The sequence below is a fragment of the Phocoena phocoena genome, chromosome 14 (assembly GCF_963924675.1).
Source record: "Phocoena phocoena chromosome 14, mPhoPho1.1, whole genome shotgun sequence".
Classification (NCBI taxonomy): Eukaryota; Metazoa; Chordata; class Mammalia; order Artiodactyla; family Phocoenidae; genus Phocoena; species Phocoena phocoena.
In genome coordinates this window covers 68,863,910-69,127,438 of record NC_089232.1, presented here as the reverse complement: position 1 = coordinate 69,127,438, position 263,529 = coordinate 68,863,910, and the positions used below count along the sequence as shown (strand labels likewise).

General features: G+C 50.2%; 19 protein-coding genes and 2 non-coding genes across 31 annotated transcripts; 12 read left to right on the top strand and 9 right to left on the bottom strand.

Annotated features, from left to right (window-relative positions):
* The first annotated feature begins 3,449 nt into the window (after positions 1-3,449).
* TMEM214 (transmembrane protein 214) lies at positions 3,450-11,880 on the top strand. 2 transcript variants are annotated; one of them, XM_065891057.1, is made up of 17 exons: positions 3,450-3,615; positions 4,603-4,802; positions 5,364-5,514; positions 5,802-5,936; positions 6,184-6,266; positions 6,717-6,822; positions 6,934-7,015; positions 7,337-7,438; positions 7,813-7,954; positions 8,386-8,477; positions 8,771-8,819; positions 9,014-9,127; positions 9,363-9,480; positions 10,010-10,106; positions 10,290-10,458; positions 10,584-10,735; positions 10,936-11,880. In XM_065891057.1, exons 1-17 carry the CDS (start codon positions 3,471-3,473, stop codon positions 11,060-11,062), a joined length of 2,064 nt encoding a protein of 687 aa, XP_065747129.1. In that variant the 5' UTR covers positions 3,450-3,470; the 3' UTR covers positions 11,063-11,880. The 2 variants fall into 2 exon arrangements, with proteins under 2 accessions (XP_065747129.1, XP_065747130.1); XM_065891058.1 differs by lacking the exon at positions 5,802-5,936 and having other exon boundaries at positions 3,471-3,615; positions 10,936-11,062.
* A 10,453-nt stretch (positions 11,881-22,333) lies between these two features.
* On the top strand, positions 22,334-22,424 carry TRNAY-GUA (transfer RNA tyrosine (anticodon GUA)). The gene is given in 2 exon segments: positions 22,334-22,370; positions 22,389-22,424. It is a non-coding gene; the product is annotated as a tRNA-Tyr (tRNA).
* Positions 22,425-22,779: 355 nt separating this feature from the next.
* Positions 22,780-22,852, top strand: TRNAA-AGC (transfer RNA alanine (anticodon AGC)). The gene has a single exon. It is a non-coding gene; the product is annotated as a tRNA-Ala (tRNA).
* A 379-nt stretch (positions 22,853-23,231) lies between these two features.
* AGBL5 (AGBL carboxypeptidase 5) lies at positions 23,232-30,688 on the top strand. Its single transcript, XM_065891026.1, has 11 exons — positions 23,232-23,368; positions 24,489-24,749; positions 25,000-25,171; positions 25,493-25,656; positions 26,235-26,412; positions 26,678-26,856; positions 27,266-27,722; positions 28,226-28,395; positions 28,725-28,860; positions 29,512-29,714; positions 30,343-30,688. The coding sequence occupies exons 2-11, from the start codon at positions 24,535-24,537 to the stop codon at positions 30,620-30,622; spliced, it is 2,154 nt and encodes a 717-aa protein (XP_065747098.1). The 5' UTR covers positions 23,232-23,368; positions 24,489-24,534; the 3' UTR covers positions 30,623-30,688.
* Positions 30,689-41,137: 10,449 nt separating this feature from the next.
* Positions 41,138-42,369, bottom strand: OST4 (oligosaccharyltransferase complex subunit 4, non-catalytic). Its single transcript, XM_065891567.1, has 3 exons — positions 42,297-42,369; positions 42,035-42,172; positions 41,138-41,388 (listed from the first exon to the last, which is right to left on the bottom strand). The coding sequence occupies exon 2, from the start codon at positions 42,169-42,171 to the stop codon at positions 42,058-42,060; it is 114 nt and encodes a 37-aa protein (XP_065747639.1). The 5' UTR covers position 42,172; positions 42,297-42,369; the 3' UTR covers positions 41,138-41,388; positions 42,035-42,057.
* A 5,857-nt stretch (positions 42,370-48,226) lies between these two features.
* On the top strand, positions 48,227-55,217 carry EMILIN1 (elastin microfibril interfacer 1). The gene is made up of 8 exons (XM_065891568.1): positions 48,227-48,396; positions 49,340-49,465; positions 49,927-50,147; positions 51,299-53,218; positions 53,588-53,704; positions 54,103-54,120; positions 54,280-54,417; positions 54,880-55,217. The coding sequence occupies exons 1-8, from the start codon at positions 48,227-48,229 to the stop codon at positions 55,215-55,217; spliced, it is 3,048 nt and encodes a 1,015-aa protein (XP_065747640.1).
* A 1,265-nt stretch (positions 55,218-56,482) lies between these two features.
* On the top strand, positions 56,483-67,573 carry KHK (ketohexokinase). 3 transcript variants are annotated; one of them, XM_065891087.1, is made up of 9 exons: positions 56,483-56,628; positions 60,433-60,549; positions 62,550-62,684; positions 62,873-63,007; positions 64,846-64,918; positions 65,650-65,796; positions 66,812-66,900; positions 67,038-67,195; positions 67,285-67,573. In XM_065891087.1, exons 1-9 carry the CDS (start codon positions 56,537-56,539, stop codon positions 67,368-67,370), a joined length of 1,032 nt encoding a protein of 343 aa, XP_065747159.1. In that variant the 5' UTR covers positions 56,483-56,536; the 3' UTR covers positions 67,371-67,573. The 3 variants fall into 3 exon arrangements, with proteins under 3 accessions (XP_065747159.1, XP_065747161.1, XP_065747160.1); XM_065891089.1 differs by lacking the exon at positions 62,873-63,007 and having other exon boundaries at positions 56,518-56,628; XM_065891088.1 differs by lacking the exon at positions 62,550-62,684 and having other exon boundaries at positions 56,537-56,628; positions 67,285-67,370.
* A 1,319-nt stretch (positions 67,574-68,892) lies between these two features.
* CGREF1 (cell growth regulator with EF-hand domain 1) lies at positions 68,893-71,185 on the bottom strand. Its single transcript, XM_065891476.1, has 5 exons — positions 71,103-71,185; positions 69,960-70,025; positions 69,800-69,870; positions 69,536-69,660; positions 68,893-69,339 (listed from the first exon to the last, which is right to left on the bottom strand). Exons 1-5 carry the CDS (start codon positions 71,183-71,185, stop codon positions 68,893-68,895), a joined length of 792 nt encoding a protein of 263 aa, XP_065747548.1.
* Positions 71,186-84,293: 13,108 nt separating this feature from the next.
* ABHD1 (abhydrolase domain containing 1) lies at positions 84,294-91,065 on the top strand. Its single transcript, XM_065890845.1, is given in 10 exon segments — positions 84,294-84,300; positions 84,347-84,513; positions 88,449-88,609; positions 88,948-89,130; positions 89,348-89,393; positions 89,547-89,672; positions 89,802-89,965; positions 90,478-90,526; positions 90,626-90,791; positions 90,914-91,065. Coding segments are annotated over 10 exon segments (1,221 nt in total).
* An 84-nt stretch (positions 91,066-91,149) lies between these two features.
* Positions 91,150-94,994, bottom strand: PREB (prolactin regulatory element binding). 4 transcript variants are annotated; one of them, XM_065891164.1, is made up of 9 exons: positions 94,635-94,994; positions 93,896-94,088; positions 93,488-93,705; positions 93,218-93,298; positions 92,991-93,115; positions 92,620-92,793; positions 92,414-92,486; positions 92,061-92,220; positions 91,150-91,885 (listed from the first exon to the last, which is right to left on the bottom strand). In XM_065891164.1, the coding sequence occupies exons 1-9, from the start codon at positions 94,767-94,769 to the stop codon at positions 91,791-91,793; spliced, it is 1,254 nt and encodes a 417-aa protein (XP_065747236.1). In that variant the 5' UTR covers positions 94,770-94,994; the 3' UTR covers positions 91,150-91,790. The 4 variants fall into 4 exon arrangements, with proteins under 4 accessions (XP_065747236.1, XP_065747237.1, XP_065747239.1 ...); XM_065891165.1 differs by lacking the exon at positions 92,620-92,793 and having other exon boundaries at positions 91,791-91,885; positions 94,635-94,769; XM_065891167.1 differs by lacking the exon at positions 92,061-92,220 and having other exon boundaries at positions 91,832-91,885; positions 94,635-94,769.
* A 1,033-nt stretch (positions 94,995-96,027) lies between these two features.
* Positions 96,028-97,224, bottom strand: PRR30 (proline rich 30). The gene has a single exon (XM_065890844.1). It carries the CDS (start codon positions 97,222-97,224, stop codon positions 96,028-96,030), a length of 1,197 nt encoding a protein of 398 aa, XP_065746916.1.
* Positions 97,225-113,523: 16,299 nt separating this feature from the next.
* On the top strand, positions 113,524-116,691 carry TCF23 (transcription factor 23). The gene is made up of 3 exons (XM_065891681.1): positions 113,524-113,745; positions 114,447-114,689; positions 116,512-116,691. Exons 1-3 carry the CDS (start codon positions 113,524-113,526, stop codon positions 116,689-116,691), a joined length of 645 nt encoding a protein of 214 aa, XP_065747753.1.
* Positions 116,692-141,966: 25,275 nt separating this feature from the next.
* On the bottom strand, positions 141,967-153,460 carry SLC5A6 (solute carrier family 5 member 6). Its single transcript, XM_065890871.1, has 18 exons — positions 153,387-153,460; positions 153,147-153,213; positions 150,498-150,579; positions 148,899-149,443; positions 148,506-148,571; positions 148,127-148,178; positions 147,701-147,768; positions 147,216-147,370; positions 146,700-146,840; positions 146,383-146,512; positions 145,778-145,866; positions 145,252-145,364; positions 144,852-144,919; positions 144,356-144,442; positions 144,026-144,207; positions 143,707-143,810; positions 143,345-143,460; positions 141,967-142,949 (listed from the first exon to the last, which is right to left on the bottom strand). Exons 4-18 carry the CDS (start codon positions 149,289-149,291, stop codon positions 142,797-142,799), a joined length of 1,917 nt encoding a protein of 638 aa, XP_065746943.1. The 5' UTR covers positions 149,292-149,443; positions 150,498-150,579; positions 153,147-153,213; positions 153,387-153,460; the 3' UTR covers positions 141,967-142,796.
* A 541-nt stretch (positions 153,461-154,001) lies between these two features.
* On the top strand, positions 154,002-158,390 carry ATRAID (all-trans retinoic acid induced differentiation factor). The gene is made up of 7 exons (XM_065891084.1): positions 154,002-154,178; positions 154,865-154,986; positions 156,793-156,864; positions 157,098-157,169; positions 157,271-157,392; positions 157,722-157,819; positions 158,045-158,390. The coding sequence occupies exons 1-7, from the start codon at positions 154,080-154,082 to the stop codon at positions 158,147-158,149; spliced, it is 690 nt and encodes a 229-aa protein (XP_065747156.1). The 5' UTR covers positions 154,002-154,079; the 3' UTR covers positions 158,150-158,390.
* A 181-nt stretch (positions 158,391-158,571) lies between these two features.
* CAD (carbamoyl-phosphate synthetase 2, aspartate transcarbamylase, and dihydroorotase) lies at positions 158,572-181,189 on the top strand. Of its 2 annotated transcripts, XM_065891352.1 has the most exons (44): positions 158,572-158,820; positions 159,060-159,199; positions 161,376-161,505; positions 162,375-162,517; positions 162,690-162,831; positions 163,015-163,186; positions 163,434-163,619; positions 163,792-163,904; positions 164,217-164,362; positions 164,620-164,751; positions 165,108-165,341; positions 165,467-165,688; positions 165,888-166,076; positions 166,310-166,434; positions 166,616-166,746; positions 169,414-169,526; positions 169,771-170,015; positions 170,232-170,478; positions 170,844-170,942; positions 171,123-171,347; positions 171,435-171,617; positions 171,842-172,060; positions 172,336-172,503; positions 173,116-173,298; positions 173,417-173,521; positions 173,958-174,197; positions 174,444-174,525; positions 174,826-174,992; positions 175,158-175,322; positions 175,466-175,597; positions 175,819-176,020; positions 176,396-176,586; positions 176,687-176,827; positions 177,039-177,140; positions 177,532-177,628; positions 178,253-178,297; positions 178,404-178,573; positions 178,751-178,825; positions 179,348-179,560; positions 179,766-179,891; positions 180,090-180,245; positions 180,331-180,432; positions 180,616-180,710; positions 180,796-181,189. In XM_065891352.1, exons 1-44 carry the CDS (start codon positions 158,739-158,741, stop codon positions 180,896-180,898), a joined length of 6,678 nt encoding a protein of 2,225 aa, XP_065747424.1. In that variant the 5' UTR covers positions 158,572-158,738; the 3' UTR covers positions 180,899-181,189. The 2 variants fall into 2 exon arrangements, with proteins under 2 accessions (XP_065747424.1, XP_065747425.1); XM_065891353.1 differs by lacking the exon at positions 165,888-166,076 and having other exon boundaries at positions 158,739-158,820; positions 180,796-180,898.
* A 9,253-nt stretch (positions 181,190-190,442) lies between these two features.
* On the bottom strand, positions 190,443-198,469 carry SLC30A3 (solute carrier family 30 member 3). Its single transcript, XM_065891046.1, has 8 exons — positions 198,242-198,469; positions 194,617-194,798; positions 193,912-194,058; positions 193,661-193,814; positions 192,875-193,073; positions 192,524-192,629; positions 192,149-192,283; positions 190,443-191,252 (listed from the first exon to the last, which is right to left on the bottom strand). The coding sequence occupies exons 1-8, from the start codon at positions 198,334-198,336 to the stop codon at positions 191,104-191,106; spliced, it is 1,167 nt and encodes a 388-aa protein (XP_065747118.1). The 5' UTR covers positions 198,337-198,469; the 3' UTR covers positions 190,443-191,103.
* An 11,346-nt stretch (positions 198,470-209,815) lies between these two features.
* DNAJC5G (DnaJ heat shock protein family (Hsp40) member C5 gamma) lies at positions 209,816-211,304 on the top strand. The gene is made up of 4 exons (XM_065890843.1): positions 209,816-209,928; positions 210,233-210,446; positions 210,643-210,787; positions 211,249-211,304. Exons 1-4 carry the CDS (start codon positions 209,816-209,818, stop codon positions 211,302-211,304), a joined length of 528 nt encoding a protein of 175 aa, XP_065746915.1.
* A 2,486-nt stretch (positions 211,305-213,790) lies between these two features.
* On the top strand, positions 213,791-232,228 carry TRIM54 (tripartite motif containing 54). The gene is made up of 9 exons (XM_065890842.1): positions 213,791-213,958; positions 226,875-227,047; positions 227,579-227,750; positions 229,574-229,669; positions 230,347-230,580; positions 230,840-230,862; positions 230,979-231,103; positions 231,242-231,364; positions 231,795-232,228. The coding sequence occupies exons 1-9, from the start codon at positions 213,791-213,793 to the stop codon at positions 232,226-232,228; spliced, it is 1,548 nt and encodes a 515-aa protein (XP_065746914.1).
* On the bottom strand, positions 232,167-232,706 carry UCN (urocortin). The gene has a single exon (XM_065891662.1). It carries the CDS (start codon positions 232,697-232,699, stop codon positions 232,319-232,321), a length of 381 nt encoding a protein of 126 aa, XP_065747734.1. The 5' UTR covers positions 232,700-232,706; the 3' UTR covers positions 232,167-232,318.
* Positions 232,707-233,874: 1,168 nt separating this feature from the next.
* Positions 233,875-243,795, bottom strand: MPV17 (mitochondrial inner membrane protein MPV17). The gene is made up of 7 exons (XM_065891329.1): positions 243,726-243,795; positions 236,922-237,037; positions 236,611-236,703; positions 236,422-236,517; positions 236,141-236,173; positions 235,833-235,885; positions 233,875-234,846 (listed from the first exon to the last, which is right to left on the bottom strand). The coding sequence occupies exons 1-7, from the start codon at positions 243,793-243,795 to the stop codon at positions 234,777-234,779; spliced, it is 531 nt and encodes a 176-aa protein (XP_065747401.1). The 3' UTR covers positions 233,875-234,776.
* A 3,513-nt stretch (positions 243,796-247,308) lies between these two features.
* On the bottom strand, positions 247,309-260,555 carry GTF3C2 (general transcription factor IIIC subunit 2). 4 transcript variants are annotated; one of them, XM_065891117.1, is made up of 18 exons: positions 260,309-260,555; positions 259,824-260,145; positions 258,944-259,229; positions 257,019-257,113; positions 256,135-256,212; positions 255,890-255,988; positions 254,577-254,804; positions 254,291-254,402; positions 253,977-254,085; positions 252,644-252,669; positions 252,330-252,459; positions 250,206-250,350; positions 249,937-250,098; positions 249,666-249,753; positions 248,896-249,024; positions 248,449-248,601; positions 248,191-248,298; positions 247,309-247,877 (listed from the first exon to the last, which is right to left on the bottom strand). In XM_065891117.1, exons 1-18 carry the CDS (start codon positions 260,553-260,555, stop codon positions 247,659-247,661), a joined length of 2,736 nt encoding a protein of 911 aa, XP_065747189.1. In that variant the 3' UTR covers positions 247,309-247,658. The 4 variants fall into 4 exon arrangements, with proteins under 4 accessions (XP_065747189.1, XP_065747193.1, XP_065747191.1 ...); XM_065891121.1 differs by lacking the exon at positions 254,577-254,804 and having other exon boundaries at positions 247,659-247,877; XM_065891119.1 differs by lacking the exon at positions 256,135-256,212 and having other exon boundaries at positions 247,659-247,877.
* Between the last annotated feature and the right edge of the window lie 2,974 nt (positions 260,556-263,529).

The following is a 263,529-nucleotide window of genomic DNA, read 5'->3' as shown; positions in this document are numbered from 1 at the left end:
TGGGCTACAAAGAGCAACGGCTCTAAGAACTGAAGCCCAGAAGGAAAGCAATGTCCAAGGGGTTCCTTCCACAGAACAGGCTCTAACGGGAGCCAGGAACTCTTGTCACATCCTCCGTACAGCCCTGCAATCCTGGTGTGTGCCGGCCAAGGGCCACGATAACCAGTGTCCCGGAGGCCCCGAGGGCGCTGAAATGCATGTGGATACCGGGCCCATTCAAACAGAGCCTTGGCTGTCATCTAGAACAGTCCTGCATTTACTGACGAAAGGACTGAGAACAACATGTGACATGGCTTGCTCAAGGTGGTAAAAAACTAGACTAGAACTGAGACCTCCTGACTCAGGGTTCAGGGCTCACTTACAAAGACCACAGAGGTGTGACCTCCAGAACGTTCCTCTAGCTTCAGACTAGCCCTGGTAGATGTTTCCTTGCCATCCTGAGTATGCCTGAGATACTACGGGGATTGTGTTTCTGTCATGGCCCTGCTCCATGACCCTCCTCCGAGACTGCCACCACTTCTCAGATGACTCCAGTTATAAGCCTGAAATAAGCAAGCTGTGTCTGTTCGTTCCTCATTCACTTCAATTCCTCCGTTTGTCTCCCACCCCCACGCACAGAGACTCCTGATCTTATTCTGCTTTTCTTCTCCAACGAGTTCCCTGCCTGCATTTATTTATCATTATGATTTTTAACTCCTGTACCTAATTTTAAAAGGCTTTCCCCCCCACCATTCCAGGTAGATATAGTAAAAGATAAGGTAGTTTCCCTGCGTTGCCCAATGTTCATTTTCAGGCCGAGACCTCACCCTGCTGGTTAAGTGGGTGTGGTAGACAGAATAACACCTCCCCCAAGATGTCCACGTCATAATCCCCAGAACCTATGGCTATGTTAGGTTACATGGTGAAGGGGAATTAAGCTGCAGATGGAATTAAATTGCTAATCGGTTGACCTTAAAATAGGGAGAGTATCCTGGATTATCCAGGTGGGCCCAATGTAATTGCAGGGGTCCACAAAATTGGGGCAGGGGGCAGGAGGTCGGAGTGATGCAATCTGAGGAGGACGTGACCCGCCGTTGCTGACTATGAAGGTGGAAGGGAGCTATGAGCGAAGGAATTCGGTCAGCCTCTAGAGGCTGGGAAAGGCAAAGAAACTCTCCCCTAGAGCCTCCACAATGGACCACTGCCCTGCAGACACCATATTTAGCCCAGTGAGACCCTGACAGACTTCCCCTTCTGGAACTGTAAGATTAGAAGTTTGCGTTGTTTTAAGCCAGTAAGTTTGTGGCAATGTGTTACAGCAGCAATAGGAAACTACCACAGTGGGTCAAACCGCTTCAGTGAGCTCACTCTTCTTCTCGCCTCCACACCGGACACCCACCCGTCCTCCTCTTTTGATTCTTCCCTCAAACCCCATGGGTACCTGCCTAAGCCCACCTCCATGGCTAGTGTCTAAGGCTGCTCTTTGAACACCCAGAGCTCAAGGATGTGAAGCCACTGCCTCCTTCCCCATGTCTGCAACATTTAAGATGGTGAACCATAATTTTCTGTTCACACGGTTGTCTCCCACACAAGCTTCGAGTTCCTCTCAAGCAAGTGAGGTGTGTCCTCTAGCTCCACCTAGCACCGTGCTAGGTGCTTAGGTAGAGAAGAAGGTGCTTAGGAAATGCTACTGGATAAGTAAGTGAATGACTTCTATCCCTTAGATGCCAAGTCACAACAGATGACCTGCCAGACTCTTCTAAGGAAAGATAGGAAATAAAGCCCCTCCCTTTCTATACATTTCCACCATGGAGCACCCCCCTTCTTTGCCTCTATGGAAAGCCCGTTCTGTTTCTCTTCCAAAAACCGTGTCTCTTCTGTGACCATACGTGTGACACAGAAGAGGTAGAACAAAGAGAAGATAGTGTCTGAGTAGAGCTAAACCAATGACCTGAAAAAAACGAATTGATTAATGATCAGCTCAAATCTGTTCCTTGCCAAAAGCACTGCATCTCAGAGGCAAAGTCAGCTATGGTCAGGCCTGAAGGGGCTGGAGGGCAGGCAGGAGGAGGCAGCAAGAGCCGGTTATATCCCCCTTCCTGCCTTTCCCCCACCCCATCCCATCCTTCACATATCCCCATTTACCTTCCCAGAAGCAGATGTGCCCCTTTCCTACTGGCTTCCCAGGGTCTGGAGGACAAAGTCCGAATTTGGCAGGCAAGGCCCATGGCATATGGACTCAGATCCCTTTCCGACCGCATCCCCTCCAAAATCCCTTAAGCACTGTCACATTGAACTACTTCCAGTCTCCCAGCCTTGCCACGCTGTGTCCCACCGCTAGGCCTCTGCTTAAATCAATAAATCCATACAACTGGCCTGTTCTCTCCACTTGTCCTAATCCCCAGCCAATGAAAATTTGCCCATTCCTCAGGACCCATCTCAAGTGCCGTCTCCTTCAAGAAGCCTTCTCTGATCCCCTTCCTAAAGGAGTTCATCACTCCCTAAGCTATTCGTCCTCTGGGAAACTGAACTCTATTCGTTCTTACTATAACGGCTTGCCTGTCTTGTTCCTCAGTATGGCAGGTGTGAATCCCGTCCTCAAATGTAGGAGTGTACATGAAATACCACATTTCCTTAATCGTGATAGATCCCTTCCAGTTCACCTTCGCTCATCCTCCCCTGCTGGGATGCTTCAAGTTTTGAGGTCTCACGTGATACTACAAGCCTGGCAGAGGGCCCTCGGGAGATAGTGAATGTCTGAGCAGTAACCTGTCTGAGTGGTTCCCCAGGTCTGCAGCTCTCGATCCCTTCCCTGCCACATCTGGGACTTGGGACTGACTCTTGTGGTGGGAGTCAGAATCTTTTCTTTCCCATTGCCTGGAAGGGGAAACCCAGCGCTGGCTGTACCAGGGCCCCAGACTTTTCTGTGCCTCCTACCAGAAGGACTCTCCGCTCTCCACTTCCTGCCCTCCAAATACTGCCTCTTCCCTCAAACTCCATCCTCTTCCTTGTTCCTGCAGAACAGATTTTTATAGCTCATTAAACCCAAAGTTTAATCACTAGCAACAGAAAAACTAGCACTTTCCTACAAGGAAGGAAGCATTTAATCTTCAAACTCTCCTGGGAGACGAGGAGAACTATTTTCATTCCATCTTTCTTGCACAACTAGAACGGAAAGAAAAACAGAAACAGTTAAATTTCCACCAAGTCACCCAATGCCTTCACATTTTGCTCAATAAAAGTTGTCTGAATGCAAAAGCCGCTCATCTCAACATCTTTGCCTCGCTGGTTTTTTGCTGCGAAAAGGCCCCGACGCCGACCCGACCCCTGGAGTGGGAGAACCAGGCAAACACGAAAGACTACAAGTCCCAGGCTGCCTTGCGGGTGGCGTCACGCGCCGCGAGGCCCTGCGAGGAGACGTGGCAGAGCGCTGCGCGTCCGCGCCGGACAGGAAAGTCCAGGGAGGTGGCCGTGGCGGGAGGCTCGGAGTCATGTCGGCCAGGGCGGCGGGTGGGGGGCGCTGGGAGGTGGTGAAGAAGGGGCGGCGGCCTGGGGCCGGCAGCAGTGGTAAAGGCGGCGGAGGGGACCGCCGGGCCCTCGGAGAGGCGAACGGAGTGTGGAAATACGACCTGACCCGTGAGTACCCACCCGGCCCGCCGCCGCCGCCCGGCCCCGGGCCTGCCCCCACGGGTGGTAGGGAGCAGCTACCCGAGCCCAGAGGGTCAAAACACCCCCGGGCTCCTGGAGGCGCGAGCTCTCCTGCCGATCGGTACCTCCCAGTTCAGCCGGCGCTACCCTGGCGTTGCCTATTTTGAGCCTCACGGGAGGTGGACAGCGCGAGGGAAGTCGCTGTCCTTGTCTCTCAAATGAGTAAACTGAGGCCTAGCGAAGTTAGATGCCTTGTCCAGGATCCCATATCAGTGGGGACCGGGATTCTGGTCTTCGGACGCTCAGCTGACTGCACATACGCCCTACCAGCTTTTCCCGGGCCCTGGCCTGGCCTCTCCGGGCAGGTGTCCGAGAGCTGCGGAGAGGCATCCTGGTTCATTATACACGGTGCCCCCGCCTTAAGTAACCAGCAGGTCGGGAGTGGGCGTGGGGACTGGGACGCACATGAGGCCCTGCACTGGGAGAAATGACCCACCACACACTGTCCACACCCACCAAGTATTATTCTAAGTGGTGCCGGTTTCCTCAAAGCCTCCTGGAGGAGTGGAGAAAGCTTGCCACTTGTTGATTATAGAGTTGTCACATCTGAACCAAAAGGAACTGGGGTAGAACCAAGATGGAAAAATCCTGACCTCCCAGACTGGTAGCCATTCAACAAAGAAGCCAGCCGTCCGTATCCCACCCCCGACCACCGATTCTCACATACTCTGATTTCCTAATAAAGAAACGCCTCATCTCTCTGAAAGAGCCCACGAACTCACGAGCTGTGATTACTGAAGAAGCAGCCAGGAGGGCTCCCTGCCCTGCTCCTGAAGCAGGACAGCAAGAAGGGGCTTTGAGGCAGGATCCTCCCTGGAGATGAATTAGGTGACAGTGTGGAGGAAGGGACCACTGTTCCTGTGAGGCCCTCCTGACTCAGGGCTGCCCCCCTTTCTCTGCCTGTCATTACCCCAGCTCCAATCCAGACGACAAGCACCCTGTATGAGCGGGGCTTTGAGAAAATCATGAAGCGGCAGAATAAGGAGCAGGTTCCACCCCCTGCTGTGGAGCCTAAGAAACCGGGGAACAAGAAGCAGACTAAGAAGGTGGCCACGCTCACCAACCAGAACCAGAAGCAGGGCCGCTTTCGCAGCCTGGAGGAGGCACTGAAAGCTGTGAGTGTGCCTAGGCTTTAGGCAGGGCAAGAATGAGGACTCAAGGAGTAGAGAAAATGAGAGGAGCGGGAGGGGGACAGGCGGCTCAGGGACCTGTGGAATGTGGGACATTGCTGGCCGAGAGGAGGCGTTCAGGAAAGGATGGAAACCCCAAGGGGCACAGTGTTTGCACTTAGGATGGAAAGGAAATACGTTTATAGAGAAAGATTAGTGAGAGGAGGGCCTTGAAAATCCAGAGATACAGGGAGGATTTAGAAAAACTGCTTGTGGTTCCTCCCCACAAGGAAGGAGTGATCTTTCATTTTCCATCTAGTCTTCTGTTTTTCCCCTTGAACCTGTGAAGGGCCCAAGAGTATTAGTCCTTGAGATCAGCAATTGCAGCTGTCATGGCCTCTGTTTCCTAAAGATCTGGATTCAGCAAAAGTGTGGCATTCCACATACTTTCGTTTAAAAGCAGAAACCCTTTGTTCTTCCTACCACCACCTAGTTCAGCCATTTTCCCACCTCTACCCCATTACCCTGTACCCACAACTCACCATGAGGGTCCTGTGTCCCTGGCAGCTGGACCTGGCAGCTCTGCAGAAGGAACTGGACAAGAGCCAAAGCGTGTTCTCTGGGAACCCATCTGTGTGGTTGAAGGACCTGGCCAGCTATCTCAACTACAAGCTCCAAGTACCTCCAAGTGAGCCCACACTAAGCCAGCATACTCACGGTTAGTTCTCCAGACAAGTTCAAGGAAATTATGGAAGGGCTGTGCGTAAGCATGTCACTTAGTAACTGAGCCCAATGCCCCCTACTGCCCCGATTTACATGGGTGATTTCAGCTGTTCTCAAATCATCATGGCTTAAAAGTTTCCGGACCGCATTGAAAAAGGGAGGATGCCAGCCACAGCGCAGTGACCTCTGCCTCCACTTACCGTTCTCAGGGGGCAAACCAGAGCTCTCAGAGCTGGCAGGGGCTTCTGGTCCTAGCACTCATACGAGGCCTCTCGGCCGCAGATTATCCCTACAGCCTGGTGAGCCGGGAGCTGCGTGGGATCATCCGAGGGCTACTGGCAAAGGCAGCGGAGTCTCTGGAGCTCTTTTTTGACCACTGTCTATTCACCATGCTACAAGAGCTGGATAAGACGCCAGGTGAGAGGGGCCCGTGAGGGGTAGCCCAGTCCCATCTGGGGAGCCTACCCCCTTTTTCCTGCTTCAGGAGTAGCTGGGTGGTTCCGTTTCAGCAGAGAAGCGTGCTAACCTCAACACTCTTTTGGAAAAGGAGGAGGATGTTAGGACTCGCTGGGCCTGGGCTCCGGGCTCTCAGCTGTCAAAAGGGAGGTTACAGGTTTGGGATGCTGATTAGTATATGTAGGTCTGAGAATGTATCTGTCTCCAGGGGAGTCACTACACGGTTACCGCATCTGTATCCAGGCCATTCTGCAGGACAAGCCCAAGATCGCCACCATGAACCTGGGCAAGGTGAGCTCAGGGTCATGGTGGGGACATCGGGAGGCTAGGATTGGGGAGACTGCGCGGAATCTACACTGTTAGACCCAATTAAGGGGTAGTGGGAGGTCCTGTAAGACAGATGATCACAGCTGACACTGTTAGCGCTTACTGTGTCTACTCTGTACATTATATGAGGTAGGTACTGCTGCTGTTCCCACTTTGTAGATGAGAAGATTGAGCCACAGAGGGGTTCAGTAACTTTCATAGAGTTGGTCAACTAGTAAGTGGCAAGTATGGGTGGAGGCCACAGCCTGGTGCCGGAGCCTGCCCTCTGAATCGCTCCGCCATGCTGCCGTGCTGCTGCCCTGTCCCACAGCCTGCCCCTCCTCTCTCAGTTGACATCTCTCTTCCTCCCTGGCTTGGGGGGTGCTCCTGGCGCTCTGCCCTATCCCAACCTGTCTCTCCCACCGGTCTCCTCAGTTCCTGGAACTGCTGAGGTCCCACCAGAGCCGACCAGCAAAGTGTCTGACCATCATGTGGGCCCTGGGTCAAGCAGGTTTTGCCAATCTCACCGAGGGACTGAGAGGTAACGAGGAAGTGGGGAAGAAAGAGGGAGGTTTTGGAGCCAGCAAGTTGCTCTTTAATGTTCTCAGTGGATCCAGGCCTGAGGCTTCCTCCCTGACCTTTGTCTCCACAGTGTGGCTGGGGATCATGCTGCCTGTGCTGGGCATCAAGTCTCTGTCTCCATTCGCCATTGCATACCTGGATCGGCTGCTCCTGTGAGTAACGGCAGGGCACAGCAAGGCCAAGGCCCAGGGTGTTTTCCAGTGGCTGTTTCAGCAAAATGGGATGCTGTGATCCTGGTTTCTGTAGATGTGAGGAAAATCAGGACCAGCTCCTCCCAACTCACAATGTGATGGGGAAGAAGGAAAGGGAGGGAGCCAGGAAGGGGAGGGGGATGGGGTAGAGTTTATGCCCTTTTTCTTTTTTTTTTTTTTTTGCAGCTAGGGTATGCCCTTTTTTCTTAGATGTTATTCTTAGCTGTGTCCATGGCCCGGGCAGGTGATCCCCAACAAGCCTGTTTCTTTCTTCCTCCACAGGATGCACCCCAACCTCACCAAGGGCTTTGGCATGATTGGCCCCAAGGACTTATTCCCACTTCTGGACTTTGCCTATATGCCCAACAACTCCCTGACTCCCAGGTAGGGCTGCCCTGGGGCACACCTGCTGTGATAGATCCCAGCAGAGGGTTAGGAGTAGACAATATATGTCCCTTCCCCTCCAGCCACTCTACATCTGAGATTATCAGCCTGCAAGTACAAGGGATCATTGAACCCCTGGAATTATATGGGCCCTCAAGTGTGATTGGCATGTGGGCATTTTCCTGGGGAGGGGACCCATGACTCTGAGCAAATTTTCCAAGAAGTCTCCGAGTCTAGAAAGATGCAGAACCATCACAAGGCCCTTCATGACTGCCCGCCTTGGGCAGGGTGTGGACTCTGAGGCAGGCAGAAGGGACACAGCGCACAAATCCATTTAGAGCTGTGCCTGCCTCTCCTCTCAACCCCCTCCACAGCCTGCAGGAGCAGCTCTGTCAGCTCTACCCACGACTGAAGGTGCTGGCATTTGGGGCGAAGCCGGAATCCACCCTGCACACCTACTTCCCCTCCTTCCTGTCCAGAGCCACCCCTGGCTGCCCTCCGGAGATGAAGAAAGAGGTGAGGAAATGGTGGGAGGCTCCTTTTTCCTTCCCAGGGGTCTGCTACAGAGGTCCTTATCTGCTGACAAAGGCCCTGCTTCAGGGAGCCCGTTTTCTGGGCATCCCCTTAGCTCACTCCTGACAGCCGCCTGCCCGGCTCCCTCATGCTCTGCCCTCAGAAGAACGGAGCTGAAAAGAGGCACATTCAGGTCTGGCTGGTCTCTGATATCCTGTCCCTTGCAGACAAGTGAACTTCGAGCTCAGGAGCCCTGGCCTCCCCCTTTACAGCCTCTTGGAGAGTTTTGGGGTATGGGCACAATTTCTCCATCCTTTAGGGTGGATGTGTTGCCTGGATGGCCTCACTTAGGAGAGGGGGATTACCTCCCAGCAGTCTCCCTGCCGCCAGCCCCGGGCCCCAGCAGTGTCTCCCTTCTCCTGTCCCCTGTGCAGCTCCTGAGCAGCCTGACCGAGTGCCTGACGGTGGACCCCTTCAGCACCGGCGTCTGGAGGCAGCTGTACCCCAAGCACCTGTCACAGTCCAGGCAGGTGGGGGTGGGAGGGTCACCCGCCCCTGATCCACACAGAGAAGCCTTAATTCACGCTTCTGGTGTGTCCCTGTCCTAGAAGCAGAAGGGGGACGTTTGTCACTTGTTGAGGCTCATGCCCCTCAAGCTCAGTGGGAACACTGCTGGGAGGCCTCTAGGAAGCTGCTCCTCTGCAGGGGGCGGGGAGGTGGCTATCTTTCAGCCTGAAGGAGCGGGGCCTCATGGAGGACAGGGGGATGGAAGGGGCCGAGTGGGCCTCCTGATTGGAAGGGGTTGTGCTTTCCCCGCAGCCTGCTGCTGGAGCACTTGCTCAGGTCCTGGGAGCGGATTCCCAAGAAGGTAAGGAGCTGGGAGGACATGGCAGGCTGAGCCTCATCTGGGTTCTGGGTTCATACCCCTCAGCCACTGTCCCCCCTTTCTGAGAAGGTGCTCTGTTAGCACATCTGGCATGGGAAACGAAGCAGAATGGAGGCTCAGGGTTCCATCCTGGGCCAAATCTTACGATCTCAGCCTAGACTTTTCTTACCCTATAGACACAGAAGTCTTTGCAAGAAACCATTCAGTCCTTCAAGCTTACCAACCAGGATCTGCTAGGGAAGGGCAGCTGCAGCAACCAGGATGTCATCACCTGTGACGCGGCCTGCAAGGTGCCAGCGCCCAGCCCTCCCCCAGCCCCACAAACTGTTCTGCGTCGCTGTCTCAGCACACCCTGGGGTGGGTCTGTGTCCCATTCCTGCCCCACCTGTCCTTGGAGCCCGCACTACCTCCTGGGTAATGTGAGGGCGGGATCCTCTCCCTGGAAGGCCTAGCTCGAGGCCTGCCTTACGAGGCAAGGAGCAGCCCCTCTCCCTTCTGACCGCTGCTCTCTACCCCTTCTCCTAGAGTCTGTTGCAGCAGGCACGGGGCTTCTGGCTGCCCTGGACGCGGCTACTCCTGTTGGTGCTGGTCTTTGCCATAGGTTTCCTGTGCCATGACTTCCGGTCACACAGCTCTTTCCAGGGTAAGCAGGGATTGGCAGGCAAGGGAGACAGCCTGGGGCTCTCTATGGGGACACAGAGCTGGATGTAGCACTCCCCGCCCCCAACACAATCCGGAACAAACACTTTTCTGACAGACGTTTCAATCACACCTCAGATCAGACAGGTGCTTTGCAGTATAGAAATGCTTGCATATTCATGGTCTCATTTGAGTAGATGTGTATCTTGTTTTTAACTTCTGAGGAAATTGAGGCTCAGAAAAGTTTACCAATTAGCTAAAATACAGCTAGGAAATAGAAGGGCCGACCCTCAAAGCCGAGGCTTCTTGATGCCTAAGCCCTGGGCTCCACCTGGCTGCACCCTTCTTGCTCCCCTGGCCTGCATCCTCCCTCCGTGTATGCTCCAGAGCAGACTGGAGGCAGCTCTGCAGCCCCAGGAGCACACTGAGTTCTGCCCCACCCCTCACTGGGTCTGCCCTGGGGCCTGTAGTGTCTGTCTCTCCGATCCCTTCCCCGCTCACCTCCCAGCTCACCCGAGGCCCCCTTTACTCAGCCTCCTTTTCTGGCCGGTTGCTTCATTCATCTGGTGTCTTGCCTGCTGGCCAACAAGCATGTATCAAGATCTACTCCTACAGCCTGCAAGGCTACAGGTGAGCACCTCCTGGGGAGGGGTGGGGTGGGAGAGAGAGGGCTTGCGTTTTCAGGCATTGACAATCAGTGGGAAGTGATGGTGGTTTTCCTTTCCCAAGGCCTCCCTTGCCCCAGCTGTTCTTGGGCCAAATTGCCTGTGAAAACTCAGAGACCTCCTTCCTCCCCTATGCCTTCTCCTACAGCTGGCTGGAGGAGACATTGCCGACCTGGGGTTCCCACTTGCTGACCATGGTGAGGCCCAGCTTGCAGCTGGCCTGGGCCCACACCAGTGCCACAGTCAGCTTCCTTTCTGCCCACTGTGCCTCCCACCTTGCCTGGTTCGGTGACAGCCTCACCAGCCTCTCCCAGAGGGTAAGCCAGAGACAGGGAGGTCAGAGAAGGCTGCTCTCGCCAGGGGCTGAGTTCTTGGGAAGGTGCAGCCCCATGTGGACTGCATTCCCTGGCCACTCTAATCCCGTCCGTTCTCCACGGTCCAGCTACAGATCCAGCTCCCTGATGCCCTGAACCAGCTGCTCCATTCTCTGAGGGAGCTGCTCCTGTTTCTTTACCAGAACGTCCTGCTGCCCACGTGGCACATGCTGCTTGAGGCCCTGGCCCGCGTCCAGGAGCGCTGCCATGAGGCGTGCAGGTGAGACCCTTGCCCGGGGCACGCCCTTTCTCCAGGGAGCTCCAAGGCTCCTCTGTTGAGTCTCTCGCTCTGCCCTGGCCCCTGCTCATCCCTTGGCCACTTTGGGATGCGGGTTGTGAGTGTGAGCTACAGCCCTGTGACTCGACGCAGCTGCACGTCACCGCGTTCCAACCTCCACAAATGTTCTCCTTTCCTCCCAGAGGTGGGGTGACCTGGGACTGCATGAAGACACAGCTCAGTGAGGCTGCCCACCAGACCTGGCTCTGCCTACAGGAAACCACAGTGGCCTTCTTGAACTGGGCATTTGCCATGATACCCCAGCAGTAGGCCCTGCCTCCCTGGCTGCTGGGTTCTGTCTGGAGCAGACCCTCTGAGACTGCTGGCGGGGAGAGGGTGGCAGTTCTGCATGGGAGTCTTTGTTACGTGGTGCCTAAGTTCTGTCTCCTAGGCAAGTGGTTGGCTGCCTCTGCCTCAGTTCTTCCACTTTGGCAGCAGCTGAGCCCAGGGGTATCTCAGCCTCCTACCCACGATTCCACTGAGCACTGCTCTGCCCGATTGCACACAGCTCCCAGCCTCTGTCCTTGGGCTGGTAGCCTCTCTCGCCTCCTCTCTTGTCTCCTGCTCTCCACTTCCTTCCCTCTCATTCCTGAAACCTCAGACAGCTCATCTCCAAAAAGGTGGGACTCCAGCAAGTGGTTTCTGCCTTCTTCCGACAAATGATTCCTGCTCCCAGACTTCAGCCGCAGCAGAAAAAAGAAAGGGACCTCCAGAAGAATCCGGAAGAATATAGCACCTCAGTGGGTGGCAGCAGCTTCGCCTCTACCACACCCTGGGTGTGGCTGTCAGTGGACATGGAGGCCTGGGTGGAAAGGCCTCTCACCTCAAAATGCTCAACTTGGGTCCTTCAAGGCCCCTCACTGCCCCTTCCATTGTGGTCCTACTTCCTCACTCTCCATTCCCCTTCAGTGCTGGGGGATCTCTGCCCCAGTGTTCAGTCTTTCTCTGCTGCCCACCCCTACCATCTGTCTGGAGAGCAGAGCCCAGGTAATCGTGTGCCTTGGGCCCAGGGAACCTTCAGCAGTCAGTTGAGACATGATGTGGCCCATGGGTATGCCTGCTCGGTGGAATAAAGGACACAGATTTGATTTCTAGCTTTCCTCTGTGCCTCTTCACACAGGAATTCCTGTAGTTGTGGACAGGAGGACAAAATTGGAGCACCTGCACGTTCTTCAGCCCCCTGCCCTCCCGAAGGTTGTAGCCACTGGCTGTAATTGAGCTTCTGGCAAGGAAAGCCCATTCTAAAGTTTGGTCTGTCGAGGGTTCTGGACACACTCCTCTTGCTCATGTATTGTCTCACTTGTCCCTGTGATTTGCGTCCCAGGATTTGCCTTGGTAGCTTGAGTATTTTATGCTTGGAAAAGTTGGGGAGAGTCTCCTAGAGGAATTCTTGGCCAGTGATCAGAGGGTGTCTCCTTTGTTCCCAGGACCTTAATTTATTAATTCGTTCATTTTATAGGCAGTGAGTGAAAGGTTTAGAACTCCAAGAGTCAAGGGTTTATCACCAAAGTCCCTTTTAATTTTTGACTTGAGACTATAATAATTAGTCAGCTAACTGCATGGGTTTTCGGTTCTCACCTCAAGCTTCTTTCCTTGAATGTTTCAAAAAGTATAAGCAGTGCTAGAGGTGCACTGCCCGCTCCAACTTCCGTGGGCTGGTTTCTGCTTCCGTCCTAAACACCGGAGATGGCCAGCTGCCACTTTCCCCTTCACGGGCTGCCCTGAGATGCTGCCTCCATTTCCAGCAGCAAGATTATAAAGAAGCAAGCATAGAAAAGTCTTGATACAACGTGAGGTCGTGAGGACTATAGCATCTCACACTTTTGTTCTCTTTCCTTGTTAGGATGTAATTACATTACCACATTGGGAAGAACCCTGCTCTTCTAGTGGCAGTCAGCCATGACCATTTTTCCCAGAAAAAAAGAAACCCCGCCTGGCAAAGGACCAAGGTTTAGGACTGCTAGGCAGGACTGTCCAAGGGCCCCAAGACATGTTCCATTGCCTCAGTTCTTCCTTACCAATCAGATGGGTTCAACTCTTAAGAGTAGTGAATCCTTGTAACTGTCCTGTATTCAAGGCAAATTGAAGAAAGGGGGCTGGTGTGAGCTTGGGTTGGCACGAGCGCAGGACCGGTAAAATGATAACACTCTGTCCTACAATGACATTGAGTCCAGCCAAGGCTGCTGGACTGGATTTTCAATCTAGCAACTCAGAGAATCCCACTTATAAGTGCTTCATTGTTTTCTAATGTGTGTACTCTTTCTACCTTGTTAGGTTCATTTAATCTCTGACATATGATCCTGGGATGCAGCATTTTTCTTTCACTCAGGTAAACTGGGGTCTCCACAGCCTCTCCCAGGGACACTGACACCTGAATTGGCTTTATTCAGTAGACACAGTGGTTTGACCTGATAACTGGAATTGTCAGAATTTTTCCTCTGTCATTAGTCCGACACTGTACCTGCTGTCCATTAAAGCTAGACCAGACATCCAGATGTTTTACTTTAGCAGAACTGTCAACGAACAGGAATCCAAGCTGAGCCAGTTAGTTGAACCAGTATGGACTGGTGGAGTACACTGATGCCGGCCGGCAGGCAGTCACACTGGTAGTTGGTGTTTTGGGAAGTAAACTGACACCTGAAAGATCACTTCTAGACATTTTAACTTTACTTTTCACACACAGGTGGAGTTTTACAGAGAACATACCATACAACTGATGGGCAGTTTGAATATTGTTAACTAACTTTAGTTATTACCAGTTCTTGTACGGACTTGCAAATTATATCGCATGACTCATTAGAAACACTTCTTTCCGTTTTTCTAAGTCTTAAATCATGGTTTTGGTTTCCCCTGGTCATGTGTACCCCGTCTACAGCTTCAGCTTTAGAGCAGGGCAGCCTGATGGGGAGCCTTACTATGGATAGATAATGTTGCTGGACTCCCACCTGTGACATTGGCAGTCCATTCTCAAATGGCTCCACGCTTACTAGAGTGGAGTGTTTCCCACAGAAATAGGCATGCCTGCCCTGCCCTATTCCAGAATGACCCAGTTGTCAATTATACAGAAATTTCAATGGTTGGATGACCTCTGAGCATTTTAATATGTCTTAATCTCTCCTGAAGGAGTTTGGATTTAAGTGAACACTTAAAGTGACTAATTCTTTTTCTACATAATCTTCCTGGTTCTGCTCCCAGGGGGACTTTAGGGGGAAAAGGACCTTGCTTTTCCCTATGTGATGTTCCACTTTTACCTGGCAGTTTCATTGCCCAGACTTGAAGTATAAGAATTTGGGGGTGAGGGAGAGCTTTCACCATTCAGGGCATGAGCGAGTACTTATTGACTATTGAATATTCTACCTATTAATAAAAACGTTGAGTTCAGACATGTTGGATGTGCCTTGGTATATCTTTTTTACTGTGTTAGTACACAAGTTATTAATTTTTAATAGACTTTATTTTTTATAGCAGTTTTAGGTTCACATCAAAACTGAGCAAAAAGTACACTCCCCTTGCCCCGCACTCCACAGCTTCCCTCATGTCAACATCAGTGAACCTACACTGACACATCAGTGTCACCTGGAGTCTGTAGTTCCCATTCAATCTTTTTAAATTTATTGACTTGTTACGTAACATGTGGGCTATCCTGGAGAATATTCCATGTACACTTGAAGAATGTATTCTGCTGTTGTTGGGTGGAATGTTTTGTATATGTCTGTTAGGTCTGGTTGGTATGCTGATCAAGGCCTCCATTTCCTTACTGAGCTTATAAATACATTCTTAATGTTAAAAAACTTACAAATCAGTAAGAAAAGCACTAAACAACAGTCAAACTGTGGATGAAAGACATACTTCATAAAAGAAATGCAAATGAACAATAGATTGGGGGGAAAAGTCCATTTCGTTGGCAAAGAAGTGTACATTTAAAATAAGGTAGCGCTTACTTTTGCCTATCATATTAATAAAAGTTTTTTTTTTTTTTTTTTTTTTGCTGTGCACGGGCCTCTCACTGTTGTGGCCTCTCCCGTTGTGGAGCACAGGCTCCAGACGCACAAGCCCAGCGGCCATGGCTCACGGGCCCAGCCGCTCCGCGGCATGTGGGATCCTCCCGGACCGGGGCACGAACCCGTGTCCCCTGCATCGGCAGGCGGACTCCCAACCACTGCGCCACCAGGGAAGCCCTAATCTTATTTTTTACTTTGTTATTCTTTTTTTTTTTTTTTTTTTGCCGCCCCAGGCAGCTTGTGGGATCTTGGTTCACAAACCCTGGGTCTGGCCGAAGCATCTGCAGTGGGAGCTCTAAGTCCGAACCACTGGACTAACAGAGAACCTCAGACCCCAGGGAATATTCATCGGAGTGAGGTCTCATAGAGCTCCTCATCTCAGCACCAAGACCCAGCTCTACCCAATAGCCTACAACTCCGGTGTTGGAAACCTCAGGCCAAACAACCAGTAAGACAGGAACACAATCCAACTCATAAAGAAAAAAAATGAGATGGCAAAAAAGTATGTCACAGATGAAGGAGAAAGGTAAAAACCTACAAGACCAAATAAATGAAGAGGAAATAGGCAATCCACCTGAAAAAGAATTCATAGTAATGATAGTAAAGATGATCCAGAATCTCGGAAATAGAATGGAGGTATGGATTGAGAAAATACAAGAAATGTTTAACAAATATTTAGAAGAACTAAAGAATAAACAAACAGAGATGAGCAACACAATAACTGAAAAGAAAAATACACTAGAAGGAATCAAATAACAGAATAACTGAGGCAGAAGAATGAATAAGTGATCTGGAAGACAAAATGGTGGAAATAACTGCCAAGGAGCAGAATAAAGAAAAAAGAATGAAAAGAATTGAAGACAGTCTCAGAGACCTCTGGGACAACACTAAACGCACCAATATTCAAATTATACGGGTCCCAGAAGAAGAAGAGAAAAAGAAAGGGTCTGAGAAAATATTTGAAGAGATTATAGTTGAAAACTTCCCTAACATGGGAAAGGAAATAGTCACCCAAGTCCAGGAAGCACAGAGAGTCCCATACAGGATAAACCCTAGGAAAAACACACCAAGACACATATTAATCAAACTAACAAAAATTAAATTCAAAGAAAAAATATTAAAAGCAGCAAGGGAAAAACAAAAAAATAACATACAAAGGAATCCCCATAAGGTAATCAGCTGATTTTTCAGCAGAAACTCTGCAGGCCAGAGGGGAGTGGCAGGATATACTTAAAGTGATGAAAGAGAAAAACCCACGACTAAGATTACCCAACAAGGATCTCATTCAGATTCGATGGAGAAGTCAAAAGCTTTTCCGACAAGCAAGATCTAAGAGAACTCAGCACCACCAAACTAGCTTTACAACAAATGCTAAAGAAATTTCTCTAAGTGGGAAACACAAGAGAAGAAAAAGGCCCACAAAAACAAACCCAAAACAATTAAGAAAATGGTAGTAGGAACATACATATCAATAATAACCTTGAATGTAAATGGATTAAATGTCTCAACCAAAAGACACAGACTGGCTGAATGGATACAAAAACAAGACCCATATATTTGCTGTCTACAAGAGACCGACTTCAGACCTAGGGACACATACAGACTGAAAGTGAAGGGATGGTAAAGGATATTCCATGCAAATGGAAATCAAAAGAAAGCTGGAGTAGCAATACTCATATCAGATAAAATAGACTTTAAAATAAAGACTGTTACAAGAGATAACGAGGGACACTACATTATGATCAAAGGATCAATCCAAGAAGAAGATATAACAATTGTAAGTATTTATGCACCCAACATAGGAGCACCTCAATACATAAGGCAAATGCTAACAACCATGAAAGGAGAAATCGACAGTAACACAATAATAGTAGGGGATTTTTAACACCCCACTTACACCAATGGACAGGTCATCCAAAATGAAAATAAATAAGGAAACACAAGCTTTAAATGACATAATAGAACAGATAGATCTAACTGATATTTATAGAACATTCCACCCAAAAGTGGCAGAATACACTTTCTTCTCAAGTGCACATGGAACATTCTCCAGGATAGATCACATCTTGGGTCACAAATCAAGTCCTGGAAAATTTAAGAAAATTGAAATTGTATCAAGCATCTTTTCTGACCATAATGCTATGAGATTGGAAATCAATTACAGGAAAAAAAAAAAAACTGTAAAAAACACAAATACATGGAGGCTAAATAGTGCGCTACTAAATAACGAAGAGATCACTGAAGAAATCAAAGAAGAAATTTAAAAAATACATAGAAACAAATGATGAAAACGTGATGACCCAAAACCTATGGGATGCAGCAAAAGAAGTTCTAAGAGAGAAGTCTATAGCAATATAATCTCACCTCAAGAAACAAGAAAAATCTCAAATAAAAAATCAAACCCTGCGCTGAAAACAAGGAGAGAAAGAAGAACAAAGAAAACCCAAAGTCAGTAGAAGGAAAGAAATCATAAAGATCAGGGCAGAAATAAATGAAATAGAAACCAAGAAAACAATAGCAAAGATCAATAAAACTAAAAGCTGGTTCTTTGAGAAGATAAACAAAATTGATAAATCCTTAGTCAGACTCACCAAGAAAAAAAGGAAGAGGACACAAATCAGTAAAATTAGAAATGAAAAAGGAGAAATCACAACTGACACTGCAGAAATACAAAGGATTATAAGAGACCACTACAAACAACTATATGCCAATAAAATGGACAACCACGAAGAAATGGACAAATTCTTGGAAAGGTACAATTTTCCATGACTGAACCAGGAAGAATTAGAAAATGCAAACAGACCTATCACAAGTAATGAAATTGAAACCATAATTAAAAATCTTCCGACAAACAAAAGTCCAGGACCAGATGGCTCACAGGCAAATTCTATCTAACATTTAGAGAAGAGCTAACACCAATCCTTGCCAAACTCTTCCAAAAAATTGCAGAGGAAGGAACATGCCCAAACTCATTCTATGAGGCCACCATCACCCTGATACCAAAACCAGACAACGATAATACAGAAAAAAGAAAATTATAGACCAATATCACTGATGGACATAGATGCAAAAATCCTGAATGAAATACTAGCAAACAGAATCCAACAGCACATTAAAAGGATCATACACCATGATCAAGTGGGATTTATCCCAGGGATGCAAGGATTCTTCAATACACGCAAATCAATCAATGTGATACACCATATTAACAAATGAGGAATAAAAGCCACATGATCATCTCAACAGATGCAGAAAAAGCTTTTGACAAAATTCAAGACCCATTTATGATAAAAACTCTCCAGAAAATTGGCATAGAGAGAGCCCACCTCAACATAATAAAGGCCATATATGGCAAACCCACAGCAAGCATCATACTCAGTGGTGAAAAACTGAAAGCATTTCCACTAAGATCAGGAACAAGACAAGGATGTCCACTCTCGCCACTCTTTTTTTTTTTGCAGTACATGGGCCTCTCACTGTTGTGGCCTCTCCCGTTGCAGAGCACAGGCTCTGGATGCACAGGTTCAGAGGCCATGGCTCACTGGCCCAGCCGCTCTGCGGCATGTGGGATCTTCCTGGACCGGGGCATGAACCCGTGTCTCCTGCATTGGCAGGCGGACCCTCAACCACTGCGTCACCAGGGAAGCCCTCTCGCCACTCTTATTCAACATAGTTTTGGAAGTCCTAGGCACGGCAATCAGAGAAGAAAAAGAAATAAAAGGAATACAAATTGGAAAAGAAGAAGTAAAACTGTTACTGTTTGCCAATGACATGATACTATACATAGAAAATCCTAAAGATGCCACCAGAAAACTACTAGAACTAATCAATGAATCTGGTAAGGTTGAAGGATACAAAATTAATGCACAGAAATCGCTGGCATTCCTATACACCAACAACAAAAAAATCAGAAAGAGAAATGAAGGAAACACTCCCATTTACCATTGTAACAAAAAGAATAAAATACCTAGGAATAAACCTGCCTAAGGAGGTGAAAGACTTGTACTCAGAAAATTATAAAACACTGATGAAAGAAATCAAAGATGACATAAAGAGATGGAGAAAAATACCATGTTCTTGGATTGGAAGAGTCAATATTGTGAAAATGACTATACTACCCAAAGCAATCTACAGATTCAATGCAATCCCTATCAAACTACTAATGGAATTCTTCACAGAATTAGAACAAAAAATTTTACAATTCGTATGGAAACACAAAAGACCCCGAATAGCCAAAGCAATCTTGAGAAAGAGAAATGGAGTTGGAGAAATCAGGCTCCTCGACTTCAAACTATATGACAAAACTACAGTAATCAAGGCAGTATGGTACCGGCACAAAAACAGAAATATAGATCAATGGTACAGCATAGAATGCCCAGAAATAAACCCACGCACACATGAGCACCTAATTTATAACAAAGGAGGCAAGAACATACAATGGAGAAAAAGCAGCCTCTTTAATAAGTGGTGCTGGGAAAACTGGACAGCTACATGTAAAAGAATGAAATTAGAACACTACCTAACACCATACAAAAAAATAAACTCCAAATGGATTAAAGACTTAAATGTAAGACCAGACGCTATAAAACTCTTAGAGGAAAACAAAGGAAAAACACTCTTTGACATAAAACACCGCAAGATCTTTTTTGACCCACCTCCTAGAGTAAGAGAAATAAAAACAAAAATAAACAAATGGTACTTATTTAAACTTAAAAGCTTTTGCACAGCAAAGGAAACCATAAACAAGACAAAAAGACAACTCTTAGATTGGGAGAAAATATTTGCAAATGAAACAACAGACAAAGGATTAATCTCCAAAGTATACAAACAGCTCATGGAGCTCAATATCAAAAAAACAAACAATCCAGTTAAAAAATGGGCAGAAGACCTAAACAGACATTTCACCAAGGAAGACATACAGATGGCCAAGAGGCACATGAAAAGATGCTCAACATCACTAATTATTAGAAAAATAAAGAAACTACAATGAGGTATCACCTCATGCCATTCAGAATGGCCATTATCAAAAAAGCTAGAAACAATAAATGCTGGAAAGGGTGTGGTGAAAAGGGAGCGCTTCTACACTGTTGGTGGGGATATAAATTGATACAACCACTATGGAAAACAGTATGGAGGTTCCTTAAAAAACTAAAAATAGAACTACCATTTGACCCAGCAATCCCACTACTGGGAATATACCCTGAGAAAACCATAATTGAAAAAGAGACGTGTACCACAATGTTCATTGCAGCACTATTTACAATAGCCAGGACATAGAACCAACCTAAATGTCCATCGACAGATGAATGGATAAAGAAGATGTGGCACATATATACAATGGCATATTACTCAGCCATAAAAAGAAACGAAACTGAGTTATTTGTAGTGAGATAAATGGACCTAGAGTTTTTCATACAGAGTGAAGTAAGTCTCAAAGAGAAAAACAAATACCGTATGCTAACACATATATATGGAATCTTAAAAAAAAAAAAAAAAGATCCTGATGAACCTAGTTGCAGGGTAGGAATAAAGACATAGACATAGAAAATGGACTTGAGGACATGGGGCGGGAGGGGGAAGCTGGGACGAAGTGAGAGTAGCATCGACATATATACACTACCGAATGTAAAATAGCTAGTGGGAAGCAGCAGCCTAGCACAGGGAAATCAGCTCAGTGCTTTGCGATGACCTATAGGGGTGGGATAGGGAGGACGGGAGGGAGGCTCAAAAGGGAGGGGATATGGGGACATGTGTATGCATATGGCTGATTCGCTTTGTTGTGCAACAGAAACTAACACAGTATTGTGAAGCAATTAGACTCCAATGAAGATCTATTTTTTTTAAAAAAACACCAAAAGGTGGAAATAGCCCTAAGGTCCATCAACAGAAGAATCAACAAAGGAATAGAATATTATTTAGCCATAAAAAGGGACAAGTACAGATACATGCTACAATTTCAATGACTCTCAAAACATTATAAGTGAAAGAAATTAACACAAAAGGTCACATATTTTACGATTTCTTTTGTATGAAATCTCCAGAATAGGTAAATCCGTAGAGACCGAAAGCGTATTAGTCGTTGCCAGGGGCTGGGTGAAGTATGGATGGGAGTGATTACTTTAAGGGTACAGGGTGTTCTTCCAAGGTGATTTTAAAAAAAAGAAGTTTTTAGACTAGAGAGAGGTTTGCACATCATTGTGAACGTACTAAATGCCACTGAATTGTTCATACTTTAAAATAGTTAGCTGTATGTTATGTGAATTTCGCTCAAAAACAAAACAAAAACCCCAAGCAACGTAATTATATTCTGCTTTCCAGCTCCCCCCCCCCCCAAGAAAGACAGTGAGAGCGCTAATCACCGTTCCAAGAAAACTACCCCAAACTAACGTTCTAGGACATAATGGTAGCATTTGCAGCAGCAGAATGAAGTTAAACCAATACATCAATGGGAAGATGTTAACCTCCTGCTTTGTGGATGGGCACAGGCGTGAACCCCGTGTTGCGTTCAGTGACAACAGAAACTTCGGATTTAAAACAGACTGAGCGAACCCCAGAAATGTTGGAGCCGTGAGGGGCTTGAAACCATCGCCCGACCTGGATTTGCCCGGGCGATTGTGACTCGGGGTATCACAGGCGGTTGCAGAGCTGGCAATGGAGACCAGGTCTCCCCGCACACCCACCCCGTCACACTGCGAAGCAAAGCTTCACACACGAGTTGGGTTTTAGGTTTGTTTCTTTGTTTTAAAACCCCGGGAGCTTTTGGTGGGCAAAGGATTGTGGGCTGGCATGCCAGGCCCCTGGAAGGAGAGATGCAGATGTGAGGCGGGCAGGGGCGGGAGCCGGGTGAATGCTAGCGGCCCGACTCCCCGCCCGGCTCAGGGCCCCGTCCGCAATCACTAATCCCGGGCTTCCCGCGTCGCCCTCTCCAGCGCCGCCAGGCTCGCCTCCAGCAGCTCGGTGGTTTGTATCTTTCTTGCTCTTAGGGGGAAGAGATCCTGACAAACATGGGTTAATTGACTGAATGAATGTCCTTCACATCAGGAGAGCAGTAGGATTTTACTGACGCCCTTGGAGAAACCGGAGAGAAACGAGGAGCGGAAATAGCGAACGTAAGCGGTCGGCTTTGCAAACCCAGCGGGCGCCGGGCGATTGTAGAGCACGTGTGCGTAGCCGCCCGGCCGGAGAAATGCGGCCCATAAGTCAGGGTTGTGGGCCAGGTCTCGAAGTGTCCGCAGTCCTGTAAGAAACCACAGCTGGTGGGGGCGGGGGGGCGGTATTGTTTTGTAAAAAGCAAGGAAACGGAAAGGAAACTGTATTGCCCGTGTTTCCTTCGTCCAGGGTTGGAAAGCGGGTCCTTTGGCAGCGCCCTTTGCTCACATTTCTGTCTCCGGGTTCCTCTGTTCTGTGCACCCTGGAGGAGCTCGGCCCCGGGGAGTTCCTTTAGAGGGTGGGGGCCAGGCCACGCTAAAATTACTGAGACCCTGGAGTGAGGTCTTCGTAAGTATTAGAGGAACGACGGCAACTGCTTCTAGCAGCGGGGCCTTCGATAGCTCAGTTGGTAGAGCGGAGGACTGTAGTGGAGGTAAGCTACGGCAATCCTTAGGTCGCTGGTTCGATTCCGGCTCGAAGGACTTCGTCTGATCTTTTTAGCTTCCACTCCTTCCGAGGAGAAAAGCTTACCTAGAAGCCGGCTGTGAGTTGCGTACGCACTGCAGATGTTCCGTGAAACGTATATGCAGTAAATAGTGAGGGTATGGGTACGCCCTCTTGGGGGTTACATGCAAAGGAATGTTAACCTGTGCTTTTAAGTGAGGCTTATTATTGCTTATGTGTAATTATTATATGTCTGCTTTTAAAAATCTTGCCCCTGGTCCCACTGCACTTGAGTGCTAAGCTAAATGAATGTTCTAAATTACGGTCGGTTCACTGGTCAGTGGACACCCCAGAACAACCTGTAAGGCAAAAAGAAAGAAGCCAACAGCGGTCGGGGGATTAGCTCAAATGGTAGAGCGCTCGCTTAGCATGCGAGAGGTAGCGGGATCGATGCCCGCATCCTCCACTCGGTTTTTGGCCCGGGCACTGGAGGATCCCCGAACCGCGGGAGAGTGGCTGAAGCCGGTGGGTGTTTTGTAATACACAGAGCAGTACCGTAGGCAGTTGTTGGCTTCACACACTGTCTTTTTATTTTGCAGGTGAGTCTTTTCCAGTGTCCTTCTTGGTCACTTCGTCTTTTCCTCCTCCCGGTGGGCAGGCCGTTAACCGTCTTCTGAGAAGACGCGGGCGGAACCCTCCCGCCGGGCCCGCAGGTCGAGCCCCCAAACAGTACGGGCTCAGGTACCCGCTAAACGTGCGAGGGAACCCCGGCGTGCTGGCCAATGGCAGCGAGCCTTACTGGGCGGGTAGCCAGCTGTCCCCGCGGCCAATAGGCGTGAGACTTCTTGTTTCCCGGCAGAGCGGGGTCCCGGCACCACGGCGCTCGGGTTTTGTTTGGGCCCTGGGTGGAGGGCCCGGGTGCCGGGGCCCAGGTGGCGCCTCGCTAGCGGGAGAGGGAGCGGGATCACCGGCCCGGAGAGAGGTGAGGGGCTCTGCGTGGAGTGCGGGCCCCGGCCCCGCCCCCTTCTCAGCCCCCCGCGGCCCGGAGCCCCTCTGGAATCCCACCCCGCCCCGCCCCTCGCTCGGGGTGCCCCAGGCCGCACGCCCGCTCCTGTGGCCTCGCCTGTTACCCGCTACGCCCCGCCTTCCTACCCTCCCGCGAGTGTGAGTCCGCCCAGAACCGTCCCAAGCCAACAAACCCCACTCTGGCCGGGACAGTCTCGGTCCTTGTGTGAGGGTCCTTCAGAGTTGTGGGTCGAGAAGCCATCCCCCTGTCCCCAAGTAGGTCTCTATCGGCCACTTTATTTTAGGGATGCTCAGAACACCCATAACTACCAGGGTAGCTTTTTCAGGGGCCTCACTGCTTACAGGACTGGGGGTGAGGGGGTGGAATAGACCCGTACCCTAACTGGGTTTGAGCTGTAGTCTCCAGGTGAGCAGATGGCTTCTGACCAGTTTCCTTTGGCTTGGCAAAGGCCACCCGTCTAGTTTTCCTCCCTGATAGGTATGGGGTAATAACAAAACAAGTAAGAACCAGCCCTTCCAGGGCTCAGGGGAGCAACAGAAAACTGCCTGGTCAGTACTTGTGAGGACGGAGGAGTGGAGAGAGGAAGCTGCCCGTCCAAAGTTAGAAGCTTGGTTCTCTCAACTCTGCTCTTCTCCAGAGTAGGGAGCCAGTCTAGGAATCAGAGATCCAGAACGGCCCATCTCTCAAGATGGCCACATGTGGTGGTGGGTGTATCTTGGCTAGGTTTGGGCAATCTGACCTCTCTAGCTTCTATAATCTTTGGGCTGCAAAGAAACTTAGAGTCTAGTGTTTCTCAGCATACTTAAGCCACTGAGTATTTCATTTTGGAATCGCCAAGCTGTGGTAAAATTGGGTCCTTTGAGGTCAGTTATAACCCTTAGTGTGGGGACAGAATACTGCTTATTCTTGGCCTTTGCTGGAAGCCCACTTCTACCTTTTTTTTTTTTTTAAGGCGGAGAGAGACTCTTGTTTCTTAGGGCACTCCCTAAGAGCAGCTCTCATTCACCCAGAGATACTCAAAGAACGTGTTTTCATTTTTCTTCCCTCTCCTCCCTACCCCACCATTTTTCCCCAGCTCTCAGGGCCTGAGTGGGGCAGAAGGATGCTTTCCCAGCCCCACCATGGAGCTGCGCTGTGGGGGATTGCTGTTCAGTTCTCGCTTTGATTCAGGGAACCTAGCCCACGTGGAGAAGGTGGAATCTGTGTCTAGTGATGGGGAAGGAGTAGTGGGTGGTGCCTCAGCCTCCACCAGCAGCACTGCCTCTTCCCCTGACTATGAGTTCAACGTGTGGACCCGACCAGACTGTGCTGAAACAGAATTCGAGAATGGGAACAGGTAAGAGGAGAGTAATGGAGGGTGGAAGAAGGAAGAGAGGCTGACCCCACACCCGTGCTTCAGTTAGCCCTTTGACTGAGAGTTCGTGCCAGCACACTACCCTTCCCCTCCCACTCCCCCTTCCTCTCCCTCCCTCCCTCTCTCCCTGCCAAGTAGTCCTTTCCCAGTTTGGCTTGCTCCAGCTCTCCCACATAGCTCCTCTCCAACCCTCCCATGTAGAATGACCTGTCTCTCCTACTCTGGCCCTCAGGTCATGGTTCTACTTCAGTGTCCGGGGAGGAACTCCAGGGAAACTCATCAAGATCAACGTCATGAACATGAACAAGCAAAGCAAGCTGTATTCCCAGGGCATGGCCCCCTTTGTGCGCACACTGCCCACCCGGCCACGCTGGGAACGCATTCGAGACCGGCCCACCTTTGAGGTAAGTTCTCCATGAGGAGGATGGACAGACTTGGGTGCTAAAGCAGATGAGGAAAAGGAAAGAGGAGTCCCTTTGATACAGCGTGCTAGGCAGGCGGGACACCAGGTTTTGGTACCAGCGTCCCTCTGGCGCCAGCTGGAGTCCAAGATAAGCCCCTGCCTCGGGAAGCCTAGAAGGATCTGGCTGTCACGTGGAGTTTCAGAGGGAGGGACAGTGGTAAAAGTGATGAGGGTGTGAGGTCAGTTCCTGGTGACCCCAGTAGGATCTTAGTTCTGATGCCGATGGCATGTTGCCCCTCTCTCTTCCTCCTCTGCTCCTCAGATGACAGAGACGCAGTTTGTGTTATCCTTTGTTCACCGTTTCGTGGAAAGCCGTGGGGCCACCACCTTCTTCGCCTTCTGCTACCCCTTCTCCTACAGTGACTGCCAGGATTTGCTAAACCAGCTGGACCAGCGCTTTCTGGAGAACCACCCTACCCATAGCAGGTGCCAGCCACATTCTTACTCCTGTCATGCAGTCCTGGACCACACAGCACCTCTGCTACTCCTGGAACTTACCCTAAGAGCCCTGAAACAAAACCTCATCTGTTCTTTTCTCTGTACAGAATGTGGGATTTGGGGTACCTCTGACAGATGTTTCTGTGTGACCTTGATCTTGGCATTACCACCGCTCCACTCCACTTATCCACCTGCCTACTTCAAGCCTCTTAGTATCTCAGCTCCCGTCAGTTACCCAGAATTTCGCCAGCACTGCCATTGCTCAGCACACATTTGTTGTTCTCCTGCCCCAACAGAGGCCAACTCTCTGTGTCTATGCAAAGTAGTCTATCCTAGGGCACCATAAACCGGGGAAAAAAATAATAAGTTTATCCTGTCCTGTTCCCTGCATTCTGGCAATGCAGACCCACCCAAATCCTCAGCCTCATTTAAAACTGGGAGGGACTGTAAAGCCCCAAAGGTTAGGGTGAAGTACCAGATCCTACAAATCCTGGGCTCATGACAAGGCCCACCTGTTGGTAGGACTTCAGGGACTTCTCCTGGCTTAATGACTTGTACCTCTACAGCCCCCTAGATACCATCTATTACCACCGGGAGACCCTTTGCTACTCTCTGGATGGACTTCGTGTAGATCTGCTAACGATCAGTTCCTGCCATGGGCTTCGAGAAGATCGAGAGCCCCGCCTAGAGCAGCTATTTCCTGATGCCAGCACACCCCGACCATTCCGTTTCACAGGCAAGAGGGTGAGTAGAAATAGCATAAAGGTAGTACCTTGGCCTTTGCCCAGCTCCAGGCACTGCTGGTGGCTTAAGGCCGTGTTATTCCGCAGCCCCGTGGACACGGCCTCAGCCTGCATGCCGAGGCAAGTGTGACGGCTCCTACTTCATTTGCAAACTCAGCCAGCTGGAAGTCCAGTGGCTGCTTCCACCTCATCCCACCACCATCCCCACATGGTGACCGCAGAATATAGAGCAACTGACCTAATAATTGCTCTCCTCTCCACCTCAGATATTCTTCCTAAGCAGCAGGGTACACCCTGGGGAGACTCCATCTAGCTTTGTCTTCAATGGCTTTCTGGACTTCATCCTTCGACCTGACGATCCTCGGGCCCAAACCCTACGTCGCCTCTTTGTCTTTAAGCTGATTCCCATGTTAAACCCCGATGGCGTAGTCCGGGGCCACTACCGGTAAGCAGCGTCCCCAGCCCGCCTGGATTGTTCCCAGTCCCCTCACGCCCTGCATCTCAGTGGAAGACTATCAGCCTCTCATCTAACGTCTGTGTTCCCAGTCCTCTTGCACCCTAACAAGGGCAGGTTCATGTGATCATCCAGTGACCTGAGAAGGAGTGTCCCATCTAGTGGCACTCTCTAGGAGAAGAGCCGGAATGCCCAGGTCCAGCTGAGCCGAGGGAGCTGTCTTTTAGGGTCCTGTGGGAGGGCTGACAGCTGGCCACGGAGGGGGCCTGCCTCAGTTCTTTCTCTCCTAACACACCCTCAGCCTCTCGTGTCACAAGTCAAGTCTCCTTTTCATCTACTCTAGTGCCTCCTTCGCTGGCCCAGCCCTCTAGACCCTGCTTTGGTCCTTGTTTCCCTACAGCACAGACTCGCGTGGAGTGAATCTGAACCGTCAGTACCTGAAGCCTGATGCAGTCCTGCACCCAGCCGTCTACGGGGCTAAAGCTGTGCTTCTCTACCACCACGTGCACTCCCGTCTGAACTCCCAGAGTCCCTCTGAGCACCAGCGCAGTCCCCATCTCCCTCCTGATGCTCCCCTTTCCGACCTTGAGAAAGCCAACAATCTCCAAAATGAAGCTCGCCTTGGGCACTCGTCTGACAGGAGGAACCCTGAGGCCTGGACACAGACCGAGCCAGCAGAGCCGAAGCACCACAGCGTGTGGATTATGCCACAACAGTCCACTGAGGCTGAGCATCCAGACCCCGACACCATCCCCCCCAAAGAGAGTGGTGTTGCTTACTACGTGGACCTGCATGGACATGCTTCTAAAAGGGGCTGCTTCATGTATGGAAACAGCTTTAGTGACGAGAACACCCAGGTAGGAATCCACAGGTGGTCATGTGAGTGTGGGACGTGTTGCAGGTTAGGAAATAAAGGTCAGGCCACAAATGCAGGGAAGGGGGCCTTCCGGCAGGAAAGCCTGGGGCTGCAAGAGGTGCACTACCCTGAGCGAGCTCCAGAGAGCCAAGAAGGGGCAGCACTGGGCCCCTCACGTCTCAGTTGTTACGTCATGACCTCTGAATGAGGGTCAAGCCGTCGGCATCCTAGTCTTTTCTAGGGTTTGGGAAACCAGGGGAGGAGGAGAATTTCGCATTATTGGAGAGAAGAAGGGCTTAAAAAGAGGTAGAATCGTACCTTTCCAACACCTAGAAATATTGTCAAACATTCAGTGAGAATTTACAAACACTGACTACTGCCGGTGGTTCGGAAGGTGTCTGCTGTGTTTAAGGCACATGGCCGCATGCTTGGCATCTCTTCCTTGTCCGAATCCCTTCTTGCTCTGTCTCTCCTTCTGAGTTGCCTTTTTCCTCGCCCAAACAGGTGGAAAATATGCTGTATCCAAAGCTCATCTCCTTGAACTCAGCCCACTTTGACTTCCAGGGCTGCAATTTCTCAGAGAAGAACATGTATGCCCGAGACCGCAGAGATGGCCAGTCTAAAGAGGGAAGCGGCCGGGTTGCAATCTACAAAGCCTCAGGGATAATCCACAGGTTGGGTGGAAATTGAGATACAGTTGATGAAATAGCTTCCCAAAGAAAACAATACCCAGTCGAGGGCGTTCAAGGGGCAGGGATAGCCGAAGTCTTCTCAAAGGACAGATTCACAATTAGTGTTACTGTCTTTAGTCTGGGACACTAAAGGTCCCTTTTGGGGACCTTCTTAGGTATATAATAAAGTGCTAAGGTCAATTTCTAGTTGCTGGGGATTAGCACTTTCTCTCTGTGTATATTTTTTCCCAAATGATTATCTCATAGACCACCTAGTCTGTCCCCCCACGGTTCTGTCCAGATTCTGTCTGATAAATGTCTCTGTGTCTTAGCTACACACTTGAATGCAACTACAACACTGGACGCTCAGTAAACAGTATCCCTGCCGCCTGCCATGACAACGGACGCGCCAGTCCCCCTCCCCTGCCGGCCTTCCCCTCCAGATACACTGTGGAACAGTTTGAGCAGGTATGCATGCAGGGGATGAGTGGGGAAAAGGGAAACCGCAACGTCTGGAAAGGCCCTCACTCTTGCTACCTGACTCTAAGGTCCTCTGAGGAGAGGCGCACCACTATCGCTGCCTCATCTCTCAACTACCGTGGTTGTCTTCCTCGGTTAACAGGCGCAGGCCTCTGACTGTAAGAGTACTGAGAGGATGAGTGGGCACTATTCTGACCTCCCCCCAGCCCCGCCATAGAGAACCCCTGAGCTTGTCTTCCTCCTTCTATTGCATTTGTTCACTACTGACCTAAAAGTACCCCCTCTGCAGAGGTACCTGACGATCCTGGTGTCCTAGGGCACATAAGAGGTGTAGAAAGAGCTGTGGGTTATAGAAGAGATCCCAGTGCCTTCTCCTGCTGGGAGAACTCCTGCCTGGTGCCAGCCAGAAAGCCCACCTGCCCCTGCTCGTAATGGATGAGGGCCGCAGATGGGCAACAGTTTAGGGAATAGCTCTAAATCCACTTGGGATAAACAGCCTGAGCACAAAAGTGGGGCTACTCATTGAGCAAACGTGAGGCGGGCCTCTCCTTCCCTTCCACTGTGCTGTGCACCCCAAACCAACACAGCACCCTAGGTTGGAAGACCAAGACACTGAGCCAAACCAGACTCTCCCCACAGGTGGGACGAGCTATGGCCATTGCAGCTCTGGACATGGCAGAGTGCAATCCATGGCCCCGAATTGTGCTGTCAGAGCATAACAGCCTCACGAACCTCCGGGCCTGGATGCTAAAACACGTGCGCAGCAGTCGAGGCCTGAGCGCTACTGTGAACACGGGTGTCAACAAGAAGAGAGGCTCTCGAACTCCACCCAAAAGTAACAAGTAAGGCCAGCAGGGTGGAAGGGAGAAAAGCTGTGAAAGTGGAACAGGGCTCTAGAGCGAGGAGTTCCAAGGAATTTGTGTGATTCCCAACTTCCAGAAGGACCACATGGTGAATATTTCCAGGGTAAACTTAAATTAGTAAGATCAGTGCATTTTTTGGAGAATGGGATCCTCTTCCCTTTTACCTGGAGCTGCATACTTCCCAGATATCGGGAAAGCAGGCTAGGGGATTCCCTGCTCCAGAGCCCTGCACAAATCAAATACAGTTCGGGTGCGGGTGGGGGCAAGTCTCAGCTTCCAGTGGTTCTGAATGACTGAGGGGTCCAAGGGCAGCACCAAGGCATTAAAGGGGAATTCGCTGGGAGTTAAAGCTGCCCAGGGACAGCCCTTATGGCTCTTAGCGTATTGTCTGCAGGAGCGCGTTATGTGTGAACAAGGGCTCCCAGGCATCCTGAGATGCCCCAGGTTAGGTGCCTTATCCATGGACGTAAATCCCTCCCTGCTCCCTTGGAATGAGTCCCTGTGCCTTTTCACTCCAGAGGTGATGCTTTACTGAGCATCAGACCATGGGGAAAGGCTTGCAACAACCTCCCTGGCCCAGGGTTAACTGGCATCTGCTTCTTTGCAGTGGACTGCCTGTTTCCTGCTCTGAAAATACCTTGAGCTGTGCGCGAAGTTTTAGCACTGGCACAAGTGCTGGTGGTAGCAGCGGCAGTCAACAAAATTCTCCACAGATGAAGAACTCCCTCAGCTTTCCTTTTCATGGCAGCCGGCCTGCAGGGCTGCCAGGCCTGGGCTCCAGCACCCAAAAGGTCAGCCACCGGGTGCTGGGCCCCGTCAGAGGTAAGCTAGTCTGGGAGCCCCTGCAACAGGTGTTCACCTGTTTGGGGCATTGCTGGGGGAAGTGAGAGCTTGAAGATACACACTTGGCCTGGGACCAAGGGGTGAATCAATAAAATTAGTATATAGCAGAATCTACAGCCTCTTCTGCGACCTTGGTGTTCCCTGCGGCACGAGCTCCAGACGGTACCGTGTGTGGCATAGGCGGGAGTCCGCGGTATCTGGGTCTCAGCAACTGCTGGGAGGCAGGAAAGTTTCCAAGGAAGAAACACTGGCTAGAGCAGGGTCACACTGAGACATGGAGCCTCCACGTCAAGGACAGGGTCGGTCTTGTTGGGAGCAACATAAGGAGATGTCCTCACAATCCAAATCGCAGCACCATACAAAGATGGAGAATACTATCCAGGGTCTCTATGGGCTGAAATTGTTCCTAGCTTCAGAGCCTGTTCAGAAAGTGTTATCAGAAGGATGCCAGCTCTTCCAAAGAAAAATGGAACAACTACAGACAGCTCCTGTTCCAGGCTTACAAAGCAACAGTCTAGCCCCTCTAGCAGTGGTCACAAGTGCTCAACTGTGCCCCTGGGTTTGGCCAAGGAGACCCTGCTTGATACAAGATAAGAGATTCTGGGTCACAGTGTATCCCCAAAACAGGTGGGCCTTCAGGGAAGAAGAGGAGGAAGGGAATCCAGAGCCGTTCCTCGGGAGTGACCCGGACTGTAGTAGGGAGACAGTTGCCGGGCCACTTCTGGAAATAACACTAAATCAAAAATCAACATTGTATGTGGCTTCTGGGCTACAGCAATCTTGCCAGAGTATGGAGGCTTAAATGCTAGAACTAAGCTTTGCTGGTCTTCAAGCTGCACTCGTCCTCGTTAGCACTTCCTTGCTACTCAGCTTGCAACAAAGTTTCCGGTGCAGAGCAGAAACTCGCACTGGGGTCAGTGGCTGTGGAAATCTGACTACTAGTTAGAGCAGCCACAGGAGACAGTGCAGCGGGCCTTACCAGCTTTGACCAGTAAGATGTTCTACCCCTGAGAAGCTCCATAGTTACCTCTGCTTATGTTCCAAGCCCCACTCTTGGAGTCTGTCTTCATTGGGAAAGGACACTTTGCACACTGTTTGATAGAAGGAGAGTATTAAAGCAATAATGCCTTATATTTAAATAGCATTAAACAGTGAACAACAAAAAAACAGTATCGCATATTTATTTCATTTAATCCTCACAAAGACCCTGTGGGATAGGTGGTATTTCCACTTTCCTGATGAGGAGACTGAGGGTGTTTAAGGGTAACTCGTCCAAGATTGCGCAGCTATGAAGTGGCAGTTGTTCAAGCTTAGTCCTTTCGTGCTCCAGTCTACTTGAGTTTCCCACCTTGAATCTGGACATTTCTTCTTCTTTTAATTTCTTTTCCTTTTAACTCATAGAAGGAATATTGGCACCATAAATTCTCCTTCCCTGATTACAAAAGGGAAGTAGCAAAGAGCCTTTTCCAGGTCCCCACTGGAGGATTCTAGGCAGTTTTTAGTCAATATTTTATTAACATCTTCCCTGCTCCCCCCACCAAATGCACAGTGTTGTATTAAGCTCCTTGAGTGAGAGACGTGTATTCTGGTTATTTGTTACTTCCCCCAAATAACTAATAGAAAACAGGCATAGTCAGTACAAAGTAATTCCTGGTTGACTGACTTGAAACTTTATGGGGGACACAGGGCAGTAAACACAACATAAAAGCACACACTCATTATAAACATACAGGGAACATGGGGAGCCACTGTGGTAGATAAACACAAGAGTAATCACCCAAAGAACGATCAGCTGAGAAATGGTTTTGAAGGATGGGTGGTGGTGTATGGTTTTAACAAAAACATTCCAGAGACAACAGTGATAGCCAGGACCAGAGCTGCCTCGCAGAGAGGGCCACAGGCAGGCGCGCTAGCTGGTTCAAAGGGCCAAGCCCTGCCCGTGGGAATCAGGAAGGCAGGTGGGAGGAAGAAGCCGGAATGTCTTGAAAACAAAGATTATGAGTTAACGAGACATATGGCAACGACTGTGTTTCTGAGAATAATGGGAACAAAAGATTTAAGAGAGCCATCTGTGAACTGTTTATATATAAATCAAGCAGGGACGGGGAGGTGGGATCCTTGCAGTAGTTTATACATGAGATAACTAGTGCCTATACCAGGGTCTATGAATGTACATACTAGAAATAGAAGTGGCAGGATTCAGTGGTGGTGGAAGAGAGACAAACTAAGAGAGCTTCATGACTACAAGCTAAAGGAAAATGTCATGATGACAGTAAGACATTGTTGGAAGACAAGTGCTGAGTTTATCTATTTTAGACATGCTTGGATGTCATGGGCTAGCTATATGGAGATGACCTACAGGCAGAAAAAGGGCCAAACTGTAGAAAAGGTGACATCAGGGTTGGATCTAAGAGTCATCCACGTACAGGTGAAACCAAGTGAGAAGCCATGCTCCCCCAGGTAAATGAACTTAGAAGCAGAAAGAGAGCTGGTCTGAGTACCAAGACACCCTAGGGACTTGCATAAATATATGTAAGAACTAAGAAACTATGTCTCTAAGGTCAGGGGGTCAAGAAGGTTCCTAATAATACCAAACAGGAATACTGTAAGGAGCTGAAAGATCAGATCTAGGAATCTTGACTCCTTTTCTCCTGAGCATTTGCTGGTGCTACAGTTTTACCGCTTCATCTCAAAGTCCCTGATAAGACTCCAGGATGGGAGACTGGCCCTGGCTTGGGGTAGGGACTTGGGATGCAGCTGTGGTATGTGGACATGGCATCTTCAACTAACCCTTAGAAAAACTTCTTTATTTTGTTTGTGTGATTTATCCTATGCTGTAGCTTTGTGACATTTCCTGGTTCCACACATCTGGCCCCTGGGCCTTTGCCACATCTGGGCATACTTTGTCTTCCAAGATAGGAAGAACACGACCCTCATATCTCTATAACTATAAAAGCAGCTATAAATATACTTTCCAACTCCCAAAACGGGGATTGCGTTGACAAGGTTTTTTTTTTTTTTTTTTGACTTACCAACTTATTTATAAGAAAATTCCCACTAATGTATAAAAATTTTATCACATTTAACCGTACGTTTAATTGACTATCCTTTATTGGCCAACATGAGATTGGGCTACCCAGAAAATTTCAGAAAAGATCTAGGTAGCCCAGCCAGAAGCTTAAGCTAGAAGTTCAGGGAACTAGTCTGGCAGGGTCTGTCCTCGGAGGCTGGGGGATGACATTTTAGAAGCCAAAAAGTAGCCAACTTGGGGTGAGCAGGAATGTTGCTGGGGCAGGAGGCTGGACGAGCCTGAGTAAGCCTTGCCTCCCAGCGCCCCTGACCATAGTGCCAGGATCTTCCTTACCTCGTTCTCCCCCTGCTGCAAATTAGGTCCCGAGAACCGCCTTCCCAGACCCATGGTCACGTCCCTGACCGCGGGGCTCAGAGCGCAGAGGGCACTGTCCACAGCTGCCACCGAGGAGCAGGAGGGAGAGCTCACTGGGGAACAGCTAACATAACAGCTAAAGTGTGCGATTTCCTGGTGCACAAGCAGACGCAGACAGCTCGGAGGACGACCTGCTGGGGAGGGGGTGGATAGTAAACGGGCTCCTCCTTCTGTCGCCTATGTATTGATGAAAACAGGGCTCGGACTAGAGGGAAGCCAGTGAGGTGCCTAGGACACATGATTTAAGAAGGCACTCGCTCTCAGGGTCAGGCAAGGGCCTCCTTAAACTATGCACTCTAGGCGCCTCACTCGCTTCATACTAGTCCTGGCCCTGGATTCAAGCAAGTCTCACTCAATAACTTAAACTTATTCCCTAGCCCTCCACCCTTCCCAGCGGGATACTGGTGTAAAAGACAAGGGACTTCAGTGTAAAGCGGGGAGCCTTCAGCCATCAGCCCACTATGGCCACTCTAGTCCGCCCCAGCTCTGGCACTTAAAGCTGAGGTTACCAGCATTCTCTCCTGGCCTCTGTGATGCCTTGTCTCAGCTGACCAGCAGCTTCTGATAGAGCAGCTAAAGGCCAATGGTGAGTGGAGGCTCCTTTGAGAAGTGAGGCAAAGGACATAGGAAGAGTGCCTCCAGCACCATCATCACCTTTACTTTTTCCCCTGCAAACAAAAGTTTTGTGTTAAATAGCAGAGTAATAAAACTTATCTGATGGCAGGAAATATCTCCTAACACATCTATTTATTCCCTTAGCACCGAGCACCATGCCTGGCACTTATTAAATGATCTGCAAATATTTGTGAACAAATAAAAGGCAGGAAGTTGAAGCTGAATGAAGGCTTGTCTCGCCTGTCCACCCCTCACAGGGCATAAATCAGGTCTGCGTTCATCCTAGGGATCCAATGAGATCTGGGGTGCTACCTGTAGGGACAGTTCTAAAGATGTTTTGGAGGGATGATGCATGACCTAGGCACAGGTTACACAACTGCCCCTCAAAATTGGGAGCCCTTAGAATATCCATTCTGACTCATACAATGGTAAGGTCGTCTGGCTCTATGCCTCTGGCCTCTGCCCCAGGACTGTCCGGCCTCTCCCAAATGGAACCTAGGGGCTGATTATCATAAAACACCATCTCACAACCTCTAGATGCAGAGCTGTTCACGTTATCACTCGCATTCAGCCTTAAGGCACTGTTTCTCTAGCTTCGAGCCAAGAAAGAAGAGAGTTGGGGCTCCTCCCTTTAATTCTTGTCACAGTGGAGACTGGGTAGGCCTGGATTATACCACGGCCCAGAAGCCAAAACATGAGAAACTGGGCTGTGTGCTCACGCTGCCAAATTCACAGGCAGCCCCCGAACCTTCAGTCTTTTAAGTGATGACGTGTTACCTTTAAATGCCTTCTACTTTCCAGATCAGGCCTCTCTCCTAAACTAGAACCTGTCTTCTACCCTGAAACTCTCTTTAGGGGCAGGATTCCTGAGTTGTATCCTTAATTTCTTTCCTTTGATCCTTACATTTCACATTGGCATTTTTTATATCATTTGCCTGTTTTGCTTTGTATCTTCTTTTTTTTTTTTTTAACATCTTTATTGGGGTATAATTGCTTTACAATGGTGTGTTAGTTTCTGCTTTATAACACAGTGAATCAGTTATACATATACATATGTTCCCGTATCTCTTCCCTCTTGCGTCTCCCTCCCTCGCTTTGTATCTTAAGTGCCACTCAGTTCCTTACTAGAACTTACAAATGTCCCAGAGGCCTTCACTCAATTTCTAGCCTGCTCTCTTATCCTTCCTTGGGGTGGGGTGAGGCTTCATCCCTTAACATGGTTTCAACATCCTTCTGTGTATAGATATTTCTCAGATCATCTATTTCCTGCTATTTCCCCCTCTGTCATTAAAGTTCATTATTTCTGCCTACTGTGCATTGTCACTTGACATCATCTTGACATCCCTGTTTTAACCAAAGAATTACCCAGCTCTAGGCTCTACAGTGTCTCTAAGTCATTGGTGGTGGGTAATGTTTCGAGTTATGTGACTGTGGCCATGAGTCTGACTTCGGTTGTTTTGTTGGCATCGCTGTGCCAACTCTTACTAGGTCTGGTTGTTTTTGACTCCCGTCTGTGGTCTTAGACTCTAATTGGTACCCAGCATCTTGGCAAACTCCTCAAAGCTAGAGTAGCTTCCATCCTGAGACCTCGCCCTTTCTTCTCGTCCTTATTCATACGAGTATCAGTCTTTTAAAATTTGGTTTGGGACCTTCCAGAAGTAGCCTTGTCACTGCTAGTGTAGCTAGACAAGGTAAAGTTACTGTCACCTACTTCCTACTTTAGGGCCTTTTCACATGTAACACATGTTGCTTTGTTAGAAGTCAACTGGCATCTGGAACTACCATCGAATTCAGCTCCACAAAGGTTAACAGCTCATTCCGTTTGAGAGCATTTGGTGCCTGCTGTCCCCCTGTGATAAGGAAGGACCTGCCAAGCCTGAGAATCTCCCTACCTCACCATCTACCCCACTGGGACCCCACCTTTCAGAATCCGTAGCAGTGAGGCTCTAGCTACAAAGAAGGGACCAAGAGAGCTGCCCCACAGAGTATAACCATATGCCCTTAGACAGGGATTGTTGAGCCAGCTTACGGTCTACAGTGGGTGTCTGATATCTGGGTAAACAAAATGTTTATTAAGGTCTCTGGTTTTCCAGGCAGTACTTTACAGGCACTGGGATGTACAGTATTAGAAAAGACAAGGTCCCTACCCTCAAGAGACTCAAGTTCCAATTAGAATATTAGCTAACAGTTATTGAGCACTTACTATGTGCCAGGCAGTATTAAGTACTTTACATGTACTAATATTTAGTTAAGGAGACAGAAACCATAAACAATTACTAGCCAAGTGAACAAAGGACAATGAAAGAGAAGAATTAATCCTACTGTTAATGGTCAGCGAGGCTTCACAGAGGTGACATTTGAGATGGGACATATAAGATGTCCGAAGTTTCACTAGAAGAGGAAACAGACTTTGCAGAGGAACCACATAGCTAGTAGCCCTAGAGGCTATGGCAGAGGGTGTGAAGGATCACGTCAGCATCCCACTAAGGATGTGTGGACTGGACCCACGGTGGGCGGGGCTCTGAGTGCCGAGTTAAAAAGTTTAGACTCTATCCTTTAAAAGACCTTCAGTGTCTCTCCCTTGCCTGAGCCAAAATGACTTGATCAGGTCTGTATTTTAGAAGAATAATTTCTGGCATCTGTGTGAAGGATGGATTGTAAAAGGGAAGAGACTCAAGCTGGGGAGGCCAGTGGGGAAGTTTTTTCAAAAGCCTGGATGAGAGATAAAGACCTGTATCTGGATGCTGGCAATGGCAAGGGTGAATAAAGAGGAATTCAAGTGAAGGCAGAGGGAGAATTGTCCAGATTTGGGTTAAACACAAATCTAAATGTGAGGGAGGAGTCGAAAGAGGAAACAAGGTTTCTAGCAGATTTTTCACCAAGATGGGGAGAACAAAAGGAAGGAGGGGAGAAAATGAGTTTTGTTTGGGTCATGAGAGACTGCCAGGTAGGAACGATCAGTAGACAATTAGAACTGCAGTTCAGGAAAAAAAGGGCAAGAGGCAGACTTGGGAGTTCTGAGTACATAGAGCAGGAGAGAACCAAGGCTAAAATGGTGGGGGACACTGACATTTAGGGGCAGGACAAGTAGTTGAAAAGGGGCGGTTAGGGGGGAAGAGGAGCACCTAGGAAAGCCAAGCTCAATAACTTCTTTGCCAGAAGAATGAACTGGTGGGTGAGTAGGCTGGTTAGCTCCAGAGAGGTGACGTAGGATGAGGGCTGGATGAAAACTGGAGAGCTGGAATAAATTATTAGTTCTTTCTACCCATCTTAGACTTACTTCAGAAGAGGGATGCTGGTGTGATGACAAGCTTGAAAACAGGCATCTGCAGACAAGGGAAGGCCAATGGGGCAGGGGAGTGACAATGCCTCATTTATTTGCCCTTTTATCTGCTTGTGTCCCTTCCACTCAGAGCCCCGAAGCCAGGACAGGAGACGGCGGCAGCAGCCACTGACCCATCACCCTACTTCAAGCAGCCCGGCCCCGTCCCCAACTCCTGTTAGTTCTAACACAGCCTCTGTACACATGGGCTCCTGCCTACTGCCCAACTCACTCGGCATATCAGGTCTGTACCCACTGCCCCTGAAATCTGGGTTGGCCAACCTCCTTCCTTCCCTACCTCCCAGGGCATAGGCCAGACTCCTGACTAGGCTTGAAGAAATCCCTCCAGCTCTGCTGCCATGTGACCTGGACCTCATTCCTGACTTGATGTAATACAGGCCACTCCAGACCAGGGGCATCAGTTATCCTCCTGGATTATCCTAAATCCCTAACATCAATGCCCTTGTACAGGAGGCTGGAGTTTAGTGAACATCTTTGTGTAATAAAATAAGTTACCACTTATTGAGCATTTACTATGTGGCAGGCACTGCTCTAAGCACATTATCTCATTTAATCCTTATGTTTACAGTTGAGGAACCTGAGGACTTTTCCTACCTGCTATTTATTCAAGCTCCTTGACTCCAGGAGCTGGGCAACTTAGACAAAACTGAAGAATGAAGAAAGCATAGGCCTTTCACCTGTCATCACAGCAAATGTTGTGTGACCATATCATCCACAAAGAGCCTAGACTGTCTGCTCTCCTTTTAAGTTATAGACCCAGCCGTGTAAAGCACTGGATGGGGATGATTTCTAAGACTCCAGTCTAACATCTTCTACCTCCCTCAGAGCCCACTACTCCCAATCTGTTAACTCTCTTCGACAGGTAGCCCTGAATCAATCCACCAGTCTTGGGTACTGATGACTTGATCCTTAAATGCTCACACATGTGATTGGGATAACTCTAAGGTCTATAAATTCATAGTAGTTCAGTTGAGTGGGTTCTGATTCAAGCTCAAGTTACTGTTCTACCCCTCGGACCAGGCTAGAGCGTGACGTGCTTCTGAACCAGCGGCGATTTTGCCAGGCAGCGGACATTTGTCTGGAGAGACTTTTCGTTGTTACAGTGGGGAGGAGGCAGGGGAAGAAATGCCATCTGCTGAGCAGAGGCCAGAGATGCTGCTAAACATCCTGAAATTCACAAGGCAGCCGCTGACAACAAAGAATTATCCAGCCCAAAATGTCAATATTGCCAATATTGAGAAACCCTGATCTAAAGGAAGTTACCTCTTCTCCATGGCCCCATCCTGATATCAGTTTCCTTTGTTCCCTAGGGAGTAGCTGCTCATTCCTACCCTCAGGGGACAAACCAGAGGCTGTCATGGTGATTGGGAAAGGTCTGCTAGGGGCTGGACCTCGGATCCCCTGTAGCAGGACCCGACTACAGGTAACATTTTTGGGTCTTCCCCAGTCCCCAGCATAGCAACTCTGGCGGAGCCCAGCAAGGCGCTGTGCACCTGGGCAGTGGGAGGGAAAATGCCCAGCACTGCTTTACAGCCTCTCCCCACAACCACAGCAGAGAGCCGCTCTGATGCCTGAGTGCCTGTCTGTCCGGTGCTGCACCCGCCTCCCCTTCAGCCAGGTCTCTTGCTTGCTGCCAATCCCAGTATCCCTGCCAGACATACCCTGACCTCAGCCTGCTAGCTTGGCTTTGCCTGCCCCTGCCTTAGCTTCTCCTCTCTTTCTGCCCAGACCTGCCCGAGGAGAGTTCCCGCCAGGAGGGGTCCCGGATTCCCCAGGTAACACATCTGGTTGCTGCTCCTAGGAACAGCTGTGCCACCAACTCCGATTCACTCCGGATCCCCATACTAGGTTGACTGAAGTTAGGTATAGGCAGAAGCTGACGGGATAGGTGAAGCTTAAGCTGCTCTGGCAGGGGCTGAGGCAATGAAGGCTCTGAGGCAGACCCACTAATCCTCCAACATCTTTCCACACCGTGCTTCTCTACTCAGCCAGATCTTGACCGTGGTATAGCCATGAAGGTTAAATGCTGGACCCTTCTGACTCCCCTAGTTAAGTAAGGCGTGGAATGTATAGTCATAAACTGAACCCAAGAGTTTTCTAGCTATTATCCTGCCCTACCTTCTCAGCTAGGAACAGTGCCCAGGAACTCAAGGTCCCAGTACTCGTGTTGACACCCATACTACACTCATACGTGTGGATACTAGAAGGAAACCTAGAAGCAAAAAAGTTCATGGAAGAATCCAGCCTCATAGCCTACCCACTGTCCACACAGGCTAGGCCCAGGTTGGGCCGGGGCTCACCGCCGACTCGCAGAGGGATGAGAGGCTCTTCGGGCCCCACGTCCCCTATACCCCGGACCAGGGAGAGCAGTGAGCCAGAGCCGGGACCCTGCTCCATACCACGGTGAGCACCAGGGTGCAACTCTTCACCCCACCTCCCACTTCTATCCCCTTATTCCCATTTCTGCCATTCAAGATCATTTTCTTCCTTCCCTTCTCCCTTTGACCCCCGAAAGACTAAATGTACCTTCATTAAGAACCTAGTCCCTGACTTTTTTCCCCATCATGCTGTCCGTCTTCACTCCAACAGACAAGAGAACAACTTCCAGTTAGGCCTGAGGAGCAGGCTGGTCAGACCATTCCTGTCAGACCACTGTGCAGTGCTCAACCTGCCTATCCTCACCCACCTTGCCTCTCTCATCTCCCAGCCCCTGGCTGAAAGACCAGAAGAAGGGTGGAGTTTTCACAACCCTGACTCCTCTCTCTTCTCTGTTGCAGGCTGCCTCAGGCTGGGCCCCCACGGCCCTGCTCTGCCCCTGCCTTTTCTCCTATTTCCCGTAGTCTGTCTGACTCCCGGTCCCGGATTTGTTACAGTGGGGGGCCCTTGGGCCAAACTGAGGTTTGTTTTGTCCCTAAATCTCCTCCACTCACTGTTTCTCCTCGGGTCTGAGGCCTTGACCTTCACGCCCAGCACATGACCCGGAGATGGGGAACACAGTGAGAAATGTGCTAGCCCCCTTTCTCAGCTCCTGATTCCATGTGACAATTATAACTCCTTGGAACGCCAGCCACACTGTTCTGAGACACTGCAGAGCATCACCTTGAGACAGGACAAAGCAGGGACCTGCCACCCCTTCCCTCCCTCCACAGCACACGATTTTGGGACCACAAAAAAAATCTATATTTTTATACTGGGGGGAGGGAGTGGAAAATAAAGTAGCCCTATGCTGGGCCCTATTCAGTGGCAGCTTCTTGCTCCACAAGGTTAAGGAAGACTTTGAAGAAATAAAAGTTGTTTGGAAAAATCCAGGTGTAGTTGCTTTGTATGTTGTGATGGGTAGAAGGGATGAAGTGAAGTGTGAAGGCCCCTCACACCCTCCATCTTGCCTCAGACTATGTCCTGGAACCCTAGAAAAGAGGGGGAAAGACCTGAGGTAAGGAAAATGCTGCAGCTTTCCTCTGGGGCAATCCTTCAGGAATCAACTCCCATCCAGCCTGTCCCCCCTTACAATTCTCGCCCACACTTATGGGTTGGTTTACCAGACGTTCATACAACACCTCCCCCCATCCCATTCTTCTCTATGGCTTGGGTCTACACTAGCCAACCCCTAAATCAGTGCCCTGTGCCCCTGAAATAGAATTCTCTATCTTTCCAACCCCTCACAAAAAAAAATTATGCCTAAATAAAACCCTAAACAACCTTGGAAAAGTGAGTACTATTTAAGTGAAGAGCCTAAATCCTCTCACTTGGACGGCATCCTCAGTACCTTTATTCCTTCGGGTGTCAGTACTTTCTTGTACCCGTACTATCAACTTGGGCATCTGGGGACCACATGAAGATGGGGACTGAGGGGGTTTAGGGAACCCACCCCGTTCTAGCAGGGAGCAGTTTAAGGGGGAAGGGGTCAGGGCACTCGCTGCTCTGTGCGGATAAAGGGGCCCAGTATCATGCTTGGCCCAACACTTCCTGATTTGAAGTTTCGAACCCTTCACGCCCTGGCGCGGCCCCGCCACTCACTCTCTGGGGCTGGGCGCTACAGCCCCGTACCGTTACCTGGGGCGGAGAAAGCGCCACTTTCATTCCTGCTTCTTGGGATTGTTGACGGCCACGTAGTGATAGAGAACGACAAGCAGGAAGAGCGACACGCCCAGCATGTTGGCAAAGATGGCGAGCTGCACGTCCGTGATCATGCTGCGGAGAAGAGGGGGGACTGAGCCTCGGACCGGCGCACTCCTCGCCCAGACCAGGACCCTTTCTCGCCCCACTGGCCCAGCCACCGCCGATGGGCCGTGGACCACGCCTGCGTGCCTCTCACCTGATCAGCAGGGCTCGGCTCCGACACGACCTGCGGACTAGCTCGAGGTAGGAGACCTGGACCGGAAGTTTGCTGCGCCAGCTCAGTCCCAAAACAGCCACTTCCGGCCGCCAGGCTCGGCCGGCAAGGGCTCCCTAGCCCCCGCGTCTCGCCTGCTCCCGCGGCGCACTCGCAAGGGGCGGGGTCTTGGGCGGGGCTGAGGAGGGGCCGGCCGCCATAGGGGGCGGGCTGGCTGCAGACGCTCGCTTCGTACGCGGCACGGCGCAGCTGTGAGCTGTTGGCGTGGTCCGGGACAGGGTTAGGGCCGCTGGGGCCGCTTCCTTGGAGCCGAGGAGTGGGCTAGAGCGAGAGTGTGGCGGCGGGACCGAGCGGGAGGCTCGGCCTGACCCTAGACTCCGGCCCCCCTCTCGGTCGCGGGCCCACATGCTGCTGCCCACCCTTCGCTTCCCGGCCCGGCCAGGTGCTTCCTTTGCGCCCTGCCCTCAGGGTCCCCACCCTGGTCCGGGCGGCCGGGAGAGGGGTGAGAGGCGGTGCAGAATGGGGACAGGGCTGGGACGGCCGGCTAACTCTCCTCGGCGCCAGCCTTTCTACCCCACATCCGCCAAATAGAACGATCCTGCCTGTGATCTGACCAGTGCCTCCCTTCCGGACTCCCTCCCTCCATCCCACTCTCAGAGGTGGGCGTCGGAAATAGGGCGGACCCTCCCGGAATCAAAACCCAAACCGTGGGACTTAAGCCAAGTGGGAAATCACCACCCCCCCCGGATGTGAGGGAGGGGGAAAAGGAGGAAAGGTTGGGACCAGCAAGAGGGGTCGTGTGGGTTATAAGCAGAGTGGACCGCCGAGGAGAAAAAAGGAAGATGACTGTGGGTAGATGTCCGAGGGTCTCTGGTGAGGGGAGAGGCAGCCTGGGGCTCTACAACCCTCTGCCCAGCCAAAACCTACTGCCCCCCACCTCCTTGCTTTCCCTCAGCTTCACCATAAAAGGGAACGGCACTGAGCCAGGCTGGGGCCAGGGGCTGGGCTGTTTCTCTGGAGCTGTCAGGGGTAATGGAAGCCAGTTGCTCTGCGGTAGAGGGGGGCCAGGGCTCAGGGGACGCCTCTGCTTCTCTGAGCCAAAGAAAACTACAGGAGCTGCTATGGGGCTGGAACAGCTGGGTAAGGGGACTGACTGGCAGGCTGTGTGCACGGTGAGCTAAGGGTGCACTAGCCCAGAGTGGGCTTCCCTGGCCTGGGACCATCAGCAGTTTGTCCTCCATGCACCAGCCCAGTGACTCCTAAGCTTGGTCTCGGCCTTTAGCAGTCTTTAGTTCCCCGGCCTCCCCTCTCATCACGCAGCCCTCACCATTTCCCAGAAGTTTTCTGTTTAGAATCCCAACCCCATGTTCCCTCCATGTAACGGTGAAATCCCAGCCATGTACTCCCTCACGTGTCCCCTCAGTGAGCAGTCTGTTCCCAGCTCTGCTCTGGGAGAATGAGGGTCTAGGTCTTAAAGGATTACACACATTATGCTTTGCATCTCCTGGAAATTTGAAGCAGATCCAAGTGCAACCAAACTTTTAGATCTGTTGAAACACAACTAGATCCTGGAAAGTAGACTTTCTAGACTGCAAATGACATAAGGGAAGGCCTTGGAAGTGCTTCAGCTTTCCAAGGCTGTCCAGAAACCAGCTGACCCAGTTGCAAAGTAAACTAGACTCTCAGAGCTGAAGGGGGCCTTCAAGCTCATTTTATGAAGAAGGAAACTGAGGCCCAGAAGGTAATTGATTTGACCAAGGTTCTACAAATGATTAGAGACTGTCACCTGATCCTTCTTCCTCTGTTCCATACTCTGTTGTGTCAGACTGTGGACTCAATAGGTTGTCCTAGGGTCAGGGGAAAGCGGAAAAGGTTTCATTTTAGAACCATCCAGAAATGTCCTTCACCTCCCAGAACTTCCTGTGCCTAGGTCAGCGAGTCTTTATCAGCCTTGAATGGGTCATTTGGCCTAGTGCCTGGAGGAACATTTTTAACCAAGTTAAAAATGGTCTCCAGGACTAAACTGGACTCAGCTAAGAGCTAACAACTCCTGAAAAAAGCTTGGGTGGAAAAGTATGTGGGAAGTGAGACAAGTGAAGCCTTATCCTGGGGGAAATCGGGGGAGAGAGAGGGTTAGGGGGCACGTGGGGCAGGGGGGAATGTGTGGAGCTTAATCTCTGTGATTAGTGTGACAATTTCAAGCAGAAGACATAGTCAGGATTAGGCTCAGGAGTGAAAAGGCAACAAGACCTGGAAAAGGGGCACTGGGCCCTGCGTCCAGGGAGGTTAGCTCCTGAAGTATTGTACCTGTGGGAAGGGTTGGAAGGAAAAAAAATGTGTGCATTTGTGCATAGTGGACTTTTGCTCAAGAGTCCCCACAAGCTGGAATTCCCATCTGGGTTGGCATGACCCAAGGCCCGGTTGTTATTATTCCCCCCTTTTTCCTCCCACTCTTCAGTCTTCTGACCTAGGGTGGTAGGCATAAAATGCTCCTTACTGCTGGGGCCCCTATCTCTCTGGCCCCAGGCACTGGAGTTCATTGCGCCATCAGTGATGGTTGACTGAATGAGTTAGTTGCCTGGTACAGCCAAGATTTCCCATTGGCACTAGACCCATGGAAATCTGTCTTGGAGTGGTTATAAAATAGATCTTGTCCTAGTGCCCGAGGGACTCTTAGCCTTTTTTGGTCTCAGGAATTCTCTTCCAGTCTCTTTGGAAATGTGTGGCTGCCTATCAATACCACCGCCACCACTGCATTCCCTCTAACCTTAGTCTCCACTGCAGCCTGCTTGCCCAACACCTCAGGCCTCCCCAGTGAACCCACTGATTTCTTTGAGATCTCTAAACATTCATGTCAGCCTCTAGGTCTTGGCTCCTAATTACAGGACTAAATGAAATGCAACCTACCGCCATTATATTTCAAAGGCAACATTTTTGACTTGACACACTTAAAATACAACAGATTTTGTAACTTAAGGGGGCAGGCAAAGGAACGGGTGACAACTGAGTAGTCACAAGATGGCTGGGATGACTTTTTAAGTTGCCAGAAGCTCCTGAACGGAGGAGATGGGGAAGAGCAGAGAAAGCAAACCCACAGCAGCAGCCAGGGCCACCTGGAGGGGAAGTGAGTTAGCTTCCTGCCAGGGCTGGGGCCAGGGCCTAAGCAGCTGCCTTCCACTGACAGCGACTTTGAAATCAGGACCTTCTAGGACCAATTCCTTCAAGTCTCCCTAGGTGCCGATCCCCTCACCTCTAAGGAACAGGCACAAATTTCCATTTCTGATGGTTCCAGAGTTTACTTTCACCATCCCGTCTTTTCAGCAACATTTCTCCCAGTCATCAGGATCATATTCTGGGCCATAGGACGTCAGAGGTAGATCACTCAGATTCACATTGAAGATTTGGTGGCATCCATTCTTATAGTTTCCAACTATTGCCCTGCAAATGGTTCCCAGAATCAAGACCCACACTGCTAACCGTCTCCTTTGGACGTTCATTTCCATTGAGATGTGTTATTCTCATCTTAAACTCAGAATGCCCAAACGAAGGTCATCTTTCTTTCCTTCAAACCTGCTCCTCTTCTCGATTTACTCATGCTGGATCAAACCCTGGAAGCTTCTGTGGTGTCCCCCTTCATCTGGTCCCTCATTACCCATGCAGTCACCAAGCAGTCACAGCCTTCTCTTCCAAGTCTGCATCACTTTGCAGTGTAGAATTTGGAAGGGACCTGAGATGACAGAAAGATAGCAGACCCCCGGTGGAGTCAGGGGGTTTGCTCAAAGTGATAACACTATTGAGAGGAGGAGCTGGAACCAGCATCCTTGTGCCCTAACACCCTGCCCATTGCTCTTGCCAAGAATATCTTCTTTCTGCGTGTGTATCGACCCCCTACTCAAAAACTTGTAACCCAAGCTGTTAACCAGTCATCTGAACCTCTCCCTGATTTTTCCACAATCAACCTCTCTGACTTTCTGACACAAAGAGCTAACATTTACCACATGCCAGACACTATTCTAAATGCTTCACATGGATTAACTTAATCCACACGAAACTAGGAAGGAGGGTACTATGATTATTCTCATGTTACAGATGAGGACACTGAGACAGACCGCTTTCACCAACCTGAAATCTCTCCCCCTCGCCCCGTCCCTGTTTTTTTACTTCCCCCCACTACCACATTTATCAGATTCTCTTTCTTCCAATAGCTCTTCTCTGACTCCCCACAGCAGCCAGCTATCTTTCCCCTCCTCTTACCCAGAGCACAGCATCCATCTGGCCTTCTGTCTGTCCTGCCCTGTGTTCGTTCTGTCGGGCGCTTGTGTCCTGTTCCCCAGCAGGACCAGCTACTCTTTACTGAGTCCTACACGTGCCTTTGCTACCCAGGCACCTCCGCAGCGCCCACACACCAGGCTCTCGCCTCCTTTCTGTCTAGTACTGCTGCCTGGCTCTCCCAAGCGGCCCAGCACGCAGGGAGACCTGTACAGAACACAACGCTGGGGGCCAGATGGTGAGGGGGGCTGGCTGACAGATTCTGACAGAGCCTATGGGCAGGCTGGTGGTTGAGTCAACTTCCTTACCTGCCTCAGAGGCTACCAGACTTGGCTCCACTCTAGGGAGTGACTTCCTTCAGGCTAAATACATCGGGCCCAACTCACCTCCCTCCTTCCCTCCCCTCCCCCACTCATGGCTGACCTTCTCCAAGACAAGTCTGAGACCCATGTTCACCTGGCCTTTTGAGAATGAAAGCCTTTTTCCTCTTGCCCATGTCCTCTCCATGCTTGACAGAAGGCTACTCCCCACTTCCAGATTCTTCTGGCTTCTCTGAATTTCTTGCCTGCCTCAGTGAGTCCTTCTCCTTTTCCTCTCTGGCCCAGTAGCCCTCACTCCTCTCCTCCTTTTTCCTCGCTAGCCACTGACCTGGGTACCATTTATATTCTAATCTGAGCCCTGCTCTTGACTTGCTGTGTTACCTTGGACAAGTTACTTTCCCACTCTGGGCCTCAATTTTCACATCTATGAAAGGAGGCAGCTGCACTAGATGGTGAGTGACTGTCCTGCTGAGCCCTGCGATTCTTTCTTCCTTTTACAGCTCTCCTCTCCACCTCTCGCCTCTGGGCTCCTCTCTCAGGCCTTCTCTCCCAGGGTAGGCCTGCCCTGGCCCCAGGAGAGCTGTGGCTCCAGCTCCCGTTCCCTGTCTAAGCGACCAGCCCTGGGCCTCCTCCCCAGCTCTGGCCCCAGCTCCGCTCCATGTGGCCCGTCTGAGAGGCTGGCCCCAAGCCCGGGGGCAACTCCACATTTCTCTGTTTTTCCTTTTTTTTCCTCTCTTTCCCGGAGTTAACAAGAAGCAGATGTGGCGCACGATGGTTGGAGAGGTGGGGGGAGGAAGGGGGAGGCTGGACCGCCAGCCAGACAGGGGGGAAGGGAGGGGAGTGAGGGAGAGAGAGAGAGGCGGGAGGCCAGGGCCCGCCCCGAAACCACTCTTGTGCCTCTGAGCAGCCACAGGGGCAAAGCCCTGTCACCCTCAGGATCCAGTCATTGGGGAAAAGCGATAGGGAGACCAGGGGAGGGCCAGCTGGGGCAAGGGGGTGGAGGCCCAGGAAGCAGCATCTGAGAGGGCCAGGGACCAGGCACAGGAGGCCGGGGGGCACAGAGAACAAACCCCCCTCAGAAGTGGAGAAGAGGAGAGCGGAAGGAACCGAGGGAGGGACAGATAGGAGCCTGAGGAGGAAAGAGGAGGGGGAGAGGGGTCAGGCCAGGCGGCCAAGGAGGAGGCGTGTGGCTGGGGGCTGCCGGCAGGAAGCTGGGGACAGGACCCGCTGTCCCTCGGATCAGCGGCATCCCCCGCTCCAGGCAGAGGCGCCAGTGGTCAGGCCAGGATGTGCCTCTGAGGGCCACCACGGAGCGCCCCCGCCATGGCCCCCGGAACCCTCTGGAGCTGCTACCTCTGCTGCCTGCTGACCACAGCCGTGGGGGCGGCTAGCTACCCTCCTCGCGGTTACAGCCTCTACACTGGGAGTGGCGGGGCCCTCAGCCCTGGGGGACCCCAGGCCCAGAGTGCCCCCCGGCCTGCCAGCCGCCACAGGTAAGAGTCTGGGTCCCAGCCCGAGGCTGGAGGTAGGTGGGAGGGTGGGTGAGAAGGTGTGTATCCTGGCCCCAGCCTTGGGTCCGCTCTTCTGGGCTGTCCCCGCCTAGGGCAGGGAAGGGGGAAGAGGAAACCCATCCGTCAGGTGCTCTTTACATGCCCGCCTTCCTTCAGGGCACTTCCAGGGCCCCCTGAAGAGATAGGTGCCCCCCCAACCTCGGGGAGATCTGCTTCCACGTTAGGCGCCCAGGGAAACCACCCTGAGGGACACCAGCCAGGCCTTCCTGCCAGCCGCCAGCTGCATACCAGCCTGGGATTCTCGGCAGACCTCTCATTCCTCTCTAGGGCTCCCTCAGCCCCATCCAGTAATCCACGCTTCTGACGCCGCTCCTCTGCTCCTTGTGGCTCTCCAGCCGACACGGACCAGAGACTGGCGTGAATGGGGCCAAGAGTGTAGAACTTCGAGCCCCAAGGCGGGCAGTGCTCATCAATGGCTTATTCTCTCCTTAACCCTGAGCTGGACCCCTGCCTGCCCCGTCCTCTCCCCTGAGTGGTGGGTGGAAGCCAGCATCCAGGGGATCACCAGGGGACATGGCCAGTCGGTTCACACAGGCCACGCCAAGCTGAGGGTTGAGATAGAAGGGACACGAATGAATGCGTGGATTCAGAGGCTCCCCACGTGCCCCCAGCCACGAGGATCAACATCTCGTGGTTGTGGTTTTGCATCTACATCTCCTGTCCCCATCTTGAAAAGTCTTTATTGACTCTTGCTGCACAGGAAGGTTAGGGGGGCGGGGAGCTGCCCCTGCCAAAGCCCTGGCTCCCACCGTTCCCAGGGGCCCTTCATGTTTTGACCCTCCCTCCGCCCCTCTGGTAGCCCCCTGGGCCTTCCTTGGGGGCATGTGTCTCTGGATCTTGGGCCCACGTGGGGTTGTATCTGCAGGAACTGGTGTGCCTACGTGGTGACCCGGACAGTGAGCTGTGTCCTTGAGGATGGAGTGGAGACCTTCATCAAGCCTGACTACCAGCCCTGTGGCTGGGGCCAGCCCCAGTGTTCCCACAGCATCATGTGAGCACCTCCCCCCGCCAAAGGATGTGCACTTGGCTGGGGCTGGGCTAGGGCGGCCAACTGGGGGCATTTGTACCAAGCAGGTAGCAAGGGGCAGGACCGGGGGCTTCAGTCAGAGCCAGCTGAGGAGATGCTGAGGCAGCAGTTTGGCTGGTGGAATACTGAGGGCAAACTTACCTGGACCACCCTGCCAGCCCCTGGAATGCCTTTTCCGGGCTGGGTCACCGTCAAGGAGAGGAGTTCAAAGTTCCAGCACAGGACAAGGGGAGGAAGAATAGGGGTTTGGCTCTTGGCTAACACGCTGAAAACTGTCAACTGAGCAAGGCTACATGCTGGTCAGTAAGGCGCACCCAGCCTGAGGGACAGGTCTAGTCCACCAGCGGCTGCTCATCTCTGAGGACAGGGGCCGGGATCACTACAGGACAGGGAGGAGTCAAGAGGCCTCCCTCTGCCTCTCCCAGGTACCGCAGCTTCCTCCGCCCTCGCTACCGCGTGGCCTACAAAACAGTAACGGATATGGAGTGGAGGTGCTGCCAGGGGTACGGGGGCGATGACTGTGCCGAGGGCCCTGCCCCGGCGCTGGGCCCTGCACCCACCACGCCGCGCCCCCGGCCCCGGCCCGCCCGCCCCAACCTCTCGGGCTCCAGTGCGGGCAACCACCTGAGTGGACTGGGTGGGGAAGGTGAGTACCGGAGCTGCTGGGGAGAGGAGGGGAAGGCGGTGCTGGGGGAAGCGTGGGCCAGGCTGCTACAGGGAACCCCTGCTCCAGGTCAGAAGAGGGGACAGAAGGGAGTTAGTGAGATCCCTTCCCATGCGTGAGAGCAAGAGCGAGCGAGCGAGTGAGAGAGGAGAGGGAGAATATGTCTGTGTCTGTGTCCGTGTCCGTGTCCGTGTCCGTGTGTGTGTGTGTGTGTGTGAGACACAGAGAAGAGAGATTGAGTGGAGACCCAGAGAAAAGGAAGGCAGAAAAAGAGAATATGCTTGTTCACGCCCACGTGTAGCCAAGATACTTCCTAGTTGGGAACAGCTGCGGAGGAAGGGGGAATTCCTTGGAGAAGCTTGGTCCAAGGGGATAGACAGATGAGACTACAAGTCCTAGCATGCACTGCAGCCAACTACAGGTCCCAGGCCCCTCGGTGGCCTCTGGAGACTACAGGTCCCAGAATGCAGCAGTCCCCGTTGCCCGGCACTGCAGATGTGCTGTGTTTGCCTGCCAGGGAGATAGCTGTGCTGTAATTATGGAAACAGGAACTTCTGGCTGATTCTCCCACCATCCAGCCAGATCCCCCGCAGCTCGCCTCAGAGCCCTGTTTGTCCCTGTAGTGCTGTGGAGAGGTTCCTACCCCACGTCCGCATTTCACTCACCCTGAGGGAGGGACATAGTATCATTCCGTTTTTTCAGATGTGGAAACAGTTTCCATAAAGTTAAGAGGCATTCTGGAAGGTGGAAAGGACCTGGCCTTGGTGGTCTGATGGATGACCTGGGTTTGAAACTTGGCTCTGCCACTTATTAAACTTGTAATCCATGGCCCAGTTAATTAACTAACCTCTATGGTCCTCTGTTTCCCAGTCTGTGAAATGGGAAGAACTAATGGTATTTGCACAATGGAGTTGCTGGATGCAGGAAGGAGCCATGGTACACATGTGGCTTAAAGGCATTCAGTGAATGGAGTTTCCTACCATCTTTTCTTGCCCAAGTCACGCAGCTAAGGAATGGCCACATCAGCTGGGACCTCTGCCCTCTTGTTGGAGCTGGGGAGCGCAGGACCTAGGAGGTAGGCACTGAGCTCTGAGGCCTAGCCCCTCGACCTTATGCCTTCCCCTCTCTGCCAGGACCTGGGGAGTCACAAAAGGTGCAGCAGCTGGAGGAGCAGGTGCAGAGCCTGACGAAGGAGCTGCAGGGCCTCCGGGGTGTCCTGCAGGGACTGAGTGGGCGTCTGACGGAAGATGTCCAGAGAGCTGTGGAGACAGCCTTTAATGGGAGGCAGCAGCCCGCAGATGCAGCTGCCCGCCCCGGTGTGCACGAAACCCTTAACGAGATACAGCAGCAGCTGCAGCTCCTGGACAACCGCGTTTCCACCCACGACCAGGAGCTGGGCCATCTCAACACGCATCACAGCGGTGGTGGCGGCAGCGGTGGCAGCAGGGCTCTGGGCCCAAGCCCGGCCCCTCCCGGCCACAGCGAGGAGCTGCTGCGGGAGCTGGAGCAGCGGCTGCAGGAGTCCTGCTCTGTGTGCCTGACGGGGCTGGATGGCTTCCGCCGGCAGCAGCAGGAGGACAGGGAGCGGCTGCGAGCGCTGGAGAAGCTACTGGCCTCCGTGGAGGAGCGGCAGCGGCAGCTCGCTGGGCAGGCCCTGGGCCGCTGGCCCCCTCCGGAGTGCTGCCCTCCAGAGCTGGGCCGGCGACTGGCTGAACTGGAGCGGAGGCTGGATGTGGTGGCTGGCTCGGTGACAGTGCTGAGCGGGCGGCGAGGCGCCAACCTGGGAGTAGCAGCTGGGCAGGGGGGCCACCCCCCAGGCTATACCAGCTTAGCGTCCCGCCTCGCTCGCCTGGAGGACCGATTCAATTCCACCCTGGGCCCCTTGGAGGAGGGCTGGCGGGGGCTTCCCGGGGGCCTGGGCCACTGGCTGCCTGCTGCCCGGGGCCAACAAGAGAGGCTGGAGGGGCTGCTGGCCAACGTGAGCGGGGAACTGGGGGGGCGGCTGGCTCTGCTGGAGGAGCAGGTGGCAGGGGCTGTGCAGGCATGTGGGCAGCTCTGCTCTGGGGCCCCGGGCGAGCAGGGCTCCGAGGTCAGCGAGATCCTCAGTGCCTTGGAGCGCAGGGTGCTGGACAGCGAGGGGCAACTGCAGCTGGTGGGCTCAGGCCTGCACAAGCTGGGAGCAGCTGGGGAGTCCCAGCAGGCCACGCTGGAGGGACTGCAAGGGGTTGCGGGCCAGCTCCAGGGTCGTGTCGATGCGCTGGATGAGACGGCTGCAGAGTTCACACTGCAGCTGAATCTCACAGCGGCGCGGCTGGGCCAGCTGGAGGGACTGCTGCAGGCCCGTGGGGATGAGGGCTGTGGCGCCTGCGGTGGTGTCCAGGAGGAGCTGGGCCGTCTTCGGGATGGTGTGGAGCGCTGCTCCTGCCCGCTGTTACCCGCGCGGGGCCCTGGGGCCGGCCCGGGTGTTGGGGGACCGAGCCGTGGGCCTCTGGATGGCTTCAGTGTGTTCGGGGGCAGCTCAGGCTCAGCCCTCCAGGCCCTGCAGGGAGAGCTCTCCGAGGTTATTCTCACCTTCAGCTCCCTCAATGACTCACTGCATGAGCTCCAGACCACAGTGGAGGGCCAGGGTGCTGATCTGGCTGACCTGGGAGCCACCAAGGACCGTATCATCTCTGAGATTAACAGGCTGCAGCAGGAGGCCACAGAGCATGCTACAGAGAGTGAGGAGCGCTTCCGAGGCCTGGAAGAGGGACAGGCACAGGCCGGCCAGTGCCCCAGCCTAGAGGGGCGACTGGGCCGGCTGGAGGGAGTCTGTGAGCGGCTGGACACGGTGGCCGGGGGACTGCAGGGCCTGCGCGAAGGCCTCTCCAGACACGTGGCTGGGCTCTGGGCTGGGCTACGGGAAACCAACAGCACCAGCCAGACACAGGCAGCCCTGCTGGAGAAGCTGCTAGGGGGGCAGGCTGGCCTGGGCAGGCGGCTCAGCGCCCTTAACAGCTCCCTGCTGCTCCTGGAGGACCGGCTTCACCAGCTCAGTCTGAAGGACCTCACTGGTGAGGGGGCAAGAGGAGGCACGGGGTGGGGGCACTCCTTTCAAGTCCTTTCTTTCTCCTCCCCTGACCCTGTGACAGCCCAGCCTTAACCTCGTGCACCTTCTCCTTGCCCTGCCCAGCATGAATTGCAGACCCACCTCTGTCCCAGGGCTTGGTTTGTCCACAAGAGATGATCCAAGGTCCCAGCTCCCCGCCCTCCCCTGATGGCTCAGACAGGACTGTGGGTGGAGGAGGGGTGCTGCTCTGCCAGCTAGGTACCCAGCATGGGCAGCGAGGGGCCCCATCACCCTGTCCCTGGATCCACCACCTTCCCTGTCCTTTGGAAACTCCTTTTTATGGCTCTCCTTCAACTTAGTTTTGTCACTGTAGGTCCTGCAGGTGAGGCTGGGCCACCAGGGCCTCCCGGGGTACAGGGACCCCCAGGCCCTGCCGGACCTCCGGGACCTCCAGGCAAGGATGGACAAAAGGGGCCCATCGGACCACCAGGTATGTGGGCTGAGATCCTTGCTGCAGCCAGGGCTACTCCCAGCCCCAACCCTGGCTGCCCCGGGCTTGCCATTCTACTCTGAACCGGGCAGAGAAGGGGGGAAAGCGGCAAGGAACTGGGGCTCCTACATGGCTGACAGTGACTAGGAAAGTGACTAGGAGCTAGGATAGTCACTGTGTTGGCCAGTTGGCTGTGGTGGCCTCACTGCTGTGTTGAAGACGATGGCTGAGCCTATAAGGTTGAACAGAATGGACCCTATCTGTTCCTCCTTTTCTTGATATGCCCAGTTCTGTTTTGGAGTCTGCATAGCACCTGGCACAGTGGGAAAGCAGATGTTTGCTGAGTGACTTAGTGAGAGCTGCCCTACTTCTCACTGCTCCCTTTTTTCTTCCCACAGGTCCCCAAGGTGAACAGGGTAAGTTCCTCTCATTCAGTGCTGGAGGGCGGGGAACTGAACTAGGATTTGGAGGATGGAAGGCCTCAGGCAGCCCTGGGGGTAGAGACCCAGGAGGGGAAGGGGGCTGGGCAGCCCTGCACTGAGCGTCCACTCTGACACCCTCCCTACCCCACCCAGGAGCAGAGGGGGCACCAGCAGCCTCTGTGCCCCGGGTGGCCTTTTCAGCTGCCCTGAGTTTGCCCCGCTCTGAACCAGGCACAGTGCCCTTCGACAGAGTCCTGCTCAACGATGGGGGCTACTATGATCCAGAGACTGGTAAGCCTGGGAGTAGGCAGCTGGGCACTGGGGGGAACGGGGGAGGCTGTGCAGTGATATGTCCCCATTCTTGCCGTTTCAGACAAGCTGAGTCTTTTCATTCTCTGGTTTGGGGAGACCCCTATTCTCTCCTTCATTTATTCATTCTCACCACAGCTTGGACTGAGGGGTGAGGTGGGGAGGGGAAAAGCCTATCATTCCACAGCTCTTTATGGGGGCCTCTTCTTGCCCAGGCACTGTTTTAAGTGCTGGGGATGCGGAAATGAACAAAACGCTGGTTTCCCTGCCGTCCGTGGAGCTCAAAACACTGGTTTCCCTGCCGTCCGTGGAGTTCTAGTAGAAGAGAGGTGAAAAGACCCAGAGGGTCCCTCCGCACGTAGTCCAGGAGTTCTGCAAGGGCTCCCGGACACCTTCCCGGCCCCTGCCACCTGTCTCCCTCCTGATTGCCACTGTTGTCCCCAGGCGTGTTCACGGCGCCTCTAGCCGGACGCTACTTGCTGAGCGCGGTGCTGACTGGGCACCGGCACGAGAAAGTGGAGGCCGTGCTGTCCCGCTCCAACCTGGGCGTGGCCCGCATAGACTCCGGTGGCTACGAGCCTGAGGGCCTGGAGAATAAGCCGGTGGCCGAGAGCCAGCCCAGCCCGGGCGCCCTAGGCGTCTTCAGCCTCATTCTGCCGCTGCAGGCCGGGGACACGGTCTGCATCGACCTGGTCATGGGGCAGCTGGCGCACTCGGAGGAACCGCTCACCATCTTCAGCGGAGCCCTGCTCTACGGGGACCTGGAGCTAGAACAGGCATAGACAGGGAGCCGGGCCCCACCGGCCCGAAGTGTCTACGCCGGCCAAACAGCCAGCGGGGGTGGGGTAGGGGTGGGCTCCGGGGCGTCTCGCCTGGGACGGGGCCCCGACCCGGGGCAAGCTGCAGTCTCTGTACCCGCCGCAGCAGCGCAGGCGCCCAGAGCAGCGTCCTTCCCACGGTCGGAGTGCGCCGGGTCGGGGACTCTGGGGTCTCCTCGTCCAGACTTTTGGCCTGATCGCCGTCCCTGCAAGACTCGGACTGCGGAGGAGCTAATCCTCGCACACTTTGCTCCCCCAACTGGCCTCTAGGCCGAATCCCTGGGCTCCGGGACTCTCTCGAGGGGGCTCCGGCCCCCACCGCCATACTAAACTATTCAGGAATAAAGACACTTGGGTTTTCTAAAAAAAAAACAAAAAAACTAAACAAGCTGTCTGCTCTACTATGTGTTCAGGGGTAGACAGGCGTATACAGGGGACGGGGTGAGGGAGCCCCGGGCTCCGGACCCTGCTCGCGCCCTCCGCTCTGGCAGGGGTAGCTCTGCCTGCACTTGCACTGGACGCGCAGGCGAGAAGTGCGCCCGGGGCTTGGAGCCCTAGCCGGGCCCCACTACTGGTCGCGTCTTTTCCGCCGGCGTCCGCCAGAGGGCGCTGGGAGCCGAGACCGCGGCGCCGCTGGGCGGTGTCTCCCGTCACGTGACCTCCGCCGCTCATCTTGCGTGCCCCAGCTGCTCAGCGACGGAGGCGAGGCCTCGAGCTGGGATTGGCTGGGTCTCGGGGGCGGGGCGGGACAGCGGGGACCGCGCGGGCCGCGGCTCTGGATGCCGGGGTCCGGGCCGCAGCTGCGAGGCCAGACTCAACCCCGCGGGCCTAGAGTCTGGAGAGGGAGCCGCGGGTGCAGGAGAGGGCGGGACAAGCGATGCCTTTCTGCTGTACTTTCTCTTGGCATTCATGAGGTTGCCTAGCTGCGCTTCAGAGACATTTGTATTAGCTCGGAGTCCGTCTGACAAGTGAGGAAACTGAGGGCGAGAATTTGAAGGCGTAGCCATCTCCTGGGCCACGCAACCTGCTAAGGGGAGGCCAGGGACCAAGACCGCGGGGTCTGCACTCCCAGGCCCGCTGGGGTCGATGCGTGTGGGGAGCAAGAGCCCGGCTCTGTCCTCTGCACCTCGCCGCTGCAGGAGGCTCCTTGGAGGAGGAGCTCGGGACGCGGAGGAGGAGCCAGGACTGACTCTGGGAGCTGGGACACGATTCTCCGGGATAAGAGGCAGAGCCCGGGAGGAACCCCGTCAGCCGAGCGGGCAGAAGTCTCCGGGAGCAGCATCATGGAAGAGAAACAGATTCTGTGCGTGGGGCTAGTGGTGCTGGACATCATCAGTGTGATGGACAAATACCCGGAGGAGGACACGGACAGCAGGTAGGGGCGCCCGGGCCCCTCGGAAACCCTAGGGGCCGCTGCAGCCCCGCGTTGTGCCAGGCGGCCAAGACTACAGGGCTGCGGAGCAGGGGGGTTGGGGGGCCCCGCAGCGAGGCCTTGAGAGTCGCCTTGGGAGCTGGTGCCCCCTGCCCTCTGCCCTGGACCTGGGGAAAGAATTGAGGCCTTTAGTAGTAAGATCCAGGCTTTGGATAGCGTTGTGTTCTCCAGTTCCCATTTCAACCCTGGGACCGTGTCAGACATCATTATCCCCATTTTACCGAGTAGGCTAAGCAAGTAAAGACCCTGAGGGACGCAGTTGTTCATCCACGGGCACACAGCTAGGAAGGTGCAGAACCAGTTTGTTTTCTTTTTAACGAGAACTGTGCACTTGCCTATCACCAGCATTTACTTCTAATTTATTTACCACATATATATCTCATCTGTGTCTTTAAAAAAATTTTTTTGAGGTAGCTTACAATAAGAAGTATGTGCAGTTAGACTGTTCAAGAACTTTCAAAACCATGGTGTTCGAGCTTCACTGTAGCTCAGGGCTTGCTGGCACGGCAGGCAAATTTGGAGATGATGTGAGTTATGGGTAGAGCTGGTTCATGAGCCACACAGACTTTTCCCTGGTGCCGAATTCCAGAAGTTCACCAGAAGTCCTTTTTCCAATACTCAGTGAACAGCATAGTGGAAGAGACCCTTCGTGGTTGTCTGGTAGAAGTTGAAAAGTCATTTGTTGGTTCCCGTATTTACTCTTGATCACCCTTACACTGTGATCCTGAGACACTTCTGTGTGGTGGAGTCCGTGGCTGTCTCTTGGTGTAGTCTAGTGCTCAGAATACGGACAAGAACTGCTTCTTGGCCCTCACTTGTCTCAGCCAAGAACTGGATAAAAGGCGAGTTCAAGACTGAACTTGGGAAAGACCCTACAGCAACCACAGCCAGGAGGCTCACTGAGGGGAGAGCCCCCGGCATTCTTCAGGCCGTGGGTCCACACAGCACTGTCACGGGCATTGTTACATAGTTTCCTCACAGCAGCCCATGGGAAGCGTGTAAGGATCAGTCGCATCCTCTCTTTAGAGATGAGGAAGCTAAGGATTTGGAGAAATTAGACAATTTCTGTAAGGGGCCACGTAGTTGATGAGTAGCAGAGCGGTAGTCACAACTCAAGCATCCTGATGCTGGTGTTCCAGCCCTCTGCCCTCTCTGGTGCTCCCTGTTCCTTTTTTTTTTTTTTGCGGTACGCGGGCCTCTCACTGTTGTGGTCTCTCCCGTTGCGGAGCACAGGCTCCGGACGCGCAGGCTCAGCGGCCATGGCTCACGGGCCCAGCCGCTCCGCGGCATGTGGGATCTTCCCGGACCGGGGCACGAACCCGTGTCCCCTGCATCGGCAGGCGGACTCCCAACTACTGCGCCACCAGGGAAGCCCCTCCCTCCCTGTTCCTTTGCTGCTGCCCGTCTCATGGAGTTGACCCTTTGCTTTGGGCTGCTTTGTTTGCCAGAGGTGACAGCCCCTGGCAGAAGGTGCAGGGACAGTGGGAGGAGGCACAAGGGTATGCTGCTGTGTGGCCCTAGCCCACCTACCAAGGTCAAGCCAGCCCCAGGACTTGGTGCCCAGTGAGGAGTCAAGTTTACTTTCCGGAGAACAGTGCAGATTCTGGGGCTCCGGTTTCTCTAGGAACTGTGGAGGACCTCCAGGGGACCCAGAGCACTTGCCCTGCTGGAGCTGAGTCCCGGTGCCTTTGAGCTTACTCATGTTGGAAGGCTGGGACAAGAGCCTACTGGTTCCACCCTGACGGGAGCTGGTTCCGACGCTGGGCACTAAGCAAGGTGCCTCTCTGAAGAGACCCTCTGTGCTCCCTGCGCTTTAGGGAGTATCTCCCCGCTCCCCCAGACCCATGGCTCTGCTCCTCTGTGGAGCACTTTGGTTGTCCACAGGGCCTCTCTCCTGTGCTCCCATCCCACCCAGCCCAGCTCCTGGACTCTGTTTTGCCTCCCCGATGGGCAAACCTGAGTGGGGACACAGTCCTTCCCAGCATCTGAGCCCCACCTTTCCCAGGTTCTCTCCGTAGGCAGCCGAGGACTGCCACCTGGAGCTCGGCTGGACCCCTGAGGAACGGCCCTGCCTCCCAGAGTCCTGGCTGAGAAGGACCTTCCGGAAAGCACCTTCATGCATGCTCACCAGAGCATTTCTGCACAGAAGGTTGGGTGTCAATATAACTTTGAAGGGTTTCCACAGGGTGGAACTGTATGCCCTTTCTCTGAAGCCTCAACAAGCTGGGACCCAACTACTTTCCGTTCAGAAATACAGAGCACTTGCAGTGGTTTGGGGGCGGGAGACCCGGGTTCTGGTATCAGCTTTGTCATTAACTGTTGTTGGGACCTTGAGCAAGTCCAGTCCCTCCAGGCTTCTCCTCTCTTCTCTGCATGAAGATTTCTCTAAAGCTCATAGCTTGAGAAATGTTTGACCTTTTGCAGATTAGTATCCTTCTTTCTAATGAGATCACGGTCCCCTTTTCCCAAGGCTGAAGGGAACTTCAAGGTTAAGCTTTGTGTGCAAATATACCCTAGCCTAAAAATCCTACTTCATTCATTTCTCTTAATAAGTAGTTCTTCGGTACTTGTTCCCCTTATCGTAAGCTGCCACAGTTATTATTATCCTTTTTGGAACTGGAAGCATAGAAATAACAGCCTGTACTGTTACCTCACAGTATTATTGGAGCACAAATGAGAAATCATTCAGGTTCTTTGACTATGTATGCATGAGTTATCATTTTTGTTGTTGATGATGACAATGAAGGCCTTCAGGTGTATCTTGACTTAGTTTCCTTTCGTTAGATTTTCAGTAAAGATGGAGGAAAAAAAAGGAAGAAAGAAAAAGGGAACTATGGACTGTGATGGATGTGTTAACTAACCTTATTGTAGTAATCACTTCACAAAATATATGTATATCAAAATCATCACGTTGGGACTTCCCTGGTGGCACAGTGGTTGAGAGTCCGCCTGCCGATGCAGGGGACACGGGTTCGTGCCCCGGTCTGGGAGGATCCCACATGCCGCGGAGCAGTTGGGCCCGTGAGCCATGGCCGCTGAGCCTGCGCGTCCGGAGCCTGTGCTCCGCAACGGGAGAGGCCACAACAGTGAGAGGCCCGCGTACCAAAAAATTTAAAAAAAATAAATAAATAAATCATCACGTTGTACACCTTCAGCTTTCAGAATGTTATATGTCAATTACATCTCAATAAAGCTGAAAAAAAAAAGGAGAAACAAAGATGGAGAAAAACTGGTCTTCACTCAGTGATCTTTTTAACTTTTGTCATCATAAAAGTTACCACACACAACTTTCTTAAATGATCACAATGTCCGGGTTTGCTTCCTGTCTTAATTATTTTAATCTGAGTTATTACTGAAGTGGTCTCTCCTAAGACAGGAGCAGCAGGAGATTTGCCACCTTTGAGAAGAGGCAGCTTTCAAGGAGGAGGCTTGGTGGGGGGGTCCCTGTAACAGAGGAGGAAGTAACCCAAAGTCAGTGAGACCCTCAAATTGTGATGGGCCCAAGTGAGTGCTTTCCTGATGTCATAAGAATAGGTGCAAGATAGAAATGAATCACTGTGAACTTGAATCTAGCCTGGGCTGGGGAATAGCTGAGCCTCTTCCCTTTGCTGAGCCTAACGCTGGCCTGGATGCTTTCTGAGGGGAATCGCCTGGCTTTTGCATCCTGTAGGCCCTACTCAGGGCTCAGCCCTGCTTATCCCAGCACCAGCCTGCTGGATCTGCAGTGACCCTCCTTGTGTTTTGCAGGTGCTTGTCCCAGAGATGGCAGCGTGGAGGCAACGCATCCAACTCCTGCACTGTCCTCTCCCTGCTTGGAGCCCCCTGTGCCTTCATGGGCTCGCTGGCCCCGGGCCACGCTGCCGAGTAAGTGGAGGGAGCAGGGGAGGGTGGCCCACAGGGTGGGGGGAGAAGAAGGAAGCTTTGGCCCTGGGTGGGCGGTCTCTAAGAAATGGTTTATGGCCACCAGAAATGGGTGGGGCGTGGGGAGTGGAGTACCAGCATCCCAGACCCTCCCTGGTATGGCTTATCTGCTGCTCAGTTGTTAATGCTGCTCCCGTTAAAGGTTTCATTTTCACAGCCTGTTTCCTTGGCCAGTCCCTGGAGCCTGCTTCGGCTTCCCACCTTCTCCTTCCTTGTTTCCAACAGACTGTCTGCGGTGGATGTGACTTTGCCCTTCTCAAGTCCCTAATCCTGCCTGTCCTTTTGGCAGAAAGCAGTTAGGGACATGCTGTACCTGCCCTCTCTCGGGGATGTCCTGCATCCACGGTCCCAGGGTCCAGGCCTGCAGTTTCTTTCCCAGCTCAGGGGGCAGGGCCAGTGATTGTGTCCCCGTTGTTCACTGAAGCAGCGAGAGCTCCCTGCCCAAGGACACCCCGATGCCACGTGCTAAAGCTGGGCCCAGACCCATGCCTCCCAGCTCATCGGCTAGGAGGCTGCAGCCCGTAGTGGCCCGCACGCTTCCTCTATGTTGGCAGCTGCAGGGACCCAAGAGCCCTTTGACCCCTGGCACTGCCGACTCAGCAAGCGCTTATCAGGCGGTGAGGCCCACTTTGCCCACTGTGGGCACAGGGGCAGGCTGCCAGGTTGCTGGCCTGTAAAGCACAGCCCTTTGAACCCTGGTTTGAGAGGGGCTGCTGCCAGAGCCCAGCCCCAAGCCGCAGCCAGATTCCCTTCCTTATGAACTGGCACGAGAGCCTGCCCTGTGATGTGGGACAGAGGGACCCGGAGCCAACAGCTGCTCACTTGTCAGCCCTCTTCAGCAGCTGCCTTCCCTCCCAGCTAGAGCAAGACCGTGCCTCTTGCTTTGGGGTGGTGGACCCACCTTTGTGTGGCAATCATGCTGATAGCTGGGCCATTCCAAATTCTCCCCATGTGTTCAACAAACACTGAATGAGCACCTACCATGTGCCTGGCACTGTGGGTGCAAAAAGTTATTTGGCAAAAACCAAATTATATTCTCCATGCTGTGGGAAAGCTACTATTTAAAGGATCCTTGAGACGTAAGTCAAGGAATGATGCCCCGATGTGGTACCTCTATACAAATCTGTGTTGTCCAGCCTTGGTGTTGCCGAAAGTGGGGTTCAGCCATAGTGAGAAAGGCCAGGATGGTGGCTGGACTGCTGGGCGTAGTGGCCACAGCTCATTTCCAAAGAGCTGGGAGGGGTGAGTGGCCTCCTTGTTCTACTGGTACAGTCTTCCTGAAGGGCCACCCCCCGGCTCACTCTGATTGGAGGGGATTCTGAGCGAGAGTCCTGGACCCGGTCCATACTGAGGGGCCTCAGGCACTGAGAGGGCTTGCCACTGTGGAAGGAGCAGGCAGTGAGCAGGGCCACCGTGGCAGCACCACTTCCTGGCTGGGCATCGTGGAGGCAGGTGTAGAAGGAGAGGAATCACGTTAGGACTGGAAGGACTTCAGAGAGTGGAGTACCATGGGGATAAGCAAGCAGAGGGCACCTGGGGGACAAAGTATCACCTTGGTAATTATTAATACTGCCTGGGCCTTGCATGATGCGGGCCACAGTGCCCTCACCTGCTTGGTTCAGACAGGGTGCATATTCTAGGTCCCAAGTCTACCCCATCTAGCTTTATGAACGTGAGCAAATCCTTTCCAGCTTGAGTCAGACTGAAGGACAGGGTCAGGGTTGGAGTTTGCTTCAGTCAGGACCTAAAAGAATGTCCCTTAGGGTTTTTCTCACTAAGCTCCAGCCATGCTCTCCTGCCTCCACACAGCCTGTGACAGTGACTCCCAGTCCCATCCTAGCCCCTGTGCTTGCACCCCGGGGTCCCCGGTGGGCCTGCCACCTACCCTCCAGTCCCTAAACCCCCGTCGAACTGCGCCTCCCCGGGTTACTCCGCCCTGGCAGTTTTGTCCTGGACGACCTTCGCCGCTATTCCGTGGACCTACGCTACACGGTCTTTCAGACCACGGGCTCCGTCCCCATTTCCACAGTCATCAGCAGCGAGGCCAGTGGTAGCCGCACCATCATACATGCCTACAGGTTTGTACATCTGTCTGCGCCTTGCCAGCCGCCGCCGCCATTGCCGTCACTCAGCTCCCAGAGCAGGACCCTTCTCTCCAAGACCCGCGTGCTCCGGCACCGCTCCCCACCCCACGGGAGGTCCAGGCCCCTGGTAGCCTCTAATCTGTGTCTCCTTGCCCTTCCCTTGGCTCGGGCCCCACCCCAAGCTTCCTGGTGGCTGACTTCAGGCAGCGGGGCGTGGACGTGTCTCAGGTGGCCTGGCAGAGTAGCGGGGAAGCCCCCTGCTCTTGCTGCATCGTCAACAGCTCCAATGGCTCCCGTACCATTGTGCTCTACGACACGTAAGGCCCCCTGGCCTGTCCTGCCACAGCCCACCAATTAGCTCCCTCACTTGCCACGTGGGCAGCCCACTTGCCCACCCTCTGTGGCCTCTCTCTTTGTACCAGAAATTGTCCCTATGCCAAACTGTTCAGTGATTTTGGAATTGTTCTCAATTAGGGGAGAAGTGAGGTGGGAAGGGATGGGCTTTGCTCTGCCTGGCGACTTGGCCTTGCTCAACACCAAGGATGGGCGGGCAGGCCTGTGCAAACTGTAATTTATGATGTGATTCCTCCATAATCAGCCAATCAGCAGCCTGGGTGTGAGTATGGGGAAATTGTTCTGAGGACAGAGGGATGGGAGATGTGATTCAAACCATCTTGAGCCCTGAAGGGGGCCCACTGGGGTTTCCAGGGTCAGCCCCAGAGTTGCCAGCCTGCAGCATGGCACCAGGAGCTGAGGTTTGGGTGTTCGAAAGAGATGAGCAACCCCAAAGGTCCCAGCATAATGAAGCCAGACCAAATGCCACACACCACTCACAGCCATTGCTGAAGGAGGGAAGGGGAACACTGGCTCAGCAGAACAGGGCCATCTGACGTGTTGCTAACCTGGGGCACGGCAGGGGCATCCCTTTAGGGTCCCAAGCTTCCAGGGAGAGACCCCTTCTCATCTCTCCCAGATTCCCTCCTGAAAAATCTCAAGAGGTTTAGTTTACTGAGAACCTAGTGTGTGCCAAGTACTCTGTTAGAGCAGAGATGGCCCAAGCCCAACTGCCCTGGGGTTCTGACTGTCCCTGCTGCCCAGCATGACCACTGGACCTGCGGGAGGGGCAGTCATCCTAGAACAAGATTTATAACCAGTGGCCCTGGGCTCTTTGTGTCCCAGTGAATGAGTGGGTAGGCATACATGCTAGACACGATCTTCCCATTGGGCAACCCTAGTCATCTGCCCATTAAGCAACAATCTGTAGCAACTTTGATCAGGGACACAACATGGGTATTCACAGGAAGGGAGGGAGAGGAGCTCCAAGGAGAAATGTTTATTGCCCACTGGCCTCGGTCCAGGCATATCCTCCAGCTGCAGCAGGCCTGCAAGGCTAGGGGTTCAGTCCCATTTACCAAAGGGGAAGCACCTCAGAAAGGCCACAGTCACCCAGCTAGTTAAATCAAAGGAGGATTTGGCGCAGAACATGGAGGGGAGGACACTGTGTGTAGGTCTCTGGCCAAGGAAGGTCAAGGCGGACCCTTCCCAGGTCTCCATACCTAAGTTGGCCAAAAATAAACTCATCCTCAAGCACCAACCTTGATCCCAGGGTCATAACATGGAGCTGCCAAACTCAGGACAGGGCTGCTGTCACCACTGGGGTGCCTGAAGTGAGAGGACCCAGACCCGAGCTCCAGGCAGAACGTCATGGCCTTTGTAGTTTCCCGGGGCACTGCGTGGTGGTAGCTGTGTGTGCTGCTGGCAAGAGGAATTCTGGGAATTGTAGTCCCTGGTGCTCTGAAAGCATTTTGGGAGATAGGGTCTCCAAGGCACGCAGAACTGGTCCCTTGCTTGACATATGTGGTGGTTGAGTTTGCCCTTAGATAATATCACAGCCTCAAACACAGGAAGGGGCACCCTAGGAAACTGCCTCCAGCCCCCTGTCTGGATGGAGCTGAGTAGGGCAAGGAGTGGTCTCGAGTTTAGCCTGAGACAGGGTCTGTCCTGGAGCTAAGCCTCAGAAGCATGTGCTATAGATTCAGCTTCCTGCCATGCTGCAGGCAGCGCCAGGCATAGGGGCCCCGGCAGCCAGTTAGAGATCCTGGCCCTGGCTGACCTCACCATGCCCCTTCTCTGTCCTTTCTGTCCTGCGACTCAGGAACCTACCAGATGTGTCTGCTAAAGACTTTGAGAAGGTTGACCTGACCCGGTTCAAGTGGATCCACATTGAGGCAAGCCCTGCCCTACCTGTGTTTTGAGGGCCTCAACCTGCCAGCCCCTCCACACGTTCTGCCTTCTTCTTGGTTTCTTTGAACCATGAAGTACCTTAGAGATCAATGAATCCAACCCCCCTCACCCGCTCTCCATCCTCCTTTTATGTTTTCAGGTGGAAACTAAGGCCCAGAAAGACTGGGTGATTTACTCAAGGTCACACAGCAGGATGTAGGTGCCAGAAGCAGGGTGCTGGCTCTAGGCAAAGTCTGGTGCTTTCTGTGTTACAGGCTGCCCCACCTCCTCTGGACTTGGCCTCTGGCAGGAGCCTGGCTGTGGGAGGCCTGACCCGTTACCTCTGGGGAGGCAGGAATGGGAGGGCCTGACCCAGCTCCCAAATAAAGGGAACTGGAATCTTCATTCCAAGAGAAGTTCTGGAGTCTAGGTGGGAGGAAACCTTGAGAAGTCCTGAGTTCTAATCCTAGCCCTGTCATTTAATGTATTGTAGGTCCTTAGGAGAGTCTCTCTTTTATTCTTTCGTCTTCTCATCTGAAATGGGAGGGCTGGTCCATAAGGTCTCCAAGGTCCAGAACAGCACTAGAATTTTGAGACTTGGGATGGGGTTCCGGCCCGGCCTTCCTGGCCCCTCTCCCCCCTCACCCATGGTTCCAGCAGGGAGGGAAGAATGAGGCAGAATGGGACCAGCGCCCAGCCGGTCCTGAGTTGCCTGCCCTGCCCCGCTCTGCCCCAGGGCCGGAATGCATCGGAGCAGGTGAAGATGCTGCAGCGGATAGAACAGCACAACGCCAGGCAGCCTCCGGAGCAGAAGATCCAGGTGTCTGTGGAGGTGGAGAAGCCGCGAGAGGAGCTGTATCAGCTGCTGGGCTACGGAGACGTGGTAAGCATCCCCCATGGCCCCCCCCCCCTTGCCACATCCAGCTTAATTTGGTCCTTAAAGGGAGTCCGAGCGTCCCCTTGTCCTGCCTGTCACACTTAGGATGGCACTTTGCGGCTTGGTGATACTGGCAGGTGGGGGCAAAGCAAAGAGGCAGACCTCTAGCTCAGGGCTCTAGTGCAGGCCTCAGCAGTGGCCAAGGAGTAGAATTTCTCCACCCCAGTGGGCGCATAGGTATGAAGGCAGCCAGAGGGCTTGGTCAAGGCCAAGACAGCCAGCCTCAGGGCCAGCCTGCGTGGAAGCCTCTCCTCCCTGGGCCTCCCGTCTTTTCCTCTGTCAGATGACAGGATGGGACTGTTCTCCGAGGTACCCTCCAGTTCTGGGGTGGGAGCCACTAGGGGGTGAGGGAGGATGGGAAGGGCACGTACATGGAATCGGGATGATAATCCTAGCATCACAGCGGAAGCTCGTTGGGCCTCAGCCTTGGCTGCATGTTAAATGATGTGGGTGCCTGAGCCCTTTTTTTTTTTTTTTTTTAATTTGGTTGGTAGAGGTGAAGCCTGGGCTGAAGTATTTTTTAACAAAACACCCTGGTGATTCTAATATGTAGCTGGTGTTAAGGAAGCTCTAGAACCCCTATCCCTTTGTTTTAAAGATGAAGAAATCAGACCTAGAAGGCATAGCTGTATGCGGAAAGCCAAACAGAACAAAAACCCTCCTGAAAGCCGTGGTTTTACCTGCCAGTTGTAGATTGCGCCCCAAGATGACCTCAAGACTCACTCTGGGTTTTCAATTGTGAGGAAGTTCGTTGATCTTAGAATAGGCCGGGGCTTTCGTGTCACAATGTACATGGCTGTTTTCTAGCACATCCTGAGCAAGTATGAAAACATGTTCCTGAGGGACAGCGAGATGCTACTTGGGGGTTTAGGTGGCCACAATGGAGGAGCAGGTTGCTGGTAGTGAGGGACAGCTGGGGTAGAGCTCAGCTGACTGTCAGCCTCTCTTCCACTGCCCACAGGTGTTTGTCAGCAAAGACGTGGCCAAGCACTTTGGGTTCCAGTCAGCGGAGGCGGCCCTGAGGGGCCTGTACGGTCGCGTGAGGAAGGGGTGAGCTAGCGGAAGCCAGGCAGCGGCCCGGGTACGGGGAGTGAGGGAGCCTGGCCCCCAGGGTCTGCCCCGGGGAGGGATGATGAGGCTGGGGCCCAGGGCTGGGCTAACACCCAGCTGAGTGGAGGGTGTCACAGGGCTACGCTGGTCTGTGCCTGGGCTGAGGAGGGTGCCGATGCCCTGGGCCCTGATGGACGGCTGCTCCACTCCGACGCTTTCCCACCGCCCCAGGTGGTGGACACTCTGGGGGCCGGAGACACCTTCAACGCGTCCGTCATCTTCAGCCTGTCCCAGGGTGAGTACCCCAGCAGCAGCAGGCCCAGGGCCGGGGCCTGCCCCTGCCCAGAAGGCCCGGCTGATCTGGCTGCTCATCCCCCCCTCCAGGGAAGAGCATGCAGGAGGCACTGAGCTTTGGCTGCCAGGTGGCGGGCAAGAAGTGTGGCCTGCAGGGCTTCGATGGCATCGTGTGAGTGCCCTGTGGCAGGAAGCACCGGCTCACATCCCCGCCCCGGGCCAGCATCACTGGCTGCTGTCGCCCTCTCTTCTCTGGCCAGCTGGCATCAGGCTGCCTTGCCCCCCGGGCGGATGCAGGCTGTGGGAGGGCTCCACCTGTGACCTGGCATCTCACATGGCAGAGCTGCAGAGCAAATAAATCTTCCCCAGAGCCAGCTTCCTTCTGGCAGTCTGTTTTGTCTTCGATGTCTGAGCTGCTCTGGCTGGGGATTCTGGAGGCTTTGATCCTGAAGTCCTTTGCCCTTTTTTTCTCTATTCCCCAAATTCACCTCCTGCCCAGGCCCAGAGGAAGGGCCACCCAGACCAGAGCAGCAGGAAGTGCCCCAGGCTTGCCACCAGCTGTGCCCCTGCTGGGGCCCCAGCTCAGGGTAGAGGGCCAGACTTCCAGCCTTCCTGGCGGGGGAGGAGACTTAAGCCCTTGCACCCCAGGGAACCTTCCAAATAACCACAAGCCATGAGAAAAGCTCCTCTGGGCCCCAGCTCTGTCACAAGACTCCAGTGGCCACAAGTGTGTCCACATGGCTGAGCCAACCCGACAGGCCAGCGGGCAGGGAGCCTCCTCTGGTTTGGCGGAGCCTCTGCAGCCCAAAAATATCTCCCCAATGACTGACCCCGAGCCTGGATCCGCCTTGTAGTTAAGGCGGTGCCTGGGCCACAAATGTGACCCGGAATGCAAAGCATTGCTTTCCCTGGGGGAGAACTGGTCTGAGGGCATATGGGAATTGGTGAATTTCCACATGGGAGTTGGGGCAGGGGGGTGAGGCTGTAGAATGTGATAAAAGGTATGGGCTTTAGGCTCAGACAGGCCTGAATTCAAATCTGCCACTTACTTAGCTATGGGACCATGAGTACATTACTGAACTCCATCTTCCCCAATTTCCTCATGTGTCAAATGGTGCTAATTCTCCCTGGTCATAGAATTATCGTGAGGATAAAATCACAATATGTAAAATGCCCAGCATGACGCCCAGTGTGTACTAGGTCCTCAATAAATGGTCATTATTAACATTGTCAGGGGTGGGGAGCAGATACAGGATGATGGGGAAGATCCACCCTGAACTGCAGGAGGGCATTCTAGTGGTTAGGCCCCAGGGAAAGGCTGAGCTCCCTTCCCCGGGTTGTCTGCAGCTGGCTGTTGCCTAGTGCTGTCCTCTGCTGTGTCTCAGCACCACCTGGGAACCCTGGGTGAACTGAATTCCTGCCCTCCCAAGAGGACTGCCCAGTCCCAACCCCCTGCAGCCGGAGGTCAGGGCAGGCTGGCCCAGGGGGATGGGTTCATTTGGTTCTTTATTGGTTTTCTGGGCCCTAAAGCTGCCCTTCAACCTAGGGTCTCCCTGAGCTACACAGAAAGACCTGCCACCTACTGGGGCCAGGAAGGGGGCACAGAGGTGGTCGTTGTCCTAACACACACACCCTACCCTTTGGGGCATATGTTCTGGCACTGAGACTTCTAGGTGTGCAAACCTGTATCCTCAAGGTTTATATCTCATCATTCTCCAGCTGAATAGCATGAACCTCAAGCTCATTTGGGGTTTTCTCAGACTCCAGTGTTTCCCTTGGAAGCTCTTCTGCTCTCTCTCCAGTGTCCCTGGCTTCCACCTGTCCCCCAACCTCCCCTCCAGGGCCTGGGGCTTCTCTTGCAGCCTCTGCCTGTCCCCCAGCCTCCTGTACAGGTTCCAAGGACTCCCTTCTGGCCTCCACCTGTCCCCCAGCTTCTTCTCTGGGACCTGGGGCTTCATGTGCTTCTTGTCTTGACGGGCTTTTCGCCAACAGAGGCCGCCTCCCAACGTCCTGTGGCTCTGGGGGCTCTTTGAGATCTGTGTGCCTCGGGGCCTCTCCGGGGAAGTTGACGAGCTCTGCAGGGGTCATGAGCCCATCCCCATTCAGGTCCTGGGTCTCCAGCACCTCATCCACTACGAGGATCACCTGTGGAAGGGTCTGTAGTGACTGGAGATGCTCCCAGGAATCCTGACCCTCCCAACAACCCCCGGCATCCCTGCCGTGCAGGCTTTGAGCCCTCCTTTCACAGGGGATTCACCAGAAGAGGCATGATGAAAAACACCAAAGCCCCAGGGAGCTGGGTCTTCTTCTGGGAGAAGGGCCCCCATCCAGCAGGGCTTACCGGGTTGGTGGTGAGAGAGTCGGAAGCTCCAGGGGCCAGAGTTGCTGTCAACATGGACAACAGCTCCAGGCCATCCAGCTGTCCACTCTGGTCGTAGTCGTGGAGAGCAAAGAGGTAGAGGAGAACTAAGGAAGAGAGGCTGGATCAAAAGAGACATCAGGGGACAGGTGGATCAGGCAGGAGTCGCGGGATGGCCTGAGGTCAGTCCCAGCTCTGGCTGCCCTGGGCCTCCCGTCCACGGGCCCCATCAGCCCAGCCCCTCACCCTGCTCCCGGCTCATGTGCTCCGGCTCCTCTTCCATCCTCTCTAGTCCCTTTAGGTAGCTCTGCAGAAGCCTTGCAGAAAAGCGGAAAATCAGTCCACGAGAGGCCAGTCTGCAGCCCCAGGCCTGGCCCTCGGGTGCCCCCCACCCCAGCCTACTCACTGAAGTTGCTCCTGGCCTGGCTCGAAGGGGTTGGGTAGAGGTGGATGCTGCACTTCAGGGTCCAGCCTGGAGGAGGGAGGGAAGCACCGGCCTTGCAAAGGGCCTCCTCTGAGGGCCCAGCCTCACAGCCTTCCATCCCCAAGCTCCTGGTAGAGTTCTCCCCCCAGACCCAAAGGGAGCTGCTTCTCCAGGTCCCCAAAAACCTTGTGGGGAGGAGGCCATTCTGGCCTCCTCAGAAGCAGAACCTCACTCCCCAGACTCTGCCTTTGCAGATTCCTAGCTTAGATGGTAAGTGAAAATCCCAATAAAACATCTGGTTTGGTGGAGGCCAGACGGAGCTGCACCAAGTAGACACAAGTTGGAGATGCAAGAAACCAGCATAGTGGGCGGCAGGACAACATGCATCATGGCAACCCTTCCTCTGTGATGCTGGGAGCCGAGGGACAGGTCTCTGGCTGAGCCCGGTGGCACTGCCCAGTTTTATACAGACCCGATTTGCTCCATGACACAAAGTGGACTCTTTTTTACCCCAAGTTGAGGGCATATATGTTGGTTTTGTAGTTTCGATCTGCTCAGGGGCTTTTTGTCAGTCTTTAAAGCTCAAGATTTGCTCGCAGTTCTGGACAGGCATTCCTGTTGGCCCAAGTCAATCCTGATGTGTGATGCCAGAGAGCTGGCAGGATCTGCTACAGCAACTTTTGTCACTGCTGCCAGCCCTTGCTGCTGTGGCTGTATCCGTCCCCCGACCCCACCCAGCATACCCACTGCATAGTATTAAGACACAAAACCTCAAGAAAGATATTCAAATAAAATAGAAGTGATATGCTAATGATCTCTATTTCTTTGGAGCTTCCACTATAAGGTCTTGATAAGAGGACTGTAGCCCCTTCCCAAGCTTATAGCCTCACGTCTCATTGGAAATGAGCTCCCGGTTTCCAAGTGAGTCCAGCAAACGTGTCGATGCCCACTTTGCAGAGGGCACTCTAACAGGCACAAGGCAGAAGCTGAGGTGGTGGGGATGATACAGAAGTCAGGGAGCGTACACCCAGTCTTCCGCCTCCCAGAGGGGCCCACAGCATACCTCCGATTCTCCAGAGACCCCCCTGCTCCCAGCCCACGGCCCTGCCCTCTGAATCCCATTACCTCGTGGTGCCGTGTTTGGGAACAGCCTGACTCTGGGGCAGTAGCAGCAGCAGCACTGACATTCTCATCGTCACAGGTAACATCCTTCCTGTAGCTGGAAGTAGGAAACAGGGTCAGGGAATCAGAGGGAAGCAGTGTCTGCCACAGAGGGGGGAATTGGTGGGTTAGACAGGAACGCCTCTCTCCCTGCCTCTACCTGCCACCCAGGTGACAGGACTCCTGTGCAGGGAGGAGCCACACACGGACATCAGGAACTTTGCTCAAAATAAACCTTATTCCGGATCCGGCATGTAAAGCGCATAACGCAGACTTGTGCTGGGGGAAGCTGTGCTGCGGGCAGGACTATCCCACTCTTGCCCTGCCGGTCCCCCAGCTGCTTGGAGAAGTGCAGTTTAAGCACATGTGATGTAGTTCAGTCCACTCATTTTACGAGTGGAAACTAGTTCAGAGAGGATAAGAAAAAGGCCAAATTTGAAGTGCGTAGAGTCACAAAAAGACCAAGCCTTAAACAGGGAGGGAAACAGATTGTTGGTTTGTATCTGTATTTGTATTTGTATAAAAACTCACTGAAGAACAAATCAAAAGAGACTGGACTCCTTGAAATAGGTCTACACTCAGGTAGGGCTTGAAAACACAACAAATCCGGGTCAATCCAACAGTGGTCCCAAGAATTGCTATTTATTAAACACAGGAAAACCAGATCCCAGTAGAAAGGAAAAAAACATAAACTTTCTTTAGACCTACATTGTGTAGGCCCATTGACAGCACATCACTTGATTAAATGAAAATAGTCAAATGGAGTATCTATCAATGTGCAGAGCATGAAGCTTTCCAATTAGTCCCAGGATTGTGTACATAATCATGTGAGTTTCTGAGGAAGCAGAAGCCCTCCAGAGCTGAGGCCTGAGACCTCAAACTCATCTTTAGGAAGACAAATCATCAGGTGCTTGACGGTCTAGAGCAGAGGATCAGGAACCCTCTGAAATGGTACCCTACACTTTGGCTGGCATTGAATTTTCCTGGAGAAAGGTGCATAGCTTTCAGCAGATTCTCAAAGAGTTCCATGACCCTGATGAGGTTCAGGACCACTGCAGGGGGGACATCAGCTTCCTAAGAGCTCTTCCTAGAGGCAGTGGGCAACTGGCCAACAGGTAGATACATGTGTAGCTGTGCAAATAGAGCTGCCTTGAGGAAGAAGCAGCACAACACAGAAGTCCACAAGAAGGTGAAGCTCCCGAGAGTCATAGAAACTGTCTCTGTTTTTCTAGACATACGTGGGCCCCAACAGATATAGTGAGTCTACACAGTTTGTAGACTAAGACCTGCCGCAACCAAAAAAAAAAAAAAAAAAGCATCATGGAGGAGATAATAGGGGAAAAAAAAGAACCTAGGGCTTCCCTGGTGGCGCAGTGGTTGAGAGTCCGCCTGGCAATGCAGGGGACACGGGTTCGTGCCCCGGTCCGGGAAGATCCCACATGCCACGGAGTGGCTGGGCCCGTGAGCCATGGCCGCTGAGCCTGCACGTCCGGAGCCTGTGCTCTGCAATGGGAGAGGCCACAACAGTGAGAGGCCCACATACCACAAAAAAAAAAAAAAAAAAGATCCAAGTATATCATAAATTGTATAAACATAAATTGTATAAACTCATAAATTATAATAAACATAAATTGTATAAACTCATCAGTTAAGAAATAGAAATTATCAAAAGGTACATAAAACAACATACAAGTTACATGCAATTTTCAAGAGATTAACCTAAAAAGTAAAGTCACAGAAAACAAAACGGTGGAAGAAGGATATATAAAGCAATACTAGAGGAAAGAAAGCTGGCAGAGTTTTTTTTTTTTTTTTTTTTTTTTTTTTGCGGTACGCCGGCCTCTCACTGTTGTGGCCTCTCCCGTTGCGGCTCCGGACGCACAGGCTCAGCGGCCATGGCTCACGGGCCTAGCCGCTCCGCGGCATGTGGGATCTTCCCGGACCGGGGCACGAACCCATGTCCCCTGCATCGGCAGGCGGACTCCCAACCACTGCGCCACCAGGGAAGCCCTGGCAGAGTTTTATTGACATTAGAATAAATAGAATTTAAGGTGAAAAGCATTATTATAGATAAAAAAGTATCATGACAAAATGCACAAAAGTTTAATCCCCTAGGAAGATATGATGATTCTGAACCTGTATGTACCTAATAACATAGCCTCAAAACACCTAAAACGAAAACTGGCATAACACTATCACCTGTTAGAATGACCAAAAAATCCAGAACATTGACAATACCAAGTGCTGACAAGGATGTTGAACAGCAGGAACTCTCATTCATTGATGGTGGGAGTGCAAAATGGTACAGTCGCTTTAGAAGACACTTAGGTGATTTCATTCCAGACTAAACATGTTCTTACCATACAATCCACCAATTAAACTCCTGGGATTTAACCCAAAGGAGCAGAAAACTCACGTCCACACAAAAACCTGCTCGCAGATGTTTACAGCAGCTTTATTCACAATTGCCAAAATTTGGAAGCAACCAAGATACCCTTTGATAGGTGTATGGATAAAGAAATTGTGGTACATCCAGACAAAGAATATTATTCAGTGCTAAAAAGGAATGAACTATTCAGCCATGAAAAGACACGGAAGAATCTTAAATGCATATTACTAAGGGAAAGAAGCCAATCTGGAAAGGCTACACACTGTATGATTCCAATTGTATGACATTCTGGAAAAAGCAAAACTATGGAGACAGTAAAGAGATCAGTGGTTGCCAGGGACTGGGCGTGAAAGGGATGAATAGGTGAAGCACAGAGGATTTTCAGGGCAGTGAAAATACTCTATATGATATTATAATGATAGATACGTGTCATTATAGATTTGTTCAAACCCAAACAACACCAAGAGTGAACCCTAAGGTAAACTATGGACTTTGGATGATTACGATGTATCAGTATAGGTTCATCAGTTCATCGTGTACCCCTCTGGTGGGGCACGTTGATAATGGATGAGGCTGTGCATGTGTGGGGCAGGAGGTATATGGGAAACCTCTCAATTTTGCTGTGAACCTAAAACTATTCTAAAACAAATAAATTCTTTTAAAAAAACTGGCATAAACACAATCAGGAAAATCGAATCTGCCATTATGGTGGGAGAATTTAACATACCTCATACAGTTTTTGAAAGATTAAGCAGACTAAAAATTAGTAAGAATGTAGACGATTGAATAAAATATTTTCTAAGCCTGAGCTAATGAACAAATAGAGAACCCAACTCCAGGCACTTAGCACATACATTTTCTTCTCATGTGGAATATTTATAAAAACTGACAAGCAACAGGCCAAAGAATATGGCTCAGCAAATATTAAAGAATCAGTCTCATACTGTTACATGACTAAATGCAATTGTATTAGGAATCAATAACAAAAATGATGTAAAAATCTCATTTATATAAAAAATTTAAAAGGTACACTTATATATGGGTCAAAGAAGGATATCATAATGGAAATTGTTGAATACTGAGGATTATATAATACTGGGAAAACATACATCAAAACAAGGTATGTAGCTAAAGCAGTATTAAAGGGGAAGTGGGTTGGGAAATTCCCTGGTGGTCAAGTCGTTAGAACCCGGCGCTTTCACTGCCCAGGGCCCAGGTTCAATCCCTGGTCAGGGAACTAAGATCCCACAAGCCGGGACTTCCCTGGTGGCGCAGTGGTTAAGAATCCGCCTGCCAATGCAGGGGACACGGGTGAGAGCCCTGGTCCGGGAAGATCCCACATGCTGTGGAGCAACTAAGCCCGTGCATCACAACTACTAAGCCTGAGCTCTAGAGCCTGCGAGCCACAGCTGCTGAGCCCACACACTGCAACTAGTGAGCCCACATGCCACAACTACTGAGCCCGTGTGCTGCAACTACTGAAGCCCACGCGCCTAGAGCCCATGCTCCGCAATAGGAGAAGCCACCGCAATGAGAAGCCCTCACACCACAACAAAGAGTAGCCCCCGACTCGCCGCAACTAGAGAAAGCCCACACGCAACAACGAAAACCCAATGCAGTCAAAAATAAATAATAAATAAATAAATTTTTTTTAAAAAAAGAGAGAAAAGATAAAACTTTTTTTAAAAAAAAAGATCCCATAAGGTGTGTGGTGCGGGGGTGGGGGGAATATATATATATACACACACATATATATACACACATATATATATATACACACACATATATATATACACACATATATATACATACATATATATATATATATATGTATAGGAGAATTGGATTGACTTAAAAACTTATATTGGAAGAAAGGCCAAAAGTTAATGAGTTAAGCTTCCAACTCAAGAAGCTAGTAAAAGAGAATAAACTTAAAGAAACTAAAAGAAATGAATAATAAAAGATAGAAGAAATTTAAAATGTAATAGAGAGCAGCAACAAAGTCAAACTACAGTGTTTCTTTAAAAGAACTAATGAACTACAAAACCCCTGACAATTTTCATTAAGAACAAAGAGAAAAGGCACAAATAAACAATATTAGGAATTAAAAGGGGACATAACTACAGGAATAGAAGAAATTTGCAAACTTAGCAGATATAGCCATTTTCCCAGAAAAACTTAACAGTAAAACTGACATCAAAATAAATAGTAAATTTTAATAGTCTGATTCAAGAAATTGAATCAGTGAGTATTAACCTATATTGTTTGAGGAACTATAGACGTGAACTATTTCTGGAGAGTAATCTGCAAATGTGTATTAACTGCTGTAAAACCCCTACCCAACAATATCATCCTGGGGATTACGTAAGGAAAAACACAAATGGAAAAGAAGTTATAAAGATATTTAGAGCTGTGCTATTACTATTAGTCAAAGAACTGTAAACACCTGTAACATTTAGGCAATGATTAAGCAAATCCTATTATGTGACAGAGCCATTAAAAATGATAAATATTTCATGGGACTTCCCTGGTGGTCCAATGGGTAAGACTCCGAGCTCCTTGCAATGCAGGGGACCTAGGTTCGATCCCTGGTCAGGGAACTAGATTCCGCATGCATGCCTTAACTAGGAGTCCGCATGCCGCAACTAAGGAGCCCGCATGCTGCAACTAAAAGATTCCCGAATGTTGCAACTAAAGATCCTGCATGCCACAACGAAGACCCCGCAGGCTGCAATTAAGACCCAGCGCAGCCAAAATAAATAAATTAATATTTTTTTAAATGATAAATATTTCAAATTCGTGTTTTAAAGGAAAAAATGGACAGATTTGAGCATATCAAAAGTTTAAACTTCTGTATTATGAAAGACACTATGAATCAAGTTCAAGAAGACAAGTGATGAAGGACTGGAGGGAACAGGGTTCAAGGCTATTTGGATTTTCAGCAGGGTGGAGTTCACCACCCCCACCCCCAGCAGAGGCTTGGAGACAGAAATCTCCGTAGAGACCCCACGGAGACTGAGTGGAAATCCAAGAACGGCAGAGTTATGTGCCTAACCCGTGAGGATTAGAGAGAAGGCCCTGCCCACAGTGTTCTTGGCGGTTAGGAAGCAATGGCTTAGAGAGGGTCTAGGCAAGTGGACAGGAGGGTTGCCTCACCCAGTTCTTGGTATCCAGCGTGCTGCTGGTTTAAAGAGAGGGGTCTGAGGGCTCCAGGCTCTAAGGTGGAAGGAGGGGCACGAAATGACTGAGAGGGCCAGCTGGCCAGAAGAGGCCAAAAGGAGAAGGCCGGAAGATATAGACCCAGGACTGGATGCCACAGAGGACATCATGGGAAGTACCAGTCGAAGTCAAGACCTTGAGTGACAAGGACCAGGAAGGCGAGCCTTTGTAGGGAAGGCAAGTGTAAATATAAGTTTATAGAGTAAGGGCTCATGGTACTCATTTCTTTAATATTTATTGGGCACCTACTATATGTGAGGCACTATTTTATAAGTAAGATGATAATATTAGGTAAAATTACCTATTATTTTTCCTCCTTAAAGTTTACATATTTATGTAAGTAGGAAATGATACAAATGTTAAAGCAATGATGAAGAGAAATACAGAATTGCTAAGGAGTAGGTGGCATAGCCCAAAGTTTAAGGGTATGAGCCCAAAGTTTAAGGGTATGGGCCCTAATCTCTGGCTACCTAAGTTCAAATCCAGGCTCTGCAACTCACTAGCTGTGTGCCTCCTGTGTTTCAGAACCTCGGTCTGTTAACATGAGGTTGATGAGAGCACCTCTTGGGGTGTGGTGAGGATTAAATGAGACAAGACGTGTAAAGCGCAGTGCCTGGTTATACAATAAGGCATCTTCCTTCCAGAAGTTTTTCTGGATTGCTCTGTAGTAGCTTCACACCATCCTGGTCTTCCCACCTGGATACCCTCAAATTGCTTTCTCCTCCCATCTGTTAACTGCCAGGACCTAGGCTAACAGGAGGCACAGGAGTAATTTAAATCCCTCAGAGCTGTCAAAACCTATTATCCAGACTTAATGTGTTATCATCACTAGGAGTTGCCTTTTAAAAAAGGACATTTGGAAACAACAAAGAATGACTCTGGTGGTAGCAGTTCAGGGATAAAGGGGAAACACCTATCGGATCCCACTAATCCAGTCACTCATTAGGCCAACTGTGCTGGTTTGAAAAACATCTACCGATTCTTTCTTGTGGGAAGTAGCTGGAGTTAAATTTGCCTTTCCTTGTATATGATCTGGACTTAGCGACTCACTTCAAACAAATAGCAGAAATGTGACCTCCAAGTCTGAGTCATAAAAGGCAACACGGTTTATGCCTGTTTCTGGCTCTCTCTCTCCCTCTCTTGACATGCAGATATGCTTCTCTGGAGCTCTGAACCGCCAAGGAAGAAGTTTGCCACGCTGAAAAGACCATGTGGAGAGAGCACATAGAGATAGGGATGCTTGAGGAGCCCCAGTTGCTCTGGCCTCCAGCTGCTCACCTCCCCACCCAAGGGCCAGGCAGGTGAGAGAGCAAACCTGTAGATCATTCCAAGCCCCAGCCTTCGAGCTGCCCCAGCCAACACTGATGGAGCAGAATTGAGCTTGCCTTCTCTGCCCTACCCAGAATGTACACTCATAGGCAAAGTCAATGTTATTGTTTTCAGCCACTGAGTTTTGAGGTGATTTGTCAAGTTGTCATAATGATTAGAACTGCCTTCTTGGCAGTCACACAGGGCCCTGCTCTCAAAAGGGCCCTGGGCTTAGTCTAATGCTCTGCTGTCTCTGTCTTGAAATTCTTAATCTTATTTTTGCACTGAGCCCTGAAAAGTAAGACCTGGTCCTGAACCCTGCCCACATGAATTACTCTTACTCTCCTCCTCTTGGTCCTATGTCACATGTGTGCAACTATTCAGCATGTGCAGTGGACAGAGGACAGAGCTATGGAACCAGCCAGACCTAGGTTCAAATCCCAGCTCCACCACAGACTGTCCCCGTGACCTCGGGTAGGTTAATTACCCTCACTAAACTTATTTGCATAATGGAGATAATAATAGTACTTACGTCACAGAATTACAGTGAATACTAAGTGGATAATGAATTACTCATCGCACAAGGAGTCTCTTATTCTTGTCCCTGCCTCTGCTATTTTCTCGATTTAAAGAACCCTCCATACGTAGAGTACTCTCCCTTTGCTGGAACTCCACTGCTCCAAAACCTTCAAGGGCTCCCTGTTTCTATGACAGTCCAGAGTCTTCACCTGGACACTTAAGGCCTTCTACTATCAGATATCAAGTTACCATTTTAGACTCATCTTCCAGTGCTCCATTATACTAACACTCTGCTTCAGACAGAGGGGTTACTGGAGTCTGCGAAATACTTTTCATTTTCACTGTGCAGTGCTTTTGCCCAAGCTGTTCCACCCTCTACCTGGAACATCCTGCGCCCTCCTGACAACCCTAGCACTCTGGTTTCAGTCCACTTCAGAAACAAATAATTGCATGTGGACTTTTAGTGTCATCTCAGTAATATTCTCCTAAGTCATGCTTCCAAACATGGCATTTTTAGTACAGGTAACTCACCTCTGTTATATGAAGGAAGTCAGGCTAAGGCACCTCAAGTAATGTGTAATGAGGTTGGTGTAATGTGATTGCTTCACACTTTCACATTTCTAATTACAGTATTTACAAAAGCTTTTATAAGCAACAGAAATAGAGCAGCTACTGAACAACTGCCTGTCAAATAAGAACGTTCCTCATCATTTTCTATAACGTGCATAAACATAATTTACCCTAATGACCACAGAAAAGCCACCACAACTGCTAGAGTTGTGATATAATTCAATAGAGTTATTCACACACACACACACACACACACACACACACACACTCACAGTGATCCTCTAGCCTCTGATTTCTTCAAGCCTTTGCACCAGTGCATGGGAGGAAAGCCTGGCCTTGCAGTTAGACCTCTGATCAAATCCAGCCTCTCACAGTACTAACAGTGTGATCTCAACAGGTGTCTCCGTGTCTCTGAGCTCTGGCACCTTCACTTTAAAAAATGAGGATAGTGGTATCTATCTTGTAGGGGCTTGGGGAGGATGCAATGGAATAATGTAGGTTGAGTGCATGGCAGTGAGTAGATGCTCCCTGAGTATTTCAGAGACTCTAGGATGTGGCAGGGCCTTTTCTCTTGCTGGACTTCCCAACCAGTGCGAAACTGCTTGCACAGCATGCCTGTCAGTGGCCATCAGCCTCCACTGGACTTTCCAGGACAGGAGCCTACCACCCACAGGGCACGCATTCCATTTCTGCCTAATTCGAACTGTCAGAAGTAATTCTGAGCTCAATCCTCTCCCTTAACTTATCTCTCCAGGGCCGCCTGTGCCTCCCAGCACCTCCCACCCCGCTCCCGGCGCAAGAGAAGAGGCACTGGCTATACAGCCAAATGGGTCCCACACCTGAGAGCTGGGCTCCCCCTGCCACTTCTAGCTGGGTGATAACCTCGACCCCTCCCCGGTCCCCCTTTTCCTCCGCTGTCAAATGAGGATGAAACTCCTGCCAGCCTCCCCTCCCCCCGGGACTGTCAAGAGCAACGAATGAGACACCGGAGGGAAAAGCCCTTGGGGGACTGTGAACCCCCCACATCACAGCGAGGGGGCTCAGGCCTTGCTTTCCAGGCCCTCCCTCTACATGCTCTCAGGGGTAACCTCGAAGAGGCGCCCAGAGGCGAGAGCCAGCGCTCCGGCGGCGTCCGAGCCGCAGGGGATGCGGAGGGACTGCGCCTTCAGCCTCCGAGCTGGAGGCCAGGAGACCGCCCCCGCCCGCGGTCCCGCCCCGCGGCGCCCAGTATTCCCGGCTGCCCGCGTTGGGGTCCCCGGCCCCCAGTCCGCCAGCCCCGGGCGGGGCTCGCACCCACCTGCGGCGGCGCGGCGCGGCTCTGGCCGGGTCCGGCTGGGTCGTCGCTCGAGGCTGTGCGCCGCCGCGGCCGCCGCGCCTCGGCTCCCGCCGCCCGGCCCTCCCCCGGGCCGCTCCACGTGGCTGCTCCACGTAGCCCTCCCGGCTGCGGCCACCGCCCTGGCCCGGGCAGAGTCCGGAGCGCCAGCCTGGGTCTCCGCCCCGCCCCGATTGGCCCGCAGACCCCGGCCCTCTGCGGCCCGCACCGGGCGAGGGAGAGCGTGTGCGTGAGTGTGTGCGTACAGACAACTAAAGAGAGGCAGAGAGACAGATGATGAAGCTGGTGCGTAATGAGAAGCACGTTTAACTGGGGGCTCACTCCCTGCTGGGACCCAGATGTGTGTGACAAGATAGAATGTGACTTACTGTTGGCCTGTGATTGTGACTGGTGTATGTGGCTGCGTGGATGAGAGACCTGTGACACGGTAGGGGGTGTTTCGTGTGGCTGCGTATCCAGTATGGCAGTACTTGAGAGAGTATGGCCAATGCGGGACTGTCCGGGTGTGTGGCCGTACAGGAGGTGAGCGGTGTGTCTGTTAGGGTATCTGGCTGAACTCTTCCCGAGTTGTGATGCTCAGGTGACACCCGTGACTGTCGGTTTCCGGTGAAGGTATCATTGTGTGACTGTGACTGCACATCACTGAGAAGTGGCTCCATGTGGTGGGGGGAGGGGGGGCCTGGGAAAGTATCAGCTTAAGGGTGACAGTGGCAGTTGTTTGCCAGCACAGCGTTGCTGTGTGTGGCTATAGCTTTGTGGTCAAAATGCAGTGTCACCCGTTTTCTCAGAGTAGCCAGTTCCTCCACCCAGGCTTCAGACTACTTCCTCACCCACTGGCTCAAAGACTTAGTTCTTTGAGTGTACAACTTCTTATCTCTCTGGAATCTTCAACTTCTCCCTCCCCATCAGCTCCTTCCCATCAGCATCCACCCACAACAACAAATGGACTCTCATCAAAGTCACCCTGTCCTCCTTCCTGTGGTGGACAGGTGGATACTGCTGGACACTACCTCCTTGGGTCATGGTATCACTGGTTTCGGCAATACCATTCCTCTCTCTTTAGTCATTTCCTCTTAGTTTCTTCATGTGTCGGAGTTCCTCTGGGCTCTCTCCTCATTCCCCATCTGCTCATGTGTTCTTCCATTCACGTAGCTTCCATCACTACCTCTTATGGGTTGAACTGTGTCCCTCAAAAGTTCATATGTTGAAGTCCTAATCCCCAATGCCTCAGAATGTGACTTTATTTGGAAATAGGATAGTTGCAGATATAATTAGTGAAGATGAGGTCATACTGGCATAGAACCTAATCCAATATGACTGGTGTTCATATAAAAAGGGGAATTTGGACACACACACACACACACACACACACACACACACACACACACAAGGAGAACAGCATGTGAAGATGTGGGCAGAGATTGGAGTGAAGCTTCTACATACCAAGGAATGCTGAAGATTTTCAGCAAACCACCAGAAGCTAGAAGAGAGGTATGGAACAGGTTCTTCCTCACTGCTCTCAGACGGTACCAATCCTGCTGAAACCTTGATCTTGGACTTCCAGTTTCCAGAACTGTGAGACAATAAAGTTGTTGTTGAAGACAACCAGTTTGCAGCACTTTGTTATGGCAACCCTGCCAGCTAATATATCATCTAAATGCTGATAACTGCCATATCTCAAAGTCCAATCTCTGAGCCCCAGACCACTTCAGGAACTGAACAGCCTACTGATTTGTGCTGGATCTTAATTTTTAAAGGTGACTGAGTGACAACACAGAGAGGTCAATGCCACTGAAAGAAAAGTTTAATGTTACAATTCCCTCAGGAAGAAGAGGCACAGCTCACCACACAGGACCACAGAGGGAAGCACCAGTGTAGGTCAGAAGGCAGAAAGGAGCAAGGGGAAGGCACAGGCCACAGCTTTTATTAAACTAGAAAAGCAAGACGAGGCAGGTTAAACAGTTTAGGGTTGGCTAGTTTTAATAACTTCAGAGAGCTTTGGGGCATAGGGGCTGTCACTAGTTGACTGGTCCCTGGTCCTGGGTTTATCTAGGAAAGGGAAAATATTGGTTTGGTGTGTGAGAGTTGGATAAAGGAAGTGGTTCAGAGTATGGCCTCTGGATTGCAGGGGAGATGTGAACAACTTTGGCTGTTAGTTTGGTCCTGTGATTAATGGATGCCAAAGAGACAAATTCAGAATCTAAGAAAACACAATTAGAACACCTACCAGCACCCCAGACGTGTCTGAATCAGAATGCATCATCTTCCTCCTCAAAACTTCCCCTCCCCCTGCTTCTCTACCCCAATGTTACCACCATGCATCCCTGAATCTATGCAGTCAGAAAACGGGGTCGTCCATGATTCCTCCTTCTTCCCCCACCTCCAACCTACTACCAAGTCCTATCAGTTCTGCCTCCTATCTTGAAGATCTTCACTCCTCTCCTGAGCTTTCCCCTAGTCCAGGCAGCCCTGGTCCACGCCAAATTTCCGTTAACAGCCTCCTAATTAGCCTGCTTTTCATCCCCCTCCAATCCATTCTCAAAGTAGCCTGAATGATTCTTCTGAAATATAACTCTGATCGTGTCGCCCACCCCTTCTTAAAACTCTGATGGCTTTCCTCCACCCTTAGGATAAAGCCTAACATCCTTTATGCAGTTGCCCACAACCTGATTCCTGACCATCTCACATGCTCCAGCAACACCAAATTTCTTTTGGTTCCTTTTAAGAAGTCTCTCACATCCAGGCTTTTACTTGTGCTCTTCCCTCTCCTGGAACAATTACTCTCTCCCCTTCTCCACCTTGTCTTGGAAACTACTACTTATTTTTTGATTTCGCCTTAAATGTATTGTCATTTAATATCTGGGTGTGCTTTCTCTGATCCATGGAGTCTGGGCACCCTCCCCGGGGCTCCCACTGCAGCTAGTACTTCCCTTATCTACCACCATGCTCTGTTGCAGGGGTTCAACCCTGATTACACATTTGAGTCTTCCAGAGAGATTTTAAGTTGTTATTAATACTTAGGCTCCTCTCCAGACCAACCATAACAGCGGGTGGGGCCTGGGCACCGCTAGTTTTAGAAACTCACAGATAATTCCAATCGTCAGTCAAGGCTGAGTCATTGCTCTAGTAGATTACTTACTTGTTTCCATATCCCAGTGAAGACAGGAACAGCATCCCAAGTGCCTGGTACACAGTGGGTGATGAGTAAGTATCTATTGTACTTGTGACAGGGATTGTATGAGGCAGTGTAGAGTGACACTGGACGAGTGGCTTTAACCCATGTGTGTGTGACTCTGTGCGGAATGGCACTCACTCAAGTAGCTGAAACTTGACTACGTGACACTGTGGGGTGTCGGTGTGAATGATTGTGTCCAGTGTGTGACGGCCACTGTCAATGACTGAACACTACGGGAGTGGAGTGGTGTGACCACGTCAGTGGCTGTGCCCTGTGTGTGACTGACTGAGAGGCTGGGGGGATCTGGCCAGGCTGTCAGACTCGCCGCTCCGGGGCAGGGTTTGAGGAAGAAAGAGCTGGAGCTGCCCCTCAAGATGGCGGCTGCGGGGAAGGCCGCTAGTCCTCACAAGAGGCCGCAGGGCCGGTGACCGCGAAGCGGAGGCAGGAGCCGTAGAGGCGCGAGACCCGGCCCGCGGGCCGGGAGGCCATTCGCAAGACACTGGGGTCAGCTCCGCGCAGACTGCCCAGGCGCGGTACACACACCCGCTCCACGTCCTAGCACCGCCGGGAGCACGGGCGGTGGGCGGGGCCTGGGTCCCCGAATCGCCGGGCAGTGCGGGCGGAACCCGCACAGGCTGTCCAATGGCGTGTAACGGGCGGGGCCTAGCGCGCACCTGCGGGCCCACTAATCGAAGCTCAGGCGTCAGAGCCGGTCGAGAACTTGGGAGTGGAGGCTCAGCAACGCGAGAGGCTGAGCTCCTCCCTGGGCCCCCAGGATGACACCTGGACAGAATCCTTCTCTCTGCTTTAGGGACTTGGCGCTGCCCTCTACTTCGGCTACTACTGGGCATGGGTGGCCCCGGTGGGTGCGGGTCCAGAGCTCTCTCCGGCAGGTGTAGGTAACTCGAGTCCGAGGGCAGCTTCCAGCCGGGGCTCGAGCCCTTTGTGGAGGCTGGCTCGGTGGGGTCTCCTGGCCCAGGTGAAATTTGACGCCACAGCCCCACCACCACTCTGGCCCCGCGCTCCAGCCAGGCTCAGCTTTGCTACTATCACCTAACGGAGAGTCGGTTCTTTGCCTGCCTGGATTCTCTGCATCCCGCGTACTCCCCATGCCAGCTGGACCTTTCAGTCATCGGAGGGGTGCTGCTGCCGATGATGTGGACAAACACTTGCAGAAAAGCGGGGTGGAAGGCATCCTGAGCTGTCAGGGAGATACGCACACTATCTTTTTCTTTTTAGGCAGTCTAGATGAGCTTCTCATTAGCTGCTCTGAATGAAGGAACCAGTTGGTGGGGTGGTGGCTAACACCCACCATCATCCCATCAGCTTAGTAGGACCTTGCTTCTCTTAAGGACTGGCAGAGGTTCCCCGCCTAGCTCAGGACTAATGGATAACCCTAACTGTCCCTGCTCATTCAGCCCTGTTTTAAGTTCTAGGCTCTCCATGTAGAGTGCAATGGAAAAATCCGAAGAGGATGATTTTGATGAACTTGGAAGTTTTATTCTCACTGAAATTTATGTAATTTACATAGCCACAAAAATCTAAATCTTTTAATTTTCATTAAACTCGGTTCTAAGTAGCTGAGTCTAACAAGAAACCTATTGATTCAAGCCCTTTAAAATGATCTATAGGGAAATTTAATGTTACCTCAACTTTTCTGTATTTTCAGAGCTTTACACATCCTATGTATTGTTTATAGAATACATTTGCCTTAGTAAAACAATTTTAAAAATCCAAACCTCACAATACCCTATAAACCTTACCTTATATGCCTGATTTGGAAAGTCAGTCATTTCAGAACAGAGCTGTCCTGAACTAAACATTTTCCTTTGCTTACAACCAGCCACAGAGAAGTCAGAGACCTCTGCCACTTTATACCCCAAATCCTTCTTGGATTTCCAAATACTGGTTTAAATGCAGAGAAAGTGTCATGCTGGACACTCTGAGGACATGCAGTTTGGATTGTCCAGCATGGTAATGGATTGGAATTGATTCATCCACAGTGACTAATGGCATTTAACTAATTAATTCTCAGGGATAAGTCAAGAAACACTTCACTGGAGTTAAAATGAAACTAACCCACATACATCAAACCTGTGATTTATTAGCACCTTGTTCTACACAACTGAGCTGTTTGACCAAGGATTTAATAAATTGATAACTCAAAATCTTGGCAACTAGGAGGTATTATAGTAAAGTGACTAAGAGCACAAACTCTTAGTTTCAATCCCAGCTCCACTGCTAACTAGCTTTGGCACATTTTGTGACCTTTGACAACTTACTCAATATTCAAACACGTTCCCACAGGGGGATCATAGTACCTATCTCAAAGAGCTATAGTGAAGGTTATAGGATATAATCATGTAAAATCCTTAGCACAATACCTGGCACATAAGGAGCACTCAACAAATCTTACTAGTATTGGTGGTAATATCATAATTATTTTTTACACTTTTTAATAGAAGTATAGTTGATTTACAATGTGTTAATTTCTGCTGTACAGCAAAGTGATTCAGTTACACAATTTATATACAATCTTTTTTAATATTCTTTTCCATTATGGTTTATCATAGGATATTGAATGTAGTTCTCTGTGCTATACAGTAGGTCCTTGTTGTTTATCCATCCTGTATATAGAAGTTTACAACTGCTAACCCCAGCCTCCCAGTCCATCCCTCCCCCAACCCCCGCCCCCTTGGCAACCACAAGTCTGTCCTCTATGTCCGAGTCTGTTTCTGTTTCGTAGATAGGTTTGTTTGTGTTATATTTTAGATTCCACATATAAGTGATATCATATGGTATTTGTCTTTTTCTGACTTCACTTAGCATGGTAATATCTAGTTACATCCATGTTGCTGCAAATGTGTGTGTGTGTGTGTGGTTTTTTTTTTAACGGCTGAGTAGTAGTCCATCGTATATATGTACCACATCTTCTTTATCCATTCATCTGTCAATGGACATTTAGGTTGTTTCCAGGTCTTGGCTATTATGAATAGTGCTGCTATGAACATAGGGGTGCACGTATCTTTTTGAATTAGAATTTTGTATGGATATATTTTGTATGGATTGCTGGATCATACGGTAATTCTATTTTTAGTTTTCTGAGGAACCCCCATACTGTTCTCCATAATGGCTGTACCAACTTACATTCCCACCAACAGTGTAGGAGAGTTCCCTTTTCTCCATATCCTCTCCAGCATTTGTTATTTGTAGAGTTTTTAATGATGGCCATTCGGACTGGTGTGGGTTGTTACCTCACTGTAGTTTTGATTTGCATTTTGCTATTAGAGTCATTGAGCATCTTTTCATGTGCCCATTAGCCATTTATATTTCTTCTTTGGAGAACTGTCTATTTAGGTCTTCTGCCCATTTTTTTCTGCCCACTTTTCGATTGGGTTGTTTTTTTTTGTTGTTGTTGAGTTGTATGAACCGTTTGTATATTTGGGAAATTAAGCCCTTGTCGGTCTCATTGTTTGCAAATATTTTCTCCCATTCTGTAGGTTGACTTTTCATTTTATGGTTTCCTTTGCTGTGCAAAAGCCTGATTAGAAAAAGCTTGACCTGCAAAAGCAGATGTAATCTTGATTAGGTCCTATTTGTTTATTTTTATTTCTATTGCCTTGGGAGGCTGACCTAAGAAAATATTGGTACAATTTATGTCAGAGAATATTTTGCCTAATATCATAATTATTATTCCACTTTGCCTTTTGCTAGCTGTGTGACTTTGGGCAAACAACTTAACCTGTCATAGTTTCTTATAATAAGGTTGGGTTTAGCCTAGTGCCAGCAAATAGCATACAATGAATCACAGGTGTTATTATTCCAGGGCTTAAGGCCCAGGGTACGAGTCACAACAGTCACAGTACCAACCTGGCCTCTCTAGTTCATAATTTACGTAGCCCCTTTTGACTGCAAGAAGAAATAGGAATCTGGTCCTTGGGTCCTTTCAGGCCTGCAACAGAAATGCAATTTCTATTTCTTGAGTCTGAGGCCTTCTGTCTTTGTACAGCATACTCCCCCTTCATAAGCCTTCTATGTGGCTGGGCCCTCTCATTCACTTGATGTGTATCCAGAGAACTAAGCAGAGAGGTTGAAAGATAGGGCTAAGTGTCCAATGACCTCATCTGGCCCACCATCCTATCCCTGTTACCTTCCTCCTGGCTGGCATGAAGAAAGAGAAAATCTGTTCCCATTGGGACTATTCCGCCTTTAGAGCATGGTCTAACAGCAGGGGCTGTTAAGTAAGAAAATGAGGTGGTGAGGTACAAAGAAGCCCTGCAGCAGGGAGCACATGCAACAGGGAATGGGAATATGCAACAATGGAATGCTAAAATCAGAAGGAACCAGCGTGACCGGAGCTAGTTTTGAGACGAGAGTGTGGATAATTCAACTGGCAGAAGTGTAGACAATTCAAAAGGCAAAAGTCACAGATTAAATGGTGCTGCATTTCTTCAGCCTCTGTCCAGGATCCCAACCTTTCCTGCAGATCAGCTGGGCAACTTATATTACCTGCTCTCTCCAAAATGGGTTGGGGGCATGGATAGGTTGAGTGTGGCAGTCGGTTCAGGGGCAATTCTGGAGAGGTGACACTCTAGGACTGGAGTTGGGGTCCTAGTGGGACTATCTTAACAGAGGTGACTTGACCATTCCAGATTGAGGTATGCTAGATTTCTCACGCCCAGACAAAGCAGTGCCCTCCAGGCTGGCCTCTGGAAAGGGGTCACTCTGGTATCAGGTACCTCACTGGCTTGGCGCAAAAATCAGGGGAGTGAGGCACATCGTGTTGTGTGACTACAGAGGCCACAACTGGTGACTGGGTCCCAGTTTCTGGCCTTCCTGGAGCGACACTGTCCAGTCACTGTGGAGACTTTCTACCCTACGCTCTGGTGTTCTGAGGGGCGGCTACAAACCATCTTCAGAGTCTTACTGCAGTCTCCGCCTGTAGCCCCTTACTCGAGGTAAGAAGGGACAGATGGGGGTGAACATGAAGCTGCAAGTACAGGGGAATCCTACTCGTGTACCTCTTTTAAAATGGGGGTAACCTTTGACCCATCTACCTCAGTGTGCTAAGGGTAAGCAGAGTGGCTATACGGCACAACCATGAGGTAATACTCAAATCTTTTATGTCCCATTATACCTCGTTACAGTCTTAATGTTCTGCATAACGCGTGACCTCAAATGATGCTGGTAACTTGTGGGAGTTGTTTGGGGAGGGAGAGGAGGGCATAAAATCTTTCAAAGTACATGGAGTTCCTAATAGTAGTATCTTTCTGTGCCCTTTTCTCCAAAACCACAGGGAAGTTCTCGAAACCCCGGATAGAGGACAGCTCCTCCTAGACTGGGCCAGCCATCCTAACAGCAGTCAATATCCTGACCCTACCACCCAGCCATTGTTATTGCTGCTTCCTGGTATCACGGGCAGTAGTCAGGAGACATGTATCTTGCACCTAGTTGACCAAGCTTTGAAGGATGGCTATAGGTAAGGATGGACACAGCCCAGCGGAATTGGGTGGTGTCTGATAACTTATAATTGTGTGTGTTGGGGGCCGGGGGAGGGTCAATTCATACCCTGCTAGCTATGGGGAGGAGGTGCCATATGAAGGGTACCATTTGACGGAGGCCTTTCTGAAACCTACCAAAAGGGGAGAGGAGCCCTTATGGAGGGTCTCCCTAACATGTACCTGGGTGTGCCACAGGGCTATCGTATTTAATAACTGGGGCTGCCACGGGGAATAACTGCTGGCGAGTACCCTCCTTCCTCGTAGTGGCCCTTCACCCCGCTCCCTTCAGAGACCCTGGGCCCCAACCTACCTGTCTTCCATTTCTTGAGTCCTTTCACTTTTCTGCCTTCTGGTCAGGGCCTCCTTCCCTACCCAATGATCCGGTTTGCCTCAGACCTACAGGGCCCTCTGTGCCAGCAACACTGAAGATCTGGAGACAGTCGTGAACCACGTAAAAAGCCGCTACTCCCAAGCTCCACTGCTGGCTGTGGGCATCTCTCTCGGAGGGTAAAGGCTGCCTGCACTTAACCCAAAGGCCCAGTCTTCCTTTTTCTCTTTCCTCCTCCATGTTCTCTCCCGTTCTCCTGTTCCAACTCACCAATACAAACCCTTCTTTCATGGCCCCTGGGCCAACCCTGCAGGATATTAGCTGAACCACCTGGCTCGAATGGGACGGGCTGCGGGGTTGGTGGCAGCACTGACTCAACCTGCATGCTGGGATACCTCTGAGACCACCTGCTCCCTGGAGACTCCACTGAACTCACTGCTCTTCAGCCAGCACCTCACTGCTGGGCTCTGCCGAGCTGTGAACCGGTAGGGTCTTGACAAGTGGAAAAGGGAAGCAGACAGGGTAGGATGGCAGACATGCCAGGTTCTCCCAGTGCTCGGGTCGGTTCCCTATCTGGATTTTCTCACTCATGAGATAGGACAGAGGCTGGCTCTGGGTCAGGTCCAGGAGTAGAGCCAAAGCCCTATGTGTTCTTTTTTTTAAAATTTTTCTTTTTGGCTGCGTTGGGTCTTCATTGCTGCGCGCAGGCTTTCTCTAGTTGCGGCGAGCGGGTGCTACTCTTCGTTGTGGTGCACGGGCTTCGTTGAAGTGGCTTCTCTCATTACGGAGCACAGGCTCTAGAGCGTGTGGGCTTCAGTAGTTGTGGCTCGCAGGCTCTAGAGCACAGGCTCAGTCGTTGTGGCACACGGGCTTAGTTGCTCCACGGCATGTGGAATCTTCCTGGACCAGGGGGTCGAACCCGTGTCCCCTGCATTGGCAGGCGGATTCTTAACCACTGTGCCACCAGGGAAGTCCCACCCTATGTGTTCTTTTGCAGAAACAGAAAGGTAATGGAAAAGGTGGTGAATGTAGACTTTGTGCTACAGGTAGAGTCTTTCAACTCTTCCCTCTCGGACCAAAACTGTTCTTCCAACACCTTATTCCCTTTCCTCATCCTAGCCTATCCCACCCGCCACCACCTGCAGGCCCACACAATCCACCACTTTGATGAGCGCTACACAACTGTGGTCTTCGGATATCAAGACTGCGCTGCCTATTACCAAGCAGCAAGCCCAAGAACCAAGGCAGATGCCATCCAGCTCCCTGTGCTCTGCCTCAATGCAGCTGATGACCCCTTCTCCCCGGTCCACGGCGAGCACCTGGGATCTGGACGCTTCAGGCCCCGGGGGAAATGGGCCATGCAGTGCAAGCGGAAAGAGCCTGGGCTCTCAGCAGAGGCCAGGGCTCCTGACCTCCTCTCCAACGCCTCCTAGCCCTTCCCCTACAGGCTGCCCAACATCCTCCCCACGTTGCACTGCTCGTCACAGCTCGGGGTGGCCACATCGGCTTCCTGGAAGGACTGCTTCCCTGGCAGCACTGCTACACGAGCCGCCTCACGCATCAGTATGCCAAAGCCATCTTCTAGCACCCAGCAGAGCTGCTCAGCCTCAGAGCACCCACTCCTCCTGAGGGAGGCAAAAGCTGACAAGAGTACCATCTGGAGCCTCAGTTCAGTCTTCGCTTGTTTATTAAATATCAACCTTTCCTGCCTAATGCGCTGAAGTTCATTTTCCCTTTTCTCAAGGCTAGGGTAGACTGTCCAGGAATTTACTGCATATTTGGCCTGGCTGGCTTGGAGCTACCCAACTGAACCCAAAGATGACTGCCTGGTTCTTCCTTCTGCCCCTTCCTTCTCTAATACCAAGTCCCAGGCCAGTGCTTTTCCCAGCAAATGCCAGGAGCTCACGTGAAGAGCAACTGGCCACGAGGCTGTAAGGGGAGAAGAAAACGACTGTTTCTGCAGGAAGGACAGCAGTGCCTCCAGGTTCTTGGGCATCTTCACATATTTCTGGAGAAAGGACAAGCTCAACTATGGAGCCTCTGGTAGGCAGAAGGAAGGAGACGGGTGGTGTGGCCTGGCGTTCAGACACCACTGTCCTGGGCGGATCCACAGATGACGAATGCAAGGTTCCCAGGACTCAGTGTCGCACAGGGCCACAGCCAAGCTTTAACTGGACAGGGCAGGCGTTGCCCATTAGTCTCATCAGAGGCAACCTCAGCTGTGGACCCAGATGGAGCGAGCAGTGGTAGGCCCACACTGGTCGAGAAGGTGGCAGTGTCCAGGCCCCTGGCTCCCTGGGAGCGGGGAGGCTAAAGAAAAGCTGGAAAGGCCCTCTGGAGCAGCAGGATGGTCATAACGATAAGCCCGACACACAGCAGCAGCAGCAGCCATATAGGAACACTCCCTGCAACGGGGGGAGGGAAGGAGTCAGGAGGCAAAGGAGCGTCACAGCCCAGAGAGCAGAACCATTCAAGAAGGGGGTAGTGGCTACAGATAAGCATCCCATTCCCCAGGAGGCAAGTTTTCGCTACAGCGAAAGCTGGGGTGGTTCCCCCACCGCACCCACCCCGGTGACTCACGTCGTGAGGGCAGCAGGTGTAGCTGGCAACGGCTGTCAACAGCCACAGAAAACAGAGCAGTTTCCTGGGACCCAAGGAGCTCTGGACCACGACCCTTCTCAGGTAGAAAGGCCACATCCGTCACCACGATGCCATGAGCCTCCTTCACGTAGTACAGGCGCTGGGGACGGGAGGAAAACTAGTGAGGGAAGGCCCAACTGGGAACATTCCTTCCGGAAAACACGGCCTCTGCCCCCAGAAGACTTTCCCGCTACAGGCTGGGCCTGAGTCCTTCCGGCACACTCAGTGCAGAAGCAGGCCTAGAATCCCCACCCCAAAGAGCCCTCAGGGCTGTGCCCACCTCCACCCATTACCTGGAGAGAGAAAGCTATGTAGATGGCAACAGAGCCAGTGACCGTGCCCAGGCCTAGGAAGGTGCCCGATTCACTGCAACAAACAATAAAACGCTCACTGTCCTGGAGTCTGTGCAGCAACAACAGTCCTCAGGGACTCAGGCAGCACGTCTCCCCGAGCTCCCCCTGGTCCCCCCATACCCAGCCAAGCCACCACTGTCTCACACCTGACGCTAAGGCAGGAGATGACTTCATGGCCACAGGACTTGGTCCGAAGGGGCAAGAACGTGGAGCCATCCCAGGCTGTGAGGTAGCAGGGCGGGGGCTGGCGCAGACGCTTGTGGGGGATCTGCACCGTGAAGAGTCTCAGCCCAGCAGGCTGGTCTGGAACCTGCCCAAACCTGGGGGCCGGGCGAGAAGCTGTTCAGCTCCTGGGGCCTGCCCAACCCTCCTCAGAGGTGTGTGCCCTCCTGCACCCTGGTGAGGCCTAGGGTAACACCCGACAGGGCTCCGACCCTCCCCAGCTTCCCCCCAGTCTCCTCCCACTCCCCCACATCTAGGCTGTGCCTCTTTCAGCCACCCTCTGGGGTCTTCACACCTGCAGGCCTGGTAGCGGTAAGGCGTGTTAGAAAAGGTGGGTCCGTTCTCTTGCCAGTGCAGCTGTGTCACCAGCTGATCCTTCTGCCACACGGAGGCCTTAAGGTCCCAGCCCACAGTTACCAACTAGTCAGGAATCAAGATTCCAAGGATGGACGGTTAGGGGATCCACTTACTGGGCAAGCAGCATAATCACCTCCTACTTTCTCCACCCTCTCAACTCCTCACCTTGCCATCAGGCCCCAAAGCCAGGTCCTCAATCTCCCCTTCGTGGGCTTTGAACTCCAGAACTTTCTCCAAGGTGGGTACCTGCAGCCAAACCACCACCACAGTTAGCCTAGGTACCCGGCAAGAGCGCAATGATACTCACCCCTCTTCTCTACTAATGGCCGCTCAGTGCAGGCTTCACTCACAAGTTCCCCAGAACCCATGTTCAGTTTCTCACAATTCTGGCCTTGCTGCTACTGACACTCATCCTCTAACCTCCCAAAACCACACCTTCCAGACACGAACGTAGCCATCCGTCCCTCCAGTGGCAAGCAGGGTACTATCATGGTTGAAGCATACAACTTTCTGCAGTGGATCAGTGCTGAAGTCTGTCTGCACCGCCTGCAAATTCTCTACGCTGAATTCTATCTCCTCCTGGTGGGTTTCAGCTCCAGACTTCTCTGCTGGGGCAGCCCCTTTCCTTTGTCGAGGCCCCTGCTCCTTGGAACCTGCAACACAAACAGCCTGCCAGGTTCCAGGTTTCTCAAGTAAGTAGTACTGGCCCCCTCTCTAGTGGTGAACATCGAGCTTCTCGCCTGCTACCGTAACCCCACTTCCAGCCCCACTTCGTCAGAGACCAAGATGAGAGTGATCTTACTTATTTAACCCTCTTCCCAAAGCTAGAGAGGGGGCTCTCACCTGCCTTCCCTGCCTTGTTTTTGCTCTTCTGCTGATGGATCTGGAAGCGCAGGAGCTGACAGTGGGCATCCTGCCCCGCTGCAAGGATGTTACCAGCCAGCGCCAAGTTCATGGTGGCCCGTGTCTCTGTGTCATGGGAGTGTAGTAAGGAGGCGCTAAGGCGCCCATTAATCTGCTCCAGTTGCAGAAAGTGCTGTGGCAGAGGGAACCAGGATGAGGTTCAGAGAGCACCTCAAGTGCAAACTTCCATCCTATAGTCTGATGCCCTACCCCTTTGCTAACTACACTTTCTAGTTTAAAAGGCTTTTTGCAACCTTTTTTCTTTTCTGAGCCTCACGAATCTGTGCAGCAAGCAAGGCTCTAGTTTGCAGAACAATGTGACGGCGCTCAGAAGAGCGAAGAAACCTAGCTTCTATTTCACTCGCCACTGCCATCAGTCTGGCAGACAAGTCTATGTGGCCCCCCTGGAAAAATCCAGGATAAGACCCCTGGTGCTAATCCTGAGGTCGAACTGAAGCGTTCGTGCCTAGGTAGCGCTGTGTGCAGTTTTCACTTTACCTTAGGAGCCTCTCAATTGACCGGTGAGTTCTCGATTGAAATTCGCGCCGGGACGCCCGGCATGCCGGGGTTCCCACCCGGGAGGGGCCGGGTCCGAAGCAGGGGTGCGGCCCGCCCCCAGGCCCTCCCAGAATCGCCCTCAGCCCGTGGCGCGACCCGGCCCCAGGGGCACAGTACTCACCACGCCGTTCTTTATGCCGGTCTTGGCGGCGCCTCCTCCGCCCGCAGCGATGAGCAGCCCCGCGCTGGGGTCGACCTGAAGCGCGTACAACGGGAACGGGGCCCGGTACAGCTCTGGCGCCCGGCGCCGACCCATCCCGCTCGCCCCGCGCTTCACTGTCTGCGCCGAGGCACCGGGGACATGCCGCCCGGCCTTCGACTACTGCTCCGGTCGCTGTTGACCTTGGTCCGGTCGCCGCCGGGAGGACTCCAGACCCCTCTCACAGCCGCCGGGCTGCAGAAACTGTAACTACACACAAGGTTCCCTATCGCTTCCGCGGGCCGCCTAACCCGGTCTCGCAGACGCGCAAGGCGCAGGCGCACCGAGCCCGCACTCCTCGCGCAGGCGCAGAGCCGCCAATACGCGTCAGCACTAGCCGGCCGCGGGCAGGCGGAGCTCCAGCTCCAGGGTGCCGTTCTCCGCCCGCTTGTGAAGGCAGACTCCGCCATCTTTTTGCGGGGCGTTTGGGGCGCGCACCAGCTTCAAGGAAATGTTCTGCAGGAGTAGGGTGGGTGGGGGCGGGGACGGGGTGTGCTAATAAAGGTTATGGGAGGTTAATAAGCCTTTAATAAAGAAATCCGTGGATTAGGACTTGTCCACACTTCAGGAGTGATACGCAGACTCGTCGAGCGCAGCCTTTACGTTTACCCAAGAGACGAAGTGATTTATCCAAGGTCTGCCTCGCACCCCACCCTCCTGAGGGGGCCCTTGGATTTCTGATCTCCAACGTGAGGACCCCGTGTTTCTCTGCAGTGAACGCTAGGCTTGCCCTTGCCTGCAAGGAGACATGTCCTGCTGCTCCCCCTGGCCTTGTCGGCATGAGTCCTTTTAATCTAAGGTGCAGCCAGAGGAAGGGGCCCAGTGGCTTCATCTCTGGGGATGCCATTATCTGTCCCAACAAATCGAATTAAATGGGTGAAGGGCCTGGCAGAGCCCTCTGCACATCTCAGGTGCTCAGGGCTTATGGGTCCCTTGCCCTCCTCAGATATATGGCACTCACTCTCCTTGGTCATTCTGTTTCCTTTGACTCTCCTCCACCCCTTGTTGGGTTCTGGTCACCCTGAAGGTACAGCCACCCCCAGGATCTGCTCAGCAAGACACAAACACAAGTTTTGCAGGGTCAGGCTTTATTGGATATACTGAAGGCTGAGTGGGGCCTCGGGTGCCCTTGGTCCTCTTCAGCCAGGAGAAAGCAGACTCCACAAGGGGCTCCCAGGGTTCAGGGCTGGAGAACATACCTGACCTCCAGCCAGCCAGCCCTTCAGAGTGTCTCGGGGGCCCCCTGAGATCTGGGGCCGGGCAGGGATGGTGGGGTTCGGAGGAGGTGCTCCAGGAAGCCTCCGTGGCTCTGGCCCTAGAGTGGTGACTTTCGGGGAATGGGCTCTGGAGAGGCAGGCCTCTTTGAGGCAGAGGAAGGTCTGGGCTTCAGGGAGACAGTGGCCTGTTTTGGTGCCTGAGTCTGAGACCCTGAACAGCACATGGAGTTTGGTGATTGAAGGCCTACAGACCTGAGGCTCCCGTACTGGGAGGGGGTGCCTGGGCCTAGATCTGCCTGGGCCTGAGCTGCTGGGGCTTGAGATGCCTGGGCTTGACACCCACGGGCCCGAGCAGCCTCTCCCCGAGGCCCTACTTCCTCCGGCCTTCTTTCTGGCAACAGATGCAAGGCCCTGGCCTGGCCCCGAGGCAGGCGGAGGCCAAAGCCAATGCCGATGCGCAGTGGTCCGGATTCCTGGCCCTGCGCACAGGGCAGTAGTTGGGGGAAAGCAAGTAGCCTGGGTCCAGTCCTGTACCTGGGGATAGGGCAAGAGGGGCTGCGGGGCCGCAGACACACCAGACAGACAGGGTACTCCACGACCGGGGCCTTGCCGGTTTTGCCTTGCCACAGGCGCTGCAAAAGCAGTAGCCGCAGGTCGTGGGCGATACGGCGGTGCCCCAGATGAACCACCAGGGCCTGGGCCAGGGCTCCTGGGTCCCTGAACTCTGCAGGGTCCCTCTCGCTTGCCACGCATCCCCCCTCCCCCACAGGGGACCCTGTGTTCCTGTGCTGCTGCGAGTGCCATGTCTGGCTGTTAGAGTGAACCCCACGAGAAGGTAGACTGGGGCTTGGGGAGGTGAGAGTGGAGCTAGGTACGTCTTCGGGGTGGGAAGGAGACTGGCAACGTGAGCTCAGGAGAGAGGAGTTCTGTGGCTGAGAGGGAGAAGAGGAGTGAGTGAGAGTAGGAGATGGATATAGCCAGTGGGAGGGCGAGGAAGAACGTGGTGGGGAGAGAGAGAGGCAATTCTGATGAAAGAAAGAAGGGGAACTTGGGAGATAAGAGTAGGGATGTAGGACAAAGTCCGAATTTGAGTCAGAAGAGTAGAAATGGGAGCCTGCAGAGTGGGACCATGGGGGAGGAGAGCAAGGTGGGTGGGTGGGATGGAGTGATTGTTGGGGAGGTTGAGGTCGAAGGTTGCAGGGAGGGGAGTCCACAATTTGTGAGGAGCCCCGAAGGGGGCGCCCAGGGGATGCTGCGTTCTGTAGCAGCACTTGGTCCTTGTTTTGAGGCAACATTGCCTTGAATCCAGAGGAGAATGGAGTGTCAAGCCCACAGATTAGAGACCTGGCAGAGGCAGGACCGGTATCTCTGGGGCCAGAAGTGGCTGAGAAATCAAGGCCTTCTGTGCACAGAATGTGGCTCCAGCCTGGTGTTGGTAGGACTGTTGGTGGCAAGCCAAGGAGACACCCAGCCCTGGAGCACCAGCTTCTCTGGGTGTTCAGACGGGAGTTTTGCTCTAAACTTGCCTTCTCACTTCTTTGCAGTGGGCCAGTGATGAGGGATGGAGGGGATGGAGAATCAGGACTGACTCTTGGGAGCTGAACGACAGCAGAAGTTATCTGGGTGGGCCAGGGAGGAAGACACAGCCCATAGGATCTGTAGAGAAAGAAACAGAGTCCAAGATATTGCGAGGCTGGGTCCATTTCTGGCTCTGACTTATGTACCATGCAGGCTGGTTCACAAAGGCCCTAAATCCATGTCACCTTGGGGTCAGAAGAGCTGGCAAAAAGCTCCAGAGAAGGTAAGAGCTAAGGAGGAGAGGAGTAGGGAAGGAGGGGAGGATGGATAGGATGAAGTTAGAGGAGGGGGCTTGGGAGATGGGGACTGAGATGGGACTAGGAATTGAGGGTGTTCTGGTGCTGTGAGCTCTTACCAATGAGGGTTCCTCTGGGCTGTGTTTCTCAAGGCACTTCAGTGATGTGGGACCTGGGAGAGAGAGGAACAGAGTCAACAAATGGTGGGTACTCCCCTCTCTGCCCCCAGCGTCTGTCACCCAAAACTCACTCTGACCAAGAGTTCTGTCTGAGCCTTGCCCTCGGTCCTCCTTCAGCCAGGCGGAGGTCTTCTGTTACCAGGTTTTTGTTCTCCTAAACCTGAATCAGAGATTCTGCAAGCATCCTGGTTTCCTGGCACTCTGGTTGCCCTAATCCCAGTCTTCCCTAACGCTGATGTCCTCTGGCTCAGTCTGGCCCCAGCCGAGATGGCTTTTCACGCTCAGTAGCAGTGGGGCTAGCTGGTGAAAACCTCTGGGAGGTGGGCACTTTGTCCCAGCAGCCCTCGGGAGCTGGGAGCTGGGAGCCCCTCTTCCTGGGGCAGTTGTCCCTGGCATCTAGTGCCTATGTCACAGAGGTCGGGGGCTGACATCATAGACTCTCCTCTTCAAGGCTCTAGGACCTTCTCTCAGAGACCATCCACAGGCTGGCCCTTGATAAAACTGAAGCAAGCAAAATTCTCTGGGGCATTCTGTCTCTCCTTCAGGGCCTAGCCCCCACCTCTGCTCTCTGCCCATATACTTTACAGTTCCCACCACCTCCTCCATCCAGGCTTCTCCCCAACTGTACAGCCTAGAGCCTCCCTTCAACTTCTTGTTTTCTTTGCTTTCTGAGCAGTGGTTCATGCTCCACACCTTTTCCCCCCTTGGGATAATGCTTATATGTTTGCTTTTTTTTTTTTTTAGTCAGTTATGTTCTATAATGTTTTAGCTTTACTGAGGTATAATTCACAACTAAAATTGTAACACCTTCAAAGTGTACATAGTAAGTTCTCCCTCACTCCACCTTTTCGTTCTATCCAGGCTTTCCGTGAATTGGCCAAGGCCCACCCTTGGAAGGGCAATCTGCTTGCTCAGTCTACTGATTCAGATGTAATCTCATCTAGAAACACCCTCGCAGACACACCCAGAATAATGTTTAACCAAATATCGGGGCACCCCTTGGCCCAGTTGACACATAAAATTAACCGTCACAGTATATAAGTGAAAGATGAGATGCCTTTCCAAGGATCTATGATGCCTAGATTCAAGGAGACTTTGCCCATATCAGTATTTCCAATTGTCTCCTTTTTTTGGTGCCCTGGAGTTTTTTTCACCCCACGACTAGTCATCATAATAAAATTAGGACTGAGTAAGATGTACGGTTAGTATAAAGTGAGAGAAGGTTCTTATGAAGAGGTGAGTGGTGGGAAAGCAGAACCAGGCAAAACCTCAGTCATATCAGTTTTAGGAAGGAGCGAATATGGAGGCTGAGATCCAGCCTTAGGGACTGAGGGCTTCCTGGGATGCCAGACTTTCAGTGCTAAACCCAAAACAGTCCTAGATAAACCAAAACTAAACCCTAGAACTTGAGTCCTCTTGGAAAAGATTCATGTTCCCCTAGGGTATGAGGATCACTGTTTGAAGATTACTGTTCTAACAAAAAATTTCTATAGTAACTTCAATTTACACTAACCACTCTCTCCCTTATTTTGTGTTAATTACTATATGCTTAGTAAAACTCTACTGACCCAGCAAATGGAAATACTCTAAGCATTTGGCATCCAAGTTGGTAACATGATATTTTAATGCAGTTGTTTTCTTGTTTGCTAGTTGTTTCCTATTGTAGATGTTATTTAACACACACTTTAACCACCCCCGACTACTCCAACAGTGGGCAAGAACACTGTGTTCAATTTCTTTCAAATGCTCTATAGCATGCTCTTTCCAGAAATCCACCAATGTTTGTTGAGAGGATGAATGAATGAGTAAATTGATAGTTATCTAAGTGAATTTGACCTTTGCACTTTGCTTTTTCTTTTCCTTTCTTTTCTGTTTGGGCCCTACATTATTCCATGGTAGGAAGTGGAAGGAAGGGGCTACTTACAGAACTACCTGAGTATTCTTGGAGAAATCATGATTATGAGAGAGGTGTCAGGAAACAGAGATAGGTAACTATTCAAAAAGGGAAAAACGATAAATTCTAGAATCTCAAATCAGTCAGTTTCTAGTTGCTTGCCAGGAAAATTTTAAACTGAATTATTGACAGAATGTATATAAGCTCTTAGAAAGGAAATGGATGATCACAATGGCCAGAGTGAGTTCAAGTAAAACAATTTGTAGAGAACATACAGCCGTCCGGAAGTGGCATATATATCGTGTCATCAGGGAAGGCAGTTATATCTAACTTTTCACTTTCTAGGATAAGAAGTGTGCTCTTGACCATGCCAACTAAAACACACAGCCTGAGATAAGTGCCAGAATGCCAATTTATAAACTTACCCTAGGGACTTCCCTGGTGGTCCAGTGGTTAAGAATCCGCCTTCCAATGCAGGGGACTTGGGTTCCATCCCTGGTCGGAGAACTAAGATCCCACATGCCGCGGGGCAACTAAGCCCGTGTGCCACAACTACTGAGCCCGCGCACTGCAACTAGAGAGCCCGCGCACCACAGCTAGAGAGTCTGCACGCCACAACTAGAGAGAAGCCTGTGCACTGCAACGAAAAGCCTGCGTGCAGCAACTAAGACCCGATGCAGCCAAATAAATAAATATTTAAATATATATATATTAAAAAAAATAAATTTACCCTAAAAATGTAGCTCACACGGACAGGAAATAATTAGCATATTCTCTCTCTATAGTCTATTTGGGAAGTTAAAATGTAATCAGAATCCACAAAATTGATTTACCATGAGAAATCATAGTTGCAGGGATTGACTTACTGCTTTCAACATCACCAATATTCTCAAATCATGTAGACAGAACTGCCTCGGGGTCAGAAATGCTTGTTTCAGAACAAGGAAAGTTGGGGCAAACTAATAAATTGATTGCCTGATAGCACGAAGCTAAGAGGTTAGTTTCATGCATCTCAATAGAAATACTCAAAGTCTGTTGGGTAAAGCTCTATCTTTTCTGACCAATGCTGGGAGGAGTATTATCAGGTTTGTCTCTGTGACTCTTCTTTTCTTACTCTTCCAAAGTTGACGGACACATTCTCTCAAACTAGCTACTGTGAAGACTTGCTAGATGGGAATTGAAATGTGCACACCTGTGTTCTGACCCATTGTGAGTTGCTTTTGCAGTTCAGCAGTGCAATTTGCCTTATCCTCAAGTGCTTGTTTGTATCTAAATATAGTCCTTAAGTACTTACCACATAAAATTTCCCACATTACTCTTACTTCCTACTTTGTAAATGAGTTTTCAAAGGAATTATAATAATCCCCATGTATATTGATTTCATCAAGGTTTTGACAGAGTGTTGTGGTGGGAAAATGTGAGCCAGCCAGTGGAACCATTATTGCTTTTTTGCCTTTTAACTCTTCTTGTTCTTTGAAGTATACAAATAATGCACAAATAAATTCATTATACAAAATCCTAACAATACATACGTATACAGAGTAAAATTTAAAAGTTGTCCTTGACACTCTTCCTATTTTTACTCTCTCCAGGGATGTCCACTGTTTGTCCTCTACTTTTGTATATATATAATATTTGAGTTTATTAATTATAATTCAGTATCTCTGCTTATGTATCTCTGTTTAATCTATCAGTTTCTGAAAGAGGTGTGTTAAAATAAACTATTAATTGTTGATTTATATATTTCTTCTCACATTTCTGTTAGCTGTTGGTTGATGGATTTTTGAGGCTGCGTTAATAGGTGCAAAAATATGTTTATAATGATTAAGTTTTCTTGTTCTGTTGTTCCTCTTATCATTTAGCAAATCACACAACCCAGCTTTCTTCTCCAGAAGTTGGAAAATGAACATGAGGGCAAAATTGAAGAAATGAGAAGGAAGAAAATAAAAATGATAAGGCTAAAAATTAGTGAAATGGAGACTTTGAAAGAATAGGGATTCACACTCATTAGGATGGCAATTATAAAACAAAAACAAGACAGAAAACGATAAGTGTTGCAGAGGATGTGGAGAAATTGGAACTCTTGTGCACTGCTGGTCGTAATGTAAAGTGGTGTAGTTACTATGAAAAACAGTATAGCAGTTCCTTGAAAAATTAAAAATAGAATTATCGTATGATCCAACAAATTCATTTCTGGGTATATACCTGAAAAAATCAAAAGCAGGACCTCAGAGAGATATTTGTACAACTAATGTTCATAGCAGCATTATCCACAGTAGCCCAAAGGTGGAAATTACCCAAATAACCAATCGACCGATGAATGGATAAACCAAATGTGATAAATACATACAATGGAATATTATTTCACAAAAAATGACAAATACTGTATGATTTTACTCATATGAAGTACTTAGAATAGCCAAATTCTAAGTACTTTCTAAGAGACAGAAAGTTCAGGGGTGCTGGGGTAGGGGAAATAGGGAGTTATTGTTTAACAAGTATGGAATTTCGGTTTTGCAATATGAAAAATGGTCTGTGGATGGATGGCAGTGATGTTTGCACAGCAATGTGAATATACTTAATGCCACTTAACTGTATACTTAAAAATGGTACATTTTTATCATAATTTTTAATAAATAAATAATTTTTAAAGCTGCAGAATATTAAAAAAAACAAAGGCTAATAATCTAGGCATATTTCTGGCAACACTGATCAAGGACAAAAAAACAGATGGGTGCAAATAAAATACAGAACAAAAAAGGGGAAAATATCTAGAGACATAATGGAGATTGAAAAATAATAAAAGGGGGCTTCCATCTGGGGTTGGAAGTAGTGACATTTCCAGGGCATTCCTATAGCACTAGAGGCACTAGAAGAAAGGAGAAGCATGAGTGACTGTTCCAAAAGGAGAGGGAGAAGCCTGCTCTTCTTGTCCCCTCCCACTGGCCCCATGGTCACTCAGATGGATCCTGAGCTTACCAAGTACTTCTTTTTCAAATGGACCTCAAACAGTATCCAAGAGGTCATTGTTCCAGGTGTAGATGACAACTCCTGGGAGGTGGAGCTCAAGTTCTAGGTTGAAGATGATCCTACCCTACATCCACTTCCTCTCCACATCTCCGTGGACAGAGCCAATACCCATGGAACCATGCAGGGGCTTCTTCTTTCACCTGAAATAGTGGGGGCTGATGGTGCGCTGAAACAAAACCCAGGAGGAAGAGAATTTGTCATTAGTACTAGAGGCCAAGGAGCCACAAGGCCCAACTTCTATTAGTTAGACCAGTTCCTGGGACCCTACCTATGTCCTACTCAAGAAATAGATATCCCAGACCAACTTCAAAGGAGAACGCATGACAGAAGCCCTGCCTTCACCCATCTGCTGCCTGTGTTCTCCATGAAGCCCACTTGGACTAATGTGGCAGAACCTGCCCTGCTATATCCATGGCCTGGCTGCCGGGGATGAAGCCCAAGACTGGGACAAAGTTGTACTTCACACGGCTGTCCACACACATGCATGCAGGTGGTCCTGTAGCAGCAGAGATAGCCAGGCACAGCGTGAACCTTTGCTGTGCCTTATAGATGAGTCTCAGCACTCAGAACCGTAGCTGCCTTCAAGATAAGGTTGCTGAGGCCCAGTCTGCCTGCTCTGCTGCCTGGTAGGAGACTTGTGCAAGATGTTAGAGCACTAGAAATGGCCCCTGTACCCTTTGGCCTGGGAAGCACCACCCCTGTACATCAGTCTTACCCTGTCTGGGTTCACCACCTGGGGCTTTGTGGGCACTGTCTTTCACTGTGTAAGTTTTCCTTTCTACTCTAGCATCCCTGCTGAGGATGCCACCCTGAGGTGAAAGTCCGAGAAGTCCCAGGTTAAACTGGCCATGACTCTGCACTCCTGAGGGGTGAGCATGTAGGTAGAGGAGCTCCCTGAGGGTGTCCAGGTCACCTAACTCTGGGAATGCACTTGGGCACAAGAAGATCTCTTTCCACGTGGCTGCAAGTGTGGATTTATCTTTTTCTTCCTTCCTACTCTGTGTCCTGGCTCAGAAAAGTTGGAGCCAGATTGCCCTCCTTCCCTGATAGGTAAGTCCCTACAGAAGGAAAGCGATCATACCCATTTACCATCTGGCAAGGGCTTCCATGTGTTCCCCTAGAAGTCTGGCTTTGGCATTGACCTGATTACATTTCAGATGGGCTCTGAATGGAAGCTTCTGGAGAGGCGTACCTTAACAAAAACTGAATGCATTCTGAGAAAGACAATATTGAACTGAAAGCCTAAAAATACTTGCCACTCATTCTATGAGCCACTTCTCATCTCACAGATGGTTAGAATGCAAGAAACTCTGGAATGCCCAATTTGTCCCCTCACGGTGGTGTTTTCTGTGGGTGACTTTTCAAAACTGGTCTGAGGGTCTTGGGATGGAAGACTCTTAGCTCCTCACTTGACTCTTAGCTCATCACTTGAAGTTGGCATCTGATAACTTCGGAGTAGCTACGTGTATATGGGAATAACAAAAGACAGTTCTGTTATGTCTGAAAAGTATGCAGTTTTTGCTCTTTCCATCCAAATGCCATTCTTCTCTCTTGAGGGCATGGTGAACAAGTCGGTCAAGATTAGAATGATCTTTGACCCCCAAGAGGATTGCCACAATAGTTTCTTATGATTCTGAGTTTCAACAGCAGAAAAGTTCAAGTACAAGGCAGGGTTCTTATGCCCCTTAGAAGGTGTGGCTGTCTCAGGCAGAGCTTGGAGATGTTTCTTGTCAGTCTCATCCTGCGAGTCCTGCCACAGAATGGTCAGCCTGTTGGAGTCATTTGAAATTTGGGTTTTCCCAGAGGCCCAAGGCCTTGTCCATTTTGAGCCAAGTGTTGCTTTTAGACATGCAAACTGCCTGGCCATTCTCAGAGCTCTGCACTGTTCTCTTCCAAGAGAACTGCCCAGATTTTTTTTTTTTTTTTTTTTTTTTGCGGTACGTGGGCCTCTCACTGTTGAGACCTCTCCCGTTGTGGAGCACAGGCTCCAGACACACAGGCTCAGCGGCCATGGCTCACGGGCCCAGCTGCTCTGCGGCATGTGGGATCTTCCCGGACCGGGGCGCGAACCCGTGTCCCCTGCATCGGCAGGCGGACTCTCAACCACTGCGCCACCAGGGAAGCCCTGCCCAGATTTCTGAAAGAAAATTCTTGCTGTATAGGATTTTTGGTTTTTCTCATTTCCTTGATGACCTATTTCTAAGAGCATTCTGTACATTAAAGTGTTGGAATTCCTAGATGAAATGCATAAATTCATAGAAAAATATAAAATACCAGATATTTATAAGAAGAAACAAGGAGCTTAAACCAATCAATAAGAAACTAAAATTGAGATGAAGGTTAAAATTTCTTCACCTCTTTACCTAAGAAAACACCCAGGCCCAGTGGTTTTACAAGTAAGTTTTACCAGACTTTCAAGGAAAAGTTAATTTACATCTTATATAAAAAGTTGTTTTAGAAAATAGAAAAAGAAATATAGCCAATATTTTATAATAACTATAAATGGAGTATAAGCTATAAAAATTTTAAATCATTATGTTGTACATGTGAATAATTTATATTATAAATTATTCAATAATTTATCTTTGATATAAATATTAATTTAAATATTATAAATATTTATAATATATTATATTATAAACAATAATATATTATAAATCAACTATGTCTCAATTTTTAAAATTAAAAAAATGAAAATAGAAAAAGTGAAGTCGTATGAAGTTGCATTGTATGAGTTTAGTGTAACCTTGACTCTAAATGCAAATAATGATAATTAAAGAAAAGAAAATTATAATCTCATTTCACTTATGAAGTACCTGTAAAAATTCTAAGTAATGTATTTACTAAATGAGTCAGACAGTGTATTTTTAAAAAATGAATCACATGCAGGTGGGATTTTTTCACAGGAACTCAAGGAAGATTTATCATCAGAAAATCTAATGACATCATTTAGCATATTAATAAGCTGAGGGAGAAAAATCACAATTAATTCATGATTATGCAGGAAAAGGATTTGATAAAGACCTACACTTACTGATGATTTTAAAAACCTCTTAGCAAACGAGGAATAGGGTAGTACTTCCCTAACTTGGTAAATGTCATATGTCAAAAACCTACAGCAAATATTACGTCTAATGAAGAAATATAGATACATTCTACTTAAGATTAGGAGAAGAAAAGGGTGTCCACTATCACTATTTTTAAAAATTTATTTCTTTTTTATTTTTGGCTGTGTTGGGTCTTCCTTGCTGCACGCGGGCTTCCTCTAGTCGCGGTGAGCAAGGGCTACTCTTCGTTGCGGTGCGCAGGCTTCTCATTGTGGTGGTTTCTCTTGTTGCAGAGCAAGGGCTCTAGGCACGTGGGGTTCAGTAGTTGTGGCACGCAGGCTCAGTAGTTGTGGCTCACGGGCTTAGTTGCTCTGCAGCATGTGGGATCTTCCCTGACCTGGGCTCAAACCCGTGTCCCCTGCATTGGCAGGCAGATTCTTAACCACTGCACCACGAGGAAAGTCCCACTGTCACTATTTCTGGTTAACAGTATTGGAAGCACTTGTCGATCCTCTAAGGAATGATGAAAAATCAAGTATAAAGATTGGAAAGGAAGAGATAAAATTGTCATTATTTTATCTGCTTAGAAAAACCAATGGAATCAACAGAGTATTAAGACCAATAAGAAAGCTCAGCAAGGTTGCTGGATTCAGGATAAACTTTTAAAATGTAATAATATTTCTGTATAGCAGCCATAATCAGCTAGAAAATATAATAAGAATAAGAGCATTCTCAAAAGCAACAAAAACTATGAACTACTTAGTTGAACAAAACTATTTCACTTAAGCAAGAACACACAGATGATCATACTAAGTGAAGTAAGTCAGACAGAGAAAAACAAGTATCACATGATATCACTTATATGTGGAATCTAAAAAATGATACAAATGAACTTATTTACAAAACAGAAATTGATTCACAGACGTAGAAAACAATCTTATGTACCAGAGCAGAAAAAGGAGGGAGAGATAAATTAGGAGTTTGGGAATAACGGATACACACTGCTATATGTAAAATAGATAAACAACAAGGACCTACTGTATAGCACAGGGAACTGTATTCAATATCTTGTAATAACTTATAATGGAAAAGAATCTGAAAAAGAATAGTTATATATATATATGTATAACTGAATCACTTTGCTGTACAACCCAAACTAACACAACATCGTAACTCAACAATGAATCAATTGTTATTGAATCAATACATCAATAAAATTAAAGAAAAAAAGAATACACAGACATTTGCGGAGTAAACTACAAAATTAATAAAGGATATAGAAGATGTTTGAAATAAAATGAGAGATATTTCATGTTTTTGGAAGGATTGACTTCAAAGTATAAAGGTGACGATCCTCCACAAATTAACCCATGGATTCAATGAAATCCCAATCAGAATTTCAGTTGAATTTTTTAGAAACTCAGCAAACTTTCTCTAAAATCTATATAGAAAAATAAGGGTCCAGAAATAACTAAGTCAACCTTGGAAAAAATAAACATTAAGAGAGGAGTTTTATCTCGCCAAGTATTAAGACATGCTACAGAGTCATAATAATAAAGCAGTGTGATGTTGGCTCAACCACAGACAAAAAGATCAGTAGAACAGAGCAGAGAGCTCAGAAATTGACCTATATATAAATACGGGAACTTAGTATGTGGTAAAGTGGGAGCTGCAACAAAACAGGGAGAGGAGGCACTGTTTCATAGATGATGTTGGGAAAACAGTATCCCAAAATGGAGAAAACAACAGAATCTCTACCAAGCTCCATACACAAGGGATGCTCGAATTCATCAGTTGTCAGGTAAGGACAATTTAAAACAGCCCTTATAAATAAGATGGCCCTTTACAGATATTCAACTGTAAAACTAGGAATCTGGTTAATACTAGGTAGTGGTGAAGATGTGGGGCTCTAGGGCACATGCAGTGCTGCTGGACGTGCAGACACTGTGGCCATTCTGGATGGCACTCTGGGAGTACCCAGCATTCTGCTCCTGAACGTGTGTTTTTAAAAATCTGACGTGAATCCATAAGGAGGTATGCGATGGTATTCATGACAGCATTGTTTGGGGCGATAAGGAGTTGGAAACAATCTGGATGTCCATCCCTGGGGCTCTGGGTGGTCAAAATGTGATGGGTGCACACTGTGGAGTATCCTGCAGCAAGTTAGAAGCAAAGGACTTAAAAACATAGGATGGAATGGAAGAAGTAACAATGTGATCTGAGACATAAGTAGTATTGTATTACATATTTGCAATATAAATGCATTATCATTTTAATGATTTTTAAATCCATTCACGCAACAATGCACATGGTTCAACGACATGCATTGCATTAGTTATCTATGGCTGCTTACCAGATTACCCCCAAACTTAAACAGCAATCAGCATGTATTATCTCACATGGCTTCTGTGGATCAGGAATTCTACAGGTTAGAGCAGCTTAGCTGGTTGACTCTGGCTCAGGGCCTCTCATGGGTTGCACGCAAACTGTTGGTCAGGACTGCAGTCGTCTAAACGCTGAACTGCTGCTGGAAGGCCCATTTTTGAGGTGGTACACATACACACATGGTTGCTAGTTAGTGCTGGTGTGGTTGATAAGCTTGAGTTCCTCACCACTTGGGCCTCTCTTCAGGGCTGCTTGAGTATCTTCATGACTTAACGGCTGGCTTCCCCCAGAGGGAGCGATCCCAGAGAGAGCAAGGAGGAAGCTGCAGTGTCTTTTATAACCTAGTTTCTCAAGTAACGCACTGACATTTCTGCCACGTGCTACCTGTTAGAAGCAAGTCCCTAGGTCCAGCCCACACTCACGGGGAGGAGGATTATGCTCCACCTTTTTTTTTTTTTAATTTTTATTGGGGTATAATTGCTTTACAGTGGTGTTAGTTTCTGCTTTAAAACAAAGTGAATCAGCTATACATACACATATATCCCCATATCTCCTCCCTCTTGCGTCTCCCTCCCACCTTCCCTATCCCACCCATCAAGGTGGTCACAAAGCACCGAGCTGATCTCCCTGTGCTATGCAGCTGCTTCCCACTAGCTATCTATTTTACGTTTGGTAGTGTATATATGTCCATGCCACTCTCTCACTTCGTCCCAGCTTACCCTTCCCCCTCCCTGTGCCCTCAAGTCCATTCTCTACGTCTGCGTCTTTATTCCTGTCCTGCCCCTAGGTTCTTCATTTTTTTCTTTTTTCTTTTTTTTAGATTCCATATATATGTGTTAGCATACGGTATTTGTTTTTCTCTTTCTGACTTACTTCATTCTGCATGACAGACTCTAGGTCCATCTACCTCACTACAAATAACTCAATTTCGTTTATTTTTACGGCTGAGTAATATGCCATTGTATATATGTGCCACATCTTCTTTATCCATTCATCTATCGATGGACACTTAGGTTGCTTCCATGTCCTGGCTATTGTAAATAGAGCTGCAATGAACATTGTGGTACATGACTCTTTTTGAATTATGGTTTTCTCAGGGTACATGCCCAGTAGTGGGATTGCTGGGTCATAGGGTAGTTCTATTTGTAGTTTTTTAAGGAACCTCCATACTGTTCTCCATAGTGGCTGTATCAATTTACATTCCCACCAACAGTGCAAGAGTGTTCCCTTTTCTCCACACCCTCTCCAGCATTCATTGTTTGTAAATTTTTTGGTGATGGCCATTCTGACTGGTGTGAGGTGATACCTCATTGTAATTTTGATTTACATTTCTCTAATGATTAGTGATGTTGAGCATCCCTTCATGTGTTTGTTGGCAACCTGTATATCTTCTTTGGAGAAATGTCTATTTAGGTCTTCTGCCCATTTTTGGATTGGGTTGTTTGTTTTTTGATATTGAGCTGCATGAGCTGCTTGTAAGTTTTGGAGATTAATTCTTTGTCAGTTGCTTCATTTGCAAATATTTTCTCCCATTCTGAGGGTTGTATTTTCATCTTGTTTATGGTTTCCTTTGCTGTGCAAAAGCTTTTAAGTTTCATTAGGTCCCATTTGTTTTTTTGTTTTTATTTCCATTTCTCTAGGAGGTGGATCCAAAAGGATCTTGCTGTGATTTATGTCATAGAGTGTTCTGCCTATGTTTTCCTCTAAGAGTTTTATAGTGTCTGGCCTCACATTTAGGTCTTTAATCCATTTTGAGTTTATTTTTGTGTATGGTGTTAGGAGGTGTTCTAATTTCATTCTTTTACATGTAACTGTCCAGTTTTCCCAGCACTACTTATTGAAGAGGCTGTCTTTTTCTCCATTGTATATTCTTGCCTCTCTCTCACCTTATCAAAAATAAGGTGACCATATGTGTGTGGGTTTATCTCTGGGCTTTCTATCCTGTTCCATTAGTCTATAATTCTGTTTTTGTGCCAGGACCATTCTGTCTTGATTACTGTAGCTTTGTAGTATAGTCTGAAGTCTGGGAACCTGATTCCTCCTGCTCCGATTTTTTCCCTCAAGACTGCTTTGGCTATTTGGAGTCTTTTGTGTTTCCATACAAATTGTGAAATTTTTTGTTCTAGTTCTGTGAAAAATGCCATTAGTAGTTTGATAGGGATTGCACTGAATCTGTAGATTGCTTTGGGTAGCATAGTCATTTTCACAATGTTGATTCTTCCAATCCAAGAGCATGGTATATCTCTCCATCTGTTTGTATCATCTTTAATTTCTTTCATCTGTGTATAGTTTTCTGCATACAGGTCTTTTATCTCCTTAGATAGGTTCATTCCTAGGTATTTTATTCTTTTTGTTGCAATGGTAACTGGAAGTGTTTCCTTAATTTCTCTTTCAGATTTTTCATCATTAGTGTATAGGAATGCAAGAGATTTCTGTGCATTAATTTTGGATCCTGCTACTTTACCAAATTCATTGATTAGCTCTAGTAGTTTTCTGGTAGCATCTTTAGGATTCTCTATGTAGAGTATCATGTCATCTGCAAACAGTGACAGCTTTACTACTTCTTTTCCGATTTGGATTCATTTTATTTCTTTTTCTTCTCTGATTGCTGTGGCTAAAACTCCCAAAACCATGTTGAATAATAGTGGTGAGAGTGGACAACTTTGTCTTGCTCCTGATCTTAGAGAAAATGGTTTCAGTTTTTCACCATTGAGAACGATGTTGGCTGTGGGTTTGTCATATATGGCCTTTATTATGTTGAGGTAAGTTCCCTCTGTGCTTACTTTCTGGAGGGTTTTTATCATAAATGGGTGTTGAATTTTGTCAAAAGCTTTTTCCACATCTATTGAGATGATCATATGGTTTTTCTCCTTCAGTTTGTTAATATGGTTTATCACATTGATTGATTTGCGTATATTGAAGAATCCTTGCATTCCCGGGATAAACCCCACTTGATCATGGTGTATGATCCTTTTAACGTGCTGTTGGATTCTGTTTGCTAGTATTTTGTTGAGGATTTTTGCATCTACTTTCTTCAGAGATATTGGCCTGTAGTTTTCTTTCTTTGTGACATCCTTGTCTGGTTTTGGTATCAGGGTGATGGTGGCCTCATAGAATGAGTTTTGGAGTGTTCCTCCCTCTGCTGTATTTTGGAAGAGTTTGAGAGGATAGGTGGTAGCTCTTCTCTAAATGTTCGATAGAATTTGCCTGCGAAGCCATCTGGTATGCTCCACCTTTTGAAGGGAGGAGTGTCAAAGAATTTGTGTACATAGTTTAAAACCACCACAAAAAGTAGACATTAAACGAAAGAATATACATTAAACAGTTTGGAATGGCTGCCTATGATAGGGAATAGGATAAAAGGGAACAGACGGAAGGGGGGGGGGGGGAAGGAGGGAGAGAGGAAGGCTAACAAGAGGCCCTGCGTGGACCAAAGATGACAGTGTGCACTGAATTCTCTGCATCTGGAGTTAAAAAAAAAAAGTAACTCAGGGTGCATCTTTTCCGTCTCCTTTCTATATATTCACATAAGCACAAAAACCTTTATACTCTTTTTTTTGGCCACGCCATGAGGCATGCGGGATTTTAGTTCCCCAGCCAGGGATCAAACCTGTGTCCCTGCAGTCAATGGCAGAGTCCTAAACTGGAAGGGAGGACTGGCAGAAGGGAGTCCGCCAGGGAAGTCCCTAAACCTTGATACTTATAGCTTTTGTTTTTTGGTGTCTTCTTTTAAAATCCTGGCTGGGATCTTATTATACATAGTCATCTACAACTAGGTTTTTTCACTTCACTGTGCATCTTGGAGAGTTTTCCCATGTCACTATACAGATGTCTGCTTCTTCTTATTACTGCATATCATTCCACAGAACGGATATAGCAAAATCTATTTAATCACTTCCTTATCAATGGACATTCAAGTGAATTTTACTTCTCTTCTGTTTTCCTTTCTCTCTGGTTGGCTGAATGTCTGTCTCTGTACATCCACCTTTGTTCCTCTGTCCTCTCTGCACTTTCCCTTTACTTATTCTGTCTCCTCTGGAGTTCAAGACTGGGGGATGAGGGACGTGCAATGACTCTGCTGCAGGCAGGGGTGGTAACCTGAGGGCAGGCAGGGCCGACTGTGGCAGGCTTGCTATTCCTTCGGCCTGCCTCCTCCTAGCTAGCAGAATGGAGGATCTCATGCAGCTCAGTAAACATCCTGGTCCTTGCCTTCAAAGACCTCGCGCCTAGCAGGGGAACAGACATGTGAGTAACCCACCCAAGGCAGAACGGTGTAGGGTGAGGAGCAGCCTTCCATGTCTCACTGACTGCCTGGGCTTTCGTCCACCGCCATCACTTACTAGATGTTTGGCACCGGGCAAGTTATTTCACCTCCTGATACCTCAGCGTTCCCATCTGCAAAATGATGATGTAAGAGTCTTTTTTTCTTAAGACGTTGATCTGAGAAATAAGATAATACATGTAAAGTACTTACCACAGTGCTTGGCATGTACTGATCTAGAACACTGAACTCTTAGGAAGCTAGCCAGGGTGTGGTTGTGCGTAGAATGGGGTACCAATAAAACAGGGAGACGTGGGCTCTGGGTTCTGTGGGGTTGGAAGAAATCCTCACAAATCCTTTGGACATAACCCAAAGGATGGGCAGCTTTTCCCGGGGCACAGCTGGAGGGAGGTATTCCAGGGGGACAAAAAGGGAAAAGTAAAAGCACTGAGGTGGAAATAAGAGGCATGTTTGGGGTATGGGGAGTAGCGCCCTCTGGCTGGAAGGTCGTTTTCACTGGCAAGGGGAGGAAAGGTCCTTTCAGGGATGAGCACAGCCAGGCTTCTGGCACAGGGAAGGGAGTTCAGGGCCCTTCCATGGACTTAAGCCCCAAAGCAGAAGCTGCAGGTCTATCCCAGGACCACAGTCAGGGTCAGGCCGGGATCCGGGAAGGGAGCTCCCTTCCCACCGGCCTCCTGCCCTCTACAGCAGGGGCCTCCTCCCAGGGCCTGGCCACTCCCCGCATCCAGCACCCCCTCCCTCAGCCGGTTGGGAGGCAGTCAGGAGGCTTTTCGCGGGGGCTGTGCCGGGTGGGCGGTTTTCCCAGAGCAAGGAGCGGAGCAGGACTGAGTTGGCGCTCGCTTCCTCAGATATAGCCGTCGCCGTCTGGATGACCAGCCTGCCCCGCTAGCGTGAGCCCAAGGGCTTCCTCAGGCCCTGTGTTCCGGTCCTGGGGGCTGCAGCAGCATACCTCAGGGGTGTGGCATGTCACAGAGAGAGGCCAGAGGGGCACTGGCCATGCCAGGAGTAGGCAAGAGCCCGGCCAAGGCCACACCGAGGTCGCTGGCAGGCACTGACAGGAAGAGGAGCCGCCTGAGCAGGACAGGGCAGGACCTGTGGGAAGAGACCAGCTGGAGCAACCCAAGATGGAGCAGGGCTGCCCCAAGCCCTCGAGGGGCCGGCGCCAGGAGGCTGGCTCGTGGCCGGGTAAGAAAGCCGGGACCTGAAGAGGTAGCTGGGAGAGGCAGGCATGGGAGGGGCTGCAACGTCACATGGCAGAGCCTCGCTCATGGTTACTGTCCTGCCCAAGAGAGGGGACATTGGCCAACTTCCGCTTCAAGGCTCCATGCTTGGGCGGTTGGGGAAGTCAGAGCGGGTCTTAACCAGAGCGTGGCTCAGAGAGCTGGCCCAACTCACTTGTCTCAAGGAAACTGAGGCCCGGAGAAGTGTCATGTTTCCCAAGGTCCCAGAGCAGCCGTCAGCGACAGTGCCAGCACGCTTTGGTGTCCTTTCCTCTTTACCACAGTTGCCTCTACATCTCAGGACCTGGCTGGGCCTAGGGTCAGCCCTACAGAGCAGGACAGGGCTGTGTGCTCCCTGTGGGCCCAGGGCATCCTGATAAGCAGGATTCAGACTTAGGTGTGCATGCAGCAAGGGCCAGGCGGAGGCACAGTGGAGGGTGGGAAAGAGTACAGGACTCAGTTCTGAGCCCAGATGAGGTCTTCTCTCCATTTCCTCTGCCATAAAGCGGGGCCAGGCTGAGAGCAGACAAAGAGGGGACGAGGCCCTGGGGTCCCTGTTGTTTGGCATGCTACCACTCTGGCAGGAGACCTTGCCCTAGGATGCTCTTAGCAACCAGGGGCAACGGGCGTCCGGTCAGCCCCACTCACCTGGGGTCCTCTGTGCAGAGTGAAGCCAGTCCTGAGAATGCCGCTCGGGAGCGGAGCCGGGTGAGGACCCTGCGCCAGGCCTTCCTGGCCCTGCAGGCCGCTCTGCCTGCCGTGCCTCCCGACACCAAGCTGTCCAAGCTGGACGTGCTGGTGCTGGCCACCAGCTACATAGCCCACCTCACCCGCACACTTGGCCACGAGATGCCTGGCCCCGCCTGGCCACCCTTCCTGCGTGGACTCCGCTACTTGCACCCTCTCAAGGTAGGTCACGGGCCCGGGGCCTTGGGGAAGGGGGTTCGGGATGGGGGATACTGGACTTGTCCCCCTGCCCTCGGCAGAGCTGATGCTGGGGCCGGCTGCTTCCTGCTCTCTCGTGGGAAGAGGAGCTGAGGCTGGCTCTTGGGACTGGAATGGCAATGTTTCTCATGGGATGCAGTGGGAGTGATGATTGGAAATGACTTCTTGAGAATATGGTTCCTCCAAGGGGAGGGAAATTCTTAGAGGCCCCAAGACTCCGGGGCACTTAGTGGTAGAGGAGAAAAGGGAGTAGTTTCCAGGGCTGGGGCCTGGGAAAGAAGACACACCTAGGAGATTCCTAGATTCCAAGGGGTGCCATGCCACTGTACAGTGCCTTGGTGTCCTTTGGACTTCTGTCTCAGGAGGAATCCCCCTTTGGAGAACAAAGCTCTAAGAAAGCATCACTCTAGAAGTAACCAAGCTGGGTGGGGGAGTGGCAGGGGCTGGAAAAGGGGGAAGGAGGGCTTCCTGCATGCATCACTTACCACACTGTCACCTACCTTTCCTGAACCTCAGTTTTATTATACGGAAAGGGAAGATAACATGAGTCTGACTTTGCTTCCAGGGTATGAAATGAGATCATGAAGGAGAAGTATGACTAACGGTAATCATCATCGCAATAACAGCTAACATCATCTGGGGGCTAAAGTTATGCCCAGAGCTAGGCTAAATGCTTTAGTGCAGTTTTATCTTTTAATCCACACAAGAACCAAATGAGGATTAAAAAAAAGAAAATTAAAAAAGAAAAAGAACCAAATGAAGATTACTTTACAGATGAGGAAACTGAAGCTTAGGTAGGTTAAGTGGCTGAATGCAGTTCAGGCCCCGGGGGTGGGGTAGAGCACGCTGTAAGTTGCTGACTGGGAGTGTAGCTGTTATGAAGGGTCGTCTTTGCCCTCTGAGGACAGCAACTTTATTTCTATGGAGGATAATCTTCACCATCTCTCTTCCTTCAACATCCTAGTTCTGAAATGTCTTGAAACTTAAGATATTTTTCTTTCACATAAATACAACTAAAATGCAAGAATTTGAGACATTTCAGATGGGGCAACTCTGAAATGCCAATGGTGGCACCTGGTGCAGTGTCCCCGGGTGGCACAGTTGCTTACTCAGCTGTAAGATGGCAGACACGGTGAGACCCTCGCAGGAAGCAGGTGATGCGTAAATACGTTGAAGAATGAACAAATGAGAGCCCGGCTAGGTCTAGCACTCTGGCAGCTGGGTGGGGTGGGTTAGCTAGCCAGCAGCAGTGGCCCTCAGCCCCCAAGTGGGGGGCTGTCAAGTGGAGGGCAGACCTCAGAGCCAAGTCAACCTGGCCTTTTCTGGGACTGGCCGCGCTCCTGCTGGAAGGAGGGACAATCCTGGGAGGTCCCCTGCTTAGGGGGAGGGGGCAGCGCTGACATCTGGGGCCACAAGCACTTGCGCCCGGCTGGGACTGGGCAAGAGAAAGGGTCAGGACTGTTCAGTGTCAGGAAGAGCCTGTCCTTGCCCCACGCTGCTGCCCTCCCCACTGCCCAGGCCCTGGCTGCTGCCATCTCTGCCGCCCGCCTCCCTCCCCACCATCCGGGGCTCCTCTTGGGGCCCTTGCTTTTCTCTCAGCCAGGCTCAGGTGGTCAGGAGAATTTGTGAGGCCATGAGTGGCGGTGAGCCTGGGACCGCTATCATCGGAGCAGTCGCGGGGACGGGTCTCGGGGAGGGAGGCTAGGGAAGGCCCGGTCTGGGGTGCCGAGGGCTACGAGGGCCGTGCCAGTGAGCATGACCCTCATCTCTTCCCCATGTCTTGCAGAAGTGGCCGATGCGATCGCGTCTCTACGCCGGAGGCCTGGGGTGCTCTGGCCTTGACTCCACCACAGCCGTCGCCTCGGGCCAAAGAACAAAGGAGGCAGAGACCGGGACCCAAGTCTCTGGAGAGGCAGACGCTCTTCTTCTCACCAGGCCGCTCTCACCGGCACCTGGTGACAAGTGATCATCACAGTCGCTCTTTTCTCCTGGACTGTGACTCAAGCTTAGGGACCTGGATTCTCTGCCAGGCCCTGCCTGTCTTCATTCTGCCTCTCACCCATCGATCTGGTTCAGGCTCCACTCCCAGGTTCCAGCACACAGACATGGCAGAGCCGTGGGCAGCTCTGTGACAGAGAGTACTCAGGAGGACCAGGGAGCAGATCCTCATCTTGTCCCCCATGGGTGATGCCCCAGTGGCTCCCTTGTGGCAGTTACAAGGAAGTGGGCAAGGAAAGGGTCTGACTGAGTTGGAAGCTGAGTTAGGGCTCCGTCCCTTGCTTTTCTCCCCTAAGGTTCCCACAAACCCTCTGGAGATTTTGCAAGAAGACAGGCACTGCTGCACGTGCATAGAGGTAGCGGCTGAGGGCTGCGGGTGCCGATGGGAAAGCCAGGGGCCAGACAGGCTCTCGGCAGCTGTGAGTGTGGACAGAGCTGGGCCGGGGTCACATAGGTAGAGAGGAAACTGAAGAAGAGAACATACTTTGTTATTGCACGGCAAGATGCTTACCCAACATCAGGAATTTAGGAATTTTGTATCTGCATTGTGGTCTCTCCAGCTGCCCCTCATCACTACATTTTCTCCCTCTCTGGGCCCTGCACCCTTCCACTCTTCTCTTGTTATGAGTTATACTTACAGGTTAAACCATAAAGCTTACATTGCTTACATTCCAGTATCCAGAGAAACTTTTACATAGTCCTAGCTGCCTAGTTTGAGATTTTATCCCAGAGGCAGCTCTACCTTAACTGAACCAGGCAGCACCTTAAGCCCTTGCGTTTGAAGGTTTTGCTAGACTCAGTTACATCCTTGAAGGACCTGAGAAGGAGAACGTGTATCTTTTCCAGGGGATAATAATTACAATCTTCCATTATATTAGAAACCTAACCTCCAGGACAAACAAGATAGGCCTGGGTTCACTGGGTTCCTTGTATGATTTTGGCCGAAGGCCCCACTGGCTCAGGAGTTATTTCTACAATCTGTCTACAACGAGCTCCCTCCGGCCAGCTCCTCCCCACAGGCACTGCCCTCCCAGGCTCTCCCTTAGTCCCGCCATGGGGGTGCCAGAAATCAGATAGTGCTTTAATGGAATTTATCTCTGGCCTTGTAGAAATAGTTTGAGGAAAAATCAGTGTCTATACATACAGAAAGTAACTTTCCAGATCAGGTGTGGCTTCAGATCAGGTACCTAAAGTCCAGACACAGAAGGAACCATCTTTTTGTTAAACTTCAGTGCCTCAGAGTGGGAAGGCACGGGTCAGGCCAACTAGAGTCCCAGCAGGGGTAGCCTTAGACAGACGCCACCACTGCCATCATGAGAACGAATGAGGTTCTGGCCGACTGGGCGTGGCCGGGGGTCTGAGCTCTGGTGTGGGGAACTGCTATTCCTCCACAGGGCTGGCCAGGACAGCAGGGGAAAGGGGGCTGAGGGGGTGGCTCAGCAAATCGGTGTGGAGGCACAAAAGCAGACACAGAACGTCCCAGCCGCGGCAGCATGAGATGTGGGAGAGCAGCTGGACTGTGGCTGGGAGCCATGGCGAGAAGGCCTCAGCCAAGGCCAAACTCATAAATCTACCAAGTCGCTGCTGAGCAACCCGGAGAGCTTGTGCAGAGCTGCTTCTGGGCCGCTGGACGGGGCCAGGCAAGGCCGAGACCAGGTGTGGGTGGGCACTAGCACAGTGTTCTTCGCAAGACCATAAAAGTCCAGCTCGAATGTTCTACGTTTAAAGCCAAAAAGCAGTATCTTCCTTGTTGAAATTGAATGTGGTCAGAAGAGGAACGCATGAGTTCCCTCATGAGCTGGTAGCACACAGTCTCTCTCTGGGGATGAAGCTGGGAAAGCTGGCTTTGGGTGCGCATTGGGGCCCCCACCACAGCACGGAGCTTCTCCCGATAAATCAGGTTTGGGAGCGTGCTCCATCCGCGCCGCTCAGACTCCAGCCTCTGCCTAGTAATGCCAGACCCTTTGGGAGAGGGGGGACCACATTACCTGGTAGAAAAGACAAGGAGAGCCAAAGAAGGATGCAGCTGGTGGGGGGCCGGGGGAGGGCAAGTACCATCATTACAAGTTTCTAAGTCTGTCTCGGGATCTTTCCAGGCATATCCTTAGTGTTCTGGACCGTCCCCAAGGGGTCCAGAGACCGTCTCCTCCAGCCGGACAGCACCCAGCACAGTCAGGTCAGGAAGCGAAAGGACTGCCAGGGGGCAGGCAGAGCCGAGGAAAGGACCAGGGGATGAATGGGAATAACCAGAGGAAATGTCAGGGTGGAGACTTCGACCCACAAATGAACCAGAATCAGGAGTAACGTCCTTTTCCTCTGTAGCAGAGGAAGAAAAATACCCGCTCACTGGGAGACCCTGGGAACAGGGGTATGTAGGAAAGAAGCTCCAAAAGGAAACAGGAGGCTGGACGACAAAATGACGCTCAGGTGGCCTGGCTCGGGAGTGAGAGGGCTGATTGGTCCACGTGAGCGTCTTGTACCGTCTGCTCCATCCCCAGGTACCTGTGACTCTAGGTGGGGGTGAGGCAGTGATGGCCGGGACAACCTCCCTGGGGCTGGATATACGTGTGCTTTCTGAGAGGCAGCAGAATTACAGGGGAGAGGCTTCGATGCACTTTGGGAGAAGCAGAGCTGGCCCAGGGATATCTAAGTATTAAGGTGGAGACTGCAGATTTCACTAAATTGAGAACTAGAGTCATTTGAAATAGAAAAATCTAGCCTTGTCTGAGAAATTCCCTTTCGCTTCCTCTGGAAGGAGCCTGGCTAGGATGAGTCAGATGGCACTGTCCTCTCCCCTTTGTGGCCTAAGCCCTAAACCCAGAGTCCCTGCAATCTTGGTATTCGAGATCAGGGGTTGGCAAACTATAGCCAGTGGGCCAAATCCAGCCCCCGATTTTTTAAATAAGTTTTTATGGGAAAAGACTCACACCTATTTGTTTACATATGATCTATGGCTACTTTCCTGATACAAGGCAGAGTCGAATAGCTGCGACAGACAGTAAAGCACAAAATATTTACAGAGTTCCTGTGGAGGAACTCTGGCCCTTTACAGGAAAAGTTTTGCTCTTGATCAGAGATATGCAAAGTGTGGTCCGGGAACCCTGGGGGGTCCCTGAGACCCATTCAGTGCCCTAAGTAGCCAAAATTATTTTCATAACACAAGATGTGATTTGTCTTTTTTTCACTCCTATTCTCTCATGAGTGTAATGGAATTTTCCAGAAGCCATATGACATGTGATATTGCAACAACAGATGGAATGTAGAAGCAGATAGGAGAGTCCAGCTCTCGATTACAACAGACATTAAAGGTATTTGCAAAAATGTAAACCAATGCCACTCTTCTCACTAAATATTTTCCAATATGGAAAATAATTATTTTTCATAAAAATGATATCTATATTCACATATAGTGGGTTAATTAATGTTATTTTTAAATAAATATTTTTAAGTCTATTTTAATTTCTAATATGGTAAATATCAATAGCAATTACCCACATAAGCAAAAGCTTTTCAGAGCCCTACTTTTTTAAGAACGTAAAGGGATCTTGAGACCAAAAATTCTTAGAATCTCTGCCCGAGAATAGATTGGTGAAGGTCAAGAAAAGCTCTTACCCCATCCCCGTGACCCTGTACGTGACAGCTGTACCCTCTGCCTGGGGCAGACACAATGATTCGGTCTTGGCCTTCGAGAGACAAGGGGCTTATGGTTGGGGGGGGGGGGTGTGTGCCTGGCAGAATGTGGACAGACTGTCCCGAGTCCAGATCACAGTGAGGTCTCCTGAACGATGAAGGTGGGGCTGATCCCCTGGTGGGCTGGGCCTTCCTCAGGCACATCCACGGCCTCCTTGTCTCTGCTGCCCCTCAGCATCCCATTGCTCACCTTCTCCGGAAACACAGCCGTGTCCACAGAGAGATCCTGGGGAACACAGAGCAAAGGGAGTGGGTGGGGTGAACGTGAGGCAAAGGAAGGTGAAGGAACCTCCCCTTTCTCTCACAGGAAAGGTGACCCTGCTTTGATCCTGGCTAGAAAGGAGGCCGACGAGGAGCAGGCCCGGGGATGAGTATGGGGCTGGGAGAACGGAGACGAAAGGCCAGCAGCTGCGGCCTCTCGGGGCCGAGACCCTTCTGCCCACCAAGCCCCCGCTCCCCTGTGGGAAGGGGCCAGGCAGCTGCTGCAGGACAGTCCAGCCCAGGCCGATCATCAGAGAAAGGGGGGCTGGGAGGAGAAAGAAAAGGGAGACACAGGAACCCAGGAGGCCCGGCAGTAGCCTGAGAGGGAAGGGAGGGGCGATCTGACAACAGACGTGCTACCTGGCTGTGGGTTTCGCAGTGAAGTCGCTTCTGACAGGACGTGGGCAGGAGGGCAACGAGTTTCGGCAACACTGGGTAAATGGTCCGAGGGTTCAGGGTCCGGCCCCGCATTCCACCTGAAGACAAAGCGCTCCTGAGGCTCCTACTGTGTAACCAGGGCACACCCGTGGCCCCCTGCTTGCCCCCTGCTCTCGGGACTCTAAACCCCCAGTCCCCGCCCACCTCCTCGAGCTCCACCAAGAAGCGTGACTGTTCCAGGCACCCAGGAGCCCAGGATTCCCTGTACCCCCATGCCACACCCTGTCACCACTGTGCAGACTGACTGCCCGCCCCCCCCATCCCACTAGACTTGCAACCAAGCATAGGTCCCATGACCTGGCTGGCAAGTGGCTTCCAAAGGAACCACCACAGTTCTTGATTTGATGATGAGAAACCCCAGGAGTGAAGATCTATCTCCTCTTGGTTGAGCCTGGATTTCCTACTCCCCCACCCCCAGACTGGCTGCTGGGAGCACTTCCCCTCTTTGGGGCTCTGCCTCCCCAGCCTCAGGTTTGGAGAGGAGCCCCCTCCCCCAACACAGCTAGGGGCCAGCTGCTGAGCAGGGAAATAAAGGACAGGACCACCTCAGCTGCCCAGGGCAGAAGCAGCAGGATTAAGTGCAACCTACAGGAGATGCTGGAAAGACGGAGTAGCCAACCACCAGCCACTGGGGAGATCATGCGGACCGAGCGGGAACTGAGGACCATTGAATTAGCTGAGAAGTTATGAAGGGGCAAAGACGATTGGGCGTTTTTTAACCTGAAAAAAAATTGACAAATTATCAGATTACGAACACTCCTCCACATTAAAAGTTGAGTAAATCAGGCTGGCCTAACAGCAGGTCTATCAAGGTTTCAGGGGTCAAGAACGTCTGGGTTGGGTCCAAGTTGGGTGAAAATAAGTTCTGCGTCACACATCCCAGAAACCACAGTTAACTGCGCAGTGGCTGGCAGAGTCCTGGTGAAAACACAGGTACACTCTCTCTACAGACGCAAACTTGGAATAGGGCTTGGAGAGGGGTCCAGGTGAATATAAAACTATCAAGATGTGATATGCTCTGAGAAGAAGTACAGTAGCATGAAGCAGAAGTTGAAGCAAAGCTCAGTTCTAACTGAAGTGGGAGTATATGCCACGCCAGCTGGGAAGGGCTACATCTCATCACAAGAGGCCATTGGCCCTGACATTGGCAGGGCTGCCAGACATGGGAAGTGTCGGTCAGGGCTGGTTTAATGTGCCTCAAACACAGTGGTAATACTCCACCAACTGGCCAAGGAGTTTCTCTTTTGGCCAGTCTTACCAGGTGCCTATTGGCAGCAACTTGCTGCCGCCATCATTTCCCTGGACAGAAGGGCAAACCAAGGCAGACCTATTTTGCTTTTGGAAGGTTGTCATAAAATATGCCATTGACCCAGACAGGCAGGCCTCTCATACATTACTACAAAATGAACATTTACCTGTGCCTTTGAAAGTGGAACTCTACGTGGGGAAAAAAATAGTGTTACGGAAAAATTATGAAATCCTAGGCTGTATTTTGATGACTACAGGACCCAGAGTTAACAGAGTTTCATGGGGCTCCTGTTACATGTGAGCCATGGGAGCACTGGACGAGAAGACTGGATAGCCCTTTTTGAAAGGCAGTGACACTTTGTAGAAGAGATCCTGGTATTATAAATCCTCCCAAGAAACCAACTGTTAAAAACACTACCAGTGGGGCTTCCCTGGTGGTGCAGTGGTTGAGAGTCCGCCTGCCGATGCAGGGAACACGGGTTCGTGCCCCGGTCCGGGAAGATCCCACGTGCCGCGGAGCGGCTGGGCCCGTGAGCCATGGCCGCTGAGCCTGCGCGTCCGGAGCCTGTGCTCCGCAACGGGAGAGGCCACAACAGTGAGAGGCCCGCGTACCGCAAAAAAAACCCCAGAAAACAAAACACTATCAGTGAAGTGATGAAGTGTGTCGTTAACACCAAGCTTATTTAAGACCTAGAATGAAAAGGGGCTGGTCTCCTGCATATTAAAAGAAGCCAGAGCCATCAGTAGCCTCCCAGGAACAGTGAAAATCCTAAGTTGGTCCTCCTGAGGCCTTTTATGAAGGAGAAAAATGTCTTTTCTGGCTTAAGAAGACACAGATATTGGCTGGGCTTTCTGCCCACCATCTTTGCTGGAGGATTTTTTCCTTTTCCTTTTCTTTTTTCTTTTAAAAACAATATATTTTTTTAATTTTTTGGCTGCACCACACAGCATGTGGGATCTTAGTTCACTGACCATGGAATGAACCTGCGTCCCCTGCATTGGAAGCGCAGAGTCTTAACCACTGGACCACCAGGGAATTCCTGTATTTTTTTTCTTTAAAGCATTTCAAGGATGATCTTTGTACAAAGTCAGAACTGGAATTGTTCAGAAGATCCCCTCTGGTTTCTTTACCAGAACTGCTCCACTTAAATTTACATCCCAAGACAGGGAGCTCATCTATTTTAAACAACTCCTAGCTCTTTCTAAATTGCAAAATCGTGAAAGAAGATGGCTCTGATCTTGACAGAAAGGTATCATTTGGGTTAATCGTTTCTCCCATAGCTTTTATTTTTTCCCAACTTAATATGGTCCTGGATGATCATCTCATTACCTGGTGCAATAATTGCTATTTTTAGGGAGTTTTCATTCAATTTGCTCTCACTTATGGCTACTACACATTTATAGAAGGAATTTCTCCTGAGACACCCTAAACAAACATGAAGAAACACAGTAGGAAAGAGAAAACTTGGGTTTGTAAAAAGTCTTTGACCAACTGCTGAAGAAGAAATTATATGCCTTATGGAGCTCCTGCATGAGTATCATATTTTCTAAGAAAGATTATTGGACTTCCATTTCTGATAATATGGTAGACTAAAGTGCAGGAAAACCCTCCTGGTACAGAACACTCAAGATGATGGATAAAAAGTTTTAAAGGTTTTAAAATTCATTGCTGGGCTGGCAGAAAAGTGAGGGAAAGGAATAAGAAAGTATAAAACCAAAATTGTTAAGCCAGGGCTTCCCTGGTGGCTCAGTGCTTAAGAATCCGCCTGCCAATGCAGGGGACACGGGTGAGAGCCCTGGTCCGGGAAGAACCCACATGCCGCAGAGCAACTAAGCCTGTGAGCCACAACTACCGAGCCTGCGCTCTAGAGCCTGCGAGCCACAACTACTGAAGCCTGCACGCCTAGAGTCCGTACTCTGCAACAAGAGAAGCCACCGCAATAAGAAACCCGCACACCGCTCGCCGCAACTAGAGAAAGCCTGCGCGCAGCAACGAAGACCCAATGCAGCCAAAAAAAAAAAAAAAAAAAAAAAATTGGTAAGCCAGCACTGAAGCTAGTGTAGCCCTGGTGGTATCTGCAGGTTCCTGGTGCCCAAGGCCAGGGTTTTAAGAAGCCAAATCTGGGGACAAGAGACAAAAAGCCCGGGCCCATACAAAATGCAAAGTTGGATCAAAGACTCTGTAATAAACTTGGGATCCCCAAACGCCAACATCCTCAGTGAGTAAAGGAGAGATGAGAATATTTGCCTAAATAGATCTTGGCTTGGGGTGGAAGGTGGGGGAGGGAGTCTCCCACATATTTCCAAGCCCTTAAAATTTGGGGGTCCAAAAACGCCCCAAATTTTAAGTGATCTCAATTTAGTAATGATTCTGAGCACAAGAAATTACAATTCTTCTCTGGAAGAACATACTTTAAATCAGGCATTGAAGGATTCCCGTGGATAAAATTCTGACAGACTTGAGCTCATAGCAAACAGTTCTAAAAATCAGAAGGAAACATGCTACCATAAGCAATGAGAGTGGAAACACTGAACTTGGGAGTGATAGGATCCCACTTGCAATGACTGCAGATACTGTAATTTTTAGGTACAGAATATACATTAAATATGTTTAATATGTTTAAAGAAATAAAGAGTATTTTGAAAAGACAACACAGGAACAAGAGGCTGTCAAACATGACCAGGCAGAATTGAGGGAAAATGTAGAATTTTTAGGCATTAAAAATATAATATTTTAGTTAGAAATCCAGTAGATGATTAGGAACTGCTGAAAACAGAACAAATTAGAAAACAGGTCTGAAAAAATCACTAGAATTCAGTTCATATGGACAAAGAGATGGAAAATAGAAAAAAAAAAGAATATAAGAGAGTATCTTCATGACCCTGGAATAAGGAGATATTCCTTTAAAAAGATACAAACAGCACTAACCCTAAAGGAAAAAAATTGATACATTATACTACATAAAATTAGGAACATCTATTTATCACAAGATGCTTTTGAGAGTGTGAAAAAAGGCAAGTTCACAGACTGGGAGAGAATATTTGTAATACATGTAATCAAAGGGCTTATATCAGGAATATACTTAAAAACCCCATAGAACAATAAGAAAAAGACTGACCACCCACTTATAAATGGGCTAGAACCCTGACTGGAAACCATTCTAAACAGGATATCCAAGTGATCAAAGATGGTCAGCTTCAATAGAAATTAGAAATATGCAAATTGAAATCCTGAGATACCACTACACATTCTCCAGAATGGTTACTACCTGTATCTATTAAATCCAGCAAGTACACACCTAGGTATATACCCCCCAAATATGAGTGCACAAATGGCATCAAAAAGATATACACAAGGATGCTCATAGCAGCATGGTCTGTGATAGCCCCCAAACTGGAAACTTGTTTTTGTTTCCTATGGCTGCTCGGGGCTGGACTTCAGCAAACCAGCTGGCACCTTGTTGGACTCCACCCATAGGGGAAACCTGCAAGGCTGGAGGAGAGAGAAGGCACTGGCTTCTTGTGGTTTGCGCCCAGCAACAGCCCTTTAGGGCAGTTCAAGTTTCCAGCTTTTCCCCGTCTCAGAACCAATCTTACTGTGTGCATCAAAGATACCTGCACCAACTGTCCAGTACTCCTTCCTCTGAGGCCTGAGTTGCACCTCTTCCAAGCTTCTGGATTCCTGTTGCCTTCTTTAACCACTACCCATCCAGGGGCTTCCTTCTGTTGCCACGTCTATGTTTCCTGGGCCCTTTCCTTTGGCCTTTGCGGTCCTTATAATAAATTCCCTCTGTTAAAAATAACTGGTACGGTTTTTATGTTCCTGACTGGACCCTGAATGATATTACAGCCGTATCAATTCTTTTTGGCAGGTTTCATTCCTGACCTGCCTCCTGACCAAGAACGCATTGAACATCACTCCTCTTTCAAATAGGGAACCTGAGGGCTGCGACAAGGTTCACAGATCCTCCCAGCCTCGCCTGGTTGATTGTCAATGGCATCTGGACGTGGTCACAGAAATCCCTCAGAGCCGGAGAGAAGAGCATCTTGGGCGTTTACAGCTGTGACTGCCTGCCAGGGGGACAAGGAAGGTCACACCAACCCTTATGAACATTCTCTGGCTGTGTGTTTTTTTCTCCTGTGAATGTGCATGGGGAAATGGCCTCTTTCCTAAAGGCTCACAACCCTCCTCAGATGTTGCTGAGGAAACTGGATTTGAGAGCATCAAACTCCAGAGGGTCCCTGCTGTTACTATGGCCACCACTGTGTATACCTGTGTTTAATAACGTCATTGTAAAGGCTGATTCTTTAACCAGATTGTAAACACGTGTGCAGAGCTTGCCCAGCAAATGAACAAGAAGGTTGTGTAATTTGTGAGAAAAATAACGTGAGTTGAGACCTTGATGGGCCGTGATCTTTCAGTGTTCTTCCCCTAGCAGGCTTGTACCAACTGTTATGAATTATTATAAAGCCACTCCACCCTCCGTCCCCCCAAAAATAAATAACCTCATGGTATATAATTTCCTAACCCACTTACGTACACATCTCCGTAGTTCCCACCATTTAAATCTGTGTCTAAATAAAACAGAACACAAGCTGCTTATTCAACAATCTATTTTTATCTACACTTTCAGCCAGAATATTCTCATAAGATTTTCCTATTGTATACATTCTAGATGCCAATCCTTTGGTTCTGCCCAGAGGCGTTATCCAACATCTTGGGAACTCAGCTCCCGACCTGCTCAAATGCAAGTTCCTATTCCCTCACGGCAGCCACTCACTCCTACGGTCATACCCTTTCACCTTTCAATAACTGCACCATCTCCAAAATCTCTATTTCAAGCATTCTGATTTGATATTTTGATCCCTATTTCCCATCCTTCCATCTCACCCAGGCTAGTGCTTGCGGTCCCATATTTCTTCTGTCTTATTGAGGCCTCTGATTGTTTTACCACCTTCTGTTTTACTAACCATCTTCCCCCATATCCTTACTTCCTCTTCATTCATCTCCGATTCCATGTTCATTATCATAATCGCTCCCTTGCCTCTCCCCCTCCATTGTTTTTGCTCGACAGCTTCCTGACCTGATACTATCTTCCCAGTCCAGGCCTGAGCATGGCTGGAGATGAAACCACAACTGTGGCCCCTGGCTTCCCTTGACATTTTCACCATAAATCTCTAATGGGACTCAACATTTCAGCAACCTTCCCTCGTATGTTTCCTTTCCCACATTCTAACACATTGATTTCCCACTTCTTTTTTTCTACTAGAGTCCTCTCAACTTGTCTTCATCACATACTTCATGAGAAAACAAGAGTAGTCAGGCAAGAACTCCTCCATCAGCATACCATCAACCACACCTACCACTTTCCCAGCTGTGTCCACGCTCACGATGGATGAAGCTTGTCCTCTGTGTGGGCCTGAATCCCACCGGCTCTTGCCCTTCTGAAGGGCCTCACTCTTAAAAGTGTTCCCTCTGCCTCTTTCTGCATCCTTGGCTTTTTTCTCACCACTAGATAGTTTCTCCCACTTTTATCAGCCTACAGATATTCTCTAGTATAGCATGTCCCACTAAAAAACCCTTCCTTGACCCTGTTTCTCCATCTGCCACCACATTTCTCTGCCCCACCACAGAGCAACACTTTTTCAAAGTTCTCTCCATCGCCTTTCCTCACTCACTTGCTCCAACAAGGTGTTTATCTCCACCATTAAAACTGCCCCCCTTCTGCCGAATTTGATGTTCATTTCTATGGCCTTGTCTTAGTTTCTGTTTCGTTTTGCATCATTGGACCCTTTAGACAACTCTGTCCTTCTTGAAATACTTTTCTTCTCCAGATTCTTTAACCAGCTGTTCCTTCTCAGTCTTCTTCCTGGCTCCTCCTCCTCTGTTCTACTTATAAATATAAAAGTAGCATGGAGCCAACAAACACATGAAAGAATGCTCAACATCATTAATCATTAGAGAAATGCAAATCAAAACTACAATGAGGTATCATCTCACACCAGTCAGAATGGCCATCATCAAAAAATCTAGAAACAATAAATGCTGGAGAGGGTGTGGAGGAAAGGGAACACTCTTGCACTGCTGGTGGGAATGTGAATTGGTTCAGCCACTATGGAGAACAGTATGGAGGTTCCTTAAAAAACTACAAATAGAATTACCATATGACCCAGCAATCCCACTACTGGGCATATACCCTGAGAAAACCAAAATTCAAAAAGAGTCATGTACCAAAATGTTCATTGCAGCTCTATTTACGATAGCCCGGAGCTGGAAACAACCTAAGCGCCCATCATCGGATGAATGGATAAAGAAGATGTGGCACATATATACAATGGAATATTACTCAGCCTTAAAAAGAAATGAAATTGAGCTATTTGTAATGAGATGGATAGACTTAGAGTCTGTCATACAGAGTGAAGTAAGTCAGAAAGAAAAAGACAAATACCGTATGCTAACACATATATATGGAATTTAAGGGGGAAAAAATGTCATGAAGAACCTAGGGGTAAGACAGGAATAAAGACGCAGACCTACTGGAGAACGGACTTGAGGATATGGGGAGGGGGAAGGGTGAGCTTTGACAGGGCGAGAGAGAGTCATGGACATATACACACTAACAAACGTAGTAAGGTAGATAGCTAGGGGGAAGCAGCCGCAAGGCACAGGGATATTAGCTCGGTGCTTTGTGACAGCCTGGAGGGGTGGGATAGGGAGAGTAGGAGGGAGGGAGACGCAAGAGGGAAGAGATATGGGAACATATGTATATGTATAACTGATTCACTTTGTTATACAGCAGAAACTAACACACCATTGTAAAGCAATTATACCCCAATAAAGATGTTTTAAAAAAAAAAGTAGCATGGAGAAAATTAGCAAGGCAAAAGTCACTATAAGTAAAGTTAGAAGGCAAATGACAAACTTGACAAAGAGTATTTACAGTTCAGGTCATAGACATAGTGATAACATCAGTCATATTCAAAAAGCTCCTAGAAATTATTAAGAAAAAGACCAACAACCCAACAGAAAAATGGAGAAAGAATATGAACAGACAGATCTCAGGAAAGCGAATCAAATGTCCTTTAACATACAAAGAGATAGACACACTCATTAATAATAAAGAGAAATAAAGATTGAAACTACAATGAAATACCATTTTCAACCATCATACTAACAAAAATCCAAAAGTTTGACAACATGCTCTATGGAAAAGCAGATCTCATATATTTCTGTAACATTAGTGTGAAAAGATCTTTGAGATAGAAATAAATGAAGACAAAGAAAAATACAAAACAGCATGTATTTTACTCTCCCAGAATATATATGATTTGTTTGTATTTGCATAAGGAGACACACACACACACACACACACACACACAAAACAATGAAAAGCAGTTACTTGTTGGAGGGGGAATTGAAGTGGATGGGGAATAAGGTGAGAGTGAGTCTTTTAAGGCTACTCCTTTTTAGGTTGTTTGGCTTTTGAACTATATGAATGTATTATTTAATTTTTAAAAAGAGAAACAAAGAACAGTGGTCCAAAGAGTGTCTCAGTGAAATTCTTCTATGCATTGGCTTAAGGAACACAAACAAATGTGTTTCATCTTCAGAGGGAGTTAGGGCATTATTATAAGCATGCTATGTGGATCCTGAGCTGTACTTAAGTCCTGTACCATTCAGAGATGGTCATGACGGCCTGAAATGACATTTATGATAACAGGCAAGAGCATCATCAGGCATATATTCATCTATTTGAATACCCTGCACTGGCTCCATGACTTGGCTATGTACAGACTCAAATTTTTACCAGAGCACCATCTAAACACTTATCTGCTTCAATTACCACCTTCACCAGAAGCACTGGCATTCATTGGGTGATTTAGTTGCTAGAAAGAAAGTGTTCAAACCAAATACCCAAACAATAACTAACATCATTAGTCATTAGGGAAATGCAAATCAATACCACTTCACACCTACTTAGGCTGGCCATAATTAGAAAAAAAGACAAAACAGAAAATAACAAACGTTAATGAGGAAGTGGGGAACACTTGTACATTGCTGATGGGAATGTAAAATGGTGCAGTCACTGTGAAAAACAGTTTGGTGGTTCCTCAAAAAGTTAAACAGAATTACAATATAACCCAACAATTCCACTCCCTGGTATGTACCCAAAAGAATTAGAAACATGTGTTTAAATAAAAACTTATGGGGCTTCCCTGGTGGCGCAGTGGTTGAGAGTCCGCCTGCCGATGCAGGGGACGTGGGTTCGTGCCCCGGTCCGGGAAGATACCCCATGCCGCGGAGCGGCTGGGCCCGTGAGCCATGGCCGCTGAGCCTGCGCGTCCGGAGCCTGTGCTCCGCAACGGGAGAGGCCACAACAGTGAGAGGCCCGCGTACCGCAAATAATAAAAAACTTATGAATGAACATCCATAGCAGCCCTATTCAAAATAGCCCCAAAGTGGAAACGACCCATATGTCCGTCAAATGATGAATGGATAAACACAATGTGGTATATCTACACAATAGAATGTTATCTGTCAATAAAAAAGAATGAAGTATTGGTACATGCTACAACACAAACGAACCTTGAAAACATGATACAAAGTGAAGGAAGGCAGACACAGAGGCCACATATTGTATGATACCATTTATATGCTCCCAGCATTAATCACTGTGCAGTCTTACCGAAAATACAGACCACTTCATCACCCCAGAAGTTATGTTGACTATATATCTAGCCAGGGTGAACTGTGCAGACCTACATTCAGGAAAGAGATTCTGTTGTGAAATTTGTACCTGTTTACCTGTTCAATATCTTCTTTCTTCTTGTTCTTTTTGTGTAATCATAAAAATGTCTTTCACTGTTACTGATAAGAACTTCCTTGTAGACATTAGGCATCCAAAAATTTCGTAGTATCCCTTATAGAGTGCAACTATCAATCTCCTAGACTTGCTAATGAGTTATCTTTTAAAATACCAGTCAGTGTTGGATCTGTACCTCAGCTACTTAAGTTTCTGGATTTTGCTGTTTGCCAGAAAGTTTTTTAGTTTTATTTTGCTGGCTTCTTCTTCCTTTTGCCAAAGAATTATTAATATAATCACTAATATAGCATATTTGTTGTCTTAGAATGGTGTGTTAAGAAGTTTTTTGTCTATTCTAGTATAAAGAGATGCATGGGAAGAAGCACTGCATCTTCCTTTTTGCTGGATGAAATCATGTCTTCCTGCATTGTCTGCAATTGCTGCAGCCATCTTGAAACCCCAAGTGGAAGCATCACCAACATGCTGAGGATGGCAAGGCAGAAAGATGGACTTGTTGGTCTATTGGGATCTGCAATGACCTTATCAAGCCCCCAGACACCTTGCTATGGACCACCTAGCCCCCAGACATCTTGCTATGTGAGAAAAATGACTGTCCTTACGGCTGGTCTGTATTTTGGTTTGTTTGCTTGTTTTTTGTTTTATCTTTTTGGCCACACCACACAGGCTGTGGGATTTTAGTTCCCTGACCAGGGATCGAACCCGCACCCGCTGCAGTGGAAGCGTGGAGTCTTAACCACTGGACCCCCAGGGAAGTCCTGGTCTGTAGTTTTATTTTCTTGTGATGTATTTATTTGAAGGGGACTCACAAACAAACTCTAGACAGAGAAACACTTTCATATTTATTTCTGTTGCCCCAAGTCGCAGAAGTATGAAATTAAAGGTGGTAAGAATGTGATCAAGGTACAAGGATTCTTACTTGAATGTTGGATACGGCACCAAAAGTCAGTTTTGACACCTTAAAAGACCCTGTGCTTTTCACCACTGCTCAGTTTGGGAAGCTGAGCCAAGCAAAGATAGTCATGAAACAGAGCAGCATTAGATACGACAAAAGGCAAATTATTATTTATGATAAAGAGAGAAACTTTTTTTAAAAAGTATCCAAAAGTTTTGAAATGCACCCTTATGGCTACTGAGTCCTATATGTCCAACTGCAAAAATATTTTGTGTGTCTGTGTCCTGTCATGACTTCCTATTTTAGAGAAAAACTTATTGGCAGATCAAAAGGGTCATCGAAGAGTCTCTAAAGTGCCAGAAAAAATCCTATGGCGCAACGGTTGTTTGGCAGCCCTTGTATAGGATGTTACGTTTCCCAAACATTCTGTTGATGGGAGTCCTCCTGACAACACAGAATGACAGTGAGTTTATTTCGTGCAAAATGTGTGAACACAGTGGTTATGGATGACCTGAGAGGCAGAGCACGGGGTGAAAATGAAAGTGAAATGCTGTCACTAAACATTTATAGCAGCAGAATTTGTCATCCTTCACGATAAACTATGACAGGGCAAGAGAAGCCACACGATCAGTTGATTTGTGATATGGAAATCCCTCACAAGAGACAGCTGGAGAAGGGTGTCTCTGATTTTGTCTATAAACTGACACAAGTCTGAGGCTCACCCCAGGCTGTTCATGTGCAAGACACACCCAAAGAAGCATACAAAGCTTTAGGTATGGAACCACAACATAAATACATTGATAAATCAACAGCCAAGTCCCAGACCAACTCCAGAGCGAGACATGAAAGGGTAGATCCAAACAGTATAGCGAAGTCTTTGAAAACTGAACTGATGCGGGAACTACCTCCCAAAGAAGGTGAACCAGAACTTGCAGTCTGAAACTTGCTGGATTGGTTGCTTGTTAAAACGACAACAAAGTAATCAGCGTTATTCAGAGGATTTACCAGGACACAGAACGTCACTTCTAGGTATTTACCCAAGTGAAATGAAAACCTATGTTGACAGAAGAACTGAGAAACCACTACACAAATGTTTATAGCAGAACCTGGAACCAATCCAACACATTGTGGCACATTTATAAAATGGATCGCTAGTTAGCAATTAAAAGGACAAAAGTATTGATAGTACCACACAGATGACTTTTAAATATATTATGTTAAATGAAAGAAGCGAGGTTCCAAAGAGTACATAATTCCATTTAAGAAAACCCTGGAAAAGGCAAAAATAGAGAGATGAGGAACAGATCAGTGGCTGCGCCTTTGATTCCTTACACTTTCCTGTGTTCTGCTAAGCCACCTGGCTTTCTCTTTATTGGTGCCCTCCACTGGCCCCCTCTATCTGCTGCATCCCTTTCACCAGCTCCCTTCTGTTTAAGTCTCTCCATTCTTCTAAACCAGTTATCAATCTTCCATCTGCTTTCATTTTCCAATATTGTGTTGACGTCTCTTAACTCCTGTCATCATTTCTCCTTTCTCTTTAACCCTATGGGTTTATGGTCTTTTTACTTTACTGTTATTATAGTGGGGATTTAGGAAGGAAGATAAAACATATTCAATCTTTCATGTCTACCCAAGCTCTCCTTTAATCAAGTCGGCAACATATAGTCTAGGAAAATGATATTATTTTTTCACCAAAAAATATATATACATATGAAGTTTATTTCTGGCCAACCTCAGAAAACTTAGGTGTTTATCAGACATGATCCCAGTAAGTATCTTCAGGCAAGCCATTGGATTTTTGTCTCCCAGAAGGGACACTTTAAAAAGGTTGTCACACTGTTTCCAGTCTAACAGCCGGAATTTCTGAGCTGCCTGGGCTGTAGGCCAGAGTTCACAGGGGTCTGACGAACCAATGGTTTTACACAGGGCTGGGGGAGCCAGGCAGGTGCTAACAGTGTTAAGCTCGTGACTTGCAGAGGAGTTGGGGGCCCCTGTTTGTCTTTGAGCAGCCTCCCAGTAGTCACACTTATAATCAGGACCCAGAAATGCCTTTTCATTACTGACGTCATAATCATCCCCTTACATAAAAGCATAAAAATAGTGTTGAATGGGCACTGGCTCCCATGGGAAACATTGCTGTTCACTCATCATTTCTATGGCACCTTGATCTTCAATCCCAAGTGGTCTTTGAAAAAGCAGTGATACTCAAATCTTCCACACAGAAAACTCCAGGGTCTCAGGAAGCATCTGGGCTGGTGTTTCCTTTTCTTTAGATGCACAGCAAAGCTGGTGGTGGCTTTTAAAACTTTGGCTCACACAAATGTAAATTACATGTGGTAACGTGCCCTACACACATATTATTTTTAACAAATCTGTCACTCTTCATCTGACCATGCCAGCTGACCCTGAAATTTTGGATTTTGTTCTGTAATATTATAAAACTATGATCTTGGATCTCTCCCTGCCCAACCCACTCCCCCAACCCTCCAACATACACACACACACACACACACACACACACACACACACGCACGCACGCACACGCACACACACGAAAACCCTGGGCTGCATAAACCAGGACTTTCTTTTTATTGATGGTACATGACAAGGTAGAGCTCCCTGAGCCCCTCCCCTCCTTCAGGGAGTCTGGGGTGGAAACTGTGGCATGAACAGGAGATTCACATTGTTTTGGGGGATAGGACTGGGGCAAGGACTCCCCAGCAGCTGAGACCCTCTCTCTCCCTCTTGTTCTCTCTCCACTGGTGGTCCAAGGGACTTTCACTCCTTGGATGCCATGTGGACCATAAGGTCGACTACCCTGTTGCTATAGGCAAATTCATTGTCATACCAGGAAATGAACTTGACAAAGCAGTCATTGAGGGCAATGCCAGCCCCAGCATTGAAAGTGGCTGTTGGGAATTCCCTGGCGGTCTAGTGGTTAGGACTCCTCGCTTCCACTACAGGGGGCCCAGGTTCAATCCAGGATTGGGGAACTAAGACCCCACAAACCACAGGGCGTGGCCAAAAAAGAAAAAATGAAAAAAAAAGTGGGTGTAACTGTTAAAGTCCAGGAGAAAACCTGGTCTTCAGCACAACCAATGGGTCACAATGACTCAATATTCCCTTTGTGTGTGCAGATCTGGATTGTGTAAACTGTTTCAAAAACTTATATAGGGGCTTCCCTGGTGGCGCAGTGGTTGAGAGTCCGCCTGCCGATGCAGGGGACATGGGTTCGTGCCCCAGTCCGGGAGGATCCCACGTGCCGCAGAGCGGCTGGGGCCACGAGCCGTGGCCGCTGAGCCTGCGCGTCCGGAGCCTGTGCTCCGCAACAGGAGAGGCCACAGCAGTGAGAGGCCCGCGTACTGCAAAAAAAAAGAACTTATATAATTGTGCTTAGACCTCTAACGGGTGGAGCAGCCCTTAGAGCTTTCTGAAAGACCATCTCCCAGGTTATAATCCTCACATTGGCTTGAATAAAATTACTCCATTTCTTTCTTAGATCAACTATTGATTAATTTTTTTGGTTGACATTAGCATGGCATAGTGGGCAGGATATCAGTGATACCCACCAGAGGATACGTAGAATCTACACCGAACTGGCACTCAGTACCAGCACAGGCCCATTGCGCCCCACTAGCCTCTCAGTACTCCTCAGGTGTTCTGGTGAATTCTCCTCATATCTGGATCTCATTGTTTTTAAGTGATCATCCTAAAAATGTTATTCAAGCTGTTTTTACTTAAAGACCTGGAGTCTTAAGGGGTACCAGCACATGTCCTAAGTAGGGACCTAGGGGAATCTGGGCCGTAGGCTTAGGAAAAATATAGGTGGCTGGGTTTTTGTTAAATTTGGCTTAAGTTGAAAAAAAAAGGCCAGTGTATGATCTGAACAAACCATTTGCTAGTGAAATGAGAGACAATTATTCATCTCCTAAGAACAAGGGACATTTGCTTCTCTGGCCACAAGGGGTCCTCAGGTGACTGAGAACCCAGCAGAAGTATCTGAGGATCAATCCTCGTGACTGCAGTGGCCCTTCAGAGGAACCCCACTACAACCGTTAAGTAAATACTGGTACATCAGTCCTTTGATATCCTTGAGGTGACCACCCAATTCTTTGAGGAATTAAAACCAGCTGTTTTAATTCCTCAGTCAGCTGAGAGCCCTGACTATAAGACCTCTCCCTATTCCCCAAGGAAGAGTGCACAGTTCTTGAGGCACTAGCCTGCTATGTTAAGCCACCCTTTCTTTCTCTTCCAAAACCATGTCTCCGTATCTCACTTCAGCATCAGCGTACAGGGAGCCAATATTTTGGCATCAATATTGTCAAAATTAGTTTGTAAAAGGTCTCTATATAATTGACCTAAAGGAAATTAGGTGCTTATATAAATACTCTGAAATATAAATGAAACTAACCCAAATGAATTTCAGGATCACATGATTTAGGATTAATTTTTCATGAATGAAAACAAGTTTAAGTTTGTTGGTTTAATTAATACAGACATGTCTTTAGAGTCATCAACATTAAGTATAATACTTTTATTGTACCTAAGTTTACTAGAAGTCAAATAAGATCTTATTATTCCTGTTACAAAACTTGTCTGTAAGAAAAATAACTTGATATGATGAAATTTTTAAGTTAAATGTAAGTGAGATAAGAGTTTTTTAGGTGAACTCTTTAGGAATAATTATGTTTTATTGTGTTTCTACTCAAAAATAGTTTCCACTAAACTGGGTAAGAAATTAGAGAATTTTAATGGAAAACCTGATGGCTTCATAAAACTGTTAACAGAAGATTAAGATCAAGAATTAGTCACATAGGACTGAGTGAACTGATGAATATGGTTGTAATTTGGCAAGGGGAGGGGTGCCTGAAATATCCAGATATAAAGAAACCCTTCCCCTCAAGCTAAGTATGACTTACAGAAATTTAATGAATTATAACTTTGTAAGTAGAATTGGAGCATTTATCTTTTCTCTACCTGCTCCTTCCAGAAACTAGAAATTCTTAGGTTCCCAAAAGCCTTATCAGGTGAATATGAAGACCGAGACCTCCTGCTGGTTGCAGGAATTTCAAGATATTTCGGGACCTTGAGAAGGGAGGAATCCACCCACATCTATAGATATCTCTGGCAGAATCTGATGGCAAGCCCTTGATGGGGCTTTCCTAGCCTTGAGAGGCCTTTTCTGTTGTTGTTGTTGTTGTTGTTTGCGGTACACGGGCCTCTCACTGTTGTGGCCTCTCCCGTTGCGGAGCACAGGCTCCGGACGCGCAGGCTCAGCGGCCATGGCTCAGCGGCCGTGGCTCACGGGCCCAACCGCTCCGCGGCATGTGGGATCCTCCCGGACCGGGGCACGAACCCGTGTCCTCTGCATCGGCAGGCGGACTCTCAACCGCTCCGCCACCAGGGAAGCCCCATGCTGTTCCCTTTTAAGTATATCTTTTATAATAGCAAAAGCTGGATTTCTTTCCTTATTGCCAAATGTATAAATCTATGACTTTGTTTTCCTTCCATATATTCATAAATATTGAGATGAGTGATACTCTTGGACTCATTTTTACCACGTTATTCAGCATTTTTATTTAGAAAAATCCCCTCCCCCCCTCCACCTATGCTTGGAATAATCAGGGTTTTTTTTTGTTCCATTTGATTTTTTGCTTTAATTGTATGGGAGTGATATATCAGATTTCTTTTATTCTATTAGTTATCTTTAAATGTATAACTCATACTTTAATATTTCTATTATCCAGTGCTGGTCTACATCCTGTTCTCTAAAAAACAGAAAAGAGAATCTTAGTTCAATTAGCTTAGAGAATGTTAGCTCTTGGATTTTAGTTCCAGATTATATTAATTGTTTGAAAAATAATCCCTGCTTATTTAGATGTAACAATAAATGTTATTGGTTAATTTGGTCATCATTCTCTCTAACAGTTGACGTCTGTTGACTTTATGTTCCCTTGTATATCCGAAAATGTCTTTATTTCATGCTCCATTTGTATTACGTTTTGATTAAGTGTAAAATTCTGGGTTGGTAAACATGTTTCTCAGACAATAAATCCGAAGAGTTTATTGCTCGGGAGCTAGAACCTCTGCCAACGGCTTAGTGAACACACAGGAGTGGTTGGAAGGATTATTCTCTAACTGGCAAAAATGGTTAAATGGACCGAAGACCCCACCCACCCACCATCAGCCCTGCCATGAAGTCATCTGTTTTCTGCTTTGTCAGATGAGGGGGAGCCAAGGCTGGCTGTTGGGACTGGAGGGTGATAGCCCTTTTGCTTCTCACAGGAAGGGGAACAGCCAGAAATGGCTTCTCAGAGGACATGACCGCTTTAGGAAAATAGAAAATGCATGGAGGCCTTGGAATTCTGGGACCATTGGTGGTGGGAAGTGGGAAAGAAACCCATTCCCTGTCTGAAAGCTGGGAAGGAAGCCTAGCACTACAGTGTTTTTAGCGGATTGCAACACATCGGTAGATCATACATGAAATTGTGTATTTCCTACTAACAAGAACATTACCCTACAGAACCACAACAGAAGCATCAAAGCCAGGAAGTTAATGTTACTTCCATCTAATACTCAGATCCTATTTAATTTTCAGCTATGGTCCCAATAATTACAAGCCAGTTATTTTATAGAATGTCTCTCAATTTTATTTTGTCTGATGTTTTCTTATGATTAGATTCAGGTTATACATTTCTGACAAGAGAATTACAGAAGTGATTACATGTTCTTCCCTTTGCAGCTTATCAGGTGATGCATGACTGATTTATCCCATTACAGATGATGTTTATTTTGATCACTTAAGATGGTGTCTGCCAGGCTTCTCCACTACAGTTCTTTTTCCCTTGTGATTAAGTATTTTGTGCAGAGAGAAGTATTTGAAACTATATAAATATACCATACCTTATCTAATTTCCAACTTACTACTTTTATCAGTATGAATTCATGATTTCCTTTTTTTCATTCAATAGCTTATCCATTACTACTATTTTAATGCTCAGAATGTTCCAGATTTAGCTAGTGAGAGTCCCTTCAAGCTAACTTCTGTGTCCTTTGATATGATCTTATCTTTCCTTGATAAGTTCTTTGCTTTCTGGTACAAGATGTTCCAGGCCTATCTTGTACTTTGGTCCCAGCCCTAGAATCAACTATTTCTCCAAGAAGCCTTGGGTTTTTGTTGCTGTTGTTGTTTTAGTGGAAAGTGGTACTTAGAATCCAAGATCTAGGCACAAAGAACTTATTGCTATCACACTTCTGCTCCCAAACCCTCAGCGGACAGAGCTACTTCCCTCCCTGTTTATTTCTATATTTACGTAGATCTGTTGAAAACCATGAACACATGCCAATATCCCTTTCTCCGATCCACCACCACAGAGTTCATTCTTGCTTTCTCCCTTTCCATGCATGTTAACACCCTTCTCCACTAGGCAGAAACATGGCTCAGGTTGTTCCTAATATACTTATTTGATTAATCTCTCAGCATGCAGTCAAAGCCCCAACACTCTCTCGCACATATGCCTTCCTCATCCTACTCAGGCTCTGAGCCCGTAATGGGATGGCCCCTGTGTGGACGTCTTCATCTCCCCACCACTGGCTGCCTCTATGGCAGGTGACCCCCTCACCATACTTGGACTCCCACCTGATGACAGATCTCCCTCCTGTATAGATGCCCTCCTCACTGCACTCACACCCTAACAGCCCAGGGTGAGCTGCTGGCATGTGTTGCTCGCACGTGTAGATGCCTTCTTCATTCTTTTCTTTTTGGCCACGCAGCATGTAGGATCTTAGTTCCCCGACTAGGGATCGAACCCGCATCCCCTGCCTTGGAAGCGCGGAATCTAAATGTCTGGACTGCCAGGGAAGTCCCGCCGTCTACACACACACACACACACACACACACACACACACACACACACACACACACACACACACACTGGCTCGGACAAGCCATGCTGAGCCACCTACCTTGTGGATGCACTCCTCATGCTGACACCCCACGTCAAGCTGCCCCCCCCTTAGGCTCCCACCTCACTCACTCCAGCTGACAACCCGCATGTCTTTTTTCCTGTGAGGGCTCCTTTCTCTTTCTCCAACCCCACACCAGGCTCCCGACCCCCATGGACGAAACTCTCCTAACCCAGCTTGGGCTCTGGCATTCAAGCTGGGCCACTCCTGTGCATGGCCTCCCTCCTTTCACTTGTGCTCTGACACCTAGTCCCCAGCATGAATGCCTACCTTGCTCTGCTCCACATAATGGCTTAAGGACTGAATTATTCAAGGAGGGAAGGGAAAAGGAGAGCTCCAGAAATATTAGCTATACCCACAGACACTTTCTCATGAAATGTTTTAGTAACACAACGCAATATATCAGTGTACTGGGTCATGCTGTGAAATACATTCTTACCGTGGGTCTCAAGAAAGGTTTGAAGGCCACTGACCTAGAAAGATTCTAGAACGATGGTACAGTAGCACCCCATTTAGTACATCGTTGTTCTCTGGACTGCTATCTCAGGAGAGACCCTGTCACCTGTGTGAGCACCCTATCAAAAAGGACACTGCTTCCAGGCAAGAGATGTGACTTCGGTGGGCTAATGGGAGTCACAGATCCGGGTTCTAGCTCTGCTTCAACCCTTCACTAGGCAAGCAATCCAGTTACCTTATACATTAAATATGCAGATGATATGGAACGTACTTCTCTCCCAAAGTATAAAATTAGGTAGCACATGAAAAGTGCTTTGAAAACTACAATAATTATCACAATAACTGGCATTTAAGGAATGCATCAATCCTTTACACACAATATAATTCTGAATCTTTAACTGTGACATTCACACCTAATAGATGAAGTAACTGAAGTCAGTATTTGAACCCAGGTCTGTCCATTGGACTCCACCCTCAATCATTAAATGGTACTTTTAAAACTCTGCATGAAGTTAAAAGTTACTGCATTCGAGACAAAGGAACATCTATGTTCTGTTACAGAGTTTGAATTATATGGAGAATGAATGTTTTTTACCATTCCCCTTAAATATAATTCTTGCAAGTTCTGAGTCCTGTAGGGTCTCCCCTTTTTCTATGTAAATATAGCCAAAGTGCAAGAATTTGAGACAAAAAGGGGCAACTCAAAGGCCAACGGTGGCACAGTCATTTCCTTAGCTCTAAGATGGCAGCCAAGGTAAGGCCCTTGAATGAAGTGGGTGATGGATAAATATGTTGAAGAATGAATGAATGAGAGCCCGGCTAGGTCTACAACTCTAGCAGCTGGCTGGGGTGTGGACGTAGGCTGAGCAGTGGCCCTCAGCCCCAAGGTGGGGGGCTGTCAAGAGGAGGGCAGACCTCAGGGCAGAGTCAACCTGGCATTTTCTAGGACTGGCCATGGATGTGTGTGGGACTAAGCCTCTGCTGAGGGGCCTGGAGAGATTTCCCAGAGCTGCTTCTGGGCAGTTGGACGGGGCCAAGCAGAGCTAGAGACCAGGTGTGGGTGGGCATGAGCAAAGTGTTCTTCACAAGACCATTAAAATGCACCTCGAATGTTCTATTTTTAAAAGCCAAACAGCAGCATTCTTCCTCCTGCCCCAAAGTGAACATCCTCAGAGCAGCAGTGGCTGTACTGGTCGAGGACGTGGTGGGTGGGACAGGGAACAGACTGAGCCACAGGGGAAGAGAAGCAGCAGAGGGAAAGTGTGCATCTTCCACCCCATAAGCACAATGCTGCCCCCTGTAGACACATCAGCCACAGAGACCAGAAACCTCACCAAGCCATCACTGGTCCCCTGTGCCTCTCTCCTCAGCTTAGGAAGACCTGTGCATGGGAAGAGGGGCTCTTTATCTTTGCCAGGGATCGCACTAAGGTGGACAAGAGCAGGTGCAGACAGTACAGGAGCCCAAATTCTAGCCCAATAGCAGTTTTTACTCCCTAGGAACAAAGATATGTGGGGAAGAAACTCCAAAAGGAAAGAACATGAATGACCAAATGCCACTAGGGTGGCGTGGCTCAGGAGTCAGGCGGATGGCACGCTCCACAGTGGACCTGGTCATGCCCTAGTTTCTTAAATTAACACTTTCCCCGTCCCCAAGCACCCATTACAGAGGTGGAGGGTGGGGCAGCGAGGGAAAGGGAAAGCTTCCCTACTCTACACGAGGGAGATGAATATACCTGTACGCTCCGAGACACCTCTCAGGGACACCAAAACCTCCCTCTCAAGAATGGAGGTAGACAGATAATGAGGGGCCTGGGTATCACAGACAACCTAAAAGTAGTGCCACAGGGGCTCTCTGTGGCTGACAGAACGTGTGCTCCAAGGGGACTGCGAGGGAAGCAACAGCTGGCCAACGCAGCCGAGTTTTACGGGGAGATGGTCAATCTTGACAAAGTGGGTCCAGCACTGCTGTTTCTATTCACTTCCAAGGAGCCTGATGATGCGGAATCAGAAGCCATTATCCTTTTGCCAAAGGATTCACCTCTATCCCTTTCTCTGGCAAAATCCTACCCTCTGCAAGCCTGGTTCTCTAGAGAACAGACTGGCAAGGAACAAGGAAAAACCCTGTCCTACTCTCACACCTCCCGTGACATGACAGCTTCTACTGCAGCACAAACTCCCAAGAACAAGGCCCTTTGGTGTGGGCGAGGTCATCCAGTCCTTGACCACCCCTGAGGATCACCAAGGAACTCATTCCTGTGCCACAGGGTGGTCTCTGGGGCTGGGTCCCGAGTCCAGATCACAGTGAGGTCTCCTGAACGATGAAGGTGGGGCTGATCCCCTGGTGGGCTGGGCCTTCCTCAGGCACATCCACGGCCTCCTTGTCTCTGCTGCCCCTCAGCATCCCATTGCTCACCTTCTCCGGAAACACAGCCGTGTCCACAGAGAGATCCTGGGGAACACAGAGCAAAGGGAGTGGGTGGGGTGAACGTGAGGCAAAGAAAGGTGAAGGAACCTCCCCTTTCTCTCACAGGAAAGGTGACCCTGCTTTGATCCTGGCTAGAAAGGAGGCCGACGAGGAGCAGGCCCGGGGATGAGTACGGGGCTGGGAGGACGGAGACGAAAGGCCAGCAGCTGCGGCCTCTCGGGGCCGAGACCCTTCTGCCCACCAAGCCCCCGCTCCCCTGTGGGAAGGAGCCAGGCAGCTGCTGCGGGACAGTCCAGCCCAGGCCGATCATCAGAGAAAGCGGGGCTGGGAGGAGAAAGAAAAGGGAGACACAGGAAACCAGGAGGCCCGGCAGTAGCCTGAGAGGGAAGGGAGGGGCGATCTGACAACAGACGTGCTACCTGGCTGTGGGTTTCGCAGTGAAGTCGCTTCTGACAGGACGTGGGCAGGAGGGCAACGAGTTTCGGCAACACTGGGTAAATGGTCCGAGGGTTCAGGGTCCGGCCCCGCATTCCGCCTGAAGACAAAGCGCTCCTGAGGCTCCTACTGTGTAACCAGGGCACACCCGCGGCCCCCTGCTTGCCCCCTGTTCTCGGGACTCTAAACCCCCAGTCCCCGCCCACCTCCTCGAGCTCCACCAAGAAGCGTGACTGTTCCAGGCACCCAGGAGCCCAGGATTCCCTGAGCTCCAGACTCCAGACCCCTGAGCACCCTCCCTCAGCTGGTCCTTGTTTCCCTGTGCCCCCATGCCACAGCCCCTCACCACTGAGCAGACTGACAGCCAGGCCCACCACAATGACCGTGGTGGAGTTGTGAGCGCTGTACCATAAATACGACAGGGAATAGAGCCGCTGTAGCCCTGTAGGTCTGGGGAGAACAGAGAGTGAGGACAATTAGCAATTCAGTGACAGGCATTCCGCAGGCACCTGGCTCCACCCTCCTACACGGTCCTAGAATCCTGGGACCCAACACCCGACAGCTGGCCCAAGTCCTCTCGTGGCCATCCCTTAGCAAGGCCCCTGGAAAACCCCTCAGAAATGAGCTGTTCTCCGCAAGGAGAAAGAGAGTGAGCTCTGACTCACTTGGAGATAGTAGTCGAGGGCATCAGTGTGGCCATGGTGACAGCAGTCAGATTGCTGGGCAGGGAAAAGCTGGACCCATTAGAGGGAGTGGGTGCTCTGCCAGAGCCCATGCCGGTCACTATGCTCCCAATGCCGATCCAGAAGGCCATGATCAGTCCAGCCAACAGGCCCACGATGGCACCCTGCCCAGAGACACGGCACACTCTCTTGTCTCAATGCCAGCCCCACCAAACCTTCACGTAAGTTCCCAGCAGTCACGGCGAGAGCCCTGCCAAGTCGTTCCCCAGGTCCACCCCCGCACATGACCGTGGAGCCAGATGGGTCACTCACAGGAGGATTGGCACAAGGAAAGAACATCCCAAGGCAGAAGAGTCCGAGCAGCGGACCCCCAACCATACCGAAGATGCTGATTGCTGCCTGCGGAGGACAGGGTTGAGAGAAAGAAAAGAACACTCAGGCTCAGAGATCCCCAGTCTCACCAGCGTGGCACCGCTACCACCACTGCCTCAGAGCCCCACCTGTCAGATCTGTCCGTCTGTTCTACCTGGAATCATTAGAACGCAGGATTCCAGAGGGCAGAAATGGTTAAGGGAATGTGCTCGGGGTTCTCCTGAGGCCGATCCTTAGATATCTCTCAGCCAACAATGACCCTGGGGCTTTTGGCTACTTGAGAATCTGTTCACAGCTAAAGGGAGCTCATCAAAGGGGAATCTCTGACACCTGCCCCTATGTCATTCCTTTCACAATAGCTGTCTTTTTCAATTTCTGGTTTCAATCAGCTCCTTTTCTCCCTTAAAAATTGCTTTCTTCCCTCCATAGTCATTACCTGCAGCACAGGTCCCATCTGGGAGGAAATATAGGCCATTCCCAGACAAAGCAGCCCATAGCCAAAGGCTGGGGAAAAAGAAAGGAGGAAACAAGCAGACGTGAGTTAACACAATAAAAGCGGGAAAAGCAGAGCAAAGCTCCTTGCCCAGCCAAACTACTACCTCTGTGTCCCTGGAAACAGGGCACATTACCTCAGGGCCCACCTCCAGGTCCTCCCTCCCTGGGGAGGTCCTCAGAGACCTCCCCAGGAAATTCCCTGACATGTCAACAAGGTTGGTGCTTCATTGGGCAAGTGCTGAGCCCAGGCTAAAACTGGTGCTTCAAAGCAGATGGACAACAGTTCTTAGGGTGTGTCTTAGAAAGAACAATGCTGAAGAGATGAGGAAGCATAATCCCACCGATGATTCTGGAAAGCATGGTGGCCCGGACTTCAGAGAAATGAGGGAACCAGGGTCGAATCAAGTCTTCCATTGTAACAGTTGCCAATGAATTAAAAGCAGAGGATATGGTGCTGAAAGAAGAAAGAGAAAGACAAGTCCAGAAGCTGAGAAACGCAAAACAAGGGACCCCACCGAGGGACTAGCACCCTGAAGGCAGGAAAGGACGTGTACAGCCCAAACACCATCCTGACAGTTGGCAGAAGAGGAAGAGGCCTGGGAGGCAGGGACACCTGGCCTTCTCTGAGTGGGGTACAGGTTTGGTTCAAGCAGATCAATTCCTGGTATCATAAAAGAATCCTTCACCAAGAAGGGGAGTGTATCCCAGGAGAGGATACACTCTGTCCCACACAGATGAGCTGCCCCTTGTCATTCACACATGAACGAACACAATGAGAGACTCAGAGCGACCCCCGCTCCACCCATCACCTTGTACCAAGGAGGGGTCAGCTGTGTCAAGCCTGATGGAAAAGGTCAAAGAGTGTACCTTAGGGAGCCACTGAAGAGGCAGGCAACGAAGAGCCCAGGCAGGCCTGGCAGGCCTCTCAGGAGATCCATCACAAAGTACAGGACGAACTGCAGGCAGAGCAGAAGTGCACAGCTCTCCTCAGAGAAGCCCATCCCCAGGGCACGCCACCCTTCCCCTGCATATGTCAGGCAGCGTCTGGAGACTGCGTGCTTTAGGAAGGGGGCCAGGCACTGAGGGCAAGCCCACAGAAAGTGGAGAGAAAGCAGGCTCTGGAGAGAGAAGGACGCAGCCCACAGCCCAGCTCTGCCCCAGCGAGTGGTGTGGCTTGAGCATGCTGGCCGCCCCGCTGTGCATCCTTTTCTCCTCTGTAAAATGAGGCTGTCGGGAGGCTCCCCACAGAGCAGGTGGTGCAGAGCGGTGTGTCAGTGAAGGTAGGTCCCCGCCTCAGTAGGACGGGCACTGTGATTAGCTGGGGGCTGGGATCCTCACATGCTGGATTGTAGATTTCCAGAACAAGAAGGACTTTCCATCCATTTCCCACCCAGGGTGGGAGTCCCTCCTGCAGCCACCCAGACACTCCCCTTGGGGGGTGTCCAGGAGGGGGGTCAGGGAGGCCTTCTCACCTGGTCAGGGGCTGCTTGAGTCTGCTGGGTGCTCATGGGATACTCCCGGTAGTAGGCGAACATGACCAGGCCAATGAGGCAGCCCATGCAGAGGACCACCTGCTGGCAAGGGAAGACGGCGTAGCAGGAGCTGCAAAGTGCCAAGCAGGGAGATGGTGCTAGCAGGCACGTCCCCAAGCCCCAGAAAGCAACTCCACGTCCTGCCCAATGGGTGCGCGAGCGCTCCGGCATCCTGTCCCATCCCAACTGCCTCAGCGGAGCCGGGGCCCACGCTTCCCCCAGCCTGTGCTCCCCGGTCTTCCCGGCCCTGCACTCACAGCACCGCAGCCTTCTCCGTGCGGGAACTGAGGTAGCGCTGCACCTGAGCCTGGTTCACTCCATACAAGGAGAGCATCATGAAGACACCCCCGAAGGCCAGCGTCCAGAAAGTGTGCCGCACGAAAGGGTCCGGATCCAGCCTGCCAGAGACACCAACATGTCACTGTTGCCCCAGAGACTCAGCCTCCCCCGCCCTCCTACCACGGGGGGCAGGGCAGAGAGATGGCTGCCAGGGCGAAGCTGGACTCAAGACAGGGCAGCAGGTTGGCTGGGGAGGGGGTGGCTCCATCCCTCCAACCATAGCCTCATCCCAGGTGCTAAAAACATCCTGACACTCAACCACCGGCCAGAACGCTGTGCTCACCCATCTCCACAGTGCCAGCCTCCCACTGGCCTCAGTGCTGCACTTCAACTTCCACAGCTTGCCCTCTGCTTACTACAGCCCTAAGCGCAGGCTCTAGATGGGCTCAGCTGTCAGGCACTACAAACCCCAGCCGGGGAAGGGGTGTACTTACTCGATTCCAGAGATAAGGCCATGCTGGGAAGCCACATCCCACACGTGCCCCAAACCGCCCACCTTGGCCGACCCCACAATGATAACCACCAGCTGCCCTAGGAACATCACCAGGGTCTGGAACACATCTGTCCAGATGACTGCCTTCAGTCCACCCTGCAGGGAAAAGACAGCACACCTGCCACAGATGTCTACGAAGCCATACCACCAGCGAGGGCACCAGACAGCCACCAGCGGTGTATAGCTGCTGAGATTCTGCTGACGTCACTCCCAGCCCACCCCCACCTTCATCCCCCACCCCCACCATAAGCCCATCCCATTTCCTACATCCCATTTCACAGCACCCTGGAAGGTCATGCCCTCTCCTCACCTATATTCTTATCTCATCTACCACCCACCTATTGATCTTATCCCATCTTTTCCCTTTCCTCCCATCTCCCTCCCAATTCCACCTCTTCTCCCTCCCCTAAGACTAACTGCGCTTACCAGAGCAGTGTAGACGGTACAGACAATGCCTAGGGTCAGCACTGACAGCCAGAGATCAAAGCCAGTCACTGTAAACAGATAAAAGTCACATTCCTGTCTCCCGAAGAGGGTTTCCCAGCAGAGAAGCCAGAGAAGCCTTGGTAAGATATGAAGCATTTAGTCATTAAGGATGCTATAAATCATTTACCACAACGGAAAAAAAAGGTTTGCAAAGCTCCACCAAAAGGTGTTGATTAACCAATCAGATGGGGCCTGGTAATGTTTGATTAGCTTTCCACCTCCAGTAGAGGCCAGCCACGGGCCCAGGCAGTGAAATAATACCCTGGGCAAGGCTGGATTCTTTTCTGCACACTCTCCTCTACCTGCCCCTCCCAAAGGTTCTTCCCAGCCTGCTGTGGCTGGGAGTCAGGGGCTGTGACTCCTCACCTGCATTGAGGGCCAATGATGGTGCATAGAGGACAACCCCCATGTAGATTACCTGTCGAGTATGGAAAAGAGAATGTGAGGGGAAGAGGAGATGAGGGTGGGCAGAGAGAGGAGGAAAGATGGACCTCAGCTCCAATATCCCAATGGCCTCCCTTCACCTAGGCTCAGCCCCCTCTCCCTTCTTCCAAAGTTTGGCTTGCTGCCACCATAGTATCTGTGCCGGAACTGGAAGGAATGGGAAGCAGGATGCCTCTGGGGGCTAGCAGGAATTTCAATCTTGCTAGTCTGAGAGCAAGGAAGGCTCCAGCTGCCTCAGCAAGCCTAAGTCCAGTTCCCCCTACCATGCATCAGGCTCAGTTTCTATCCTCATTCCACTTACCATCTGGAAGATGAAGGTCACGGTCCCACAAACCCGCACAGCTTTATTGAACCGGAGCTCCAGGTACTAGGTAGGAGTAGATTTTTTTTTTTTTATAAAAAGGTATTTCTCTCCACTCCACCCCCAACAATTCACACACAACTTCCCTCAAGAAACCTAGGAGCAGAGGAAATACCCAACTCGTATCCACTCTGGGCCCCACTCAGCACAGCACCCTTCTTCTCCCCCAACTCCCACCCCGCCCAACTTCAACCAGAGAGAACTTATAAACACACAGTGTATTCCCTGTCACTCTCATCAGGCAAAGGAGATCCAGGGGCCCAGATCCCTAGGTGCCCTGTTCCTCCTCTCCACCCCTGACCCTGGGGGTCCTATGTGCTCCTCCCTACCTACCTCGTAGGCACTGGTGAGATGCAGGCGGTAGAAGATTGGGATGAAGACATGTGCTGGGATCAGCAGCCCCAGGAAATAGGAGCAGCCCAGGAACCAATACTGGGTCCCAAATCGGTAGATCTCGGACGGCACGCCCAGGATGGCCACGGCTGACTGGAAGGTGGCCAGCAAGGACAGCGCCACAGGAAAGCAGCCCATTTTGCGGTCCGCCAACAGCAGCTGGCCGATGGTATGTCGCCCCCAGCCACGATAGGCATGGTAGAGCCCAATGGCAAGGGAGAGGACCAGCAGCAGGACAAAGACCACATAGTCCACCAGGGAGAAGGTGGATGTGACCATGTTGGTGTCTGAGGCTAGGGGGAGGGGAGCGGAGGTGCTCACCGCCACACTCATACCCTCTCTGTGTCTGTGACCTGCAGCTACTTGCTGCTCCTGGGCTCTGGGCTGCCCCTTGGCTGGGCAGTGGCAGGCAAGTGGCTACAATCTGACTCCCAGCCACCGTCTCACCGTCCTCCACCACCACCAAGTGACATTGTCCGGGTGAGCTGCAAAGAAAGCGGCTTTTAGTCAGGCCTACCCTGCCTTCATGGCCACCCACCCTTGGGCCTGTGCATCCCACACCCATCAGATTTGGGCCAGCCAGCTCCGTGGCAGCCCTTGAAGGTGTGGAGATACTGATATGGGTTTGGTAGGGCAGAGAAGGGAGGGAGGAAGCAGCAGACTGAGATGGCCAGGAGACAACTACTTGGCCAAGTCCTTTTTGGGTGTGCACAGCTGTGAAACTTAAGAACCTTCTTAGGTCTCCACCCTAGCAGTGAAAGAAAACTCAACTCTAGCCCATGGTTCTTCTCAGAATTCCCTGCCCCCCCCTGCAGGCACAGACCCAGTCATTACAATGTACTAAGCCAGCAGAGCCCAGCCTGGCGCCACAAGCCAGCCGGGAGGAAGAAACAGAGACGAATGACAGCATGGCCTCCTCCACTCTCCCAGCCTCAGTACCTGCACCCCCGTGACCCTCAGTGTCACCGTCCGAACAGCAGCCCTTCTCAACCCTGATCACCAGGGAGGCCACCTCCACGGCAGCGCCAAATTCCATTTCAGGCAACCCCAGGCCAACCACTCTGTTCTCCCAACACTACTAAATAAGGCCGGCCACCCACCTCTCAGCTCCTCCACCTATGACACCACAGTCAGTAGGAGATCCAGGAAGAGTGGTGCCATTCAAAAGTGGGACGGGGGCTTCCCTGGTGGTGCAGTGGTTGAGAGTCCACCTGCCGATGCAGGGGACACGGGTTCGTGCCCCGGTCCGGGAGGATCCCATGTGCCGTGGAGCGACTGGGCCCGTGAGCCATGGCCGCTGGGCCTGCAGCGTCCGGAGCCTGTGCTCCGCAGCAGGAGGGGCGGCGGCAGTGAGAGGCCCACGTACCCGCAAAACAAAAAAAAAACAACAACAAAAAAAGTGAGACGGCAACATGCTGGAGCCAGGGGTTCAGAGTTACAATTACAGGGGCACTTTGGAAACAAGCAAAGCAGCCAGGGAGCTGCGGGCAAGAGAAAGAGGCAGGGAACGTGGTCCTTCCCTCGGGCGCAGACACCCACCTCAAGAAGCAATCCCTGCTCTGAATCAAAGCTGCCTGGAGAAGCTGTGTGTCTGCAGCTGGGCAGAGGCTGAGGATCTGGTCTATAAGTGGCTGAGGTGAGGTGAGGAACTGGGAGTAGAGGGAAGCTCAGCAGCTATTTGTTCTGGACCCTTCAGGGAACCAATCGCTGTGGACCAAATGGCCCTATCACCCTACAGCCCCCAAACTTCAGCTCGGCCCTAGAGGCTCCAGAATGGGGAGCAGGGAGCTCACATTCAATAGCATTCTTAGAGGGATTAGGCTTTCACTGTAAGTCACACTTGGCACTGTGTGCAAGGGGGAGCTAGAAAAGAGTGGCTGAGAGATGGGAAAGTTGCTTTTCTAACTCCTGCACAAGAAATACTAATCCTCAAAGAATATACCTACATTATCTTCAGAACAAGGACCAAACCACAGTATGTCAAAACTTAAAGGAATCTTAAGAGATCACTACTGCAACCCCCTCATTTACCAACAAACACCCTGAGGCCCACGAATTTAGATAACCTAATACGATGTTAGTTAACATTTTTTGAACACCTGTTATATAATCCAGCGGTGTGTTATGTACTTTATAAACGTTAACAATAATAAATAAGTAACCATACCTATCACTTTCAAAACACCATGTCTCAGGTTATGTACTTTATATGACACTCTCTAGTTCCCTAGGGTTACACAGCATGATATAAAACAAGAGAGAAAAAACAATGCTGTCAGTAGGTATGACAGGTAATTCACCAGGAGCCCCTCCTTCACTGCTCCCAGAACCAGGGCTGGAGCAGAGTGTTAATTGCTGTCAGTCACTCCTGAAGCAAAGATTAAATTTCAACTAATCTAGAGAGAGATGAATATAAACTATGTCTTTTGTCCTTGTCCACTAGGAGAAAGATCAGCCTAGCTGTCTTCGGCTCTCCTACACTGTGTTCTTGGACAGATGTTGCCTGGCTGGCGAGATATGACCTCATGCAAACCAGTCCTGAACTCTGAACCTCCTGGAGCCAACGGAGAGGAAATCAGAGTTGGCAACTCTTGAATCACATGTTCTACTGAGTCACAAATGTTAGTCCCCAGAACAATGTTCCCTACAGGCCACTCGGGTTTAACCTAAAGAGGCCCTGGGCCTTTGTGCATTGCAACACCTTGAGTTTTCTCAGTCCTCTTTGGCAAGTTTTTATTACTGTGAAAGAGGTGACGGGAACTACCAGAGACTAAGAGGAGAAAAGATGACTGCTGTGTGCACATAACACTGTGTAGAGGTAAAGCGCTAATGATACGGCTAGGCAGGTAGTTGGAGAAAGGAAAAAAGGTCCAAGTATAGACAGGAAAACAGATGTACAGAAATGGAGACCCTCTACTGCTGGGGTAAACTGGCAGGGTTCCTGTGGATTCTATTTGCATGAGATGCAGAGAACTCTCTTGGATGGCTGAAGAGAGAGCCAGGCAAGACAGGAAAAACCTGACCCAGTAACAAAGGCTTCATTAGACATGATTCTAAGAACAGGATGGTGGCCTTCTAAAACTGCTACAGTGGGGACTTCCCTGGTGGTCCAGTGGTAGGACTCTGTGCTTCCACTGCAGGGGGCATGGGTTGGATCCCAGGTAGGGGAACTAAGATCCCACGTGCCATGTGGCGTGGCCAAACAACCACAACAGCAACACAGCAACAAACTGTACACTGATCTAAATCCCATGGATTTGCATAAGAGGGGAGCCAAAAGTAAGAGATAACTTGTTTCACTAAAACTCTAACACACAGGGCACAAACAGCGGGCTGTGGGACTCTTTTAAAAAGTCCAAGGTACACACAGACAAGAAAGAGAATCATCCTTCACCACCCTAACTCCACTCTCACTTTGGTCACAAAGTGAATTGCTTTGACTCCTGCAAAAGGCAAAGGTGCCACTGAAGGATAAACCTTCCCAAAAAGATGCCTTCAAAATCCACCTTTGTGGACTTCCCTGGCGGCGCAGTGGTTAAGAATCCGCCTGCCAATGCAGGGGATGCGGGTTCGAGCCCTAGGCCAATAAGATCTCACATGCCACGGAGCCACGAAGCCCGTGCACCACAACTACTGAGCCTGTGCTCTAGAGCCCACGAGCCACAACTACCGAGCCCACGCGCCACAACTACTGAAGCCCGTGTGCCTAGAGCCCGTGCTCCACAATAAGAGAAGCCACTGCACTGAGAGGCCCCTGCTCTCCGCAACTAGAGAAAGCCCGCGCGCAGCAACAAAGACCCAATGCAGTCAAAAGTAAATAAAATAAATTAATTTTTTAAAAATTGCATAGCTCCCAAGTAAATTACTAAAGAAAAAAAATCTGTCTTTGTGCCTGGAATTCCTCAAGCTCTGAAAGGCTTTAGGGGCCCTCATTAAAATGCTAGTAACTACTAATGCCTTAGAAAATGTGCCAGCCCTCTGAAAGTAAATCCTTTCAGGAGATTCCAGACACCTGGGGGGTAGGTGGAAGGGAAGCCAGGCTACTGAAGACGAGCTTTGGTTAGCTTTGATGAGCTTCTGCTAACCCTAACCAAAGCCAACACTCAGTCCCTCCCGGCACGGGGCTCGCTTGGCGCCCTTCGGTCGGGGCGCCGGGCCACCACGGGACAGCGCTCGTCTTTCCCTTACCTCCGTGGCCCAGCCAAGGCTAAGACGGTCCCGTGGTTCTTCCCGAAATCTGCATCGCTCCCTTTTTCTGGGAAGGCAAAGAAATGAGGAGTTAGGAAAGCATCTATCCCGCCCCTACCTCCTCGCCAGAACACAGGACGCCGCGTGGTTTCAGGACTGAGCTGAAGGAGATAGGGTGCTCCGGCTCGTCCCTTCCCGACAGGGTTTGCCCCTCGCCCTTCGCTCCTCCATCACCCTTACCCTCTTTATTTCCTGGCTTCTCTCCTTCCCTCCACACGCGAGGCGGCAGGACTACTACCACCTCGTCGCCGGCACCTCCGATCTTCCCGGGCCCCCACTCTAGGGGCCGGCCCATTCCGCCCCTCACCTCTCCGCTCCTCCCCTCCCCTCTCCTCCTCGTCCCTTCCCACCCTGACGCCACTCTCCCGAGCCTCTGTGTTCCGGCCCACCCCCTGTCGGCCCGCCCCAGTCCGGCCCACCTGCCGGATCTCCACACGTGGGTCCGGCAGCCGCCTGAGAGCCGGCCCCGCAGCGCCAAACCGGGTGACAGCGGGGTCCCGCCCCCTGCCCGGCCACGTCGCCGCGCCGCCATGTTTACTGAGGGCAAATGGATTAACCCTCAGCCGCTGCGGATACGCGACTCCGGCTCCAAGCGCAAGGAACACGGGGCTGAGGGAGCAGTGACGGGGAGGCCTTCGCTTAAGGGGGAAAAGGAGAAGGGGGTGGTCAGTCCCCCCGAACGAGGACTGGGGCACATAGAGAAGAGCGCTGACCTCCGCGACTAGCAGTGACCCCTCGCCCTCCCCGGCCCGACGGGCCCAGTGGCCTAGCCTGGCAGACTAGGCCACGCCCCGGCGAGGGCGTGACACGTTGGGAGGCGGGGCCACACGCGCAAGTCTCGCGATCAGCCAAGAAGGACAGAGGGAGCGGAAAATGGCCCTTCGCGGGCCCGACAGTCCTTTGAGCGTGGTGCCCTGGGCTGCAGCCCTACTCCTCGTTCTGAGCGTGGAAAGGGCTTTGGCGCTACCCGAGGTACTGAAGCAAATTAAAGGTTGGGTTGAAACAGAGTTGCTTGCCGGCCCTCGGCTCTCCCCACTCCTCTGCTTCCGCGCAGCCTCGATTTCGTCCCTGGGGCCTCCCTAGACGTAGCCCAGCCAGCTCCCACTCCGAGTACTCAGGCCGCTGTCTCCCAGCGCCTTCTCCTTGCCGACGTCCAGAGACCTTCTAAATTTGACATCCTTGCACCTTAAAATCGTTGAATAACTTTAAGTCGTTCTTTCTACAAATGAGACCTCTGGCCATTGTGCAAGCTTAACAGCGTACGAATGCCGTATATCGTGCGTTGGCAGGACTGTACTTTCTGTAATGCTTGATGAGTTCTTTGTGTATACCTGCAGTCCTTTTACACCCGCCAAATCGGGGCTGGCAGATTGAGAAGTCATTAGAGAGGGCATAATATATATGTCCGAATAGTAATTCTCAAAGATGAGGTCCTTCCCTGGACAAGATCTGGTACAGAAATTCTCTGGTGCGCTGTTTTGGCGCCTGGTTCCAAGGGGAAGAAATGCGTCTTCTAGTAAACCTGACGTAAAGAGGTAGGACACGTCCACGCCCTGTGTTAGAGGAATTCTGGAGGGTGTACTGGCAGTTAACTTTTGATCCTTGTTTTTTTCTTGGCTTTTCTTTCTGGAGTCCTAATAGTTTTCTTTCTTCTGCAGATATGCATCCAGTGTCCAGGAAGTGTGCAAAATTTGTCAGAAGTGGCTCTTTATTGTAAGCAGACATCAGACCTAATGCTGCACGCCCGCTGCTGCCTGAATAGGAAGGGCACCATCCTGGGGTGAGGGAGGAGAAGACATCCCTGGATGCTGGAAAAGAGTTCCCAAACCAAATTCTTCAAGGCTTGCCTGATTGGCTTTTGAGATAAATATTCGTGCCTGTTTTGGAGGCATCTAAACCATGAGTCTCAGACTTTTTAATCTGTTATAGCATTTTTGGCTAAGTAAACAAGCCTGTGGTTCTTCCTGGTTGAAATGCATAAAAGTCATAATTTTTAGCAATTTTTAAGCTTGTTTCTTTTGTTTATTGTCAACTCTTTGGCTTATTTACTGTGTGTCTGCATGAAATGACTCCTTTGGCCTGAAGGACACTATGGAATATGGTTTTCTTCCCCGTCTCATTAATTCGTGTTTGTCTTTGAGGCAAATTTCTCTTCTTGTCCCCTTATGCAGATTAGTCTCTGCATTGTTTTCCTCTTACACTCTTGAGAATCAACCTCTTATGGCTTCAACCATTATGCAGGTGTCTCCCAAAACTACATCTCTTTTAGTTTCCTTTGACCTCTCTCCAAGCTCCAGATACATGTGGGTATCTCTAGGTTCCTGTTAAACATTTCCTCTTTCAGAGCACCCTCACGTCAGACTCAAAATGTCACATGTCTTGCTTCCATTCTTCTCTTTCCCTCATCTGCCTAAATACTTCTTTATATTAAACTTTCTGAAAACCAATTTTTATCCCTTATTACTCTCTGGCTTTAAAATTAGACTTATAATTGTCTGTTGCCCTAGGATAAAGTTCAAACCAGAAACTACCATAGACTGGCCCAACCCACCTTTTCAGCATTACTTTCATTTATTTGTCCACCCAAACCCTTCATGAGGGTCTGGCAGCAGCCAGACTCTCCTACCTCCAAAAGCATTCCACCTTTCTTTCTTTGTTCAAACCTCTCTCTTTACCTAAAATTGCTTTCCTCCACCAAATTAAAACGTATCTGTCCTTTAATTCTAACATCTTTTGTGAATGTTCCCTACTACTAAAAACCAGAGTAATATCTTTTTATTTTTTACTTCCTCTAATCCTTAGTGTCTGTACCACTCAAATTAATTTTATATACTGTTCATATTTTAATTTAATGTTGTTTTTATTTTTGGTGATGGTCTTGTTCCCCTACTACATTGTAAGCCACTTGCAAGCTAAGATACTGAATGTTATTTTTAATTCTCCGAAATTTTGCAGTTAGTAGGCACTCAGTAAATATTTGTAGAATAAAGGAACAGACAGCAATAGATACTGAAGAAAAAATAGTGTGGCATGGACCTTAATATCCAGTAGTTTACATCCATCCAATCTGTGGTAGAAAATGCACTTGGAAAAAACTTTCATTTATGTGACTTGAATTTTTTTCCCATATGATGGCCTTTTGTGGATCTGAGAATCATAATATTACAATGTGAGTGAGTTTCACTAATCCTGACAATAAACAAATTTCTTTCAATATATGCACAGTTGCATAGATATACTGATAAGGACGGTACTGTCCGGTGGAACTTTCTGCCACAATGAAAATGTTCTGTATCAGTACCTTCCAATACAGTAGCCACTAACCACCTTAGTGGTTACTGAACACTTGAAATGTGGCTAGTGCAAATGAAAGACTGAAATTTTTAAATTTAAATTAAGTAGCTGCATGTTGCTAGTGGTGACTTAATTGGACAATGCAGGATTAAAACATCTACCAGATGTTTTACCTAGGTTGTGGCCCTGACACAGCTGTGTTCAATTAATATTAGCTGATAAGGGGGTTGTATTAGCTTACCTTGGATGAAGGGGAGAGACACACAGTTTTCCTGATTACCTGTTTCCTCAGGCTGGATCTCCAGAACTGCTCTCTGAAGGACCCTGGTCCATACTTTCCTCAGGCACATACTGCTATCATCATGTAAGTCATTAATTATCCTTCCCAAAAGGTGATTATGGCAAAGGGTTAACGGGAAAGTCTTTGAGGATGGACTCCTAAAAGGATGTTTAAATATTGTCTACATTTGGACAACTCGGAATGAGAACTGGATTACCAGTCCAGAAACACACTGGATTACCAGTCACACACATTCATGTGTGAACGGAAGTAAGGTGTTTTCCTAGAGCACAGTGCTAACAGTGTGTGCTTTGCAGAGACCTGCAGGCAAACTCCCTCCAGGGTGACTTGACCAACACCTTCCGTGGCTTTACCCAGCTCCAGACTCTGTGAGTAAGGGGTGTGGGGTGTGGGAGAGAACCAAAGAGAGGCAGTGCTGTGAACTCAGCAACTTCAGGCTGCATATTATGACTGCCTGTGTTGTGTTCAGGATACTGCCACAAGATGTCAACTGTCCTGGAGGTATTAATGCTTGGGATACTGTCACTTCTTATATAAACAACCAAACCTGCCAAGAGCAAAGGAACCTTTGCAACAGCACTGGGGACCCAGGTATGTTGTCTCACCTCCATCCCTCCAGAAACTGCCCTTCCTCTCTTGTATTCTCCGATTTAGGTCAGAAAGACAGTAAAGTTGCTTAAGTGTCTTTTGTTTGGGTTTCTGAAGCTTTAACCCCTCGGAGAGAAAAGGTCTTAACCTTTTGTTAATATTTTTAAAATAATTTGATGATGATGATGATGATGACAATGTTCTGATTATCTGTAATCCTTCCTCTCTACCTTTGACCTAGAAACAGTTGAGAGAATCTAAGTTGAAGGAGATATTTGGGAAACATACCTAATGAAATCCAGTGATGTTCTCTGTTTTTCTCTGGCTCCCAGAAATGTGTCCTGAGAATGGATCTTGTGCACCTGATGGTCCAGGTCGCTTGCAGTGTGTTTGTGCTGAAGGCTTTCATGGCTACAAGTGTATGCGCCAGGTGAGGAATTAGGTCTTCTAATTAGGGATAAGAGAAATGCATAGAGTAAGTACCTCTCTGAAAGGAGAGCCGTAAGACCAGGAGCTGATGCAAATCACCTAGAGAAGGAAACTATAAGAGAATTGCCCTGGGTGAGGGGACAGGTATGCTAGGAAAGAACTGGGTGTTAGGTTGTAAGCCCTTGGTGTAACCCTGTGTGAAGTTTTTTTGGTCTGTTATTCACAGGGCTCCTTCTCACTGCTCATGTTCTTTGGTATTCTGGGATCCACCACATTATCCATCTCCACCCTCCTTTGGGGGACTCAACGTCGAAAAGCCAAGGCTTCATGAACCACATAGGTCTTCCTACTGACTAAAGATCATCCCCATCATAGTCCAGCCAGGGAGATTTGCTTCCTAGACATCATTGGTCAGCGGATCCTCCCTCCCAAGGCAGAGGCCACCGTCGGAAGGAGGATGGAAATTTGCACAACCCTGGGTGTTGTAGACCCAGTCCAGGAGTGGACTAGTACCGGTTCCCATTTGTGCTGTTGACCATAATAAACAGTTTTTCTTTTTTTTCTTTTTCGTCTCTTGGTTGGCGTGGTAAAGGATACTTTGGGAGAGCGGGTTTTCTCAGGTATCCCATCGCTTCGCGCAGGGTAGAGGAGGTGTCCCAACCCTTTCGCTGCCCTGGCCCCGCCCCTCACGTTCCTGGCCCCGCCCCTCACGCCGCCAGCTGCCTGCGCCGCCGCAGTTTGCCGCCGCCCAGAGCGCCTGGGCTCCTGCGCGGTCCACGCCGCCCTTGATCCAGACACCGGCGCGGCTAGCCACGTGGACCGAATCCGGGCGCGCCGTCCTCACGTGGTTCTAGCATCCGCTGGGGCTTGCTGCGTTTCCCGCTTCTCTGTAATCACCCCGGCTTCTGAGCTCCGCTCCCATGGCGGCCCTGGTGTTGGAGGACGGGTCGGTCCTGCGGGGCCAGCCCTTTGGGGCCGCTGTGTCGACTGCCGGGGAAGTGGGTAAGCAAGTCCGGGCTGGCTGCCGACCTCATCCCACTCTCTGCTGCCCCTCTCTGCCCAGCCTGCCCTGCCCAGACCCCGCCATTTTCCCGCCTGCACACCCCCTCCCCCGCCATTCCCCAGCCCGGCCCCTTCTATCCCTGCCGGTCAGGGTAGCCTCCACTGGGGCATTATCCTCGCTCGGGGCAGTGCTCCGAAGTGTGCCCTGCCTAAGCCCCAGCTCTGCCTCTTTCTTGCAGTGTTTCAAACCGGTATGGTCGGCTACCCCGAGGCCCTCACTGACCCTTCCTACAAAGCACAGATCTTAGTGCTGACATATCCTCTGATTGGTAACTACGGCATTCCCCCAGATGAAGTGGATGAGTTCGGGCTCAGCAAGGTAGCCGCATCCAATGCTTTCTCTACATTCCTTTTCAAATCAGTAATTGTTAACTGTTAGTGAAGACACTGACATTCCGCTAGGCATTCTGGAGAAAGCAGGTACACACTAAAGTGATCGACAAGCACTCTGCAGGGTTTGTTAGGTAACACCTTGAGGAGGCGAAGGCGAAGAGTCTGGGCTCTAGTAAGGAACCAGTGAAAATTTTTTAGCAGCAGGGTGATGTGATGCGAGCAGTGCTTTAAGAGTGCGTAAATTAATGGGAAAGAGACTGGAAACTAGGGTCACACCCTTCTCAGTGATGGTGGGTCACAGTTCACCTACCAAACCAGTGAAGTTGATTATCATCTTCTAAACCTACTTTCCTCACCTTGCCTCATTCTTTACCACCTTTCAGTAGAGTTCTTACAGTATGTAGATAAGAAACTCAGTTTCCTTCTCAGTGAGGTTTCTCCTATTCCTCCTCGTCTGGAATTTGGAAACTAAGTTGCCCTCTGAGAGTTTAAGTAATTAAAAAAAAAAAAAATCAGCACAAGTTAATTGTAGAGCAGCCATAGCCTCGGTGCAGTATTCCTCAAAACTCACTTTGTCCTAATTCTAGGGTTACTGAGCCTTTAACTCTTAATATGCTTTCCCAGTCACCCTGACACTTGGAAAAGGAAACTCTAGGAAAGAGAAGTGCTTGGTATTCCTGGAAAAACCATTCCTCATCACATAAATTCACTGCATTCTGTATAAATTCACTGCATTCTAGTTTATAATGCACTATCTTGGTTAACTGACCTAAGTCTTCAGCTTTGTCAACTCTAGATACATGTCAAAGTTGAGTTTATACACTTGCAAAATTGAGGCCCTGACAACCAAGGTGAGTAAGGCCTCCTGGAGCCACCAGCCCACCACGGATGCTTCTGCAGCACATATGCTATAAATGCACTTGTCCATGTGCAGACACCTAGCCATGGAGGGTTCTGCCAAACTAGCCTTCAGATCCCATTCATCTTTCTTTAAACCTTCCACCACTAAGCAGATGTAGTTTAAATATGCCACTTTCTCCTAGATAAACAATCTGTTTCTCTACTTAGTTATTATAAGCTTACCTATCGAGTAGCAAATTTACATCGAGTAGCAAATTTACCTTTTTTCTTTTAATTTTTTTTTAAATTTATTTTATTTTCGACTGTGTTGGGTCTTCGTTGTTGCATGCAGGCTTCCTCTAGTTGCGGCGAGCGGGGGCTACTCTTCATTGCGGTGCACAGGCTTCTCATTGTGGTGGCTTCTCTTGTTGCGGAGCACGGACTCTAGGCGCTCGGGCTTCAGTAGTTGTGGCTCACGGGCTTAGTTGCTTCTCGACCTGTGGAATCTTCCCAGACCAGGGATCAAATCCTTGTCCCCTGCATTGGCAGGCGGATTCTTAACCACTGCGCCACCAGGGAAGCCGTACATTACCTTTTTATTTTAATGATAATCCCTTACGAAGTGGGGGGTGGTGGTGGGGTGGTGGTATAATGCCTAGTATTGCACCCTGAAGCTTTGTTTTTATTTAGTAAGGTGTTGTGCCCTTGCCTATTCTACACTATGTTTTTATCACACCCTGTGATTATGATCTTGTTTTATCTACGTTACTTTGTTATTTTCTGGTTCCCTAGGTAGCAAATTAACATTCTGAAGACAGGACCTTGTCCTTTTTTATGCTCGTGCTCCTCCCCCAGCATCTGTTATAGTGCCTGGCACCAGGTGGGCCCTCAGTAAACTCTGACTACTATCATGTGTCAGGTACCTTGCTCTTGAGCTCATAGTTCGCTGATGAAGACATCTGGACACATTTGTAATACAATGGAAATAGCAAGTCAAGTAGAAACAAAGTGGACTTAGGTGAGCTCTAAGGAGGAGACACAAGCTGCAGTGGGTGAGAATGGGGGTGACTTCATGGAAAAGGGGATAGAAGAAAAGGAAGGGAAAAGGAAAATGTCATTTCAATTACTAATCAGGCACCCCAGGCCCACGTGTTCAGTGTTTCATGCGGGGGACAGCATTGCCGATAAAAGGCAAAAGCATGAGGTGCTTGGCATGTTAAAGGAACGACAGGTCAGTGAGTGTGGCTGGAGTACAGGGTCCATGGCCCTGCAGGAAGGTGTGTGGCCCTGGGCTCCTCACAGTCTCCTCCTCCCATCGACAGTGGTTTGAATCCTCGGGGATCCACGTGGCAGGACTGGTGGTAGGAGAGTGCTGCCCCACACCCAGCCACTGGAGTGCCACCTGTACCCTGCATGAGTGGCTGCAACAGCGTGGCATACCTGGCCTACAAGGTATGGTGCAAGCACAGGGGTGTCTGAGTGGAGCACAGATACCCAGATGGAAAGAATCAAGGACTCTGTGGACTCTTGGGACTTGAGTCCAAGATTGTGATACCGTGTACCTGATTCCAAAGCTTTAGACTGGGGGCTGGAGCTGGGGGAAGGAACTGAGCTCTCACTCAGATGGAAAATTTCAAACATGCCGAAGGAGAGAATAGGATAATGAATCCCCAGCTTCATCAACTCAGGGCTAAACTTATTTCATCACCACTACTACAACTCCCAGATTATTTTGAAGCAAATCTCAGACATAATATCATTTCACCCACAGAGAGTTCAATAGCTGTGAAAAAAAAAACCCTTGTAAAAACAGGATCACAATAACATTACCGTAACCTTTTAAAAATTAACAGTAATTCCTTAATATCAAATATACAAGGAATGTTTGAAATTTCTCCAACTTTCTGATTTTTTAAAAAATTTGTTTATTTGAATCTGGGTCTACGCAAGGTCTGTACATTGCACTTGGTTGATAATCTTTACTCTTTGGGCCTTGTAACCTATTTGACACAAACCGTTGATTTTCCTTTAGAATACCCCACAGTCTGCATTTTATTGATTACATTCCTGTATTGTCATTTAGCGTGTTCTTTTGTCCCTTGGTATTATTTTCTATAAACAGATCTGGAGTGGTGGTTCAATTCATATGTGATACTTGGGGGCAAGAGTACTTCATGGTAGGGTACTTCCAGCAGGATAGCCTGGGATTTTTGATGCCCATGGAACAGTCACAGTGTGTGACTCAGGCTCTGAAATGGAAGTCTGACGTCATGCGTGACTGCGTTGGGGGAGTGATCTCTCAGAGTCTGCTGTTTGGGCAGGAGTGGACACTCGGGAGCTGACTAAGAAGTTGCGAGAGCAAGGGTCTCTGCTGGGAAAGCTGGTCCAGGATGGGACGGAGCCTTCAACCCTGCCCTTCTTGGACCCCAATGCCCGCGCCCTGGTGCCAGAGGTCTCCATTAAGGTACAGAGGTAGAGTGGGAGAGTATCCCAGACTAAGCACAGTAGTTATATTCTGCCCATGCTGAGGGGTGAACACTTAAGGGAGAACCAGAAGAGGCCTCCAAGGTAGGGATTGGTGTGTGCACATTATACCTACTAATCACAGCTGTCAACCATCGCCCTTTATTCTTCAGGTCCCACGGGTATTCAATTCAGGGGGTACCCCTCGGATCCTTGCTTTGGACTGTGGCCTCAAGTATAATCAGATCCGATGCTTGTGCCAGCGTGGGGCAGAGGTCACTGTGGTACCCTGGGACCACGCATTAGAAAGTCAGGGTGAGTAGCTTAGGTCTGTACAAGGTGACAGACAAACAGCGTGGGTGGAAGATCTGGCCCTTGGTCCAGTTGCTGAAAGTCAACATGAGCTGCAGGGAAGGTGGAGATAAGGGCTTTTGCTCTAGTGGTGTTTCTCTCTAGTTGAACCATGGGTTTTGACATCATCTTTTCTGCCCACTCCAGAGTATGAGGGTCTCTTTCTGAGTAATGGCCCTGGCGACCCGGCCTCCTATCCCAGCGTGGTATCCACACTGAGCCGTGTCTTATCTGAACCGAACCCCCGACCTGTCTTTGGGATCTGCCTGGGACACCAGCTGTTGGCCTTAGCCATTGGGGCCAAGACTTACAAGATGAGGTGGGACTTGTGGGGAGAGGAAGTGCCCATACCTCTGACATGAGGTGTGGGGAGTCTTGGGAATGGGAGTAGAGTTGGTGTTCATGAGGTGTGGGGAGCCTTGGGAATGGGAGTAGAGTTGGTATTCATTAGTGTTGAAATAGGAGTGCGGGTTGGTGAGAGTCGTGAGATCAGCAAGAGCCGGGTTTGGTACAGTAGTGAAGGGAGGGTGAAAGGGGCCTGTGACTCAGTACGTTTCCATCTCCAGATATGGGAACCGAGGCCATAACCAGCCATGCTTGCTGGTGGGCTCTGGGCGCTGCTTTCTAACATCCCAGAACCATGGGTTTGCTGTGGAAACAGACTCACTGCCAGCAAGCTGGCTTCCTCTTTTCACCAACGCCAATGATCACTCCAATGAAGGCATTGTACATGAGAGCCTACCCTTCTTCAGGTGAGCCTGGGTGGTTCTGGCATGATGACTGGATCTGTACAGCTTTGAAGCCCACTGGGACTTGAAGATCAAAAAGTAAAGTGCAGCAGTGGCCCCCGTCACCTTGCCCACTACCTACCTCCAAGGCCGCCGATGATGATGGCAATTTTCGTGATTCCCCTCTCTTCAACAGTGTCCAGTTTCACCCAGAGCACCAAGCTGGCCCTTCAGATATGGAAATTCTTTTTGATATTTTTCTGGACACTGTGAAAGAAGCCACCACCAGGAACCCTGGGGGCCAGACAGGTAAGCACTTGAGTAGAACTGGGTTGTGCATCTAAGAATGGGCTCCAGGAGAGGCATAAGTTGGACCTGTCTCGGGAAACTGATCGGTGTTTGGGAGGTTAGGCGGGAGGAAGGCAATCAGGCCAAGACGATTCATTTATGCTGCTTCTATTCAAAGGAACCCAGAATCACAGTCCTGGCTTCTGGTCCTGCCTCTGCCACTCGTTAGAGGCATGACTTGTTCTTGATTCTTCTGTAAAGTGAGGGGTTAATCTAGATGATCTCTCGGTCTCATTCAGCTCTAACATTCTATGACTTTCTTTGCCTCCATAGTTCGAGAGCGGCTGGCTGAGCGCCTCTGTCTCCCTGGGATTCCCACCCCAGGCTCTGGGCTTCCACCACCACGAAAGGTTCTGATTCTGGGCTCAGGGGGCCTCTCCATTGGCCAAGCCGGAGAGTTTGACTACTCAGGCTCTCAGGTAAAGCACGTGCGTCCCTGACCCTCTGGGTGTGTGGCCCTCAGGAGCAGACAAGGCTGAGCCATGAGCATTAGTTGTAGGGAGGTAGTGACCCAGGAGCTCTGGGGAACGTGCAGAAAGGTGAGGTGGTGAGGAACAGAAGTGGGTTTTTAGGGACTGAGAGTCCAGGGAGGGGAGAAGAGGAAGAGAAATACTGGTCTAAGACTGAAAATCTTGCTTCTGCATTCGAGGCCGATATGCCCTTTTTGTCCCCCTAGGCGATCAAGGCCCTGAAGGAGGAGAACATCCAGACGTTGCTGATCAACCCCAACATTGCCACCGTGCAGACCTCCCAGGGGCTGGCTGACAAGGTCTATTTCCTCCCAATAACACCTCACTACGTAACCCAGGTATGACTCGGGTGAGGCTAGACTGAGGAGGGGACCCACGTGGGCAGGGGGATCCTGTGTCACTCTGGGTTTTTCCAACTTCTTTTTTTTTTTGCGGTACGCGGGCCTCTCACTGTTGTGGCCTCTCCTGTTGCGGAGCGCAGGCTCTGGACGCGCAGGCTCAGCGGCCACGGCTCACGGGCGCAGCCGCTCCGCGGCATCTGGGATCTTCCCACACCGGGGCACAAACCCGCGTCCCCTGCGTCGGCAGGCAGACTCTCAACCACTGCGCCACCAGGGAAGCCCTTTCCAACTTCTTAGATCCACTCCCTAACCCCCAGGGTCTTAATGCCTATTATTCCTCTCTCCCCGCTTAGGTGATACGTAATGAGCGCCCAGATGGCGTGTTACTGACTTTTGGGGGCCAAACAGCTCTGAACTGTGGTGTGGAGCTGACCAAGGCTGGGGTGCTCGCTCGGTATGGGGTCCGGGTCCTGGGCACACCCGTGGAGACCATTGAGCTGACGGAGGATCGGCGCGCCTTCGCCTCCAGGATGGCCGAGATTGGAGAGCACGTGGCCCCCAGTGAGGCAGCGAACTCTCTTGAGCAGGTTCGGGGCATGGTTGGGGTGGACAGGTGTTGTTTCCTCGACATCGTATTCTCTCCGGGTCCAGGAGCCCTCCGCGCAGCACGCAGTCAAGGCTTGATCCGTTTGTTCGTCTCTGCTCATTGCAGGCCCAGGCAGCTGCCGAGAGACTGGGGTACCCCGTGCTGGTGCGTGCAGCCTTTGCCCTGGGGGGCCTGGGCTCTGGCTTTGCCTCTAACAAAGAGGAGCTCTCTGCTCTCGTGGCCCCAGCTTTTGCCCATACCAGCCAAGTGCTGGTAGACAAGTCCCTGAAAGGATGGAAGGAGATTGAGTACGAGGTGGTGAGAGACACCTACGGCAACTGTGTCACGGTGAGTGACGGAGGAGGGGCATAGCGTCAGGCAGTATGAGCCCGTGTGAGAGCCGGAGTCCGGCTGATACCTTTGAGAGTTCGATGTCCCTCAGACCCAGGATGGGTGCGTCTCCGGAGGCAACAGGACCCTGGGATGCAGCCTCCTACCTCTCCTGACTCCCTTTGGCAGTGACCACTCTGGGACTCTCCCTTCACAGGTGTGTAACATGGAGAACCTAGATCCACTGGGCATCCACACTGGGGAGTCCATAGTGGTGGCTCCAAGCCAGACGCTGAATGACAGGGAGTACCAGCTACTGCGGCAGACGGCCATCAAGGTGACTCAGCACCTTGGAATCGTTGGGGAGTGCAACGTGCAGTATGCCTTGAATCCTGAGTCTGAGCAGGTAGGACTCGAGGCCGTGGAGCTGATACCGTAGCTGTTGGACCGCCTTGCATCATTTTGGGGCCTCTGGGCCAAGAGGCCCTTTAACCCTACAGACCCTGGAGTAGAAGCTGGGATTATCTTTGGTAGGGTTGGAGGATGCGGCTTTATTTTCCTGCCTTTCTGAGACCTTTCCTAGGCAGGCCTTCTAAGCCAGTTATCTGGTAACTCTTTCTCTGTTCTCTCTCTTTGCAGTATTACATCATTGAAGTGAATGCCAGGCTCTCTCGCAGCTCCGCCCTGGCCAGTAAGGCCACGGGCTATCCACTGGCCTACGTGGCAGCCAAGCTGGCTTTGGGCATCCCTCTACCTGAACTCAGGTACAAGGGTTGGGGAGAGATCAGGGAGGAAAGGCGGTGGGGAGCTAAAAAAAAACATGTATGGGACAGGGAACGTGGAAAGGACGTTGGCCTGGATGTGTGCGATGGAGAGAACTATCTGGAAGCTCACGATTTACACCTCCTGCTCTGTCCTCTGGCACCCTCACCCGATGGCTCCCAGGAACTCGGTGACAGGGGGAACAGCAGCCTTTGAACCCAGTCTGGATTATTGTGTGGTGAAGATTCCTCGCTGGGACCTCAGCAAGTTCCTCCGCGTCAGCACAAAGATTGGGAGCTGCATGAAGAGTGTCGGTGAGAGACACATCCCAGGAGCCCCCTGCCCAGATCACCTCATGGGGTCCCACACGTCCCAAGGATCTAGAATGTCATAGAGTCAGTTCCCTGGCATGATCTTTCAGCTCCTATATGAACAGCTTCTTGGGAACACGGTTTCTCAGAATTAATATTTCCAACTAAGATAGCAGTCCTCCTCAGGGGCGGGAATCAAAGGCATCTGGAAATCTGTCCGAATACACATGCTACCTCCACTGCCCAGATGGCATGTCAAAAATCTTGGGATGGGGTGATAGCCATTGGACTATCTCATTTCTCTCATGTTACGAATGAGTAAGCAGGTCCCACAGAAGGAAAGTGTGTGCCTGAGTAAAGGGCGGAGCCAAGAACTGAAAACTAGATCAGTTGCCAGTTGCATATGTTCCTCTGTTTACGGTACGTTGCCTGTCATGGGTGAGACCAGTTCCATGAAACTCCACGCACAGCATTTCATGGCATTTTGCCCATGGCCTCGTCACTGGGCTGTTAATACCAGTGACAGTTTGTTCTCCACGCTTGTGTAAATACTGATTACTTCAGGGAAACGACGACTGCTGTTTTCCTATGAACACTTCTAAGGCCAAGTCAGTGCAGCGGCAGCCATGCTGAGCGTATCTCCTTCTCTGGGCACTTCCTGCCATGGTCACTAAATGAAATGTTTTTTAATACAATGTCTAAGATCAGAGCAGGACATCAGACACCTTTTCATAAAAACAGGGACACTTAGTAATGAATAGTGAACGGGCATGATGGTCAGCCCCCAAGCAGTGGAGAGCGTGCTGGGATTGAGTTAGTATGCTTCCTTATACTGACCCTTTAAATTGCCTTGGTTTGTCCTGCAAAGCATTTCCATTAAAACAAGCATGTGCGTGTACCAGAGTGCCACCAGCTAAGGATAAGAGCTGTGTTCCAGATTTCCGTTAAGAGCAATAGTAGCCTTTAAACACGTAAGTCTAAGCTCAGATATGATCTCAGAACGTTTAGAAATCTTACAGGACTGCCAAGTTGTTCCTTCTGGAGATGAATTTCTGTTACGTAAAAATTATAATAAACATGGGAATGAAGCCATAAATTGTGGCTAAAAGAAGTGGATTGAAAATAGGACAATCAAAAGTTGATTCCTAGATGAGACATTTAAGTATCTTACATCTATTTGAGTGTTCTCGGAGTGTGATCTGCCATGGTAACTTTCTGTAACTTTTATTATACAAGTAAGATACATGAATCATTGAGAAATTAGAAAAGATAGTTTAACCAAAGAAGAGTAATCACTTGTCATCTTGTCATACAGAGATTAATTTGGGGATATGTATGATTCCAGGATTTTTCTAGGCCTGCATGTATTAGTGCATTGGGTTTTTCTTTTACCCAGGATAAAAACTTTTATAATATAACCACATTACAAAGGAATTGAGCAAAATCACTCATCCACTTACTTAACATTACTGGTACCATCTTGACGTTTTTAAAATTTTTTTAGAGAAACAAATGTTAGGATTGTAAACAGAAAAATACATTTGGTAAGGAATATTTGAAGACCCTAGGGTAAATTGTCAGAGGACATGAACAGAACTTTATAGAATGGGAAATCAATAAGCAGGGCTGGGGGGTGGGGGAAGTTCCCTCTTTTTAGTAGTTATAAATCTAGTTAAAATGAGATAATTATTTTTGCTTATTAGCAAAAACTGTTGTAAATGATTATACACACTCCTTAGAAGATCGGTTAAATTTATACTTTGTATCGTAAAGCGCAAACTTCTGTAAAGCCACTAATACTTATCAAGGGCCAGAAGATTTATCTTACCTATTGCCCATGCACTTCTGGAAATGTATCCTAAGGAGATAACCTAAAGCACGGAAAGCATCACAGCCTCACTTAGAATGATGAACACGTCAAAACTAAATGTCTTACAGTAAGTGAGCAGTTACGTTATGGTAAATCATACAGGAGTTAAACTGCTGGTAATAAAGTGACATAGAATGTGGGAACAAGCTTACCATTAGGGAAAAAGCAGGATAGAAGTTGTATGTGTACTATAATCATGTATAAAACATATTTGAAAAAAGTCCAGGAGGAGGTACTTTAAAGTGATAGCTGTAAATGTGATTAGCTCTGGATGGATTTATAGAGTAATGGGATCATCTTCCTGTTACCAGACTTTTTAAAAGTTTTGAAGGATAAGCCAGATCCCAGATGGTATCATCACAATATGAATAAAGCAAACCAAATAACTGGATAACCCAACAGCGGTGGGTGGGGCCTCTGTGATACAACTGCAACATGTTCCAGTATCCACATGCCCATTGTAGGCATTTTAGTTTCATTTCACTAATAAACACAAAACATGAAAATGGTAGGGAGAAGAGGTGCAAGTGTAAGATTCTCAATGAAACACCATAAATCCCACCACCGTGGGACTTGACTGTAAACTACAGACATTCTGGGGACTTCCCTGGCCATCCAGGGGTTAAGACTCCAAGCTTCCACTGTAGGGGGTGCGGGTTCGATCCCTGGTTGGGCAACTAAGATCCTGCAGGCCACAAGCTGAGGCCAAAACAAAACAAAACAACTACAGACATTCTGGGCAGCACGCCCCCAGCTGCCTCTGCCCTCTGGCCCTCAGTGCTCACATGGTATCCCTCCAGGTGAGGTCATGGGCATTGGGCGTTCTTTTGAGGAAGCTTTCCAGAAGGCTCTGCGCATGGTGGATGAGAACTGCGTGGGCTTTGATCACACAGTCAAGCCCGTCAGTGACATGGTAAGCGGCTCCCCTTCCCCTGGCAGTACCCTCGGAACGGACCCTGCTTCTCTCTGTCCCCAGCCCCTGAGCTTGCTACCAGTAGTACTAGCACCAGTCACTTGCGGACCTTTGCTGTGTTTTCACTTTGCTGAGAATTCGGTGACTTCATTTCTCATTTTTCATTATTCTGAGGACGTATCACTAGATTTGTTTCTACAGATGAGGAAACGGAGGCTTAGCTTGTCTGCCCTCTCCCCGTTAGGAGTTGGAGACTCCAACAGACAAGCGCATCTTTGTGGTGGCAGCTGCCCTGTGGGCTGGCTACTCGGTGGATCGCCTGTATGAACTTACTCGCATCGACCGCTGGTTTTTGCACCGAATGAAGGGGATCGTAGCACACACCCAGCTGCTGGAGCAACACCGTGGACAGTCTTTGCCCCTACCCCTGCTGCAGCAGGCCAAGCGCCTCGGCTTCTCAGACAAGCAGATTGCCCTCGCAGTTCTCAGGTCAGGGATGGCGGGGAGGGCCTCGGGCTGAGAAGTGTCGGGCAGAGAGCCTTTGTACCAGCGAGGGGCCCTCAGAGGGGAGGGTGTGGGGAGCTTTGGAGGCCTCTGACCTTCATCCCTGGGAATTTTCCTCTCTGATCCCTACCTGGGATCTCCGCCGTCTACTTGGTCCATACCCCACTCCCAGGGCCTACGTTTCTGACCCTTCTTCTTCAGCACGGAGCTGGCTGTTCGCAAGCTGCGTCAGGAACTGGGGATCTGCCCAGCGGTGAAGCAGATCGACACAGTTGCAGCTGAATGGCCAGCCCAGACAAATTACTTGTACCTGACATACTGGGGCACCACCCATGACCTCAGCTTTCGAACGCCTCATGTCCTGGTCCTGGGCTCTGGCGTCTACCGTATCGGCTCCAGCGTCGAGTTTGACTGGTGTGCTGTGGGCTGCATCCAGCAGCTCCGAAAGGTCCAAGAGCTAGTCTTTCATATGGTTTTCTCTGCTGTTCTAATCAGCTTTGGCAGCTGCCTTCCACCCACACTCAACCCTGGCACTTTCTAGTCATTGCTGCACCTTAACATCTATCACAGGGCTTTGGGTTGGGGGGTCCCCTTAAGCCGTCCTGTGCCTCACATGTGGTTCCTCTCCAGAACTCTGTATCTGCTTTTCCGATAGCTTCATTGCTGGTCTGACTTCCCTCCCAAGGCAGCCGTCCTGTACAGCAGTTTCAGAGACAGCTGAGGCGGTGCTCTCCGGAGTACTGCTTTGGCTTTACTCTCTGGGTGCTCTTCTTCCCATCTGATTGCTGAATGTCATTCCCCTCGCTGTCGCAGATGGGGTATAAAACCATCATGGTGAACTACAACCCAGAAACAGTCAGCACCGACTATGACATGTGTGACCGACTCTACTTCGATGAGATCTCTTTTGAGGTGAGACAGATGAAGGCTGCCTGTTAGCCTGGGAGGCCAGTCAAGTAGGAGTGGCTGACGGACCTAAGACTCTTAGGAGCTTGTGGGGTTTGAGGGTGAAGGCTGAAGAGCAGTGAACAAGGAGACTCAGACCCCTGACCCTGTGTGCTGCCGCCACCTGTTTCCCCTCCTGCACCATAGGTGGTGATGGACATCTACGAGCTGGAGAACCCCGAAGGCGTGATCCTGTCCATGGGCGGGCAGCTGCCCAACAACATGGCCATGGCTTTGCATCGGCAGCAGTGCCGGGTGCTGGGCACCTGCCCTGAAGCCATCGACTCGGCTGAGAACCGTTTTAAGTTCTCCCGGCTCCTGGACACCATTGGTATCAGCCAGCCTCAGTGGAGGGAGCTCAGTGACCTGGAGGTGGGCTGGGGGCCTGGTGGGGGGCTGGAGGCTGGATGACGTCACAGGTGAGTGTGAGCAGCCCAGCTAAGCTCCCTTTGCCCTTAGTCCGCCCGCCAGTTCTGCCAGACTGTGGGGTATCCCTGTGTCGTGCGCCCCTCCTATGTGCTAAGTGGTGCTGCTATGAACGTGGCTTACACCGATGGGGACCTGGAGCGCTTCCTGAGCAGTGCGGCAGCTGTCTCCAAGGAGCACCCCGTGGTCATCTCCAAGTTCATCCAGGAGGCCAAGGTGGGAGGCTGCAGACAGGTCTCTGCAGGCAGGCTCCCAGCCTCAGGGGCGACTCCCCTCTCTGGTCCTACAGAAGTTTGTAGGCACAGGGGGCTGGATAGGATGGGTTGTGCCAGGGCTCTTCAAAGAAGGGAAGCTTCCTGCAGGGGCGAGCGGGAGAAGAAAATGGCCCTTGCTCTACATCACATTGCCCTGCACGCTGCCCACCCCCCACCCCCCACTAGGAGATTGATGTGGACGCTGTGGCCTGTGATGGTGTGGTGGCAGCCATCGCCATCTCCGAGCACGTGGAGAACGCAGGTGTGCATTCAGGTGATGCCACGCTGGTGACCCCGCCGCAGGACATCACTGCCAAAACCCTGGAGCGGATCAAAGCCATCGTGCACGCCGTGGGCCAGGAGCTGCAGGTCACAGGACCCTTCAATCTGCAGCTCATTGCCAAGGTAGTAAGAGGGGGCTAAAGGCAGGGACCAGAGGTTCGTGGTGCCTCCTTGTTCTGTGCCGGCCCTGGCGCCAGGGAGCCCTCATCGGAGGAGGAAAGCCTGAGGGGCAGGGTCACAGCTTGAGCCCACAGTATTGTCAGGGTTTGTAATAGTCACCCTGCCCCCTGTCCCGGGTTGATGACCCACAGAATGATGAGTGGGGGGAAGAGCCAAGGTCCCTGGGATGGTGTCACAAGCCCACCTGTGGAAGGCCCGACCAATCCCTTTCTGCCCAGGACGACCAGCTGAAAGTCATTGAATGCAACGTGCGTGTCTCTCGCTCCTTCCCCTTCGTCTCCAAGACCCTGGGTGTGGACCTAGTAGCCTTGGCCACGCGGGTCATCATGGGGGAAGAAGTGGAGCCTGTGGGGCTCATGACTGGCTCTGGAGTCGTGGGGGTAAAGGTAAGGAGGATTGAAGCCCGAGGTCATCAGTCAGCGGGGAGGCAAATAGTGGAGGGAGTTCATCTCCTGCACAAGCTATATGTCAGTCGGCGTATAAACCAAGCACCTCCTGTGGGCAAGGCCTTCCTGGGCCGTCAGGGCAATAAGATGGTCTTTGTCTCTTAGGAGCTTCCACTCTAGTGATGGGAGGCAAGAGAAGTCGGGTCCAAAAACAGCTTGCTTCTAGAACAGTGTGTGATAAACCTGCACAGTAGAGATAAAAACAAAATGCTAAAGGAGGTGCGACTTCCAGAGAGGGTGGTGACCCTCAAGAAGGCTCAAGAAAAGAAGTGGTATTTGGAATGAGCCTTGGAGGACGGTCAGGATGTGAGATTTGAGATTGGCCAAGCTTGTTGAGGAAGTGTTCCAAGGCCAGGGAGTAGCCTCGTGGAGACCGAGGGGAGCCCGAGCATGTTTGGGAAGCAGCCGATGATTGGTGGGTTCACGTGGAGCCGCACAGGGAAGGCTCACCCCGCTGTCTGGAGGAGGCCGAGAGAGGGGATTGAGGCCCCCCCACTGGTGCAGGATATGGGCCCATCACGCCTGGCCCTCACTCACCTCCTGCTCTCTCAGGTGCCCCAGTTCTCATTCTCCCGCCTGGCGGGTGCTGATGTGGTGCTGGGTGTGGAGATGACCAGTACTGGGGAAGTGGCTGGCTTCGGGGAGAGCCGCTGTGAGGCCTACCTCAAGGCCATGCTAAGCACTGGCTTTAAGATCCCCAAGAAGAACATCTTGCTGACCATTGGCAGCTATAAGGTACAGAATCCAGCGGGTGCCTGAAGATGGGGGGACAGATGACCTTGGCTCCCTGGGCCAGGGCTGACCTTGAAGTGGAAGACGGGAGAAACACAGCCTCATCTCCTTCTTGGTTCAGAACAAAAGTGAGCTGCTCCCAACTGTGCGACTGCTGGAGAGCCTGGGCTACAGCCTCTACGCCAGTCTGGGCACTGCTGACTTCTATACAGAGCACGGTGTCAAGGTATGGGCTGCTCCCGCCCTACCCCACGCTGCCCACTCTCCAAGGGTGTGAGAGCACCCAGGAATTCTCTCCCTGTTCCCCTGCTTTTCTTGTCATTGTACAAATTATATATTCCACGTAGAGCGGTAGAACATACAGAGAAGCAAAGAGAAAAAAAAGAATTCCCTCATGACCTCCCCACCATTGTTAACATTTTGGCATGTTTCCTTCCAGAATTTTATCTTTCTGTGTGAAGTGTGGGCTCATACCGCAGAGTCCTTGGTAACCATAGTGTAGATACCTTTCTTGTCAAGAAAAACGCTTTGCCTGTAGCAAAGAGAGGTAGCCTGGTCCCCATCCTCCTCATGGGCTCCCGGACCACCTCTCCTCCCTTCCGGTTGGCCTTCCTGGCCCCTGCCAGTCTCGGGTTGGCCCCGACCTTGTCTCTGGGCCACAGGTAACGGCTGTGGACTGGCACTTTGAAGAAGCAGTGGATGGAGAGTGTCCACCACAGCGAAGTATCCTGGAGCAGCTCGCTGAGAAGAACTTCGAGCTAGTGATTAACCTGTCCATGCGCGGGGCTGGGGGCCGGCGTCTCTCTTCCTTTGTCACCAAGGGCTACCGCACCCGGCGCCTGGCCGCTGACTTCTCCGTGCCCCTCATCATCGATATCAAGTGCACCAAACTGTTTGTGGAGGTGACTGACACCTGGGTGCCGGGAAGGGGGCAGCCAGTGTCAGTGGGGGAAGAGGGAGAAGTGAGCGTGCCCTGGGGCTGGGAAAGCTCAGTAGGAAACAGCTATGCTAGTGATCAGGCTTTGTGGCTGCAGAGAGAGAAGGTGGGTATAGAGAGGCAGAAGCCTGGGTTATGGGAAAACCCAATCCCTCTCTGCACCTCCCAGGCTGCCCCTAAGTCAAAGCTGACCGTGGTTTCCACTTTGCAGGCCCTAGGACAGATTGGGCCAGCCCCTCCTTTGAAGGTGCATGTCGACTGCATGACCTCCCAGAAGCTCGTGCGGCTACCTGGTAAGTGCATCTCATGAGAGAACCTGGCTTCTGGACACTGGTAGAAGCTTGCATGGTCCCTGGGTGGAGCACAGGGTGGCCGTGGGGCCCACTCTGCCCTGGAGTGTACAGAGTGGGTAGGGCCCAGAACCTGCCTCACTCTAAGCTCTTTTACTCCTCCGTCCACGATGCCCTTGACGAACCTCACCACCTCTCACTTGTATCAGTCGCTGCTTATTTTCCTGTCACCCCAGTTCACCTCCTTGATGCCCTTCGTGTCTCGGAATCTTCCTCTAATCTGCTGCCTCCGTGTTCTGCCAGGATTGATTGATGTCCACGTGCACCTGCGGGAACCAGGGGGGACACACAAGGAGGACTTTGCTTCAGGCACAGCGGCTGCCCTGGCCGGGGGCATCACCATGGTGTGTGCCATGCCTAATACCTGGCCCCCCATCATCGATGCCCCTGCTCTGGCCCTGGCACAGAAGGTGAGCCCTTGTGCTCCTGCTTCCTGGTGACCCACATGCCCCCACCAGCCTCCCCCACCTCCCTGAACCCTGCTCCCTCTGCCCCTCCCCAGGGGCCCAGGCCACGCATGGGTGCCGAGCTGGCACCGGTGCTGAGGGGCCTAATCTCAAGTGTACCCTCTCCAGCTGGCAGAGGCTGGCGCCCGCTGTGACTACACCTTATTCCTCGGAGCTTCGTCGGAAAACGCAGGGACCCTGGGTGCTGTGGCTGGGTCTGCTGCAGGGCTGAAGCTCTACCTCAACGAGACCTTCTCTGAGCTGCGGCTGGACAGTGTGGCCCAGTGGATGGAGGTAGGGGGTGGGCAGGTGGGAGCAGGCAGCCAACCAGTACCTCCTGGCTTGAGGGCCCCGCACAGTGGGCTGGCGGCAGTGAGTCTGGAGCTCCGTGAGGGCTTGGGCTCTGCACGGTCCCGGAATGTTCTTCCTGCCCCCAGCACTTCGAGACGTGGCCGTCCCACCTCCCCATTGTGGCCCACGCAGAGCGTCAGAGTGTCGCCGCCGTCCTCATGGTGGCCCAGCTGACCCAGCGCTCGGTACACATCTGTCACGTGGCGCGGAAGGAAGAGGTGAGAGCCCAGCAGAGGTGCCCCTGTTGCTTTCCCAGTAACTCCAGGTGATCAGGGTAGTCCTTGGGGGCAGGAGAGGGGTAGGGCACGAGCAGGGGAGCCTGGAGCCCGTACCCAGCACATCTGCCCCATGACTTTCCGCGGGGCGAGGTGGGCTGCGGGGACTTTGCAGGGTGCGGCCTGGAGGGAGGCCTCCTCGAGGTCTCCCTGCTCTCCCCCAGATCCTGCTGATTAAAGCCGCTAAGGCACGGGGGCTGCCGGTGACCTGTGAGGTGGCGCCCCACCATCTGTTCCTGAGCCGCGATGACCTGGAGCGTCTGGGGCCCGGGAAGGGGGAGGTTCGGCCTGAGCTTGGCTCCCGGCAGGATGTGGAAGCCCTATGGGAGAACATGGCCGTCATCGACTGCTTTGCCTCCGACCATGGTGAGAGGGCCCAGGCCGAACCCCCTCTTCCCGGGCGGGCTCGTGCCCCATCCTCACGGGCAAGGACCTTGGGTTCCGTGAAGATTGGGCCTTGATCTGGGTAGGATCCCAGCCTCTAATACAGTGCCTGGTCTGTCATAGGTGCTTGATAAATATTTACTGAAAGAACGAATGAGCAAATGAGTAAACTGTAAATGAGAGAATGTGGGTGAAAGGTGTGGGCCCCCAAAGATGACAGCAGTCCCAGTTTCCCTGCCTTCTGATTCCCAGAAAAAATTAGCATCGGGGTTGGTAGTGAGGCACCATCTTGGTGGCATGCGTGACCCCTCGTGTGTGGAGGCGATCGGTTCCGAGGGTCATGCTCTCTTCTCCCAGCCCCCCACACCGTGGACGAGAAGTGTGGGCCCCAGCCACCCCCCGGCTTCCCGGGGCTGGAGACCATGCTGCCCCTACTGCTGACGGCAGTGAGCGAGGGCCGGCTCAGCCTGGATGACCTGCTGCAGCGACTGCACCACAACCCTCGGCGCATCTTCCACCTGCCGCCCCAGGAGGACACCTATGTGGAGGTGTGGGGTTGAAGGCCGCGGGGCGGGGGCAGGGGCTCCCCAGCCCTGGGAGCCGTTGCACGCTGCAGCCCGTGCCTGGCATAACCCGTGACTCTGACAGGTGGATCTGGAGCATGAATGGACGGTCCCCAACCACATGCCCTTCTCCAAGGCCCACTGGACACCCTTCGAAGGGCAGAAGGTGAAGGGCACCGTCCGCCGTGTGGTCCTGCGAGGAGAGGTTGCCTATATTGACGGGCAGGTATGTGTGTGGCCCATGCCCAGGCCGGTCGTGACCCGCTCGTGCTATATTCTCCTCCCACCCCAGCACATCTCTGTGGTCCCACTACCCGTCCAACTGCCCTGGGTGCGGGTGGGTGCAGGTCTCCAGGGCATTTTTTTCTTCTCGCTGGCTTCCAGCCCTTTAGGACCCCAGTCTGGCTCACTTGCCCGCCCCTGCCTTCTGTCCGCAGGTGCTGGTGCCGCCGGGCTACGGACAGGATGTACGCAAGTGGCCACAGGGGGCTGTTCCCCAGCTCACGCCCTCGGCCCCCGCCGCCAGTGAGCTAAACACGGTATGCGCGCTGCTTCGGGCTGGGGGGCGGGGTTGGGGGTACAGTCAGGCGTGGGGCTGACAGCATAAACATCTTCATTGGCGGTTCGGCGCAGTGGAACGTTCGTCACTTAACACTTAATGTCCTCACCACCTACCCCCTCTACTACAAAACATAGAATGAACTCTCAGTTAAGGAGTCTTCCCACAGGAAACACACCCCATTATTAACCCAAGCAGAGAGACGTCTTGGAGAGGCCAGTGGGCCCGCGCCTGTTGAGGGCAGCCCAGTGGGAGGCGGGGCTGAGGGTACATGATGGAGGTAGAACCCTAGCGGACAGGGAGCAGTTTGGCTTTTCTTGAGGGATTGAATTTGAGGAGGGTCAGGTCAGTACCCAGTGCTGTCTCTCCAGACCCCAGAGAGGCCCCGCCGGGGCATCCCAGCACTTCCCGATGGCCGCTTCCACCTGCCGCCCCGAATCCACCGAGCCTCTGACCCAGGTTTGCCAGGTAAGAGGAAGGTCCTATGACGTGGAGGGTGGGGCCACCTGGACTTAGAGACGTGTCCAGATGGGCTCCTCTCCCCCGCAGTGTCCCAGGTGGGCTGAGGTTGGGGACTTTGTGGCCTAGGAACTGTCCCAGCACCCCCCAGCACCTCACCTCTGTCCACTTACCTTGTCCTTCCTGCTGCCCTCATCTGACCTGCTGTGCCCCCCTTTGCCTAAATCAGCCCACCCAGCTTGAGGGAGGCATCCCACAGCTTCTCACAGGCCCTTTTTTGTTGTGGGCAGCTGTGTTCCTCCGCCTGGGAGCTGGGGTCCCATGTGACAGCAGAGCGTGGGGTAAATCCAGGTTGTTGGTTGATGTGAGCCTGGCCGTTCTCCCTGCCTAGGATCCTTTTGCCAACCGGGAGGGTTCTGGGAGGGCACCACTGATCACACACAACAGCCGCTGTGGGAAATCACGTGTCTGTGCCCAGAGCTGCCGGTCCTTCCTGCCCTCACCTAACCTGCTGTAGCTACTGTGGTGTGAGTTGGTTTAACACAGACACTGTGATCCGGAGTCCTGGGGAAGCGGGGGCTCTTCACACACCTCAGCCACAGGCTTACATCTGTCCTGTTGCCCTCTTTGTAGCTGAGGAGCCAAAGGAGAAGACCTCCCGGAAGGCAGCTGAGCCAGGTGAGAGACACCCCGGAACACGCGCTCACCTTGGGACCTCTCTGATCTGGCCTGGGTAGGAGGAACCCTCTGACCAGCCTCTTCTGCCCTGTCCCTCACTCTGCAGAGCTGATGGGAACCCTTGATGGCACCTGCTACCCTCCACCACCAGTACCTAGACAGGCGTCGCCCCAGAACCTGGGGACCCCTGGCCTGCTGCACCCCCAGACCTCACCCCTGCTGCACTCATTAGTGGGCCAACATATCCTGTCTGTCCAGCAGTTCACCAAGGATCAGGTGCCTGGGGGAGGGAGGAGGGGAACACCCAGAGCTTTGAGGACCTGGAGAGTCGGGGCTGGGGCCCCTGGGGGCCGCTGCCGCTCCAGCGACTCGGGGTCTTTCTTAGGTGTCTCACCTGTCCCACTCGGGGTCTTTCTTAGATGTCTCACCTGTCCCACTCGGGGTCTTTCTTAGATGTCTCACCTGTTCAACGTGGCACACACGCTGCGCATGATGGTGCAGAAGGAGCGGAGCCTCGACATCCTCAAGGTCAGGGTCAGGGCTGTGGGCTGGGGATCCAGGCGCGTGTCAGCAGGGCTGTGCGGTGGTCAGAGGGGTCTCCCTCCCCTGCCATAGGTCCCCTCGTGTGAGTCCACACCCTCCATAGGTAAGCCCTACTCCGGGAGGTCCTGCTCCTCTAGGCCGCCCCCACGTTTGCCCTCCTCCGATCGGTAATTCAGCTGACTTGCGAGGCCCTGAGCACCAGCACACAGGCCCGCTAATCTGGTCACTTGGTTGGTGCTGATGTATTCGTGGGAGTGAAGTCTAGGGTATTTCCTTCTCTCCCAGAGAATGAATGTCTCGTTCAGACTCTTAACAATGGCTTTTTGGAGGCAGACCTTTAGCTCAGAGTGACACTATGGTGGAAATGTCAAGGCTACAACAGGTCATGGGAAGGTTTGGGGAACAGGGTTCTAGCACCCCTCTTGTGTAAGTTGGGGAGGCAGGCATCAGCCCACGCGCTCCCCAAGGTGAACACGTGTGTGCACACATGACTCCCGCCTCCCCCAGGGGAAGGTGATGGCCTCCATGTTCTACGAGGTGAGCACGCGGACCAGCAGCTCCTTTGCAGCGGCCATGGCCCGGCTGGGGGGCGCCGTGCTCAGCTTCTCAGAAGCCACGTCCTCCGTCCAGAAGGGTGAATCCCTGGCTGACTCGGTGCAGACCATGAGCTGCTACGCCGACGTCGTGGTGCTGCGGCACCCCCAGCCCGGAGCGGTGGAGGTGAGGCCGGCCTGTGTGCCGGGGCAGGATTGATTTGGCTGGACCCGGGGACACGAGGGCCCTCCTGCCCACACTTCCTGTGACTGCAGGTCTCAGTCGGGCCAGATGGGTGCGGGGACCCCAGGAGGAGTGGGACTGCGGCAGGGAGTAGCGGCCCCTGAGACGCAGAAGACAGGATTCTCCTTCCTTGTCCCCGTGTTCACAGCTGGCAGCCAAGCACTGCCGGAGGCCAGTGATCAATGCCGGGGATGGGGTCGGAGAGCATCCCACCCAGGCCTTGCTGGACATCTTCACCATCCGGGAGGAGCTTGGGACGGTCAACGGCATGACGGTGAGGGTGGTGGCAGGGGTTGGAGGCCTGCCTGGTGATGGTCTGGAGAGGGGGACAGTGGGGAGGTGGTTTCTGCATCTCAGCACGTGTTGCACGCATTCTGAGGTCTACATTCTGGTTCTGAGGCCGAGAGCTTTAAAATGGGGGTGCGAGTGTGCTCAGTCTGGGGGCCCTCTTGGTGACCGGCTTCCTCCCCAGATCACAATGGTTGGGGACCTGAAGCACGGACGCACGGTGCATTCACTGGCCTGCCTGCTCACCCAGTATCGCGTCAGCCTGCGCTACGTGGCGCCTCCCAGCCTGCGCATGCCCCCCGACGTGCGGGCTTTCGTGGCGTCCCGCGGCACTAAGCAGGTCAGGCCCTGGGAGCCCGTGGGGGACCTGGGCTGGGTGGTCAGTGCCGGCACCACACTCACCCTGGCCGGGCCTCACCCTCCAGGAGGAATTTGAGAGCATTGAGGAGGCGCTGCCCGACACCGACGTGCTCTACATGACTCGCATCCAGAAGGAGCGCTTCGGTTCTAGCCAGGAGTATGAAGCTGTGAGCACGAGGGTTGAGAAGAAGCCAGGGCTGGAGCTGCTGGGCATCCAGACTAGCAGCCAGGAAAGCTGGGTCCCTCGCTTGCGATAACTGAGTGCGAGGACCGGGGGGTGGAACCCAGGCTCGTGGGCTCATAGCCACCCCTGCCCGGCCGTGCTAACGGGGCCCCTCTCTGCCTCGCAGTGCTTTGGCCAGTTCATCCTCACTCCCCACATCATGACCCGGGCCAAGAAGAAGATGGTGGTGATGCACCCAATGCCCCGAGTCAATGAGATAAGGTGACATGGCATGAAAATTGAGGATATGCTTGGGGGCGGGGGTCTGGCTGTCTTGGGCACATGGTAACTCTTCCTTCTCTTGCAGTGTGGAGGTGGACTCGGACCCCCGAGCAGCCTACTTCCGGCAGGCGGAGAATGGCATGTACATCCGCATGGCTCTGTTAGCCACTGTGCTCGGCCGCTTCTAGGGCCCGACTCCTCAGCCTCTTCTCAGGCCCAGCTGCTGGGCATGGAATCCGGTGCCCTCCATGGAGGCAGCACACTTAGTAGATGCTCTCGGGCATCCAGATAGGTCATGTGCTCGTACGCACACACATGTGGACCACGCTTCAGACGCTGGACTGGACTGGAGCTGTCTAGCATGGGGGTGGGGCCTCAGATGCTGGGGCCCAGTCGGCCCCGTCTCCCTTATTGCACCTGAAATCTGTACTGTTACTTTTCCACTGACTTAGTAAAACAGCTGAGCTGCCTCTGGTTCTTGCTTCCTTGCATGTATCCTGGCTTCAGCAGAGGATGTTAAGTGTAATAGGCAGAGCTTTCTTCTAGAAAACGAGAATAGTTTCCCAAATAGCCTTGCCGGGCAGGCTCATGTTCTGGCCAGGGGAGCAGCCAGTCCCCCATTTTCAGAGTGGTGGCTCTTTGGGGTTCTGGGCAGGAACATGCCATTCTATTGGTGCTCTCCGTGGCCCGCACTACACTGATAGGTGTCCAGCCCTCCTTCCTCAGTTCAGGTGCATGAGTCGTGGTGAAGGGAGGGCTGAGCATCTGCGTCCTGCTAGCGGTGTTCGTTATCCCGTAGGCCTCTTCTCTCCTCTGGTTAATCCTCTCCTCAGTGGCTGAGGTGGCCACTGCATCCTCAAAACCTCGCTTGGAGTTCTCCGGCTGCCGGTACTGGGAGGAGCCCCTCCTACCTACTGTCCCTGGGAGCCTGCCTCACTGGACTTCTCAGCCTGGACTAGGGTAAGGGGGGCTGAGGAGCACTTTCGCTTGGGAACCCTGGGCTAGGGGGCTGAGGTGGAGTAGCTCAGGTATCTTTGCACACTAGGGCTTCTGTGGATCGTTCAAAGTGCGTGAGCTCTTCCATTTCATGAACTTGCGCAGCCTTAAATTTCTGGATCCAGCAGGCTAACTTACACCCTCTGGGTACAAAGCACCATGTGCAGTGGGAGTATAAGGATGAACAAGGTAATTCTCATCCTCAACTTTGAGGCCTCTTAGGTGGTGAGACATCCAGCGACTTCTACAGATTGAATTGGCACACGGTGGTCCAAACTGCTCCAACATCATTCAGGAAGAACCTGCTTTGTGCAAAGAGCTATTAGCAAGTTGCAGGGATGGGAAAAGGAGATGGAACTCGTTTTTTGAAAACTTAGCACGAGCAGGAACTTTCCACATATATTTAATCCTATGCCAAACGTCCAACCGTTTTACAGACGCGACACACTCAGAAGATTACCAGGTGGCTTAACCAAAGTCACATCACTAGGATTCACATATCAGGACCACTTGACTTCAAACTCACCTTTCTGTTAAAAAGGAAGAAGTTATTTCAGGCTTTAAGGGCATTCAAAATCAGTGGGAGAGACAAGCCACACAAATCTGAACCACCAGAGAACAAGTCTCAGGTGTGTGTGGGGAGCTGGTTCTCAGAAGAGACCAGCACGGGTCTCCTGGTGTCACAAGGATCCACGGGGTTGGAATTTGGGCTGGTTCCTGAGGAAGGGGCAAGCTGTGCCGGGTGGCTGGGAGGAGGGTGCAGAATCTTGCCTTCCAGCTTGAACATAGGAGTGGTAGTTCTGTGTCTGCAGCACAGTGAGGACATACACCTAGACCCAGCAGGACCTTTCTGCTCCATATTTTTAGGCATATTGTTAGGGTTGAGAGTCTGATGAGCCAGAGGAAGAGGTCTGGATGTAGATTCCAACAGAAATAGGAGCTTATAACCACAGGCACTGTTTGAAGAAGGGTGGGACTAGGTATAACATCGTCTGCTCGTCTGGGTCGCTGAGCTGTCCCCAATCCCCCTAATGTTAGTCCTTCCCAGGCTTTTCAAACCCCTGACCCTGACGAGTTCTCCCTCAGGTACCTGGAGGACCTGGTTGGTTGGAAAGGAGAGTATCATTTCTAGAACGCTTCTACTCCTTTCTAGGACTTCAGTTACCCTTTTTATGCTATTCGAACAAGTCAGAGATTATTTTCCCAAGTACTAGGAATCTGTCACACACAGATTCCCACAGAACTCAGGGAGGCTTGTCCTCAGCAGAAGCGGCGTTTGCTGCCAAGAGGCACACACATGCCACTCAGCTGCTAAGTGGTGGGAGGTGTCCCTGCCCTGACCCTTTCTTTGGCTCTGCTAATTGTAACACAGCTCTAAGTTGAATAAACTTCTTTCTCCTACAACCAGAAAGGAGGTCTTATGACACTGGGAAGTAAAAAGAGACTCAGCAAGAAATGAAAACAGACCTTTAAAGAAAACACCCATGTCTGAGACTGTCCCACATTCATTACGAAACAGCCTCCTGTGCTCCATGTGATTATCGTTAACCACATAAAGTTAATAAAGTTTCCTGGTCTCCCTTCCTCCTGAGATACTTAAGAGATTTGATCTGTTTCTTTTTAAGTTAACATGGCTCTAATTATGTGCCAAGCACTGTTCTAGCACTTTACAACTATTAACATTCTATTTTTTTTTTTTTTTTTGCGGTACGCGGGCCTCTCACTGTTGTGGCCTCTCCCATTGCGGAGCACAGGCTCCGGACGCGCAGGCTCAGCGGCCATGGCTCACGGGCCCAGCCGCTCCGCGGCATGTGGGATCCTCCCGGACCGGGGCACGAATCCGTGTCCCCTGCATCGGCAGGCGGACCCCCAACCACTGCACCACCAGGGAAGGCCTTAACATTCCTTTTTACTTACTCTTGGATGAACTCTTTAAATATATTCCCCTGTGAAAAGAGGTCTGACCTAATGTATTTGCTTATTTCCTTGCAAAATAATTTCCCCCAACTCTTCACTGCCTATATCCTAGTGAAGAAGAAAATCCCTTCAAGATAGGTATTCCACTTGGAGCTTGAGCACCCTCATCCTATTCCTGCCACTTGTCACTAATGACCTGCAACCGTGGGCCAGTAAGTCAGTGCACCTTAGGGCTTTAAGTTGAAAGGGTAGAGTTGGAAGTTGCCAGTGTAGCATCGGTAGGCATGTGTAATTCTGTGACGATACCCTGTAGACTGTGGGGGACCTTGCTGGTGATGGTGCGGGGTCGAGAATGAGTGCCGGAAGAGCTGGGGGTAGCAGCCATGCCACCATTAGGGAAGCCAGGTAGGATGTTGTGGCACTAGAAGCAGATGCTGGCTGAAGAGAAGAGACGAGAATGGATGTTATAAAACACTAGGGCTAGGAGAGTGAAGGGTGGCTCTGTGGGGTGGGCTCTTGAGGAGAACGGGGATGGGTACAGACCAGCTTGGGGTGGGAAAGGATGAATTGTTTGGGCAGGATACTGTTCAGCTGCTGTGGGACATCTCTATGGAAATGTCTCGTCGATAACAAAGCTGGGGAATTGAAACAAGTGCAACAGAGGTAAATGATATTTAGATGTGATAACGTTAAGTGCCCCGAGGACAGAGACGGGATTCACTGATGTATCCCAAGCACCTAGAAAAGTACTGAGCACAGAGTTGGTGCTTAATAAGCATCTGTTGACCGAATCATCAACGTAAAGGTAATGAAAGCTCTTTAAATTTGTGCCTCTGTATTATTCACCGAGAGAATGGGAGCAAAAGCTGTCAGCTAAAACCTGAACCTCAGAAAGGGTTGGAGAAGAGTTCAGAAGAAAGCCCTCAAAGAGGCCCAGCATCTCAGATATGTGAGATATGGGGAGAGGTACGGACAGGATCAGATCCTGCAGGAGGCCACAGAGAATGCAGTCTGGGGCACAGACTCGGTCTGATGCTTTGTGAGTGGGAAGGTGGACACCACGTTCATGGGCTTAGTGAGGTATTGGCTTAGAAGCTGAGGGTTGTTTGCCAAGGAAAAAAGAGGTGTAGGGATTAGAACCTGAAAGTCTAGAAAAGGCTGGGAAAGCTGTGATGGATCCTCAGGAGATTCATAAAAGGATCACCAAGCAGGGCTCAAAGGGGAAGCTAGACGTCGTGAGTTTGTGGTAGGGTTAGGCAGGCAATGCCCAGGCAGGGCCATGGCACCTCACCCACCTTGGAGGACCCTCTCTACAAATAGCAATTACTTCCTCCTTGACAGACTCCTGAACAGCTACCACCAAAGGGTGGTACAGGTTTGCCCTGGGGAGTTAGCCCGTAAGGCACTGGCTTGCTGGCCAATGGCTGGGGGCCCGGGGACTAAGATGGCACCTAATGGGCTTGTATTGACCCCACGCCCGTTCCTTCCCCATCTTTCCATCCGTTCATTCCTTCACCAGCCGTCGTTCCTGAGAGTCTACTAAGTGCCAGGCTGCGAGCTTGGTGCTGGGGAGGCAAACATGAGGAAAGCAGCGCCTTCCCTCAGGGGCCATAAGCAACCTGCAGGGCAACCTCACCCACTTGCTGTGCCTCCCAGAGGTCTTGTGTGACTGGGTCCTGATCTGAACCCTGCTCTGGTGCAGCAGGTGGGCGAGGTGGACCAGAGCCGGGAGGTGAGCTCTGGGCAGACTCCACGGTCAGGGAAAAGGCAAGTTTGCTGTGGTAACGTCTGAAACCTGCGTATTTTGGTAGGCTTTAGCTGTCTTTTAGTTCCTGGATTCGCTTCCCTTTTGTTTCTCCCTAGGCTTTTTGTCTACCGTCCTTTGAAAATTTATAGCCTATCTTGGTTGAGCCAAAGGGAACGAGAGAATGGAAATGGATGTTCAGACTGTTTGGGTCAGAGAGAAAGGCAGTAAACCCTGCCACCAGGTGCCATGGGCACAGCACCAAACAGGATAGGAAAACTCAAAAGGGGTGCACCTGGAGACCCACCTACACAGAGCTTTCCTGTTCTGTTCTGGGAAGATTTTAAGAATGGAAACTCTTCTGTATCAGAGCCTGCAGCCTTCCCTAGGATCATAGCTATAGGCTAGGATGGGGGAGGCTATGGATGGCTGCACTTCTCTTCTCTCCAGTTATGAGGCTTCCACTTAGGAATTGACCATAAAATCTTCTAGAAATGTAATAGGGAAGAACAAATCTGACTCCACATTGGATCTAGCTTTTTTTTAATTTGTTTTCTTTTATTTGTTGTTGTTGTTTTTACTTTTAACCTTTGTAGGCTATTAGGTTTGCTACAAGTTAAGAATGTTGCCTACAGCCTGAAATATACAGGATAGCCCCAGAGCTCTGACCTTTAAAGGTATAACACTTTTCCATTCATATAGAGATTAAAAAGTTGCAGAACAGAGAATAACATTTGTCTTGTTGGAGGTTTGTAGGAACATTGTGACCAGACCTACCTAAACAGCTGCAAGAACAAAGCATTCAGGCACCAAAAAGTTTGCAGCAAACAACCACAGCTCCTCTCCTTTTAGTATAAAAGAAGCCTGAGGGACTTTCCTGGTGATCCAGTGGTTAAGAATCCACCTTCCAGTACAGGGGGTTTGATCCCTGGTCAGGAAACTAAGATCCCATATCCTGCATGCCGCGAAGTGCGGCCAAATAAGTAAGTAAGTAAAGAAAGAAAGAAGAAAGCCTGATTTCTAACTCCGTTAAGATGGTTCTTTGGGACACCAGTCCACCATCTTCTCAGTATGCTGGCTTTCCAAATAAAGTCACTATTCCTTGACCCAACAACTCATCTCTTGATTTTATTGGCCTGTTGTGCAGTGAGCAGTATCAGCTCGGTAACAGAGGGAGTAGGATTTCTGGCTCAGGAGGAGAGGCTGGGAACAGCTCATGAGCGGGCTGTGATGTGCCCTTCCCCAGGAGGCTACCACGGCCTCTGCATTGGTGCTGGGTACAGAGCGTCAGCCCAGACAGGAGGAGACCTGCCCTCGGAGTGAGCATCGCCCAGGCCTGGGGCTGCTTCCGGGGGCTTCAGGATGCTGTAGCCAGAGAGCAGCAGAGGGAGGGTGGGGAATGGGGCGCAGGAGTGGGGCGCAGGCTCTGGCAACCTTGGGGCCCTCCTCCTCACGCTCCCCACCCACTTTCTCTCATCAGTCCTGGCAACAGGGCCCACTTTGTGGGATCGTTTGTGATCGTGGCTGCACGTGCGGCCTCAGGCTCTGCCCCACAGGCACCCAGGGAACTGCCCAGCACCCTTTGGAAAGTGTTGACCAGGTGCTGATGGGATGGCCAGGGGGCTCAGAGCAGGGACAGGGAGGCCCAGGGAACTCAGAGTTGGGGAGGAAGAGTCCTTCTAGTATAAAAGAAACTCTAGGGAATTCCCTACCAGTCCAGTGGTGAGGACTTTCACTGCCAGGGCCCAGTCCCCTGGTAAGGGAACTAAATCCCACAAGCCAAGTAGCGAGGCCAATCAATCAGTCAGTCAATCAATAAATAAAAGAAACTCCCTAAATGCAGTTCTCCACAGAGGTGGGGGAATCTGCCAGGAATAGGGGCAGGGGTCTTCCCAGCCTGACTCAGGGTCCTGTGATTCCCTCCAGTCTTCCAGCTGCCTGGGCTGCTACCACGGCACAGGCCTCATGGAGGCGCTGCTCCCCCTCTGATAGCGTGGCTCAAGGCAGCCAGGATGGGCCCACCGCTTAGGGAAGTCCCCGAAGGGGAGGCAGAGTCACTGGAGGGAGGAGAACACCGCTTTATCACCCTGAGCTTGCTCTTGACCACAGACAGGCTGCTTCCCTGGTCTGCCGGGTCCTCAGCCCTCGCCCCCCAAACAGGAAAGCACGGCCCCCCACCCATGGCCAGCTGGCCCAGCGGCCCCCCAGGTGAGCAGCTCCCTGAGGAGGGCAGGGCCTGCCCAGCTGCCCAGATTTTCCCCTTCAGCACCTGCCCTGTCTCTGCAGCAGGAGGCCCTCCAATCCACAGCCTCCCATTCTGGCTTCTCCGTCTGACTCCTTGGTCTCTCTCAAGCGCTCCTACAACTGCACTGAGCCCTCCCTCCTGTCCACCTCATCTTCCTCTGGCTTTCCCTTTTTTCTGGTACATCTCCACCTCGAGAGCAGCCCTCTCCCCTCTCCTCCCCTGGTTAACCAGCTGTGTAAAGAGCTGCCAGGGCTGGGCTGATGGATGGGCCCTTCCCCCGCTCTGCTCTTCCTCAGGCCTCCCCTTGTCCCCACGCCTCCCTTCCGGCCCTCTGTCCTCACCTCTGCCTCCACCACTCATTTTTACCATCAAGGAAGGACACCAAGGGGAAAGGGCCTTCTGGATAAGCAAGTGGAGAGGTGGGTCAGGGAGATAATAGGGGTGTGCAGGCAGCTCCTGCAGATAAGGAGTTCCTGGACTCCCTGGGGAATGCCCTATGAATGGAGGAGAATGCTCCCGATTCTTCTGTACTTCCCTGTCTCTGACAGAGCAACGCCTGGAGTGGGGTGGAAAAGCAGGGTGGTGTTGAAAAGGGCTGGGGACTTAGTGCAGCCAGAACTGAATTTGGATCTCAACTCTGACGGTTATTAGCTGCATGATCTGGGGCAGGTAAGCCTCAGTTTCTCCATCTGTAAGGCACAGATAATACTGTCTGCCTCACAGCGCCTGGCACCAAGTGTATGCTCAATAAATGTTGGTTCCTGTCCCTGCTGTCAGGGTGCTGGGTCACCCTTTTCCCTGAAATCCCTCATAGATTCCACCCAAAAGGTAACCTTTTCCTACATGCCCTCTGTATACCAGGCACACTTGTACCCACAACGTCATGTAACCCCTCTGTTTATAATTAGGAAAGCTGGAATACAGAGGGGTTACCAGTGACCAGAGTATTAGCAGAAGGCCGAGGCAGAACCAAGGAGCCTGAGCGCAGAGCCCCAGGATGGGCTAGCCAGCAGCAGCAGGTTGCTGGGAAGGAGCCGAAAAGAGTTTTGCTGAGAAACTCAACTGTGCTAGAGCCCCTCAGGGCCTGGGTGGCAGTGAGAGCCCAGGCTCTGCACCTGCCCCTGTCACTTGCTGGGTGACTTTGGGGAAGTCCTTTTCCCTCTCTGAGCCTCAGCTTCCTCTTCATTTTGCAGGGGTATGGGACAGAGATGGACTGCATGTGTTGTGAGGTCTCTTCCTGCCCTGAACATTCTGTTCCCTCTCCTGCAAAAGGATCCAGCCTTGTGCATATAGGGCAGGGCTGCAGCTTAAGGCTGTTCATAGGGTAAAAATCTAGTCCTCGTTTTCCCCTATTTCCTCACTCTTCCCCACCCCCATCCTGTCACTTGGGGCCTGTAATCAATGAGTCGTAAAATGAGAAAGTAGCAGGAACTAGTAAAGCATGGACAGCAGCTGGGGCAGCCTTGGTGCCCAGTGTGAGGGACTGCTAGCCCTTTGCCTGTGCCCAGCTTCCCGTGCTAGACTCAGGCCAGCAGCAACTCACCCATCCTGGTCGAGGGGCCCCCAGCTGAAGATCAGAATGGGGAGGCCTATTTTCAACCGGTCCAAAGACCACACCGTAAAACAAGTAATGAAATCTACATGTATTAACGTGGAAAGACGCACCCAGGATGTATGGCTGAATCATAAAAGCAGGTTACATGTTATCACCTATAATGTAATCCTCTTATGTTATTACGAAGAAGTCTTTGTACATACAAGATAATATGGGCAGAGAGGCTGTGAATAGCAGTTCTCTCTGGGAGTAAGAGTATAGGGGAATCATTCACTTTCTACTTTATACACTTTCCTTTGATAGGTTTTTATTTTTATTTTTGGCCACACTGCACAGCTTGTGGGATCTTAGTTCCCTAGCCAGGGATCGAACCCATGCCCCTGGCAGTGGAAGCACAGAGTCCTAACCACTGGACCGCCAGGGAATTCCCTCCTTTGATAGGTTTTTAAAGTGAACATATATGGCCTTTATAATTTAAAAAAATCAACACAATTTAATAATAAAGGTATTTCCATTTTGGGGGAGAAGCCTTGCAGAAATATGCATGAGCTAATGAAAATGCTCCGGGTCTTTGCTTCAGGCTGGAGTTATATCAACCTAGGATGCGAAGGCCGGTGGACTCCTGCACTATATCCAAAACAAAAGCACAAAGGGCTTGATGTTTTTTTAAGAGAAAATGAACAATCCCTTAAAGAGATTTGCAAGGTCAAATCTGTCGAAATATATGATTCAACGTATATGAGGCAAAGAGAGGATAATTGTAAAAGAGGTCCTTGGTGTCCACAGCTCAAACCTGGACTTGGGGTTGGCTGCTGTGAGGCAGGGCTGGGGCAGTCGGGACTGAGGGCTGCTCCCCAGCACCTCACACAGCTTGAGAACAAAGCCAAATCAGCACCGTGGTCCAACCCCTCTCTCCCAAATGGCTGCAGCTTCCCGCCAACGAGCCCAAGGCCACCCTGGCCTGCGGGAGCCTTTCAGAATGACTCCAGTATCCCTCAGCTCCTTGCCATCCAGCTTTCTCCGATAACCAAGCCCAGAACGAATGGGCATCTCCCTGAGCCAAGGACCCAGGCTCGAGCACACTGCCAAGTAGGGGAAGGCAGTAAAGGGACTGGCGGGTTTCAGCCTACATCAGAATGGATATTTGAGGGTGGAGAGGATGGAGAGGGTGGGAAGGGGGTAGGGGAGCTGTGCAAGGTCACTCTGGCTGAGGGATTCTATCCGTTCCCAGGTGACCGGTTCTGTGTCCCCCTCCTGAGGAGTCAGCACAGGGGCTGAAAGGTGCAGTTAGATACAAGTTTATTGGCGGAGTCCTCCCTCTCTCTGGGAGAGCCGAGGGCACAGCACCAACAGAGGGATGGCCAGACAGACCCCCAGACAGACACATGGATGGTGCAGACTCATAGAGACCATAGCACAGCCACACAGGCACAGAGACACACAGGCCACAGCACCAAGACACACACACACACACACACACACACACACACAAGGCTAGAACACACGGACAAAGTGCAGGCCTTGGGGCTCCTGCATAGACAGAGAGAGCGCCACATGGGGAGGGGCCCCTGCTGACCTCCCCCAGGCTTAGGCACACCAACAGCACAAAGACAGGCAGATCCTCCAGCCAGCCAGCCACACAGACAAATGAACTGCACGGAAAGGAGGCTGGGGGCTCCCGCGAGCACGGGGAGCAGGGACCACAGGACTTCTACACACCCCGACTGCCCTGACTTCCCTGTTCAGCCTGACCCTGGCCCCACTCCCCACACACACTTTGGTCTTGCCCACTGGGGCTGGGGGGTTGGCAGGTGGAAGCGGGCAGAGAGGAAGGGTACGGACCCAGCTCCGTCCCTTCTCCGTGAGCAGGGAGGCAGTTGCTGAGAGTCCAGGGCTGAGCCTGGGCCTGGCAGTGGGGTGAGGGTGCGGCCGTGGCTCAGGCTTGGGGGGGCTCCCTGCAGCGCAGGCACTGGGCCATCTCAGGCTGGTACTGCTCGACCTGCAGGGTAGAGCTGGAGAATCCAAACCGGGAGTGGAGCCGGGATGTGGCTTCAGCCAGGATGGCTTCAGAGTCAGCCGTGGAGTCTGCGGGGGAGTGATAAGAGGCAGGCAGCAGGTTTCCAGGGGAACTGGGAACCAGCCAGGGGCCCAGATAAGGATGGGTGAAGGGGACCCAGGGGTTTTCATGGCATGAAAGCCAAGATTGAATGGGAAGCTTTATTTTCTCTATATATTGTATGAACAGTGTAAAACTGTCAAAAAGATCGGACAGACTCATCCCTAATCGACTAGGCTAACACACTAGACCATTATTTTTCTATTCTCTTCTGCTCTTTGAGTATCAGTATACAGCTGTGTATTTCAGCAGCCATGCCACCCGCTTTTCCACGACATTCCAGATGTTAAATATTCTGTTCTCATTGTCCCTCTAGAGTTACCATCAAATATCCTACAAAGTATAATATTTTTGGCATCCAAATTGCATGTCTCTGATTGCTTCTTGCATCTGGAAGAAACTCAGAAATTCTTTGTCAGCTTGTGAGTCACCATATATATTTTAAATAGTTGAACCATAATGTAGCTAAAATTTTATATTCCGCTTTCTCTCTTAGCATTATACCATAAACATTTTCCCTAGTTGCCCTACAGTCTTCATAATCATCAATTTTTAAAAGTTACATGATACTCCACTGAGTGGAGGAGCCATAATTTACCTAACTGTGCCCCATGATGAGACCTGTAGGTACCAGTGACCTTTTAAAGGGTTGCTGGTTCCCAGCACTACTTCAGAGAGAGTGAAACCTCCCTGAGAGAGAGAGAGACAGAGAGACAGAGAGACAGAGAGAGAGAGAGAGAGATACAAAAACAGAGAGATGGGAACATTCACAGTTAATTCAGACCATCTTCCTATGTTTGGATGGTGGTACGGGAAGGGAGAAATGTTTCTGGAAAGTAACTGGCTGGGGTCAGTGTGGACTCACCAATCGCCAGGTGTGCGGAGGCAACATGGTAAGTAAGCGTAAGGGACCACAGGTGCAGCTCGTGGGTTGCCCGAACTCCTGGCACTGACAACAGGGTATCCCGCACAGGTTCAAACCCCACACTTCTGGGGGTACCTGCAAGCAGCACCCACCGCGCCTTATTGCCAGGGCCACTCCTGCCCAGAGGCCAGGACCCCACCTCCCCCATCCTGTACCACTCACCCTGTTGATCCCCACAGTTTACCCCATCCCCGAATCCTCCTTCCACCAATAGGCCTTCTCCCCACACTTTCTCCAGAGAAAACAGAGGCGCCTAGTCCTGGGGTGAGGTCAGAGAGGGCCCCGGGGGGTGGGGAGCAGTGGCGTCTGACTCACCTTCCATGAGGACGCGGAGAACATCTCGGAGGGTGGGAGCGGTGGATCCAAGGGCACAGATGGAGAAGAGAAAGGTGCTGATGGGGTCAGCTGCCTTGTACTGAGGCTGTAGAGAAAGAAAGCTCTAAGCCTGGGTATCAGGGACCTTTCAGAGGAAGACCTAGGGGCATCCTGGACAAACAGGACCTGAGAGGCCCCTGAGAACCCCGCTGGGGTGAAAGGGACTATAACCCTGGGCCAGGAGTCCTGGGGAGCTGGGAGATGGAGTGGGGTGGGTGGGGGTCCAGGGAAGGAGGGGCTGGGGGGTGGAATTGGGGGAGGAAGGCTGGGGCAGGCTTGCACAGATGGTACCTTGAAGTAGATGAGGATGGAGGCGGCCAACACCCCAAGGCTCTGCAGAAGGTCCCCCAGCACGTGCACAAAGGCCGCCCGGACGCTGGTGTTCCCCAGGGGCAGGGGCTCCCTGGGCCCCTCCTCCAGCGGTGCATACTCTGCCCCCCTGGACCCATGGCTGTGGTGGGGCCCGGCCTGGTGCAGCACAAAGGCCATTCTGAGGGGGAGGCAGAGCAGCTCAGCCCAGGTGGCCTGCTTCCAGGCTCCTCTGACCATTTCCACACCTCCTCCTCTCACCTCCCCAGGAGCCCTCTCTCCATCTATTTTCTCCCTATTTTCCCAGTCCCAGGAAAAAGACAATACGGTCCAAGAGAGACAAGTAATGCAGCCTGGGGGCAAGAATACGTGGTGCCAGAGACGTGGATTCAGATCCTGGCCCTGCTACTAAAGTAGCTATGTGCCCTGGGCAAGTCCCCTGGTCACCTCGTGGGATCTATCTGATTAACTGTATACCAGAAGTGATACTACCTACCTCATGGGGTGGTTGTGAGCTTTAAATGAGACAATGCTGATGACAGCCCCCAGCAGGGTGGCCAGTACACAGCAGGCCTTTAACAAAGGTCTTTTGACTCTGAATTTTAGGTCTCTACCCCAGCCCCTTCTCAGGCATCCCTAGAGCAGAGAGATGAGAACAGCACGTGCGTGCTGCGAGTATGTCTGGGAGAGGAGAGCCTGCTCTCCCATCCTGGAGGAGGAGCCCTCGCCCTGAATCCCACACGGTGCCTGCTCCATACTGGAACGTACAGCAGATTGGCACAGACTGCGATGCTGGCGGTCAGCAGCATGGCACCCCCCTCGATGTGGTAGTCGCTGTGCAGCAGGCGGATGAAGGCCAGGTACAGGAGGATGCCAGTGACCATCCAGAGGGAGACCACAGAGGCCAAAGCCCCCAGAGTCTCTGCAGGGGAAGACAAGCTATCAGAGGGCTGTCCAGGACCCTGAGAGGTACCTTCTGGCAAGATTGGGTGGGTCATCAGACCATGCAGGGGCCTTACCTGAGCGGTGCCAGCCAAAGGTCATGGTACGGGTGGCTGGACGGGTAGAGAGCCAGAGGGAGAAGAGGCTGCCCATCATGCTGCCCACATCTGCCAATAGGTGGGCTGCGTCAGTCATAATGGCCAGGCTGTGCGCCAAATACCCACCTGTAAGGGTAAAGCGATATATGGTCTGGTCCCTTTAGAAAATATCAGGCGGTGTGTGCAGAGGCAAGAGGCATGGCAAAGAGACGGGGGGACACATACCAAAATGTGGTAATGGGATTACACGTGGGTTTTGGGGTTTTTTTTTTCTTTTCACTCATTCACATTTTCTAGTTTTTCTACAATAACATTTTTTTGACCACGCCGCGCAGCTTGTGGGATCTTAGTTCCCCGACCAGGGATTGAACCTGCGCCCTCAGCAGTGAAAGCGCGGAGTCCTAACCACTAGACCACTAGGGAATTCCCCACAATAACGTATTTTAATAAGAAGAAAATAGGGCTTTTACAAGACCAGTTCATACTGATGAGCCAGCCCTGAATTCCCTTGGTGCTGTCCCTCGCCCTCTCCCACTTCCTGAGTCCTGGGCACCCACCTCCCCTGTCCCAGCCATCCCCACCTTCTCTGCATCTCCACCCAGGAACATTCCTGGGACTCCGGGTGGGAAGTGGCTTAGGCAGGCGTCCGGAGGATGGTGTTGGAGGAACTGCTTTCCGACTTACCGACTACTTCCCCGGCCATGAAGACGCAGCACACAGCACAGGCGGCACACAGCTGCCTCTGTGCCTGCAGCCTGTCAGGGGTGAGACCTGGCTGTGGCAGAGGGTCCCTGTGGCAGTGGTGGAAGGACATCTCCATGGGTTTGGGCTCCTCGGGGAGGGGCTCGGAGGGCTCTGTGAAGAGACTGAGGCAGGCGGCCCAGTTCAAGCTGGGGCCTGGTTCAAGGGCTAACCTGCTTCTCACTCCCAGTTCTGGATCCCCCAGACTGGCTTCATCAGATGTCCCACCTCTCTATCCTTTCCTGAGGCCTTGTGGACAGAGGGCCACAGGAGAGATGGGGCTAAATGGACAACTCAGATTCCAGCTTCCCTTTTCCTTTCACGTACAGAGCCATAGAATCTCAGAGCACACATGGAAAGCACCTTAGAGACGTCTAGTCTACCACTTATTAAAGAATTAGAAGCATGAGGTTCAAAGGGGGAAAGGACTCATGGAGGCCACACAGCTAGTTGGTGGTTGAGCTGAGATTAAACTTCAACCAAATCAATTCATTATGATAGGCAACACGAAGAATACAAGTGGGATAGGATATCCTTTCTGATCTCTGGGAGCCTCTGGTGAACAAGACAAATGTGTACCTAAATACTGTGAGATGTAGCAAAAGGTAGCTATTGCCTTAGAGCAGTTAAAGCACTATCAGGGCTCAGAGGGACATACTGACTGTAATGAGGAAATCAGGGACACAACTGAAGGAGGCCCCTGAGAAGGGCCTGGAAGGATGGGAAGGATTTTGATAAAGAGGAGGTGCACGTGCCCGGCGAAGGCAATAGGAAGGGGAAGTGGTGTCAAAGTGTGGCGTGAGGCTCAGCACATGGTCCTGGCCTTAGTGCCTCCCTGCTGGACCTACCTCCTGGTGCCTCCACTCCCAGGTCCTTCACCTTCCCTCTCCAAGACATTCAGCTAGACGTGGCCCTTTAAGAGGAGAGTAGAATGCTGGGACCCAAAAAGTCTGAAGTTCCTGGCACAGAGAACTAATGGCCAGATTCCAGAGCTGGGTTGTCATGGGGAGGAGAGAGCGCAGACTGATGTGGCTGGGATTGGTGGCAGGAGGAGTGCTGGGTTTGGAGTCTGCCACATGTTAGCTGGACCTCAGTGTGACCATAAGCACCCAGCAGAGGCCACTTTAACTGCACAGTGCAGTAAGCCTCCCTGGACAAATGAATAGGGCTGGGGGCCTCACCTGGGGCACAGGCTGAGCTCAGGCTAACTGAGTTTTCAGTCCCTTCTGGCTTAATTCTCACCCCCATTACTACCCAACCTGAACCCCAGGGAGAACAGAACCTTCCACAGCATAAAGGACCTAAATAGAAAAGTACAGTTCTAGAAATACTCATGGAGGTGTCACAAGAATACCCTTGAGAGAAAATGAAGGCTCCAGATAGAAATGTGATCACAGCAGTAAAGTGGGGAAGGGTGCCTGGGGCCTTCTGGCTGAGGACAGCTCTGCCCAATGGGCGAATTCAGCCATGAGGGAGATGGGGGCACATTTGGTGCTTCTAGGGAAAATTCAAGGGCCGGCAGGTAGATTAACTTCTTGGAATCCCCTTCCAAGACTTAGAATCTGGGTGTGTATGATTCCAGGTGTGTTTCCAGAGGAGACGGGAGATGAGGGTGGCTTTGAGATCCATCCTCATTCCTCAATGAGACTACCAAGCAGCGTACACGTACTGAAGCTCAATCTAGTGGGAGAGGCAGAAGTGTCGCAAATGTCTGACTATGCGAGGAGAAGCTGGGGCCAGGAGGGTTATGAACAAAGGACTTTGGAGCACAGGGGAAGGAGTGACCAACGCTAAAGGGGATGAGGAGACCTTCACAGAGGAGGAGATGTTTAAGAGAAGACCTAGGTAGAGAAAGGAGCTCCAGACACATGGAATGACAATGACAAGATATGCAGCTTGGAGCTTAAGTGTGAGGAACCAGAGGAAGGGCTGAGGAGGAAAGTGATGGGCTCAAAGTAACATAAAGGGAGACACACTGATTGATTTAATCTTTCCTGATCTGTGAGATGGATGACCTTGACGATGGACTAGTCTGGGAGGAAGAGAAGAGAGGAGATGGAGGGGTCCAGTACAGACAAGGCCAGAGGCTCCCTGCGCAGAATCTTAGAGATAGGCAGGCAGGTAGGGAAGAGCCTCTTCCAGAAAATACTGCAGGATTTGGTGACTAATGGTCATATGAGAATGAAAACAAGCTGGGAGTCACAGATGCAGGTCTGAAGAGTAAACAGAGGGTGAGTGGCTTTGAGGCAGTGGGCAAGATGCCTTTCCTGGCCCTGTAAGACACAGCGCGGCCAGGCATCAAGGTAGTCACCCATCAACAGGCTGCTCCCTTTTGTTTTGCATTAACTCGGCACTAAAGAAGCCTCATTGTTGGTGTGTAGGGGTGCGGGGAGCTACCTGCTGTGTGCAGAGAAGGAAAGACAACTTGCTGTCCCTGGCCCTCTGAAACACCCGACGAACAACAAATAATATTGAGTAGGGTAGAAGGGAGACTGGCCTGAAGCAGAGTCGAAAGGTACATGAAGAGATGCCAGGGCCACAGCTGCCCCCGTCTGCAGTCCTCCGCGGGAGAGATTCCGACGGAAGTCTTCCACTCCCCCATCCCTCATCCACTCCCCCATCCACCCAGGTTTACGGCCCCCATCCAGGGAAAGAGCGAGAAACCCACAGAGGCACCACACCCGAGACAAAGAGAGAGGGGTTGGGAGGGAAAAGGAAAGATAGGGAGAGATGAGGAAAGAGAAAAAGCCGGAGACCCTGTCAAATTCCCGAGATAAACGAACGGTGGGCAAACAGACAAAATGGCCAGCGGAGGTGGCCAGGGAGGGCCTGGCGCGGCCGCTCGGAGGGACAAGGCGGTCGGCGGGCGCCGGGCGCGGGAGGCCGGCGGGACGCGGAGGCGGTTCTCCGGCCGCCCCCGGCCCGCTGTCCCGACCGCTCCGAGCTCCTCATTTCACACCTCGCCGCCCCCGGCCCCGTCTGTGCGTAGCCGGGAATACCCCCGCCGCCCAGACCGCACCTGCTCCTTCCTTACCGCCCCCTCGCTTCCCAGCGGCCGCCCGCCCCACAGGAGCCCGGAAGACCCGCTGCGGAGCCCGGGCCCATCGTCGGCCCGGGTGCCCAGAGCTGGCCACTCCAGAGGGGACGCCCCGAGCCCGGGAGCGCGGAGGGTAGGGCCGGGGGCCTGGGCGGCGAGGGGCTCCTACGACCCCGGAACAACGCGTACATCGGGGCACCTGGCGCGGACTCCGGCCAGACGGAGGGGCAGTCGCTCGCGGGGAAGTCAGACGCGGCGGGGTCGGCGGAGGGGTCGGGAAGCTTGGGAGGCGGTCCGAGGAGCAGTTTCCCGGGACCGGGAGAAAGAAGGTAGCCAGGAGGAGGCATGTCGGGCTGTTGAGCGGCGGGGGTCGGGGCTGGCTGGGCGGGCCGGAGGGGACAGAACGCAGCGCCACAAAGCCGAAGGGGTCGCGGTGCGCTGGGCCAGCTGGCCGAGAGAGACAACGAAGTGGACGGAAGGCGGAAGGGTGGCGCCCTCCCACAGCCGAGGGCCGACCCAGGTCAATCCTACCTCTTCAAACGCAGGCCGCCACCAGCGCCGCCGCGGTCTCGGGGGCTCACCAGGCGAGTGGTCTCAGAGCCCCCCGTGGCGGGAGAGGGCTCCATTTCCCCGCGGCCCCGACCGTCTAGGCCGCACCGAGGTAGGGAGAGGCGTGGCCAACCCCGCGCCAAGTCCGAGCGGCCAGTCGACCCCTAGACTCCCCGCAGGGCCTCGGGGCCACCACAGTGGAGGGAACTGCGGCGACTGTGGCGCCGGCAGTCCGAACTGCAGATCCCGCGGCTGCTGGAGCCCCGCCCCACGTGGGGCGAGCTCCCCAAGCCCCGCCTCCAGGCTCCCCAGCCTCTACCCCACCACGCCTAAGCCCCGCACCCGGAGCCCCGTCCCCGTAGGCATAGCCCTATTTGCCGGTGCCGGAGCCAGGTGGGGCGGTGGAAGCTCTCTGCGCCCCCGCCGGGTTCTAGAGAACGCCTAATCTCCATAGCCCACCCCTAGGCAGACCAGCCCCGCCCCTACCTAAGCCCTGCCTACCAGTTTCCAGCCGAGCTCCTCAAGCCTAGGGACCTTCCAACCAATCTTCAACCAAGGGACACCGCCTCGTGCAGGTCGGCGCCAGGGCATCCCACCCCCTCTCCCCACCACCCGTCACCTCGTGGCCCCAGCCTCCCCACACGAAGGCAGAAACAGGTGTGGAGGAGAGAACCAGAAAGAGAATGTGGGGTAAGCAGTGTGACAAATCCGGGAGAACTCCAGGGACTCCGGCCAGAAACCCCTCTGTGGCGGAGGTGGGGTCGGAATTCGCGAGCAAAGTCTGCTGCCAAGCACTGTACCGCTCATTATTATTTATTTTTATAGAGACATGGGGCGGACAAAAAGCTTCCAGCTCTCCTTCAATCCATTATTATCCCTATTTTTCGGATGAGTAACAGTCCCAGAGGAAGAAGTGTCCGGGGTCATGCGACCAGTGAATAAAGGACTGGGACTGGAACCCCATCCTCTCTCCCTCCCCGGTTCAGGACGCCACAAGGCGACTGGAGAGAGCGCACAGCCGCAGTTTTGTCACTTAGAGGCTGGGGCAGCCGAAAGGAAGAGCGCTCCACTTCTCTGGGGTCACAAGCCCCAGGTTCATGGAGGGAGGCTGCAGTCAGCTTGTCCTTACCTCCAAACCTGTAGCACCTTCCCGGGCATTACTTCATCTTGCCTCATTTAAACTAAAGCCCAGGGGAAGGAGTGACTTACAGCAAAGTCTGTGGCTGAGCCTGGAGTCGAAGCTTCAAATGCTCAATGTTCTGTGCCCCTCACATCTGCCACCAGTGTACAATGAAAAGGGGTGGTGACTGGATTGTGCACTCCAAGCTGTGACACTCCGTGAAGAGAAGGATCCGTAGGAGGAGGGGAAAGAGTGAGCATGGATGGGGAAGGTGGAGGGTGAGAGTCGTTAGCTAGCCCAGGCAAGAAACCCATCAAAGGCACCCTTCAGAATACCCTGGGCTTCAGAACACCCGTCAGAATGAATTTAGGGTTCTGGTGACAGTCATCTAACCCCAACATTGTTTTTTTCAGACAATGAGACTCCGTGCGTACTTCTAAAAACAAAAAAAACTGGAGGACGTGCCAGCTAGAGTGGTTGGAAGTGATGGGGTTAACCTGGGAGAGCTTCGCGGAGGAGGTGAGGCTTGAACGGATTAGGCAAGCTGGGCGGCGGGCTGGCTGTTCCGGCGGGGAGAGTGCGGCTTGTGCCAAGGTTTGCGGGCGGCGTGTGCTAAGCGATCGTACTGCGCCGGGAGCGTTGCAGCACGGAAGAACGAAAGGGTCTGCGCGCGCCCTCGGCGCCGCCTCCACCCACGCCCTGCACGGGGCCCGCGCCAGCCTGTTCGCCACACTCTTCCCGCAAAGCCCAGCCCATAGTCCATGCGGGGCAAGGGAGCGAGGGTGGGGGTGGCTTTCGTCCCCCAACCTCCCCTAGAGGCATGGGGCCTCAGCTCCCTCCATGGGTTATAGCAAGGCGAGAGGGGAAGCCACCAGCAAGGTCACCTTGTTGGTCCGTGTCAGAGCTGGGGTGGAATTCATGTCCCGCTCGGCTATGTCAGGGCCCCGGGCACGTCCCGCCTGGCGCCGTCGGTTTTCGAAGCTCCGTCCGCACTGGGCCTGGGGCATTGCCAATTCTGAGAGCCTTGGAGCTGGGACGTGAGGGCCACTGCTCACTCCAGGGCTCAGATGCGGTAGCCTCGCCCAAAGTGGTGCGGGGCGGGCGAGCTCGAAAATGGGCAGAAACCGCGGGACCCTATGCGGGACGGGGCGTGGGGGTCGGGCTTCTAGGAACGCCTCGGCCAATGACGACAGCAGGGGGACGTGGTAATAACAATGGCTTCCTCCGGGATTTCCTTTCCTGGGCAGCCCGTGGCGCAGGGACAGCAGCCCCGGGTGCCCGGGAGGGGGCGCAGACGCCGGCACGTGCCCGCCCCGCCACTGCCACCCGGCGGGGAGCGAGAAGGCAGGACTGGAAAGGGGCGTCGGAGCAGACGGATAACAGAGCTGCCCTTCGCTTCCCCTCCCTGGCCTTGGAACTTGCTGCCTCCAGAAGTCCAGTGCAACGGCAGGGAGAATACCAACAGTTTCTTTTGCTTGGAAATTTATGCATGAAAAGCCTGGCAGTGAAACAGACAGCTTGCACCTGTTTCTCTAAGAACCATCAAGGCCCTATGAAAATCTCTGCAAAGGGTCCTCTTGAATTCCAGGTCTGAGGAAGGCATTCTGCATCTGGACAGGAGCTAGGAAAACTGTGCAGGAGTTAGAAGGACAGCTGAGGGCTGGTGCCCTGTATGGAACTCTAGTCTTCATTCAACATTTACTGAACACTTATTCCTGCCATGTGCCCTGCTATCCTAGCTGCGGATTCCTGGTGAACAAGATAGACGTGTTCTCTCCCATCCTGGCTTTAACTTGATTGCAAGAGATTTCTATTCTGCAGACTGTGGTTACTGATTTACCCACATGCTCTTACGCCTTCCTCAGATACCAATTTTCCCTAAGGTGAGTCCTTAGTCTACTGTTAGTTGTGGAGGCAGGAAGGCCTGATGTTCCCGAGAGGACAGGTCAGTACCAGCTTCCAGAGCAGAAGGCAACAGAGCAGCTCAGAAGGAGGCTTCAGGGAGACCCAGGCTGGAACAGTTCATGCTGAGAGAGAAGGAGAGCAAAGCCCAGTGCTGAGGTCAGGATTTAGGCTGGGCCAGGGATCTCAGGCAAGATTTGGAATCCAAGGCTGTGGGCAAGGGTTAACACTTGAAAGGGCCAAGCCAAGCTGAAGGGTATGCACAGAGGTGTTACCCCTAGAAAGCCTTTCCTGACCCCTCCCAGCCCTGGGTGGGTTATGTGCCCTTCCCTGGTGATCTCAAGGCCCACTGTGCCTCGGTGATGTTAGCACTCACCACATTTTAACAAAATTGTTTACATGTCAGTCTCTTCACTAGAGTACAAGCTCTCTGAAGACAGCTGTTGTCTTTCTCAACACTGTGTCCCCAGCACACCATAGTGCCTGATACATAGTCCTCGATAAAGCCATCCCAGAAAGGAGGAGCTGATTGTCAGAGTGGAAGCAGGATGGAGGAAGCAGGATTTTAGTTGGAGATATGGAAGATGAGGGAAGGCTGCAGCTTACATGTCACATCCTCAGAGAAGCCTTCCTGACCCCCCAAATCAGCCTAGTGCATGTTATGCATTCTCATTGCACACTTCTTTTTCTGCCTTAGCACTTATCCTACTGTAATTAAATTGTTATTTGGAGATTATTTCTTTTTTCACTTGGCTTCCAGGATACCATAATCTAGTTTTCCTCCTATTTCATTGACTGCTTATTTTCGGTCTCCTTTGCTGGTTCCTCCACATCTTCCCAACCTTTTAACGCTGGAATATTCCAGGACTTGGTCACCCTCTTCTCTTACCTTCCTACACTTAGTCCCATGGAGATATCATCCAGTCTCAAGGCTTTAAATACTACCTAGAAACAGCGAGAAGCAATGATTGTTGAAGCTGGGTGATGGGTACATGGAGGATCATTGTACTATTCTGTTTCTATATGTGTTTGAAATTCAGTTTCTATTAAAAAAAGAAACTTAAAAAATAAATGGCAGCTTATATGATGATTCCCAGATCTCTCACTTGAACTCTGAACTCATGTACCCAAATGTCAGCTTGACCTCTCCTCTTTAATGTCTAATAGGCATCTCAAGCTTCATCAAAAACTGAGCTCCTGATCGCCACCCTTATCCCAAACCTTCTCTTGCAGCAGTCCTCCCATGTCAGAACATGCGAACTCCATCTTTCCACTTGCTCAGACCGGAAGCCTTAGAGTCATCCTTGACTTCTCTATTTTTACCCCACATCCAGTCTGTCAACAAATCCTGCTCCCATCCTTGCCTAAACCACCATCGTCTGCCTTCTTGATTACTTCAGTAGCCTCCTAGGTTGTCTTCCTTCTTCTACCTTTGTTGCCCTATAGTCTATCCTCAATCCGGGCTAGGCAACTAGGCCAGATTTCATCAGTCTCTGTCTCAGTATCAGCCAAAGGCTTTCCACTGGCCTGCAAAGCCCTATGCAATCTAACCCCCTCTGATCTCATTTCATACTACTCCCACCTCACTCCCCAGCCACTCTGGCCTTTGTGCAAGTGGGTCCTATGACATACCCGGTGTGTTCCACCCCAGGGCCTTTGCATTTACTCATCTCTTTACCTATAATACACTCTGCCAGATGTCTTCACGACTCACCTGAGCATCTGCTTCAGGTCTTGAATCAAATATCACTTTTACAGGGACTTCCCTGGTGGTCCAGTGGTTAAGAATCTGCCTTCCAATGCAGGGGACATGGGTTTGATCCCTGGTCAGGGAACTAAGATCCCACATGCCATGGGGCAACTAAGCCCGTGTTCCGCAACTACTGAGCACACGGGCCACAACTAGAAAGCCTGTGAACCACAACTAAAAAGCCTGTGAACCACAACTAGAGAGAGAAGTCCGCGCACCGCAATGGGCGCAACTAAGACCCGATGCAGCCAAAAATAAATAAATAAATAATACAAAATATACATATATATATATATATATATATATATATATATATATATATATATATCTCACTTGTACAGGCCCTCTCTGCTTATCCTTTTAAAAAGTGCAGACTTCCCTCAAATTTTTTCCATCTCCATCCCTGCTTTATGTTTCTCCATAGCAACTATTACCACCTAACATACTGAATATTTTACTTATCTTGTTTACTGTCTCTCTCCTCTCACCAGAATTTAAGCTACATGATGGCAGAAGTTTTTGTTTGTTCTGTATGTTGCTATATCCCCAGCACCTAGAACAGAATCTGGCAGAGGATAGCACCTAATAAATATTTGTTGAAGGTATAAATGAATGTCTATCTTCCACACTAAGCTATAATCTATGAGAGCCGATTATCACTGTATCCAAAGTACTAGGCATAGAGCAACGATTAATAGATATTTGTTAAGTGAACTGATTAATTAAAAGGACAGTTCATGAGGGGAACTGGTGTGAGGGCAATGGTATAGAGGTGAGAAAGAACAGGAATATTTAGGAGGAAAAAAAGACTGATGGTTACGGAAGGTTTACTTCAGGGCAATAGCAGACAATGCATTTGGAGGGATAACACGGTGTCAGATTGTAGATTTCATTGCCATATTTTAAGGGTTGTTTTGCACCCCATGGGCTATGAGCAAAGGATAGGTAACGATGGAAACATTGCTTTGCTCTAGGAACATTGATCTGGTAACCAGTATCCAGGATGAGACTGGCAGTAGGGAGAACAGTTAGAAGGCTAGGACAACAGTCAGTGTGACATGGAAATCCTTTAACTGAGGTGCTTCAAAGCTGTGGGAGCTGAAAAGAAGGGGACAATGAAAGAGCAATTTTGAAAAAAGAAATTAGTAAGATTTTTTGGCCCGAATTTGGGGGAAATAATGGTCCACAGCCCGCTGATGTTTGGGTTTTGAGCAGCATTGTCTTGGAAAGAGTCATAACATTAACGTAAATAGAAAAAGCAAGAGGAACAGCCAGTCTGGGGGCAAGGTCATAAGCTCAGATTTCAGAGTGTGGTTTTGAGGCAATGGGAGACTGGCACATGGATGACACTAAGCTGAAGTAAAGCAGAGTAGTGCCCGCTGAAGCCACGCCCATAGACTGCATCTCTGAAGTAGAGAGGAGAGAGCAGAAGCAGGAGCTTAAAGACCAAACCATATAGAATATCCACAAAGAGGAAATGAAAGAAGGGAGAGGAGCCAGCAAGGGACAGGAAACTTATCAGAGATGTGGGAGGAGACACAGAATAATGCAGAGCCCCAGAATTGAAAAGACATGAAGTTGGTGGAGCTGAACAGAAAGGAGAGGAGAGATTTAAGGCCCAAAGTCTCTTCCCAAAACAGAGCCTGATATTTTTCACTTCATTCAGTCATACTGCCTGAAATTCTGCCAGTTATTCCTTTTGTGTTGGTTAAGAATTAAGAGGGTGAAGTGTTAATAGTTCTTCTCACTATAAGCAGAATTATAGGGTTTTAATTAGATTGCTTTCCACCTAACCCGTAGGGATGAGATAATTTTATGGAGGTAAATCATTTTTATTAGAAATGTTTAAAGGAGAGGAAGTGAGAGAGGTAATTTTGGAGTTTTGACTGCTTGGGGAACACTATGGATATTTTGGAGGGCAGAGGGCACTGGGTAGAGGAATGAGAAAATAGGGTTCTAAGGGGCTGAGAAACGAATGTAGAAAGGGGATGGAAGGATTCCAATGACAATTTCCAAATCTTCTTAGAGGGAGGACCCTGATTTACCCCCTTCCTCCCAGAGACAGAATGAAAGCAATTTCTCTCTTTACAAAATTGGGAGGAGACAGGATAGAAAGAATGACGATGATGATGACGATGACAATGACATAGCATTTACCACGTGCCAAGCACTGTTCAGATTAAATATTTAATCCTTTTAACAACCCTGAGAGGCAGAGACTATTATCTCCATTTTACAGGTAAGGCAGGTGTGCCCTGTTAGCCTGCCCTTAGGTCTGCAGAGTCTGGGGTTGCAGGGCAGAGAGGACAGGAGTATAAAGCAGCTTCTCTAACTGGAAGCCCTCTACCTCCCACCACGAGACGTCTGCCCTGGGGAGGACAGGCAAACAAACGGGGCCAGAGGTATTTTTAGTCACATGTAGTATGTATGCCTTCAACTGGGGGGAGGGAAAGCAGGGTATTACCTGACATCACCATGAAAGGAGGTGAATATCAACTACGGATTTGGTCTGTTTCTACACTTAGATTTTAAAGTGGAAAGGGAGCTGGTGTGTATGAGGAGCAGACACAGTATGGACACTGAACTAACTTGGAGTCAGAAGATAGGTCTGGACCTCACAGGTTGACCTTGGGCAGGTTAATCCCTTTCTCTAGGCCACACTTTTCTCAATTACAAAAGGAAGGCATTGTATGAGAGTTGTTTCTGAGGTCCCTTCCAGCTCAAAATTTGTACGATTCTAGAACCTGGGGGTTGGGTGTGACAAATTATGATCTCTCTCTCCCACTACATATGTTGGAGAGCGTGATATTTTGGGTATAAATATACCAATGTCTGTCGTCTGTATGTGTATATTCCAGCTATATGACTAAAACTTTAGTTGTTTGTGGATAAATAAGGGATGCTTCTTGGTTTTCTCCAGGAAAGACCAAATGGCTCTGTGACACAGTAAACTTCTAAGATCACTGACTCAACGTACGGGAGGGCAAATGATTCCAGAAAAGGTTTGAGTCTGTCATCATTCTTTAGCATGGTTTTTTTTAATTTTTCCATTTTTTTTTTTTTTTTACAACCAAATTTAATTTAGTCTTGACCTCAACCCTGTGAAACAGCACAGGATTTTACAGAAGAGGGAAGAGACTCAGAGATTAAGTGACTTGTCCAAGATCACACAGCCTGTTAGAGCCAGAGCCAAAACAAAGATCTAGGGCTTCTGACTCCCGGCTTGTACGTTCTTCCTAGTTCTGTGCTGAATGTTAGAAGAGACCCTGTGCATGGAAAATGGAGTCAAAAAGGGTCTGCTTCTAGGTAAAGGCCAAGTGGAGGCCCCTCGCCAGAGGATGCCAGCTGACCTGCTTGCTCTATTCCCATCTCTGCAGCTGCTGGCTGCAGTGTCATCTCATTCAGAGCAGAGGCGCAGAAGGCTTAAAGATAATGGCTATTTCAAGAGCCACTGTGATTAGAATTAATTAGAATGTCAGAGGGCAGTGATAAGAAGTAATAACATTCTGGAGCCTCTGGCGAGATGTGAAAGCTGTTTACTAACTCTTCTCAGAGCCTAATTTGCCATCTTTCTTGGGCTCATTTCTGTAAAGCAGGGATGGGCTCATACCACCTCCCAGGGCTGTTGTGAGGATCAAAGGAGACAATGAGGTAAAAGTGCTTCAGAAAAGGTACACAAAAGCGTGCTTGTTCATTCAACTTAACCAACATTTATTGAGTACCTACAATATTCCAGATACTGTGTTAGGAACTGGAGGAAAACTAAGACAAACAAGAAACAAGGAGCCCAGAATCGCCCTTACTATCTCTCCTAGTGCCTTCTGTCTCTTCTTGTCTCAGATCATACGAGGAAAAGTGGGCTCTGCAGTCCTGTCCAATTCCCCAGCTATCTGCTTCTGTCCCAGGCAATTCTTGCTATGGCCCAAACTCTGGGCCTCCACTGGACGAGCAGAGGGCTCCCTCTGCTATAGTTCATTCAGCAAATCATTAATTCACTTATCATAAGCCAGGCATGGTTCTAGGTGCTGGGGATACAATGGTGAGCAAACATACAAGGTCCCTGCCCTCATGGAGTTCACTGTCTACCGGTGAAGGCAGACCTTAAACAAATCAACGTGAGATAAATAAATATTCACAAATCAGGGTGAGGGTGTTAACGAGATGGGGAGAGAGAAGTGGAACTCAATTTAGAAGGACTCTCTGAGGAGGCACAAAGCTGAGAGCCACAAAAGATGAGATGTCAGCCACGCACGTAGCCTGGGGAGGAGCCCTCCAGGCAGAGGAGTGGGAGGGAACACCGTGTCTTCAAAGAACTGACAGAAAAGCAGTGCAGCAGAGACCAGAGCACGCAAGACAGTGGTACTCGGTAGAGCTGGAGTGAGAGGCAGGGGCCGGACCACACTGGGCCTGTAGACTGAGGCGAGACGTTCCCTGTAAATGCACTGCACTGCCAGTGCCTTCTGTTCTCGTCCCAGTGCTGGTAAAGAAATGACTTGGGCTGTTCAAGTTCTGTCCTTCCATGATGGTGATGAAAGGCTGGAGGTTAGTTAGAGAAATCTGGCATAGTACAAACCATCAAAAAATTGTTAGCTTTACCTCCTTTACTTTAGGCGACTAACCTCTAAACTCATCTAACCCAGAACCTATGAACTCAGTGAGGGATACCAAAGATTTTCATCCCCACCCCTACACTGATCACGGATCTACAGAAATAAACTAATTCAGTGGTCGTTGTGCCTGTTGCACATGGACTCTTTAGTTTGCTCAGGTGGCTCACATCTTTGGGGTGCAGTATTTACAACTTAAAACCTAGAAGGGAAGGTAAATGTACACAGGTAACAGTAATAAAAGGAAGAGATAATAAGTCACAAGACAGGTAACAGAGAGATAGGACTGAAACAATAAAGTTCTTTCAATTCCATGTTATAGGAGCCATTGAGTGCTCCTTTGTTACGAAAACCAACATCATGAAGTGGTAAATTCTAAGGGATGCAAACCTGTAGGAGATCACAGGAATTGAGTAGAGATAGGTGCTCTTATGCCCTGCAAGTAGCATGTAAATTAGGGAGGTAAATTGGTACTTTTGGTAACTTTCTGGAAAGAAAGTTAGCAATGTGGATCAAAAGCCTCAAAAAAAATTCGCTTTGACCCAATAATTCCACTTCCAGGAATCTACTCTAAAGAAAAAAAAAAGATTTATTTGTAGATTTAAAGATAAGAATTTTCATAATAAGGTCATTATACTATCAAATGATTATAAACAATTATCCAATCTGGATTATATAATTACATTATGGTACATCCTCGTGATGTAATAGTATTTAAAGGAAGTTTCTGAAGAACAGTAATGACTTTCGGAAATGTTCAAGACATCAATTTAAAGGAACGTGCCATCTTAATTACAATATGATAGGATAAATGCTTTTACAGAGGAAGGTGAGAACAATTGAGGGAATGAAGGAAAGTTTCCTAGGAATACTGACATTTGATGTAGGTCTTAAAGCATGTGTAGGAGTTTCCCGGCAGAAAGGAAAACAAGGACCAAGTGGAGACCCTTAAATTCCGTAAAAGAAGGTAATATACCTCTTGAGAAAGGTTTGTAGCAAACATACCTCTCATACAGCCACGGTCTGCAAGCCCCGTTATCTTTCCTTAGGTGAGTCGATGAGCCACGTCCCTTATCGAATGAGTCCCCTCCCACCCGAGAAGGGACGGCCCTGCAGGCTGCATCCGTGGGTGGGGCTGGAACCGACACGCCGCAGCCCTTGGCCGCTGGTGCCAGGCAGATCCCTACGCTCAGGCTGCCCGCGAGAGAAATAAGTCCCTCCCAGACCTACCTGCAGCGCCAAAAAGGGACCCCTAGTGTTGACGCAGCGCGCAGGCGCAGTTGGCCACTGGCCCGCTGCCGTGTGAAGTTTCACACTTTGATGGAGGTTGCGTGAGGCCTCCCCGGCTGAAGAGAGCGACTCCGAGGTAGACGCCAGGCTGGGTTTGGGGTGGGGGGGGGTCCACACAGAGCCAGAGGGGACCTGGGGAACCAGAGCGTTCCCTCTGAGCTTGTTGCCTTGGTTCTCCCAAGCCGCAGCCTCCCAAGCGCTCCCCTGGCCCTCTGGGGTCCTGCTCACTGCTACCTCTCTGGTCTGCCCCACAGCTCCTCCTTTATCCCTTGAGTCACCCCTCTGTCCTCCCTGAGGGACAGAGGTGGGAGGGTTTGAGCGGGGAGGTTAGGAGGAAGAAAGCATCTGGCCTAGGTGCAAGCACTGCCTCCTGGCCTGGCTTTTGGACGCCTGACTTCTCTTAGGCAGCGCAGAGTTTCATCTGACTTGCTTCTCCCTTGGGAATTGGGGATCTCCATGATTCCCCACCCAAGCTGTTCAGGGGCTGGGGCCCTGCTGGTCTTTCAAACCCAGTAATGAGCTTGGACAGGCTCGGGGCTGTTTACTTAAGGCACCAGTAGCTCTGGACAAAATCGATCTTTATGCAGGGTTTAGACCTCCCTTGGCTTCACCTCTGTAGAATGTGGGGTGTCTGGAGGTCTGTGTATCTGAAGGACACTGGGAAATGTGAGGAGAAGATGTTTCCTCTTTAAAATTCGAAGGTCTTGTCACCCGCACCCTTCTGCTAGTCACAGATGCCAGTCACTGTTGTCTTATACTTGTCCCATTGTAGCCACTTACCTGCCTCGCTCCTGAAGGCGATGAGCTTCCTGTCACTGGAAGTTCGCTTCTCTGTGGCCTCACCTGTGGAAGTTCTCACAAATGCTGCTTCTCCTCTGACCCAGATCATGGCTCACGTAGACGAAGCAGCCCGCCGGTTGTCCAAAACTGGATCAACCCTCTATGCAGTGCTGGAACTTAAGAAGGGTGCTTCACCTGAAGACGTCAAAAAGGCCTACAGGTTCAGATATCAGCCCCTTATTGATTCCTGCAATTCTCCCCCTTGAACCCTTTTCCCTCTACCTTGCTTTCTGACCCATTTTTAAATCCCCAAGCCTTCACTTTGGGGCCAGGTGGGGCCATCATCCTCTTCATTGTGACACGGGAAGGAATGTAGACTTGGGCTGCGTGCCTCCATCCTTTGTACCACATCTCATGCATTCTTTTTTCACCATCTAGAGACCTATCCCTGTCATTCACCCTAACCCTCCCTCCCCAGCCATTCCCATCCTCTCCCCATCCTCCTTTGGGTATTGCTTGGGTAGGAGACTGGCCTTGAAGTATCATCCAGACAAGAATCCAGGGGACCCTCAAGCAGCAGAAATATTCAAGGAGATCAACACAGCCCACTCCGTACTGAGTGACCCTAAGAAGCGGCAAATTTACAACCGGCATGGCTCATTGGGAATATATATATACGACCACTTTGGCGAAGAAGGCGTCACATACTATTTTACGCTGAATAGCTGTTGGTTCAAGGTACACAATTCTTCCTAGTCTCTTAAGAATAAGGAAGCAGGGGCAACCCTCCACTCTTAGGACAGCTAATCCCCCTCTCCTAGGACACATGCTTCTGTTGTCTCATATAGCAGGTGCTGGAAGGATTGAGGGAGGGGAGCTTGAATGGAAATACACAAGAGCTGCCGGATTGAAGCCATTCTTTCCCACCTTTTAGACGCTTGTCCTCCTGTGTGCTCTGCTTACCTGCTGCTGCTGCTGCTGCTGCTGCTGCTTTTGCTGTGGAACACTTAAGCCACCACCCGAGGAAGCAGCTAAGAAAAAATATGAGCCGAATGTCCAGAATCAGCCTCCAAGGCCAGGTGAGAACCACAGGCAGGGACTGGGATGAGAGCTGGAATAGGGATGCAGGAAATGGTTGGGGGTGAAACTGTGAACTCCCAACTATGGGAGCCTCAAGTCAGTATTGGGGCAAAGTGAAGAAAGAGAAGGGGATACACTTGGTTTCTGTTTGTTCATGCCACACACTGACAGTTTGAATGTGATGTTGGCCTCCTATGACTGTTAAGCTTAACGAATGGGGTGGAAGTTAAGGAAAAGAATGGGGTGGGAGACTGTGCCTAGAAAAGGCAGTAGTCGAAGACAAGTTAGAGGATGCAGTTCTTTGCATTTACTCAAGAGAAAGGTAAAGTGCCTGAGATTATCCCCCTTATTCACACTAGTGCCACCTAGTGATGTGAATGCATAACTGCAAGGTAACCATTCTTTCACCAGTGGACTAAAAACTTGTTACTAAATACGTGTTTTTCAAATTCCATCACAGGACACAGAGAACATTTTAGAAGAGGGGAAGATAATTCTAGTGATGATAATTATTAAAAGATGAAGAAGAGTGAGGTATGAAAACTGAAATGGAGCAATAATTAAAGGGTAAGAAAGAAAAGGTTAGACACTAACTTCAGATGAGTCATTAGTGGAAAGTTTATATCTTTATAGTATGGACTACAGGTATTTGTATCCTTACCTATAGGGGGTTGGCTTTAAATTCTGGGTGATCATTCCTTCTGGTTAATAAGATGCCATCTTCTTCTGCCCTTAGGTGCTGACCCAGTGAGTGTGCCTTCTGCTGCCCAGTCCGCTGGACTCGGTGAAGAGAAGAGCAAGTAGCCCTGTCCTGACATTGACCCTGATTTCCCCCTCTACTTGTAAGACTCCCATCTTCAGAAGCATCGATGGCATCCATCCCAGTGAGGATGCCATCTTTGTACTTGATGGTATAACTGACCCTGGCCATACAGGGTCACCCAGCTATTCTTCGTTTTAGCTGCAGTCCCAATTTTAGTCTGTTAGAGAGCAGCCCTCGTATCCCTACCCTTGTGAGGTCTTAGGCAGTGATGACAGTCTTTTCCTGAGCATTCTTTTTCCTGTGCTGTTCTTGGGATTTGAGCCAATGTCAGCTGGTAGGGTCAGCCACTTGCGATATCTCTCTCAGGATCCTGATAGCCAAGCTGGATGGATCCTGTCCTGGAGCTGCTAACCCTTCTTTGTTGCAGTTCTGTGTACCAAGAACTCTTAGTGTCAGCCACATTCCTAAGCGAGTACACCTTTCTGGGGGCTGGTCTCATCTTTTTCGGTGCCCATGCCTTTGGCATTGCCAGCCTCATTCCATACCACATGAGACAACTCAGGGAAAGTATCAATGCATTTGAGGCTTAGGGGTAGTTTTCCCACCTTTGGATTCTCCCTGGACTGCGGCTGCCAGCATAGCACCCATTAGCAGGGCGCCTGTGAGTTGACTGAAGTTCACACCTCAGTGCCTGCCTGCCTCCGTCCTTTTGACCACATCTTATGCAAGCTCATCACTATATGTTTTGTTCTTAAAACTGGGGCATGAAACGTGTGATAGGGTAAAGATTGCACTTTTACAGACCCTTTCCCCATGTGTGCCTCATCGCACTGTCTCTTTGGTATCCTCATCACACCATTTCTCGTCTATGCAGGGTCAGAGTCTAGTAACTCCTCAAACTTCTCTCTCCTGACTGGGAGAGGGGCTAAGGGATGTCAGTGAATAAAAGAGCTTTTGTCCAATCCCAGTGCATATGTTGGGCCCCAAAAAGACAAATTGTGCCTGGGATAGAGAAGAAGTAGGAGAAAAAGATAGAGGGCCAGTGTGCACATCTGAAACCAGCCTGCCTTGGAGAGCAGGGGTCCAGGACAGCTGTGGAGCTGGGGCAGAGGCTTCCCAGAGCCTTGTGATGATGACTTTGTCAGTGCTCTAAAATTTCCCTGGAGACTGATTCCCCTGGTGCCCGAAATAGGTCCCTGGCATTCAGGTCCTTTCTGCCCTGCTCAGCTACTCTCAATTTCCTAACAAATTAAAAGTCCTTGGAGTGGCTCCAGTGATGTGTTCATGGACCAGAATCCCACACTTTCTCAGGGGCTTGCTCATGAGGTAGTTCCAGGCCCTGGCACACCTGCCAGCTCCAGCCTCCTGGGCTTCTTTTCCTAGGCGGATATAAGAAAGGTCTGGGCAGAACCAAAAATGGGTCCAGAAGTGTTGAACCAGAGCCTCTCCCTCATCTCTGGTGCCCTTGTTCTGAATCACAGGGTTCGGAGGAAGAGGGCCAAGGTCACTGGCTAAGCCTCAGAGGCAGAAACTTTCACTGACTGTAGGTCTGGCAGGATCTTTCCTCCCACCCTGAGCCATGGATGGTACCTCTCATACAGGCCGATTCAGATTCTGTGTCACTGCCCTGGAAGAGGGGCCCAGGCCAGAGCATGGGGGTCAGGGGCTTACAGGAGCCCCCTAAGAGCCCCTTTGCTGTCCTACCTTCTACCATAAGCGGTGAAGCTCACCCCGCCTCTTGCTCAAGGGAGTCACCGTTCCTGAGTGAGTCAGGGTCACTCGGTGACAGCTGTGGCTCGCCTTACATGAGCTAAATTGGGAGCTGGAATGTCACACACAGATGCCCCTTGTTCCCCACCCCCACGTTAAAAAATAATCTCCTTTCTGGGGAGTGAGAGACAAACAGTGCCGCCCATAGCGTGGACAAGAGTGGTTTGGGAAACAAAAGGAGAAATTCCCAGGGACAGAACCGTTCAGGGAGGGAGGGATAGAAAAAGCTACGTGTGCCTGGCTGGGGTACAGAGCAGAGACTCAAGAGAGACACAGAAGTGTCTGAAAACAGCTATTTAAGACAAGGCAAATTGTTAGAGGAAGGGACAGAAGCGATAGCAGAGCTATTTCGGGAGCAAGGGAGCACGAGAATCTGCAGACTGTCTACAGTAAACGAGGAAGGGTCCAGAGGCAGCGAGGGAAGGCCAGGACCAGGGTCAAGGCCAGGGCAGGCACGACTGCTGAGGGGATGAACTTCACAGTGGGTTTCAAGCCACTGCTAGGGGATGCACACAGCATGGACAGCCTGGAGAAGCAGCTCATCTGCCCCATCTGCCTGGAGATGTTCTCCAAACCGGTGGTGATCCTGCCCTGCCAGCACAACCTGTGCCGCAAGTGTGCCAATGACGTCTTCCAGGTGGGCCGGGGCAGGGGCAGGGCCGGGTAAAGCAGTGCAGACTCGTGGGAGACTTCTCATCAGGTCAGCGCTGAGATCCCAGGAGGTGATGGGAGATGGGTTCCATGAGGTGGGTGGTGGCTGTCCTGGCTGAAGTGCAGAAGAAGAGCTAGGGGTCCTAGCAGATCCCAAAGTAAGCATGAGTCAGCAGCTGCTCTGCAGGCTGGCAAGTACAGCCTGTGCATGGACAGCCGCTGGGATGCTGGTATCTAGAGAGGAAAGGAGACCCCCTTAGAAACCGGGAGGGAAGTGATCCTCCACCAGGCTGTGTGACAGTCTGTGCTAGACTCCGCATTCCAGTTTGGAGTTTGAGATTTCGAGAACAATATGGAAAATCTGGAGAAAATAGCAGTGAGATAATGAAACATGAAAAAATAAACTGTGAGAAAGGTCCATGGTGACAGTGAAACTATTTGTATTTAAAGCAAAGCTGAACGCATCCATCTCTGGGGGGGTGGGCAGAGTTAGACAGTGGGCAGGAGACTGGGAATCCTCCCAGCTGAAGTTCACACCTGTGTCCACCTCAGACTGGTCAGTAAAGGGACCTGCTGGTTAAAATGGATTGAGGTCACTTAAGCAGGGAAAAGGCAGAGAATAAATTGTACATCCCCAAAATGTAACCAGTCTTGGCTTATGTGTGGTCATGGAGCAAAGCATAGTTAATCAAGTTCACAGATATCATTTTAGCTCATGGTTTCAAAAATAAAAGCACATATCAGAATGGTTTATATAAATGGGTTTTCTTTCTTGCCCTGTGCCCTGGTGTAGGTTCTAGTAACCTGTAAAATGAACAAAGATCAGGGAGAGTGAGGGATAAAGGCATGTACACACACACACACACACACACACACACACACCCTTGCAAATGAAGTAGAAACTCAGAATAGACCAGAGCTGGCTGGCTTAGTAGGCATGGCAGCGATAAGGGACATCGTGAGCACTTAGTCTTCATCTGTATCAGAAATTATGAGGAAATGTGTTGAACACAGTGATTTTCAACTTAACCAAGAAAATGTTTCCCTTTTAAGTTGTTTAGGGGCAGCATGTTTGGGGAAAATAATGGGCTGGCTAATTCAGGTCATTCCACAGCTATGCCCTGTGACCCCCCCCTTTGCTGTCTGCCATCTTCACTGAACTCCATGGTCTCTCCTGCCATCTTCCCATCAAGGCTTGTTCCCATCTCCTGTTCCTCTACATGTCCAAACCTGCCATTATTTGGCTCCAGAGAACCTCGGAGCCAGTGATTTTCCCTCTCTGGGATCTGCTTATCCCAGGCACTAAGTCATGTACCAGAGGCTATGCCTTCCTTGCCCACTATCTTGGGTTTTCCCTCGGTCTTAGTAACACTGAACATCCTTCAGGCTGAAATGCCTAGGAGGGAATGACAAAAAGATTTTGCCATCCCTTCTCATGAATTTGTAGTGAAACGTCTTTTCATTAAAGCCTGAAATATGTGAAAGCAAAACAAAGTTTTGAGAGTGACGGTAAAGTGTTCTGTAAAAAATTGGTCAGAATATTAAAGTGCATGGCACACAGTGTCATTGGGTAGAGGACCCAGGGACGGTCCTACATATGGAGGCTAGAAGCTGTTCCAGTCCCTCCTCTGTATCTAGACACACTGTTTTGGCTCCTTGAAGCTCTGGAATACTGATCTGGGCCCTGAGAGAACTGGGAATTGTTTGGTACAGAATATTTGGGAGAGAATATGATTCCCAGAGCTTTAGGATGGTTCTGTGCATCTGGACCACTGTGTATCCTTTAAAGTGCCGGGCACCCCTGGGCCGTCTAAGGAGAGAAGTTGAACAGCTCATTTCCTTGCTTCTTTATTTGGGGTGGCCTGGTGGGAGGCTGACCCAGTTCTTCAGCTGCACTATGTATACACATCTCAGTAGACCTCCCTCTGCAAGATGAGCATATTTAGTTTCTCACACATTGCCTCCACATTTTGACAACTCTAGGCATAATCAGATTGTCTGTTTTCTAAGTATGGGGACAAGAATAGGACTTGTGGTTTCTCTCTCTTAAAACTACTTAGGAAGAACACCCTTAGAACATTGCCTAGAAAGTTAATAGGACTTAGAAAAGTGATACCAGTATATTATACACCCCCCCACACACACTTTTTTTTTTTTTCAAACGCTATAGGAATTTATATCATGAAAAGTGAATCTTCACCTCAGGCCCTGTGTAATTCCCTTCTCCATTACCAACTTTCTTGGGTATCCTCCCATGGTCCGGTACACGTTTCCGTGTGTGTGTGTATACACACACGTTTAAACTAAATTCATCCTATACCTGCCTTTGTTCACTCTCTTGGCCATTGTTTCATATCCACACATTCTGATATGCACCTTCGTTTTGGGGACTTCCCCGGCGGTCCAGTGGTTAAGGCTCTGCACTTCCACTGCAGGGGGCACGGGTTCGACCCCCTGGTCAGGGAGCTAAGATCCTGCAGGCCTTGCGGCACAGCCAAAAAAAAAAAACCAAAGTTAATGCACCTTCCTTTTTCATGGCTATATAGTGGTCCATTGTTGTAGCTGGGCCACAGTCTGTGTAATCTGCACTCTGAAACATTTAGATGATGCTCAGTGTTCTGCTGTTCTAAAAACTGCTGTGATGGGCAACAGACAAGAATTTGGAGGGATTATGATCTTATAACAGCAGGTTAACAAAAGAGCCAGGAAGCAAAATTTTAAAAGTTAAAATATTTCATTGAGGTAATTCCCTGGCAGTCCAGTGGTTAGGACTCCGAGCTCTCACTGCTGAGGGCCCAGGTTCAATCCCTGGTCGGGGAGCTAAGATCCCGCACACCACACAACACGGCCAAAAAAGAAAAAAAAATTTTTTTTTCATTGAAAATGTTGAACCGTATTAAGGGTTTGGGAGGAAATCATCCATAATTCCCACCTCCTCCAACACAATTATTTTCATGTTTGCATATGACTTTCAAGTGCTTGTCTCATACATATTTTTACTTGGTTGCCATCACAATTTAAGTAGTTTTCTTCAGAGCTGTGATACAGCTCGCTCTCTCTCTCTCTCTCTCTCTCTGAATTTAAACAGAATAAAACACCAAAACACCACATTAACCCCCTCTAATTTCTCTCTCTCTCTTTCCCTGCACTTGCACCCACTCAGCTACCAAGCATTTTGACTAGAGGAAAGCTGTCGGTGTGGGAATTTGACACAAACATCTTCCCATGTTTCTGAATTTGTAAACTCTATTCACTCCTAAACTACTTTAAAACAGCCTTCGGTTTATTTTTATACCTGCCCCCACTTCACTGTGGGCACTTGTTTATGAGCTGCAACCTGCTGTAATTTAACAGGCAACCAGAAGGGCTTGTAAGAAGGTTGATCAGAAACAGCTTTTCTGGACGGTGTCCATGTAGGGAGAAATTTACAGAGATGGGAATAGCAAGAAAGGGGCCTCCTTCTCTCATCAAGGCAGTCTGGGAAGGAGATGACCTCTTTTACTTCATCCCCGAATTCCACTTCTTTACTGGCTAATTGTTAGGACCTGCTGTCATCAAGTATAGGCCAGCTGGTGAAAACCCTACACAGCCTGTCTCCTCGGCCACTTCCACCTGCTACTGAGGGCACCAAGACATCCCCTCCCCAGCCCAGCCTTGGGCAGGTCTCCTTTTTGAGAAGTTGGTTCACTGAAATTTTGTGAATTGTGTTAACCTTGTAGCAGGCTTAGGATCTTCCTTTAGGGAAGAAACGGTTGAGTGGGAAACAAAATCATAGAGACTCAGCATTCCTGGGCTCAAGTCCCACCAGCTTCTTCCTTAATTTGTCATGTGATGTAAAGCAGGTTATTTCACCTCTTCAAGCCTGTTTACACATGTATGGACGAAACAGAGGTTTTATTTTATTTTTTTGGTTTTTTGGCCTCGAGGCATATGGGATCTTAGCTCCCTGACCAGGAATCGAACCCACGCCCCCTGCATTGGAAGGCAAAGGCTTAACCACTGGACCGCCAGGGAAGTCCCCGAAGCGGAGGTTTTAAACTGATCTTTAACATCCTTGTAATTCTAACAATCTGATTTCACAGATTCAAGAAATGTCATTATGGATTTCCATTTTTTCAGGACTTTGCATTCTGTTACTAGCGTCCTACCTTGTCTCACTCTTCTGCTTACCAGCCCTCCTTTCAGCCAGCCTCCGTTCACAAACCCCTGTGCCACACTCATTGCTAGCTTCTGTCGGGCAGAGCTAGCTCACCACCCAAAACCCCTTCTCCACCCACAGCTCAGCTTTTGCCGCCAACGCCTGTATTCTTCTAAAGCTCAGAGGAAGAGGGCCAAGGTCACCAGACCAAATGTCTGGTCTTCTGCCACCATTTTCCCAGTTTCTCCAGTGTATTCTGAGGGTCTGGCCCAGAGGATTTGCATGGTCCACTATTCATCATTGGCCAGGCCAATAGTTTAGGGGAGGTAGCCTCCAACAACCCCCCTTCCATCCTGGGCCAGTATCCCCAATCAGCATCACTCTGGATAGCAGGAAAGTAGGAAAACATTCTGAGATAAGAATAGATTTGATAGAGAAACTGCGTTCACAGAGCATCTTTCTAGATGGAACATTTCTATTGGATGCCGTGGACCATTACAAAAGAAATAGAAGCCACCATATAGCTCTTATGCCACACAAAGCCCCTGATCATGGCCTAGAATTCCATGTATTTATTCCATTCCATTTTATCCTTCACAGTGAAGAAAGAACAGTTATTTCATGTCCTGTGGTTCTCTGTGGTCATATATTTTTAAGGTCTAGATTAGGATTTTTAATAACCATTTGTACAGTGCTTTATAATTTATAGAGTACCTTCACATGTGTGACTCCATTTGAGTTAGAATCAATGTTATTTCCATTTACAGGGGAGAACACAGGAAACAGGTTACAGTCACACAAACAAAGGGACAGAGTAGGGACGTAAATCTAGGTGTTCTGTTTCCTAGAGTGATGGAATTTTCTCTACACATCACATTATTGGCCTGTGAAATTTTACTTTATGGGGCTGGCTCCCTTGTGTAAATGTAAGATTTAAGCAAAGTTATTTCTTAGTCTTGAAAGAGAAAGATAAGCAGAAGCAGAAGATAGCTTATGCTAACTGGATATTGGTCAGCTGAGAGATCTTTAGCCCAAGGTGGAGACGGTCAGCTATGGAGACGTATTAAGGAAGTTGCCATGTGCACCTCAGAGTGTAAAGTTCCTATTTGTGATGAGACCATCTGGGGACTCACGATCAGGGCAGGAAGTAATCTCTTTTTGTGCTATAGATCCCTTTTTAGTTTGTGAAGCCTATGGATCCTAAGGACAATGTATGTGTGTGTTTTTTTAAGAACAGGGTTTTTAAGTGCATAAATTATACATGATTATAAAGAAAACCAATTGCATTAGAACACAGCATGCAGTCTCAGTAGGGGTGATATGCTCCAACTATATCTGTGGTATTAAAAAAAAATTATTGCAATTTTACATTTTATTTATTTTCTGCTCTTATGTAAAACTTTATTCCCCAGCTCTGTTGAGGTATAATTGACAAAATTATATATATTTAAGGGATACAACATGATAATGTGATATATCTATACATTGTAAAATGACTACCACAATCAAGGTAGTTAACACATTCATCACAGTTTCCATTTTTGTGTGTGAGGGGTCTAGACTCTCTCAGCAGATGCCAAGTACACAATATAGTGTCATTAGCTACAGTCACCATGCTGTACATCACCTCCCGGGAACTTCATTTTATAAGTGCAAGTTTGTGCCCTTTGACCAACAGCTACCCATTTCCCCACCACAAGCCTCTGGCAACTGACTTTCTAATCTCTGCTTCTATGAGTTTGACATTTTTAAGATTTGTGGTGTTAAAATTTAATTGCGGGGGATAGCAATTGGGGGGGAAATGTCTTAAAATGCTCTTAGAAGAGGCAGGAGTGAAAAAAAGCTTGAGAAACGCTGGAATATAATTACCAAAATAATTAGAACACGTTTTTTGATAGAGTAATATATGTGCTTCTCGATAAACCGTTAAATAATGAGATGGGGGACTTCCCTGGCGGGCCAGTGGTTAGGACTCTGCGCTTCCACTGCACGGGGCACGGGCTCGATCCCTGGCCAGGGAACTAAGATCCCACATGCCTCGCAGTGCAGCCAAAAAAAAAAAGAAAAGAGAGAGAGAGAAGGAACAGTGGGCCTAATAACTACTATAGTTTAGAAGTAGTGATGAGCATAAATTGTTTTTGGAGATTTGATCAACAACTGTGATCAATAATGTGATATGAAAATACCCGTTGGTGACAAAGTCACAGGTACTGCTAAACCTACGTGGTTTGTTGCCTACCTTCATAATTGAAGAAAGCGCTCAAGTTCTGCTCGGCACGTTAGTGAAAATGAAGATGTAATTGTTTTCCCATCGAGGCTCACAGACTCCTTAAGTTGTAGTCATGGATCTTTTGGGGGCTGTGGCCCCCAGGTTAAGTTCTCCAGCATTTATTCCCCAGCTCTGTTGAGGTATAATTGACAAAATTATACATTTTGTCACACAAAATGTATACAGCATACAGCTTCCGGTGTCTTCCCAAGCATCCAGGCTTGAAATGCCTGAATTGTCTTACTCCCTCCTTTCCCCACAGCCCACCCACAGCCAAGTTGACTGGCCAGATTCCACCTCTGGCATCCCTAGTCTTTGCAGGATTACTGCCACTATCTGAGGGCAAGCCTGTGACCTGCACTGACTATGGCTCTTGCTTCTGATCTGTGCCTTTAGATCAGAAGCAAAAGCCATAGTCTCCTCTCCCAAGTATCCAAATCACCTCTGTTAGATTAATATTCTCTCTAATTTTCTCTTGCAGTTTAGAAACCTTGCCTATAAAGTTAAGTTTAGATCTTTACCCTTGGATTCAAAGCCCTCCATGTTTTTACCACAATTATTTTTAAAAAGCCCTTCTTGAGGGCTTCCCTGGTGGCGCAGTGGTTAAGAATCCGCCTGCCAATGCAGGGGACATGGGTGAGAGCCCTGGTCCAGGAAGATCCCACATGCCGCGGAGCAACTAAGCCCGTGCGCCACAACTACTGAGCCTGCGCTCTAGAGCCCACGAGCCACAACTACTGAGCCCACGTGCCACAACTGCTGACCCCACTGCCACAACTGCTGAAGCTCACGTGCCTACAGCCCGTGCTCCGCAACAAGAGAAGACACCGCAACAGAGTAGCCCCTGCTCGCCATAACTAGAGAAAGCCCGCGTGCAGCAACGAAGACCCAACGCAGCCAAAAGAAAAAAAAAAAAAGCCCTTCTTGTTAAAAACCTACCTTTCTAGCTCCTCCCCCACCCCGCAACCCACGCCCGTCTCAGGACTCCTCGGTCTGTAACCTAAACTCCTATAGTATCTCTGGTATCCTGAAACTCTTTCCTAACGACCATCTCCTGCTTCCTGTCTACCCTGTCTTCAAATGGTATCTTCTTAAACACCTCCTCCCTCGCACTAACATAGTTCCTTACGGTCTCCTAAATAGCATTTTCACTTGTTAACTCGTCTGGCACTCTAGCGCCCCCTTTTCATTCACGGCAGGATTGAGCATTGCACTTTATTAAAGTAAAGGTTTTTTTTCTTCCTCGAAACCCAAAGTCCTTGTACAAAATTTGGAAATTATATTAAAAAAAAAAAAAAGGAATCACCCACAATTCTATCACTCAATGGAAATGATTGCCAAAATGTTTAATTTTTAGTTTGTGTATTTTATAAAGTAATTTCATGGTCTATACAAAGATATTTGGTAAATGTAGATGACTACAAAGAAGAAATTTTAAAATCCTGTAAATCCCATCACCCACTTCAAAATTGGGATCCTACTGTCTATATAGACTTATATCCTGCTTTCTTCATGGGTCTCTCCCCATGTTAAGAACTGTTAAAGATAGTTGCATAATAATTCCTCTATAACTCATTTAATATTTACTATTAAATAACCAGCATGTTAACTATCTGAAAAAGCAATTTTACTGTTCATTCTGGTTACAAAAATAATACAGGTGTATTACATAAAATTTAAACTTCACAGATAATACAAATTGTAGAATGTATAAATCCATCTAAATACACTAGGGCTGTTTCAGAGGAGATGGGATTTCAGGAAGTGCTGGCATCAGGCAGGAAGAGGGCGATCCAGGGACAGCTAGGGACTGGCAAAAACAAGTGAGATACCGGATCACAGGAGCCAAAAGGTTAAACAGAGTGGGATATGGTGGCCTGAAGGTTGTGAGAGGAGAAGGTTGTTATGAAAACCAACAACTCCCTTCCCCCACACTGGTCAGTATTCTTACCATAAATATATCCATTAAGGCTCCTTGCTCAGAAAACATCAGCCTTTGAAAGGAGCTAGTGCTAAGTACAAATCCTCTTTTTAGATCTGAGGAAATTTGAGCCCTAAGAGAAATTATTTTCCCAAGGTCATAAATGGCAAATCCCAAACCAGATCTTCAGATCAGTTACTTTCCCTACATCATCCTGCATTAAATGCCCTCTGTTAAAATATAGAGATGTTGCCAAGAATGGGTAACAATTTTATCTACATATCCAGTACAGGTGACTTTCTCAAGGTAGCCACCTAGCATTTGCAAAAGGTTTGGGACACAAGACACACAAATTTTGATAAGGGGAGTCAGAAAAGGGTTAGAGCAAACATCCCAAACTTCATTCTCATTTCACCTTCCTGGTGTTTGCCAAAGCTGTGTACCACCTATGCTATGCTTGAGTATTTCTATTTAAAAGAACTCACATTTTAAAAACTTTTTATTTTACAATATATTGGAGTATAGTTGATTAACAATGTTGTGGAAAAGAACTCTTTTTTTAAATAAATTTATTTTTGGCTGCGTTGGGTCTTCGTTGCTTCACACGGGCTTTCTCTAGTTGCGGCGAGTGGGGGCTACACTTCCTTGCAGTGCGCGGGCTTCTCATTGCGGTGGCTTCTCTTGCTGTGGAGCACAGGCTATAGGCACGCGGCCTTCAGTAGTTTTGGCACACGTGCTCAGTAGTTGTGGCTCACGGGGTCAGTAGTTGTGGCACGCGGGCTCTAGAGCGCAGGCTCAGTAGTTGTGGCGCACTGGCTTCGTTGCTCCACGGCACGTGGGATCTTCCCAGACCAGGGCTCGAACCTGTGTCCCCTGCATTGGCAGGCGGATTCTTAACCACTGCGCCACCAGGGAAGTCCCAGAACTCACTTTTAAAGCTGAAATATTTATCATTCTAAATGACAAAATCCATGAAAAATCACGTGGTTTTTTTTTTTTTGCGGTACACGGGGCTCTCACTGTTGTGGCCTCTCCCGTTGCGGAGCACAGGCTCCAGACGTGCAGGCTCGGCGGCCATGGCTCACGGGCCCAGCCGCTCCGCGGCATGTGGGATCTTCCCGGACCGGGGCACAAACCCGTGTCCCCTGCATCGGTAAGCGAACTCTCAACCACTGCGCCACCTACGAGAAATTCTTGAGGGTTAATTCAGTAATGTCTGGAAAGCCCACAGCACAGTGCTTGACACATAATAGGCCCTCTAAACATGTGTTGACTGTTAAATAATGAGTATAGAGGAAGAGTGCAGTGAGAGAGGGAGGTTAGGAGAGGCTACTTAGCAGTTTGTTTTCGCTCTGGGTCAAGACTTTAGAACACGCCCCCTTTCCTCCCATTCAGACATTTACTGAGCACCTTTATATGCTTGCCACCAGCAAATCAAAGAGAAGTAAGATCCTTCCAGGAGTAAGTCTGCAGGCTTAGAGCTCTCCTAACACCATCTTGCTCACTTGGATTCTAAATATTGAAAGATTATTGTATTAAGCAAACAAAAGCCCAGTGATCTCACACTTTAACCCAGTCTTTAAACTAAACTCAACAATATTCGTACAATTCCAGTTACTGAGGACAGATGCATAAACATAGCCTTGAATAATCTCAAGCTAATCCGTTCTAGCTTTATGATGGGCTAAAGTGTTAACTTCTTATTATTCTAAAGAAATTCCCGGACTTCCCTGGTGGCGCAGTGGCTAAGAATCCACCTGCCAATGCAGGGGACACAGGTTCGAGCCCTGGTCTGGGAAGATCCGACATGCCGTGGAACAGCTAAGCCCGTGTGCCACAACTACTGATCCTGCACTCTAGAGCCTGCGAGCCACAACTACTGAGCCCACGTGCCACAGCTACTGAAGCCCACGTGCCTAGAGCCCGTGCTCTGCAACGAGAAGCCACCCCAATGAAAAGCCCGCGCACCGCAACGAAGAGTAGCCCCTGCTCGCCGCAACTAGAGAAAGCCTGTGCACAGCAATGGAGACCCAACGCAGCCCAAAATAAATAAATAAAAATTTTTTTAAAATTCCCCCCAAATGTAATATTTATTTATTTATTTATTTATTTATTTATTTATTTTGGTATGTGGGCCTCTCACTGTTGTGGCCTCTCCCGTTGCGGAGCACAGGCTCTGGACGCGCAGGCTCAGTGGTCATGGCTCACTGGCCCAGCCGCTCCGCGGCACGTGGGATCTTCCCGGACCGGAGCATGAACCCATGTTCCCTGCATCGGCAGGTGGACTCTCAACCACTGCGCCACCAGGGAAGCCCCAAATGCAATGTTTATGATGTGCCTGTCACTCTCCCCAAGATAAGTCACCCAATTCACAGTGGGGCCACATTTCCTGCCTTGCCTACATCTCTTGCTACCAAAGGATCAAATAAGACTCTGGACTTGGATGCCCTCTATGTGCTGTAGGTATTGCTGCACACGCATTAGGGTCCTGGTTGATGTAGAACAGAAGGATTTGGAGAATTTTATGGAACCCAATTGCAGGAAATACATCTGAACATACAAAGTCACAGGTGACTGCTCTCTCCATTACTCTCTAGGAGTTCATGGTGTTCCAGCCAATTAGGATTAGGTTCGGCTGTAAAAGACAGAAAACCAAAAATAACAATGGCTTCAAGTAGGTAAAACTTTGTTTTTTCTCTCCAGTGAAAGTGTGGGTAGGTAGTCCAGGACTGTCTCATAAGAGACTCACTCCTTTTATCTTGTTGCCATTCTCGACATGTGGCTACTTCATGGCTCAAGGTGGCTGCTTCAACCTACGCCAGTCCATATATTTTTTTAAATTTTATTTACTTTATTTATTTATTTTTAGCTGCGTTGGGTCTTCGTTGCTGTGTGCAGGCTTTCTCTAGTTGCGGTGAGTGGGGGCTACTCTTCGTTGCGGTGCACGGGCTTCTCATTGCGGTGGCTTCTCTTGTGGAGCACAGGCTCTAGGCACACAGGTTTCAGTTGTTGTGACACATGGGCTTCAGTAGTTGTGGCTCGCAGGCTCTAGAGCGCAGGCTCAGTCATTGTGGCACACGGGCTTAGTTGCTCCGCGGCATGTGGGATCTTCCAGGTCAGGGATCAAACCCGTGTCCCCTGCATTGGCAGGCGGATTCTTAACCCCTGCGCCACCAGGGAAGTCCTGCCAGTCCACCTTCAATCCAGCCAGCAGGAAGGAGAGAAGAGGAGGAGTAGGGCATGCCCTTCCCATTAAAGATACTTCCTAGAAATTGCACAAAACATTTCTATTTATATACCATTGGCCAGAACGCAGTCACCTGGTCACGCCCAACTGGAAGGGAGGCTTGGTCACATGGTCTTTTTTCCATGTGTCTTGCTAAAAACTCAGAGCCTCTATTATTGAAGAAGAAGGGGTGAATATCAAGCAACAATAAGCAGTATTTACAAGTCTTTCATCTCTGCTGCTCTCCCCAGATTGACTTTCTCTTCCTTGCAGACCAGCCTTCTCTGTTCACAGTGTCTGACCCCTCACACTGTCCACTTGCACAGATTTTGGGGTGGCCACAATGTCAGCTTTTAGCCCAACTTCACAAGTCTTTTTTCAGTTCAAAAGCTGCACATGGTCTAGTCACCTCAGCCTCTGTGACTCGATTCCAAGTTCCTAGAGAGAAAATTTGATTGGTCCTGTTGGGTCAGGTGATCACCTCCTCAATTCTGAGCCAAGCATCGGTGGCCTGGGTCATGGCAGGGCTCTCCCTTTTAGGATGGGATGGAGCAAGTTCCCTAAGAGGTGTAAGCGGGAGGAAGTGGTGAGCAGCTCTGGTAAACCCTTCTTCTGAGCTTCCTCCTGTCATAACACGCAGCCCATTGGATGTGGTCGTCAGTTTGCTCTCCCTGATGGTAATGTGTTGTACCTGTTCATGTTTCATCCCCAGAGCCTAGCAATTACCTGACACACTCAATGTTTACAGTAGAATGAATAATCCAGTCTTGTCCTTAATTGTACAGAGGTTGAATGTTTGCCCAAATAGGCGTAGTAGGGCAGTGTCGGGGCAGCACAAGAACCCAGGACTACTGATTCCCAGTCCCTGGAGTGATTTTCCTGAATTACCCAGCTCAATATGTCTGCCCCATTGTTCAGCACTTGTCTCCGTGCCCCTGACCGTGGCTGCAGAGAACGTCCCCCAGATGTGGCCTGTGAGAACCCCAGGCTGGAGGACTGCAACACTCAGAGTCCATTTCCTACTTTGGTCTTCCTGCTGAGGTCAATGTCTCCCCACAGCTCCAAGCTGGGCCCCTTTGAGGAGAGCTTGCCCTACCTAGGCTTGATCAAGCTAGGCTCTGGATGTAGGGACAGTCAAGGAGGTGGGCTGAGTAACAAGGCAAAGGTGGGAAAGTCTCCATGGCCACCCACCAGGAGCTGCTCTCAGAGGAGCGCGCAGCCATAGAAAAGAGCTGATGCTTCCTCTTCACCACTCTCCTACTCCCCAGTCCCCGTGATATCCCCCCTGCCTCCTCCCAGTTCCCCCATGACTCACTGTGCCTTTCTCTCACGCTCCCCGTCCCCACAGGCCTCAAACCCGCTGTGGCAATCCCGGGGTTCCACCACTGTGTCTTCAGGAGGCCGTTTCCGCTGCCCGTCTTGCAGGCATGAGGTTGTCCTGGACCGACATGGTGTCTACGGCCTGCAGCGGAACCTGCTAGTGGAGAACATTATCGACATTTACAAGCAGGAGTCCTCCCGGTGAGCTGTTAGGTTCTCTTGTTTCTCTAAAGTGCAGGGCCTGGGACACAGGCAGGGAACCCATCAGGGCCAGAAGAGAGGAGCTGAAACGATCAACCTGCCTCTTCAGTTTAGTGATGAGAGGACTGGACCTGAGAAGAGGAGGGACTTGCCCCCAGCTCGTCAGGTCACCCAGCTCAGGCAGCCTCTGATTCCTGGTTAGTGCTTCCCCCTCTTCACCTGGGAAGGGGCTGGCCATCCACCAGCAAGGTCCTTGCCAACCCTCCATGATGTCCCGCCCCACGGGACTTCCCTGCCCTGGAATAGAAACTACTCTTGGATCTAGGTCTCCACTGTGCCATAGCTCTATTCCTCAAAGGAAGAGCCCCGTGGAAGTCACTCGCCTGCCCAGCCACAGCACCAGCTGCAGGGGCAGAGAAGGTGGCGCTGAGTGGTGGAGGCTGAAGAGAAGGTGTTCATGGAGCCTCACACTCTTGCCCCCCACCCAGCCTGGCCCCTGACCCTCCTGCCACCCTGCCCGCTACCCTCCAGGCCGCTGCATTCCAAGGCTGAGCAGCACCTCATGTGCGAGGAGCACGAAGATGAGAAGATCAATATCTACTGCCTGAGCTGTGAAGTGCCCACCTGCTCTCTCTGCAAGGTCTTCGGCGCCCACAAGGACTGTGAGGTGGCCCCACTGCCCACCATTTACAAACGCCAGAAGGTATCAAGCAGCAGAGGGAGCAGGCGTGTGGGGGTGGGGACATAGGACAGGGTCTCAAACTATAGCCTCTTAGTCCACTTGGTTTCAAAGGCAGGCAGATCAGGGCTGAGGTCCCAAGTCTATGCGTGACTCAGTGTGTGACCTTGGGTAAGTCACTTGTCCTCTCTGGCCCTCATGTTCCTCACTTGTAAAATGGGGATGAAAATGCTTACCCCTGAGATCTGTAAGGATAAAATGAGAAATGGATGCAGTATGGTGGACTCTCAAGGCCATCTCACTGTCACACATCTAGATTCTACATAAAACATAATTTAAAAGTTAAATTGGTAGACACGTAGGAAGTAAAGGAAAGCTCCAAGTGCCGGTGAGGTGGGGAGAGGAGGAGGGGAAGTGGGATGAGAACAGAACCCTGAGTGATAAGCACGGAAAAGGCAGGATTTCCCACAGGGCAAATTATTACTGAACTAGAGAGATGAGATTATGCCTCCAAACTCCTAAAAGGTGGGGGGCCTGCAGTGAGGACCCCCAAGGATCCCAGCTTAAACTGGAATCCCAGGAATCCCTAAAGTGGTCAGTTGTGCCACCTGGCTTTTTTTGTTTTGTTTTGTTTTTTGTTTTTTTTTTTTTTGTTTTCTTTTCCACCTGGCTTTTGACAAAAGCAAATGCAAATTCTGCCTGGAGGAAAAACCCTCAATTTAGGCCTTGGGTTTTTCTTAGATTAAGAACAACAAAAGATTATCTCATGATTGAAGATACACAAAGAAATTCAGATACTGGAATTACTGAAGAATGAAAAGTCACTTTGCATAAAATACTTTAAAATGGAATTTAAAAATAAGCAATAGGGACTTCCCTGCTGGTCCAGTGGTTAAGAATCTGCCTTCCAATGCAGGGACCAGGGTTTGATCCCTGGTCAGGGAACTAGGATCCTACATGCTGTGGGGCAACTAAGCCTGCACACCACAATGAAGAGCCCGTGTGCTGCAACAAAGACCCTGCATGCCACAAGTAAGGCCCAATGCAGCCAAAAATAAATAAATAAATAAATATTTTTAAAAAGCAATAATAGACTATCAAAAATGCAGATTTGACAAAGAACCAAATAGAGCTTTTAGAAATGAAAATATAATTGTTGACATAAAACATTCAAAGGATGAATTAAATGACAGATTTCTCTCAGGAAGAGAGGACTGGGGAATTCCCTGGCAGTCCAGTGGTTAGGACTCCACAATTTCACTGTTGAGGGCCCGCGTTCAATCCCTGTTCAGGGAACTAAGATCCCACAAGCCACGGGGCATGGCAAAAAAAATTTTTTTTAATTAAAAAAAAAAAGATGGGTAAGAGGGGACTGAAAAAACAACTTAGAATACAGCACTGGGAGATGAGGAGGTTGAGAATGAGAAGGTCTAACATATATCTAATCAGAGTCACAGAACGAGAGAATAAAGAGAATGGAAAAGAGGCAATATTGTCCTAATGGCTAATCATGAAGAATTTTTCAAAATTGATGGAATACATGAATCTACAGATAAGGCATCTAGGCCAGTGCCTGGCATTTGGTGGATATTTGGTGAATGTCTCTTCCTTTCTCATTTGGTGGTGGAGGGCTTCCTCTCTCCACCTCCTTCCAGAATCCATAGAGTGTGCTTCCACACTTCTTGAGCGGCTCCAAACTCTCTAGATCTGTCAGAGCTGCCCTGAAGATGCCCTAATGGTGGAGTGGAGGGGGCAGTCCTTTCCTGGGCAGCCTGGCCAGGGTGGGAGGGGCACAGCTCTTGACTAGGTCCTCCAGCCCTAAGTGCTGGCCTGTGTGTGTGTGGCAGAGTGAGCTCAGTGATGGCATCTCAATGCTGGTGGCAGGCAACGACCGTGTGCAAGCAGTGATCACACAGATGGAGGAGGTGTGCCAGACCATTGAGGTGAGACTGGGATGGGAGGGAGGGAAAGTTTCTGGACTCCTGGAGGTGGATCACAAGTAGTGGGATGTGCTTACCAGGCTGTTGGTTTGAATCCCAGCTCTGTCCCTGACTAGCTCTGTGACTTTGGTCCAGTAACTTAACTTCTCTGTGTTCAGTTTTTCTTGTTTTTAACTATATAAAACAGTGATGAGAGAATGATATGTTAGCTACCTCATTGGATCTTTTTGAGAATTAAATGAGATAATACAAGTAATATAGACAGCACTCATGAAGCTTCTTTAAAATATAGTGTTATCTGCTGAGAGAGTAGATCTTCAAAGTTCTCATCACAGGAAAAGAAAATTGTAATCTGTGTATGGTGCTGGATGTTAACTAGACATATTGTGGTGATCATTTCAAAATATATACAAATATTGAATCATCATGTTGTATACCTGAAGCTAATATAATGTTATATGTCAAGTAAACCTTAACAAAATATATATCATTATTATTACTGAAAAGATCTGGGAATCAGCAGCCCTTGGCTGGAGTTCTGTCTCTGCCACTAATTTGTGGTGTAATCGACAGGTTACTTTTCTTCTTGGCTGTCTGTGACTTCAGTTAAGTCGGGAGTGGGACAAGTAGCCCCGTGCTCTCCCGGTTACGAGGTCTCATCCTTGCTTCCGGTCTTTCAGGACAACAGCCGGAGGCAGAAGCAGTTGCTAAACCAGAGGTTTGAGGCCCTGTGCGCAGTTCTGGAGGAGCGTAAGGGTGAGCTGCTGCAGGCGCTGGCCCTGAAGCAGGAGGAGAAGCTGCAGCGCGTCAGGGGCCTCATCCGCCAGTACGGAGACCACCTGGAGGCCTCCTCTAAGCTGGTGGAGTCCGCCATCCAGTCCATGGAGGAACCGCAGATGGCGCTCTACCTGCAGGTGGGCTTTGGGGGATGGTGTCAGGCTGCCTAGTGGCTGCAGTGGGGGCCTTGGCACAGGGAGATGGTGTTCAAGTCCTATCTCTGGCACCTACTTGCCCCACGGCCTTGGGCAAATCACCCCCTCTGAGTCCATTATTTCCTTAACGAATTGGGACGCGCATCCCCACCGACCCCGCAGGACTGTGTTGGGCATCAGAAATGGGACTTTGCCAGAGATTGGCACAATGCTTACTCTCACCCTCTTTTCTTCCCTGCAGCAGGCCAAGGAGCTGATCAATAAGTGAGTAGGTGGAGTGGGAAGGTAAAGGAAGGGGCCGCGGGGGCTCCGCTCCCACCGGGAGGGGGTGAGGGTGCTGGGTGCTTCCAAATGAGCCGCTGCCGCTGCGGTTGCCGCAGGGTCGGGACAATGTCAAAGGTGGAGCTGGGTGGACGGCCGGAGCCGGGCTATGAAAGCATGGAGCAATTCACCGTGAGCGTGGAGCATGTGGCCGAAATGCTGAGGACCATCGACTTCCAGCCAGGTGAGGGAGCGAGGATGGGAGGGGGCGGCAGGCCGCTAGGACTAAGCGTCCAGACCCTCCAGGTTGGGGGTCGGGGGACAGGTGCAAGACGGCCAGAGAATCGGGGACTACAGCTCATCCAGCCTTCCTTCCGCGCAGGCGCTTCTGGGGAGGAAGAGGATGAGGAGGTAGCGTTGGACGGGGAAGAGGGCAGCGCAGGGCCAGAGGAAGAGCGGCTGGAGGGGCCGGAAGGTGAGTGTGGGCATTGGCGGGGTCTGCCTGGTACCGCCCCTCCCCCGGCGATCTCCCTCTCTGCTGCAAAAAGGATCGCTTGGGGCCCCTACTCCCAACCTCAACCAGGAGGGGTGCGCCCCCTAGCGCGCGTGCTGAAGTACAACTTTCTTTCCCACCATCCATTCCTCTGGGGGTTTGGAAGTCCGAGTTGGGTGGGGAAGTGGAGGAGAAACCCTCCTGGCTGGGGAAAAGGAGTGAGCTGGGCTTCGGAGTTGCCTTGTCTCTTTGGAGCGCCCACCCACCGAGCTTTCTTTCCCGGGGACAGGCCTGCACTGACTCGCCCCTGTTGGGGAGGCTGCGCACCGGCGGCCTGGCGCTCGGGTGGTGAAGGACCTGAGCAGGGACCACCCGCCACCCAGCTCGGAGCGCCGCCGCGGGGGAGGGGCTCAATAAAGGGCTAATGCATCCCGACCCGCAGCTCCTTTCACTGCTCACTCTCTCAGCCTCGGCTTCGGCGACGATCGCATGACCATCCATCCCAACCTTCTCCTAATCTGGGACCATTTCGGGGGCGGAAGTGGAATGAACCCCTGTTGGGCACCTCCTCGATATCAGGCACGGATTCGCAAGCCCAGTGCCAAGAGGGTCGGTGGTGGTGCGGCGGCACCGGGGCTTGAGTTCCTGGGAGACTTGGGGACGATGGGGACCGCAGGACCCTGGCTGAAAGCCGTTCTCGCGGAGCCCTCCCGCAGCATCTGGTCCCCTCTCGCCGACCTGGGAGCCCCACTTTCCCACGGGTTTACACCCTGCTGTGGTTCCCCGCGCCCCGCAGCAGAGGCCAACGGCTCTTCGGCACTTTTATTAAAAACTAGTAACGCGGAGAGTGCTCAGGGTATCCCTAGGCCGCTCTAGCCCCGCGGGACTGGGTCAGTTCCTGTCGCGCACGTCTCAGCCCGGGGGTGGGGGGGGGGTCGAGATTTTCGGGGCCCCAGACCCCGCCGATCACTTGCCCACCGAGTCGAATATGATGCGGTTCTGCTCGGCGCGCTCCCTCTGGCTCTGCGTCCGCGCCAGCTCCAGCAGGGTCCGTAGCAGGTGGAAGGTGAGGTCAATGGACAGCGGAGGGTCGTCCCGTCGCGGCCGCTCGCCTGTGATCGCGGATCCCCATCGGCCCTGTCCCGCGCGGCGCGGGAAGCGCTCCGCCAGCAGCAAGAGGAGCGCGCGGGCCCCTCCACCGTGGTTCCGTGTCCCGGGGCTCCAGCGCAGACTTGGGTCCTGGACCCCGGCCGCCGCCGCCTCCGGGCTCCACTGGCTGCTCCCCGGGCGCAGCTGTGCCAGGAGCAGCAGCGCCGCCAGCAGCGCCGCGCGTCCCGCCGGCCTCATGGTACCACCGGCCCTGGACACACAGGCGTAGCGCAGGGTGAGGCGCGCCAGGGGTAGTCGCAGGGGGAGCCACTCTCCTTCCCGCGCACTTCCAGCGCCCCTGTCGGGCCCCTGCGACTGCTGCCCGGTGCCCACAGCCTTCCCTCCAGCCCCAGCCGCTGCCCAGTCCTGTGCCACCCTTTTCTCCCTCCCTCCCTCTTGGCGGGTCGCGGTGGGTGAGCTGAGCGCAGTGCCGGTGCTGAGGGAGTCAGGGCGGACGCTGAGAGCCACTCACAGTTTGCCGGAGAGCGTCTGTACCCTGCAGGAAGGAGCTCCCGTCTCTGTCCCTCGGGGCGGGCTGAGGGCGCCTTGGGGAACACGGGGTCTGTCCCGGGACTGCTGCCAGCCTTATATAGCGCCAGGACAGCTCCGGCTGACGTCAGCGAGGAACATGCACTGATTGTAGAGCAATGACGGCCGCAGCTCCGAGTCCGACCCTTGCGGCTGCGAGACCCCGTGGGGCGCGTCTCTGGAAGTGACACCTGGCTCAAGAGAGGGAGAAGCCTGTTGGGGAGTAAAGACTGCTCCAGCCATGAGAGTCCTTCACCTGTTTAGAACAGCCAGCAGTGACCAGGGGGCCTGTCCCCAGACCAGACTAGTCCAGATCTGCAGTCTTCTCTGGCACTTGAAAGGAAGACTGGACCGCGGGGGCTGTCCATGGTGCTGACCTTGTCCTCAGCTTCTAGAAGGGGCCAGAGGCCTCTGGAGAATGCTGTCCTGCTCAGACCCAGTCCCTTGCCCCAGCTATCAGTTCTGTAAACGGAGGCAATCAGGACAGCACTGCTGGCACTCAGCTACCATCATGGTGCCCACCCAAGAGGCGTCTGAGGCAGCTTAAGATGCCAGGATTTTTGATGTCATTCTAGCCCCAGGATCTAAATTCTAGGGCTGTCTGACTGAGGCACCATAAAAAAGAGGGCCTCTGGTCAGGGTGCTTTCAGACAACAAAAGGCTGGTCCATCTGCTTATAGGTTTGCCCCAAAGCAGGAGTTTAGCCAAGTTAATTTTTCTCCTGGGAATCACAGCAGCAGTATTACTTTATCTTTGACCTCCAGGTTAAGATCACTGGGTAGGAAGTAAGGAAACTTGCTGTCTTAAGTGTTTGAGCCGCTATAACAAAAATACCATAAACTGGGTGGCTTATAAACAACAAACATTTATTTCTCACAGTTCTGGAGGCTGGGAAGTCCAAGATCATGGTGCCAGTAGGTTTGGTGTCTGGTGAGGACCTGCTTTCTGGTTCACAGATGGCACCTCTTGCTGTCTCAGCACATGGCCTCTTTTGTGAGTGTACTGATCCCATGAGCGCTCTGCCCTCGTGACCTAATCACTTCCCAAAGGCCCCACCTCCTAATACCATCACCTTGGGCATTAGGTTTTCATCATATAAATTGGGGAGTATACAAACATTCAAACTATAGCATGTGGGTTCAAGTTTCTACTCTGCCTGTAACTCATGGTGTGGACAGGGCACCTCACCTCTGTGGACCTCAGTGTCCTCATCTGTAAAAGATTGGGCTTAGTCGTCTCCAGGCTCTTTCCAAACTCTAGAAAACGGGACTCCCCAGTCGGTTTCTGCTGGGTCTTACTCATTGCCTCTGCAAGTTCCAGATTACCTATTTAGAAATATATTTATGGAGGCACCATATAAAGAGCTTGAGGGGCTCCCCCAAAATTGGAGCTAGACTAGGGCTGGGAAGGGTTAGAAAAACAGATGTGTCTATGGAGAGTGGGGATGAGTGGTACTTGCCGGGATATGAGTGTAAACTGAAGGTGACAAAATCATATGGTTCAACAAGTATTTATGGAGTGCCTACTATGTGGTGGGTATAAGACCATTATAAAGGTTTTAGTGATTTCAGCAGGAGTCAGGTTACATTTTAGAGTGAAACAGGCCACTTCAGAGTGCTAACCCCATTAAGTTCTGACCAGCCACCAAACCCTGTGAAAACCAATGTGCCCACTTTGAGGAGGTGGTTTGACCCTTCCAGGGTCAAGCTGCATCACTGCAAGCTTGAAATGATGGAGTGAGGCAGACTCAGAGCCGATGTGCCTTCCAGGACAGGTACGAGTTCCAGATAACAGCAACACACTGGACGACAGCCAACCTAAGGAACAGGGATGGCACCGTGAAGAAGAAGCAGAACAAGGACAAGCAAGCAGGGAGAGATGGGAAAGTACAGTGGGATAAGGGGGATTATTTCCAAGAATGCCCAGATTTAGCTCTCCTTCCTTCAGCCCCCACGGAGGGATGTGTGGCTCAGACGAGAGGAAAACCAGCTCGGGTTCTGGTGCCAGCCCAGAGCTCTGTCTCCTGGACAAAAGCTCCAAAGTTAACCCCCCCTCAGCCGCCATCTCGCCATGCATGGCTCCATTATTCGTACTGCTGTCCAGGCTCCTTCTAAATACACCTGTCCGTCTTGTACAGCTGAGATCTCATCTTCCGAAAAATGTGCTGCCTGCCATATAAAGTAGCACCTCCTTCTCTTTATTTTAAATATACCTTGCTCTAGTTTCAAAGAGCACTGCAAGGACCCTAAAGTTTCATTTAGTTCATAAGTCTATACTCCTTTTAGCTGTGCTACTCATGTCCATTTTGAGCCTGTCCCCTCTGAAGAGTTTCATGTTTTTCCCTGTTCCCAAAGCCCCCACACCTCCAATAATTTTAACCACTCATCTTGGTTCCACTATATATTTTTACTGAGATTTCAGCAACTACCTTCATTATCTAGGATAAAATAATATTTTGCAGTGGACTAACCTGACCACGTTCCTACTTGTCTCTTTGGTCTACCTTTCTGCCTAACCTAGGCTGTAGCCCTGCCCCTGCAGACATGCCATCAAACGTAGAGAGCCCAGGTGGGATGGAGACAAGGACTGTGGAGCAAGGTCCTCCCTAGGAAGATGAAAGAAGTCAGCGGGCAGACACTCTGGGATGCTCTGTAATAAAATGCTCAGGAGTCTGAGGAGTTCTGACCAGGGCAGAGTGTTCTGGGGGGTCTAAGGTAGTTCAAGGTTAAAATGAGAATCACTTTGTCTCCAACTGTTCACAATGTACATCTTCCTTGAAGGGTGGTGTGGGGATCTGTCATACCTGTAATGAAGAGGGACCAGGTAGAAGTTGGCTAACTGCACAGCAGGCCAGAGCTACAACAGAGAGAAGGTAAAGGTTGGTGGGCTGCCTCCATCACCTGACCCCAGACTCCCTGCCTTGCCTGGTCTGACTCCAGCTTCTACAGACGAGAATACGTTGCACAACTGTGTGAGTGCTTCCCTGAGTATGGTGCCCATGTGGGAATGAGAGAATAATCCCAGCTGAGGGATTTCTGTGTCAGGAGGACCCCCAGTCCCTGGCACTTCTGGACTCAAGGAAGAGGAGGCAGCTGAGGCGTCAGCTCTTACATAGTAGTTGGTGATGAGAGCATCAGGGTAATCCTGAGGAGACAAGAGAAGGAACAAGTGAACATTTGCATTTCCAGGGAGCTCAGACCTCCTGATCTGAGTATCACATAGAGACTTCTGTTCAGAGAAGTCACCCCTGCACCACTGCCCCTCAGCTCCTCTCCTCCAGAGCTGCGGCTCTGCCTGCACCTCCACCCTTCCCATCCCCATGAAGCCTGCCTCATTCCCCTGGGCCTGCCGGCCTGCCATCCAGAAATCATCCCCACACCTGCCCAGCTCACCTGCTGGAGTTTGGCCCAATTGTCCTGGGCTGACAGTCCATTGAGTGTCCCTACCAGTGAGAGGAAACAGCCCAGAAAACATGGGGCAAAGCCCCCCTAGGGAAGAGAAATTAAAGCACTGTGAGCACCTAAACCCCTGCCCTCCCTTGACACAGCTCACCCTCCCCAACTCCCTTTCCTTGTGCTCACCTGATCCAACAGCATCTTCTTTAGTGCATCCACCTTGGTGGTGCCAGGGATGAGCCGGTCCAAAACCTTGTACCAGCCTCCTACTACAGGGCCCTGAAAGTAACCCCCAAAGAGGGGAGCAGGGATGCAGAGGGGAGCATTAGGCCTTTACATCACAAAGCTCCTCCCCAGCATATTAGAAACCAAACCCCAGGGGGAGCAGACACTCAAGGCTGGCTTAGATGTGAGAGGGTCCAAGGGAAACTAAAGGATGACAGGGAACTGAAACCACTGTCCAATCCACCGGCAGCCCTGCTGTGGGCAGAACTTACCACAAAGCCGCAGCCCAGGGAGACCATGGTCAGGGTCCGGCCAGTCTCGTGTGCCTGCAGACCTCGCCTCTCCACCAGCTGCTGTGAGATAACATCACCCAGGCCCATCAGAGACCCTGTGCAGGGTACACAGGTGTTGTCAGGACACCTCCCAGGGACAAGCTGCCATCCCAAGGAGGGAGGTAAGTCTGCCCACTAAATGAGGCTCTGGCACTCTGAGGCCAGGGCTTTCATTCTGGGGCAAATGGCCAGTCTTTCCTGCTGCTTCAAGGATGGTAACACCTCCCCAAGGGTGGTGATATTTAATATGTGTCCTGTTAGAAACTGGGATGAGCAGCCTTGAGCAGGCCAGGGCCCAAGAACACCGCACTGAGCAGTGAAGGAAAGCTGGACTCAGAAACCGCAGGTAGGGGAAGGAGAATCTGAGGTGCCAGGGGCTGAGATGCACTGACTGTCGGAATTGGAAAGGCCTTCCAGATGTTTTTGTGCAAACCCCTTACTCTAGAGTTATGGATGGAAACGAAGGTCCAAGACCTCACATAACCAGTAAGTGGTAGAGCCAAGGCCAAGGACCAGGTGGCTTGATTTCCTCGACAGTGTTCTTTCCAGGACGCCTTACTATGAATAGATCATGTGCAGAACGCTAAGGGATCCTGGGGTTGTTTTTCCCCCCAGCCGAAGGCAAGGCCCTGGCCAATGTCTTCACCTTGGTTTTGGGATCTCTGTTTGTGGAGAACAGCAAGAATAACTCTAAAACATAAGTGTTCAAATGGTCCCAGGCAGGAGGATGCCTGGCTGAGCTGCTAAGAGTCCCTGCAAGGAAGGATCCGGTCACCTCCCAGCACAGTCAGGTACACCCAGACTTCCCATTCACAGCCTCAGACTGAGCTGCCAACAGGTATTAAGGCCATTTCTCCCCAGGTCTTTGCACCTGCTTCCCCTCCCCTCACTCGCACAGACACCCAGCTCCAAGTAGCACTAGTAGGACACCCACACCCAGAAACCAAGACAGAAACCATCACTGTTTGGGCTCCCCTGGCTGGTGGCGCAGTGGTTAAGAATCCACCTGCCAATGCAGGGGACACGAGTCTGAGACCTCATCCGGGAAGATCCCACATGCGGCGGAGCAACTAAGCCCGTGCACCACAACTACTGAGCTTGCGCTCTAGAGCCCGCGAGCCACAACTACTGAGCCTGTGTGCCTAGAGCCCGTGCTCCGCGACAAGAGAAGCCACTGAGATGAGAAGCCCGTGCACCGCAACGAAGAGTAGCCCCTGCTCGCCGCAACTAGAGAAAGCCCGCGTGCAGCAACGAAGACCCAACGAAGCCAAAAAAAAAAAAAAAAAAAAAAAAGAAACCATCACTGTTTGCAGAGCCCCCGTCAGTGACGGTGGTGTGATGGTTTCTAGCAAACACACACTTCTACTAGGGCCACTTGGGAGTGACCGTATGACCTTCAGCTTTGCCTGTCCATCACAGTGAGTAATGAGAGTCCCCTCCAGCCCCATAGCCACCACTGTCCCTGTGCCCTCAATTAGCACTGGGCAAACACATCCTCATCCTTGGCCCGGAGCTGGCTCTGACGTCCGTGCTGGCTGCACACTCATTGCTCTTCGCCCGCACCCCTGCACAGCCCTGCCCCTGTGCAGCCTCGTCAGAGGCAGCTGAGTAAGGCTGAGAGCTGGGTCGGGCTGGGGCACCCACAGGTGACCTAGGCTGCTGGCCTCAGCTGCTGGGACCCCCAGCACACCCACCAAGGGAGCCCTGCCTCTCCTCTCCCTGAAACTCCCAAAGTGGTGGAGGCCCTTCCCAGAACATGGCTAGACATGGCCTCCCAGAGGGCAAGAACAGAATCCTAGATGTCTTTGTTCTCTTATCCCCCACCATACCGAGAGCCTGGCAGGTGCTCAGAAAATAAACTGGGAGAAATGTCAGAGGTACCACCCAGACAACAAGACTGCCCTGGGAAGGGCACAGAGGATGCCAAGTGTAGCCCAAAGGATGCACCCAGGCTCAAGGTGTGAGGAGCAGTGGGGCTGAAGGCTCACTCCCCCTCCACAATTGGCACTGAACACCCTATCCCCTCTCCCTAACAACTTGGGGTCACCAGCTGCGTGCCTAGGGAGGGGAGGGAGCTGTTGTGGCCATGCATAAGGGAAGAGTGACCCTGACGAGGCCTGGGGAAGGGGGAACAGAAAAACAGTCACTGCTTAAATGAAGGGACTAACAGTTTGACATTTGGCAAGATGTTTACAGTATACAAAAGGGCTCTCATATATTTAATCCTCACAAAAGGTCTGGAAGGTAGAGGTCACACTTCCATTTAATGTCTTTGAGAGATGAGGTGACTTGCTAAGGAGTGGAGCCTAAAACCAGGCCTTCTCTCAAGGGGGTACAGGAGGCCAGGGAATCCCCAGCAGAGGCTGAGACCTGGGCTCAGGGGCCAGTGGGCACCAAGAAGCTCCTGTGGCTGCTACTCATGGGGGGTTCCTGCCCAAACAAGGCCCCAAAGGCCTGCATATCAAAGACACTTCCTGGACTAACGCACTTCCTCTCTGTCTTTCACTCCCCAGAATGTGACCACCTCTGTTCCTTGTCACCTTGTGGGGAGGGCAAGCAGCAATATTCTTGGGAAGGAAACAGTCACAAAGAGAGGGGTGTTTTCACTCTTCACGGCTTACCAACAGTCACACAAGCTAAAGGCAGAGCAGGAGTGAAAAGCAAAGTCCCTGACGTGCAGTCCCACAGTCCTGCAACCCGGCAGCCTTTGAGAAAGATGGATTCCAGGCCCCCAAACCATGCCCATCAGGCCTGAGAGACAACCAAGCAGCAGGAGTGAGCAGGTGGTGTGTAGCCTGTAGCCCTGCCAGTTCTGTCCATTTCAGACAGAACCATGCCCAGTTCCTCCCCTGGAGGAACACAGATCATGAGGCCCCGTGGGCCTGCAGCAGCTCCAGGGAGCTCTAAGGCTTTGGTCTAAGCACAGAGCAAGGCCTTTTTTTGGTCAGAGTGATTGAGCAGGAAGGGCTGACATCCAGATTCCTCATCCCACCTTCCCCAACCCAGAGCCCAAACAGACCCCAACCGTCCTAGGCTCTGGGAGTCCTCTTGGACGTATTTGGTTGACCTGGACCCTCCAGCGCTCTGGCTCCCCTTTCCTTGGACTTGTTTCCAGGGCGTTGGGACTACAGGCCTGCCGAGACATAACGCCTGAGCCCCGATGGGGCAGGACAAGGGGCTGCCGGGCGGTGATGCCCCAATGCCAGGCTGGGCGCAGAGCCCAGCGGGCAGACGCTGGCGTGGGTGTGACATCATGCCCCTGGGTAGGTGCCAGTTCTCATGCCGTCACTCGCCACCAGATTCAGCAGAGTCGGGGGGGGGGGGGAGGGCTTGGGGAGTGCCTGCCTCTGAGCACAGATCTATTCAGGACCACCTTCTGCCCGCTAGTGGAAAAGCCCCAACTTCCATGCCCTCATCCTAGGCATGGGTGGGGGTAAGTTCTCTACTTCCCCTATTTTGTTCCTCTCCTGGCTTTTGTGTGTTGAGTCTTAGATGCAAGAAACCAAAGTATTAATGGAAGATGAGAAAACTGAGGGGCAGGAAGTTGGAATGAGGAGCAGGAAACTGTCCTTGGCTATGGGAGGCCTGGGTCGGCAGGTGTAGCTGCTGGCAGGGGGCCAGGGTGCTGTCTCATTCCTCTCCAGAAGTCTCCAATAATTAAATAGCCGCCTGGGGTAGGGGCTTGGTCTGGCAGAGCGTGGAGGGAGCTGAAGCCCAGCAGTGACAGGGGAGCGCCTCCTCTGGGATCCGTGGGAGTGCTCTCCCCACTCCTGGCCTGAATCCTTCCCACTGCTAGAAAGCAAGACAAAATGGAGGGTTCTGCAGCTTGTCAGGTACCTAAGCCCAGACCAGCTGGAACTATACTCAGCATTCTGAGGTCCCAGGTGTCTCAATTGCAGGGCAGTGCATTGGGAAGTGCCCCAGGTTCTAATGCCAGCTCCACCACTGACCATGAAACCTGCTGCATATCACTCCTCCCTCGTGCCTCAGTTTCCTTCTCTGTAGTATCAGGGGCTGGACTGGATGGTCTCTAATGCCTGTTGAGCTCTCACATTCAGATTGCAGGGAAACCAGTGTCTGCAGAAGCTCAGCTGCTTCCACAGCAGGACCAGAGTGGCCTAAGATGGATGGAACTGGGCCCCCTGGAGACAGGAAGGGCCCTCAGGAAAGGATGAGAGAAGGCTGACTTAGACTCTGCAGAACACACAGCAGACCTTTGCCCAGGCTGCCCTGTTCCTGACTCTGGCTTGGCCCAAAATAGGTGTACCAGACACTTCTTTTTTCGATTCACTTATCTCTTACTGCAGCCGCCACTGCAGTTCAGCTGATGGGTCCTTGTCTCAGGCCTGTGCCTTACCTGAGGCTGAGCTACTGGTGCTTTACCTGGGGATGATGCCTGTGCAACCTGGTAGAGCACAGAGCACGGGCATCAACATCCCCTGTGGCAAACCTTTGACCAACGTGGGATGGAGCCGGTGGGTAAAGGTTTCTCCTTTTCTCCAGAAAAGACTATTCACCCATAAAGTCCTAAGAGGCATTTCAAAGAGCTTCTCAGTCAGTTCTAAGGGACTGAGCAGCCATGTGCCCTAAGCAGTGTCCATTTGATAACGCACCCTTCTATTGGCTGTCCCTCTTCCCTCTCTCCCCACCATGGATTACTTCCTAACAAAGTACCTGCAAAGAAGCTTCAGACTCTACTTTTTGGAGAACCGAGCCTAGATGGTTATCCATGTTCCAAATTTATGGCTAGTGGAACAAACCCAACCCAAGCACCACTATAAAAATAAGAGCTTGTTGTTCTTGGGTCGTCAACACTCATACAAAGGGCCAACTCCTGGAGCCTTTAAGTTTCTTGAGCATTTTCTGATTTCTAAAGCCTTTTCAGAGATAATCCCTACACTGACTCTGTGAGGTCATATAACTAAACTCAAATTCTAAACGAGGAAACTGAGGCTCAAAGAGGTTTATTTTCTTGTCCCGATTCACACAGCTACTAAGTGCTATGGCTCTGAGATTCAAACCTTGGTCTTCTAACTTCAAGTCTGAAATCTCTATTCTGTTTTCCAGTGTGATGAGCTATGCCATGGGACCTTAGGAACTACTGTGCTGGGATCTAAAAACAGCTCAGTGAGCTAAATCCACTTCCCCCCTTGATTAGTTTGATTCGAGTACACTGAGCAGCAGGGAAGGAAAAGTCTGAAAGGTCTGGGAAAGTCTGAGAAAAGTGCTACCTGGCGGTTGCTTCAGGGCTGAGATACTGGCACAGCCTGAGGAAGACTCGGGGTGTGGAGCCACAGCACTCCAGCACTGACAGACCAGCACCCCAGTGCAGCTACGTATCTGCACTTGGACCCCTTGGAGCTCTAGCTCCTGCCTTCGTCCGCTGCAGATCCCTTGGGTAAGGAAACACAAGGACCATCCTTCCCTCCCTATTCTTGATGGCCACAAAGGGGAGGGGGGAAACTTCCTTCTGGCAGTTAGGGTCCCTGAGGGAATCTGAGGCTGGGCAAAGGGCCCAGCGTGTCAGTTCCCATCACAGCCACCCAGTACAGCATGAGTCACCACACACGCAGCCAGGTGAGTCATGCAGGCTGACGGACACTCTGAGGACAGGATGGGGGATAGCTGGGCACAGGAGGCTGGAGAGGGGCCCAGGGAGGAGCAAAAGACTCCTTGGCCAGTCACTCAATGAAGGGCTATTCCAGTAACAGGAATTCTGTTGTATCCTGGCTTTCAGTAGCAACCCCCCACCCCACCCCTTTTTAACAGTCTTCCTCTCAGAAGCCCATGGTCCTCATTAGAATCCTGTTCCCTTCCTCTAAACATAGGCAAGCCCTTATCTTAACTGGTCACTCTCGCACTGCCCCAATAGTCACAGGCTTTCCAATCCTTCCCCCTATAAAATTTATCTCTGTGCCATCTCCTCTCATATTAGCTAATCTGCAAAATGAGATGAAAATAAATACAGGTCAGTCACTGGGTTACCTTTGTGAGGTCGCTACTCAATCACTGGATTTAGAGTAAAAATAAATCCTTGATTAGTATATTGTTTGAGGATACATCCATAGATAGTAAACTATAAGAAAAGCAAGAGAATGATAGAAACAAAACTCAGGAAAGTGGTTTTTTCTTAGGATGTATGAATTAGGGACAGGCATTCAAGGGGTCTCAAAGCTGGGTACTGAGACAGGAGTATTCAGTTTACTTTTATTTCAATGGTACACACATATCTTAATCATTTTTTTGTGTGTATTAAGATATATTTCACAAGAACAATACTAAGAAAAATAAACTGGGGTAAGAGTCTGATTCCAGCACTTATTAGGTGTGTGATCTAATGTGGACCCAAGTAATCTTAGCCCACTTTGTGTCCCCACCTTTGTGGGGACCCTATGAGATAATGTGTGCTGAAAGTGTTTTGCACACTGTGAAATGTTAAAGGAGCCTTTGTTATTGTTCATTTTCTAAGTTAAGGCCTCCTCGGGGCAATGCCTTTCTTTATCCTAAGGGGATGACTCCTCAGGTTTGTGAGGACTTTCAGATCCTACTTTATAGCCAGGTCATCTATGCGTAGCCCCTTCCTTAAGAACAGCCTTGGGGACCCTCCCTCCAAAACAGACTGGGGTGAGAGCCAATCCTTCAAGGGGTCTGAATAAAAGCAAAAAATGATGGCGGGGGTGCAGCGAGCTTCTGCCTCCCAGGTCAGCCTGCGCTGGTACCACTAGGTCCCACAGGGACACTTACCAGCTGTCAGGACCTGTACTTTCCACGGGTGAGCAGTCAGAGCCCGCTGGTATGCCCGCCAAAGTGCCATGCTTTCTGTCAAGGCGAGAGGAGAGGGGGGTCACCCCCACTGCCCCTCTCCACAGTTAAAGAGACTTTTGTTCTTCCCTTGTGCCCACTCCCTCTTCCCCTCCCGCTTCTAAATGGGCAGAGGCTTCCTGGACAGCTTCCTGTCACAGAGATCGCCTTAGGCAATCGGGGAAGAGAGGAAGGCTGTGGGCGGCTATGGAATATCGGTGGCCGCCACCCGCCACCCCACCCCCAGCCCTGAAGCAGGTCTATCTGGGGGCCTCTGTCCCGACCGAGACACACAAGAGGACAGGTTTGCTCTGGCTTTCACCCAGAGCCTGGTCGGTCCCCAGATTCAGACTCTCAGTTGGAACCACCCCGCATCCTTCCCGAGCCCAACTCCACCCCAGAAAAACGGCCTCTGACTCCCTGGGCCTGGAACGGTCACAAACGCTGCTGCCGCTACGGGATCGCTGCGCCTTGAGCGGTGACCGCGGAACTCTCGCTACTCACCAGCGCGCGAGCTCAGCCCTCCCACGTGACCTGAGCGGCGGAGGGACTTCCGCCCCAAATCCCGCCCCTTCCGCTCGGCTGACCCCTAGGCTTTCCCCTGCATCCAGGGCCGGAATGGGAGTGGATTCAGCCACTAATACCGTGGAGAGGGGCTCGGCTCGGTCTGCGCTGAGTCTTGGTGCGGGGCCCGCCTGCCCACGTGGGTCCGACCTCTGTCTGCTTCTGCCCCTTCTCTCCCTGCTGCACGGGCCTCTTAACCTGGGTAGACTCTCACTGTTCCCGCATCCCGGAACTGGCCAAGGTCCAGACGTCGTTCTCGGTCTCAGGAATCATAGTTTGGAAACTATTAGCCATAGTTAAATGCGTGCGTGTGTGTTACTTTTTTAAAAAAAAATGTAAGTTCTTCACTAGCCTCAACTGTGAGCTCCTGAATGGGTGGAACTGGGTCTTGTTGGTATTTGTCGTCCTCATAGCAACTAGATCAATGCTTTGTGCACGGTAGCCTTTAGAAATGCTGCGTAAAGATGACTGTTCCCTGGAAATAATTCGGATTACAGAACCTCCAGTTTAGATACTGGTTTCATAACTAGCGGGTTTGCAGCCTTGGTCATCAGTAGACTTGAAGTTCCTCATCTGTTAAATTAGAAGGTTGGACTTTGTTTTTCAAACTGGGCTCCTCAGTTTTAGGGCTTTATAGATGTTTGGGGAAGGGGTATCACAGGTTCTTCTTTACCTAAGCCTTTAAAAAATACATGTATACTTCTAGAAAAAGCCACATTTAAACAAGGGCCCACAACTAAAACTGTTAGGAAACCAATAGATGAGGTGATTTCCTAATCCCTTTCCAGCTCTAACATTCTAAAATTTTGTGAATATACTGCAACATCCTTTCTAGGGTAGTGGAAACATTCACAAGGCTGACAGCCTTTGCTTAATCATCCCTAGGGAGCTCACACTTCAGGAGGCAACCATATCTGACTCTTTCAGGGTCTTTACCTGACTAGCTCCAGCCCCAGTTTACTCAATTCCTATATGATTAAGGCAGGGAGAATCCTGTAACGGGTAACTGGAGAAACACAGTAAGGAGGCAAGAGAATTCGACGTCACAAACATTTAACTAAAGCTTTCTATATGCAAAACACCATGCTAGAGGAGTGAATTTACACTAGTAGTAGGAGACCAAATGTGCTAAGTTGGAAAGTTGTATTCTGAAGTCAGACTGTCTACCATCACTCAGTAGTTATGTGGCCTTATTCAGACTGCTTAACCTCTTAGAATCTTATCTTTGTCAAGTAAAATGGGGCAATACCAACCTCATAGGGTTAAATAAAGTAACATATGCTAAAGTACTTGAAATAGATCAAGTGCCTAATAAACTCTCATTTAACCTCTTTTCCTTCCTTTTCTCTTGGGAGCGCATGGGAGAATAATTTTTACTGGAGAAATCTGGGAAGCCCCTTGGTGGAAGTGGAATTTGAGTGGGGGCCTTGAACAATGAATAGGACTTAGGTGGAGATGGTGGAAAAGGACACTGCAGGAGCAGGGAATAGTGTGAGCAAAGGCACAAAGGAAGAAAAGTACAGGAACCTATGGATAGTATCAAGTATACATCAGGAGGAAAGTTTGGAAGGGGAGTGGGCTGGGGCAAAAAGGGCTTATGACAGAGAGAGAGAGCAAGGGCTGAAAGCATTTTCCTGCTTTTCTTTTGGAGGATGAGATTAGGGCAGAGACCCAGCAGCAGAAGCAGGGCTGCCAACACCAACCTACAGCCTCAATGACATGGGTCCCCAGGCCCCATCTTTTCTACCACTGAACGTGGGATTTCCTGAGGCAGTGTCAAAGGGCTGTTGTGTAGAATGAACAAAGCTCCTCTGCAATGGAAAGCACTTCCCTACCAGTCCTCTCAAAAAGAGAGCTGGCATAACCTGAGCTGGCTCAATAGGATGGGGCATACTTGGCTGCTTTGCATTGACGTGAGTTGTCGTCTCTCTGCTGCTAATGGTCTGGGTTGCCTCCAAATCTGTTTCCTCTTCTGTACGGGGGAGGAACTGAACTACTTGATGCCTTTCCTCTTAAAGATTTTCTCACATAGTGCTAAATTCCCTTCACTGAAGAAGCACAAAGCTGTTCCCAGATATTTGGCCAATCAGTCTACAGTGTCAAAGTGTTCTGTTCCAGGTAGGCACTGAACTAATCTCCACTCCCTTAAATAGGAGCTGGCTATGTGTTTTTCTCTATTTCCTGAAGTCACCTGACTACTCCCTGCCCCAAACCTCAGGTTGTACTCTTATACATTCCAAGACTATGGTTTGCTTATTTCTCCTTGTGGGGTCTATCCTTGCTTAAGAGGCAATACTGTAGTCACCGTGAGTCTGCAACATCCCACAAGAGGATTCTAACAAGATGAGCTATAATACACTACTGTGCTTGGGTTTGAAATACCTCCTATAGAGTTGAAATAGAGTAGCTAAATATGTTTAATAAGTCAACAATGTGACAGTATAATGAAGGATCAAAAATCATGACGTGTAAAAGAATGGTTAAAGTAACTGAAGATATTTAATCTAGAGAAGAAAAGACTTGGGAAACACATGATAGCTATTTTTAAATACTTAGAAGGGCAATCATAGGGAAGAGTGACTAGATTTCCTAACACCCATGGTAAAATTTATAGAGGTATACTGTGTGACTTGATATAAAGGAAGATTTTAAAAAAATGACTGTCTACGAGTGCTCCAGAAGGGTCAGATGACCAGTGATCGGGAATATTTCATAAGCAGGAGTAAGATCTGAGCCACTGTTCTGCTGGCAGGGTGTCTGTGGTGTGTTCCTCAGTTACGTAAGTACTAGAAGCAGCTTCAGTGCAATGAGTTACCATCGCCCCCTTGTGGCCTGTGTGTTGGGTGTGTTGCGTACTCTAAAGAGGAAGTTAGGAAGGCAGTAATACTGGATCCTGGCATATAGTCAGACAGGAGCCTTTATGCAGATACCCTTTCCAGTTCTCCAAACACCCACTCACATGTGGTCTCAAAAACACCCAGTACCTTTACTTAGTTTTACCCACTTCACAATATGCTCAATATGAGCAGTTTGACTCCCAAGCCTAGGTCAGGCCTGAGTGTTTCTCGTGAGCCATAGTTTTATGCTGAGGAGACTTGAGAGTTTGTGGAGGGAGAACCCCCTTGCCCGCGGGGGGCCGTGATGACAGAAGAAGTCTGTGTAAAGAGGGATCTAAGGAGTCCTGGGGAGGCAGGTCTAAAGGTCCAGGCCTGGCAGCATCACTGTCCAGGAAAGCCCCAGTTCCTATGGCTGTGTGCACGGGGCCAATTGTTCTCGGCAGACTGCATCCTGAGTGTTCTGTGGGGACCACGACTAGGGACCAGGCAGAAGGCGATGGCTGGTTGGAGGGAAGCCAGGCCCTTTAGTGGGGGAGGCCGGCTGGAACATAGCATTGAAGTGGGCTCGGCTTTCAAGCTGCATACGGTGGCCCAGTGGACAGGTGAGCGCACGGACAAAATGGATCCGAACTAGCCCTGACTGCCCCCCAGAGACCAGCCATCCATAGGAGTCCAGGTTTGGGCTGAATCGTACCTGTGAAGAGAAAAGAAAACAAAAGAGATGCTCACAGTTGTTGCTTTAGGGTGAGTCTTAGCTCTAAGAGCAAAAAAAAAAAAAAAAGCCACAAATCTGAATGGATAGGAGGACCATGATGGGGTTAGAGGTAGGAATGAGAAGACGATGAATGAGGTATGTCTATCCTGCTCTGGAGGATGAGAGTGCCGGAGCTGTTTCCCCCGCCTTAACCGTCTCCATTACCTTTTCATCTCCCATTTCATTGCTCACAGGCCCAGAGTTGGGAGGAAATGAGATGAAGGATGGCGAAGATGAGAGATAAGGTTCCTACCTTATGAATAGCTTCCAGCTGCAGCCGGTCCAGGCAGAGCCGTGTTTGCCCCTCTCCCTCCTGCATGCGCAGCATTGGCTCTCTGTGGGGCAGACCGTGGAATGAACTCTGGGGAGGAGGGTGTAATAGGAGAGAGAAAGAGAGCAGCTTCTTAGTTTTGCATCTTTCTGCTGGGACTCCTTAGGATTCCCTACTATACAAGGACTCAAGTGTTTTACTTTTTCTAATGCCACACCCATTCTCCTGGCCTCAATTTACCAAATCTGTGTCTTGAAAGAGCAAGTAGTGATGGTTGACGGTTTCAGCGTAAGTTCGAGCCTTGGGAGGGTTGGGGGCCCCAGATGAAGCAGAAGAGTGGTCCTGACCTTCAGGACTGTCCTGATATGGCATCAGATCTGCTTTATATATAGGCTAGAAAGAAGAATGTTAGATTAGGTTCTGTAATACTGAAGACTGAATAAAAGTAAAAGAGAAAATTGGTTTGGAGCAGGAAAGACTGTAAGTAGTATGTTTAAACACATGTTCAGATGCACGAGGGTAGGGGAGATTATGTACACCTCTATTCTAAGACTTCCAGGGAGAATGTCAGGGCTGGGAGACCTAGTACTAATTTGTACCCTGCTGCTAATTGGTAGCACTAATTTGAGAGGTCATGTGGATTAGGACCCAACAGATAGTGCTGCTATTAAATATTCATATACGTACGAATCTTCGATCTACAGGTCGTTTGACATTTATTGGGTTCAGTGCCATATCAGGCAATATAGCTGCAATGAGCTCCCCAGATATATCTCCTGCAGCTATTGTCCCGAGCCAGTCGGATCCTGAAAGACTCTAATAGGAAGAGAGAGATATTTTTCATTCATTCATTCATTCACTCATATTTATTCAGTTCTGTGAACTGGTAACAACTTCACAGTCTGAGGGGGGAGAGACATATTCGCACAAATATGAGTTTATCATAACCCATATCCCTGAAGATACAATTACCACACACCTATCTTCTCCTTTTATCCAAAACTACTGCCTCTGGGACTTCCCCAGTGGTCCAGTGGTAAAGAATCCGCCTTCCAATGCAGGGGACGCAAGTTCGATCTCTGGTCAGGGAACTAAGATCCCACATGGTGCGGGGCAACTAAGCCAACGTGCGCCACAACTACTGAGCTCACGCGCCTCAACTAGAGCTCATGTGCCCTGGAGCCTGCGCACCACAACTAGAGAAGAGAAAACCCGCACGCCACAACTAGAGAGAAGCCCACGCGTCGCAACGAAAAAGATCCCGCGTGCCTCAGTGAAGATCCTGCGTGTCACAACTAAGACCCTACGCGGCCAAAAAGAATAAAACAAATTAAAAAATATTAAAACAAAACCAACCAACCAACCAAAAAACCCACTACTGCCTCTTTCTGGCCACCATTAGGTGAGTAAAGGGAACGTTTTCCTGTGTAATGAAGGTTTAGAAGAGAGGGGCTCACCCAGACAGTGCCTTTTCGAGGAGCAGTGAAGTAGGCCTTGAAACCAAGGTAACCAGCATCAATATAATGAATTCCACAGAGTCCATAACTGTAAGAGAAAGAAAAAAGAAAACCTTCCTTTTTCTACGGTTAGATTCATTTCTTCCCCCACAATTCAAACTCTCTCAGTGAAACAACCCTCAACCCTCCTCTCCTCACAACCATCTGGCACAGTGTACCCCAACCCTTAGGGCCTGTCCCCAGAGCTCCTCCTCTCTCCATCCTGCCGTACGAGGCATAGCAGTTGTCCTGAGCCACAGTGACACCATTGTAAGGGAGCAGCCAGGCCAGCTCTGTACTCAAGAAGCGCTTGATAGAGTTTATTGGTTCATAAGGTCGTCGAAGGTCCCAGAATTTGATTTTCCGGTCACTCCCTGCAGAGACTAGGAAATGACTGTGGGAAGATGGGAGAAGAGAGAGAGGATCAAATCTGAACAAGCCTGGAAGAATCAGCCTGTCCCAGTCTTCACCTCCCACCTCCACAACTCTCCTATTCTATACCTGTTAGCTTTGCACCATTGAAGGGTACGCACAGCCTGGTCATGGGCTAGGAAACACTGGAAGGGGTAGAGCTTCAAGGAGCCATCAGAGAGCCGTATCCGCTGCAGAGGCGAGTTCGTGGGAAGGTTCCAGAAAACCACCATGCCTGAGGTAGGGACAGAATGCATAGGTATTAGAGCCAGGTTCTCCCTTCTTGTTCTAATTCCTTTCTCTGGCTCCTAGGGTCTATGTCTTCTACTCTCAGACCTGATGGATTATGAAAGGCTATAGAGATCATGATTAGCTAGTCAACATTCCCTCCACGGTTTAAAGACTCAACCTGATATTTTTAGTTCCAATTCTCATCAACATAAAAGTAATAGCTTAGTCTGAGCTCTGCAGTTGAAAGATAGGTTGAATGAACCCAGTGTCCTCTACTCCCTACTAAATAAAAATAAAGGGATTTTTAAAAAAGCATAAACCTTCCAGGACAAGGGTTGGCAAACTACAGCCCATGGGCCAAATACAGCTTGCTGCCTATTTTGGTAAATAAGTTTGACTGGAACACAACCACACCCATTTGCTTACCTAAGGTCTGTGGCTGCTTTCACTTTATAATGGCAGAGTTGAGTAGTTCCAACAATGGCCGAACAACCCACAAGGCATAAAATACTCACTATCTGAACCTTAAGAGAAATGTTTGCCAGCTCTGCTCTAAGGCAAAGAGAACAGGCAAGGAGCCAAAAGCAACAAAATGTAGAGGAATAGAAAACAAATGGACAAATAGAAACTAACTCAGCTGATCCAAAACAAGCTGACCCCTGACCAGGCTGGCAGAGGACGAAGTAATCAAAAGTATAACTTTGATAAAAGTGAAAGACAAACTAAAGAACAATAAGAATTTAATAAACAAAAGTGGGGGGAACCGGGACTTCCCTGGTGGCGCAGTGGTTAAGAATCTGCCTGCCAACGCAGGGGACACGGGTTCGAGCCCTGGTCCGGGAAGATCCCGCATGCCGCGGAGCAATGAAGCCCATGCGCCACAACTACTGAGCCTGTGCTCTAGAGCCCGTGAGCCACAACTACTGAGCCCACATGCCTAGAGCCCGTGCTCCACAATAAGAGAAGCCACCACAATAAGAAGCCCGCGCACCGCAAAAGAGTAGCCCCCGCTCGCCGCAACTAGAGAAAGCCCCCGCGCAGCAACGAAGACCCAACGCAGCCAATAAATAAATTAATTAATTAAAAAAAAAAGTTGGGGGAAGCATGTGAAGCTAAAACCCCTTTTATACATAAACTCAGGAAATGTGGCATCTATGAGCCTTTTTGAAAAAACCTGACAGTGAATTACAGCTAAGCAACGTAAGTAATTCGGCAAATGGAGGGGGAGACCGAGATGAAAGGACTGGTGGGGCAGGCAATCATTTTCAATATAGAGTTAAGATTAAGTAACTCTGGGAATTAAGACAGCAAAACAGCACTGAGTACCACATAGTTGACAGTGTAAGAACAAGACCACCAAAAGAAACACAATTAGGAGATTGTGAGAAGGATGACAGGAAGCAGTGTACGAGTGCTAATTCCCTTATCACCCTAGCAGAAAGTCTGCTGGCGTGTCTAAAAGTGAAACTGTCATTTAAAAACAATAACAACCTAATAATGCCAATTACTTAATGTTATTTATAATTTTTTACCTTTTTCCTTTTTAATCTTAAAAGTATCTTTATGGAACTAATCTCTCTGTGGTGAAAGAACATTTATTGGGACCTTAGCTAATTTTTCAGTTTCACTTGCCTTTTCCTTCCATAAAGTTAAAGTATAATTAAACTTAATACCTTTTAATTTAAAACAGTATCTAGAGTATGATCCCATTTTTACAGAATTCTTTATCTCTCCATCTAATCTTTTTATCTTTATACATGCATAGAGAGCAGCATGAAATGATATGTATCTACTCAATTATTTCTTTCTGAGTAGAAAAATTCTAGTGACTTTTTTTCTCTTCTTTGTATATTTTTACACTTCATGAAGAGTTACAAGTATATAATGGCGAACACTGAATCAAAAAGGAAACCACAACAGAAAAACAAGCATATATAAAAGTTTCAAGAGCGGTAGCTCCTTATGCTCTGCTTTGCTTTTCACCATTATAATATCCAGCAGCCAGGTGGTGGTGGGGCCGGGTGGGTATCCAAGCCAGGCTAAGGCACTGACCACACTCAGAGGGGTCTGATGCTTGCATAGACCCCACCTGAAGGGTTGCCACACATTGGACCTGCAGGGACAGGAGAGACAAGGCTAGGGTTAGGGATAACTACTGTTTGGAATAAAGGCTCCAATCCTTGTTTAATCCAGCAGGAGGTGGGAGATTTTTCAGGTGGAAGGAGACTCACTGTGGAGTCAGTAAGGGAGGCTCAAGAAGATGGAGCCTTGGCTAAGGTAGCAGGTTCCTTACTCACCTTATAGATGGCAGGCTTCACTGCATCTGTGAGGGAAGAAGAGCAGTAACTGACACTCTGCATCCAGAGGACTGAGGTCCTAATTAGGCCTTGCTCTTAGGCCAGCACCCCCGGCCCTTTCAACCATGCCCTTCCCTCACACTCTTCTCTCTCTACCATCAAATGTATGAACCTGCCTCTATCTGCCCCCCAGATTCTCCTTTCCTCCTGTTCTATATGATAGCGCCCTTCCTCCTATCAGAATGGCTAACCCCTCCACTCGGCTCTCTTCTCATCCCCTCCTTTTCCAGAGCGTGGCTCATTTGGTTACCCTTCCCCTTCTCCTGCCTGTCTACTTTCTCTCCCCCTATTGGGTCACTCTCATACTCACATGTAAACATGCACTCTTGTCTTCTATCTAAATCAAATGAACAAACCAAAACCTTCCTTTACCCATTCTTCTTCTTTTTTTTTTTTTTTTGGCCGTGCCACGCAGCACGTGGGATCTCAGTTCCCTGACCAGGGATTGAACCCACGCCCCTGCACTGGAAGCACGGAGTCTTAACCACTGGACTACCAGGAAAGTACACCTTTACCCCTTTTTCACCTCCAGCCACCGCCCTATTTATATGATCCCCTTCACAGCCAAACTTCTGAAAGAATTGTCTATACATTTCTGTCTTCACTTCCTCACCTCCCACTCCCTCCTCAGCCCACTCCTAACACCAGACCACCGAACACGGGATTTCTCAGGGTTCAAACCTAGGTGCCCTCTTCTTTAATTACTCAGTGCTGTTGAAAAAGAAATAAATTCAACCAAATAGGAGCTGCATTTCCTGCCCCTTCCTCTTTATGTTCACCTTCACAAAGGTGAATATAGAGGGAGAACTCTATATTCTCTCCCTCTCTTCACAACAAAGAGAGTGTGTTTACGTGTATGTGTGGTGGTGAGGGCAGGAGAGGTGGAGGACAGGATCTGGGGAGGAAGAGGAATATGGCGGGGGAGACAAGCCTCAGGCGCAAGCCTCAGCCTTCAGCAGCTCTTTACACAGCCAATTAACTGTAGTAGCAAGAGGGGGAAGACCTGAGAGCACAGGAGAGCAAGGAAGGGGGGGAGATAAAAGCTAATGTGCTGAAAGAGGGCAGTTACAAGACTGCAAAAGAGAGGACTGCGTGCAGGCTGCCAAAGAGAGAGGTCAAGAACAACACGTGTGAAGTCAGAATGGGAGGAGTGACTTGGTAAGGCTTTGTACTGGAGAGACTGGGCCTGGAGGAGTTTCAGGGGAGACAGACAGGCCCTGCTAAACTGTGGCCACAACTCCAGCAGCCCCATTCTCCTTGCTGTGCTACTCACCTAGGGGCTGCTGAGCCAGCAGGGCCTCGGGATGGGGCAGACTGAACAGCAGCACCTTCCCATCTGAGCAGGCAAGAGCCAGGAGACCCAACCGGGGCAAGAGAGGAGCCTAGAGGGGGAGACGAGATCTGCACTGAGGCTTGCTGCCTTCAGGCACCTCTCAGAAAACTTTTCAGGTTCTGGTCCCTGAAAATATGATATGGAGTTGCTGGAAAAACTCCACCCACCACTCTCTAACCTCCCTCCCTCCCAGAGCCAGCCCCTTGGTCCTGGCTCTGAGTCCTAGGGCCATCCCACAATCAACTGGGAGGTACCTTCCGAGGGGTGCCTGGAAGTTCCCACGCTCCACTGGGGCAGAACTTGAGGTCCCAGATGCAGCCGTGGTCACAAGCAATCCCATAGACAAAGTGGGCTCTGTTGCCAGGACTGAGGAGAGAAAGCATGTGGGGAGAATGGGTGGGAAGGAGGGGCCTGGAGCTGCCAGAGCCTGCGCTCCCCTTGTCTCAACCCAATCCGAGCCTTGCCCCCTTCCCCTGCCCAGCCCCATCCTTCTCTCCTCCTCAACCACCCTCCAATGGCAGTGTCCCAGCCCCACCTCACCAGCTTTCTTGCTGCAAGGTCCCAAGGTCCCAGAGCTGGAGCAGCCCAGGGCCCGAATAAAGCTGGCTCAGTGGGTGTGTCTCATTCATGTCAGGGCTGGAGAAAAGAGCCACATACTGCGAGGCTGCTGCCCCCTCTGGCACTGGGCACCAGTCCAGAGCCCAGAGCGGTCCCCCCGTAAAGAAAGACACATCCCAGCGCTCTGGGTGTGCTGTGATAGAGCTAAATCTAGAGAAAAGTCAAAGATGGGATGAAAAAAGGAGTTAATAAAAGGTAGTAAGGACTTCAGTAGATGAATGGATAAATAAACTGTAATACACCCAGACAATGGAATATTATTTCACACTAAAAAGAAATGAGCCATCAAGCCATGAAAAGACATGGAGGAACCTTAAATGCACATTACTAAGTGAAAGAAGCCCACCTGAAAAGGCTACATACTGTGTGATTCCAACTGTAAGATATTCTGGAAAAGGTAAAACTATGGAGATAGTAAAATGATCAGTGATAACCAGATGTGGGGGAGGTGGAGGATGAATAGGCAGAACTGACTATCTTTAGGGCAGTGAAAATACTCTGTAAGATACCACATTGATGGATACATGTCATTATACATTTGTCCAAGCCCACACAATGTACACTAAGAGTGCACCCAAAAGTAAACTATGGACTTTGAGCTATTATGATGTGTCAGTGTAGGTTCATCAACTGTAACAAATGTGCCACTCTGGTGAGGGATGTTGATAATGGGGGAGGCTGTGCATGTGGGGGGCAGGGAGTATATGGGAAAAACCCTCTCAATTTTGCTGTGAACCTAAAACTGCTCTTAAAAAAGAAAAAAAAAAAGTAATGCAAACAGAATGGGAGCTCCACCTGGAGCTCCTGTGAACTGACTTAAGCAAGCACCAGAACACCAGTCACAGTCTACAAGTGAAACCAGTCCTGGCCACCATCTGTATCTTCCTCCTTTCCTTCCCAAAGTCTGTCTAGTCCTAGGCTTACCTTCAAAGATGACAGGTTGTGCATTCTGGTTTACTACAGTATTCTCTCTAGGGCCAGTTTGTCTAGGTCTATCGGAGTAGATGTGACCTTGAAAACTGGTTTTACCCTAACCTCCCTAGGCTCCCTCAGTCTGGCCAGCAGCGATAAGCACTGCACATTCGAGGGGGCTGACCAGATCTAGCCAGCACTCCTACCCTTGGGACCAATTGGACCAGCATTAAGGGAAGAACAGGGCCAATCTATCATCCCTTTCAACATCCATTTTTCATTTTCCTGTCTCCCAGAATCAGAAAAAGAGGTGCAATCGTCACCTGTTTATTCGGTAGAGTGTGCCATCTTCAGGAAGTCCTTCACGTTGTACAGAAAACAGTGGCGACTTCTCCTCCTGGGGCAGGTAGTGAGCTGCCTCACTGGGGGAGGGCAAAGGGAATAACCTAAGTTTGGAAGAGTTTCATCCATCCTGGGATTCCCATTATAAATCTAGAGTCCTCCGTTACCCTTCTGTCTCCAGTGGTGTCACCCCCTCCTAGATTTCAAAGATGTTTCTTCAACTTACAGTTCAGATAACAATTGCCACTTCCAGGCTAAAGGAATCCATTCCGCAAACTCCCAGTATGAATGCTTCTGTTCTCGGCTGGAGAAACAGAAGCATCATGAATGAAGGAAGAGAGAAATTCTAGAGCAGCGCTGCCCAACAGAAGCAGCGCTGCCCAACAGCAGCAGCTCCCAGTGATGGGAGCGATCTATTATCTGTGCTGTGTAACACGCTAGCCGCCAGCTGCAAGTAGATACTGGGCACTTGAAATGTGCCTAGTGCAACTGAGAAACTAGACTTTCAATTATATGTAGTTAATTGAAAATGAAATTTAAATGGCTTCATGCAGCTAGTAGCTACCATATTGGACAGCACAGCTCAAGGGCTCTCGCCTTGGACTTCCTTCGTGGCGCAGTGGTTAAGAATCCACCTGCCAATGCAGGGGACGTGGGTTCGATCCCTGGCCCGGGAAGATCTCACATGCTGCAAAGCAACAAAGCCCATGTGCCACAACTACTGAGCCTAGGCTCTAGAGCCCGCGAGCCCCAACTAATGAGCCCGCATGCCCCAACTACTGAAGCCCACGTGCCTAGAGCCCGTGCTCCACAACAAGAGGAGCCACTGCAAGAGAAGCCTGCGCACCGCAACGAAGAGTAGCCCCCGCTCGCCACAACTAGAGAAAGCCCGCACAGCAACGAAGACCCAATGCAACCAAAAAATAAAATAAAATTAAATTAAAAAAAAAAAGAGCTCTTGCCTTTGGAGCAGTGCCTTTTAGTTATGAATGTCTTCACAGTGTTCTACCCTGCAAGTGCCTTCCGCCCTTCCCACAGCCCCACTGCTAGATAGTCGTTTGCACTCCTCCACCACCCTTTCATCCTCAGCCCCCATTCCCCAAGTCTCACAGGTCCTTGGTGAGATGAAGGCACTTCCAAACAGGAGCCATGATGTGATTTGGTAAACCATTGGGAGCCACTCCCCGGCAGTGTGGCTTCTGCTTCTGAGGATCAAATTGAAGAAAGTGTAAGGGAGAGAATCTTATAAGCTGGAGAAAGTCCCCAGGAGACCGCTTTCCCAACTTTTACTTTTCTTGGCATTACTTCCTCTCCAACCTTTTACCTATCAGCATCTTAAAAGATTTGTATCTCAACCATTACAATGACTTCTTCATCTTCTGCTCTTATTCCTCCATCAAAACCGCAAAACCTGCTCTCTGTTTTCTGTTCATCTTCCTTGGCATGTCTCCATGGCACCTGATTCAGAGGACTCCTTTTGATTCTTGAAACTCCTGCCCTATGGGGTAGTCTCTCCTTATTCCTCCCATGTCTCTCCTTATTCCTCCCACGTCTCCTTCGCAGGCTCGCCCTCCTCTGATCCATTTGGTCAGTGACGGTATTTCCCAGAGTCCCTCTGTCTCCTCAGCCCTCAATACACGTACTCCTGGTAATTTCATCCTATGTCTCGTGGCTTTGACCACCATTTTAATGCCTGATTATCAAGTCTGCATCTTAGTAAATGTAAACGTTACTTAGTCTCAACTTTTCTACAAATTCTAGACCCAGTGTGGTGCTGAAACATATTAGAGCCTGAGGCAAAAGGGAAAATCAATTATATGGTTTCTATCTTTATTTAAATTTTTGATATTTTCTTCACCACAGAGTTGTTGCATTAATTTTGATTTTTAAAATGTTGCATCGAGATATTTATCTTGATTACTGGGGGTTTTGGTGCTCCCTTAAATGTTGCATCTGGGAGAAGTAAGGCACTGGTCCCATATATCTGACTGGCAAAGAGACGTCTCCAGAAGGATGGCCCTTGATCTACCAGCACCTCCAACTCGACATGTCAGAAAGTAAACTCATCACCTCGCCTGCCCACCTTCCCCCGTCCTGAGTCCCCCACTCTTTCTGTGTGTCCAGGTTCAGTGTATGAGAGCACCATCAAAGCTGGAAATTCTTACTCCTTCAATTCCCAACTGCTATTAATTCTCTTATATATCTCCTTTATCTGCCTCCCCGTCTTCTCTTCCTTCACTGCTTAATTTAGGCCCTTACTAACTCTGGAGAACTAGAGAACTGAAGCTGTCTTCTTTATTGTCAACTGCAAATTAATCTATTTTCCTAACTGATCATGTTATTTTTCTACCTAAAAACCTCTGTTGTATAGAGTTTCTGTTTGGGATGACAAAAGTTTTGGAAATGGATAGTGGTGATGGTTACACTACATTGTGAATGCACTGAATGCCAATGAATTATACATTTTAAAATGATAAATTTTGTTTTATCTACTTTACCATAATTAAACACACACACACACACACACACACAACCTTTGTTGGCTCCTATCAGTTTTAGTCCTTTCATCGTCTCTAGTTTAATCTTCCCCACCACTTTACCCCAGGCCCTATGCTGCAGCCACAACCAATTTCTGGGAAAACCATCCTCTCTGGCAAACTTCTATTCCTTTCAAGACCTAGCTCAAGTATCATTTCTCCATGAAGTCCAAGCAGTTAATCATCCTTCCTCTATACGCCTAAAGCAGATTGTTCACTCCTGATGCAGCACTTATTACACTGTGAGCTTTGTAAAGCAAGACCTTGTCTTATTCATGCTTGTGTTTCCTAGCATAGAGTAGATGCTCAACATATGAACGAATAATCTTGTTTAGTTACACCCGTAGCCCCTACAATCTCAACTGTGTTTGAAGTTGCTCTTTTTTCCTTTTAGCTGTTTTGGCCATCCTAGTTACTAGGCCAAAGCTTCCCTTCTAGGCATCCTGCTGACCCCCTAATAATCCTGCTATCCCCATTCACTCTGTCTATTCAGGTTACCCCTGAAGTGGATGCTCGTGCGGTGCTTCGGGGCACTGTAGGCTCAGGGTCAGACGAGCTCTCGCTTGGGGCCTCACTTTCTTCTCCATCTTCAGCCTCAACCTGGAGAACGAAGTCTTCGTCCCGTGCAGTGTCATCCTCTTCTTCTCCATAATGACAGGCTGCCTGCTGCTGGCTCTTCTTGGGTTTGGTGGGGCTGCTCACCTTGGGGCTCTCAGGACAGGACACTGGAGCAGGCAGGGCAGTTGAGAGCTCTTCAGCCAGTTCCTGAAGGTACAGAAGTGCCCTGTAGGATAGGGCAGAGTCAGAGCAACACTCACAGACACTTAACCGAGAGCCCACTGTGCCCGACACTTGGCTGATTCTTATCTCACTAGATTCTCCCAGTGACCATGTGAAGTGGCTATTAATTTCCCTTCCCCTTTGATAGATGTAGAAACAGAAATCCAGGAAAGTTAAGTGACTTGGCCAAGATGATTCAGATCACATATGTGGAATCTGAACCCAGTTCTTCTGACTCCAAGTCCAAAGCACTTTTCACTCTACCACAGTCAAAGATCATTGAGGGCAAAGGGAAAGAACGGAAGGGCACATATATACTGACACATATTGGGCAGTAAAATTGCAATGAAGACTTGGAGGACATTGTGAAAAATGCGATAGGATATGAGGTACAGAAAGGAACCTCCCAGATAGACAAATTTAACCACAGATAAAATTGCTGTGGTAAGAGCTAGAAGACTGCTCAAGTCCCCAGATCCCAGACACCACCCCTGCTTACCTGACACCTCATCACAGTCCACTCATCTCTCCAGCATCTGCCCCACCCTCATCCCTTCACCCAGCCCCCCTCCACCAAGCTGTGCCCCGAAATCCTTACACTTGGGCAGCCCTTCGGCGGGGTCGTTCCCCAGGAGGGGTCTCAAAGTCCTCAGGGGGCCTCTTTGGATGTGGAGACTCTGGCTGATCTAGGCCTTTTGACAACTTCAGCAGTAGCAGATCTGCCTTGGACTTTCGACCTCGTTTCTTAGGCATGGGGGTGGACAGAGGGTTGGACTGATCTAAGAGACCAGGAACCCGAGGGGCTGATGGAGAATTAGGCTGCTGGGGCCTTTTGGGGCCTTTCCGTGTCCTACCACCTCTCTTCGGGCCAGGCTTTGAGGCCCTAGGCTTTGGGACCTTTGACATCTCTGAAGAAAGATCTGTAGAGAAGAATATGGGTCTGTGAGATGGGACCAGAGCTCAAGCCTCTTTGGAACAGATTACACCATACCCAAGTCTGTAAGGTCCTATGAGCTCAACCTGCTCTCGTTCATCTTAAGCTGAGCATGGGGAGATAAAAAGCTGAAAGGTCAAGGGACATACCTTGCTGTTCCAGTCTGGAGAGGGTTTCCTGTTCTGGAGGGAGCCTCCTCTCATCAAGAGAATCCTCAAATCCAGGCAAAGGGGTAGATAATGATGTCTCTATGGAAGCCTCCACACTGGTTGTTTCTGAAGAGGCCTTGACATCAAGCTGTTTTAGCACCTCTTGTCCAGGAGAGTCTACCACAGTCATGTTCCCCACGGGGCCGGCCTCCTCCAGAGCAACACAGCCGACCCCGTAGGGCTCCATCAGCACCCCCTAAAATGGCTGCGCCTGCATATAAGAGACACACAAGTGAGTAGAAGGTAAAAGCTATTTGCACTGGCTCAGATTTTTCTACTTTCCTGTCTTTCTCTTCTCACAACCATTTCTCCAACCTCCCCCCACCTTCCCCACCAACCAGAAATCCAAGCTCTCTGACCATTCATTCATTCAGCAATAATTACTAAGCATAGTCTATATGTCAGGCACCATTCTAGGAACTGGTAACATGACAATAAGCAAGACAGACAAGGTCCCTGACCTCACGGAACTCACATGTTAGTGGAGCTGACAATAAACAAACAAGCAATAATAAAGCTACCATTTATTAAATGCTTACTATGTGCCAAGTATTGTACTAAGTGCTTTATTTAGATGATTTAAAGTGAGTGAACAATTATTTAACTACTCTCCCTGAAACCCAATGAAATGAATCATCCCCTCCCCCTCAAAAAAAAAAAAAGAGAGCGAGAGAAAATCACCTGTTATGAATGTAGGAAAGGGCCGCAAGTTTCTAGAATAGACTATAAGGAATAGCTGCCAGATGCTATACAGTTCACATCAAATTGAAGGAGGACAGGATGACTAGAGCTGACATCCATCTTTGTGAATATTAGTCAAGGTACAGATTTATTTAAGAATAAGTAATTCTCTAGTGTCCTGCTAGCAATCTTTCAGCTGGATGGGGGAGGTGGTAGCCTATGAGACAATTAAGGAACATCCTACTACATTAAGAGACCATTTCCACACTGAAGAATAGACTAAAAAATGGTCATGAATCTTCATTTTCTTCAAACCCAGGAAACCAGCTGTGCAACCATGGACCAAAGTAAACTGACAGAGATAAACAACACACTGACTACCAAACCAAAAACCTGAGCAACACAGAACTCTGCAAGGGCCCAGTTTCTGGCCAGAATAACCTACTTGTCTGTAACAAAAGGGAAGAAATAGCTCAGATCCCAGGAGGAACCCCTCCATAGGTCTATATATGTCTTAAGGATAAAGAACTCATCAGCCTCAGTGGAAAACTGTGCTAATACAAATACCACAAGAAATATCATACAAATTAAAGTTTCCAACTGTCTCTCTTGAGGAAGCTACAGTCTATCATTATAAACTATAAGGATACATTATAACATCATATGCTAGGGATATAGTATAACACTATCAAGGTAAATAGAGGTCAATGAGAATCCACCTACATTGTTCTCTGGTAAACAGCAAACCCTGAGAGAACTACTCCATTCAAAATTAGTAATAAGCAAAAAGGATCCAATGGGACCTATGCATAGTTACTATGGAAAGAATATAAAGGACACAAATGAAAAAGGTGAAAAGTACCCTTTCAAAGAAAGTCTCCAGAAGACAAGAAATTTTCCAACAAAAGCTTCTATTCTTTCAAAAAAGCCAAAGAGACTGTGGAATCCAAGATTCAAGAGACCAAAGAAGAAATAAAACAATGGCTAGGCAAAAAAAAAAAATGAGCTGGCAGTCATAAGGAAAGAAACTGAGTAAAAGAATAAAATCAAAGAAATGAAAACCAGAGAAGCAAAATGCTGAAACTATACATACTACTGAAAAGACAATCAGTGATATGAAAGACATGTTTGAAAAAAACCACACAGGTTGTAAAGAGATAAAAGTGATTAGTGAGAAGATGATATGGATGAAAAGAGAAAGTGGAAAGCCAACATATGAATAATTGATGTTCCTGAAGAAAAGAGAAGAAAAATGGGAACAGAAAAAAAACATGTTCAAAGACCTAACAAAAGAAAATTTCCTGAAATGAAAACTAGAAATGTGTACTTTCCTAACATAAAGGAAGATCTCAGTCTATAGATCAAAAGGGCTTATGGTGCAAAAGACAAAAATCAATAAATACTCATTAAGACCAAGAAATACAAGTGAAGATACTAAATTTCTCCTACAAAGAGAAAAAAAAAAAAATCAGGTCAGCCTCAGAGTTCTCAGAAACATTTGATGCCAGAAGATAAAGAAACATGAAAAGGATCAAGAGAATTCTTTACTTAACTGTCATTCATGTAAAGGTAAGGGGATGACATTCTAAATATGCAAGTTTCTAAAAAAATACACTTGAAGACCTAATTTAGCCAATGAAAGATAAATCAATATAAAGAACTTGCTAATGGAGAAGTTGTGTTATTAAAAGGCTGGCAGTAAGGATTTAACCCAGTGACACATCATTAACTGTGGTAACTACAGGTATAAAACAGATTATAAATTAAAAATTTCAATGTCCCACAATGTAAAAATACCAGTATTCTGATTGTAGTAGATTGGGGCAAAAGAAGTTCTTAATTTTGCTTCTAAGGCTGACAAATTGAAAAATATAGATTTACTAATACCATTTTTTGGGGGGGGGGGTGCACCGTGTGGCTTATGGGATCTCAGTTCCTGGACAAGGGATTGAACCCTAGCCACAGCAGTGAAAACCTGGAATCCTAACAACTAGGCCACCAGGGAACTCCCTACTAATACCATTTAGATGTTTAATAGAACTAAAAACAGTATACTATATTGCTTCCAAAATACCCAATAGGGCTAAGAAATGGAATTTTTTAAAAGACCACATAATAAAAGATCATTAAAAATAATGGAAGCACACACACACACAAAGAGAAAAGAAAAAAAAAAAACAACACAAGGGTGACAGAAACAAGATAAATAAAAGGGATTTATTACAGGGTATTAAATGGTTCACATCAGTGGTTCTCAAAGGGTGGCCCCAAAACTGGCACATCACTTGGAAGTCAGTTAAGTGCAAACTTCCAGTCCTACCCCAGACCTACTGAATCAGAAACTCTGGGATGGGGCCAGCACTTCATGTTACAGCAAGACTTTCAGGTGATTCTGCGGCATACTCAAGTTTGAAAACCACCTGCATAGAGGATCACTGGAAGGGTTGGGGAAAAAACGTTTAGGAACAAGTACTTGTCAA

Coding starts and splice junctions, on each gene's coding strand:
- TRIM54 (XM_065890842.1), top strand. CDS start 213,791: ATGAACTTCACAGTGGGTTTCAAGCCACTGCTAGGGGATGCACACAGC. Junction 227,048..227,578: donor TACAAGCAGGAGTCCTCCCG/GTGAGCTGTTAG, acceptor GCTACCCTCCAG/GCCGCTGCATTCCAAGGCTG. Junction 229,670..230,346: donor AGGTGTGCCAGACCATTGAG/GTGAGACTGGGA, acceptor CCGGTCTTTCAG/GACAACAGCCGGAGGCAGAA.
- CGREF1 (XM_065891476.1), bottom strand. CDS start 71,185: ATGTTACCTGTGACGATGAGAATGTCAGTGCTGCTGCTGCTACTGCCC. Junction 69,871..69,959: donor CCAGGCCAGGAGCAACTTCA/GTGAGTAGGCTG, acceptor CTTTTCTGCAAG/GCTTCTGCAGAGCTACCTAA. Junction 69,661..69,799: donor GCACATGAGCCGGGAGCAGG/GTGAGGGGCTGG, acceptor TCTCTTCCTTAG/TTCTCCTCTACCTCTTTGCT.
- ATRAID (XM_065891084.1), top strand. CDS start 154,080: ATGGCCCTTCGCGGGCCCGACAGTCCTTTGAGCGTGGTGCCCTGGGCT. Junction 156,865..157,097: donor GCACATACTGCTATCATCAT/GTAAGTCATTAA, acceptor TGTGCTTTGCAG/AGACCTGCAGGCAAACTCCC. Junction 157,170..157,270: donor TTTACCCAGCTCCAGACTCT/GTGAGTAAGGGG, acceptor TGTTGTGTTCAG/GATACTGCCACAAGATGTCA.
- PREB (XM_065891164.1), bottom strand. CDS start 94,769: ATGGGTCGGCGCCGGGCGCCAGAGCTGTACCGGGCCCCGTTCCCGTTG. Junction 94,089..94,634: donor CCGGCATAAAGAACGGCGTG/GTGAGTACTGTG, acceptor CCTCTGCCACAG/CACTTTCTGCAACTGGAGCA. Junction 93,116..93,217: donor CTTTGGGGCCTGATGGCAAG/GTGAGGAGTTGA, acceptor ATTCCTGACTAG/TTGGTAACTGTGGGCTGGGA.
- MPV17 (XM_065891329.1), bottom strand. CDS start 243,795: ATGGCACTTTGGCGGGCATACCAGCGGGCTCTGACTGCTCACCCGTGG. Junction 236,518..236,610: donor AGAAGATGCTGTTGGATCAG/GTGAGCACAAGG, acceptor TCTCTTCCCTAG/GGGGGCTTTGCCCCATGTTT. Junction 235,886..236,140: donor CTCTCATCACCAACTACTAT/GTAAGAGCTGAC, acceptor TCTCTGTTGTAG/CTCTGGCCTGCTGTGCAGTT.
- CAD (XM_065891352.1), top strand. CDS start 158,739: ATGGCGGCCCTGGTGTTGGAGGACGGGTCGGTCCTGCGGGGCCAGCCC. Junction 166,435..166,615: donor ATCCCTCTACCTGAACTCAG/GTACAAGGGTTG, acceptor GATGGCTCCCAG/GAACTCGGTGACAGGGGGAA. Junction 171,618..171,841: donor AGTTCATCCAGGAGGCCAAG/GTGGGAGGCTGC, acceptor ACCCCCCACTAG/GAGATTGATGTGGACGCTGT.
- DNAJC5G (XM_065890843.1), top strand. CDS start 209,816: ATGGCTCACGTAGACGAAGCAGCCCGCCGGTTGTCCAAAACTGGATCA. Junction 210,447..210,642: donor TGAATAGCTGTTGGTTCAAG/GTACACAATTCT, acceptor CCCACCTTTTAG/ACGCTTGTCCTCCTGTGTGC. Junction 210,788..211,248: donor GAATCAGCCTCCAAGGCCAG/GTGAGAACCACA, acceptor ATTCCATCACAG/GACACAGAGAACATTTTAGA.
- EMILIN1 (XM_065891568.1), top strand. CDS start 48,227: ATGGCCCCCGGAACCCTCTGGAGCTGCTACCTCTGCTGCCTGCTGACC. Junction 48,397..49,339: donor CGGCCTGCCAGCCGCCACAG/GTAAGAGTCTGG, acceptor TTGTATCTGCAG/GAACTGGTGTGCCTACGTGG. Junction 49,466..49,926: donor CAGTGTTCCCACAGCATCAT/GTGAGCACCTCC, acceptor TGCCTCTCCCAG/GTACCGCAGCTTCCTCCGCC.
- SLC30A3 (XM_065891046.1), bottom strand. CDS start 198,336: ATGGAGCCCTCTCCCGCCACGGGGGGCTCTGAGACCACTCGCCTGGTG. Junction 193,074..193,660: donor GCAGTCTGTGCCAATCTGCT/GTACGTTCCAGT, acceptor CCTCCCCCTCAG/AATGGCCTTTGTGCTGCACC. Junction 192,284..192,523: donor TCTCCGCGTCCTCATGGAAG/GTGAGTCAGACG, acceptor TGCTGCTTGCAG/GTACCCCCAGAAGTGTGGGG.
- TMEM214 (XM_065891057.1), top strand. CDS start 3,471: ATGTCGGCCAGGGCGGCGGGTGGGGGGCGCTGGGAGGTGGTGAAGAAG. Junction 5,515..5,801: donor ACTAAGCCAGCATACTCACG/GTTAGTTCTCCA, acceptor TCTCGGCCGCAG/ATTATCCCTACAGCCTGGTG. Junction 10,459..10,583: donor TCACCAGCCTCTCCCAGAGG/GTAAGCCAGAGA, acceptor TCCACGGTCCAG/CTACAGATCCAGCTCCCTGA.
- GTF3C2 (XM_065891117.1), bottom strand. CDS start 260,555: ATGGAGCCCTACGGGGTCGGCTGTGTTGCTCTGGAGGAGGCCGGCCCC. Junction 254,805..255,889: donor ACACTCTACCGAATAAACAG/GTGACGATTGCA, acceptor ACTTTTCTCTAG/ATTTAGCTCTATCACAGCAC. Junction 250,351..252,329: donor GGCTGCTGGATATTATAATG/GTGAAAAGCAAA, acceptor TCCCTACCTCAG/GCATGGTGGTTTTCTGGAAC.
- UCN (XM_065891662.1), bottom strand. CDS start 232,699: ATGAGGCCGGCGGGACGCGCGGCGCTGCTGGCGGCGCTGCTGCTCCTG.
- SLC5A6 (XM_065890871.1), bottom strand. CDS start 149,291: ATGAGTGTGGCGGTGAGCACCTCCGCTCCCCTCCCCCTAGCCTCAGAC. Junction 143,811..144,025: donor CCCTCGACTACTATCTCCAA/GTGAGTCAGAGC, acceptor TGTTCTCCCCAG/ACCTACAGGGCTACAGCGGC. Junction 143,461..143,706: donor GGCTGTCAGTCTGCTCAGTG/GTGAGGGGCTGT, acceptor CTTTGTCTTCAG/GCGGAATGCGGGGCCGGACC.
- PRR30 (XM_065890844.1), bottom strand. CDS start 97,224: ATGTTGCCTCAAAACAAGGACCAAGTGCTGCTACAGAACGCAGCATCC.
- OST4 (XM_065891567.1), bottom strand. CDS start 42,171: ATGATCACGGACGTGCAGCTCGCCATCTTTGCCAACATGCTGGGCGTG.
- KHK (XM_065891087.1), top strand. CDS start 56,537: ATGGAAGAGAAACAGATTCTGTGCGTGGGGCTAGTGGTGCTGGACATC. Junction 64,919..65,649: donor TCAAGTGGATCCACATTGAG/GCAAGCCCTGCC, acceptor GCTCTGCCCCAG/GGCCGGAATGCATCGGAGCA. Junction 66,901..67,037: donor TACGGTCGCGTGAGGAAGGG/GTGAGCTAGCGG, acceptor AGGGTGTCACAG/GGCTACGCTGGTCTGTGCCT.
- AGBL5 (XM_065891026.1), top strand. CDS start 24,535: ATGGAGCTGCGCTGTGGGGGATTGCTGTTCAGTTCTCGCTTTGATTCA. Junction 28,396..28,724: donor GCCTCAGGGATAATCCACAG/GTTGGGTGGAAA, acceptor TCTGTGTCTTAG/CTACACACTTGAATGCAACT. Junction 28,861..29,511: donor CTGTGGAACAGTTTGAGCAG/GTATGCATGCAG, acceptor CTCTCCCCACAG/GTGGGACGAGCTATGGCCAT.
- TCF23 (XM_065891681.1), top strand. CDS start 113,524: ATGTCACAGAGAGAGGCCAGAGGGGCACTGGCCATGCCAGGAGTAGGC. Junction 113,746..114,446: donor GGAGGCTGGCTCGTGGCCGG/GTAAGAAAGCCG, acceptor TCCTCTGTGCAG/AGTGAAGCCAGTCCTGAGAA. Junction 114,690..116,511: donor GCTACTTGCACCCTCTCAAG/GTAGGTCACGGG, acceptor CATGTCTTGCAG/AAGTGGCCGATGCGATCGCG.